The 282,057-nt window shown below is 32.0% G+C and overlaps 13 protein-coding genes across 25 annotated transcripts; 5 read left to right on the forward strand and 8 right to left on the reverse strand.

Annotated features, from left to right (window-relative positions):
* Nucleotides 1-5,813: 5,813 nt before the first annotated feature.
* Nucleotides 5,814-39,659, reverse strand: LOC124543373 (calcium-binding mitochondrial carrier protein SCaMC-2). Of its 4 annotated transcripts, XM_047121569.1 has the most exons (8): nucleotides 39,261-39,659; nucleotides 37,928-38,051; nucleotides 37,735-37,822; nucleotides 37,244-37,270; nucleotides 35,534-35,645; nucleotides 7,506-7,664; nucleotides 6,844-7,420; nucleotides 5,814-6,333 (listed from the first exon to the last, which is right to left on the reverse strand). In XM_047121569.1, the coding sequence occupies exons 1-8, from the start codon at nucleotides 39,450-39,452 to the stop codon at nucleotides 6,149-6,151; spliced, it is 1,464 nt and encodes a 487-aa protein (XP_046977525.1). In that variant the 5' UTR covers nucleotides 39,453-39,659; the 3' UTR covers nucleotides 5,814-6,148. The 4 variants fall into 4 exon arrangements, with proteins under 4 accessions (XP_046977525.1, XP_046977526.1, XP_046977527.1 ...); XM_047121570.1 differs by lacking the exon at nucleotides 37,244-37,270; XM_047121571.1 differs by lacking the exons at nucleotides 35,534-35,645; nucleotides 37,244-37,270; nucleotides 37,735-37,822; nucleotides 37,928-38,051; nucleotides 39,261-39,659 and adding an exon at nucleotides 21,509-21,891.
* A 5,577-nt stretch (nucleotides 39,660-45,236) lies between these two features.
* On the reverse strand, nucleotides 45,237-49,687 carry LOC124543310 (nuclear receptor subfamily 2 group E member 1). Its single transcript, XM_047121491.1, has 4 exons — nucleotides 49,657-49,687; nucleotides 46,474-46,710; nucleotides 45,694-46,397; nucleotides 45,237-45,463 (listed from the first exon to the last, which is right to left on the reverse strand). Exons 1-4 carry the CDS (start codon nucleotides 49,685-49,687, stop codon nucleotides 45,281-45,283), a joined length of 1,155 nt encoding a protein of 384 aa, XP_046977447.1. The 3' UTR covers nucleotides 45,237-45,280.
* Nucleotides 49,688-56,468: 6,781 nt separating this feature from the next.
* LOC124543131 (ras-related and estrogen-regulated growth inhibitor) lies at nucleotides 56,469-70,114 on the reverse strand. The gene is made up of 5 exons (XM_047121198.1): nucleotides 69,851-70,114; nucleotides 60,148-60,204; nucleotides 59,235-59,308; nucleotides 58,531-58,707; nucleotides 56,469-57,717 (listed from the first exon to the last, which is right to left on the reverse strand). The coding sequence occupies exons 1-5, from the start codon at nucleotides 69,936-69,938 to the stop codon at nucleotides 57,484-57,486; spliced, it is 630 nt and encodes a 209-aa protein (XP_046977154.1). The 5' UTR covers nucleotides 69,939-70,114; the 3' UTR covers nucleotides 56,469-57,483.
* Nucleotides 70,115-75,596: 5,482 nt separating this feature from the next.
* On the reverse strand, nucleotides 75,597-88,997 carry LOC124542965 (protein GPR107). Its single transcript, XM_047120928.1, has 12 exons — nucleotides 88,672-88,997; nucleotides 88,161-88,268; nucleotides 87,779-87,939; nucleotides 84,878-85,008; nucleotides 83,892-83,995; nucleotides 82,607-82,711; nucleotides 80,352-80,635; nucleotides 79,686-79,803; nucleotides 79,120-79,250; nucleotides 78,047-78,188; nucleotides 76,919-77,070; nucleotides 75,597-76,614 (listed from the first exon to the last, which is right to left on the reverse strand). The coding sequence occupies exons 1-12, from the start codon at nucleotides 88,756-88,758 to the stop codon at nucleotides 76,521-76,523; spliced, it is 1,617 nt and encodes a 538-aa protein (XP_046976884.1). The 5' UTR covers nucleotides 88,759-88,997; the 3' UTR covers nucleotides 75,597-76,520.
* An 818-nt stretch (nucleotides 88,998-89,815) lies between these two features.
* Nucleotides 89,816-94,236, forward strand: LOC124543103 (phosphatidylserine lipase ABHD16A). Of its 2 annotated transcripts, XM_047121148.1 has the most exons (10): nucleotides 89,816-90,184; nucleotides 91,087-91,146; nucleotides 91,411-91,464; nucleotides 91,550-91,857; nucleotides 91,940-92,100; nucleotides 92,185-92,438; nucleotides 92,586-92,750; nucleotides 92,856-93,040; nucleotides 93,121-93,319; nucleotides 93,503-94,236. In XM_047121148.1, exons 1-10 carry the CDS (start codon nucleotides 90,113-90,115, stop codon nucleotides 93,596-93,598), a joined length of 1,554 nt encoding a protein of 517 aa, XP_046977104.1. In that variant the 5' UTR covers nucleotides 89,816-90,112; the 3' UTR covers nucleotides 93,599-94,236. The 2 variants fall into 2 exon arrangements, with proteins under 2 accessions (XP_046977104.1, XP_046977105.1); XM_047121149.1 differs by lacking the exon at nucleotides 91,087-91,146.
* A 1,021-nt stretch (nucleotides 94,237-95,257) lies between these two features.
* On the forward strand, nucleotides 95,258-102,671 carry LOC124543107 (atypical kinase COQ8B, mitochondrial). 2 transcript variants are annotated; one of them, XM_047121158.1, is made up of 9 exons: nucleotides 95,258-95,431; nucleotides 95,794-96,375; nucleotides 96,516-96,732; nucleotides 96,824-97,033; nucleotides 97,158-97,273; nucleotides 98,882-99,044; nucleotides 99,513-99,715; nucleotides 101,101-101,253; nucleotides 101,516-102,671. In XM_047121158.1, exons 2-9 carry the CDS (start codon nucleotides 95,797-95,799, stop codon nucleotides 101,801-101,803), a joined length of 1,929 nt encoding a protein of 642 aa, XP_046977114.1. In that variant the 5' UTR covers nucleotides 95,258-95,431; nucleotides 95,794-95,796; the 3' UTR covers nucleotides 101,804-102,671. The 2 variants fall into 2 exon arrangements, with proteins under 2 accessions (XP_046977114.1, XP_046977115.1); XM_047121159.1 differs by having other exon boundaries at nucleotides 96,065-96,375.
* Nucleotides 102,672-103,414: 743 nt separating this feature from the next.
* LOC124543182 (protein nervous wreck) lies at nucleotides 103,415-136,163 on the reverse strand. 4 transcript variants are annotated; one of them, XM_047121262.1, is made up of 19 exons: nucleotides 132,727-133,100; nucleotides 131,884-132,043; nucleotides 122,944-123,087; nucleotides 119,527-119,612; nucleotides 117,579-117,723; nucleotides 112,520-112,656; nucleotides 111,482-111,635; nucleotides 111,167-111,394; nucleotides 110,906-111,091; nucleotides 110,592-110,828; nucleotides 110,365-110,512; nucleotides 110,040-110,203; nucleotides 109,787-109,936; nucleotides 109,433-109,714; nucleotides 109,243-109,356; nucleotides 108,935-109,043; nucleotides 107,797-108,000; nucleotides 107,482-107,516; nucleotides 103,415-106,288 (listed from the first exon to the last, which is right to left on the reverse strand). In XM_047121262.1, exons 1-19 carry the CDS (start codon nucleotides 132,729-132,731, stop codon nucleotides 105,797-105,799), a joined length of 3,180 nt encoding a protein of 1,059 aa, XP_046977218.1. In that variant the 5' UTR covers nucleotides 132,732-133,100; the 3' UTR covers nucleotides 103,415-105,796. The 4 variants fall into 4 exon arrangements, with proteins under 4 accessions (XP_046977218.1, XP_046977219.1, XP_046977220.1 ...); XM_047121263.1 differs by having other exon boundaries at nucleotides 131,884-132,089; XM_047121264.1 differs by lacking the exons at nucleotides 131,884-132,043; nucleotides 132,727-133,100 and adding an exon at nucleotides 135,956-136,163.
* A 5,674-nt stretch (nucleotides 136,164-141,837) lies between these two features.
* LOC124543212 (PHD finger protein rhinoceros) lies at nucleotides 141,838-161,233 on the reverse strand. 3 transcript variants are annotated; one of them, XM_047121330.1, is made up of 6 exons: nucleotides 160,948-161,233; nucleotides 159,815-160,128; nucleotides 157,826-158,020; nucleotides 157,522-157,738; nucleotides 155,033-155,222; nucleotides 141,838-154,959 (listed from the first exon to the last, which is right to left on the reverse strand). In XM_047121330.1, exons 2-6 carry the CDS (start codon nucleotides 159,988-159,990, stop codon nucleotides 147,776-147,778), a joined length of 7,962 nt encoding a protein of 2,653 aa, XP_046977286.1. In that variant the 5' UTR covers nucleotides 159,991-160,128; nucleotides 160,948-161,233; the 3' UTR covers nucleotides 141,838-147,775. The 3 variants fall into 3 exon arrangements, with proteins under 3 accessions (XP_046977286.1, XP_046977287.1, XP_046977288.1); XM_047121331.1 differs by lacking the exon at nucleotides 160,948-161,233 and adding an exon at nucleotides 160,674-160,756; XM_047121332.1 differs by lacking the exon at nucleotides 160,948-161,233 and adding an exon at nucleotides 160,627-160,753.
* Nucleotides 161,234-174,263: 13,030 nt separating this feature from the next.
* Nucleotides 174,264-186,087, reverse strand: LOC124543261 (rho GTPase-activating protein 1-like). Its single transcript, XM_047121421.1, has 9 exons — nucleotides 185,644-186,087; nucleotides 185,346-185,462; nucleotides 181,728-181,849; nucleotides 180,931-181,088; nucleotides 180,502-180,819; nucleotides 180,177-180,421; nucleotides 179,625-179,825; nucleotides 175,844-175,950; nucleotides 174,264-175,389 (listed from the first exon to the last, which is right to left on the reverse strand). The coding sequence occupies exons 1-9, from the start codon at nucleotides 185,690-185,692 to the stop codon at nucleotides 175,219-175,221; spliced, it is 1,488 nt and encodes a 495-aa protein (XP_046977377.1). The 5' UTR covers nucleotides 185,693-186,087; the 3' UTR covers nucleotides 174,264-175,218.
* A 948-nt stretch (nucleotides 186,088-187,035) lies between these two features.
* LOC124543030 (peptidyl-prolyl cis-trans isomerase-like 1) lies at nucleotides 187,036-187,909 on the forward strand. Its single transcript, XM_047121040.1, has 2 exons — nucleotides 187,036-187,362; nucleotides 187,443-187,909. Exons 1-2 carry the CDS (start codon nucleotides 187,292-187,294, stop codon nucleotides 187,885-187,887), a joined length of 516 nt encoding a protein of 171 aa, XP_046976996.1. The 5' UTR covers nucleotides 187,036-187,291; the 3' UTR covers nucleotides 187,888-187,909.
* Nucleotides 187,910-189,550: 1,641 nt separating this feature from the next.
* On the forward strand, nucleotides 189,551-210,537 carry LOC124543079 (nuclear pore complex protein Nup153). 2 transcript variants are annotated; one of them, XM_047121112.1, is made up of 7 exons: nucleotides 189,551-189,939; nucleotides 202,041-202,271; nucleotides 203,067-203,316; nucleotides 203,407-203,733; nucleotides 203,815-203,974; nucleotides 204,230-207,092; nucleotides 207,322-210,537. In XM_047121112.1, exons 1-7 carry the CDS (start codon nucleotides 189,877-189,879, stop codon nucleotides 207,496-207,498), a joined length of 4,071 nt encoding a protein of 1,356 aa, XP_046977068.1. In that variant the 5' UTR covers nucleotides 189,551-189,876; the 3' UTR covers nucleotides 207,499-210,537. The 2 variants fall into 2 exon arrangements, with proteins under 2 accessions (XP_046977068.1, XP_046977069.1); XM_047121113.1 differs by having other exon boundaries at nucleotides 207,325-210,537.
* A 121-nt stretch (nucleotides 210,538-210,658) lies between these two features.
* LOC124543080 (lymphocyte expansion molecule-like) lies at nucleotides 210,659-211,980 on the reverse strand. The gene has a single exon (XM_047121114.1). The coding sequence runs from the start codon at nucleotides 211,939-211,941 to the stop codon at nucleotides 210,874-210,876; it is 1,068 nt and encodes a 355-aa protein (XP_046977070.1). The 5' UTR covers nucleotides 211,942-211,980; the 3' UTR covers nucleotides 210,659-210,873.
* A 1,796-nt stretch (nucleotides 211,981-213,776) lies between these two features.
* Nucleotides 213,777-275,641, forward strand: LOC124543145 (zinc finger protein SNAI2-like). Of its 2 annotated transcripts, XM_047121215.1 has the most exons (3): nucleotides 213,777-213,869; nucleotides 250,625-250,759; nucleotides 273,654-275,641. In XM_047121215.1, the coding sequence occupies exons 2-3, from the start codon at nucleotides 250,636-250,638 to the stop codon at nucleotides 274,811-274,813; spliced, it is 1,284 nt and encodes a 427-aa protein (XP_046977171.1). In that variant the 5' UTR covers nucleotides 213,777-213,869; nucleotides 250,625-250,635; the 3' UTR covers nucleotides 274,814-275,641. The 2 variants fall into 2 exon arrangements, 1 of the variants encoding a protein (XP_046977171.1); XR_006967434.1 differs by lacking the exons at nucleotides 250,625-250,759; nucleotides 273,654-275,641 and adding an exon at nucleotides 215,533-216,101.
* Nucleotides 275,642-282,057: the final 6,416 nt, after the last annotated feature.

The raw sequence follows: 282,057 nt of genomic DNA on the forward strand, positions 1-282,057 counted from the left end.
ACTACGAAATGATAATATAATGTCTTAACATATTATTTTGTTCATATATGTTACAAATCTTTCTTCTTTTTTTTATGTAACATTTAGATTGTATGGGTCCCAAAGCTTACCCAAAAAGTTAATGGCACATTGGCTTTGTAAGGAATGGTTAAATATTTCTTATAGCGGCTATATCTATGAGCGGAGGTGTCCTATTACCACCATATGACCCTTTCGCTCTTCTACCTACCCAAGATATAACAAAATAAAACAAATAATCAAATTTACATAACAAAGAGACAATACATTTTATAATTCATGTTCTTCATGTTATCCATTAGTAGATCACTTAGAAGGTATTGCAAGGAATGAACATAGTCATTACTAAAAAACACTTATACCTTATATACATAACATTTGTATCGATCGCAAGCGCAAATAATGTCGCCGCCCGTCGTAATCGACGGTTAATTCAGGCAGAGCCGCACGCAACCGATCTTCGTTACATTAATTAGCACGATATTATTGGGCTGGGGCTATTTCGAGCTTTTCTTTAACTTGCAATAGATTGTAATGCGAATCTTGTAAGCCATGTTATCAGAAACTCCCTCTCTTCCCACTGGGTTGGAATATTACGTGTCGGTTTAGATGACAATGTGTGGGGTAGCGATTACCTGATTTGGTTAACTCCTCGACAATGAATAGCACTGACCTGACTTTTAAGTTTAACAATTAAAGATGAACTCTTATGTGTTATGTTTTCTTTTACATATTTGTAGTTCGAAAACTCATCAGTATCAATTATTATTGTTACTGTAGATTAACTTAATGATAATAACTAATATGGAATGTATGTACTTTGTACACACGAATGTATCATTTTCAAAAACAGCCTTATTTAGCTAAGAATTCACTACATATCTGTAAGTGTTTATTTCTGAAATCATCTGGCAAAGATACACTTCACAAGGAGTAGCTCAATTCCATTATTCATCTCCATGTCGAATAATAACCATGACTTTACGTAATTTTAAGTCTTAAGTGACTCCATTTTTATTTAATTATAAAATTACCCTTATATGTACTTATCCCATTATTCTGAATTATGCAGCAAACTACTTAATAAAACTTCTTCTTCGTAAATTATATAGTCAACAACTAACTTTCATTGATACACTATTTACTACACTGGAATTTTAAACAGTAATCATATTTTTCTTACCTACTCATTCCATTAGAAAAATCGAAGGTTCAACTGGGATTTTGAACAACTTGGCATTTTATAAACAGCTTGCAATATATTACATTATACAGGTGAGCCGAGATGGCCTAGCGCTTAGAACTCGTGCATTTTAACGGATAATTGCGGTTTCAAATCCAGGCAAGCACCACTAGAAATTCATGTGCTTATTAGTTGTTATAAAGCATCTCGTACTTGGCGGTGAAAGAAAACATCTTGAGGAAACCTGCATGTGTCTAAATATTCATAGAAATTCTGCCACATGTGTATTCCATCAACCCGCATTGGAACAGTGGTGGAATATGTTCCAAAACTTCTCCACAAAGGGAGAGGTTTTTTTACACACAATATCTTCATGTATTTATAGGTTTTAAATCTTCTATCGTTCCATCGCTAAATATTTCAGGTGATAGTTGAAATTACCCTAAAAATTTCGAAACGGTTTTTACTCTGGATGAAATATACCGATAAAACACATAATTTCCTACGTACATATCATATCAAACTATAAACAAATACTTCGACTTTCTCGATTCAAAATCAAAGTATACTTTATTGAAGTAAGATTTTAAAAGCACCTTTGAATCGTTGATTTTACGAAACTATAGTGAGCTACCATCGGAATGTAATTCTTCTGAGAACAACCGGAAATAAACTGAGTTACTCTTTTTCAACAAAAAGTTATGTGACCATATGCATATTAAGGGGATACCACACCTTATTTTATCTGGCGACTACAGTTCTATGATGGTTTCCGACCTTGGCCAGTCTGGCGGATACGGACGGGAAATTCTATGGACAGACTTTTCCCCCATCAGAATTTCGAAGATGCACCCTCTCTGAGTAAACTCGAAGTGACGCTAGAACCTCCCAATACTAAAACCATTTAACAGTCATGTGAAAATTGTTTCTAATGGAGACTACCTCAACGAGAAACATTAAGCGTAACAACTACGTCACAAACACACGTCGTGAACCGTCATCAGCATTATGATTTTTAATTTTGTTATATTTTATTAATCAGTAATTTATTGTAGCTTTACTGTTGATAATCATATCAATAGTATAGTAATCATACTCCAAATTTAAGAGATATTGTGTTATTATCACTTCAAAGTTCATAAGATTAAGACAGACAATTCTAGCACTTTTATTATTTGCTTCCTAATAATTTAATTTAAATTTAATAACTAAAAGCAGTTAGGATCTCCTTTGCTTATATATCTTATATCTTTAGCAATCATTTCTTATTTTACCACAATACGTAATAGGATACTCAACACTTGCAATTTTTTCAAAATGACGGCTGCCATTAGCAGATCAACAAAGTAAAAAAGTGAAACCGTATGGTACAACGGGTGTCAATTGCAATGTAAAGAATAATTCAATAAAAGGCTTAAATTGAAGACAGAATTTTAATAAGATATATTAACGTCAATCATAAATATTATTTATTGAAATATTTCAACAAAATAATTACAATAGGTTGTTATAATTACCCCAAGCTTATTTTAAGTAATTAACTAGATTATTCATTGCAACAATTAAACATATAAGGCATAAAGAACGAATAAATATTGCATCATATGCGTAATGTTTTTTAGATTACTAAATCTGAGATGTTTAAAATCCCAGACATTTTTTTATGATGTCACTATTAAAATCAGTGTTTTTTTTTATCGTTTTAATCTTATTGCTAAGACTAGGAAAATAAATAACTAGACTAACGATAGACAAATAGAGTTGTAAAAATGTATACCCTAAGCAGTTTTAATTCAGACGGTAGCAATGGTTGGCATGTAATAAAACTAACAATTTAAGTACTATTTTTTCCATTTTTAAATTCAAATTTACGCATGAGACTATTATTGTTGATTAAAGATAAAAAATGTGTGATATAAATGTATATAAATTCAGATTTACTTTTTAAATATTATGCTTTCGGCTATAACGACAAACGTTAATTTACTACCTATAATAATTGTTTTAAAAATGTAGAATATTTATTTTATTATAAATAGGGTAACGGGGTTCAGTAAATCGTATATCGACATATAATTATTTCACTAGTATGTGATCGCAGAACAAATATTATAGGTCGTGGTTTTACAATGAACATCAATAGGCAGGCTCGTATAGATGTAATCGAATTTAAGATTTTTATACGAAAATCAAATTTAACTTTCATTCGATTCAATAATCAAAAGATTTAATGAAAAAGAAACCGTAATTTATTGAATTTAAATATTTTTTAGGATTCAACTTGTCAACCCAACATTTAATGGGCTTACAAAAATCTTAATAAAAATACAGTATATAATTTGTATTTATATAAGGATTTTCATTGATTTAACGACGCAGATATTTTGTTGTCACAATCCTTTTATCGTTGGTTTTTTAAACCGCTTAAATCTAAATTACACGAAACTTTGAATAAAACATTGTTTAATAAATAATGTATAAACATGATTATATTCAACTTGTTACATAGCCAGGCTAAGCAAAATATTGAATACATTATTTTTTTTAATGATTACTAGATTATTATAGTGCAAGATAAACCTGTCTATGACAATTGATATATATAGACGTTAGTATAATATACACACAATAATAGCATACGATACAAACATTATTCAAAGGAATCTAGCATTAACTAAGTATAAAATAATTTGTTGACTATCTAAAATACTTTATACTAGGTAATTTACTTAAAATTAACCAAATTTTTTATTTACTAATAATACAGAATTTATTTTAAAATAGCATCAATTCGTAGGGTGATTTTTTTTTGTATGTTTATATATTTTTAAGTCGAAGTGTAACCAACATGACTAATATATTATATTTTATTTATCACTTCAGGTGTAAACTACGCAATTCGATTTGCTTACAAAACTAACGACAAAATAATTACAAATCTACTTATATGACATATCGCATTTATATCTCTCACTATCGATTACACGTTTAAAGTAAGGATAACAATTACATGAGATGTTCTGGAATTGTATGTTCACGTATAAGTCAGATTCATAAACAAATATTATGTTGAAAAAACAACCATATTATATAAATTAAATCAGTCGAAACTAACTTAATTTTTTTTGATTTAATCAAACTAAAATTATTATTGAAATTTTTGGAAACGTTTTTATAATTCTAATAAATGTTTAATTTTTATCAAAAGGTCTTTAGAACCCTATTCTCGAGAGAATGATTTATTGAATCTAAACAAAACAAATATAAAGGGAAGAGAGAAAATACAAAATACTGGAACAATACCGGATTACCTTAAAATAAGTCAAATGTGTTTACAATTTTTCAAATATTATTATTTTCATAATTTACAAATTATTAGAATAGACTTTTGATATCATTCTGTCTGTGTTCCATTTGTATGAATACACGAACGTTTGATGTTTTCACTTATCGCTACGTTACTCACTTATCATTTACTTTCAGAGTAACATCATATAAATATTGCTTTATAATTAGGAATCGAAAGGCGAAATTGATTTTTATGAACGATTAGATTGGAATATGTTTTAACAATATCAAGAGAAATGTATCATAGACTAGTAATTCCGGCAATTTTTTTTATAAAATTTGAAAGTCATTCCGGAGATGATAATGCCTTTCCTCCATGTCATTATTTAGATTTCATTTTTTGTTTGAACTACCAATTAGATATTTGTTAAAGTATTTGTATTTGTGAATGTAGACAATCGAGTATGTGTTTATGGCAGAATATTATAAAATTTTCAGAATTCGTGTTAGATATCGATTTTCGTGAATGAAGAGAAATAGAATCGATTTTATATCGAATATGTTCAGACGCAATAATTATTTTCCGATTTTGCAATTGATCGACTGATTTTACTCGTGTGTATAATTTGATAAATTATCAATTTTTTGATAATGAATGTTCACGGTCTTTGTCTTCAAATCAAGGTATATTACTTTCTTATGTTTACTTTGAACGGGAATGAAGATACACAGATATTACTCCATTTTTGTTCTAACTATTGCTAACTAGCCACTTTTAAGACGGAAAAATATCAAATACTTAGCAACATATTGTTAACTCTAAAGTGAAAAATATATTCATATGTTTAACAACTTTAAATATTTGACTATATTTTCACAGAACAATATTTCTGCAAGATTCACTTTTATTAAAAGTTTGCTAGTGTGAGATTATTTGTAATATACATAACAATAAAATAATCACGTTAAATAACATAAAAATAATTATAATAGGACACAAAAATTTTGAACTAGCCGATTCTCTCTATCGTGGTAAATGTTTAGTAACTTTCATTCTGATTAAGCTCGCCACGTAACCATTTAAAGTTAACTATTGCATTTCCTACTTATGCCGACTTATCCTTTCCAAGTTATCACACGGTTCCCCACTAACCAACAGCCCCTTATAAATCACGTCCCAGTAACAAAGTTACTTATCCTCCTACAATCGGCTCTGTTATTACAACAGCCAAAATAATTATACACATCAAAAGTTAAATAAATAATTTATATGGTGATGTCCGTAACACCGGGAATAGGGACAAATACAATAACAAAAGAAAAATAAAAAAAAATACATAATTTATTATAATCACAGATGTGTCCGCATACCGTCACGGAACAAAATCAAACCAATTGTATGGATGCAACCCACGAGACATTTCACATTACAACACCAGGCTACATGCGGAGGACGTCAACAGAATCATTAATTTAAATGGAATTATAAATTCACAATAAAATAAATAATACACTTAACGTTTACGAGAGCTATGTACAATCAAATGCAAAATTCGCTACATATGCTTAGAGAAGAATGTGATGTGTTTGAGCTCGAGCGAGTCGAACGGAGTGGAGGAATGGTCCGGAGGGTCCGGGCGGGGTCGCGGGGTCGCGGGATCACGTCATGTTGACGCCGAGCGAGCGGCTGGCGTACTCGTACACCACATACGAGATGGACACGGCCGGAATGACCTTGATGAAGTTCGGGGTGATGCCGCGGTACAAGCCCCGGAGCCCCTCTCGCTGGACTATCTCGCGGAACGCACCGCGCATACTACCCTCTGCGCCCTTTGCAGCTTTTTCTGCAACACGAGAGAATTGTCATTAAAGAAGGCGTTCGCGTATCGGTCTCCACTCTGATGTGTGATTTTTTTATTTTTTTTATTTTATGAAATAGGTTGGCAGACGAGCATATGGGCCACGTGATGGTAAGTGGTCACCATAACCCATAGACAATGACGCTGTAAGAAATATTAACTATTCCTTACATCGTCAATGTGCCACCAACCTTGGGAACTAAGATGTTATGTCCCTTGTGCCTGTAGTTACACTGGCTCACTCACCCTTCAAACCGGAACACAACAATACTAAGTACTGTTATTTGGCGGTAGAATAACTGATGAGTGGGTGGTACCTACCCAGACGGGCTTGCACAAAGCCCTACCACCAAGAAACGTATTAACGTATCATTAAATGATTTGAAGCAGTTAACAAATACTAATTTAGGTATAGAACATAAGTAACTCAAAGTATATCAATATGTACATTTAATTCTATTGATAAAACTTGGTTATAAGTGAAAGCAGTCGTACCTTGGGCTTGCAACCTAGTACGCACGAGAGCAAGGGGATACGAGCACACCTGCCCCAGGGTGCAGGACGCGCTCCCGCAGGCCAGGAGCAGCAGCATGCCGGGCTGCTCGTTGTGAGCCTGGTACTTGTTGATATACTTCTTCTTTAGCGTCTCGTAGACCGCCAGATCGATGCCAGCGTAAGGCACTATCCCCAGGATGTTTGGAATGTATCCTTTGTAGAAACACTTCAGTCCCTCTCTCGCATATATCTTTTTCGCCGCATCCAATATGCCGTTATATTGGCCAGTTTTCCTTAAAGCTAATCTTGTCTTTAGCACCTCTAGTGGGTAAATCACAGTTTGACTAATCGCTCCCGCCGTGGCACCGGCAACGAATCGTTCGTATATCTCCAGTGGTTGATTATTTTTCTCGCCTTTAATCAGACGCTTTACTTGCTCGTACGCAGCGAACTTTAATGCCGACTCCGGCGCTATTTTTATTACATTTATTCCATTGCCTCGCCACAAGCCCGTGAAACCTCCTTCATTTATCATTTTAGCTAAACATTTTGTCATATTTTCTCTAGTTGGGTTTACCTGAAACGTAAACCATTGGAATATTAGAGTCATGCTTCAAATTGAGTTTAGAAATAAAATTAAGAATTCCAAATTTAAAACGCACCTGCAAAAATACTTTAAGTCTATCGAGAGGAGCTGTGCAGGTCCGACTAACAGCGCCAGCAATGCCACCGGCTAGCAAATGCCGCCACCACTTTCCCGTTTGCAATTCAGTCGGAGTGAAGTCATCAGGCACGTTCATATCCTCACCGATGTCCAGATACTGGAAATAATATGTAGCTCGTGAATAAACGTCTTATAGGTAATACGAATGTGTATCTTATAATTAAATAATAAAAACATTTAATTTTAAATGTAACTTTCGTTCTTAATCCGAATTAAGTAAATTTATTTTTAGCATTTAAATAAATAATTTCCATTTGATATCGAAGCGACACATCAAATTATAAATAATACATTCAGTTTTCTAACTAAAGGCAACACACACGTTCGAAACTGGTTTTATGTCGAATTAAAAAAATGATTCGGTTCACGTCTTTTATTTCAGAAGTTTCTGGATGAATTCACGATGAACTTTCAACGACATTATTAAATAATAGCCCGATTCGACCATCAGGATATTTCACATTACTAATTCAAAACATGCTTATTTACCATAAAGAACGAATAACAAAACTACATTCTCGGGCAATTGTTTAAATTTTACACGCAATTAACATTATTACTGAAACGAAGACAAGAGAAATACTTTAAAATATCTTCCTCTTGCCCATAATCACGAACAAATCGAGAAGCATTAACGTTCTGAGGTTGACCACCTCGTTTTGTCATTAAAAAACAAAATATTGTTGCGTATTGGTACGATAACAATTGTTTATATTACAAAATCATAGTAATAACCATAATAATAATTAATATTTTTAATATACATCGATATTTCTGGAATTGCCAGAAAGTTAACGAGGTTTATTTATCGAAACCGTAATGACCCTTGTTGTCATTTATAAAAGATGTTTTCGATGAAACGGATACGAACCAACGCTGGTAGCTTAAATGTTAACTCATTCCCAATAATAAAGTAAATAAAAATACTATTTATAATATTAACACAATAATTAAAAATTAGAACCCAACCTAATTATGCGAAGCATCAGTCTCTGAACTTTATACATAGTATTATCTTCAACAGATTTATATAATACTGTGTTGTTTGTAAAATATGAGCACGAGCTCTTAACAAATCTTTAAAGTACTTACAATAGTTTAACAATGGAATATAAGAGTCGTATTCCTTACTAACAACTGCGTAACTACTAAGTTACTGTAACTACTTAGTTTCTTGCCGGTTCTTCTTGCAGAAATCGATATCCGAACCGGTGTTAATGTTTGAAAAGTACGCGTACTAATATTTATATAGAATACAATTGCGATGTGTATGAGTATACATTACTTAAATATGTTTTACTGTTTTGTTTGTTTGTTTTATATACTTATTCAATTAAAGCATAGTGTTACACGAATGTCGTCTGTCTAGTGTACAAGAAGACGTTAATATTATTACTGTTCCAAACTTAGCGTCTGCATCGCATACGTCGTCATCCTCATCGTGTTTCTTTATCACTCTGCTTATCCAAATTCTGGTTCTATATGTCACTTGCCCTGTCTGCAGTAAAAATATTCATTGATTTATATTTCCTCAGACTATTATAAAGGAATATAATCATTATTTTACAAAAATAATAGGTAAGTAAAATTACCGAAATTGTTGTTTCTTAGAAGTTAAAAAGTATTAAATTTCCTGGACAAAATATGCAATGATTATATAAAAATGATTTCCATTTCGGGGAAAAACATATATGTTCATATTAAAAGAGATCTTTTAAATATTGAATTAACATATATTTAACGTATTGTTAGACAAATGGAATAATTACCGCAGTGTTTAAAAATATTATAGCATTCGAGTTCAGCATCATGGTAAAAAACGTAACTAAATATTCTAAGTACATAACTTTGCTTTTCAGAAGAATTGCGTTGACGAGCAATTTTATTAATATCTGAACCATTGTATTCATTACAGTTTTAAAGTCATCTTTTTGTAAATTAATATAATTTTGTGTTTGTCAAAGGCATTTGACATAGCTCACTGTCAAGTGAGACATTTTCCAAGTATATATAGTTTTTTTTTAAGAACATCGTAATTGAAAAAGTTTAATATTGATGCTTGAAGTTGAGATAGTAATTGATGATAAATTATAATATCTCTGCTAAAGGAATTTATATTGCGAGCATCTTGTACATAAGCTGCAAAATTTATAAACAATAAACACCCATCTCAGTTTAATTTATACAATAACGTTATATCTTTCGTACTTGTTTAATTGAATAAATCGCTATTTGTTTCCGTTATGTGACCAGGATCTGTTTATCATTAACAGTTGGACACGTCACCGCTGGGCTCGCTGTCTGACCTTAGCAACCAAAGGTGACGTAGTTCCGATACCTACTAACACAATGAAATAAGCCGTCTCTGTTTAGGCGTTAATCATTATAACATGGCTTGCCTTATGCATATCGACAATACATGCAGTATTTATATTACATACTGAATTCATTATTTATTGTAAACTTCTACACATTTTCCTGATGCAATGCATCCGTTTTAATTTTTTTATTACTTTCCATAATTTATATTAAAGTAAGTGTGTTCTCATTTTCATCTTCCAAACGATTTGTCGTTGCATTCTCGTATATAAAACCCAATAGTGACGTGCGAATGTTAAGGCTCGTGATACGCATTCGTGCAATCATTCGTGTAAAATTTTATTGATAAGCGTTGGAAACGTTTAAATACATGCGGATGAAGTTTTAAACCGTCGCTTAAATTTATGTCATGGGCCAGCCTCGTGACGGATCGCTGACGTCTACGTTAACCATTCGAAATGGCATAGTTTGTATTAAGAGGAATTATTTTTCAACGGAAGTTATTAAAAAGTGCTAATATTTAATGTAGAAACAATAGTATTATTATAACTAAATAAATTAATTTTCATAGCAGTATTCAAGGAAAGTTAAACAGCAGTTAATACTGGGAAAATATTTCAAGTAATGAGGAATAAGTTTCAAACTATCAGGCAAACCAACCTTTTTTACTTTTTTTTTTAACATTTGGTCCACAATCAATCCTATTATTGCTGTTTGAATGTAAGAAAAAGTAAGAAGTCGCCTTCGCCCAAATGATGTCAAGGGTGATCCAAGAGACCCACGGTTTCATTATCAATTCGATTGCACGAACATTAGAATGTACAAGGTTGATGATTTGATAATAACCTTAAGTGTAACTGTATATCAAATTCAGTTCATTTTTAAGTACAGAGATGATTCTAAATATGACCAACAATGAATACTCACAAAACCTAGGTAGGTAATTGCTTGATTACGGTAATCTTAAGTCTGAACTAAAAACAAAATTTTACTTTCAAATTCTTTGATGTTACGAATCGTTTTCATAATTTACGTTCAAGATATAAACGTAGTAACTAATTAACTATTAAAAGGAAAAACTAAAAAGGAATCAAGTACGCAGTCGAATGTATTGTGTCGTCTTCCAATATTAATTTAGATGAGAACCGAGTTCGAAAATGGCCTATTTTTAGTTTCCCACAACGTGTGCGAAGCTATATTTATAGTGTTTGAGGACATAGCAAGATAACAAATCAGTTCATCTTTAAACGTAGACAACGTTTTATCACATACGCGTAACATTAGTACAAACCCGTGACGAAATGAAATTAGTTCCTATTCATAATGTAAAAGAGCAAGGAAATAGACAAAAAAAACAATTACTTTCTTTATCGACGCCTCTACGTGTTAAGTACTAGTGTATTTTGTTTTAATTTGAATTGTGAAATTAAAATCAACAATGAATTAACCAATAGCTTGCTTTATTAAACGTTAAAATGAATTAGGCAATCGTACCATTATCAATACATATTTCTACATATTCACAGAATATGTTAGACGATTACTTTAAATGCATGCATGTGTTCAAAGTTGACTAATAATTAGAATAGTTTAGATATGTCATGTCCTTCAGCGTGACCGATTTAGAACAACTAACTCGAGCAGATGTTGAAAGTGAAACGGAAGTGTCTGGAGCTATTCGTTATCTAATCGTAATTATTGGTAAATTCGATAAATGCAAATTATACTGAAACATTACAATTGCAGGTAAAATAATTCACAAGTAATCTTGTTACCATATTTCTTCGTCGTTTTATGATTTCAATGTTTCTGGTAAAATTTAACATTATTAATTTCGAAAGACTAGCAGAAAAGAACCCTTACTACAACCAAGCGTATTCTGGTAATAACTCGCTAATCTTAACTGAAGACTGCGGGTTTAAGCAGCCAATTATTCATATGCATAATTTATAATTATAATGTATTTCGTGGTCGACTTTTAAAGAAAAACTTCATTGGAGCAGTTGTGGTAAATTAGTGGAAAAGCTAAGCCTTTTCCTATAAAGGATAAATTGGCCTTAACCAAGCAATGTGACATTTAAGGTACATATTACTTTCTGTTAATTTGAATTCTATATAACACATTCGTAGCTATATTCTATATTTGAATTTACATTAAAATAATAAGTATAAAAAATTGGTGAATCATGTGATTAGATTTAGTTCAGATTTTTATATATAGAATCGAGTCTGAGTGTTAACTTTTTATAACGTTCACCAATAGCACATGCTAATTGTATACACAAACTAATATATAACAAATGCGTTTACACTCCGTTTCACGTAGTATAATTCAATTTACGACTACGTACATCGAGTTAGTGTAGAATGACAATTATGGCATTTCATAGCGATAATATTTGAAGTCAACTGATAAACAATACACGTATCACATCGTCACATGGATTTACCAGATTAAGTTCTAAAAAGACCAATACGCAATACCTATATGTAAATAAGTGTACCTACCTATCTTTACATCTATCTCTATCTATCAAAAACTACCGAACGTAATGTTATACGGTTTTCATCAATGAATTGGATGAATGGGTTGATTCAATAGGAAGGTGTAGTTAGCATCTTAAACAAAGTTAAGGGCAGCGTTTAAATATAATAATTTAATTAGGCCTGAGTCGTTAAATCCAAGGAAGTGCTTTAATGTATTCATTGGATAGTTTTATAAAAAGTTTCTCTTGCTAATTAACTCTAGGTTTCCCGTTTAATTAACGCTCAGCAAGGCGCGTGGGTATCGTTTATACTCGTACATATAATAAAACTGTAGAAACGCAGTTAATTGAAGATATTTACTAAAGATATGCAAAATAATTATATACCTACAATGTTATTCGCCGCGTATGCAACAAAAGAGGATGATTAAAGTGTTCCATTCAGAGCCGCCAGGGATTATCCTAAGCGTACGAAAAGTTCATACTGTAAAGATCGAAATATTTCCATATAACATCTACAAATGTTAAGATCGAGCGATATTCGTTCCACTAATTTGAAAGTCATCACATAATAGCACATCTTAACAAAACATCGGACACGATTTTAGGTATTTGAGCTGAGATAAACTTGTTTTTTTTACATATAAAAGCGTCTCATAAAAGTTTATTTCATTTTTATCTGAAACGCGTTCAAGGTCACCCCCCTTCTGAGTTGATTTTTCACACAACCCGGATTCATAATTGTTTAGCAAAACAAACATGTCCACTATATTTTGTCTTTAGGTCAAATAGTTCCAAAGATATCGTGATAAGTGAGTCAGTCATTTGATTTAATTTACTACATTACCTAATACACGTTTTATATAAAGCATTATACGTATTTACATATGTTACACAACACGTGTAGAATTATCGATAAGAAATTTCTTTAAAAGTAGTTATAGTAAATTATTAACACCATTGTCTTTACGAGAATAATTTTATTCGACTTCGATTCGAGGGTTCCCCTGTATTGTATGCGAGGATGTCAGGATGACGTAATCGAGCAACGGAATTGCGCGTGCGCCGCTTCGTCATCGGTCTACGCATATTTCATTCGACGAACGGTGGAGACAAAGTCTACAAAATTAAAACACAGCTCTTGTAACAATGTTAGCTGTTATCTCAGTTTATGGCTAATATTTAAATATACAGAATAAAATTAAGTAGTCAATGCTTTAAAAAAAAATATTACAAACTGTCAGGATTAAACATGCACACCTATAAACCTCTTTTGTATTTATTAAAGTTTTCTTTATATTTGAATTATTCCTTAAGTTGTCATGTTTAGTTCTTAGTTGACGCCTAGATGGCATTGTTCAATTTTTATAAGTTTTTGAATCGCGCAATCGTTTTGTTATTCTGTATATATAAGACATTGTGAAAATTATTGTTTTGTGTGAATCGTCTCAAGAAGTAAACGGAAGCTTATACAGTACTAAGTGTTTCATTTCGTCGATAAGGAGCCTACCGGAGTTTATTCATGGTCCATTCGAGTCGGATTGGCTTGGACTAATTTTTGTGGTATTGCTGCGGAATTGGTACAAGAGTACCACCCGTTTCATCACTACTGGACAGTGGGTCGCTGTCCAGAGCATCCCTTCAGCAAGGTGTCACAAGCGGCGCCACGGCAGTGGAGGGAACCGGGAGTCTACAACCCGGAGGAGCGACGGACGGACACAGGCAAGCAGCAGCGGTGGAGGTTGCGGAACACGAGGGGGCGCCACAGGTGCCACAACGTAAAGACAAGTAAGAGTGTTCGGTGAAATATCGTGAGTACATTTGAAATATTACTATAGAAGAAATTAACTTGGAAATTAAACCTTATATCAAAGATTAGTGAAACTTAAAGTATTTGAAGAAAGTGAAGTACTTAGAATAAAATAAATAATTTAGGACTTGTAAAATTTTGCTCATCTGTTTCTTGAACTTGGAAAATATTGACTAAGTAAAATAATTCAGTTTGACGTTTAACTTTGTAAAGTAAATTGTTGTTCGGTTTTAGATCTATTATTGTCAAGGTTTATAATTAATATGGAGTCGTTTAATGATCTGCAGGATGATATAAGGGCTAAAATACTAAAGGTTAAGACTAATTTTAAAAAGTCTCCTAAGGATCGTTTGACGGTTGCTTATATTGAAACAAGGCTAGATAACTTAGAACAACAGTGGAGTTTGTTTACAGATACTCATACTAAAATTATTAGTCAAGTTAAGCGAACTGATTTCTATAGTTCGAATTATTATAAAAATAATGTGTATGATGATGTAGAAGAATTATATGTTGAATTTAAGACTGAGTTAAAAGAAACACTGTATAAATTTAAAACACTTGAGTCGGAAGGCAAGTCAAGTTCAAATAGTCAATATGAGAGTTCAGAAAGACGTTTCAAGCTGCCTGAAATTAAAATACCTATCTTTTCCGGTAAGTACACAGAGTGGCAGACATTCAGAGATTTGTTTTTAGGGCTTGTGCATGAAAACAAGTCACTGGATGATGCCCAAAGATTTTATTATTTAAGGGGTCATTTAACCGGGGAAGCCGAGCAACTATTACGTAATATTAAGGTGACGTCGGATAGTTATCAAATTGCTTGGGGGAAATTAGATAGTATGTATAATAATAAAAGATTTTTGGCGAACGGCATCTTGAAGCGTCTACTAAGTCAAAAAAGTTTGTTATCTGAATCGGCATCTGAAATTAAAAACTTAATTAGTACAACTTCTGATTGTTTAGACTCAATAAAAAATATTGGTGTGGATGTTTCATCTTGGGATATCCTGATTATCCACATTATAAGCGCTAAGTTAGATAAAGATACGCGAAAGGCATGGGAGTTAAAGGTATCTTCAGATCCAAGTAATGAATTACCCACGTTTCAACAATTTTCCAACTTTTTAATAGGACGTTTTAGAGGTCTAGAAAATATTGATTATAAGGTACATCACAGTGAGAAAAAGTTTACAAAATCTTTTCACGTTGTTAAAAACAAACCGTTTGTATTGTGTGCGTATTGTGGCGAGGAGCATAAAATAACTGCGTGCCGAAAATTCGGTAAGGAAAATAATGAGACACGCCGCGAGTTCGCGTTAAATAAAAACTTATGTTTTATTTGTTTGAATAGCAACCATTCCGCTAAAATATGCAAAAATATTGTCCGATGCCAAGTTTGTAAACGTCGACATCATTCGTTATTACATCCTAGTGGTGATTCTGGTTCTGGTAGTGCTGAAGAAGAGGCGAGTCACCAAACAACCTCGGCAAACAGTAGAAGTTTAACTGAGGAGGATACTGCCACAAGCAGTAATAAGTTATCTGCGAAAGCAGAAAGTAAGGGGCAAATTGTGTCTTGTTTTTCGACAGGAAACTATTCAAAAATGGTTTTATTAACTACAGCTGTGGTGCAAGCTGAGTCGAAAGACGGTAATTATTTCCCAGTTAGGGTCTTATTAGACCAGGGGTCGCAAGGTTCCTTTATTACTGAGGCCATGGTGCAGCAATTAGGTTTAAAAAGGCTTGCGACCAAAAATACCGTAGTTGGTATAGGTGGAAATAAAAGTGTGACTTCCAAGTCCACAGTGAAAGTTACTTTAAGATCGAGAGTTGATCCTAGATTTCAAGTTAAGGTTAATGCACACGTCTTGAAGTCAGTTACATCTCTACTCCCAGTTGCGAAAACAACTAGGATGAATTGGGAAAACCTAACTCTGGATGAACTGGCTGACCCTGAGTATCATACACCTAATAGGATTGATATCTTATTAGGTGCGGAGATATATAGTCAAATCATTCAGGAAGGCATCAAGAGAAATCTCAACGGTTCTCTCTTGGCGCAGGATACTGTTTTCGGGTGGATAATATCCGGCGTCTGTGATATAGACAGCACGTCAAATATCCATTCTCAAACAATTGTGATGCATTCATATTTAGAAGTGGATAATATGCTGAAGAAGTTTTGGGAACTTGAAGCTGAACCACCTGTAACAAAGAAAATGCTCACAGATGATGAAATTAAATGTGAGAAATTATTTCAGGATACTACAAAACGGGATAAAGACGGTCGTTTCATCGTAAGACTGCCGTTTCGCACGATCAACCCGGACTGCGTGCATGGTGAATTCAAGAACATAGCTGAAAAAAGATTTAGAAGTTTAGAATTAAAATTACAAAAGAACATTAAGTTAAAAGAGGATTATACACAAGTTATAAAGGAGTATTTAAACTTAAATCATATGGTAAAAGTTACAGACAAGGATAAATGTAAGAAAACAGCTATTTACTTACCACACCATGCAGTAGTCAGGGAGGATAAGGAAACTACTAAAGTCCGAGTAGTGTTTGATGCCTCCTGTAAGGGAAGCAATGGAAAATCCTTAAATGATGATCTGTTGATTGGGCCGCAACTGCAAGCTGAACTACGTCATACAATTATGCGCTGGAGACAATATAAAATAGGTTTGGTGGCAGATGTGGTAAAAATGTACCGCCAAGTGCTGGTAAGTCGAGAAGATACTCCATTTCAGAGGATTCTTTGGAGAGACGGTCCTGAAAAGGAGCTTCAAGAGTATGAATTACTTACCGTCACCTTTGGCACCGCGTGTGCTCCATATTTAGCTGTGCGGTCTCTGCAAGAGTTAGCCTATAAGGAATGTCAGAATAAGCCAGGAATCGCGAAAATTATTTTGAATGATTTTTACATGGACGATGTGATGACCGGTGCGGAAAATCTAGAAGATGCTTATGAAATATATAGAGAATTAACTGAAGTGTTAGCAAAAGGAGGGTTTCCGTTGCAAAAATGGAAAAGTAATTCCAAGGAAATATTAGCGAAAATCTGGAAGGCAAACGGTAATAAGGATGAGAAATTAAGGATTAAGGTAGATGACACAACTAAGATTTTAGGACTTACCTGGGATCCGTGTGGTGACTTCTTCCGGTACTCTGTAGAACTTGCGCCGCAAGAAGAACTTGTAACAAAAAGGAAAATTATATCTGATATATCTCGATTATTTGACCCACTTGGGTGGTTAGGTCCTTGCATCATAGCAGCAAAAATACTCATACAAAAGCTTTGGTTAGCTGGTATCGGATGGGATGAGCAAGTTCCTACTTATTTAATAAAAGAATGGACTACTTACCGTAAAAATTTAACTGCATTACAGAATATCAAGATTCCGCGCTGGATACACACTTGTAATAAATACGGATTGTACGGACGGTTGTACGGATTTTCTGACGCCTCAAAAGTGGCTTATGCGGCTGTCGTGTATCTGCGAGTGGTAGATGAAGTGGGAAATGTTAACGTTTCGTTGGTCACAGCTAAAACAAAGGTAGCTCCCATTAAGCAGGTGTCTATCCCTAGACTTGAGCTTTGCGGGGCCGTACTTTTAGCTAAGTTGATGGTTGAGGTAGCTGAAGTTATGGAGGTTGAAAGAGGTCAGTTACATGCATTCACTGACAGTGAGGTAGTTTTAGCCTGGCTTAACCATCACCCAAGCCGGTGGAAGACCTTCGTGGCTAACCGAGTCTCTGAAATCTTACAGATTTTGGATACACATCACTGGTCCCATGTAGCCACTAAGAAAAACCCGGCGGATTTGGCATCACGAGGTATTTCTCCGGTGGAACTATCAGAAATGGCTATATGGTTTGAAGGGCCAGAGTTTCTAAAAAATAAGGAAATTATTTTTACAAAACCAAAACATTTGGGAACAAATCTTGAGCAGATTAAGGTTCATACAGTGGTCGTTGACACAACCTTGTGGCAAAGATTTTCTTCATTTTCGAAGCTTGTTCGTGTGGTCGCTTATTGTCTACGCTGGTTAAGAATAAGGAAAGGTTTAAGTAGTAGGCCAAGATCAGAAGCATTGGAGCGACAGGAAATTGAGGATGCGATAAGGGTCTGTATTAAAAGATGTCAAGAAGAAGGATTCCAGGAAGAGTTGGAAGAATTGCGAAAAAACGGCATAATAGATAAAAAAAAGAAAATGTTAAAGACATTAAATATATTTTTAGATTCGGAAGGTATAATTAGAGTGGGTGGTCGGCTGGAAATGTCATCGCTGTCCTTTAACGAGAAACATCCGATTCTCATACCTAAAGAATCTTGCTTAAGTGCACTCTTAATTGCTGATGCTCACCAAAAGACACTGCATGGAGGCCCGCAACTCATGATTACCTACTTGAGATCGAAGTATTGGATTGTAGGTGCGAAGTCTCTGATTAGAAAATATTATCGTGACTGTGTTACTTGTACGCGATACTCGAACAGATCCACATCTCAGCTCATGGGGCAGTTACCTTCCGCGCGTGTGACACCTAATAAACCCTTTCTTGTCAGCGGAGTCGATTACGCAGGACCTATTAATATAAGAATTTCAAAAGGTAGGGGTAACAAGTCTTACAAGGGATATATTGCTCTGTTCATTTGCATGTCAACCAGAGCCGTACATCTTGAAGTGGTGAGCGAGCTGTCTACTCAAGGTTTTATAGCTGCTTTTAAAAGGTTTGTCGCAAGACGAGGTAGGTGCGCTGAATTATACAGCGACAATGGTAAAAATTTTGTGGGTGCAGCCCGAGAGTTACTGTGTCTTTTCAGCGAAGAAAAAACGAATTTTAAACCTGAACTGGCAGAGTATCTGGCAACCAACGGAACAAAATGGAATTTTATTCCTCCTCACGCTCCGAATTTCGGTGGACTATGGGAGGCAGGAATAAAGTCCACAAAGTTCCATCTTAAACGTGTGGTCGGAAACACTACTTTGACATATGAGGAGATGGCCACAGTGTTATCTCAAATAGAGGCCTGTCTTAATTCAAGGCCATTGTCTCGTGTAGAGGATCAAGAGGTCGTAGTGTTGACTCCTGGTCATTTCTTGGTAGGGGAACCACTGATAGTAGTTCCTGATTCAAATTATGAGTCATCAAATGTATATAGTTTGCGAAGATGGCAACTCCACCAGCGAATGATGCAGGACTTTTGGCGTCGATGGTCCCAGGATTATCTTCATCAGTTTCTTCAAAGGTATAAATGGGAATATCAGAGTCCAGAACCATCAGTGGGGGATGTTGTTTTAGTCAAGGAAGACGATTTACCTCCGGCGCGATGGTTGCTAGGCAAAATCGAGAAAAAACATCCGGGACCCGATAAAATAACGCGAGTCGTCACAATACGTACCAAAGATACTTTAATTAAAAGGCCTACTTCTAAGATAGCAATATTACCTGTAACTAAATAAGTAATTACTCAAGTAATTAATTACACTTTGGATTGTTGCATGGTGGGCGGTTTGAAGGACATTTCTCATGATGTCCTTGGTGGGCGGTATGTCAGGATTAAACATGCACACCTATAAACCTCTTTTGTATTTATTAAAGTTTTCTTTATATTTGAATTATTCCTTAAGTTGTCATGTTTAGTTCTTAGTTGACGCCTAGATGGCATTGTTCAATTTTTATAAGTTTTTGAATCGCGCAATCGTTTTGTTATTCTGTATATATAAGACATTGTGAAAATTATTGTTTTGTGTGAATCGTCTCAAGAAGTAAACGGAAGCTTATACAGTACTAAGTGTTTCATTTCGTCGATAAGGAGCCTACCGGAGTTTATTCACAAACCCATATAATTATATATATGTAAATACGCAATTATAAGACAATTAATTAAGGATAAGGTGTGCATCTGTTGTTATAAATAGATTGTAGGTAAAGCCAGGCGAAAGTACAACCAAAAGATATACATTTGTGACTTACGGTTGTAGCATATTTGTTTAAATGTCTTTCAAAACTCAAACTTAATCTTATAATTTTAATATAAGGAAGGTACACTAACATTTATCGTGTATACACACCTACATATTAAAACAAAATATAGTTTGCGTTTAATTAAAACAAAATCGTAAGTAATTAACATTATCACACATTCGCAAAAGTAACAATAGTCAATAACGGATGGAAATTTACAAATGAAAAGTAACCGTATTTTATTTGCTGTCAGATATAAATAACGTAGTACCTACCAAAAGAAACATGTGAATGAACGAATATAAAATGGTCCTGGTAACAAAACATTTTGTGTTGAGCTAACCCAAATATTAGTAGATAAGGTTACGCCCACATAGGTCTACCTAAGACATGTATGACACACATTTAACAATGTGCAGAATTTAACATAATTATAAATATTAATAAAGTCATACATGAGTGACCAATTTTGAAGTAGTAAAATATATTTTTTAGTTCAGTTATAATTTATATGCTTGCTTTTTGTTAAGTAAAAAAAGTATACTATATATAGTTAAATTCGCAATGTGCAATTTCGAAATTTAAAATAATTTCCATACAACATACATATGGACCAGTTTTTTTATTAAAATACATTTGAAAGTGATGACGCAGGACATTAGAAAGTTAAGCAGCAAACATTCGCAGAGCCATAAGTAAAAAATACATTACGGAGCATAGTACATAGGTAACATAAAATTAATTCTAAGTGTAACATTTCCTTTATTTTTTATGATAGGACAATTAAACTAGATTCGAAAAAAGTCTTATTGCATTTTCCGGTTTTCCACGAGTCAATTCAATTAACGCTTGAAAGACGACGACCTTAAACCGTGCTATACTTTAGCCGGATTGACATCTGTATATACTGTGACGTATTCTCAAATTACGTACTCGACGACAGAATACGTATGTAGATACCTATTCTTAAAGTCAATTAAAAATAAGCACGTTGCCTTAGCAACAGGCCCGCGTGTGTTGCAATTAAAATGTCAAAATCATTAATAAAAAAGAATAAGCGAGAAACTACTATTTTAATAAATTTTGCATAATTTCAAAGTTACATACATTATTAAACGTGTTGGAAACTTTCCAAATATTAACCCGATGTGCGATTAAATAGAATATTTGTTAGTAAAAAAATGTCAGTTACCTTGAGTATCCATTCCACAATATCACTATATTCATCAATCATGATCCTTGATTCGAAAGAGAAATGGTTCAGAAGTTAATGAAGTCTAGAACCGAACTGCAACTGATGTCGCTGACATTCAGTACAACTCCGCCACACACCCGGAATTAGATAACATTTACCTTTGCCAAACATCGTCGGAACACGATCAGAAAATCCTCAAAGACGTCGCCGGTCGGTCCCGTAACTTCCTCTAATTCCAGAGACATTTTTTCTATATAAAAACTAAGTTAACAATATGAATAAAAAATATATTAACTATTAAAATTAAATCACAGATTGATTTCTTTGGAACTATACTATCAGATCAGTTGTAATACTTTTAACTAATCGAGTGTGTATTTTGCCGAGCGCGACACCGATTACGCGTACCGTCAAGCTAAGAGGCATTCTCACACTGACTTTTGACTAGACTAGTAACTCTGATTATACTCGGCGTGCGCGATCGGAGCGAGAACCGCCTCGAAACGGTTGCAAGTGGCGAACGGCAGACAACCACACCTCTACTAAAAATTACCACGAATGTATCATTTCGACTGTATTATCGAATTGCTCAAGCGTGGTATTTGATAAAAAGGCGCGTTAAGGTCGGAATACAAGTTCAGAGGGGGCTCGTCATGTATACTGCGATAGACGAGGCATGCTTAGCAACGAATAACGTTGAGATAAATTAATATTAAAATAATTATGCACTCTTTGAGGCATTTGCATACATAGTATAAAATATATATGTATTTATAAAAATAAAATAAAATTTTTACATAAATGTAATAAATTAAAAATAATAGAACATTAGTCCAATTTGAAAAAAGGTTTAAAGGGTGAAAGCGAGGTTGTTAGAACCCTATTTATATTACAATCAATTTAATTAATTTAAAGATCACACAGTCACATGCTATTTTTTTACAATGAGTTAAATAAATGATAACGATTACTTTAAATTGACTGTCACTCAAAAAATCATCCTATGAGTTTTTTACGAATAGTGTGAGAATAAGTATTTGTTATTACTTCTATAGCCCAGTGAATACATACATGGTTCTTAACTATAATATCGCAGATTCAAATCGCCCGTGTGTTCCATGACTTATTGAACATCGACCTTCCAAGTGCTACTATTATAAAATTTCATTAATTTGTCCTTAATATCAATTCATATCACGGCGAAGGGAAAAATCTTGAAACCAAATCTGGATGTTATTAAATTATGTCACCTGTACATCTCCCACTCAGCAGAGACGTTGCCTATTTACAGGTGACATTACTTTTTGCTAATAACCAACATTTATTTATTAGATATTTAAATTGCATGACAAGGTTCGAGTTATAAATTGATTTTACTGTTATAAATATAACCTCTGATGTTATCCAGTTATTGCTAATTGTATAATATTTAACAATCCTAACGAATTCTAGTAGTCTATTATAATATAATTAAGACAATTTAGATAGGAATTGTGCGTAGTATTCCACTGTATAGAAGAGTCAAAAGATCATGTAAATATATTTATTATAAAATAATAACTAAAAGCGAGAACTGGACAAAAACAATGCTAGTTATAATGTTTTGAACTTCAGATATAAATAAGTTTATATCAAATTCTGCGACTTATTTCACGAAAAATTTATTAAATAATATCTTCATATCGCATTCAATGTATTGTTATCGCACGTAAATATGATAACTGTCACTAAAGTTTATCGTGGATATGTCATTCAAGTCATCGCCAAACCGGTTTCGTTTTGTAACTAGAGTAACAAATGATTTCTAGTATTTGCCATATACATTGAACTGGGAAGTCACCATAAATTAATACAATTCCTTTTTCCTGCTTTATTACTTCCGCCATAAAAAGTTATTTATTCAAGAATTTACCTACAATTCCTAATACACAATCACATTGTTATATTTATATCGAAAGATCTAGAATTTGCCAATTATACTCGTAAAATTCACATACATTAAAAACTTCATCTAGTAAAGATAATATTTGGGGCATTTTTTATGAGCCAGAATTGCCTTATCTTATAGTTAGACAATATAGAATTTTCATGAGTAGATATATATATAATGTAAACTTTTTATTTAACATACAATGTAGTTTTGTTTATGTATGTTAAATATTGCAAGCTGAATTTGAGGTATCACTTATCTGAAATTTTGTATGATGGCTCAGCAACGATGACAATGCATTATGACAACGTATAAGCATGACGTGATTCTCCGTCTAATATTGGCCGCCGACGAAGGTAAGGAAGAAGTTTCACTATCACATGACTATTGAATTTAGGGTTGGCGCTTGACTGCTCCAAAATTGAAGGTACAAACACGAGTTTCGTATGGACACTCAATAGTGACATCCCATTCTACTACGTAGTTCCTAATACTATGACGTAGTGCACGCGCTCAAGGATGGCACACAACTGAGCATCGAAATTTTGTTCACGCATTTAGCTGTAATAGCCCTTTTTAAGGTCTAGCGTAGCAAGGTTTTGGTATACGTTTTTTGTCCAAATCTCTACAATCATCAACAAGACATAGTCGGCTGTTGTGTGTAGAATATTATATAATGTTCGACTTGCACAGTAGGTACACAAAATACAGCTATTGTCGACCATACTCTTGTTTATGTAGCTTCAAATCCCTTAGGGACTGGCCAAGCCTTCGTTGTTTTAAATTGGGTTAAGTTATTAGGTTTCTTATTAAAAAACTAAATTGTTGTCAATTATAAACAAACGATCGTGCAAAATTATTAATTACTGAAATGAACAAAGACACATATCCAGCTAAAACAAAAAAAAAAAAATAATAAAATAATTTCAGAGGTTATTTAAATGAGTTAAAAAGTTTCAATTGAAGGGTGAGTGAGCCAATGTTACATGCGCAGGGGGCATATCATTTAAGCTGTCAATAATAATGACTGGCGATTTGAGGAAGTGTTAATATTTCTTACAGCGTCTGCATGTATAACACATATATAGACATTCTGAAGGAATAATATAAAAATCAACATTTATAAGGGAAAGTTTAAACCTAAAACTAAGAAAAAGACATTCATTCAAAAATAACGGTGTTCTTAGAAAACAAAAAGAAAATATATAAACTACTGAATTGATAAAAATTGCATGGTCAGTTACAAATTAATAAAATCGTATTAACAAAATGGCTGTTATAGCCTACTATAACAGGCGCGTTAGTTACCATTTATAATAGCTGTTCTGTTATTTGTAGTCTTCCTTAATAAATAAATAAAAATATTTCTGCAAACAAATCAAATATATAGTTTTATAAAACATTTAAAAAATTGCTTACACCCCTTGAAATTGTAATTTTTCTACTTTCCACAAATAAATAAAACAACCAAAATTTCCTAGAGATCAAGAAAACAAACCGATAAGGGGGATTACACGGCCTCACCTGTTTGAACAACACGTGTTTATTTGATATTGATTTTTAATTGATACGTATCTCTCATCTATCGATTCAAATTGCCGAACTAGCAGATTTCAAATACATGTGCAAAATGTACACGCTTTATCTTTTTTACTATCTATCTCCTGCGCAGTTCGTTAGTCTCAGTTACGTAATGCATGTAATAATATGCAATAAAATCAGAGCAGATTGACATGTGTGTCTGAGTGGTACTCTGTTAGATATGTATATCTAGATGTATGTAGGAAATATAGAATACAATATTTATCAGTTGTTTATACGTGAATTAGTACCGTACTTGTTGTATGGATTTCGGCGCAGTCTGTGTCAATCCAATATCAATGAGTGCAGTAAGAGCAAAGTCACGAACTACAACCATTCCAACTCTTTTAAAAAAGAATCCGAACAAGACCGGATTCAATCGAGCTTGTTTCTTCAAGTATTTTCCATTATCATATTACGTATGGAGTAGACCAACCGATCGTTTCAGTCCCATGATGTGCAATTGTCTAAAAAATCGTAGGTTTTTAGTTTGTTGGCTAAATAACAATATACAATATTTTCTGGAAAAACCTCTAGTACTTCAGCACTTACATCATCAATTATAGATTGAAATATGACAGTCGATGTTTTAATGTATTTAAATGTACATTTTGAAGAATCTGTTGGGTTTGGGTTGCAAAAATAGTTCTATTTTGCAGGTCGAAAATCACCAATATTAATTGCTTCACCTCAGAATAGAAAATCTAAGGACAGTCGTGTAAAATACGCCACACAAACCGTGTCCATCATTCATTTGCTGTCTGAACTGTTAGGGCCCCAATTGAATCAGATTTTTTCTAAAACGTCCGAATCTTCCTCAGTTTAAAGTATTCTCATTTAGGGGGGTTCTTTAATAATGATAAAGATACTTTAACTGAACCATTTTAGGCACACTATACCATCTGAAGGAAAACATGATATTATCGTTATCGTAAATAAAGTTAGAGAGAGTGACGATCAGAATGAGTAACGCGACGATGTTGAGAAAAGTCGACCATCGCACTACGCAAAACACCTTGCAAAACAGCATAAATAAAAAAAAAAAAACATTTTGATCGAATTGCTTGAGCTTGAGTGATGAATTTATGTACGTTACTTTTCTTCATGAAGCACAACATCTTGCAAAACTGAAGCGGAATGGAGTTTTACCAAGGAATCTCTTGATGGAAGTACAGTTAGTGGCAATACTTCCAAAAGTTTTGGAAATTGTACGTTTAAATGTAAATTCCTTTATAATCATAAAATGTTAACAAAAATGTATAAGCTAACTGATGTTACCACTATCGGTATCATTTGTCCAGCCTACCAACCTCAAACGTTTACCTGTAAAATAATGAAGATGGAATCTCCAGATGCTTTTTCTGCCTCACGAACGATTGCAATAGTACTGAATTAACATTTGGGAGCTCTGGGATCTAAATCCAAAGAAGATGATCAAAAACTCAAAATCACTGTATTTAGCGAGCGGAAACAATACACATTTACAAAGAAATTGAAAGTCACTTCATCGACCAGCTCATGGCCACAGTGCACATTAGTATCTCAAAGGGAATTTTAATGTTGAAGTACAAAAAAGCTATTAGTATTACTGCCGCATCTTACGCAAGCACTCCGCTTTATTTAAAGGAAGCAATTAAAGAGGAAAGTAGCGGTAATTTTACCGCAGGTGTGAACTAAAGTTTTAATGTGAAGAGTGAAAAAATATTTATGTGCCCTATAACCTGAAATTGATCCAATCATAAACGTAAGAAAAGATCGTCAGAACGTAAGAAAACGTGTTTCCTAACACAAAGAGCAGAAAGCGTGATTTATCGAAATTATGTTTGATGTTGTTTCCCTTTCAAAAGGTGTTGAGCTTCCATAACTACAAAACAGAAAGACGTTAAGATTTTTTTTTATTTACTATCTTTTCCTTCTCTTCTGTCTATTCGGAGAATATATTGAACTCGTATTATCAGTTCTCTGTATCTGCCTTTTGTTATGTAATCGGAGATACTAAACGCCGCTTGTACGTTAAGAGGAGCATATTACATATATTTTAAGTTAATTACACTAAAATAAGTCAGCAGTTAGAACATTGTCGTAAAAAGACAGACATATTTATATCCATTAAAAAATAAGTACCATGTCGAATATGGTGGCAGGACAAACCCACGAGAGGAAAGGCTGTAATCGACCACTATAACGTTTTTCTGGCAGAATTACTCACTTTTTAATAAGTGGGTAATTCAGCAATAAAAATGACTCGATCGCAAAAATACCCGGAATACTAGCATTGATTTGATAAAGACGAAATTTACGATAAATATTTGAATATCATGGTCATCAAACGTACATGATTAATACGTCACATCGAATGATACATCACAACGAATATCAAAATTGATTATCAAACAAGCGTTTTGTTGAACACATTTAACTTATTCAAAGTATTATGAGTATACATAGACATTTCTATTTTTAAATTATCTATTTTTTCTTTATAAATATACCCTTTGAATGAACAACTTTGAATAATTTATTATTCAATAGTCAGCTGAAACACGTGTCTGTTACTGCCTATAGTAAAATATTTTTCTCTTCTCATATCTACTTGTTAAATAAACATTAGGTATTTGCGGCATTCAAAAATTGACACGATTTATAAAACGGTATTTCCAATTCTACTTTAATATTTTTGTCCACTTGAAGTATCTTAACAGATGAATTGTTTTTTTAATTTCTCATGCGTTCTTTCAAATAAACAAAACATGTCCTAACTTATTAGTAAAATAACTAATAATTGAGGAAACGTTTTGTTTGGTGGTTTTTAGAAGAAGGATATAATCTATAAGCCGATTCATATTATATTTATATATAGGAAAATGATACTATATGCATTGATTATATTGATATCTTAAAATAAATGTAGCTACGTATTATCATAAAATATATAACACGTGATGATAATTTTTTGTTCGTAAATTTTCTTATCCTTTAACTATAAAATAAAAATAAAAAACTATCTAAATATAATACTACGGGTATCCGCGCTAAACTAAAACATCTAGCCCCTATTTTGGCTCTAGATGAGTGATTAAAAAAATGGCCTATCACTTTCTCCAGGGAACTCAAACTATTCTTATATCAATTATCATCATAATCAGTTAAGCGGTTTAAGGGTGAAGAGGTAACAGACAGGATTATATCTGTATTTATAATATTGGTATAGATTAGTAAATAACGATATAATAATAGCTTTTTCAACTGTATGTATATAAAATCACACACAACTGTATATAATTAAATTACAATATATACACGTTAATGCTATAAATATTTTATCCGTTTAACGGTAATCTTTTAAAATAAAGCAGATTACTTTTGTCGAGTTAAGTATATACGATTAACAAGAGTATTTCACCGTTTCAACCCCAAAATAGATGTGTTATATTAACGCGACATAGTTCCAAATAATCAAATTAAAAGTAAATTCTTAAATAAATTATAATAAGACAAAATCCTTTAAGACAGTGTGTTTAAAAATAGCTTCAAACCGTATCACTATTCTAGGGCTAAGGTTAAAATATATACAGAAAACACATCCACTATTAAGAGTAAAATTTCATTTATTTCCGTACACAAAATAGGTACGTTATTTTAGGGAAATAATAGATTTCAAATTAAACAACAGTAAGTAAGCCAAGTCTGTTAAACTGTACAATTTTCACACAGTTTCGGATTAAGGCATTGTGTTTAAAAATAGCTTCAAACCGTATCACTATTCTAGGGCTAAGGTTAAAATATATACAGAAAACACATCCACTATTAAGAGTAAAATTTCATTTATTTCCGTACACAAAATAGGTACGTTATTTTAGGGAAATAATAGATATCAAATTAAACAACAGTGAGTAAGCCAAGTCTGTTAAACTGTACAATTTTCACACAGTTTCGGATTAGTAGATGTGGTGTTGGCCAGCAGTCTTAGCCTGCACGGTTTCATGTTAAATAGTATTTAGAAGACTGGCATTTACCGTTTCGTAAATTCAAATCGTTTATAAAAAAATACATTGGTATAAAAGACGCATTATTCGATACAAGATTTTGTAGATGATAAAAAGGCGTGGAATTAATACCTGTTGACTTCCAGGCAGGATATATTAATTTAAATAATTGTAATAACTAACATGACTGTTTTTTTTTAAATGTTGAAAAAGAGTAACTAATGAGTTTCTTGCCGGTTCTTCTCGGTAGAATCTACTTTCCGAACCGGTGGTAGCTTCACTTAAAAAATGACGATTCAAAAGTGCTTGTAAAAGCCCACTTGAAGTTTATTTTGATTTTTGATTTTGGCAAATGGTAAGTCTGATAGGGAAGTGGTCGCCACAAACATTAGCACTGTAATAAATATTAACCAACCCCTATATCGCTAACGCAGCGCCAGCCTTATGACTCACTAATCGCTTGTTTACAATAAACATAAACCTACTTTCAATAATTAAAATATACGGCAACTTTCGTATTTCTACAAACATCTATTCAACTAGTTATGTTTGAATGTAACCTTGTTTTAAACAAATCAAATGGATTGAAATTGAATCTACAGTTAGGATCGAATCAAGACGAGGGATTATGAAGAAGTTTGCATACATACAAAAACTTGTTTGTAGTAGCAGTATAGTACTAACTTGTTTTAAAGGGTTTTCATTATTCATTTATTTCTTTAGTTGGTACGATCTTAAGGAAAATTTATTTACGTGTAATCTGAAAACTAAGAAGATTAGCGTATAAACATCGTTTTGTATGTACATCAGCCGGGGTGGGGTCACGAGTTATAATTAGACAAATAGGTAAGTGTACGCTAATCTTTACTGAGTAACTTGTTGATATAACGAACGACATTAACACATTAATTATTGCATCATAACATCTTTATCAAAAACACCGCGCATCCGCTAGAAATGTATCTGCGATTAATTAAAAATTTAGAAACATTATCCTCATAACGATGATTCATTCCAAAGTATATAGTCCACATATTACTACCAATAAAATAATAAAAGCATCGATCATAAAGTGCTTACAACTCTTAAACAAATAGACACGAGTGACAGCTTGAACTACATTCCCTTGATAGAATAACTGGTGATAATGGAAGATAAGCTGTGGGTCTGGTGCGTCGTTTCTATTGCTAATGTTTATCGCGGAAAATTCTATTTCCAAACGGAATTTGAACGTTTTAAGGTTATTTTCCATTTACATTGTATGTTTTTATTATTTTGATATAAATCAATAACAATAAATTTAAGTCCAATTATGTAAATTACTTGCTTCATTTTGTTTACCAATGAGATATTTTTATTGTATCTAATAATTGATTGGATTTATATATATTATGTTTTAAAACATAATACAAATTACTTCTTTCAAGGCCAGGTATCTTAATAAAACATGATAATTAATATCCCTACTGTACCTATCAGTAATTTCCTAATTACTCTAATAGGTACTTAACCTGTAGTAATATTATTAGGAAAGCCTTTGGCCTTCGATATTTAAAAAATATAACAGTGTTACCATTTAAAATCTTATAAATTGTAAGCTATGGCACAGATAAATAATATATGAATAATAAATATAATATAAGAGCCGAGATGGCCCAGTGGTTAGAACGCGTGCATCTTAACCGATGATTGCGGGTTCAAACCCAGGCAAGCACCGCTGATTCATGTGCTTAATTTGTCTTTATAATTCATCTCGTGTTCAGCGGTGAAGGAAAACATCGTGAGGAAACCTGCATGTGACAAATTTCATAGACATTCTGCCACATGTGTATTCCACCAACCCGCATTGGAACAGCGTGGTGGAATATGTTCCAAACCTTCTCCTCGAAGGGAGAGGAGGCCTTTAGCCCAGCAGTGGGAATTTACAGGCTGTTGTTGTTGTTTGTTGTTGTAAATATAATACAATAAAGTATCAGGCATAACCAACCACCCGTTCTGGGGTGTTGATGACTAATCTAAAAGCACTAACCCCCTTTGAATTGATAAAATCATTGAAATATCTAACAAGCCGTTTTAATTTATCGTTTACATTAACTTTCTTTTTAATTTTAAAAGAAAGTTAATGTAAACGATAAATTTATTAACTTTATTCGATATTTATTAACGAAACGCATTTTTTTTACATCATACATCGTGTAAAGATCGATAAATTTCATTCAACTCTGAATAAAAAATATACAAAATGAATAAAATTCAGTGAATTCTAAATGATTGATTTTGAAAAATATATGTTCTACACTATATTCAAATCAAGCACTGTATTCGGATCAATTATAATGTAAGATAAGTCACCGAAAGTTCGCCGCCCAAAATAGTCAGTACTTTGACCATAAGCGTCGCAATCATATACCTATTCCTGTTATCTGTAGTTCTTTATTATTAAAGTAAACAAATCATCACTATTCAGTTTAATTACAATATTTTTTTGCATTATTAAACATGTTTGTGTATCCAATAACAATTACGTTTTTAATGAGAAACGAGCCAAGTCACTTATTTAAATTTAAATAAATCAGAAAGTGAGATGATATTTTATAATATGTTTTAAAAGATAAAACATATAACGATATAAACATACTTTTACTGTAACTACCTAGTTACTCGTACGTAATATGGATAACAACGTATAGCAAAGAGATAATAATATATATTATTATTGTCCATTAGACGTTCATAATAAACATAATCAATTTGCATACCTATCATCATATGTTTCACTAGAAATATACATTCATGAGCGCTAAGTGGAATTACAATTAGCAGCTTAAATGATAAAGATATGGTATCTTTGATATTTCCAACTGCTCTATTACATTGTCTACGGAGTTTTAGGAGAATTAAATAATTCTCGTCTCATTTGAGACCAATGAGTCGAGATGGCCCAGTGGTTAGAACGTGTGCATCTTAACCGATGATTGCGGGTTCAAACCCAGGCAAGCACCGCTGATTCATGTGCTTAATTTGTCTTTATAATTCATCTCGTGCTCAGTGGTGAAGGAAGACATCGTGAGGAAACCTGCATGTGACAAATTTCATTGAATTTCTGCCACATGTGTATTCCACCAACCCGCATTGGAACAGCGTGGTGGAATATGTTCCAAACCCGCTCCTGAAAGGGAGAGGAGGCCTATATCCCAGCAGTGGGAATTTACAGGCTGTTGTTGTTGAGACCATACAAGGCCTCTTTTACCTTATATTCTGCTATTCCGTTTCGATTCATTGAAAGACACAAGAGTCTACAGTTTTCATAATTACCAAGCCCATTATCAACGACGTGACCTTCAGAGTGAAGACCTTTATAATCAATTTACAAATTGCAACACGGCATACATGGTTAGTCGTAATGGCTGTGATGGATACTAATCAGCTTCGCAAACGACATTTTCCAGCAAATTGCTACGTTCAGTATTATGAAAATCAGTAACGTGTTATAAATATATACCTATTTGAAATGACAGTAAATCTTAGCTTAGAAATTTCATACTATGAATCGAAGTGAAATGAATCCCTATTATAAATAAGAACAATTATATTTTTAGAATGACTTCAATAATTTAGAAAGGTCAAATTTATTTTAACATATTGTTACCTGAACTTAGGAAACCTTAAACACTGTTATTTTAATTAAAGAAACACTAAAATTTCAAAATGACATCAAATTAAAGTTTTAACCCAATTAGACGACATATATTTAGGTATAATCGAGTTATAATTTAATCTCGATGTCATAAGTATTGATGTGTGAAAATGTAAACACGAATATGTGAGATTGCGATGTAAGGTAAGGCAATTTCTTAAAAGTTTCGTGTTAAGTTTGATTACGAAATCGTAAGTTATGGTCATAACAACATTTATGGACTAAAGCGCCAGGAGGGGTGAAAAAGGGGCCTTATACCTCCCCTGTAATAAAGAAACTAAAATTTCTTTATCAATATCACCGTTGGAATAAAAACTTGGTTACGTTGTTTTCCAAAATTATTTAATTCCTTAAAAACAAATCAGTGTGTTCCTCTGACCTTTTCCTATGAACACATAAAATGCACAGACCGCTTCCGTCGTGGAGCAATCCCTCGATCATAAGGAAACACTGTCATATATTATATTTCAATAGTTAAAAATATAATCTAAAGATCAGGATCATCTAACTGCCGATGCCCAACTCCCAAGTTGATGCATCTTGACAATCAACAGGCAGTGTGAATAACGAGTTACGTAATCTATTTGTTGAGATAATTCGTTGTCACTCTGAATACAACGCAATGCAATAATTTGTTTGTACAATCTAGTCGCAACTCGTCAGCGGTAGATCGTGATGACGTGGCGTTTGTACAGAGACAAACAGTCACCGCCTACAGCCGCGCCCGCAGTAAATTGATTCAATTACCGAATTATCCGCCTATACGATAGGGCTTGCTGATGACGCCCGATGGTTGTTACACCTGACTTACCTAACCATATAAAGTTCGTATATTTGTTTCATTTATTTCTTATCTTATTATGTCTTTATGAATATTCGCATAATATACTTCACCAAGTTGCATTTAATAAAGCTATTTGATGCAATAACGACTTTGTCAACGATGAAACCGATAACTTACCGTATTTAACAGTATGAGGTCACTTCAAACTCAAGTATTTAAAAAAAATCCTAGATTAAATTCCATACTATCCCTATCCCTTAGCATATACTATCTCAACTCATACTATAAATGCAAAAGAGATTCTATGTTTACAGAGATAAAAACACACATGCAAAATCACGGTTGAAAATGAAATGAAAATGAAATAGCATCTCATATTAATATAATTGTAACTCGTAAAATTTAAAATGCAAGCATAACCCTAATGACACAAAGATGGGTCAATCTCGTTCTCATACCTGTTTTATTGTCTAGATAAATCGTCGACAACGCTGCACGTCAGTCATCTACATATTAACGACTGTTACCAATATGCGTATGACACACGTTGCTATGATATCGGAATAAAATATTACAGTAATAGTTTTTTAGTATCGCTATAAAAAAATAAATCTATCACATCACTCAAACAAATTCATTGTTGTTCCATGAACGCTCAATAAACAAACAAGAAATTTCAATTTCTCCATCTCTAAAGTTAAAATTAGACTTTATTGATTCCTTTAAGTAATGAGTTTTTTTAATAACGATGGGTTTAATATCGATCTTATTGTCTATCAAATGCCTTTTAATAATTTTTATGTTAGTACACGAACGGAATCAAATAAGTACGAAATATTATACGTATCGTAAGTACTTGAAATTGTTTTATTATTTAGTAACCACGTTTCTGTAAATAGCATTTAAATATAATGTCAAAACACGAAAAAAGATTGTGTTGATCGATGAGACGAGACAATCAGCGAAGTCTTACAAAACAATCCATTTTGATTCTATAATAGATACGATAAGCCACGTCTTAATGTGTCACGAATGCCAATGTCTTGGTCGAAGTGAAAGTGAAACAATCGATTTCTAGAATATTCTAATTTCAATCACTACATATATAAAACAAAAAAAAAGCGTGTCTGTCTGAAAGGATTTTCAGTTTTCACTAATAAAATTTATTGTAACGAAAATATAGGTGTTATTGTAACTTTTTTTGTGTATACATACATATGACGATTAATATAGATGTAAAAAAGCCACGCCGACTGCTTATATATTTTGTCTCAATTTTAGATGGATAGTTGGTAGAAAGTAAATTAAATTGAAATTAAATCAGTTTTACTGTATAGTGAGTATTGTTGTAGTATTTTTGAATAATCTATATTATTTTTTTTATAGTTCAAAAACAATACTCCCGCTAACTATTGCATATTAACTGTTATGTACATATAAGATACTCTCGAACATACCAATAATAATTTAACAGAATCAGACGAACGATACACGAAGACGTGAACAAAAGTTAGTATTATTACATATAAGATAATCTATGCTGATATATCTTAGCATCTCTTTATATAAAATATTTTCATAGTTAGATTATAGTCGAGATTTATAAATAATCACCGTATCATTTTTACTCTTTCCAGATATAACAAACTGTTGAGTATAGAAATAAGTACAGTCAGTCCTTGTACTTACGTCATGTTAGGTAAGTCTTCTCGCTATGACACTTTGACCTCGCGACAAGTGAATCTCCATCTCTTCTATGCCGGAAATCGAAACAATTGACGTATGATTGAGGAATAGTGTCAAAACATTGTTGGACGTAACAGAGCTGAGATGGCCCAGTGGTTAGAACGCGTGCATCTTAACCGATGATTGCGAGTTCAAACCCAGGCAAGCACCACTATATATATGTGCTTAATTGTGTTTATAATTCATCTCGTGCTCGGCGGTGAAGGAAAACATCGTGAGGAAACCTGCACGTGTCTAATTTCATCGAAATTCTGCCACATGTGCATTCCACCAACCCGCATTGGAACAGCGTGGTGGAATATGTTCCAATCTCTCTCCTTAATGGAAGAGGAGGCCTTATCTCATCAGTGGGAAATTAACAGGCTGTAACTTTACTTTACTTTTTTTTTACGTAACTTGAAACGACGCAAGACGAAACGACGTAAGTCGAGGACTGCCTGTAATAGAAATAGTACTCACAGTGGAGTGCCTCCAAAAATGTATGAGTGCGTGTATGTCGGTAGCCGGTGCCAGCAGGAGGTAGTCCCGCCACTCGTCGTAGCTGATGTTCAGGCTGCCGTCCTGGTCCATCCTGGTAACAAATCCATATTATATTAACACTTATATCGCATATCATAACGAAAAACGTTCGAACATCTATCACACCTATAGAGTTACGAAGTTCCTTTCCGGTTGTAATAACAAAAATATAATCATTTATTAATTTGCGATCGTAATTCATCTTAACATTTATCCAATCTAACTCTTCGTGCATTCATGCATTCAAATGAAATAGTTCCTTACGAATTATGTAAGCCAATTTTTTAGGGGCTGTTTTTAATACATTAAAAAAGGTGTACGATTTTTGATAATAGTAGTCGCTCGATGGTCCGTATTCGACCTTGATACATTATTAACAAAAAGAAAAGACACATTATTCAAAACAAACGGAAAATAAGGTACAGCTGGATCATTGCTATCATAAAAATAACCAAATGTCAAAAAAATACGTCATTAGACGTATAAGTAAAATGTTTCATATTAAAATTAATAACTTATTTAAATACATATGTGTCATACGTATGGTAGTGTATTTTTATTAATCAATTTATATAAGATTTAAATATGCCCAATTTCATACTCCCCTGTCTATATAATTTTCCTATGACTAACCATTTTTTTCTTAACATATTTATACATAGTAGTATAGCATTTTGGTTATATGTTTGTTCACAAAACTACATATCTACGGTTACTGGTAAATATAAATTTATTTTATATTTTATCTTTGAGCCACAAAATGTATCTTGAAATAATTACTTTAAAAAAATTCAATAAATATTTAACATTAATATTAGCATGCGTTGCATTTTAATATTTTTAAAGTAATTATTCTTTCTAACATGAGAATTCATTTATTTTATCATATTTCGATTTAAATGTTTACACTTTCAGATAGCTCTTATAAATATAATATATATTGTTTAAAATTGCTAGTTCTCTAAACAGAAATTACAAAATAAATATCAGCTGTTAGCAACATTTCATTTAAGTAATTTAGAACATAATGCAGGCCATTACCATTTTCCAATTTCGAGAAACCGTAACGAACCAATCGTGCGAATAATAATCACTGGTCAATATCTTATCACGTATCTCATTAGCAAATTAAGCTTTATTTACAAAAACATTTTTTATTTAACATTTACATATATATAAACATAAAACGTATAATACGATTCATTCTAAGAGCTGGTAAGCAATTTATGATACAACAATAAGCTTGTGTGATGTTGATTTAATTTTTCGAAAAACCTTGAATAATCAATAATCACTATAGGTTACATTGGTAGTAGAGTTTTCTTTTTAAAAACTGTCAATCTTTCTAGGATATGATTTCATTAGTTTATTTTCCGCGTTACGTAATGAGGTGATTCAATGCTGATGGTAGAAAAGCACAAATTCCACGAGGAACGGATTATTACATAACATTTTGCAAGATTCACAAATGGACAATTGTAAATAATCAAATTACATTTTAACAAACAAAGACATTGTTGAGAGTCGCCAGCAATCATTAGTATATGGATTCAAAAAAAAATAATTGTTATTTTCAAACAATGTGTCGACAGTACAATGTTTATGTACATTTTTTGCAAAGCCAGCAACTACATGATACATTTGACTTACCACCAGTATTTTGGCAAACCGGCTTTTCTGAAACATTTATGTCCTACGTTTAGATTACACTTTATTATAAAAATGTTGAGATTTTTGTTTTTATATACATTGATTTTATGTTACAATAAAAAGTTTGAACAAAATAGGTTTCAATTAAGATAAATGTTTAATATTTATAAAAATATAAATAGACACATCCACTTATTACGTTATTTCAAGGTCATTATGCTTGTAAAGTACATGAATGAGCAATGATTATGTGTAATTTATGCAACTAATATATTTGGCACTTAAATATCCTTTACTTCGCAAGCCACACCCACATTATTGATGAATGGTAATAAAAGACTATTCATTTGAAAAACGACTGAAGTTACTAAAAATACTAATGACTACAATGTAACAAAGTCATATATATAAAACAATCGCAAAATACAAAATTTCAAAGCATTATAAATAACTACATAGCTACGCATTCTTAACTATTGGTATTTCCTCACCTTTTCAATAGATTGGTTGCTTCATTTCTTCCGATTGCAATACCTAAGTCAGCAAATGCAGAAATAAGCTCTTCCAAGTCGACTTTTCCTGAAATTTAAAACATAACTAAATTAATACTTTTAATAAACACATAGGTGTCTCATCTGTTCTTCTTGTGTAACAGTATGATGTTCTTATAGTTTATTTACTAACCATCTTTATTTTTATCTAAATGTGAGAACTGCAGCCTGAGATTCTTCTCATGTTCTCTGACATAGTGAATGAACTCCGACAGAGTAACGTCCCCGGGATCCTTCCCCGTCTTAGCGAGAAACTTCTGAAATGTAAAAATTGCATCTGTTTTAGGCAAAACAATAATTTAATAAAATGTATAATATCTAGCAACAATGTGATTCATTTCGCAACCATTATAAATTGGCTTAATTTACAGCCACTACCCCAAAGTCAAGAACTTGGAACTTTATCCCATTAAGTCAAGAACATCTAATTCTAGGGCAACTGAGAGAGTAGAAGACTGTTATATTACAAAGGCTTCATGTACCTACAATCTAGAAACTGATCTCAATAAATAAAGTTTTATAATTTTTTCAGAATCTTTAAAAAACCGCATGAATATCCTTTACCAACTGTGCATTGATGTTTCTTATGAATTTTAAGTATTACTTCCGAGCTAACATGCAAACCATGCTAATGTATTGAAATTTTATTCTTCTGCACAATATTTCAATATGCTACACAATCTATTTTTACATTGAACTGTGATCTTTCGAACAATATGCTTTTTTAGAAAAACAAATTGATATCCTTGTTTAAACATATTACAAAGCTTCTGAAAGATATATATTACAAAATTACTAAACAATATATGTAGTTGCATATGAGCTGTTAAATATATATTAGTTAATAACCACACAGTACAACAGAGGATGCATTCATTGAATATAATTGCAATCCTTCTTACTTCGAGGTTAATTATGAAAGCAAAATTAATTCCTAGAGTAAACCAGTGGAAAACTACTCCAATGATTACATATATATGTATATGTATTACTATCTCATTTTATATAAGACTTGCATACTAGTAATTGATTGTAATAAATGATTTTTATTTAATGAAACATGAGTACATTTCATCAAATGTTTGAGTCATGGATTGTAACAAGATTTGTATGGAAAATGAGAAAATCATAATGGTTTATATAATAGTGGAGAAATGGAGAAATGTAACCACTTCTAACGGATTTGGTTACACGTAAAAAATATTCGTAACGAATCTACGTGACGGTGGTTTAAATCGTTTGTACTGAAAATAATACTTTCTTTTTGAATTTTTTAAGTCAGAAAGATATTATTTTATAAATTATATCGCTAAATACAGTTAATGTTCACAGATAAATCGATTAAAGAAAAACAAAAGCTTAATGTTCCAAATTTGAACAAAATCGATCACGTGGTATTTTACAGTAAAAGAAAGTAAAATTCATTAAACCACCGTTAGTTTTAACATAAAAGGCTGAATTCTAACCTCTGCATAGCTGCGATTAATGTGCGGGGCCAACTCCTTGAGGGCAACAGACAAATCATGAATGTCAATTTTGCCATTTCCGTCATTGTCTAATTTAGAAAAAAGTTTTTCGAGCCTTTCTTCGTCTTCTTTTGGCAATTCCTCTATTTCCAGCGGCGGATGACACTGCACCATGGTGTCTATCGTCAGCATAAGTACTACTTGTTTGAGAACAAGATGAAAAATCTTTATACAGTCTTATATTGGCATACATTACTTTAGCCTAAATAAAATATGTGACTAAAATCATTTTTGCGGATTTCCACACGGCTCTCATTCAAGCGATTTTGACAGGTATCTTCTAGCTTTCTACTTGCGTACTAACTTACTAAGGTGTTAGTGTAGTGTAAGTAAGTATACTGAGAGGCGAGAGCCTGACACGAACAAACTCACACAGTTACATTATACAGCACTGCGGCCTGCGCTAATTTTCTAGGCCATAGGACAAGTAGCGGCATCTATGGTAAATGTGGAAAGTTACGTTACATTACTTTAGTCTATTGATTTTTCAAAGACAATTTTTTACAGTAATTGTCATATTACATTATGTAGACAAATAAATAAAACTATTAAATAGCTTTTGTAGTAGACTTATATGTCGAACAATTGTGTAATTTGATTTTAAAGGTAGATATAGAAATAGGTATGAAATTAAGTATTTTAAGAAGAATGTTACATATAGTTAGTCTCTGTAAAACAAAAATATTAATTTTGTGTTCGTTGTATATTACGTTGTACTAGCTACCGTATTTTTATTTTATAGTTTCAATATATTAGGTACCTACAGTAGGTTGTTTATATTAATCAACATTTCAAAAAGTTTTTAAATGTTATTTAAAATAAAGAAAATAATCTTTCTTAAACATTTTAATTAAGAAGATTATTACGGACAAATTACTTACGTGGTGTAAATTGTAATTAAAGTGACATTGTTATTGGTCCATTAAAACTATTAATTGTTTACATTGGAATTACATTTCCGGTTGTCAGTTCTTTTGCTGTCAATTTCTAATTTGACAGAAACGAAAATATTGCCATTTCTTTCTGAAGTTTCATTTTGCCTCTGTCAGTAACTTTGCTTACTTCTAATTCACTAAACTAGATATAAGTAGCAATAAAAATACTTCTTGATTGTCAAATTATTCCTTTTTCTGCCACGTTAAATTTTAGACATTTATGTGGATCCATTATTTCTGATCATATTTTTTATTATATATCTTTAATATATATTTATCTGGTGAATATTAGGGGCAAAATTTCCCTATGTATTTTAAAATATAAAGTATATTGAGAAAGCATGACTTCCAACTTTAATCACATGTACAATATATTTTTTAAAGTTATTATCTCAAATTTAATGAGACCAACGTATTGGTCAAGTGTTCTCCATGAACAAACATCGTTAAAGGAAATGCCCGATGATAACACCGATATTGCAACTCAAGAGTTGCAATAACCCATCCAGCAACAGCGAAGGCTTTCATCCGGCAAAGAGAGAAAACTTAACACAGAGTCTTCTTTTCGCTCAGATGAGATCAGTACAGGGTGTCAGACAGAGCAGCAGTCGCTTTAGAGTTAATTGTTTTACATGAAACCAACACTTCTATCATTGAACAAAATAAATTGAGAAAGTAACGAGATAAGAACGAAGAAAAAATAAAATAAGGATATCATAGTTAAATTTACAGAATTTATGTCATAAATCACGAGACCTCGTTATTTATCAATAGAATTAAAAGCTTTTATTGTGTCGTAAAAAAAAATTCGACAGTTATTTCGCCTATACTAAAAATAGTATATTTTTACGCAACGTTAATAGGCTCTAAAGAACATACTTGGCATACCTAAGTTTTGTCGTTTCCATATTTCCCGACAATTTTGAATTTGGAACTTTTCTATATTCGAATGTACGTTAATTTTGAATCTCAAAACATTTGAAAGTATTAGGAATAATAGTATTGTTTAGTCACAGCGTCTATGGAATCTGTCTGGTTACTAACGAAAATGAATATTTTTAAGGGAAATGCTCGTGCAATAATAGGCTTTTCGACTGGTTATCATATTAAAAAATCCATATTTAAATAGCGCGCGAAAACGCCACTTGGACAATATGGGCCAGCAATGGTGCTACATATAGTAGGCAAGCAAGGTTAACAAGCAAGTGACTACATCATAAGCCCGGCCAAACCTTTAAAAAAATGTATTTTTATTTATGGATTTTTAAATTAATTAGGAATTATTTTCAACTTTCGTTAATAAAGAACCATTTTTTAACTCATAATATATCGTTATTTATGAAATTTTCAAAATCCTATATTTTTACACATTTGAAAAAAGTGTATTTATGTTTGTCATCAAAAGTGTCTCATCGTTTACGTTTTGTGGAGCGTTAGTCACTTTGGCATCCATAACAGTGAAATTGGTAATCAATATTTATTATGATTATACACATGTTTAATAAGTGTCGTATGCTATATACAGCAGACGGCTTTGCTGTATCAATCCTTTGCCTTTGCAGATTTATTGTTCTTTTTTTTACTTGGTGGTAGGGCTTAGTGCAAGCCCGCCTGGGTGGGTGATAGTGACCACTTACCATCAGATGGCCCATATGTTCGTCAGCCTAGTAAAAAAAGAAAATATTTTAGATTTGTTTTATTATTCTCAAGTTGTGATAATATTTATTTATTTCACTGTTATCTCGAAGCACCATCTCGAATTGTCAGTTTTCACTAGTCGAACCATGCTTATATGATGCTAACAAGTGGAAAAAATCAGTTCATGCCATTACTTTATGATAATGTACTTATTAAGAGTTTTTAGAGCAAGACTTTTATTAAAGTAGACTTTCTGTCGCGTAAGCTGTGTCACGTCGAGCTGAAGGCGTGCACAGGACGAGGAGAGACATATCCTGAACCACGAGAATATTCTTCTCTTTTCTACATAGATCGCATTCATTTGTTATCACCTGTATGGTTCTACATACGGCAACTAAAACTTTAAATAAAAAAAAATTAACTATTATGAATGTATAATTTATAATTATTAAAATAATACTTAAATATTTATGTCAATCAATGACGTAATGAAAAAATTATGCTCTTGTAAATAGTACTAAGTATATAAATCTATAAAAACCTACGACCGACGTCCTGCGTGGTCGAAAAGTGTGTACACCGGTTTTCATGGGTACCCCACCCTTAGGTTCGATTACCGGCCGAGTCAGTGTAGAAAAAGTTCATTAGTTTTCAATGTTGTCTTGGATCTGGGTGTTTGTGGTACCTTCGTTACCTCTGATTTTCCATAACACAAGTGCTTTAGCTACTTACATTATGATCAGAGTAATTTATGTAATTGTAAGTAATGATTGTCCAATATTTAGTTATTCATTTATAAAAAAGTTACTCCTTATCACATCAGCTACCTGCCAAAAAAAGTCCGGTCAAAATCGGTCCAGCATATCCAGAGATTAGTCGGAACATACAGACAGACAGACAAAAATTGTTATTTTGGTATAGGTACCATATATATGTACATGCATATGCATTTAATAAAAAGCTGTTATTTTAATATTAAAAACAGAAACTCCAACTTTATTACATGTATAGATAGTACCAATGTCTATGCGCAATGGTGACCATCAGGAGGCATATTAATTGTCCGTTTACACATAAATAAAAAAACATATAAGTATATTAAATGTTCATCAATAAATTAAGGTCGAGATTTTCAAACGTCGAATCCCGATGTTTCTGATCCTTTCTTTCATATAGCTAGAACATCATGTTTTTCAATATAATTTCATATTAATAAATTACACCTCCATGGTCGAGTGGTGTGTACACCGGTTTTCATGGGTACGCCACTCTGAGGTCCCGGGTTCGATTCCCGGCCGAGTCGATGTACATAGATTACCATTAGTTTTCTATGTTGTCTTGGGTCTGGGTGTTTGTGGTACCGTCGTTACTTCTGATTTCCATAACACAAGTGCTTCAGCTACTTACATTGGGATGAGAGTAATGTATGTGATGTTGTCTCATATTTATTATTATTATTATTTACATTTAATATTCGAATATAAGTCAATAATGTGGCTACTATTTGTACCTACTCATCGGAACCAGATAGAAGTTATTCAGGTTGTAAAATCCTCTAAAGTCCATCTAATAAATGGTGTTTAATTTATTTTATTGTATATTTCATCAAATGTTTTTCTGTAGTGTTTTAAATTATTATTTATGCAATACCCTATTGTCTCAGTATCTACGTTAACAAATTCGTTTGATAAACAGTACACGCCAATTTTTATTGTGTTATAACGTCGTCAAAACCCTGACAACGTAACCCTGACAAATGTAAACCTAATACACAACCACCCTATTATACTTTATTAAAATCACTTAATAATCGAGGCATATTTTGCTAAGTAGGTCTTTCATTCACATTTCTATTATATTACTGTTCCTCTTCCACCCGTAAATAAATGTCACTGAAGACAAGGATGCAAAATATATTTGTCAAAAATATGAGGTAACTTTCATCGGGTTTCAACCAATAAGTCCGCTGGGATGGCATCGCTATTATGTCAAAATGACAATACACAAATTGACTGACGTGACCGAAAGACTAAACTCCAAAAGTTAATGCGGGTCTTCGCAAGGACATACATGACATTGTGAAGTCAATCTTATGTCTATAAAAATAGAGCAAAAACTCCTAAAATATGACGAATTAATTTTGTAGTAGCGCTTTAGATTCTACTGCGTCAATTTAAAGCATATATTACATCAGCACGTTAAAAGTACCGACAACAAAAGAGGCCGTTGCAGAAAAAAAATTGAATAGTAGTGAACAAAAGCTCATAAAAGTTGGAGATTAATCGGGGATTTAGACACAATATAAACGAAGCGCACACATGTCACTAGTCACAGCAGACGTACTGATGTACGTTTTGGGTTTGTTTGCTCGATGACAACTGAACGGGGGGCTCTATCATAATATGCAATAATTATTATGATGAAAAGCCACGCTCTATTGTATTGAATTATAAAGATAAAAAATTAAACGTCCTCTTCAAATTCGATAAACAACATATACCTATAAATAAATAGATTTAGCCTGTGCAATAAAGATACATACATTTCTATGCTGTACTGTATATAGCCCTATTTTATATTAACCACTTTGTGTGAGACAGGATCAGGTGATCAATTTTTATAAATTTAAATTATTAATTATACATGTTTCTATAAAGAAGCATATATTTTTAATCATTTATGTGTTTAATCACTAGCTAGTAATCAACGAACAACAGTACATATATAAAATTATTTATAGCTCTATAGTTGTATTTTAATAATGATAAAATATAATAGTAATAAAAATTACGACTGTAGTAAAATATATGTGCATACATAATACATATTTTATTTTTAAATTTGCGCTATGTTATTTGTTGTTGCTTTATGTATGCTATATTCTTACATATAATATTGTTATGTATATACATATATAAACGACTCTACTACCATAAACACATAATACATCATATATCAAAAGGAATAAAAATGATAAAATTACAAATAAAAAAATATATGTAGGTGTATAATAGAAATATAATAAAAGGTATATGTTTATTTTTAAAATGAAAATAATGATAAATGCCAAATCTCTTTTATGACTAGAACTAATTTATTTATAATTTAATCGTTTGCTTATATTACATGAATTACAGCGCCAAAATAATTTTAATACCTTAAAGATAAAACGTTTTGAGTTATTCAATACAGTTTGTACAAGATTTCCTTTTATTTAGAACAAAAGCTTAAATTAGTAACTTACTTTAAGTAAATAATTATCACATTTTATATAAAAAAATAATTACCAACTGGTAAAAATCATTTTATGTATAGTAAATATGTTTCGACAATTTCGATTGTCAATTGTAATTACTGCTTATTAATAATAATAATACGAGTAAACGTTTATGAAGAATCTTTTCCACTTCTATACATATCACTTATAATCCTTTCGATGGGTATATCACCAATAGTAGCCCTAAAAAAGAGCTCTACAATAGTACTGCTGGAGACTCTTCTGACGACTGATAGCACCTGGAGCAACTGACTCAAGCGTGTAACATCGAGAGGATACATACGAGCCGTATACTGTGAAAATAAAAAAATATATTTTACATTTATTACACAGATATATTTTTGAAATGATTTCACACTTTCAGATACTAAATTCAAAATTACAGAGAATTATCAGACTCAATATTAATAAAAACAAAATCTATCATTAAATTTTTAAGGATCTGTCTACAAAAAAAAATCCTTGGCTTTGATTATTCAGTATTAAAGATATATATGTGTATGTAATAATAAAATATATTTACCTCATTAAGGATCACTTGTGAATGATCCTGCAAAGCAGCGACAGCAGGAAGATCTTGGAATTTTTTTATTTCAGTATTAGTCAAATTGTTTTTGTCCCCAAAACTAGTTTTAAACAGTACGATTGCTCGAAGGCACGCGTATTCGTTGCTATCCGGACGGATTTTTGCAAATTCAGCAAGAGCCGTATGAAATTCTTCTATATCTTTACAATCTATTCTCAAATTTTTAGCGTTGAGTAGAATTTTCAAATCAAGGGGATAAAGAAATTGCGCCGAACCTATTACAAAAAGATCTCGCCACGATTCCTCTAATAATAGAAGCCTGTCGGAAAGTGATAAAGATGCGAAAGCAGGGACGTTTTTAGCCCATTTTACGTTCATAAATAACAATCTAGCTGCAGCTTCGCACATGGCTTCAGGGTCGTTTGGACTGAGTAGAGAAGCAGTGATAGGAGGAGGCGATGGCACTTGAGGTTGACACGACGTCAGAGGTAAAAAATTGAGTCTACTGTAAGAATGGTATGGATTATGAAACAGAGATACAGACGGAGGGGGTGGCATTAGATTATGTTTGGGCAAAGCCAAATCTAAAACGGGGGGCACCGTTAGTGACATGTCTTGAGATGGAATAGCTGGGTCTTTTAAGAATAACGCCATTTGTCGTCGTAGGGTAGAATTTCTGGGACCCCTTTCATGCTGAACCGCTGAAAAAGAAATATAAATTATATCTTATGCTTTATTTGTATGACTCTATTTACACAACTTAATTTTATAACTTACCGTCTTTGTTCATTCCTACATCGAGACATTTAGCCAAACGGCAGGCTCGGCATTGATTACGATGTGCCTTGTCAACTAAGCATGCTCCGGGATTCCTCGCTTTACATGCATAGCGGCGATCTCTTCGAACAGATCTCTTAAAAAATCCTGCGCAGCCGTCGCAGGCAAATACACCATAGTGTTTCCCCGAAGAATGATCACGACATACGGCACAAGGAACATCGTACAAAATACGACCTGCCAAAAAGATACAACTTTAGTGGTTGTAGTTTAAATCTGCTTTATTCTCATATTATAAACCTGAAGGGGCCGGCCTGTCCACCTATCACATATTAGGGGAAAGCCTAGTGGGTAAAATTATGGGGCGACATTTTTTTCTACAGTAATTATTTTGAATATATTTATTTGAGTTTTACTTTAGTGGTTATGCGACATAAAACGTTAATAAAATCATGTCTGTATCATCAATATCACATAAATTCTAAGAAAGTTAGTCCTCCAAGCTATATTGCTTCAGGCTTACGTAGCTAAAGACAAATATTTCACGATGTATTGTTGTTTTTTAAATGAAAAAATGACTTTGTATTGATACCATAAACACTTTCCTAATTAAAGTATTAATCGAAATAGTTTTTTTTGTGGTCAAAAATTTTATATAAACACATACAGTATGTACGATAATTTTCTGTGGTGTGTAAGGATCCGAATGGAGTGTTAGTTATATATTCCAGTCATACTAATCAGAGCTAGACAAAAATTACTGGTAATGCATGCGGCGTTCGTAACTTTTATTTATTCTCTTTTTTTGATAACGGATGTCTCACCACATCTCTCGTAATTCTTTTGTACTTATGTAAAGTCAAATAAAGTACTTGTACCTAAATGTTATTTAAAGGAGTCTAAAAAAACTGTCATAAATTTAATGCTGACAGAGTATGACACTTTAAAGAATTATAATATCATCAAGGCAGGACTGGGTGGTTAAGCCCCGCCCTTCATAGGGTGACTCCACCCGGTAATTTATTATCGCATTCAATTTGTATAATTTTGTGACAGTTTGGTTATTTAGCAGCCGTTTATATTGTAAAAAAACATACTTTTGTGTTGTATGTTATATATAAATAATGAACGTATTACAAAAATATATATAGTTAATGAAAATACCTATAAATGTGTTTTGACATACAAATAGATCAGATTTAGAAAATGTACGAGTTTAAGAAAGTTATTAATTAATATTTTTTACAATTTATGAAAGTTTTTCAAATACCTAAATTTTTTTTTACACAAAGGCTGAAAGAAATTCTAACAGTTAAAGATCACTCAATGATTATTATCAACTATTCCATAAACGGTGTAAGCTAAATTCACTTCTGGCAACGTGTAAAAAATCGTACACGATAATCTGCATTGTTTGTTCGTCCTCAGAACGATCCCACGGCACAACAAACCGTTTAGCGAGAGCAGATAATATGGCTATATTAATACACCTCCAAACACGACTATAGTCGAAAAGGCACAAAGGCACTTCCATACAATACGACATTCCGAATAAAACGGTGCACATGAATGCGTACACTTGCGAGGCAGGAAACGCGGTGTCGAATATAAGATGATCAAAAAAAAGATTCACAAAACTCGACTATAGACAAAGGCAAGCACAAAAGCTAAGAAGTAGGGCTTGGGAACAATTTATAACGTCTTAATAAAAGAACAAATACAGACGATAGACTAGAGATAATTAAATTTTGTACAACAAATTATAAGATGTCAATTTTCTCTTTCAGTTTTATTTTATTTTACTTATTCTCATACATCATAGCTATATTACAGATTTTTTTAAATCTCAATGTTTAATAAATTAAATAACAAGATAGTTTTACAGAGAATTTCCAAGAAAAGGGATTAAATTTTAGTTTTAAAGAAGCAAAATAACCAACGGTGTGAATTTGTTTTATTATTTTTCGTTTTTAAATATGCAATGAAATCATTCGACACTTAAAGTCATAAATAAAGTTAACATTATCATGGTCAAAATATTATATCTCATCTATATACCGACAGTGACTTTTTTATATAACTTAAGAACGCATTACATAATTTTATATGTATATATTTAGGATAAAATTATAAATAGGTATTTAAGTAACTAGGACAAAAACAACTAGGTACGTAAGCTTTCTTCATTAAACCATTCTAATTATCCACTTTAAAATAATGTATTCCATAACATTATTAACACTCATCAATTATAATTTTCGTTTCATTGCAGCTTGTTTAGCGATGAGCGTCACCCGTGAGATACTTCACCTGTAGTTAACATCGCGTGACACCTACGCAGGGTTATATCGAAAACGAACGCTATTAATTGTTACTGATAGGGAACGGGATGCTCTTCGTAATTTATCAATATCATTTATTTTTACATTTTCCCACGTTAATGTGCTTTAAATTAACGTATCGAATACACGATTTGCAAACATACATCTACGGTGACAACGAACGACGTTTTTATGAATTTTTTACTTTTAAAAAATATTTCCTAAATTTTAAAACATATTAATATTTTTATCGAAGACTAAAAAAATTAAAAAAATTTATTTACCAAACTAACATATCAGTTTTGTTTTAATTCCAATGTTACTCAATGTATTTTTCAACTTTCTATCAAAATATAATTAATATTATTTTTCATTCATTAATAAACAAAATCATTTCTTATGTATAAAAAATACATATAAATTAAAAAAAACAAAACAAAAATCTTGCGTTAAATATACATATTATATCAACCAGATATACGACTACCTACTAATAATACTACGTTTGAAATAAGTAACAAGGAACGAAAACAATCATTAAATTGCCAAAAAAGTAGGCATTTTAAAAGCACCTACATCGTTATGACCCCATTTCGTGCCATCCAACATATACTTATTTAAAATGGTTCATGATAACTATTGGGACCCAATATATGATAACTGATAGTATCGTCATCGAGCTAATTTGCGAAGAGCTGTATGGGGTGAGAACGGGCGCAGATGCGCATGCGCTCGTGGGAATACCATTACATCTAAATTATATGTGACACGACATCTTCCTATTTTTTTACTAATTAACACTATAACTATATTCAGATTTATAACTAAGATCATTCTTTGAATATCATAACTGGGTACTTACTTGAAGAAGCTGACATTGACTGCATTTCCATTTTGCTTAATTAATTTTTCATATTCTGAAACAAATGACGATTTCGACATATTATATGAGTATTATAATTGTTTACAGATTATATAACAGACTATTTTAATCATTTTTGATATTCATAAAATATAGATAATACATATTGCTGACAACATATGTTTATAAAATTATAAATCGAAAGGGGTTTCAATATTAATTAATTCGAATAAAAAAATGTTGAGAAATTGTACAAACATATATGTAAAATGCAAAATCTGATAAAGATTGTAGGAAATATATATTTATTCTCATTTTTAGAATCTTTTATGGCGATTAAATATTTTTCACACACTTTATTTCATGTGAAATGAACCTTCAAGTGCTACACCATCCCTTGCGGTTTTTAAGGGCCCTCAAAATCATATACAAAGTCTAAAGAAAAAGAAAAGAAAACGAAATAATCGCAACAAATGTACGAAAATAATGAGCTATTGTTCCTGCGGCCGAGCTGACATCTTTTTGGCATAAAGCGGAGAGCTACTTGTAATTTTGTTCATTATTCATATTGTTCTAGTGGCTACTCTTTGAACTAAACGGCTTTTAGCTCAAGTACTATCGAGTGGCTAACACTTAATTCTTTTTAAGCACTTGCGGTTTCACCAATGAGGTATTTATGTGTGAGAAATAGTTTTATTCAAACTTTTTGGAACGCTCATCTAATTATATAATAATTATTCTTAAATCAAAATGTATCGAATAAAATAATATTTTTTTTGTGAGTTAAATATACTTGATGTTTTTACACTATTGATTTAAAGTTTTCTGCAGATTCATTTATGTCTCTAATCCATGTTTCGTACAAAAAGAAAACATAAGTAATTTGCGTCAATAGATAAATCTTTGGAATCTACAGTAGCCGGAGACTTCGCACTCCATTATTTGTTTGTCGGACACAGAGAAGCAAAAGTTGTTTTTTTTAAACCGTAATTACAGTTTCGCAAAACAGGTAATTATGTAGGGATAATCTCAATAAGTAGGAAGGCACAATGGCACGGATGAGCCGTGCCGGATCGAATGGGCCCGGTGCGCCTTGGAGGGTTATTAACAAAGGCATCGTCAATAATAACATCGGAAAGTCGGTAGCTTCTTGCTTTTGAAATTGCGATACAAAAAATGTACTGTAGGTAATATTTTCGACAATTATGACTTTGACTGGACCTTAAAACATTTTTTAGACGATCCGTTGTGTTTGAATGGTTTTTTTTTTTTTGTATTATTTAAATACATGCAATGTATTATAATAATATAATAATTGCCCTTGTGAAAACCACATATAGGTTTTAAATTGATCTTTAATTTTTTGACATTTATAGGCATATTGAAACTTTATTGCAAGGAAGAACAAGTCTTTTTTTGACAAATATTTAAAAAAAAAAAAAAAAAAAAAAAAAACAAAATTACTAATTGCACATTTAAGAAAATTAACAAGAAATAACATTGCAAATAACTATAACACTCGTGTTTTATTGTCCCAATATATATAACAAACCAATAAGTCATAAAATATTTCAGATTTATCTATGTTTTAAAAATATAAAAATAAATAAAATATACATACATAATATATATTATATGTATTTTTTATTAAATATGACTTACACGGCGAAGTTACTTTATCGTCAGAGAAGGAAAACAGTTATCGACTACTGTTAATGTTCCAACAACTTAAAATTAATTGTCAATAAGCGTGTCCAAAACACATTATTGGTAAAACTTTAACGAGTTAACAAGTAAGTGAAAATTAATTTATATAAATTTTAACACCAGCATCGGTTATCGTTTTTAATTGTAAATTAATTTAACGCCAGCCAGTAATAAAAATATATGTTTTAGATATGAAATTTTATCACTATATAATCCCCACCAATATTATAAATGCGAAATTAGCTCTGCTACTTTTTCACGATTAAACCTTTATTTTGTTGATAGTTTGAGCTCTGAGACATGGGCTATTTTTTTTACCTGTCTATGTGGTAAACTTTTAATATCGCGCAATGAAATCCGCAAGTGCACCTAGTGTAGAATAAAACAAGTTATTAATATCTGCATTCATTGTAAAGTTACAGTATAATCATTGAACATTGAACAACAATGTCAGTACGATATTCTATAACTTATAGATATATTTCGTAAAAAGATTTTATCTGTTAAAAGATTTGCAATTTTAGATGGTACGAGATGGATCATCTGAAAAGATCTCGTTATATACGAGTATATCCTTAAATCTCTATCAAACTCTAAATCAATTTAAATTACTATCGGTTTACCAAGGAGTCAGAGATTGAGATTTTAAGACGGCAGAGCAATTTTTTACTGTCTAATTTCAACTACATACGTTTGAAGGACGACGGGTACGACGACTTAGTAAATAAATATATATTTAAAAATGCTGTATCAACAAGTTAGAAGTTGCGTATAGATAGATAACATAATTGAACTTTTATTTTTTTATTATATACTTCTTCTAAAGTATATATATAAAGTATATATATTATTTCGGATCTAGATATACATAGATACATATAATTATATGAATAATATTTTTCGCGTTTCAGATACAAATACGGATTCGAAATTATATCAGATTATTCGATTGTTTCGAATAGTTTCGGTTACATGTACCTATTAGTTTACTTAGAATTTGTAAAACAAAACATTACAAGATTTTAATTTTACTTTATTTCTAGACTATTATTTATTGACTTAATTATAATAAATATCTTTTCTATCGGTTTCGGTTACTCATATTTTTTTATTTCGGATATTCGATAGTGTCCGCAGCGGTTACGGAATATCCATATAAATACCTCGTAAATATATAATATTATATAGTGAATATTAATAATCACATACTAAAAATCATAAGTATGTAATTTACCTAATACTAAAGTATTAAATTACATACTTATGATTTTTAGTGAATCCAAGCAATAAACAAATATGAAAATTATTCGCTCATAAAATAAATGTTTTAATATTATGTGTCGGAATCGATTTGCTTTTAATTTTCTGTGCAGTACAAGAACAAGTCAGTTGAAAAGTGAATTAAATAGTTCCATTATAAATACAACAAAATCAATTACGTATTATAAATAGAAAAACAATCATATCGATATGCAACGAAACGAAACATTTAATGAAATGTTTTCTCTTTTTTTAAACCATATAATTAAACAACTATATAATTTAAAAATTTGTATAGATATATACAATTAGCATGGGGGAATAAAAATCATAATATTGAAAATTTTCTGCCTGACTGAATATCCTGCTACCTTCCTTATAATAACGTTTAGTGGCTAAGATGTCCTTTCTAAGAGATTTAGTTGACGGCGCTCTCTCCATTACTCACAGGAAAGAGACGTAGTACACTTATAGTGATCAAATGAATAGTAAGTGACTGTAACTGTACTGCCACTCGTGATTTATTGAAAGAAAACATAATATCTTGTAGTTTGCCTAATTTGGGGCTTGTGTCCTAAATCGTGGGTTATGCCGTACGAGATAGTCGATGTAGCAATAGGTAGGTCACATATTGTTTACGAAAAAACTCCTGAAATTGAGACTACTTGGAAAATGTATAATTCTCCCCACAATTATTTACTTTACAGCACAAGAAACTCAAATACGAATGAAAACGAAATCCTACTAATATTATAAGGAGATAACAATTATGTTGGAATATCCAACTCAGAAAAGAAACAAGGGCTAAGTGGCCAGTCCACTTCCCACCCGAATAAGACAGTGGGACAATACTGACATGACATATGTACTTTTGATGGAGTATAGTTTTTATATAAATCTCTCTTTTTGTATCATATAGTATCATCATTTCTAAGTTTGTTGTCCTGATGAGTTGAAGGAAGAATGAGTTCAAGACACAAGTTTAAGTAAAATATTCTTTCTGTATACGTCCTCCACCTTTATCCTACGTGAAAATTAATTCCATCAGATATTACTTAACATTATATTCATCAAATAAAACAATGATGTATAAATTTTCAATTTAAGAATATTCGTTTATGAAACTTATTTCTTACATTCAATCGTATGAATTAAATACATTATTGCTTAGTACTTATCGAGGAAAGCCTGACATGTTAAAGGCACACTACAGTTCCCGGTGATCATTGGTCAACCAGAGTCTTCCCAACACGTCACGATTCATCAAACATTCCTTGATAAGTAACGTTAATAACAGTAGAAAATAATTTTAATCCAATGAAAACTTACACTGCAATTAGTATAAAATAAAACCTATAACAATTATAAAATAAAGATCTATTTATTAGATTTACTTTGAGTAAATACCGTATAAATATATAAGTGTAGTAAGTTCAATTTCAATTAGACATATCATATTAGTTTTCGTAATGGAACTAATTAATTTAGACACACAGTTTTAAAACATTTATATATATACATTTATACGTGGGCATAATATAACATACGCGCCGATATTCGAGTCTCTACGCGCTAATAATGATACAAGTATACAACACCCGCATACTCAAAAATAAGGACCGTTGACATCCGAGCTGGCATAGGACCTACCGCAGTAGACTGTCTATATATCAATCACTACGTATAGTATTTATACGTCAAATAATAAAATTGCTTACAATATCCTTACATAAATAATACATGTATAAAGTCACTAAAATATAAGTGCACAATCTTCACTACATTTTATAAATCAAAGTCCCCGACCGCTTCCGTCCGTCTGTATGTTTGCGATAAACTCGAAAACTACTAAACGGATTTTCATGTGATTTTCCCTATTCGATAAAATGGTTCGTGAAAAAGGTTTAGGTTATATATTATTATATAATATATTATAAAAATATATAAAAAAACTTATTCGACCCATGAGAAGACGGGCCGGACCACTAAGAAGACATAATATTAACTATTATTTTATAGTTAATAATTTAGTACCACTGATTTAACACTTAAATATACATATTTATAAAGCAACTAGCACTTTCCATCAGTAGTAAAATCAAACAAGAACGAATCAAACTCCAAATCATTATCTTTGTCTGTTGGATCTCAATCTTATACAATGTAAAATAAAATGTTGCACAAAACAATATATATACATTTCGCGTTACTGGAATCCATTATAATTAACATTAGAAAAAAATCATAATAAGTAGGGCACAATTAATTTCGCAACATAAAATTATTATGTTTTAGAAAATCTCTATTAATTAAGCATAAATAGTAAATCGGCTTTATTAGAAAGGATATATTTGAACTTTGAAATTTTAAGCCTTGGGCTCTCCTGAATTAAATAAAAAAAATAATGTGATCGACGTCATAATAGCATAACATCACAACTGTTTGAAAAATAAAATAAAAAAAGGAATAGTTGAAATAGATTAATAAAAAATTAGGTATATTCGCTTGCGTGAGACAATCACAATAAATGTATAAAATAATTTCGCTATCACTTTAAAAAGTAAATTCACTTACCCGGATAATAAAACTTTGTTAGAACACAGCACTCGTGAATTCACTATATCGGTTTATACTTGGTGTTTACGTTCGTGACGTGGTTGATGTAGAAGTGACGCACGCGCAGCCTGCCAGCGAAGGGATGAAGGGACGCGCGGGGTGATTTCGCCCGCCCTATTTTAATGTCGTGAAAAATTGATAAGCTTGGCGGAAATCATCACAAAGCCATTGAATTCATATCAATATGTGATCGGTGCTACTGAATAAAATTAAATTTGATAAATATTATAAAGATGTTTTTAATTGATAATATTTATAAACATAGTTTAGCCTTAAACTTTTTTTATAAATGAATATTTATAATCTTTTAGTATTCATTTTGTTTATATTATATTCATTAACTCGTCCAAGAAAAGAAAAATAAATACATTAGTCCTTCAATAACAGATTGTCACTGAATATTATAATCTCTCAGGACGTTACCGACATAAATAAAGTATATTGATTTTATTTATTATTTGGTCTTGTTGTAGGCAATAAAGAATATCGATATTTTATTCTATTGCTTGAAAATTATATTAGTTTTGTTTACCGATTTCCAAAATCATGGTGAATAGTCTAGTAGGTATGTAATTAAAGATACCTTGAAAAAAGACAGAGTCTTAGATTAAGCTATTTAAAAATATTTATTCACGACACCAATACTTGTTTTAATTGTATGAAAAATATTATCTTAATTATAGTATTTAACGATTTAACGAATTATAAGATCAAATCATATATGAACCGCCTGTTAAAAAATCCTTAGAAATTTATTAAAATATTAACTATAGTTTAATAACTGAAATTGACTTTTTATTACAAATAAATATATATTTTTTATTACAATAAAAATCGTATCGAGTTAAAATGCGCAGCATAATGCATTCATTTGTTTGTTTAATAATAATAATAGAAATGACAACGAAATCTCGGTGCCATCTTTAAATCTGTTAACAACAAAGACTGTCATTGCGTGACGTATTTAAAATCCTGCAAGCCGATTGGCCGACGCCTGCGCGCTCCCTGTGGCGAGGGGAGGCGCCTTTATATTAATTTAGGGCCACTTTGCACAGATTACCCTCTGTATAACTGACTCTGGGGTTGCCTTTGTGACGGATAGTCATTTTTTAATCGCAGCTCATTATTCCCTTTGTAAATCGGAGAATGTTTTTAAAACTTTAATTGATTCAAGCTCTCATCGTATAATTGAAATATCTACAGGATAGAATGTTCTCAAAAAAAGTCGGTGAGAATTGATGATTTTATTGTCATACGTCAATTATAATTCGATGTGATTAGCATATAGCCAAAGAGCTTATTCTAATTAAAAAAATAAATAATAATAATATGCGTACTTTTCGAATAGAGACGAGACACCCCGTTCGGATACAATACGTGACACAAATAATCATCAAAAAGTCCTCATATGCTTCCTATATTTGTGTTTAAAATTCATCAAATGCTTGGAGATGAAAAAAACTATCGGATTAATTTCAGCCAGATATCTAATCAATCAAAGCGTAGTGGGGAAGCGTTACAGTACAAGATCTAATAGTTCCATTGTTATTTAATGAAGAAGAGAAGAAGAGACGAGAAGAGAAGAAAAAGAAAGAAGAAGAAGAAGGGCTTTTGTCAGCCACAGTACAATAATTAGGGTAATAAAAATTAACAATAATTGCGTATATATGCTTTATATTTTAAGAACTTTTAATAGATTTACTTTGAATAAATTAAACCATGTCCAAAGAAAAACTATACTTCAAAAATATCTCAGGATACGTTATAATTTTTCTTTCAAAAACTACACACTTACTAGTTAGCTAGTTTTAGCCTTTAAGTGGTAATATTTAAAACTATGTACATCTTTTATATTACAATATATATTTGTTTCTGATGTATAGCCTAAGGCTAAGGGTGCACAAAATTACAGGCATATGACAAACTTCCTACCATACTCATTTTTGATTTATTTAAAAGTTTCTTTCATTTTTGTTACAAATTATCTTTTAATTTTTATTATACAAGTTTTGTCTTTAATATATTTCGTTTATGAAGTTACGCGTCTTTTGATTTTCGTAAATGTTATATTTAATTATATTTTCCTAAAATATTATCATTTACAAATTCTACGCAAACGAAATACTTCATAAGGATATTTATCTTTATTAAAATAATGCTTATAAGGCTTACACAAATAATCATTTTTAATCGACGGAAATATAAATAGATTAACAGTAAAACTAAATGCTGAAACTAATTATTTTAGTCTTTTGGTAACGCGCTGTCACTTTTTCCCCGTGAGTAGACTCTGTACGCCGTCTTCGAGCCCAGCATCCTGTCTAGGAGGCTATGTTTCGCTCTTCTTCTGTGTGTGAGTACTTCTCGGCAAAGGTCGTGGAACACCTCGCCTACTTGATTCACCTGCTCGGCAGCTGCAACTTCTGCGAAGCTGCATTCAAAGTCCTTCGCTAATATTTCTCCTTCTTCAGGGCTCACCTATAATTTAAAAATGTTTATTTACTCATTTAATTCTATCAAGGAATTCTTTGTGTGTTCTTCTTATATTGCTTTTCATGATCAAAACTAACGTTTTATATTTTATAATTAACTTACTTCTACCGTCATCAGACTACTGTTGTATGTATACCTTGGTAACTTTATTTTCATATAATTATAATTATTTTATAACTTCATCGGAAGAGACTAGCGTCTGTGACACAGTCTCAGCCTAGTTCAGGCGCTTGTACTCATAGAATAATTGTACGTTCAATTTGTAATTCTGTACACAAGGTGTGATACATGCATTTTTTGATTTTTTTGTTATATTTATATTGTATATATGCATCAAAATAATGTATTATGAATTATGAACGCTATAATAAATACTTTTACTGGCAAACAAGAAAAAAGCCTATATCGATCTACCTGTTATTATATATAGATATTTTTTCTTTTATCAAAATCTTTTTATAGTCTTTGAAAACATTAAAATTGTTAATCCTTAATGTGAACATGTACTTGTAAGTGTTATCGATCGATCTTTTATATTATGATGACGATGTTAACAAAATAACATTTAGGCGACTCCGCACATACATTTAATGGTTATAAATATTTTTTGTATTCCGTTGAATATATAAAAATAACTATTTAGGCTGTGTATCGTCATGCAGCAATAGTCATACTTTTTTAAATTCAATGTCTGAAAATATTTTATCAAAAATTTGAAACAAAATGTTAATGAAAAGTTATGTTTAATATATAAAATTTGAAGAGTAGATACAAATAAATCCGTTGAATTTGTCACACCTGTCTCAAATGCACCATATCCGCCTTGTTACCGACGAGGGTTAGCGGCACTTCGGGCTGTAAACTCTGCTTCGCTCTCCGTACATAGTTAAACGAATCCCTATCAGTTATTGAATATACAAGGAATAGGCCATCGGCCCATTGTGCTATTTCATTCCCCGGGAGATCGTCCAAACTCTGCAAAATGAATATTTATATGATATTACATTATTATATAAGCAAGTAATTTGTTAAAACTATTATTAATCATAAAAACTTATATTTAAATCGTTGCTCTATCAAGGAATGATTAAAGTACGGCGTGACATAAATATTTTAGGCATTAAAAAAAAGTTTTTTATTTACGACATTACCGACGGTCAAATGGTCCAAAACTTTAAGTGATAATTTCCGCCATGATACATAATAGATATTGGTTCTGTAAAAAATAATAATCGATGCAGCGTCGTGCACTAGCATCTATTGTATCTCAGACGTTAATTTTGTGTCCGTAATTACACCTGCTAATCTGCATTGCACTAATACTTAATACTAGATGGATGACCTCCTAGCCACAAATTAGCAATCAGAAAATAAGTGTTATGGAAAACCTACCAGAAAGGCAGAGAGTCATTAAAAAAACTACTAACAGAATGAAAACTACTAAATAATGATTGATCTGAATCTTATAAATTATATGATGAAAATAAATTTGTACCATTTACCTTTGGGCAGGTATCTAAAATTTCGAAAAGTATTGGCTCCCCATCTAAGAGCGCCTCGTGTTTGTATTTGCTTTCTGAAAAAAAAGAAACGATATCTTAAGATATCATAACAAAATAAAATCTATTCTTCAAAAATCAAAATCGAAATCAAAATTAACTTATTCAAGTGGGCTTTTACAAGCACTTTTGAATCGTCATTTAACAATTAAGTGAAACTACCACCGGTTGGAAAAGTAGATTCTACCGAGAAGAACCGGTAAGAAACTCAGTAGTTACGATTTTTCAACATTAAAAAAGTACAATCATATTAGTTAAATACAATTAAATTAATTCAATTATATATGTATGTATTGTATCCTGCCTGGAAGTCAACAGGTATTAATTCCGATTTTTTTTATCACCTACAAAATCTTGTATCGAATAATATGCCTTTTTACCAATGTATTTGTTATAAACGATTTGAATTTACGAAACGGTAAAGTTAAAAAGGACTGCGGAATTTTATTATAGAAATGGACTCCGCGTCCCAAGAAAGATTTATTGATAAGATTTATTCTTGCGAATTCGGCTTGATATGATTGTTTTTCTTTTATATTTACGAAACAATAATTTCAAGACGAAGATATTAACATATACTAATCAAAATCGAAATAAGATAATCAATAAATTTGAATAACTTTATAACGATTTACTATTTTATTGTATTTTAACAATGTCATTTAACAATAATGTATTTGAACAATAAAATAGTAAAGAGTTTCAATAAAGTACTACTATAAGAAATAAACTATGTCAAAATAAATGTTAATTTATAAATGGATTCATAAATAAGCTGTTGGAACATGCTATGGCAGTAATATAATACGGATTGTTAGTTGCATTAGTAACTCAACAAGTATATACAACAACTTACCCTGCTGATGGTCGTACTCTCCGATGTATCTTTTTGTAAGAAATCGAACCGTGAGCGCTGTCAACAACAGAAAAATATACATTTACATTTGAATTAAAATAAACTATATAATAAATTAATTAATTAATAACCTTAACATACAAGATAATTCACGATGATTTTAAAAAGTTTATGCTTTGGTTGTGTCATCTTTTAAAATGACAAGTTTTATTTTAATAAACGTAAAATTAAAAAAAAAAAACAAATTAAATTCGCCGGTATGGCTCAGAGGTAAATACGCGTGAACCTTACCGATGATTGCGAGTTCAAACCCAATAAAGCCACTGAATTTTTTACTTGTAAATAATTCCTCGCGTGCAAAGCAGTAAAGAGAAACATCTTGGGGAAATCTACATGTGCCGAATTTGAATATAAGAATTAATAGCATTAAATGCTTAAATATACAGAAATATAAAATTAAAAATAGTTACTGTATAAATCTTGACCGCGTGGAATGGTGGCAAGAATGCTAGCAGCATTTCCCCGTTTAATCGTAATTCAATGAAATTATGTTTTACATGTTAATCCTTCAACGCGTTTTTGAGCAGATATATTATTACCTATTATACTTTTATTTTTTACTGTTATTAATTTGTAATAAATATATAATTGTTTATCAGTACATAGATTGTAATAATAAATAACAATGTGTATACAAAGAAATTACGCCCTAAATATGAGTTTTTACGGCACAATTTCTTTGTTTGTTCTATCACACACATAATAAGAAATCTACATTATGATTGAGTTTAATTTTAATAATATTGCAGTGTGCTGTTCTACTTAGTGGCAGGGCTTTGTACAAGCCTCAGTAGCAACCACTGACTTATCACAAACTCTACGACCAGACTGCAATACATAGTATAGGCTGTTTGTTTCAGTTGAAAGAGCGAGTAAGCCAACGTTGGCCCCACGAGTATGGCAGGGCATTGCCGATATAAGGATTGGCAACACTTCTTACAGTGCCAATATCAGTAGCTCTTTCGCAAACAAATATTATTAAATAAAAAAATAGACTCAAATTAGTTCTAATAAAATTTGTAATTCATTATTATTTTATACAAGCAGCTTTAAACAATAAATGTACGTAATGAGAAACTGGTACACAAGATTCCGGATCAAAGTAGTTGTTTAGACGACTACTTTGACGCTTCGAGTATTGTCTTCGTGAAATGCAAGAACTTGATCCAAATATAGTATAATAACAGTTTCCGACTAAGTTTAAAATAATTGAAGAATTAATGCAATAAAACTTTCTCTCATAGCTTATAAAAATAAAATTAAACTAAAAAAAAAATTAACTAAACAGAACTTGAGTTTATTGTATATATAGTTATATTTTAATAAGGGATTATTGAAATTAGTTAGTTACAACTAACCTAAAATTAGTTATTTCGAAAAGTCTCGTAGTTTCGAGACGTCCCGGGAACGTTGATCTCGAAAAATAAGAATTGAAAATTGTTGACACTTTTTTCTTAGACTAAAAAGCGTAGAAGATTAAAATAATAATTTACATTTAATGTGGACCACATGAGGAGTCCACGAAGAAGTCGTCTCCAACTTGTATTTGCATATGAATACAGTATTGCTATTGTCATTAATAATCCTAAAATGTGATTGTTCTCTAGTAATAAAACATGATGGGACATTAAAATATCGTGATCAAAATTATAAGGAACATACACAAAATGCTCAAAGTAAGCGTCTGGGAAATAAAAATTTCTGCCCACAAAAAAAGTTCTTACGTTCTTAAGTTTACCTTCTGTCCATTCTCTTTGTCTTGTGTACTTTAGTTTATTGTTTAAATGTATGCTAATATAATAAATATGTTTCTTAAAAAAAAGTAAGTAGTTAAATAAGTCGGTATGACATGTGCTTTACCACACACCATACATCATACGATACATCAATCATCATCATCATCTTACACATGGTTTTATTTTTATATTTACCGTATGCAATATGTTAACCTGCAGAAATGTAAATAAATGATATTTCGATAGCAAAGTATAACCGATGATAAATGTGATTTCAATCCCACAAAAATAACTTTTATTTACGATACGAATATTACGCCCGTGAAACTGACGCTATGAATTCAAATGTTCTTTTATAAGCAGACGAAACCAATGTCTATATAACTCGGTAATTATAATCTTTTTACTAAACTCGTAATCAATTTGTTGTTCATTTAACTAAAAAGAAAAATATCTTAAATGTAGTATGAATATATATATTAGTAATCTAATTTTAAATAAAGTACAAAACAAAGGTTTTCAAATAAACACTTGTAACCGATTGGAATTATATTGAATAAGTATAAACGATATTTCCTAGATAGAACGGCTGGCATACATTAAATACACCATGAATAGAGCATCTTGATTGACACTAAGAATTTTGAAGATAAACGCATTCGAAATGGAATGGGCGTGAATTACAAATAGCCGCAAGATCTTGTAAAAATAAACGATAAAATTCGATCGGCATCTGTCTTAATATTGGATTATGTTTGTTTGTTGAGCACACAATAAACATGTCCAAAGAATGACGACCGCTTTCGAAATTACGAGAGCATTAAAAGTCTAGCGCGTGTTTCGCGTTTATTAAAAATAAAGTTAACGTAACATCAGGGCACTACGCATCGTTGAACCGAGACTGAGATAGCTTCAGAACTAGGAAAGCAGAACCCACGCGAGGTCATATAGATCTTTTTTTTTCAATAACATTTTAATGACATATTATAAATCCGATTTAATTTCCCTTACCTTCTAATAATAAATTTTAACGCAAACATGTGTTCTTGTAAATAAAATAGATTCTAAAATTATTCAAAGTTTAGTATAAAATAATAAACAGATCTCGTATATAATTCGCCTAAGATATGTGGTACCTTCATACAACCAGATGTAGTTGATGTATTAATAAAGTTTCCTAAAATACTTGCAACTATAAATTAACATAAAATTACATTGTGGGATTTTCGTTTCTAAATTTGAATGACAGTTTTTCAGAAAATCTATTTTCTTTCTTCAATAATATATATAATTAGTTCATTTTTAGTAAACTTAATTGTAAATTGTTTTAAGATTTAAAATAAAATCACACTAAGCCATAAAATAAAACTTAGAAATCGTTCTATTCATCTTTCAAATAGAGGCGACCTTTTTGGTTCAACCATATTTATTGAAGTATAGTAGGGCACCATGAATTTTATGTAACGCTATAAGAGATTGTCGTTGGCTCTGTTCCGATGGGGTCTGCCAAATAACTCTACACTACATTATATGAATTTCGGTACAATAAGTAATTCACTGCAACTGACGTTCACAAGTTCATGGATACTTTGTAATAGGATTTCCTGCAAGCAGTATGTTATTGTTTAGAGCTTAGTGGAACTGCGCTTATATTTGGATTGAAATCTGATGTACTCGCTACAAACTGATGACCTTTTATGAATTCCAGGTAAAAATGAATCACTGAACATTGCGAAATATACAAAAGTTCACAAAAGCACCTAATTTATACATGTCCAAAGTAAAGAAGTAATGTATTTTAATTTATTTAAGTAAGATCGATTTTATATTTATAAAAATCACCCAGTAGTACAAATAAATGTGCTTGAAAATGACATTATTTGAACTATTATTCATTAACGAATCCAAAAAAAATTTGTATATTATATTTATTTATATTATACTCACTCGATTTATATTCATAGTTCCGACAAAAAAGTGATTATAGTTACTCTACAAAATTATAAATAATCAACTTTTTTTATTGATCACATTATAAGTCTACTATTAAAAGTAAATAACGTTCTTAGAACTTGTATTTGATTAAAATAAAATATTAAAAGATTTTATTTACAATGAAGTGTATTCGTTTCATATCTATCTAATGATTCAATCAATAACTGTTGCTACTGTCGATTTAATTCAGAGGGAAAATGTCGATATATTTGTGTCAATTACGTATACCTTTATACCTTTTTGACATGTCTATTTCTTCATGTAATATGGAATTTCATTCCGAAAAAAGGAGGTTGACAAATCTTAAATACGACTCATTAACAAACTAAAAGTACTAGATAAGATCCGAAACGGTAAATTATAATATCATGTAAGGGATGAATTAAGTGAAATAAATTGTGTATCTAATTGTATCCTAGATACTTTATGTTTCATATAAAAATACGTAATTACATTTTATTTAAGCTAGTGATTATTTTTTATACAACTTAAAAGAGAATAATTTACATGTAGGCCTTAATTTTGTACATATACTAATGCAAACTGTGTCTGTATCTACAATGAATATAATCATGAATGCTTGAAATACTAGCTAAAATCCGCAGCAACACTTCGATCATCAGAGCAAAAAATTGAAAAATATATTCTTAATGTTCGAAAAATATGAAAATCAAGTACGCCCTTTGTTTGACTGTAAATCAAAACACTATAATGACTTTTTAATTTTAATCGTTTATATAATCAATACAAACTGGCGATACTCCAGCATGGTAAGCCAAATAACAGGTTATTGGCATCTCCAATGTTGTCGTCACTGTTGCAATCAAAATTCCGTGTTTTCCCAACATATTATTAAACAAAAAGACGTATTCGAATTATACTTATAGTTTTGATTTCACCAACAACGTACGACTCGTATTACAATATAACTGGACCTAGAATTTGTTCGCTCATGAAGATACAATTTTTATAATCACGATTTTAATATAATAGTTTCAACTTTTTAGTAATGATTTTATTTAAAGACATGACCTCGGAACAGTTTTATGAGAAATAAGATCTCGACAGAAAACACCGTACCTACATACATATCATTTCAACGTACCCGAGAACTACGTTCAAAAACATTTAAAATGGTGCAAAAATATAATTTATTCTCACAGTCAGTACTAAGATATTTCGCCTAATGACCCATTACATTTCTCATATGTTAAAACAACGCATTATGTAGAGCTGTTTCGTAGACATATAGACCGAATCTCAACAATCAACTCTCACAAAAGCCTGTCAACCCGTCACAAGAAACACGTGCTATATTTCACGCTTTGAATGGAACACCCAAATATTTATCCAACTCGAAGTGAAGATTGAAACAAAATTTTCTCATTAAAATATCTGGAAGAAAAGTTTATGAATAAAAACATACATTGTTAATCGTTGCGGAGGCGATGGTAACGATTAATTGTTACACTTTTATAGCGAAGTTGCCGAGATCAAAGAGAAACGATTTAAAAACTACGCTAGCGAGAGATTTAGTTACAACATAAAACTTCTTCAAGAATTATGATACTGAAAATTTAAGCATTCGATACGTGCAATGATATATCTAAATGACGAGGATTTATGTCCTAGTTACGTTTCGTGTCTCGAGTCCCCGGGGCTTATTTCAAATCAAACATCTTATAAATCTTATTCAAGTAAACATTACAATATAACGTTGTTGAATCTTTAATATGTAAACCACCGCTTCGGAAAGCAGGCTCTTTACAGAAGAAACAGCAAGAAACTCGCACAGTTGTTCTTTTCAACTAAACAGATTTAGAATTGGTAGATTTGTATAAATAGGCTACTGCGAGTTATCCCTATGAGATAAGTATAAACCATTGAAAACTTTTTTAGAGTGTACAATACTGTAGTACATTATTTACAGTTATTTGGTAGGGTTCCGTCATCGTTTGCAATTTAAGCGCAAAAAACTGTTTATTTAAGATATAATTTTAAAACCTCTAATAATACCTCTGATTAGTGTTTCTGTACTATATTGTGCATGTATTATACACATGACACATAAAAGTATCGTGAATTTTGTGTTTTTTGAAAAAATATTTATTTATTCATGAATACCTATTATGTCCCCTTCAAAGTAATCTCCATGAGATATTATACACTATATATAAATCTTTCTCTTAAATCAATCCATCTATTTGAAAAAACCGAACAAAACTAATCATAAATAGGGACAGTGTCTTTATTTTATACTATATAATGATAATGATGATGACGCGTATAACAATGACATTCTCTGTGTTTTTATTAATAGTTTTCCTACACTACTACTGCTTATAATCTTTTTAGTTTAAACTTTCTTTTCTTCAACAAATTAAAGATCAGTTCTTAAAATTGACTTGCAACCTTATGTATTTAAGAATTTAAATATGAATACGTGAATTGTTTGACCTTGCCTTCTATTTAATAATATAAAGGGATAATATAAAGTAAAATCGAAATCATTAAACTTTTAACACAATGCAGTAATTAGTAGAAATTGGTAAAGGTAAAATATTCCATAATAATAAAAACAAAAAAGAACAATTCAAACAGCGCGGTAAATTGAACGAAGTAAATAGTGAATTTCGCATTAACAATTGTGAACAATTTAAAGTAAATTGTTTTTAATGACCTCCGTCATTCAACACTCAAAGTTTACAACCCTGAAAGTGTTAAATGAAATATTTCAAATAGAAGTCGATATCTTGCAAAAGGTCATACCTACTCCACTGTGTTCTATTTGACAGAGAATTTTTTTAATAAATTTATCAATGTATTTTATCAATCGGGGCATATATTTTTGCTATACTTATAATAAATGACAAGATCGTTAATATAATCGCAGATACATATATGGAGGTCATCGTTTTGTTTAGTTAATATTAACACTATAATAGACTGATTTTTACTACAGAGTCCACAGGTATAGTCCCTACTACAACATAGCCTCTTAGTGTACTGTCAAATATTATCAATATTATAATATTAAAGGAACACAATTTCACTAATCGTTATATTTCTATTTTATTTCAAATTTGCAATCAAGATCGAACAATCGACTAATCGCTTTTCAGACTGTTTCTCAATGGCGTTTGACCCTCGCGTTTGCATTGGCCAAACATACGTGTCAATCTAGAGCTCAGTTTCCCTCGCTATGCTTTGTGAGTGATCTTGAGCTGTCGGTTTACATTATATCACAATAAATTCGCAATATCTGTTTTTTAGAAAAGTGTCTTAAAAACATATTATATTACAATTTAAATATATTACATAACATAAATCTATGTATGCTTATATCTTTAAATTTACTTAACGGTTTTGCGGTTTTTTTTAATGAATAGAGTGGTTCGAGAGAAAGGTTTTTGTACCTATATAATACACGATCAATATAGTAAAGAAACTCTGATAATTATGAAGTTTTCTATGTGATGTACACAAACAAATTCCGTAGTATATTTAATATCAATATTGAATATTGCACCCGTGCGAAGCTGGGGTGGGTCACTAGTATATTTAAAAAAAAAAGGTACTAGGCCTTAGCTATTCTGAAAGAAAATCTAACCAGTCCTGTAATAATTAGCTTAAAGTAGTAATATGCAAGTTGAAAATCACCCAAAGTGCTTTATTTCGAGAAAATATTCTGATAGGCGCAATTGAGTTCAGCTGTTCGCCTGTTGCAATGCTCAGATATAAGTGCTTAGTGAATACAGCTCTCCAGAAATAAAAACTACTTATTTATGCCGTGTGGACAAACGGTTTCTCGACTTAAAAAGGTAGATAGAACAATATAAATGACATAAAATAAAAGTATAAATCGGTCTATCACCCAACGCCAAGACATAAGACGTAATTTAAATTGTAAAAATAACAATAGCCTGTGTGTGGGCACGTCGTTTATTGTCATAATCGTATATAAATTAATTTTCAGATATTTCGTATCGATAATCGTGATGACTGGTTGACGTAATGATCTAAGATATTGTTTCGATCGGCTCAGCATAAACAGAAATAGTTAACATATTTCCAAATATATTTTTAGCTCACTAGAGGGCGATCTTATAAGCACGTCATTCTCTTGTCTTTGGCTATTCATATCTAACTATACATTTGTACCAATTCAGATATTTTTAAAAGACATATTTTGTAAAATTTATAAATAGACATATTATTGTGACGGTTTCTTTATTTATAAATTCACACAAATGATATTGTACATCAAGTAGATTATCGAATGAAAGATCGAATGAAAGACAGATGTTACAAGTTCAATTTGGCTTTGGTTTTCGACTGCATAACATTACTGATTGGATAGATTTTAGTATAGTCCTGTCCTAATTTACTTCTCCTTAATTTATAACAAAGAATATTATTCATGTCTAGTGAAGTACAATATATTGAACCTTAAAACTTAGCTTTAGAACAAAACCCTGATAACCGTTGAATTGCTGACACAAAGTGGGACATTTGTTTTAATTTTATGAACCAGAAGAGATAAATAAATACATTAATGAACAGCACTGTTAATAATATTTTCTAACGACTCGGATATTTGTTGGATTGTAAATACACATAACACTTAGTCTTAGTAGGTAATGTTATGAGACTATGATGACAGGTAATATACCTACATAATAATTGTTAGGTATATCGATTTAGTCAATTTACCTAAGCTACTACCAGGGAACAAATTATTGCTGATTTAAACAAGTATCTGTAACGAACAATTAGACAAGGCACGATTATTGAGGGTACTAAATAATTACAGTGAATATTGAATATACAGATGCCAAATTCTAAATCGTAAAGCTATTTTAAAGTAAGTTACGATTAAAGTCAATAAATGTAATATCATATTTTGTGTTTAAATACTTTTTAACCGCGAAAAAGTGCATTGAAAATTTGTTCATTGACCCAAATACATATCAAAAGTACATGGCGCCGCAAGCCAATAACAATGTTGGCGCCAAAATTAGACGAAAGCAAACTGAATTCTAGCAATTATAATGTCGATATATTTAAAATTTCCTTTTGTGCCAGTATCTTATTAAATCAATTCTAGCAACACACACGACGGCTTGTATTTTTATTGACATATCTAATGATATTTTAGCAAGTACCTTGGTACTCGATTGTAGCGCGATGGAGGATCATACTTATACGCATTTTTTATTTTTATAATACAACTCGAAGCATGTACATATATTCTATTAATATGAATTATATATTTAATTAAGATTAAAATAACTCCACTAAAGTTTCATCCTTGTATTTACATTTTACACACTCGAGTATGATAGATTCGCATTGCAAGTTAAAATAGAGTAAATGTTTTGCAAAAGTATATATTTATGTATATTTATAATTACTAATATATATTTATTACCATGATAAAATGAATCGCTTTCAGCTCTCTGTTTGCTTCATCGATACATATTCAAATATGGTCAGATGTTTCAATCAATGATTAAGATAAGCGAAGAGTACCATCAAGACTTATGTTACTTTATGACAAATAGTTTTAATACGTGAATGAGACTTAACATGCTTTATCAAAAATAAGGAAGTAAGAATAGTACAGCAAAACTTTCATCAAACTTGTGATAATTAACGCGAGTATTACTAATCTTCAAATACATCTGATAATGCAAATTACACACATGACTTATATGTACGCACACGAATGAAAAAACATGATAATATTTTATAATTACTCTAAAACGTACTATTCTTAGTTTCTTCAAAAAAAGTAGCAAGGTAGACTTTTCCGTCAGAGGTATAAACTCTCAAAAATTTATTTAAATTTTCATATGCTGAAAAACACAATAGCACAGTTTCCCTGAAGCTCGCATTCGTCGCACACATACCACTTTTGCCGACCGATGGTGCACCGACCACTGCCACTTTCACTTCGGACAGCGACGATTTCTTCCGTCTAATCCCTCGAGTTGTCATTTTCTCATGTGCATGACCCGACCGCGCGGCGAGCCTGCCGAATGCTCCGCGTGCGGCGTTTGACGTACCGCTCACCGCTTCACTCAACGAAAACCCCGCTCCCGCCTACCAGCTAAAAATATATAAAGCGACACTGCTCTGACATCGGTTCCCGTGTTAATGGGTCAAGATCTGGCCAAGATCAGTCGTGTAAATAGGCATGTTTACGTCGCGTTGAGCTTCCTGACGCTTCGCGCCACGTGTCCGTGGCGACACGCCAATCTAATCAACGGATCTTAACTTAACAATTTTATTTCAATAAATTACTGACAAGGGCTACTTTAGCTTATTAGCTATGTGATATATGTGTCCGAACACTAGTGAGCATTGTTGAAGATCAACGTTATTGAGCGGTCTACTTCGAAATGACTACCTACCACAAATTTATTTTTGATTCAGTCGCTGTCTACATTGTTTTATGATGCTGTCGTGGTAAATAGTAGTCGACTACGGAAATAAATGTACAATGAAGTCGTAAAAGAATTTTCATCGAAGACTATATACGGCAGATTGGAATGTTTGGCGTATTGCCAAAAATATGCCTTTACAATAAAATATCAGAAAACGTTAAACAAATAATGATACAATGGTATCAAATAGTCAGGATTTTTTTATCTATTCTTACATGTATTTCAAAAGTAAAATAATATTACTCAGCGGCATTAGTAGGAAGTTAATGGCAGATCACTAAAGAAAACCTTTGCAAAGTTTATTTTGAAAAAGAGTGGTGTTGTAACCAAACCGTGGCTATTATCATTAATAGAACTTTGACTTCGGCCCATTTGGGTGAATAGTACCCACTCAACATTAACGATTCCAAATTCAGTAATGTTTATGTTTTGCTGTTTGGATGAGCTATTTTTCGGAAATAAATTTAAAAAAAAAAGCGTATGTAATGTCTTTCAAATCTATTCCTATAACTATTCTTGCTAACAACTACTGTTCAAATATTGTATATTTTAAAATGTTGTTTGAAAATGAATTAAATATTCAACTGTACTTGGCCTCTATAATTTAAAGGACGACTTATAAATATAATTCTTATTGTAACTTTATATTAACCGCGACGAACAACGTCGAACGCACCGTCAACCTTTTAGGCCTAAGATAGCATCTCTTATTATTTATAGTGATATCCAAGATCATCATTTGATGACCGTGTGCCGCAGTAACAGCAACATTTAATCTTTGACCCTGATTAGCGACGATTCACGAAAGTAAATTAGAAATAATTGAGAAGAAGAAACCAAAAGAATCATTTTTGGAGATATACAAATTCTCACGCGTACGCAGAGCTAAATAGTAAAGTTTCATCTCAATTGGAATAATAGTCTAGAAATGAATTGCGCTAACATACAAACATTCTTGTATATTTATAGTTACGGATATTTTTGCTTACAGACTTGCGTACAAAAAAACAATTAGGTACTCTTTACAACAACTAAGTCATTTTACTCCTTCAGTTTTAATGATTCGACTATATTCTAGGAATCTAAATGTTTTGCCAGTACTCATTATTGTAATCAAAGATAAATCTAATAACAAGGATAATTTATATTTGTAACCATTTTTTTTGTAATTTAAATTGGAACGCTCACGAGTAAATGTGCCACCTGATGTAATAACACTTATTTAATGGCTCAACTAAGATGTTATGCTTCTTGTTAAAAGATATACAACATCTGGCTCACTTACTTTTATAACCGAAACACAAAATACGTTGCATTTGGCGGTAGAATAACAGCTGATAATGATATGGTGTTTAGTGTCGCGGTAGGCGGTAGTTAATGTATTTTAAGTACCTACCGAAAAAGGTTTAATAGAGTTTAACGTGTCTCCTGACAGAAAACGAGGTTAGGAAATGTTTGTCAATCTTTATCCAGAATTTAGGGACCTGTGTCTTGCTGGTACGGATTTCGCCAATTGGTATGGTGAAGTACACAGAATATATGGGATATTCTACCGTAAGCAGCACTAATTAATTTTGTTCTGTTGTAGTTTGAAGGTTTAGTGAGCCATTGTAACTGCAGGTATGAGTAACATAATATTTCAGTTCCCATTACACCAAATAACCTTTGGAAGACTCATTAGTGTGTTGTAAGTAATTGTTAAAGTAAAGCGCCAATGTCTACGGTCAGTAAGGACCATTAGGAGTCAAATGACCATTTTGGCAGTCCGTCGAACATTACCATTGAAAAATACACCAAACCGTATTAATAACACATTTTTTTTAAATGAGAACGCCTGCTCACTATAATTGTCTTTACCGCCAAGGTAAGTTACTTGGAATGTATCAAGCTATTTGCGCGAGAAGTACATTTCATACAGCAAAACCGCATAAGTACCCGGATAAGTGTATTTGCAACTTTGTGTTAGAAATTACACAGAGCATTGCTGTTCGATGCTTTTCCTGACTGTATAAGCGTCGTCTGTTAAAAAAACGACACCTTGGTTCTGGTATCGAGAGGGAACTATGAGAGCACCATAAAATACTTTTTAAAGTCGTTTTAATCAAGCGGAAAAATGTGTTAAAAACATTGTATAATACTCGATTCAATTTGAAATTATTTATCTGATGTTTTAATTGATTCATTACTCCCTAGCAACAAAAGTATATTTAAATAACAATAAAAAATCACTGATTCCTATTTCTTTGAATGCATACTTGTTAATAGCTGATAAGACGATACTAACAAAATTATAGAGAAGCTTGAGGAAGGTCGTTTCCAATGTTATGGTTCATATGGGCTATTTGTGAGTTTATTTGAGTCGTTCGACAGAGAACTTGGCAGCGATGATAAATAGTGAGTCAAGCGTTAAAAGAATTTCTTATTTCCGTGTTCAGGCCTAAAAAGAACCCAAAAATATGAAGAAATTAAGTTAGCCTACAGATAGTCCTGATGACTTTTCACTGCCAAAAGACTAAGTACTGCCTGAATTGTGTTCTCTATGATTTGAAACAGCGCAATATGGACGAAAAATAAAACCGAGAATTGTTCGATACTGTATAATAAGATATTGTCGAAATTAACTTTTATTTGCCTTTTATTCAGAAGATTTTAGAAAACCGACCTAACAATTACCAAATTCTCTGAAGGTGAAATAAAAAAGTTTTATCTTTAAAAGCCCCTTCCCTTGCAAAATAGTATAATGTTTTAATATAATTTATATACATTATTCAATTTATATTACTGAAATTGTGAGTTATATTAAATAATACTAAAACTTTTCCTTAATTAAATTTATTTTGTACAATATTACATCATATATGAACATCTCAAACAAATATTCATTTAAGTTAAAATATATTTTAAAAAGAGATTATAATAAAAATATTATTGCTTGGAAATAAAACTACACCGAATGATATATGTAAGTAAATTAATTTAATTCTTAAGTCATCAGTAAATTACAAAAGCATGCGTGGATCTGTACAAATAGTCTGACAAGGAAGAGATGGAAACAATAAAAATACAGACGAATTGATAACCTCCTCCTTTTTGAAGTCGGTTGAAAAGAGTACTTGTAAGTCACAATCGCATCAGAATAAACAATGTGAAAATGTTGTATTTAAATATTATAGTAATTAACTCATTATGTTCCAATTAACTGAATATGTTCCAAACCTTCTCCTCAAAGGGAGAGGAGGCCTTTGGCCCAGCAGTGGGAATTTACAGGCTGTTGTTGTTAGTAATTAACTCATTCGATTTACTTGAATTGTCGAGCAATTCTCGATGAAATGCTCGCCGTTTTGGGAGACTGAGAAACTGTATCAACCCCAAGTCACATAATGGAGACTCCGTATCAATCCCCAGTTATCTAATGGAGATCTTGAAAATATATGTGAAGTTTTGGTTACTAATCAAATCATAGCAATTTAAGAATACTTTTAATATTGAAATTAACTGTAGGACAAAATGAGACTTCTCAAGTTGAAATTTAAAAAAAAGTGTTGTCTATTATGAATTGATTAATTTCTCAATCTTTGTCATTCTAAAAAATCGATGTTATATTTAACTTTTAATTTTCAAAAGTAATGACTTCTGTAAATTATACATTATTTTTAATTCAAACTAGTGCTTGTCGTACCAAATATCAAACTTTTATTATTAATAAATTTCTCAGATATGATCCGTAACAAAATCAATGAATATCTATGATCGGTACATATATCGAATAATATGACAGACACATTAAATTATATATTTTGACACATACGTTTAGACTTTTGAATGCAGCTGTTAGGAAATCCAACATCATTATCTATATTTGTAATGCAGTGTAGACTGAATTATTTCTGAAATATTATGATAATCATTTGATTATAATTTATACTGAGTTCTACTAAATGAGCACAATTCATTCCAATCACTGGAAAGTTACACGTATATCTAGTAATAAAATCGTGTCCCCAAAAAGATATGTCGTACGAATTCTAGAACAACAATATAAAAGTATTAAAAAAAAATATCTAAGAGTCTAGTCCACTATACAACGCATCGTCCATATCATCCTATAGTGAAAAGCTTTTTATTGTCAAATAGATATAAATTCAAATTAAATAACAAGGTTATGCGCCCCATATTAAAGTATACACAAGGCTAGCAACAGGCGTCTAAGTCTACCAAAACATATAAGGTGATGAGAATCGATGAATATATATCATCTAACTCAATTAAAATGCAATCTATAACGTACGATTATATATAAAATAAAATTATAAAGATTCCATACAACGCTGCGTTTAAACATTTAAAGTGTCCAATACACTAAAATAACCAAAGGAACTTGACTAATACGTATTTAACGCACTTGATAACAAAATAATTCGAATTTTATATATGTAGATAGAAGCCGAAATAAAATGTTCGCTACTAGAACAGCACAAAAATGAACGCAACATAGTATAATTTGAAACCACGAAACAACGACATCAAAATTAGATTTTTACTGGAATTGAGAAAATTTATAATATACATATATGTACGATTGTATAATGATGAAAAACTTAAAATTTAAAAATACGAGACATTCATGTATCAATTTAATTTATTATAAAACGATTATGAATTCAAATCAGTGATGCGATTCTTTAAGAATCCACATAGTAATTCACTCGTCAAAATTTGACAATCGACATAAGATGACACGCCAACCGCCATTTCGATACAAGTTTGAAGTTACCTATAAAATTTACAAATATCATATCCCACGTCTTATTTTACATTTAACGTTCGTTTCGAGTTTCGAGAATATTCTAACGGAATAGATCTGAACAAATGACTTTGGTACCCATATACGTAAACTTGACACATTCAAAGGCCGCAATATATATACATAATTATTCTTACCTAAAAATCATATCATTAATAGTGAAAAAAAAGAATGAAATCTAAAAACGAATACAATTTATCAGTATCAATTTAAATTACAGGAGAAAAAAAATCGGATGTTGTGATTTCAAAGATCGGTGCAAACCGACATACATAAGTCTGTTCTATAATACTAATATATTTAAAAAGAAATGTCTAAATAAAAGCTACAGTATTAAACGAAAATAACAACATCGAATACATGTGATATACGTGATGAAAAAAGTTATTTTATATTATATTATATTTAAAATTGTTTTAATATATAAATGTACATATTAATATCCTATATTTTACAAGGTTTGCTTATTTTACTTATATTATTTTTAGAATCAGAAACAATAATTACACGACTTTTCAAAAAGGAGTATAATGCTTTCAAGTGTTTGCGATTTTGTTTATTGCACCAAACTCTTGAACTGATTGAAATGTATTTTATAACATCCATCGTGTTTTTATAATTTAAATGTACTGGAATTATCAATTACGATTAAATAACAAAATATCAAAGTTATTATAATCGAGTTTTTTATTAGTACGATGTGATTTAAGAATTAGCTTAAATACATTATATTTACAACCTTGGACCGCCTCTCAGTCAATATAAGTTCTGACTTAGCATTATTAGTTCAGTCACATTGTTCATTGAAATTAATTCAATTTTATTTATAGCTTTTATTTTGTTATACTCATTTTAAAAAAATACACCAATAAACATTGGCACTTTAACAGACGCCAATGCACCACCAAACGTTAGATTTAGCACGTTATTTCCTTTGTGCCTGTAATTATCCCGACTCAGTATTCCCATCAGAGTAATAATGTCCACTGGCAGATTAGCATAACTCGTATCCACTCAGTCGGGCTAGCACAGACACAGAACACAGCACAGGATGAGCAGAACCGAAATTGGTGACCTTGTAATCACATCAGTCGATTCCCCCTTGACCCAGTACACTATCCCTTCTACAACATTTCCGTTGGGTATTCACATTTTACATTTTTACCGCAGAACTTACACATTTGGTATTAAAGGAGCTACACTGAGCCCTATCAATAGTAAAATAACAAATAATGAAATTATTCACATCTATACAGTATACATACATTTAAAAATGGTAATATACCTTTGATTATAACTACGCTTATTTAATTACATGTATAGTATAATTTAATCGGAATTGGTGTCTTGCATGAGGGGTTGCATGTCCTCTCTCTTCTTTTCCCTGTTGGTGACGCCGTCTAGGACTCCAATGTCTGATAACCTACAAACAAATATATTGAAAAATATGACGAATTTGAAATTTTTGTGAATGTCTGCATCGATGACAGTTCAAAATGTTTCCTTATTTAAATACTTTAAAAACAGTATAATAGATTTTAATAATTTTTACTCTAATAGAACACCACCATTCCATGCGGTCAAGATTTATACAGTAACTAGTTTTAGTTCATATTTGTATGTATATATTTAAGCATTTAATGTTGTTAATTCTTATGTTAATAAATACGCTCTAATAGAATAGAATAGAATTTAGTAAAGTTAATCTTGACCCTGTGGTCACTTACACTTTGGGCTCGACATCGTCCAGGTGGGTCGGCGTGAAGTAAGGGTTGGCGGCGGCCGGTCTGAACTTGTATCCCGTCATCACGAAGAACACGAAGGTGGCCATCTCGCGGAACATCTCGTCTATCCACGAGTATTGGAATGGTACCGTGTTCTGTTAACAATTTAAATTACACACATTATATGAGACAACATCACATACATTACTCTGATCCCAATGTAAGTAGCTGAAGCACTTGTGTTATGGAAATCAGAAGTAACGACGGTACCGCAAACACCCAGACCCAAGACAACATAGAAAACTAATGGTAATCTACATCGACTCGGCCGGGAATCGAACCCGGGACCTCAGAGTGGCGTACCCATGAAAATCGGTGTACACACCACTCGGCCACTGAGGCCATCAAATATCTACTCGTGTCGTCCTTAGAGTCGAGATGGCCCAGTGGTTAGAACGCCAGGCAAGCACCGCTGATTCATGTGCTTAATTTGACTTTATAATTCATCTCGTGCTCAGCGGTGAAGGAAAACATCGTGAGGAAACCTGCATGTGACAAATTCCATAGAAATTCTGCCACATGTGTACTCCACCAACCCGCATTGGAACAGCATGGTGGAAAATGTTCCACACCTCAAAAGGGAGAGGAGGCCTTTAGCCCAGCAGTGGGAATTTACAGGCTTTTGTTGTTGTGTCGTTCTGACCGCTTACATATATATAGATATAATACTATATCTGATATATAGATATAATACAATACTCGTGGATAGGTAGTGTACTGTCTATTCCCTTGCTCTCATAGTATAGGTAGGGGGGGTCATCAAATTCGACACGAGCGGGAACAATTCGGGCGCAGGACCAACGGCTATGTGTGTATCTCGTAACACGGAAGTGAAAAGACTTATAACTTCAAGACATCGAGACTAACTTTTTATTGGTTCCACTTGGGGTTTGAACCCGGTCTGGGTTCAACCCTTATGTTGTTACCTTATATTAAACCAATAGACCAACGAGGTAGGCAGTTGTACTAACCTATCCTAATATTATAAATGCGCAAGTTTTTGAGGATAGAAAAGCTACTGGACATTACAGGACTTTTAGATTTAAAAAAAAAGATCCAACTTATTCTTACCTCCAAAATAGTAACGATGATCCTAGTGAAGTATATGTAGCAGAGTATCATCACATAGAAATGCCGGAAAAGCTTCAACTTGCGAAGGTTGACAGCCGCTTTGCCGTCGGTCGTCGAGGAGTCTTCGAGGTGATGTATCGACCTGTTGATTACATATTGATTACTTTTAACTCCGACTCCTCAAAGTCAATATGTCTTTCTTGGGTTATGGTATCCGATTCTATAATAAAATTCCGCAGACATTTCCGCAGAGTCCAGATGGCCCAGTGGTCAGAAAGCGTGCATCTTAACCGATGATTGCGGGTTCAAACCCAGGCAAGCACCTCTGTTTCATGTGCTTAATTTGTCTTTATAATTCATCTCGTGCTCTGCGGTGAAGGAAAACATCGTGAGGAAACCTGCATGATGGAATTTACAGGCTGTTGTTGTTGTTGTTGTAGACATTTTTAACTTTGCCGTTTAGTAAATTCAAATCGTTTGTAAAAAATACATTGGTAGAAAAAGCATATTATTCAATACAAGATTTTATAGATGATAAAAAAGCGTGGAGCTAATACCTGTTGACTTCCAAGCAGGATATATTAATTTAAATTATTGTATTTAACTAACGTGACTTTATATTTTTAAATGTTAAAAAAGAGCAACTACTGATTTTCTTGCCGGTTCTTCTCGGTAGAATCTACTTTCCGAACCGGTGGTAGCTTCACTTGGTTGTAAAATGACGATTCAAAAGTGCTTGTAAAAGCCTACTTGAATAAAGTTTATTTTGATTGATTGATTTAAAAACATGTTAAATTACATAATATTATTTGTTTAAATATCATATTATTTAGATATCTTTATGCATTTATTTTGTATGTATTAATTAGTCAGTATATATCAACTGTATGCCTAATGGGAGCGCCGGTTCCTTCATTCCGACAGATCCAAAAATTTAATACTACGCAGCACCACCCATGAATCATGCCTCTAGAACATGTTTTATTTGTTTTAACTAATATTGTGGCAACGGTACACTCTTGATGGTAAGTGACTACCACCGCCCATGGACATCTCCAATAGTGGATACTAACCATACGACGGGGAACATGATGGCACCGCAACAGAGCATGTCGACGAATATAAACAGTATGCGCCAAGCGTTATGTTCCGCGGCGCCCTCCTCGCTTTCCGCTATTATAATCTCCGCTACATTCGCCACGACCTGCGAACGAAATCATTTACGTCAACATATAAACGGATCATTTGCTTTTTTTATCATATAATGGTATATAGTCTCCACGATCATACACAATGGCCTGTAATTAGTAACCATGTACAACCTTGGTAAATAAGATTTTATATCCCTTGTGCCTGCTGTTACACTGGCTCACTCATCGTTCCAAATGGAGTGTACTGAGTGCTGTTGTTTGGGATAGTATATCTGATGAGAGGGTGGTGTCTACCCATACATTTATTAAAAAATACAATATCTATCTAGTATCTATATCTGTCTGTATGTTTGTACACTTTCACTGGCAAACCACTGAAACAGGTTTAACAAAATATAAATACAGCCTTAGCAAGTTTATTTCCTTTTCACTTTCAGAATACTTTCTGTGCTCTCTAAACTGTTACAAGATAAACAATTAACAATTACCTGCAACGGAATCACAATCATAAAAATCTTCTTATCCCGGTCAGCGAGGATGTGCTTTATGAAATTCCAGCCTGTGCCCACAAGCACTATAGTCACAAACAGCACTGCACCCTTCAACCTGAAACCATTTCACATATATTTATAACTAATCTTTATTTATATATTTTACATTAGTATGTATATTAGTCATTATTTTCTTTTATGCTGAATATAATTTTATTTTTATTTTTTGGATTATCCTGTTTCTGCTTTCGCAAATCCTTTCACCAAAGGTTGTCTGTTAGTTATCTTGTTGTAGTTGTAATTGTTCTCTTTATTTTGTATTTCATTGTGTGTGCAATAAAGTATTAAAAATAAAAATAAATAAATAAAAATAATCTTTAAAATATATATATATTGTTGGCATAACCAAGCAACATCAGCGTCAAGTCACACAACCTCTGTTATTATTAAAAAAAAAAAGGCGGGAGATTCGTAGTTGACACATTGAAAATTGCAATTATAATTATTACGGTGTAATGTGATTATTGATGGTTATTTGTGTTGTAGACTAAATGTTTTTCTTTTGTGGTTGTTATTATAAATTAAAGATAATTGTTTTAGAGGTTAACCTACTTCATAATTCTGGTTCTAAAAATATATATTTAATGAAAATGAAATACTCACAGATGCGTTATATAGTAGAGTATAGCCCAGGCGGTCACATGCTCGCCCCTCGTCTGAATGAAGTGGTAATTGATACCGTGGAAGGCCAATGACATGGCCTTCAAATACACCAAGACACACATGATGATGTGTATCCTGTACACGGTGTGCCTGCTAGTCTTCAGGATAAAGGTCCAGAATCCGGCGCTCAGCAAGAATATAAGGGACATCATGCTGTACAGGGCCGGAAGGGGCATCTCGCCGGCAGACAGGAAGTTGCCATCGTTGCTCTCGTATATTTCGATCTTTAAAATAAATCATATCAATTTATCGCCATGAATATATATAACAAATAATATAATAAATAATCTTTTGGGAACATTGATATATTTCATTTATCTTTAATTAAATTTAAAGATAAAATTTGTAACATTCTTAAATTAACTTAACTATATACTTTGAATATTGTCAAATAATTTTTTATTTTTCTTATTGTGTTAAAATATTTGAGTGCATTATATGTTTTATCAATCGGTGGAAACTTCGCTGGATAATGTGATATCTAAACTGTATTATGTAATTTGATTATATGTTATATCTTTTTGTTTCCCAAATATTAAATAAATAAATAAATAAATAATAAAATCCTTATACAGTGAAACCTCGTTAAGTGAAACTTCAAGGGACCTGCAATGCTGTTTCACTTATAAAGGTATTCCACTAACTCAGTCTCAGATACCCAGGTATAAATGAATACCTGTCTCAGATATAGAGGTGCGCTATGACATTTTGCAGATAAACACCTATATGGCAGTAAAGCAAAACTAAAACTTGGTCATTGATAATTACAATTACATAGATAGTTAAGTGCGGAATTTGCGGGTAGAAAAAGAATAAGTTAGTAAAAATACAAAACAGTGATATCTCAGTTACAGAAGTTTATGCATAAAAAAATCACTTGCTGTCTTCTTTATAGAGGTTATTGTAATGATAAAACAAAATAACAAATCCCAGTTATAGAGGTTTGCTTCGTCCCACTAACAGAGGTAATTCAATGCCAAAGTGATGGGACTGCAGCATGAGCTCCAGTTATGGAGGTATTTCACTTATCCAGGTCCCACTTAACCAAGTTTTACTGTATATTATTATTAATTTTAATACCCAAAACTGATATAATCTATACTAATATTATATGTGCGAAAGTGTCTCTGTCTGTGTGTATGTTGCTCATTCACGGCCGTATCACTGAACTGAATTTGATGACTACTTGGTGGTAGGGCTTTGTGCAAGCCCGTCTGGGTAGGTACCACCCGCTCATCAGTTATTCTACCGCCAAATAACAATACTCAGTATTGTTCTATTCCGGTTTGAAAGGTGAGTGAGCCAGTGTAACTACAGGCACAAGCAACATAATATCTTAGTTCTCAATGTTGGCGGCACTTTGACGATGCAATGAATACTTAGTTAATATTTCTTACAGCGTCATTGTCTATGGGTGATGGTGACCACTTACCGTCAGGTGGCCCATATGCTCGTCCGCCAACCTATTCCATAAAATAACAAAAATAAATAATATGAAATTTGTTATGAAGCTAGCTCGAACTCCAGGGACATAGGCTAATTTTTAATCTTATGACCAACCCTTACAACGCGATTGACAACATATCTTATTTTATAAGCAGCTACTTATTTATTTTTATAAGTCTATGTAGTCGAACGAGCAAATGTGCAGTCAGACGGTAATTGGTCACCGCTCATAGTAATTTCATGTTGAGATATAAAAGTAATAAGTAAAGTAACAGCCTGTAAATTTCCCATTGCTGGGGTAAGGCCTCCTCTTCCATTAAGGAGAGGGTTTGGAACATATTCCACAACGCTGTTCCAATGCGGGTTGGTGGAATGCACATGTGACAGAATTTCGATGAATTTAGACACATTACAGACAATTGATTTCAATGAAATTAAACACATGCAGGTTTCCTCACGATGTTTTCCTTAACCGACGAGCACGAGATGAATTATAAACACAAATTAAGCACATAATTACAGTGGTGCTAGTTTGGGTTTGAATCCGCAATCATCGGTTAAGATGCACGCGTTGTAACCACTGGGCCAGTTGAGATATTAGTGTTGTAATTTCTTATAACCAGCATAAATAGAGTGAATATTTAAACTTATAACGTAATTTCATTTTAAGCGTGTGCATACCAAATTTTATAAATAAAAAAAACACATCCACGATTTTATTTAAAACAAATTGGTAACGGCACACTTACCATCACATTGATAGGCGGCGGGTTGTTGACGTCTTCGCGAGGGCAGTTGTGGAAGTAAAGATTGTATAGACCTTCCTCTTTCTCCGACGCCACGTACATTGCGAACTACAAAATTATACGAAATGTTATAGCATATACATATATCTGTTTGAGATTAAAAGGTTTCGTCACTGTTTGACAGATCGCTACAAAAAATAACGTCATATTTATATATTTTTGTTATGGTGTATGTTTATACGTATATATTAATTGTGATCTACTGATTCTTGCAAATAGGCGACCTGAGTCGTCACTTGAGCCTGCAGACATTGGAAAAAATATAGCTTATTCAACGATTTGATGAGTTTCACCAACTGGTGACAACGGAACCTAAACAGGACAAAATTAAAAAAAAATATCTCCACTTGATGAAAATGTGTAGCCCAGCACGGCGTGTATATATTATTCATTTGAATAACGAAAGCCAGCATTTGACGAAGACGATATTCCGTAAACATAGGGCAAGTTGTGGTCCACATAATCGGCTTAACGAATGCACTTGCCGTGGCAGTCGAGAATGAAAATAATCGTTTAAAATCGATTCAATACCACTGCAGCAGCTCATCTTGATTATGCATACATTATTAATCTTAATAATATTAATATAAGAACTATAAGAGCCCCGTTTGCCATCAAGGTATAATACGACACAACATAGATGTAGCATCGGCAAATTCAATAAAACCGATTATTGCCGATTTAAACAAACAATAAAAATAGCTCCCTATCACGCCATTCGACGCTATTCGTCGTTATAGATTCTCGGTTCAACCCGATAAAGCCATATGTAAATCGACGAGTCAAATTGACGAATATATTAGGTCATATGATAATACAAGCTATTACGTTTGCGTAAAGATCACATTCACATAAGAAATAAATATAGATCATTTGGGATATCGTACTTATTTCGAATGTGATCGGTTTTACGAATTTTGCCGATGCTCTATCTAACTTGTGTCGTTCTATAGCACTGCATTATCAATTGACAGCTCGGCATGTCTGCCTCATAACATCCGTCAAAGTTTTATTATTTTCCATATTGACAATAATCCAGAGGCACAACTGAGCAATTAATTTGGCACCCTTTTAAATTTTACTATTTGAATTAGAACTCAAAATCGCAGCAACCACTTTATACTATTCGGAAATACTCGCCAGCTCCCAAATCATAAGGATATTGATTTAAAACCGTGTAAAATCTCTTTAAAACGCTATCGGTAAAAAAACAAATATTCGAACTTACACTCGTGTTGTAAAAGTCGAAACCGTTGCGTGTCTCCTTCGTGATGGGCAGGACGGCGTAGGAGCACTGCGGGCCCAAAGTCTGCTCGTCCGTACCGTCTGACGCTACACAAATTATATTTTCATATAAGTAAAGAGTAGGGACACGAGATAGCCCAGTGGTTAGAACGCGAGCGTTTAAACCGATAAATGGGGATTCAAACCCAGGCTGCTTAATGTGATTATAATTCATCTTGTTCTCGGTAGTGAAGGAAAACATCGTGAGGAAACGTGCATGTGTCAAAATTCATAGAAATTCTGCCACATGTGTATTCCACCAATACACATAGGAACAGCGTGGTGGAATATGTTCGAAATCTTCTCCTCAAAGGGAAACAAGGCTTTGGCACAGCCGTGGGAAGTTTATTGCTGTTGTTGTTGATGTATAAGTAAAAAAAAAATCCAGCATATATTTTTAACTAGTAGTCGCCAGCTCGCGTTTTAGGTTGTTTGTCATATATAAGAGAAAAAAAGCATAGGCTGCTTTCTTGCTCCTTTCTTGGGAATTCAAATTTGCTTCATACCAAATTTCATCAAATTCGTTTGAGCGGTTTCGTCGTGAAAGAGCTGTCGCTGACAGATTTACTTTCACATTTATAATATTGATACAGATTATTTGAACTAATTTAATGATATTATATTTTTTAATTATATAATATCATACTGAGATTAAACAAAGAAATAAACTAATTTATATTTCATATATCTAAATTATATTTTATATATTTTCTTTTTTATGTCCTTCTTGGACATAATGATTAAAACGCCTTTCTTCTAGTTGCTAGATAATTATAGTTCTCATAATCTAGTCGTAATATAATATATCTACAGCATTAGCAATTGTAGGCATCATACAAGTTTTTCTGCTATCTCTGGTTTCAAGGCCAAAAGGATAAAGGTCATGCCACACGTATCCTAACAACAAATCATAAAATAAAAAATTATTACCATCAACCGATCTCCTCCGCCTATTTACGAACATGTATTGCGATTGCCTCTTCGTCCTGTCAATGGGTATCATCGAACGGTTCTGGTAGAGATGCAGCGCTGTTACTTCACCTTCGCACGTTATATTCAATCTGTAAACGATATTATCAATTACATTATTAACTTTAACAATTGAACGACACGATGGTAAGTCATATATAGATAATAATTAAACCAATCTTACACCGGTAATAGACTAACAATTAAGAAGTCTCATCAAATCAGATTACAACTAACTGACACTAATGTTAGAATATATCATCCACTACTACCTCAGCAGGCACAAAGACATACCACCAGTAATTGATTGTATTCTTTGTATCATAAAGTAATGTAACAGCCTCCTCTTCCATTAAGGAGAGGGTTTGACATATTAAACATATTCCACCACGCTGTTCCAATGCGGGTTGGTGTAATGCACATGTGGCAGAATTTCGATGAAATTAGACACATGCAGGTTTCCTCACGTTATTTTCCTTCACCACCGAGCACGAGATAAATTAAAAAAATAAATTAAGCACATATATATAGTGATGCTTGCCTGGATTTGAACCCACAATCATCGGTTAAGATACAAGCGTTCCAACCATATCATACAATAATAACTCAAAACATTTTTATTATTTAATATTATGTTTACGTCTTTTTTAATGCAATTTTCTGTATTGATTTTAGATGGTTTGTCAAGGTTAGTTTTTTTCAAGTTGGTAATCACGAGATACATTAATATTTCATAGTCTTAGTATCGAACTAAGTATGTGACTAGTATCAAAGACTCGTAGTATCGAAAAAATATTTCGCTTTGCATTATTGAATACGCTTTGATGATACAACACTTTTTAGTAAAAAACGATCATAAAAATACATAGAATATTAAAAGCCAATTTATAAAAATTCGCAGTACAATTTAATATATACTAAATACAAATTATTATCGATTTGGAATGACAATCATTAATCTATTTATTGCTTCTTTAATTTGATTACAAATGTTTATTGATTGACAGAGATAAAAGTATAAATCGATAGAAATATTTGATGATCTTTATATATTTGTTTCTATGTTCATTGATTTGAAAATCATCTTTTTGGTCATTTGCAGTGAATAAAATTCGCATAATCTCGGCCTGGGCGTTCCTCCAAGCAATATCTTTCAAATATGAGCTTTATATTGCATATTATATAAGTACCTTACCAGCTCCGCGCTGGTAGATTTATTACTACATAAAGCTTTTATACAATGTACATACATTATGTACATACATTATGTACATACATTATGTACATACATAAGTCCACCAACCAGACAATGAAGAAATTGAATCCCAATACAAATCTCCTACAAGAACACAATCAGAATGTTCTCTGTGAATCTGGTTTTTGCATACAGAAAAGTATACATATTGCTCATGAATAGAAAGATAACATGCTTCCTTTCATAAAAAAAGCAAAAATAATATAATTAATTTGCAAATTTAATTTCATGCTTACAGATAAAAAATATGCAGGCACGCAAACAAAATAAAGATAGATAAAAAACACATAAGTCAATTGGTACAAGCAGCGCACGCAAGTAACACCCTTATAGTAGGCCTTATTTTAACAACCATTATTAAAACCTTCTTTATAATTCATTTTGTCCATTGGTTAAAACCGTCCAGTGGTTTAAGAGTTTATCTCACTAAGACACAGGCAGAACTACTGCAGATTTCGTATCAAGACTTTAGTGTAGAAGATATCAAACTCTCAGTCGCATATTAATAGATGTAAGCTCATACAATATTGCTTTTGAGTTACTTTATGTACACCTCATTACCGTTTTATCTTCAAGTCATCGGTTCAAAGATTGTCTGGATGAGATTGCTATTAAAGTAATAAGTCTTTTGTACATAATTTTGTACAAAAATATTTATCTCCTTATGTTATTGTATTCTTTGACGTTACAATAATGCAAATTTGTACTGTATTGTATCTGATTTTCCGTTTATAATGATTGTATTTTTCTATTTTTTCATGTAGTCAACAATACTGTTGAGGAAACTATAAATTATCTATTCAAGAGATAACCAATTCTTTTTATTCTCAGTTCTCTTTTAAGATATGTTTTATTTGTATGTTATTTATGGTAGAGATAATATTAATATATGTGTTAAGTAAATAACTGTTTCAATTTATAATCAACGCCTATTAATAAAAATAATGTTTTAAGTGTTTCATTTGTTTAACATTCAATTGTGGTTGGCGGCGTGTGGTTGTTGATGTAGATATTACCAAAAATACATCAAAAATGTACATATCGCTGTGCAAGAACATTTATTTGTGTTAAAATATAATAATCCTAGCTAATTGTAACTTCCAAAGGCCAAAATTTAGATGAAGCGACAAGCAGTATAATGTATTAGTTCAGTACAGATGGATACACAACTTAGCTCTTAAACCTTTCTCTACAATAGTTTAAATATTGATACACTCTATTATAAAGAATAGCATACATAGTAACTTCAAAACATTCACAAGCAGGCTTCACATTAATGCCATATTATTAAACATTTCGCATTGCCTTTCAATAATAATCATTTTTGTATGTTTAGAAATATAAGTCAGTAATTGTTATTACAGAAATCTTGTTACAGAATTCTCAAAATTATCCTAACCTAATTTAATTTTATATTACTATGTTACACAGATTTCAATGCGAAGGCAGAGCATAGCTAGTAATTCAATAAGAAACAAAAATACTGATAACATACATGAACATAATTAGTTCATAAGCAAACCCAATGAAGAGATGTTTTAATAATACAAAACACAATCTTACATACTTACTAAACATGGTAAATATAATTTTAATAAAAATAATACCTTAGATTTTTAAAATCCATTTTCAAGAAGACAATAGCCGGATGATGAGGTGAAAGAAGTGTGCTACTCTTCTCCACTCCTTTCAGAATACATGTGTCTGAATGCACTTCCAAGTAGGGGTTAATAGCATCGTTAACTGTTCTATCCAGGGTAAAACCATACTGTAAAATAATGTAACATGTTATAATTATTCTAGAAATTTTTTTGTTTCTCTTTACTTTAAATGTATTTCAAATCATATCATCATCAGTCATTGCAGTACTTTTAAAAATAACCATAACATTATAAATATTTACTTATACTAAAATTATAAAATCAGTCAGTACTTATGAGAAAATTGTTGAAATAGTATTACTTAAATAGATTATAAAATTATATTTACCTCGCCCACAGGACCTGACGGTAGCATGAAATTGATCATATGCACTTCAAGAATGCCCCCTCGAAAGAATCCAAATGTTGTGAGATCAACATAGTGTCGTTCATCATCCTGAAAAAATATTTAAATATTGACAAAAATGTGACTTAACATATTCATATTTCTGACTGCTTGGTATTTTAATTAATATCATACTTATAATTTACATTGAATTTACCACTGTTTTGCTTTCACATATTCTCTATTAAATACTATTTACAAAGATAACATGCTTCCTTTCATAACATATGTAACAATGATTTTATCAAAAGTGAACTGGGAGTATGTACTTTGCTTGAAGTATGGTTTTATTAAAAGATAAATTTTGAGGTCTAACTTCGATTAAATAAAACAATATGTTTAATACGTACCAAAAATTATAAATAGGTAAAAAATACATACTGGCCAAACAAAATAAGTTTGCATAAATATAAAGATATATATCAAGTAATAAAGTATATTCATTTATATTCACCGTAAGAGGCAGCTTGTGTATTCTGGAAGTAACAGTCGACGCAATTACAAGGATTGCAAATAAAGACTTTGCCACCACCGCAATCATATTTCATGACTACTCAAACACCAAATGAATCACTAAAACTCTGTCAAAAGTTAAATTTACATACGACGTAGTTTTTAAAAATGTCCAAATATTCAAACTTAATGACGACAACTGTTTAAAAAACAACAATAGTGCAATCTGTTAAAGATACCTGCAATAATTCAGGTCAGAACTCAGACTTACAGTCACAACTTACAATTCAATCCGAACTTGACAGAATTCTGAAACTCTTTACTACGAGTAGGTACAGATAAATAATATTAGATGATGACAAGAGACAACATTGTGTACCGATGAGGTTATTGCAAAAAAAGCATTAAATTAAAATATTCAAAAGTGTCTATGCATGATAAATCATAATTGAAATGAAATTTCAAGTAATATTTTTATTAAATAAGCAATATGAAAATCAAATTATGATTATTCAAATATAAAAAATACGGTACATTAATTATGAATAGTATATTAAATAATTTTTTTTTCGTAGTTACATTCAATACAATGTTTACGGACAGGTTGTAAACATATGGTTATATAAATAAAATTAAAAAAATCATAATTATTTATGTTACGTCATGTCAATTCATGTTAATACTGTTGTAGTGTTTATGGCATAAACATTTATCATTCTAACATGATGTTGGTGCTCCTATTCAAATAAATTTATTAATAATATTTAAGCATAAAATAAATATTTAAGTTAATGTTAATAGTTCTTATAATAAAATACAAATATTAAAATAATAATTACTTCGCTTTTTTATTTTTATTGAAGTAAATAAAAACTATACATTACAATGACCAATAAGAGAACAATTACATTTTTAGGATATAATGCTGCCACTCATTGAATCATATTTAATATTATTATCTGCAGAATCACTACTTTCAGTTTTATTATCACTTCGTAATTTAATAAAAAGTAAATAAATAATACATAAAACACATTTATTTTAACTGTAATTTGGGAGATCAAAATAAAGTGGAAACACTGGATGCAAACTAAAATTGACATTAGAATGACAATTCAAAATGGCGTCGTTACTTTTCGAGTTGTCCGCTTGAACAGATTAAGTCGGTGGCACTATATTGATTATTTATTTATGGAACCATAGACAATCCAATCAGTATTTCATCGCAACTCTGAGTGTTTAGCACTCCGGTTAAATTTATAAGGATTTTTTTCTCGATTTGTGCAAATAAAAGTCATTCCTCTTACAAATAATTATAATAAATTTGCATAATTGTTTCTAAATGCAATCGTTGTTTAATTTAAATGTTTGTCCGTAATAATCTGGTGGCGTGTTTTTACCGTATCATACTTTAGATTAACATATTATAAAAAGCAAAGAAAATGTTTAAATTAGTGATGAGATGTTTCTTTTCTCCCCGGTTATTCAAAGTCTATGGGCAAGGACCGGAGGAAGTAAGTAAACAAAAATTTTTTTAATTTATCTTCAAAATTTATTGCTGAATGATCAAATTGTTATATTTTGAAATTATTATATATTACAAATAATAATATTATTTATTAATTACTAACACGACTGGTTATGAGAACGAGTTTGATATCAAACTATTATTAGATGACCCCTGACATAAATTATTGATTTTCACCCCCAGGCTTTCCCCAATCCACTCTCATAGTTCTGAATGGGGCTTCGGATAAATACTAATTCGTAATATGCGAAATACATTGAAAATATGAAACACTAAAAATTAAGGGTGTTACTTTAAGACTGGAAATTATTTTATATGACATGAAAATATAATGAATATAATAAATTTTAAGATATAATTAAGAGGGCCTAATAAGATGGTCTGTAGGTTCTGGAGAAGATACCCGAGAATATAGCCCTTTTATAGAAATATATTCAAAATTTTCATTTCTCAGTTACATTTTTAATTAGTTATTAAGAGATAACATTATATTTTCTGTTTAATTTTTGTCAATCATTTGCAACAGTAATTAATAAACATCAATAATTCATATAATTACATATAAACTGTTTATTAGTTAGTTATAGGTAGTTATGTTTTTTGTTTAGTCCGGAGCAGCTACCCTCGTTATTAGACTCTTAATCAGGCCCTCATTGTTAAAATATAGTAAATAATTAGTATATTATTAAAGATACATATAATAAAATTGGAGTGTCTGATTGTAATATTAAAATAACAGCTTCTTACTAAATGCCTATCTAAGTATATATGTTTTTTGTCCATCTGTATGTTTGTTCGAGTTAATCTCATGTATGGAGTGATTTTCATGAGACAATTAATTAAGTAACGTAACTTAGGCTACAACAATTACTTTTTTGTTAAATTCAGATGCCCATGAAGTCGCAGTCACAGCTAGTTAAAGATAAAAATCCTGATCAATCTAAACAGGTTTGATATATTTGTCATGACTAACTCTTAGGAAAGACTAAATTCAATATATATGAATTAAAAAAGAAACTGATACAACTAACAAAGTCAAATTGTTTTATTATTACTTAGTTTAATTTTTGTATTTCTTATTCTTTACTTTATTTGAATTCAAGACATTTAATATAAATTTGTAATTCCACTATTCACTGCATAGGTCAGTAATTATCTATAGGATTATATTAGACTGACTTAGCATACATTAATAAAATTGATTTTTTACAGAATTTTTATGAACCATATACGCCTGAGAAAATTGCCAACAAGATTTTATCAACTGTAAGATCATTTTTATCTTAAGTATATTATGTTTTGCTTCAGTTTGTTTATTTCAAACATATAGTAATAATGCATCTTTTTTCAGGCACAAACAGTATTTAATTGTAGCATTTATACATCGCCATTTATTTGCATGTATATTTATAAAAGGGGATTCTTCTCATGGGATGAGGCAAGGTTTCTTACCTGTGCTTTTGGTGGCCTGGGATGCTTTATAGCTCTGACCTATTTAATGAGAGCCATTGGAAGAGCAAGTAACCCAGCATATGTTGATTTTTTGAACAATCTCAATACCCCAAGTGATGATCAAAGAGCTTACTTAGAACGGATCAGGAAATATGATTTTGAATTTTATGCTTGGACTCCTTCATTTAAAATGGAGCAATTACCAAGGTGACAAATTATAATTTTTAAATATACTTTATATAATTATAAATAGTTTATACATAGTTATAATATTAATTCTTGTTTTCAGATCAACTTGGCTAGAAAACATACCATTTACTAAATGTGCAAATCCAGATTTACCATACTATCAGAAAGTCACTATACAAATACTAGCATATATTGCTATACATACTTTTGCGCTGAGCCTCATCTACCCAGGCACACTTACAATTATTGAGAACATGTTGTGTAAGTTGTTTTAAATGATAATTTTTATTATCTCATGATTTATTTATGTGCTATTTTATTATGTTTTTATAAATGATGTTTTAGGGCAATTCCTTGCTGAAGGCCGAGCATTTCTTGTTGAGACTTATAATGGAAAGAGAGCAAAAATCATTACAGCTGATGGCAATTCTATTGATACAATGTTTGTTGATAACAGGCTTGATTCTGCAAAAGGCAATATACTTGTCATTTGTAGTGAAGGAAATTCTGGCTTTTATGAAATTGGAATTATGACTACACCAATTAATGCAGGTTATTCTGCATTAGGATGGAATCATCCAGGTTTTGGTGGAAGCACTGTAAGTTTTATTAAGATATAAGAGTATATATGAATATTCAATTTATTTAAGATAAACCAAATAGATTAAAGAAAAAGAAATCTGGCAATTTGTATGGGAACTTACTGTCATGACATCCTGTATAATTATACTCCTTATTTATTTTAGGGTACACCATATCCTCAACAAGAACAAAATGCCATTGATGCAGTTATACAGTATGCCATTAATGAGCTAGATTTTCAAGTTGAAGACATAGTACTATTTGGATGGAGTATTGGAGGCTATACAACGACATGGGCAGCTGTTAACTATCCTGAAGTCAAAGGAATTGTAATTATGCATGATTTAAACATTCAGTATTATAAATACATATTTGAAAAATTTATTTACCTATACAAAACATTAATAATTTATAACTACAAATTTGTACTTTAGATTTTAGATGCGTGTTTCGACGACCTTCTACCCTTGGCTCAAAATCAAATGCCCAAGTCTTGGAAGTTGCTAGTTAAAGAAGTTGTACGATCTTTTGTTAATCTGAATATAGCTGAAATGTTATCCAAATATTCTGGTCCAGTGCAGCTAGTGCGACGAACTGAAGATGAAGTTATTTGTATAAAGTAGGTTTCTTACCTATAATAAAATATGTAATTTATAAATCATTTGAGTGTTTAACATAAACACACTTTACAATTTATAGAGCAAACCAACTTGCATCAAATCGTGGAAACTTTCTACTAATTTCGTTATTAGAACAACGACATCCTGAACTATTTGAAGAAGAGTCAGAGAAACCTGTCATGGATGTTCTCGAAGCATGTGTTGCTTTATCAGACCAACAACGTATTGTAATGTCATGTGGAGAATTACCTGCTATAAAACGAAAAATATTGCCTATGGTGAGATTTTATGTTATAAGAATTCAATATACACATTATACACATATTTAATACACATTATTAAAACAGATACACATAATTAAAATATTAGTAATTTAGCAACACTCTAAAAGACTGCTTATTAAAAAATATACCATACACAATAAGTAAGAAAATTGACAATTATTTAACATTTTGTTTTAGATTTCAAGGTACATGCGTGATTTTCGGTCAACCCATTGCACTGCATTGCCAGAGGATCAGTTTACTGCAATAATGGAAGCAATTACTAATCGTTAATAGTAATAAATTAACTGTATTCCTGCAGCTTTTTCTAGTACTATTATAACAGAGGTGATATGTTAAATATAATTGGGAAATATTGTGCTAAATTGATTATTTCATACAGTAATATTATAGTTCATCTTTTTCAAATATTTCAATAAAACCGATTACTCTGTACACTTAATAATAAACATTACCATATTATTAAAAGATAATTTATCACTCACTAATATTCTACTAGTAAAAGTAATTACTGTTAGAATTAGTATTGGTGTGTAGTAATCCATTTTTGTCATTCAGTGTTTAATAAATGTGGCTAATAATTACACAGTAAATACTTCCTAAATGTGAATTTTAATAAACATATATAAACATCTAAATGTATTCTTGAACAATCAACTATGTAATTGATGACATTACCTAATATAGATTTTGTTTGTGCGGAGAAGTGAAGAATAACAATTATTTGCTCATTGGTATTACTTACCTATTTATTATGAATTTATCCTGAAAACCATTAGGTTTCGTTGTTATTTTTTCCAAGTTACTAAAGTATATATCTACACCTATTTAATAAATGTACTATTTTAATACTATTTATTGTATTTTTGTCATGGTATAAGAATAAATAAAGGATGCTACAATTCAGAAGAGGTTTTTTTTCAATTTACAGAACAAAATGAACGTTTGAAGAATTTATTAAGGTTAAAGTGAGTAACCTAAAAATTTAAATGTTATTAATTATCAAAATTCCCAAAAATATTACCTATTATTTTTATTACTTTAACAATTATCTAGACATTCCTATTTTCATGATAAACACGATAATATTAATATTTTTCTGCCAAAATAACTGGATGTTGTATTTTAAGAGTTGGCAACACTAGTCGTCAATAATAGAGTTTTGTGACTTATGTACCGTGTATACATCGCAGGTAAGCAATGTAAATAAGCCATTTATCGCCAAGCCTACCTACTTACTAAGTGGCGCCTTTTAACCAAACCTTCTTTCAAGATTAAGGTAATTTATTGCACAGCATACGCTGGAGCCGTTCGGGTATGATAGGATAGGAGGTTTATGATTATATATCTCCTGTCTGATGATTTTTACAGCAGAAAAAAGAATCGTAATTTGCCTAAGATCGTTATTTAGAGAACTGACTTAGTTCTCTAGCTCCGAGATAGAAAATTGTGTTTTTTAAGAAACTTAAAACGTGGTTCAGCAATCAGCATACTCCTGCTGTAACAAAGAACAGGCACGCACTTTTTCATTTTCAAAAGAGTTTCTATTCTATGAACGCAAGATGTAGGATGGAAGTTCACGTCATTTAATCCCCTGGTTAAACTGACTAGGCTATTAATTTAATGTCTAATTTGAACAGTTGTCTGCGGCATAATGATGTACCTATAATAAATATAATACTAACTAGTAATTTTTAGTATGCACTTGATTGTACTGGATAATATTTTATTGAATCTTAGCAAAGTAATTTCACATTGTGGCCAACGATTTTTATAAACATTTTTATCCTTAGAAAAAAAAAGAAATAAATCATATATTATATATATACCGTTTCTACTTATAAAATAAAGTCTCAGTCCAATTGAGGATTGTTTACCTGTACCAAAAAAATAAAATGACAGTGACATTTATTTTGACAGTTATGTATTGATTTAGTCTATTTTTTTCAGTTTTCAATTTTACCTTGATGAACTTAGAGTTTATTATAAAATTAAACCGATAAACATAAGCTGTAAAACTAAAAACGAGTGTGATTGTTATGCTTTTCGAAATATTTATATTATATTTTGTTTAGTCTTACTTCCTTTTACTGGAAAAGCAACCTGGTATGTAACTTAAAAAATTATATTATGTTCATAGTGGTTACAGTAATTACAAAATAACATATAAAATTACATTTAATTTTTAATAACCTGTATGGTAGTATTTAATTTATATAACTAAAACTGACATATATTAGCAAATATTTAAGAAATATTATATTAATTATTTTATAGATTTTAAATGTTATGCAATAGGAAGTAGGAACTTTTACTTATTTTTAGCCTTGTATGCCTAGGATTTACATTAAATATTGCACAATAATCTGTCATAATTCAAATCATTTTTGACTAAATTTACACTTGCTTAGACTTGGTTAATGTTTAAAGCTTCTTCATAAAACCTACAGCTGTTCATAATTTTTCAGGCAATGTCACATATTAACGATTTGATAGGTGTAGTCAGAGGTCTTCGCCATGTAATAGATGCGGGCTTAAAGTTACAACAGGAAAGTGCTAGACTAATCTGGATTAATTCTAGCCTAAAACAACCTCTCCAGAATTGTTCACTTAACCCAATCATAAATTACAAACCTAACCCAGACATAATCAATGATGCTTTTGGAAGAGCCGAGGTGGTTGTGCAGGGTATTAAACACTACATCACTATGAATAATTTAAATTCAAATGGTAATGTAGGAGATGCGTCAATGACCATGGATCCAAAATTGCAAGAAGACATTGATATGCTAAACAAACAGTTCAATGAAACATTTGAGAGCTTAAAGCAAGCGCAGAAGAAAATAGTCTCCAATGTTAATGTTCCTCCAGTTGAAGAACTTGCTAAACCAATAGATAAGATACAAACTGACAATGTTTTGGACAAAATACCAGCTGATGATAATGCCAACAAGACAAAGCCTTCCTATGAACCCACACCGCAGATGTTAAAACCATCTTCAACCAGTTCTGCTCCTAAACCGGTTGCAAGAAAGAAAATAAAGGTTTCAGTAAGTATTTTACTTATTTCTCTGTACTGAATTAAAGTGTTGTGTTGCTTTATGATCATGATGAATGTGGAAATCATTACATTATTGTTTAAAAATATTTTACTACTTATTATCACATTTTTTTATTTCTATTCACATAGCTAAGTGAGAATTCAAAGGAGCGTGTTGTGCCATCATCTCGTATTGGTAGAATGATATCCTTTGGCTCCCTTGCTGCGGGTCTCGGTGTGGGCACGGTGGCACAGTATGCTCGGAACACTATACAGTCTGTTACTGGAAAACCTGATGAATCTTCGAATATATTTTTGTCACCTGCCAATGCGGAAAGAATTGTAGACACACTGTGCAAAGTCAGAGGTAGGTTTCAATTTTTGTGGTTATCTTTTCTTATTGGTTCACACATGAGGATATCATTCATTGAGAAATACTGGTAAATTATCTTTCGTAGGTGCTGCTCTCAAACTGGGTCAGCTGCTGAGTATCCAAGATGAATCGATCATCCCTTCGGATCTCCAGAAAATATTTGACCGGGTCCGTCAGTCAGCGGATTTCATGCCTAAATGGCAAGTGGACAAAGTTATGAGCTCTCAGCTGGGAGAGAACTGGCGCAGTCTTATTCAGCACTTTGAAGAGCAACCCTTTGCTGCTGCCTCCATAGGTACACAGACTATATTGTATTTAATGCATTCAAATATGTATAATTTATATTGCAGCTTTAAATGAACAATATAATATTTTTCAAGGATATTGATGAAGGAATTTATTTTGTTCTTAATAATTAGGTCAAGTGCACTTAGCGGTTCTCCATAGTGGTCAAGAGGTGGCTATTAAAGTGCAGTATCCCGGCGTCGCGAAAGGCATTAACAGCGACATAGACAACCTTGTCGGCGTTCTTAAAGTAAGTATGACCTCATTATTACATATATAGAAATGGTTAGTCATCGTTTTACGTTATTGCATCATGGTATGTTTATTATAAGATAATCAGACTGCCTTCTTTCAACAAAATTTTGTTTTTGATAGTCCAAATATTGAGGATAGGTTATAGCTGTTTAAAATTAATCTAAGTCCCACTTGCAGAAGCAAGAAGTTTTGTCAACTGCGTGTTAATGCGCGCGAAGACCTATTTATATGAACTAAGTTGTGTTGCTAACTATTGGATTTATATACATACGTAAAGCTTTTTGAATTATTGTGCCATTTTGTCGGGTGTTTTAATAAATTAAAATATTGTAATTTACTTTAGTCTTATATGGGGAAACACTATTTTTCACAGGGTATACTACTATACCTATGGGATATACAACTGCACCGGTACCAAAATCTATTTTTTTTTAAAAGATATAGTATGAATTTACAGTTGTTAAATAGTTATTCATAATGTGTTCATTTCTTTAGTAAATACATTCACCCACGAACTGGCAAATACGCCACCTGATAATAAGATCGCCTATATACTTTGACACTGTAAGAAATATTAATATCCTACCTCATATCGCCATATCGTCACCAATCTTTTGAACCAACACGATATAGCCCTTGTGCCGATACAATAGCCCACTCAACCTTGAAACTGGAACTAAAAAAAAGACGCTTGCAAGTTGCACAAAGTCCTACCAACAAGAGATATTGGAGTTAGTGTATTATATAACGACCTTTAAACTGAAAGTGTCGGTTGAAATGTTTTTGATTGAAATATTGACTCTTATAGCTAAACGATCTGTTTTATTGAGTTCAAGTGAGACCGGAGATAGGGGTCAGTTTAAGTGCACTTTAGTATTGATAATTCGATAATCGACTCGGGATTGGCAACTATAGTCTGTGGGAAGGGGTATGAATACAAAAATAAAACACTTTACACTATACAAACTATGTATCGAGTAATGCCAGGCCTAAAGCTAGGTGTAGCTACCTTAGGAAGCACTCGTAGAATCGTTCGTGATTGTGCAAAATGCAAATAATCGTCTGTGCGTTACATTTATATTACGTGTTTCATGTACAATAAATAATATATTTTAAATATTTAATATCATATTTTAAGACTTTTCCTACTGCAATAAGTACATTAAGCCAGGTAACGTGATTTTATCGATCTATTTATATGGATTAAAACGATTTGTAAAAGACAGTATTTTCGACAGTACACTATAAATCTACGCCCAAGAGTCTATAAATGTGACAAAACTTAGAATCGGAAAAAATACTTTTAACTAATATAAACGCATGTTTGTTCGATGTTGGATTGGTTTAGTGTATTCTATCAGTTGAAATTCTATATAATAGCTAATAATAATACTGTTTAAACCAAAAGCAGAATGGACTGACATACCTGGGTAGGAAAAACGTCTAAAAAAAAAAAGTAAGATTAAAAATAACAAATTGTCTATGTCGGAATACTCTGCTTTATCTGCAATAATAATCAGTACTTAGACAACTAAATGAAACCAAGAATTCATAAGTGATAATTATACAGTATTTAATGTTACCGTGTTGTTGTTTTCTTTAGGTATGGAACATGTTTCCGAAGGGACTTTTCATCGACAATATAGTCGAGGTCGCTAAGAAGGAGTTGTCTTGGGAGGTGGACTACGTACGCGAGGCGGAGTGTACGAAGAAGTTCAAGCAGCTTCTGGCACCGTATCCTGAGTACTACGTACCGTCGGTTATAGGTAACGTCGATAGTTAGTAGTTAGTAGATTAGATGTCGTGTCTAAAAGTATTTTGCTTAAAAGAATACTTGATTATATTAATCCGTTTTTCATTTGCTGTTTTCGAAGTAAAAATCATTTAAAATCATTGAATTTTTTAATAACATTATCACCTATTTACATATTTATTTAGTAATCTAACAGCTTACATAACAATACCTTAGAATACCTTAGAATAGGACCGTTAAATCAGATGTTATGTTATTCGTAATCAAAATAAAAAGGGAATTCCTGGTAGTTTAAATATAGAAGACAGTTCTTAAAGTTGAACTATAGAAGTGAGTGAATGACGTTATTTAATATAACCATATGTTACCATAATGCTAGATTTGTATTTTGTAGAATTTGTAAATTCAAAATAAGTTTCTATTTTGTTTTCACCTTTTTGTAATCGTTTTTTGATATTTATAAGAGCTTATGTTATGTTAGATGAACTCTGCGCTCAAGAAGTGATAGCGACCGAACTGATCGACGGAACGCCGTTAGACAAGTTGTTTGACGCGGACTACGAGGTGCGATACGACATCGCTTACAAGATAATGCAGCTCTGCTTGAGGGAAATGTTCATACTGCGCTGCATGCAGACAGATCCGAACTGGGCGAACTTTTTCTATAACACGAATACGAAACAAGTAAGTTATATTTGTTATGTTTTAGATATTACGGTAGTAGTAGACTAGGAATATTTGGTTTTTTCAGTTGGCATTCTGACGCAGCGCTAACAAGTACATAACTTAATATGCAAATGTGTGAATGCGTTTTTCCAACGAGATATAAAAAGTCTGATCGGAATGGCATACGGCCACAAAAACAGCCTGTAAATTTCCCTCTGCTGGGCTAAGGTCTTATTTCCCTTTGAGGAGAAGGTTTGGAACATATTCCACCACGCTGTTCCAATGCGGGTTGGTTGATGTCTATGATCAAGCCATCTGTATTGTGAATCGCCGTTCGTGTGCTCTTCACCAGTTTACTAAAACAACTCTTCGCCGTCTACGGGGTAATAATACATGAGAATTTCCTTTTGATTTCATGTAATTTCCCAGTTGCAATAGGAACCAACGCGTGGGATACGCTTTTATACAAACAATTTTTCTAGTCGTAAATTTTATGAGGATAGACATCTCATAATCTTGCCCAGTGTCTCATTGAGTTGTGTGAAGGTTGGATGCGTTGTCATTTCCTTGATCTTGGAGAGATTCTGTCTTTCTTCGACAGCACAACGCCTCTTTATGGATTTTAGATGGAGATACTTTCATCAATATACTGGCATGTATATGCCTTCCTTAAACTCATCTTTGAGACTATTCCAGTGGCGGATTTACCAATAGGCTAAGTAGACTGGAGCCTAGGGCGGCAGATTTAGAGAGAAAAAAACTTAGGGGCGGCAAAAATTTAATAGCCTACTAGCCTACTAGCGGCAGATTTGTAAATCCGCCACTGGACTATTCGGTTTGGATTCTATAAATTTATCATTCTATTTACTTATTAATATATTTAATGATTATCATGCCGATATAATGAAGAGTTAGCAAATTGTTATGTGTATATATATCGCAAGGAAAATGTAATTACTAAAGCCAGTCCGCTTCAAAGTGAACCTTTTTAATATAATAGGAGCTGACAACCATCCCTTGCGTTTGATCGTAACTTAATTAAGTTCCAATTAGTGCCGCATCTCGCTTCCTATCGTATGTTATTCGATATCGTACTTATATTCGTTGATATAGTTGCTTTTGGTGGTAATGAATTCCTGGTTACAAATTTTTTGTGTTCTCTGTCTGAGTTCGATGACTCGGAAAACATATCCATGATTAGGTCTTCGGAAAGAATCGTGTCTGGTTTTGCGCGTGTACATTGGTCAACAGTAGTCTTTATTTGAAGTAATTGTCTTTATTTCTCCTTTTCTGTAAAATGTCTAATAAATTTATCATTCCTACGATTAGATTTTGTTTCACACTTTCTGTTACCTTAAAATCAAATCGTTCATAAAACTCATGTTATATTTCATATTCGTTAGGTGATTTTGTTGGACTTCGGCGCAACTCGTGAATATTCCAAAGAGTTCATGGACCAGTACATCGAAATAATTAAAGCGGCCTCAGAAAAAGACCGAGAAGCGATCTTGCACAAGTCTCGTGAAATGAAGTTCCTCACCGGATACGAGTCGAAGGTAAATATTTTCCCTTATTGTGCATTTTTCCTTATATTTTATTGGACCTTGTCTGCTTTACTTCCAACATTATTGATTGATGATGATGAAACATGATTATTTTAGTACAAAATTTCCGAAGAGTTTTTTATTTGAAATACATAAGCAGGCTGGCCTTTTGATGGTCACACTCAATTATCAACACTGTGCTTTTAAGAAATTAAGATGTCTCATACTGTTTACATTTTTTTAACATTAGTAATTAATTAACTTTATCGATTAGGTAATGGAGGAATCGCACGTCGATACAGTCTTGATAATGGGGGAAATTTTCACGAGCAAGGGATCTGGTGAATTCGACTTCGGCGCACAGAAGACAACGAGGCGCATCCAGGCCATAGCACCGACAATCCTAACGCACAGGCTGTGTCCGCCGCCGGAGGAAATATACTCGTTGCACAGAAAACTCTCCGGTGTCTTCCTACTCTGTTCGAAGCTGAAAGTTAAAATGAACTGCCGCGAAATGTTCCAGGAGATATATAATCAGTACAAAGCGAACGCAACTTACTAATCCATGTTTTACGTAGACTAATAAAATGACAATAGATAGTGTTAGTGGATGTATGGGAAATGGCTTCGTTTGTATACATTTTTAATATTTTTAACGATGTTTATACGTAATGATACCCCCAAAGAGCTTTATCAATCAGTGCGAGAAGGTTCGTTGATATGAACGGATTCGAAAATATTTTCTCCAAAAATTAAAGCCACGGAAAAGGGGGGGGGGATGTATCTTCTAATAAACATGTAGCTCAAGTGTACAATAACTTCTTATAAAAATTGTTAAATTAAATATTCTTGTAAAACTTTGTGTCACAATTTGTAAAATATTAATGTTTATATTTCTAACTACTCGAAGAGCTATATTTTGAAGGCTGTATAATGTACATTAAAGATTTAAAACGGCTAATATATCTATATTTCTTGATAAATATATGAATGTATTAACGATATATCATATTTAAGGTCTATGAAATGTATGTTGAAGTTGTATGTGGCGTCGCAATGTTTGGAAACTTAAAAAATAAATTGTAACATTAAAAGTTATTCAACAGAACAATAAATATTAAAAGTAATAATTTTATTAATATAATATATAATAAATTAGTCCGATCATTGAAAAATATTAATGTTAAGAAATTGTTGTCGGGCTCTAGTCCCATTGACTATTAACCTTATTAAAAATATTATAAATAATGTGTTAGTACGATTGATAAACCTGCGGGCTATACAGTAGCGGGCTATAAACTTATGTAAAATATAATACTGACTAAAAAATTTTTAACAGCTTTTTTCTGTTGATATTTTACTTGTAAGCTAATCTACCTCTTACATTATAAATTATTTTGAAAATAAATTATTTCATTTGTCTTTAACAATCTGGGTGTTTTATTGTTTCCATGACTGTACGGAGTTACTAAATTTATTAATGTTCAAATGATCAACGCTAATGGGACAAATAATTCAATACTGTTCATTGAAAAAAGATTTCTTTCATCGACTAGATATAAACATCTTTGTAACAGATAAATGATAATAAGCACAATCTAAGTTAGCCGACCCGAAGTCAATTGTACCGATTAACTAATTATATAAATCAATAATCGAGAGACATGCAGTGAAGGTGATAATAACACAATGTGTTTTCTCCAATGATATTCTAATAAACAGATATGTTATACCCATACTAAACAACAGAAAAAAGTGTTCCGCGCCGGGGACCGTTTATTTTACATTTCGTTACAAGTAAAAAGGATTGCTTGATAAAAACAATAAGTAAAAGGGATAACTAGATGTTTTAAATACGCAAAACGTATTACTACGTAATTATGATGTATTATAACGTATTACTACGTAAAACGACTTAAGGCAAACGTCCCAATTAGGACGTTTTCTAGTCTTCACTTTTTGCGCGTTAGTGACATATCTGTTTACTAGAACATCATTGGTTTTCTCATTTTAAGAAACGGATACAATTTACTGACCATTTATATAAGTCCAATATCTATCTATTTTGAATTGAAGAGATATTCTTTTATGACAAAAGTTCTGAAATATCGAAATTCAAGTTGATAAAATCTTAGAAATGGATGTATTTTTTGAGACACAATAAAACACGATAGCATGAGTATTTAAATATATTTAAATTCATTCAGTAGCGTTTCCAGTACTTAGGCTATAGTGATCTAATTTGATTTATTTGTTATCTCTAAAGAAATGCAACACTTAATCTATATTATATTCGTATTCAATGTTAATTTATTACAAACAACATGATTGTATTTCATTAACAGTACTTTTGAGTTACATTTTAATGAAATTGTCTACAGAATACATTTTCCTCTGTCAAAACATATCAAGTGAATACATAATAGGTACGCAGTGGAACATTGTAACAAAGCCAAAGGTTTATATAGAGCAAACGATGACGTTTCTTATAATTTAGATTACATATAACAACGGAAATGTGTATAAAGTAATCTTTAAATATAATTAACAAAAACCTTTCATTCCGAAGATAACGGTACAATCATATCGATCATAATATTCTAATAATAATAATCAGATTCTCCTACACAATAAACATGTTATAAAACATTAATGAAACAGTTTTTGGTACGACGAACAGGTTTTTACCTAATTGTGGCTAATACGCACTAATTTAAACATATTTTGTATAAGTAACAACTAACATTAATCTAATATAATAAAATGGTTAAGTGTGTAAGTATCGGTTACAAAACAACTTCTCATAATTGATGTATTTTATAATATTCATACACTTCCCCTTAAAATCTATTTGAAAAAACCATCTACTATTCGATATATGGTCTATAGATCATTTTTATGTAGGTAGGGATAATAAAAAACTAAAATAATGTTTTGTTCCAAAGAGTTTTTATAAACATCATTGACAAAACTTTTTTTTTTTAATGAAAAATAATCCCTGTTGCCTAAACTTACTGCTTTAACTGTATTGAATTTTTCAGCAGCTAAACAGCCTAAACAAATGTGGCGTAAACGGTAAAATGTAAATTTAATAACAATTGGGAAATATTTCAACTCATTAGGTACATTTATATATTCAACTTGTGTTGACAAGTTCTGAAACCAAATAGCCAGACAGATGAAATTAATTAAAACCCTTTAGTACCCAACGAATCTTTTCAAAACCTGACTTCCTTGATAATTTACTAGAAATTTGAAAGTATTTTTCTTTTATTAAATTATATTGTAAGACCTTATTGCAAGTGAAATATTTTAAATTAAATTTTACCACAAACATTTCAATAATTGTGTTCGGTTATATGTTACAATCATAAGTTAAGCCGGACATAAACCTAACTATGTCCAGCTTTGTAATCATCAGGTGCAAGAATAAAAAAAAGAATATTCAAGTGATGCTCCACGCTTTTAAAAAAAAACATTAGTTAGGCCAATTTATTTCATATCATAGTTATATTTAAGATGAATCTGACGATAAATTTACGCATCTTATTTTATTAGTTCAATTACAAATAACACTTAAAAAGCTTTTTATACATTTTCAATTTTTAACGATTACTTCTTAGAGATCCATTCAATGTGTGACGCCATACCAAATTTATTTGAGTAAGGTTGATATATTTTGTACTCGGTCGGAATTATTTGAACAAATTGTCTTTGATGAACCAATCATACACGACCAACACGGAAACCTACTCAATTTTCTATCCAAATGACCTAGATGATGCGTCAGCTTAGTATTAGTAAGAATACAAGGTACTTTATTAGCTAAATATATACAAGAGTTCTACATTTAATTACGTGACCGCTTCTCAAACCACCGTAAATGATTTTTCTAATAAAAGAACATATTTCGTATCCAATTCAAGCACTTTTTTTTGAGATAAATAAACAACATTTTCATTTTATATCTTCAACTAACAATTGACTTATATATATTTATTAGGTATATATGTTACATAATTATGTGCGTAATTTATTAGGTGTAAGTATGTTGTTATATCTCTGTCAAAAAAAGTTTAAACATTCGATCAATAGACCAATATGTAATTGTAGTTTATATGATACTAACGAGAGAAAAATACAAACACACGCTCGCGCGCTGTGGGACGTGCAAAAGAACACTATAAGTTTTATTATCATTATTATAAATAATAAACTATAAAAGAGATATTTTTATTCAGATACATTTTACATGAGGTATTGGAGAAATTATAAATATATCAACAATTAGAACTAAGTTCATTAAAAATTAAAAATAAATCTTTAAAAACCTATTTTTATTTCATTGTAAATTGAGCTGTTCTTTAAGAATAATTTATTGAGAAACGGTCAGTTCATGAAGGGAAATAGTGCCCTAAACAAGATTATCTATTATGAAATAAATTATCAAACATAGGAAACGAATACAGACCGAATGTCATAAATAAATCAAAAGTGATATCTACGAAGGCATGGTTACTAGTTAGATTGTTATTTTTCAGTCAAAGCAATAGGCCTAGGCATTGGATTCTTTAAGATCGGTGAGCCTCGCTAGTTGTGCTGGCTCAAGTTCGTCAGGGATAGAAGCCCGGCCGGCACGAGGAGCCGCAGGAGGGGATTGAGGGGCGGTGGGGGGACCCGAAGCCACAGAGGCTCCCGTCGACTCACCCTCAGAAGCCGTCGAACTTGAGGCTGGGTGCGGTGCAGAGTCGGCATGCCCCTCTTCAGAATCGCGTAAACAGACAGCAGTCTGTTCGGAGAGAGATGATTCTTCGTCGTCGTTGTCTTCTACGCGTTCCGGTTCCTCTGGCTGTGAGTCGGGCTGCACATCGGGCTCGGGTTCGGGATGGGACTCCGGCGGGGGAAAGGGTTGTTCGGGCTCTTCTATCATCGGTGTAGCGGCCGTGATTACAATTTGTGCTACGCCGAGCCCACAGTCCTCGCTTGTGATTTCAACTTGTGGTGGCGCAGGTTTCGGCTGTGGTACGGGAGGCAACTCCTCCACCTCCTGAAAATGATGATATATGTATTAGGAGAAGTTTCAAATGATCATGTGTTTTACATAACTTTTTACAAATTTTAGTTTTTTTGGACATTTCTTTCACGTCATAATTTATGGTCTATTGACATTTTTAAATCTTCCAATTGAAATTGAGCTTTAGATTCGTATCGTATGTAATTTCAATAAATTACTTCTAGTGGAACTTCATGCATAAAGCCGACATGCTGATGATAATATGATTTCGAGTTATGTCGGACGCTACGGTAAATATACAGTTCAGCTAATGATTATAATAAAAGGTAGATGTGCATATCTATTGAATATAGAGACAAAAAAATTATTATCTTATTCACAAGTTATAACAGGTAATATATATTTAAGATATACACAACTAACGGACTTATTTTGTAAAAACATATTTTATATACACACAAGCACTGCTACCCACACTGCCCACAGCGAAAGCAAAGCTCAACAGCTTAAAACTGACCTTTACCTCACGATCGGCCACAAATATCTTTAATTAACGTATAAATAGCACCTGGAGAAAGAAGATACATCGACTTTATTGCCTAATTAACGGGTGACTGCTTTATAAGCAGCTGTTCTAATAAACATTAATATTTCTCTAAATGCCAATGCTCTGCCAATCATGTATGTATGTAGGTTGTTATCTTCCCGTATTACGTGTAATACTTACATTGTAAATGCACTATACATAAAATGATCTAAGAAATGGTAATATGTAGTCCAAAAAAAGATAATAGTTCGAGATCGTTCCATGAGGCTGCTCCAGCGCGAAGTCAGGACACCATCTGTCACGTGCGATTTTGCTTACGATGTTTTCCTTTTCAATCATAATATAAATTACTAACGCATTTAAACACATGAAAAGCTTTGAACCCGCGTTCTATCCCTTGGGTCTTTTCGGTTCTCATTATGTCATTGTTCGCTTTATTTGTCTAATTTGTATATTTAAGAAAATGTAATAATATTTTTCTATGAGTTCAATTTGAAAATAATTTTTATTAATAAAATAATAATTAGAGACTCTGTGCCCGATCGCTTTAATTCAAAGATAAAGTCTCATTATACTAGAGGCATCTACAAGCTTTAACTGTCACTTTCTGGCGAGGAGCCATAACAAAGCCATCCTAGACATAATAACGATGTAATAGTGTTGTAATTAAAAGCCAAACCTCCTCCTCAAACATTTCACCGACAACCTCATCGACTGAAGCATGAAAAAAAATTCGTACAAAATTAATGCATATCGATATATCATTTATCTGTTATAGTATAAGTCTTGTGATTTGATTTTACGTATGTTTCCAATTATTTATGCAGGTTCAAATAAAATAAACACATTTCGATTGACTCAACCAATTCCTCTTAAAAACAACAATAACTTCTAACTCATTTTTATTTTTATTGTTTTGCCTTTTTTATAATATAAAATTTATAATTTGAGTATCTTTTAGCGCGAAAATCATTATCTTTTTAAGTTTACTTACCAACGATGGTGATGGGTGGGGCGACCGAAGGTTCTGGGGCAACGAATTGTGTATCATATTGTTCATGTTGGTTCCTACTAAGTTCTAGGTTAAAGCTGAAGTCGGGTTGGCTGTCCATGGAGTCACCCATGTCGGCCGGTGGAGGTGGTGGCGGGTCCGCAGGAGGAGCAGCACTCTTAGTATTGTTGTTCTCATTGAAGATCACTGGCAGCGTCCAAGGATAGCGGCAAATAATTCAACGATCGGGTTTGCTCAAGGATATCTCAAAGTGTGCGAAACATTTTGTCAAAAAGACAAGAAAAGCTATAGTATTTTAGCTATAGCAGAGAAGTGATAACTTACGAACGAGTTTCGCGTATTTAGTTGGTTAAGGCGTAAAGGCTCAGGCTCAGGCAAGACGAAGAAGATGTACAAAAGTTAGAAATATATTTAAGCTGACGTTTCATTGTACACATTTAAACAAAAATTTAAAATTGCTGTGACTGTGTAATTTTGCGCAAGGAAAACGTAAATTTAGAAATGCCGAAAGTTCAACCGTGTAAGTACAAGAGGTGCGTGGATATTCTTTCAAATACCATAACTATCCTTATTTTCCTCTCTTTTAGTAATGTACGTACTTTATACTCAATCACTCTATTTACTGAAATATCCCAAACAAAAATGTTCGTTTAGCTATAATGATCGTGCAAATTTTCATGCATTTATGCCGATGTTGGATGGACCTAAAATAGTTAGCGCTTTACTTATTACCTAACAAAATCTAGATATGATTATAAACGTGCCATACGTTAAAGTTAACAAAATGTTATTACCATGCTAATTGGGAATGAAAACCACAACCAATAACCCAATCAGCCAAAAGCTATCTATCGTGTGATGAACCGCGTTTTTATGGCGACTATTTTTCTTTACATTACAAACAAATACGATTAACTGCGTAACAAGACACCAGCATATAAAATCCGCACTCAGACAACTTCACTTATGACCTCACAAAGATGTTTGACGTTACAATTTTAGGCCTAACATTTCTTGTTAAGCGAATGAAGTTGCCAAGGTACGAAATAAGTGCAAAGAAGGAAAGAAAAATTAAAATATAAAAAGTTTTAAAATATGTACATAGCAATTTTTCACTTACTTTCTTCGTTAAATCCGGCAGAAGGTGATTCAGGCGGTGAAGCGAACACGGGTGGAGCCGAGTCAGGTGGAGTCCAATCATCATCAACACCACTAAGCGGCTCTCCGTTCTAAATTGGACCAAATTTATTATTTGCCTAATTATATAATATTTTAAGCGTGTAGTTGTGTTTATTTCACTATAAGGACTATTTCAGGCCAGGCAACCTGCATTTTATAAACAGTTTCGATGAAGTAGTTACTCACGATGTTACTACTGTGATAAAATATAACAAATATTTTAATGACAATTAATCGCATATTGCATACCTCATCACATTCTTCGACTATAAGCGATGGGAAGTTACCAATCACTCCGTTAGCTTCACCACGCCACCAACCATCGTCTACGCCATGAGCATCCCGTGAAACGATGCGGATTATCTAGGCAAATATATATAATTAGTTTTGTTACAAAATCGCGATTTAAAAATGCCAAATTATAATCGATTATTTATACCTGTCCTTCTTCCAGATTTAATTCGTCTGAAGCTTCGGCGTCATAATCGTATAATGAGAAACAATATCCAAGTGTTGGCAATGATTCGGGCTTTACTTCCGGCTCCACTTTTGGAGGTTCCTCAGCTTTCGGTTCCACTTTAGGTTCCTCAGGCTTAGCAACCGGTGCAGATATTACTGATATTTGATCAGGAGATTGTACAACATCAGCATCTTCTCCTTCAACTGTATAGTCCACAGACGAGAAAGATATTTGCGTAACCAAACCCGGGGCGCTCGTTGGCTAAAATATCAATATTTACTTTAATTCAATTTTGCCAAAACATATTACGTTTTTATATAAAAAAAGATCAACCTGTTCTCGCTCAACATCAAGATAGTTGTGAGGCACGTATCCTTCTTCACCACGATAGTTACGCGCCCGAAGCCAACCATCACCATCTCCTTCACCGACTACCTCCAGTTGTTCGTTCTCAATAATTGACAATTCATCAGGATTTTGAGCCTTAAAGCATACAAGTAATAATCAAAAAAAGTTAAAACGTTTTTTTAAAACTGCTTTAAAGCCGTGAGATATTAATTCAAATATTATTTAATAATTAACTTACAGTATAAGAATACAAAGCAGTACACTTGTATAGCGAAGGGGCCGGTGGTTCCGCAGTTTGTGGAGGAGTAGACTCAGCCTCTGGTTCACCCCAATTCACTTGAGTAGGATCATCCCAACCAACAGTTAATTGTTCAATACGCATACGTTCTTCTTCCAATGCAGCTATAAAAATAAAAGCATAAATTAACTAATGAGGAAACTTAATCTGTTCAGGAACTTTATCTTAGTTCATGATTTCTTTTTAACCGACTTCAAAAAAAGGAGGAGGTTCTCAATTCGTCGGGGCCTTTTCTTTTTTTTTTTTTTTTTTTTTTATTAAGTACCGTCAACGTCTTCATCCTGTTCATCTTCATGTTGTGAGCCAGATGTTGTACGTTGATGTCCTCCAGAAGTGCTAGCGACAGCGGAAGTAGTTGGTGCCTCTCCTTCGGTATTATCACTATCATAGAATGAGTCTGAGCTTGGTTGATCCTAGATACACATTATTAAGGTTAATAAAATCTTTGTCATCTAAAACAATGGAAATATTAAAATTTGGACTAGAACTTACAGCTGCACCTGACGCATCGGTACGAACACTAAGTAGACTGCTACTGCGTGGTAAAGTTTCTTGAACGGCAAGCAAATCAATTTCTTTAAGCCATTCATCTACAGCGGCACCGCTGGCACGCAGGCATTCTAGCCTAGCCTCATACTTCGCTTTAGATGTCTCCGATCGTCGAATGTTAGATCTCAATTCATCCATGCGGACTTCAAGCTCAGGACCATTCGGGTCATTGGGATCAACCTATTTGTTAAATTGATTACTGTCGTTTTTGAGTAAATAGAATTTAATGTATTTGTTAATATTTTTAATGTATATACCTTTTGTCCGGCATCCCGCATTGCTTGGTAAAGATTTAGTTTACGTGTAGCATCTCTGACTAGAGCCGTCTCTCTGACAATTCTTGTTGCCCATCTACGAGCTTCTTGTGCAAGAGTCTGAGTTACCGATTCGTGCTCCATAGTGACGGCGTCAATCGGATCATTATCACATGGCTCAAAATCATACTACATATAATGAAAAATGTTAATTAGTAAACAGTCAATATTTAGTAAAACAAGAAAGAGGAAAGAAATACATACCTGGATGTGCTGTTTCAACACTGGATAATATAAATAGAGACATTGCAGATTGTATTCACGTGTAAGCTGTTGAGCTTGATCTCTGATTTTTCCGAATGAGTGTTGAGTGGCTGAACAAGTAAGTAGCTCAGTTCGTCCCATCAGGGTGAGGAATTCGGAAACCTTCTCGTACACAGATGATTCCATGCTTTGCATGCATGTTTGTAATTCGACCAAGAAATATCGATTCTGTATAAAATAACACATATTTTATATAAATCCGTAACATATTTTTTTATATCTAAAATCTATCTATATCTATAAAGATTTACATACTTGATGAGCATTCGCAGCGGCGATACTAAGAAGGTAATCATTTCTCGCACCAGTTGACTTTTCTTCCAGTTGGTCTCGGCGAGACGATACCTTCGCACTATTCTTTTGCAATGAAGTTATCGATTGAAAGAACGAACCTTTTTTCTTTTTTAATCTGTTACAAAAATTGTTAACATCATATTTTATGAAGAGTTCAATAATGTTTTCACCTATACTCACGAACAATGTAACAAGTTGTTGATAATTTTAAATAACATAGTTAATCAGTTAATTCCGCCTATATACATATACATATACATCATACACATATAGCGATGACGTTGATCAATTTTTTTTGTATAATACGCGCAATTTATTATTACAACCCGGAGTGAAGTATTAAATATTTTCGTAGTAATATTCGTCAAAATTCTATATAACCAAAATTCTATATTTCCAAAAATACGACTACCTATATGGTGGAATAAATCGTATCTAAAAACTGCCTACATAAGAACGCTCGGATAGAAAGAAATAATCTAGTCGAAAAATGTGAAAGCTGACACCGTCGAAAATAAATATGAAAAGGCGGCTCAAAGAGATTACATAGCTAGCCCATCGGGCATACAGTGTCCAGAAACAGTTCAAACGTCCACGGATCATATACGGACGTCGTTTGAAGGGAATAAAAAATATACAAATGCTAATACTTTCGTCACTGGATCCATACTAGGTCAATAAACATCATAAAGACTTTAAAGAACAAATCGTGTATGGCAGATACGAACGCTACAGAAAAACGATGTCAGTGGTTTTTTTCTAGACACAGTTTGTTCTTTTTTCTATATACATTCTGGACAAAGTTTCATAAAACTTTGGTAACGTTCGTGAATATAATGAATAATTTTAGAAAATGAAATTAAACATTTCTTTGCCTCTACGCCAACATTATTAAGATTAAAATTTTTATACTTCATGATTTTACAAACATAAAAGTGAATAGGGAAAATAAACATATAATATATCCAATATATTTATCGAAATATTGTTAACACTTACTTTTCTTCGATGTCCTTAGCCTTGTCTCTGACATCGTGAGCAGTGTGCTCTTCGTCGAAGTACAGTTTTTTGGTCTTATCCACATCCAAAACGGTTAACTGCAGCTCTTTATGTGCTTGTGCCAGCGAATCGGTGCACTATTGAAAAGAAATCGAAAATAAAAAACCGAATTATCACTCTGGCATACACAATCGATTTTAGATCTGGATTCCAGAAAATGTAGATTCACCGAACTTGCTATATAAAAAAAAGTAAAAGGTTTCTCTGGAAAAGGAACGATGTAATTATAAGCATACAATTCTAATAAAAACGATCGATATATTTGATTTATAAATATGAAAATGACAAAAAAACGCTGACTTCCTTTCACCTGTTCTTCTCAAATCAGGATGGTTCTTCTTCAAGATGGTGGTAGCGTTTACTTCACCTATCGAGAAATAAGTTTAATATATAAGCATTAAACTTACATCTTGGTAGTCGAAGTAAAAACTGTATAAAATTTATATAAAACACATGAATACAAATTTATTTAAATATACTGTCGAAGCAAAGATGAGTTTCATTCACCAGTTCTTCTCAAATCCGGATGTTTTCGTCTTCATGTTGGTGGCCTTGGCCTCTGGCCTCAACGTCGACCACCGGTAAATAAAAGTTAAAAAACTTATTTATCGGTAAAATTATGAAGCAACAAATTTGAAGTAAACACTCCAAAAATATTAAGAATAAATATACATAGATATAAATGACATAGGGCTATATCTATTATCCGTATATTATGTTAATGTCGCCGCGGCCACATTTTAGGGATTACTCGGATAGGATATGCCTAGCAAATGCCTAAAAGTAGCGTTCAAGCTTCATATCAAATGTTATCATCAAATTCGTTCAGTGGTTCGATCCTGTTTAATTCAGTTTTCATCAATAGTGTGATTTAAGAAGAAAATATGTATGTATAAGCCTCCTTCCTAGCTGGAAAGAGACAGGAATATTTCTATTTATGTTTGACTGTCTCAGACAGACAGATAAGAGTTACTTTCTCATTTAAATTATCAGTATATATATAAGAAATAGCATTACAACATATAATAATTCATAAATTAGTTTTAACAAAATTTCAGTTTATTTATAATAAAGCAGATTCTTTAAATTTAATTATTTTTTCTTAAAAAAAAAATACCCACTTAATTATTTGTTAATTCAAATTAATTCCCAAGTAATTCTAAATAATATTAGGTATATTGACTTGTCAATCGCAATATTGCATATTTCCTAATCCGTGTGTAAAATTCTTTACGAACAGGAATAATGCTTTCAATATAATTGGGATTCATGTGTCAAAGCGAAATGCACTCCCATCACAAAAAGCCAGACAAAGAGATTTTCTACGCGCTTTGATATCGCATAACATCGAGTGGCATAGGTTAAGCTTGTTTTATTGCTTTTCGCTCCTGTTCTGATGTATTCATTAAAATGTCCCTTATTAATTTCTATTTCAATTTCTCAATCCCTTTTCAGAAAGTTTTGACGCTATAATAAAATTGAATGCATCGTGTAAAATGTTTGAAACTTCGAATTGTATTTTACTTTTGGAAATTTGTAGGTATGCTTTATACAAAGTTTATTTGATGCACTGTTTGTTACTCGTTACACTGTTTGTAAAAATAATAATGAAAGAGCACCCCCACTATGTGAGGTGGTGAAGTGACAGAAACATTGCGGGCCGGAGGCTTAACTCCGTGGCCATGGCGTCTTCGCAAGGAACTGCGCATCTTCGGAACGATCCTGCTGGCCTTTAAAGCTTCATAATTTACGCATGTAATGAAGAAGAATTTCTTTTCTTTAAAGAATTGACTTGTGAGATCGGAAGCTGAGCATCGATGATGTGTCAGTACTGTGACGTGGATGGGATCATGTATTAGCATATGCTTTCAACGTTTGATTTTTTATTTTGTATCGTGTGGAACGTGTAGTGTAACGAGACTGTTTTCTGATTCGCGAGACCGGACGGGAATGTCCTACGAGCAATCTTGTCGGCGTAGCTCTACAGGGCGTTGGCGTAGGGAACCGTAGCTTATTTCTGTAAGACCGTTATGATCCAGAAGTAGAAGGCGGAGCAAAAACCGATGAGGGACGATTATGCCCGGCAGTAAGATGTTGGTAGTAGTTGTGCTAGATGCTTGTTGCTAAAAAATTGGGTTCTGTGAATGCGTCAGTTAGGGGCCTCACATGTCTTTTGTAAGAAAACCTTGAGCAGGACGGCTAACGGTTTATTGTTGTTGTGTACTGCAACACGAGGCCACGTGCGAGGAGTTCGTGGAGGTAAGACCTCCGACTGCCATGAGCTGAGATTATCTAGAATAGAGTAGCACGAGCTAGAATGCACTTAGGTCAAGTCATCAAGCTTGTCTTCTAGAAGGGACGTTTATTTCGCGTACAACCATGCGAATAGATGAAGCAGACAACCGGTGCCAGGATGATTTTAATTTTAGTGTTCTTTTGATTACAAAAAAATAAAAATCCTGTTAGCCAAAAAAATACCAACGTAGTGCCTTAATTAATTGGCCTTAAATCGATTCGTATTGATCTGAACTTTAATCTCTGCTGTGACACATGAGCAATCAATCATACACTGAAATGCTCGCCAGCTCCGTTATTAATGTCTAACGTATCATTTTCAAATTGGTTTACTAATTTAAATTAGCTGAATTCATATAGATACATCTCTGAAAATATGGTGAAAATAAAACTGTGTAGGTATATAACTCAATAAACAATCAAATGTTTTATTGCTCTACAATTTATTTTGATATTATTTCTTGCATTTATTTTATGTACATCGCCATTGATAATTCCACGGTTTATTCAAACAACGTAGGTAATAATTAGATACTATTGACACGATACCTCAAATTACACCAACCACATGCAACCTATAACTGTACACAATAGTGTGGTAAAACCATAATTCAAATGGACGGGTACGGTTACCTGGATAAATATTTATTCATTGCATTTGTTTCACTTTTTTTATTACCTTTGTCTTAATGCCATATATTATTATTAATCGCATTCAGCTCATGCGTAATTTAAATCTAGTAATAAAAAGAAAAAACAACAGATTTTCTGATATTAGTAATATCATTTTTGACAATACGTAAAAGATATAATGGTGTGATTTAATGCAGTAATATTGATAGATTTAGGTTTCACAAAAATGTAGTTGATTTTTATCATTGTGAAGCAACGTACAAGTATCCCTTGCAGTTGTTATTGTTCTTTTCATTATTTCAAAGGGTTATTGTAATTAATAATTTTGTTATTATATATACTCAATACGTGACATCGGTTGATATATTCTTCATTCCTAAATAAAATAATTACTCTTTCAGTTTTAATTTACATTAAACTTTGTAGTAATAACTTTCTTTAAGTAATGTTCATATTCTATTATGTAGTAGGTAGAAATTAGCCATATCATTTTATTTAATTTCAAAAGTGTTATATGTGTAGTTACGTTTTGAGTGATTGAGGTAGTACTGTGGTCACCAGCGCAATTCTTCTATAATTATAATTATTAAATCAGTTTCACACTGAATAATATTTATTAAAAGAGCGTGTAACTAGCCTTGTGGTTTAATAGAAACGTTACACCGGGGACGCCGCCACACGCAAATACCTATATGTTCAATAACTACATATAGTACAAGACAACTTAAATTTAGCATCGGCAAAATTCGTATCCGAATTAATTACGCTAGTCCCAATTATCAATATTTATTTCGTTTGTGAATATGATCTTTACACAAACGTAATAACTTGTAATATTATGTGACCTAATATATTCGTCGATCTACATGTACTTGTTTTCTCGGGTTGAACTGACGCGAGAATCTATAGCGACGAATAGCACCGAATGACGCGATAGGGAGATATTTCTATTGGTTGTATAAATAGTCAGTAATCGGTTTTATTGAATTTGCTGATGCTACATCTTTGTGAATCGTATTATACATATATGACAAAAGTAACCTACAAATTACTGATTAACAATAAATATATTAAATTATTTGTTTCAAATCATTTGTTGTTACGATCAACAGTATTAAAGAACATATCGTTCGACTGTAAAATTGTACACGTTTATTTCTGTTTCCATGTAGTTCCAACATCCAAGTAATGAGTGTAATTTCCACTTTGATATCGTTATTAATTATTTATTTACAATGCTTCTTTCAACGCGAAGTCTTAATGAGGTATTAATTATAGTAAAACAAATTGAAATGTTGTTTACATGAATGCTACAAAGGACATTTTAATAAATTGTATATCATGTACTTAAATTATATTTTATATATTTCCGTATATAATTTTAGACGTCACGAACTAACCGCACTGCAAATCATTTGCAAATGTTTCTTGTATATATTTCATATATAGCTTGACATGCAAATGATCTCAATATTTAATCAAAAGACATCGAGCAATATGTGATAGCAGTTGTTAATGAACTGAAATGTGTTTTATTTTACGAATTTGGTTGATGGACGACCTGATGGCAAGTCCTCATCACTGCTCATGGATATCGGCACTGTCAGAAATATTAACCAATCTTTACATCCCAATCCTTCCTATCCTTCAGTTTTTTTTGTCTTCATCATTTATAAGCTTAAAGTCACGCTGTAAATGCTACGGAAAAAATAATATGCGGTATTTCGATAAGTGAGCGATTTCTTAACAACGAAGACTAAATAACGTGGTTTACAAAATTAACGCCTTGATCGTGTATTTAAAATTAGGGCTAATAACAAAAGAAAAACATTAATTGACAATAATAATACAACATTCACAATTATATCTATCTATCTATATATTTTATACAATCCTAACAATGAACCTAGTATTGCACGGGTAGAAAATGCTCCATTATCACTTGCGGTCGTACCGCACGTGATTGGTTTTCGAATGCATAGAGAACAAACACAAGAATACTGATTACCTCGCTATTAATTTTTAAAGTGAGACATGTTATGTTTAAGTAAGAATTACATTGCAAAATTACCTTTTTTGCAACGTTGAGCTTATGCTGTCGAAGACCCTTGGCCTCATCAGCAATCTGCTGCTGAAAAACCTCGACAGCAGCCAACCTCGCCCGAGCCAGCTTTTCATTTTCCTCCAGCACGGTACGCCAAACATTCCACATGTTCCTACATGTTATAACATTCATGTAATAAATGATACTACAATAATAAAATTGTTACTTAAATACCATCTGAATATTAAATATTAAAATTCGCAAGTCGCTACATCATATTATATATAGTATACCTACGTACATATTAAAAAGCAAATTTAATAATGTAAAGCAGTATGCAGTTGAGAGTAGTATTGCTAAAAATGAGAAGTTTCTATGTAACGTAACACAATTTCAAACTAAAATTCAAATATGATTCGCAGAGTCACGTGGCGTTGCTGCATTTTATTTTTACACTTTATTTTCGCATTGTCAGTCAAAGCTATTCGTACTAAAGTAAAATTGTTCAATGAAAATTTGCTTTCAAAAATGTTTTTAATTTAAAATATTTTGATCGGACTGAGAAGTTCCGCTGATGCACAGTTCTGGTACACGGCATCGTTCGAGGTACGATTAGTGTGTGGTCCGCAACCCGAACCCTGATATTATTAGCATCGTAACTAAAATTAATAACAAAAGTTTTTCTAACACATTTTCTTTGTTACAAATTGTATTTCACTATAAGCTAATAAAAATATTTTCACTCGACAAAAATAGTTTTCTTTTATAATAACTAATGAATGGCTTTCCGACAGATGATAAGAAAACAAAGGTGCCTTTTGAAACATACTCTAAGATCATGTAACAAAACGTCGTCGTGGGCGACATCATGCCCTAGCTATTCGATTAAAAATAATATCCTTTTACTGAAGCGTCAACTTCAATTACCGCTACGGTATGTGGGTGTTAATAAATGACGTATAAACACACATTACATTATGCATAAACCTAAGACGAGGGTGGCACAATAACGACTTTAGAAATTTATCACAACACTTAAGAAAATGTTGTATATAATGTTTCATTTCATATTAAAAAAACAGGCTATTATTATATACATAATAATATCTTTACATAGTATAAAATGTTTTTTTAATAGATAGGGTGATTCGAGTGGAAGGTTTTTTTATATAATATATGGACAATATAATAATGAAATGCTGACTATTTTAGAAGTTTGTAGTGTGATGTCGTAAATAAACAAATTCTGTAGTATATTTAGTATCAGCTTTACACCCGTGCGAAGCCGGGGCGGGCCGCTGGTAATGTATAAAAGTGACTTTTCTTCTTGACGTATTGTAATGTGGTAAGTTTAAGCATCAAAGGATGCATTTAATTACCGAGCTCTATTGTACCAACGTAGTCGATTCCACTAAAAAACTTTATTCAAAATTCAAATAACACGACATTAAAGAAAAATAGAAAACTAATAAATTACTTGATTGAAACCAATTATTGATCAATATTGTAATTTAAAAGCAGTATAATAAAAATGAAAATGTTTATAATGTAAATGTATCATGACATGAAAATGGTGGTGAAATAAAGATTGATACAATGTGGTTTTTCGTATTTAAAACACAGCTTTGAAATAATAATGTTGACAGTACCTTATGATTAATATAATTACAAGTCCGTATTATATGATATCGGCAAATCACATATTTATAGTTACATACTAATGTACAGTCAGAGTAAGAAAAATTTCGTCAGTTTTTAAATTAATTCCTTTATCAAGTCTTATACTCTTACTACCTTTCGAATCTAAATATCAAATCATTGCGACGCAATATGTCATTCTCGATCGGTAAAGCAGATTATCGCCAATACTCAGCATACGAAAATAGATCTTAAGGTGACGAACTTTAACCTTACCCCGACTGTACATACATAGCAACAGCATAGCAATAAGATATATACTTATTATAATACTAACCATTTTTCCTCTGCGCCATCGACTTTTAGATCGGGAATGTTTGGTATCTTCTTGTTCAGATAAGCTGATGATATTTTCAACAAAGCCTAGAACAAAGAATTACATTCAGTTAAAGTAGCAGAACCCTGAAAATATAAAACATCATACGCTATAGTGAAACATATACCTACGCTAAGCAATATCACAAAATTCGGTGGTAGAACAAAGCCAGCCTGAATAGGTACCGCCCAATCATGACATATTCTTTTGCCGAACAACAATACTAGTATTATTATGTTCCTATAATGTAGCTGCACACACATCTCAGTACCGATGGTTAGATGCACATTGACGATATAACAACGACGACGATGTGACATTAATATTTCTTACTTTAAGTCAACTGCCATGGGCACTGGTAGGTACTTATCATCAGGCATATGATTAAGATGCTCTTAATTAGCTCGCAGAGACCTCCAAGGGAATTAAAGTTTTACAAGTATCAAAACACAATAGATCTATCAACTCCAAAACGGTACGCCCCTCAACGTAAAATTAATTATTTTTTAATAAAAAACACTTAAAAATATAATGCAACTTTTGTTTTTGATGTCTTTATCCTTAGTCGTCTCATACTAATGTACGCTGGACTAGGAGTGCTTACTTAACTCGTATCCTTAAGTGCTATGAGAGCTGGCAGCAAGTGGCTGTGACACTCCTTAAACATCGAAATCACAAATCACTAGAGGAGTGCAGTGGATATAGGGGTATATCTTTATGAAAGTCGCTGGTTAATTAAATTATTGCCGGAAGCTTAGACCTTATATCCAATATTCCAGCGTCGACTTAATGATGTATCGTGGATATTGTGCGTATGTTACCAACCTTAAATTATTGAATTTCCTATTTCAATATTAACCAGTATGATCTGCTATGATAATTTCAAATTCAAATTAATGTAATAATAGGTAGCTATGTCATTTCTTGGAAAAAAAACGGATGATTTTTTGTGTCGTTCGATTTGATTTGGATATTTCACTTATTTAGTAATTGTGAAAAAAAAAAATATTGAGCATTAGTTTCGAATTCTATGTTCGTCTTGGCATATTAGAAATATATACAGCACGCAATAACAACGAGTGTATGGTTGTCCATTTACGAAGGGTGCGTTTTATTTTGATCAATTATTTGATTTCTACTGAGTAAAAGAACACTGAGGTTCTCTTAAAAAAAGTACTGGTGGTATTTATACGTAAAGATAAAATTGAACTGCAGATTACCTGGAATTATTTTAACTCATGAACCTTATGCAAGCATCGAGCTAATAAAGCTCTGCACTGATCAGTTAAAGTTAAAATGCCAGCTAGTCATGATTAAACAACCACAGTTAGACTGTTCGAGCAGAATGGAACCGGATGCCATTCTACAAGAGAGTTGAGGCATTTGCTAATGTTATATGCTCATCGTTTGCAACTTTAACAATTTTCTGACATTTGATATTAATACTAAAACCGAGTGATATTCATTTTATGTTAAGAAAAAGCCTAGCACAGCCTGCCGATATTATCAGAAATATATTAGTATTTCACTGAGTTCAATATTTGCTTTCGCTCCTGATTGAAACTGAGATCAATAACCTGTTCGCTTTTTTTTAATTATTTAAAATATATCATCATTCTCCTGCCCTTTTCCCAATTTTATTTGGGGTCGGCACAGCATGTCTTCTCCTTCCATACTTCTCTGTCAGACGTCATCTCACAAGTAACATTCTTTCTAGCCATATCGTCTTTCACACAATCCATCCATCGTTTCTTTGGTCGTCCTCTACCTCTATATCCATCCACATCCATGCTCAAGGCCTTCCTCACAATCTTTAAAATATATATCTATTTATTTATCTATCGAAACGAATAAAAACCCTCGAGAAAGTTTGTATGTGTTGAGTGGCTTATGCCGAGAATCAAACAAAGGCATCATCTTTAAATAATCCGCAGCTTCAATATATCTTCCAACCACTTTCGTTACTTCTTCATATTCACGCCTCATGTTATTTAGTGACGAGAAAGTGAAACAACAAATAATATAAGTTGACATTATATTTATCTATGTTATTTCTAAAAGCTATTGTCATCTCATGTTAATGGAGCTTTTAGCTAAAATTATGTTATGAATATATATTATACCAATAATAATTATGGTACCAAACGTTTTAGAAGCCAGTTTGGTTTTACTTCTCAAATACGACCCTCGAAAAGTTAACGCTAAGCCCTTCGATGCTTTTTGAGGTATTATGAAAGAAGAAGCTCGAAACTGATATAATATAATGACAATCATAATCGCAAAATGAGCGCGATTGAATTGAACAAAAATTTTTTTAGTCATAGTTATTTATTATATCAACTGCAAGTAAAAGTCTCGGCTAAATCGGTCCATCTATTCCAGATATAAGCCGGAACAAAGAGTCAGACTAAAATTGTAAGATATGTTATTTTTTTTAAATGCATATATTCGTATAATCATGGTTATTTTAATATTACAAATAGACACTCCAATTTTCTGATCTATATTTAGATATGTACACATCAGAGTAGCGCATTGCCGTAATATGTTGTTAACATTTCACGAATGAAATCTTACGGAATCGCACTGCTGGGGTTCCTAAAATGACCAGATATGAGAATAAGTGCCCTTTTAGCGGTTAAAACGCAACCCTGTGTCTCCTTGAGGATGAATTTGACCAAGTTTAGTCGACCCCAGTCCGAGACTTTGGTTAATAAAGACTCCATTTTGAAAACAGTTTGTTTCGTTTCTCGTTTGTTTCCAATAAATTTTAGCGACTGTGGTAGGTAAAAAGGGGTTGAAACTCTGTGCTGTTATTATTGAAATTTCTTTTTACGTAAAGATTTCTAGCTTATAAACATATTATTATTACAAACATAGATATATCAAGTCGTACTTTACCTTTGTTGAAATAAATTAAAAACATATTGTAAAATATACCAGGCAAAAGTCATCTGTTTAAGTTTCTATAGTATAGTTTAACCTTTATTTATATATTTTTTGTTTTTCTATAAAAAGAAGAAAATCTATATAGTAATCGGTCATTTGAAACGCGATCGGAAAAAAATATTTACCGTATAACCTATTATTACTTATCATAGTTTTAATTTTTATTTATTTCCGTGTTTTATAAGAAAGATATATATAGATATAATAAATAAATATTTAATATATAATTGTAATAAGTATTTAATCTATAAAAAGCTGCCGGATGATATACTTCCTTTTCCGGTTCTCTTCTCAGTAATAACACAAAGCTGCTCAATTTTGTTCGACGAATTATAGAAATAACAACTATTTTCAACGGAAGTCCTATTTTCCACTGCATAACCTCGATAGTTTCCAACTAAGACTGCATGTTCAGATAAATTTTCTTACCTCGGAATATGATTTCTCAATGGCCGAACGTTTGATGGTGTAAGTGCGGAGATCTTCAAGCAAATCACATTCATGTTGATTCTTTGCGTGAAGTTTCGCAATTTGCTCAGTATGGAGATTCTTCAGGAATTTCGTGTAGTTACTCTGAAAAAGAAATACGTATTAAATTATATATTCAAAACCAAATTGTTGAGATAACGTAAACTAGTGTCACTATATGAAATATTTATACTTTTTCTATCGTTGTTAATGTGGGTGGGCACATTTCATAACAAACGACAATTTAGTTTCACTTTAGTCTTTCTTAAGGAAGTCTCATAAATGTTAATAGGAAATTAGTTAGTGAAACTTGAAAACGTTTTTATTTAAAGTTCATTGTTAACTAACAAACAAAGAAAAACAGTTATACATTTAATTGATCATTGTAATCAATATATTGTTAGTTACAAGAAATAATTATGAGTAGGTAATATAATAAAAGAGAACATACTTTTTTAACGTTTCGATTTTATGTATAGCGATAATAATTTCACAAATTTTTTAACTAGATATTTGGTATAAATGATAAAGTGTGTGCAATTTCATGAATGATATATTATTATTACACAACGACTGCATAGTCTTGTCTATTATTCTTAATGGTTATTCAGTGTAGAGAAACTCGTATACAGCCTTCTGGCGTACTTTCAAATTATAGACAATATTATAGAACTTTCCACAAAAGGCTTAAATGCCATTAAATCGCATTCTTTAATCTGAATCTAATCCTTCTAGAGATGACTGAAGCGACTTAAATCATTTCTTACATTCAATCCCAGATGGATAGGTAGATCTTAATCCTTGCGAATTGAATCTCAGAGTTAATATGGAATAATTTTTGAAAACAGCAATGAAATGAAGAGTTTGCCTTAGTGACCTTTTTAAAGATTTAATTCTTAAACAACAAATCTGCTGTTTTAAAAAAAAACTTTACATTTCAAGCGGTTCTTTCATGAAGTGTTTGGGTTATGTATTTAATATTTTCCTAAATAAATAATAAAATATATTAAATCATTTAACCGTACAAAACGGTTCATGATTACACGCCTCGAATTATACCGTGAAGTCTCAATCCTCGATTTCATATATATGAGCATGTTCAAACATACAAATTCTATAGGCTTAAAATATAAACTCATATTTATATATAAAATAACGGCCTTTGCTGAAATAACACTCATGGTAGAGGAAATCGAAGCTGAACGAGAACCGGGAAGCGGGAAGACGTGGGATTCCCTATACTCCATTTCCTTAGTGGAATAAGGTGTCAAGCATGTGCAGAAAACGTTGCCAGCTAATCAATAAGGTTTTATATAAGATGAAAGTAATATTATAAATGCATGAAAGTAATATTATAAATGTTTAAAATGTATGCATACATTATTAAATAGAGTCTTTGCATTTCAAGTCTTCTGGGTAAGCGTACGCTATTAATAATAAAAATTAATATAATGTAGTAAAGGCCAGTAGGTATGTTTACATTTATGCAAATAGTTGGCACTCCGGTTATATTACGTTACTTAAAGTAAATCCTGCGTTTTTAATATTAACACAATAAAAATACACACGTAATTTTTGCAACATTGTATCAAAAATATTGAATTTGAGTAATTGAAAAAAAATAAGCTTTATTCCCTTTCAAATAAGTTTATTTATATTGGTTTTCAAGGGAATTATGCCGTTCAAAGAAATACCTTTATATTCAATAAAACCAATAACATCGGTATCTTTACATTTACCGAAAAGGTAATATATAAAGTAAATGTAATCAATACTCCTATTGTTGTATTGGTTTGTATATTTTTAGATACTTTAAATATGTGATTTACCAATTGTAGTCTAACACATAGAAACAGTGAAATCTTATAGAAAAAGACGAAAAAGCCTCTGTTTATTTTAGTAGTACTTTAACTTACTTAGTTGTAAATTTTAAACAATATTTGAAATGTTATTTGCATGTTTGGCGTTTGGCGATGACATGATCTAGATTGACGTTCAATTATTTAAAAGGGGTGAGAAAATGTAAGTTTATTTCGCAAGTTTTGGTAAGTAGGTGCTTCCAGTTTATATATTTCCGTAATTTTAGACTAATACAGTAAAATATTTGTCCTTTGTAAAAATGACATTTTCAAATGGAAATAACATAGTTTTATTATTTAAATTGAATATGCTAAAACCTTAAATGAACAATGTGCTTATTAGCCCTAATTGAGAATATTATTTTATATCCCGGTCTATTTTAACTAACTGTCGGATATAAAATACTCCTCCAATTGTAAAAATCCAATATTCAGTATGAGAACCCAGTTATAATATGATGTAAAAGTTATTCGTACTGTCTGAAAGAGTCTGAGGATTCGGACGCGCCGTCGTTTTAACACACGTATATTATTTTTATACCTATTCGTAACTTGCTTTTAGAATTTCTTTTAAAAATTTTGCGTTTCGAAATCATCCTATTCAATCTTTTTTCGCTATTGCAGACAGGCGTTGCACAGTTCGTACAGTGTCTGCACCAGAATTTGTAAGTAGGATTTTTTACGATTTTTACCTTGAATCGACGTGTCCATATGTAAATGTTTTAATTAAATAATAATAACATATTTCGGATTAAAAGAATAAAAACTAGCTTAAACCAGATTTTTGCGAGATTATTGGATGTTATAGTATGAAAATAATAGTTAAATTTTGAATATGAATATAAATTTTAGTATCAACAACAACAACAACGACCTCCTAATGTCTTACTAAAGCCTCCTCTCCCTTAGAAGAAGAAGAATTTTAGTATCATATTCAAGAAATTGATAATATAATTCTTTGTCAAAACCATAACATGTGAACATAAACATCAGAGGGAATTTACTTCTAATCTATAGTAAGTCGTCTGATATAAATTTGAACCGTACCCTGCCTCAAGGAATGTATAATAATAAAAATAAATTCAGTTACTTCTTGTTTGATTAACTTTTTTTACATAGAACCGACGGGAAATATATTTTTTTTAAATACATAAATTAGTGAGTGAGTCGAGATGGCCCAGTGGTTAGAACGCGTGCATCTTAACCGATGATTGCGGATTCATACCCAGGCAAGCACCGCTGATTCATGTGCTTAATTTGTCTTTATAATTCATCTCGTGCTCAGCGGTGAAGGAAAACGTCGTGAGGAAACTTGCATGAGACAAATTTCATAGAAATTCTGCCACATGTGAATTCCACCAACCCGCATTGGAACAGCGTGGTGGAATGTGTTCCAAACCTTTTCCTCAAAGGTAGAGGAGGCCTTTGGCCCAGCAGTGGGAATTTACAGGCTCTTGTTGTTGTTGTTGTACATAAATTAGTAGCAGGATATGTCACACAAACAACATAGAACGACGTATAAATGTGTCATAGTTCTACATGATACTTCGGATCGAGATTCAGATTTGTAAATTTCCCGTACAGCCTGTCTAGTCCAAGAATATCTTATTCAAGCTATTACTATTTTGAGAATATGTAGACAGCTGACAATATATCCCCCGTATATCTTTCTTCGCAACGTTAAATCTGGGTGTATTTTTGAAAATACCAGGCTCCAATTGATACAAATTTTGTATTGCTGGTAAAGAATATGAAAGATAAAATACCTGCGAATTTTATTTTCGAGGTACTAGCTAGAAAAACTATTTATGAGCAGATGAGGAGAAGAGGCAGAGAATAGTCTATAGATTTGGGGTTGGTCAATTCGATTTATATGACAGTTTTCTATGACCTATGGCGTTATTCATTAGTGAGGTAAAAGCGGTATTTATGTATTTATCGGAATTGTATCCCAAAATTAATTTAATATCAACCCCGTTTTACTTTTGTCTATTTTAGTTGTGTTTTATGTCATTGGAAAAACTTTTGTCGAGACTTTTTAATACGCCACCATTTGTTCAACTTAATTGAAATTAAAGTGTAATAATTAATTTATTTAAATTTAAAAATTGAACTCTATTGAATTCGTATGATCGATACTACACAATTTATTTAAAAAAAGTAAAGACTAATTGCCTTTACCTTTTTGTCAGTTCAATTCTGTGTTAATCCTAATTATATTATTCGAATGAATGCCAAAATACAATTTATTTGAATCTTATTGTGTAAAAGTGTAAGAAATCACAGTTTGCAAATTATTTACAATGAAGAAAATTGTTTACTGCGAAACGAGTGGTCGGATAACAATAAACGTATATTTACTATCTACCTACCTATTTAATATATTCTTGCAAAGCGCACTTTTCATTTTCTTTATTAACAAAATGCATCCGAGTGAAACCGGGGAAAAATAAATGCATAAAAATTTTACAACAAATAGCAATTTGTTGAAGGTATAGTTTGTGTTCAAAAGTTTGGCTTACTTCCAAATTAATAATCAAACATTCGTTATACTTTACTGTCTCTACGTCGAAATTAAAATAGGCCCACCCAATAAAAATATAAATTAGAAGTTAATATTGTTAAGAAATATTTTAAATATTCATAGACTTATTTATGGTAGAATCTTCAGAACTATTATCAAATAGGTATTTTAAATTGGGCAGCCATTTTTTTTATCCACATGCAAATCGACTCGAGTCCGAGGCTCGAAAGCGAAACCTCTGAGTTGAGTGGAAGTAAACTCAGAGAATTCTCAAGAACATACATGATTAAAAAAATGCAACTATTTGTTAGGAATATTAAGGTTAAAAAATAAAAAGATATAAAATTGTCTATGATTAATATGAATTACATTTGACAGTACGCCAGAAGGCTATGTTTGGTTCTATACTACTGGATTCTGTAGTATATAATTGTATAAATATAACTGAATGTTCTATAAAATAAGTCTTATTAAAGGGATGTCTATAATAGGGAGTCAAATTAAAAAACTAAAATGAATAAAAAACAAAATAATGATGAAGTTACTATATCTCTGATTAATACGTCAACTTCAAAGTAATATTCGGTGTAGAGTCAGAATTTTCAGAGTTAACCCAGATGTCTAAAACATTAAATCAACAGGTTTGTGAATAAGATTAGAAACTAGTTGCACAAAAATGTTTTGCGAAATAAAATCTAATTGAATATGTAAGATCCAATATTTTAATTTCTACAATACTGAATATCTTCAACAAGTCCAAGTAAACTAAGGTACCCAGTAGTACAAGTGAATTTTGACCGATGTTTATGGGTTCAAACAGGAGGAGCGGCACCAAATTTCCTCGTTTTTGACTATCCCCAATATGATACAACAATAGGAAGTACCTATTGCTACCGGCCACTACATATTAGGTTGGGGAAAAAGTCTTTTCGCATATAGTATGTATGAACTTGTAATAAAATCTCTTTGGCTATACCATTTGTATCTGGCTGGTTTTGGTATCATTAAAAAGTTTTAATTTTAAAGAAGGCACTTCCAAATTCAAATTAGGAATTTGTGTGATTTTCATTTGTTTTTGTTGTTGTGAAAATGAGTGAATCTAAAGAAGAAATTCGATACATTTTAAAATTTTACTATAAAAAAGGTAAAAATGCAACTCAAGCCGCGAAAAAAAATTGTGATGTTTATGGACCTAATGCAGTATCTGTGAGAGTAGCGCAAGTTTGGTTTAAGCGTTTTCAAGCCGGAAATTTTGATATCAAAGATGCATCTCGCTCTGGTCGCCCTGTTACGGACAAAATTGATGCCATTTTTGAAAAAGTGGAGCAAGATCGGCATATTAGTAGTTACGATGTAGCTGAAGAACTGGCAATTGACCACAAAACGGTTTTGACTCATTTGAATAAAGCTGGGTACACAAAAAAGCTCGATATATGGGTGCCTCATGAACTCACTGAAAGAAACCTAATGAACCGTGTACTCATTTGTGATTCTTTATTACGACGTAATGAAACCGAACCATTTTTGAAGAAGCTGATAACTGGTGATGAAAAGTGGATCACATACGACAAGAACGTGCGAAAAAGATCGTGGTCAAAGGCCGGTCAAGCTTCACAGACTGTGGCAAAACCCGGATTAACTCGCAACAAGGTAATGCTGTGTGTATGGTGGGATTGGAAGGGCATCATTCATTATGAGCTGCTACCGCCCGGCAGGACCATCGATTCAGAACTGTATTGCGAACAATTGATGAGATTGAAGCAAGAAATTGAGAGAAAGCGGCCAGAATTGATCAACAGAAGGGGTGTGGTTTTTCACCATGACAAGACTAGATCTCACACATCTTTAGCCACTCAACAAAAATTACTAGAGTTTGGCTGGGAGGTATCAATGCATCCGCCGTATAGTCCTGACCTTGCACCTTCAGATTTTCATCTGTTTCGGTCTCTGCAGAATTCCTTAGGCAGTGTCAGGTTAACGTCACGAGAGGACTGCCAAAACCACTTGTCGCAGTTTTTCGATCAGAAGCCCCAAAATTTTTACAGCAATGGGATCATGTCACTACCAACAAGATGGCAAAAAGTTATGGAAGAAAATGGCACCTACATACTTTAGTCAAATGTAAATAAACTATAAAAAAAAACTTTTTGAATTTTCATATAAAATACGAAGAAACTTTTTCCCCAATCTATTACTTACTATATACAATACTTTAACACTTATTTAATATTGAGTAAAATAAAAACCGACTTTAAAAATCTTAATTTTTTTTTAAATAAACAAACTGTGCATACTGTCATAAATACTTTTCATGATTTACAATAACTTTAATATTGCTATTTTCTAAAATAAAAAGTTTAATTTCCTGAAGAAAACTAATTAGATAAAAGTAATAATTTAGCTTAATTTACACGAGGAAAAGTAAACTATGTACCCGGTGCTCTAAAAAAAGAAGTTCATGAAATATATAAAGAAAAACAAGAAAATTTATTGAATGTGGTTGCATGTGCTTTTCACTTGCGCCGTTGTTTTGTAACTAAATACGATACAAAATATTTCCAGATAAAAAAAAGAATAAATTTATAGGTCTTTTGGCACTGTTATTTTTAAATCTGTTGAATTATTGTTTAAAAAATTCGGTGGTACATTTTATTTAAAATCCAAGCTCAAGTAGTTACTTACTCCAAGATTATAAAACTCAAGTCTGTTGGATCGCACGGAAAATCAACCGAAGCACGAAAATTCAATACAAAATCACAAGCGAATGCAAATTTCCGGTATCGTGTAAAGTAACAATTTGTTAAATAACTAATAATTGTTAATAATTAATATGACAGCAGTATTGTCCCATTAACAAAAATCTACTTTGTTTTGCATTACCGGGAATTTATAAATGATTTGATTTATATTCGTTATTATTGCTTCATTATATTGTTCCGTACGCTCCATCTGGCTTTTGTTTTATAATCTGAGGTGTTACTATCTATATATCTAGTCATATCGATTAGAGCTTATGTTTTGAAAGCAGCATTAAATATTATCGCGAGAAACTCTAATTCATTAACACGTGAAGTATGTACCTACACAAACTAAAAATTGAATATAAAATTTGCCAGCACAGCACTGGTCTTTGCGCTAAAGCTAATTCTGTTTTAATTAAAGGATTTAAAAGTAATGCATTCATACTGTAGTTTTTTAATTTGAGCAGAATGTGTTTGAATATTATCTGAAATGAACACGTAAATATACAACGCGTCGGCGCGATTATTAGGTGTTTGTTATTGCCTTAAAATTAACTTAATCTGTGGTTTAATTTGAAGCAACTTGTACAAGTTCCGGCTAATTCTATTAATTATTTTTTTAAAATATTATAGTCATTGAATATTAAATTTGAAATGTTTACTAAACAACAAAGTTTAATGTTCAAACTGAACTGAATATAACAACTCAACATCTAGCCGCTTTGATAGTCCTGTAATTGTATATCCACAATCTATCTAATCATTAAAGTTTGAAAGACAAACGACTTATTAAATGTTAAAGTTACAGTGAAATAACAATATTATGCGATAAGTTAACAAACTATGAAAAAATATTTTTAATTTAATAAAAAATGTCCGTACGTAATTATGACATTGCTAGGTACGATACGATACGAAAGCTTCCGTCGTAACGAATCGAGATTTGTATGCTATTGCTGTATATATTGATGTTATCGGAATATCGAATAAACAAACAAATATTTCGAATAGTAGTTTGATTGAGGCAGTTCAGTAAGGAAATTCTCCGTCCCCAACTACCTATATAAATATAAAGTCTACTGTGTCACTGAATCCGAAATCCAAGATATCCACGATATTTGCTGTGTTATTGAAAATTGAATACGAAATAATTATAGTACAAGTTATTAAAATTCCGCGAAAATGATTGCCTAAAAATACTATTTTTACATCCTGATACTCAAATTTTTGACAATTTTTGTATGTAAAGAGCAAAGCATAAACAAAACGATATAATAATAACGATTAAAACAATTGAATTTTTATCATATCGATATAACATATATTAATATGATTATTACAACGAACAACGCAGTTCCTGCCATAGCTACATTTTTTGTTTCAAGTAAGCTTCGAAATATTGTCCAATCTAAGTGTACATCTTCCAATACTGATTCGATTCGTAAAATTTTTGCCCTTAACACTGCGACGAACGACATCATTTATACTGAGCAATGGACCAATTACTTAATCTAAGAGCATTGACCACTACCCAGTACATTTTGATAGCGTATTCTAGAAATACTCCTATATGATAATATATAGGGCAGTAATAGTGTTATGCCTCAAATTACAGCCTATAACAAAAGGGCATTTAAGAAAAATCACTGACAATGCGATACCGCGGTAGCACTGCGAGGCACAGGTATCGCGGCTCAATAAAGTGTAGAGCGCTATAATGCGACATAGTCCGTCTTCGTTATGATTGGCCTGTCATGATCGCTGTCTTCATACTCACCTTCCTCGGCGGTGGTTGCATGGTGAGGCGGTTCGCCGCAACGACGGCGGCCGACGAGGTTCCGGAGCGCGTAACGTGGATCGATGGCGACACACGCAAGCGTGACCGTGTTCTGCCGCGTTCGCTCGTTGCACGCCCGAAGCGGACTTCGCGCATGCGTCTTCAAACATTTGCCCCATTAAACCATAGACTGGTTCCTCCACAGACTAAATACGTCTCCAGATATTATTAGGCAACCTTTTTTAAGTAAAACCAACAGGAATTTATTAAACCTTTTGGTATATTTCATGACAAACTGCTTTATATAAAGAGTAAAATAAATGATGCTCATCAGTAAGGCTCGTTCGTGCATTTCCGTAAAAACTAGTTAAAGTCCACAGTAAAACCAAATCTTGAAATTTCATAGCGTAATAAATTAAGACATTAACAATAACAGTTGTAACATTTAAGGTTTTCTGGCATAAAAAATAAAATTATTGTAATTCGTATTCACCAATTAACTACTCTGATGCGCTATGAGTTCTTACAGAAACCCTCTTCAGTTGTCAGTTTCGAAAAAAGGGATTCCTATAGTCATGACGTATTACTTAATAAAAAATAGTAATAATATTTATTTTGCAATTAGCAAATATCTAACACATTCGGTGGGAGATGCTACAAAAACTGAGACAAATACTCCATCATTTACACTAACCATGTCACACAGCTCAATAAGTTACATTTGTAAAAGTATTTTAGGATACTTTCATCAAAATTAGATATATTATATTAAGAAAAAAAAACTTTATTTGTTAAATATATTGAAAACACTTTTAGGAAAACACATTTACGAGAATTACTTACATCATTCTGGTCTCAAATTCAGCGAACCTTTTGTCACAATCAGTATCAGAGAATCATTGAGTACTCGGACCATATATTTGCACTTTCGTTTTTTTATATTCCCCTGCAGTCGGAGACGACTGCCTTTTATTATTAACAAAAAAAAACTGATGAATACTATCATATCCATGTTAAGAGATTATTCGCATCCAATGTATTATTGGTTTGGCAGTTAAAGGGTTTCTGAAGTCATATGGCAATCGCTTAGTATATAAGCAATGTGACATGTTTGGATTATATTGATGAGTTACTACTTGACAACTATTAGTTATAAAGTGTGTGTTGTATCAATTATAAGTAAGATGACGTCATAATTCATTAAACACCACCAATTTTTTTTAGTTCATTCATGCTTTCATTATAAATTTTCCGCGGATGCTAAACGCGTAATATTTCTATACATGTGGAGTTGTATAAATATATATATATATATATATATATATATATATATATATATATATATATATATATATATATATATATATATATATATATATATATATATAAAGATCATTAGATAAATAACAATAATAGATTTCATATGAGCACTCCACTATCACTATCACTATAAAAAGGGTTAATTTTATTTTCTTTCTATAAAGTCCGCTTTCTCCGTCATCATACGAAAATTGCGATCATATACTTCCTTGTCCTTTTATTAACGGTCTAAAATTTGGGTCATTCTATAATTACCACGACATTCTATAATGTTTAAATGGATTTCGATGTAATTTTGTATGCAGGTGTCATAAATTGTATGCTAAAACATGTAAAGTGCATCGTTGCTGTTGATTTTAATTAAATTTTGGAATTTAGTCCTTATATTTTGGTATATAACTCAGATCACTCATTTCGCATTTTCAAATGTAGGTATGTTTGTTTATTGTATAATTCTTTGACCATACTAAAACATCATATAGTGATTAAAGTCAGTGGTGGCGCAAGATCGAATCTTAATGTGGGCAAGACTTTGCGAGACCCTTGCTTTTTTTCAGTTCTCTTATCCCAATGTTGTGTTGTACTTTTTAAAAATTTCGGGCGCGAGGCCCTTTGCTACGCGAGGCCGTGGCTGTTTGTTACCAGTGGTGGCGCAAGATCGAATCTTAATGTGGGCAAGAGTTTGCGAGGCCCTTGTTTTTTTTTTCAAATTTCGGGCGCGAGGCCCTTTGCTACGCGAGGCCGTGGCTGTTTGTTACCAGTGGCGGCTCAAGATCGAATCTTAATGTGGGCAAGAGTTTGCGAGGCCCTTGTTTTTTTTTTCAAATTTCGGGCGTGCGGCCCTTTGCACCGCGAGGCCATGGTCAGTGGCCCACACCGCCCACGCCTTACGCCGCCACTGATTACAGTTGTCGAAATGTAAAGTCGACTACAATTAAAATTTTGCCTGAAATTTCAAAGTTTCGTCGCCTTAAGTGAGTGTAGTTGGAAATACATATATATTTTTATAGATTCTTAATAAAAAAATAATGTACATTAAAATATAGTAAGCCAATATAATTTACCGGAGTTCTAAGCTACCCAATAAAAACTAGCGGTAGCCGGTAGGTACGTTTTCTATCATAGTGAAATGATCTTAATCCCAGGTTTCGAATTCTGAACAGGTCTGAACGGCCAAGAAGTTATGCGTACCATCTTTTCTAATTGACTTGTATAAGAAGTCCATCTCAGTCCTGGAATAGTCATTTCACTTAGTAATTTCATCAAAGACAACCAAGACGTGGCAATGAGGCCAAATATCAGTCCATCGACAGTCAAATTTTTCATTATAACAAGCGTACATATTTTAATAATTTTGCTTCATTGAAATAAGTGTATACTTATATGTATCTATATATATATATATATATATATATATATAAAGAAATAAAAATGAATGTTCCTAAGCTCAAAACTCGGTATCGGCTGGACTGATTCGGCTATTTTTTTTCATGTATTCCTTAAGGCGCACGGAATGTTTTAATGGACTGAAAAAATAGAATATCACGTGGATTTTTTTTTATTTTTTTTTGGTATTCCCCCCTACTATGCCTTTTATCAAACATCGTCAAACTATACTAAGGCTCGTTGGTTTAGAAAAAATAGCCATTTTCGCTGTTAGAAATATTATCTATTCTTTACTTCGACAATGCGTCACAAACCTTGGGAACTAAGTTATTATATCCATGTGTATGTAGTTACACTGGCTCTCCCATCAAACCGGTACACAAAAATACCGAATATCTAATTAGTGGGTGGAACCTACCCAAGGGCCCCAAGCGCTACCACCAAGTAAATTTCAACACTACAAATTGTGTAATTTATACGGTAATATCTAAATTTATCAACTTCATAGAAGAAAATGCACTATATTACTGATGTTGCTATAAAATATTTTTACTAGTATCTAAATGTTAAATCATGTTTTGTGATTGACGACACTGTCAAGAAACAGGACTTAATTTAAAAAAATAATAATGCTTACGTATGTATGTACGCGTATTGGATATGTAGCTATAGCATTCGCGGTAATTTAACTCTGTATTGGAAGTTAATATTTAGAAATGAATAAGTATATATTTTTTATAATTTAGGGTAGCATGACTCATTCGTTTTTTTATTTGAATATTTGCTTAATAGTATGAGAAATATTTGTACCCAACTCCTATGTATTTTCATCTTATATCTAAGAGTACAAATAAATAAATTAATTTACTTACAAATCTGTTTTTTGATTAACGTGTGTTTCATTATGAATGTACACACTACTATGTACACATGAATACGTACATATATACGACTCGACTAAATTACGAATTAAACTTTATTCTATAGAAGTTGGTCCTCAAGAGACCCGATATATTTTTCTTTGACGTATAAATATACTTTCTTTTCAGAAAATGAAATGAAATAATAAATAATGTTCTCTATATTTTACAGTTATAGCTTTACACAGCACTCTCGTTAAAGTTCTTCTCCTTATTAAAATTTCAACGTTTTCTGCACTATTAATTTTGAATTAGTGTTTCCAGATTATAAGGATGTTCTAAGAATTCTTAACAAAAATATAAATCGAAGACGTGCAGTAAGTTATCCGATAGCTTGTTTGTTGTTGATTTTATTTACGACATTTTGAACAATAAGTTTTGTTACGAAACATTTTTAAATGATCAGTTAAAATAAATAGAACTTTAAAGCAAATGTATTGACTCACCAAAACCAACTTCTTTTTCTTTTTCGTTCCATATTTCTTTTCATAATAACTTGACCGTTTTGAATCCATTTTAGTTTAGTTTAATGTATACTCGAATATTTTAAAACATATACAAACATCAAAAACTCCTTGTATAAAATTAAAACAAATGAATGCATTTCAAATGATAACTACACGATGGCAACTGTAAAACTAACCTCACAAGATAAACAATGTCAGTCGCCATTACAATTTTTACAATGATAATTTGTAATCAACTCAATAGATTGTATTGATAAGGCTAGAGTGGGTTAAGATTATTCGTTATTGAGAATTTATAATAAAATATATTTATTGTCATAAAGTTATTTATCATATTAATAGGCAGTAAGTATAAATTAATTTACTTACTGCTTAAAATTGCACACTCGATATTGCGTTTTTTTATGTTATAGGTTGGCGGATGAGCATATGGGCCACCTGATGGTAAATGGTCACCACTGACACTGTAAGAAATATTAACTATTCCTTACATCGTCAATGTGCCACCAACCTTGGGAACTAAGATGTTATGTCCCTTGTGCCTGTAGTTACACTGGCTCACTCACCCTTCAAACCGGAACACAACAATACTGAGTACTGTTATTTGGCGGTAAAATAACTGATGATTGGTTTATAATAATTTATGTACCTATGACAATAGATTTAAACTTTTCTGATACTTTTTAGGACCGAGGTATTTCTATCCAGACTGATGACAATTTTTTTAAAAATCAATACGAAACTGTAATGCTTATGTATTTAATAGAGATTTTGATTCTATTTTGAATTGTATAGTAGACGTATTCTTATGAGAATTAGCTTAGTTCTGTATAGTATCTTTAGAGTATCTTAAAAAAAATAGCTTAAACTAGTTATGTACCTGATATTTTATATTCTAAAAACATTTGCATGCAGTTATGAATAATTCTTCTTACAAATTAATTAGCGTATCTCTCTCGTCTCTTGACTTGTCAAGTTCATTATTTAAAAATAATGTTTATCCTAAATTTTTTCATCTTAAGGACATACAATCAAGTATTTAGAATTTTTGTAGGCACATATATATCAGCAATATACTAATGAAGACATATATTTATATTTATTGTTTTGTGGAAAAAGGCTAGTAAATGACAAATAGGCTCCCAAAATATCTTGAATAATCTTTTAATATATAAAGAATTGAAAATAGTTGAATCGGTCAGTGACTAGGCGTGCACAATCTTAGGCTCCTTGAATTTCTGGAACTCGAGTGCGGCAACCGGAACCAAGAGGAGCCATAGATTTAGTTTAATTTTTACCCAACCGCTTATGCAAGTTGTATAATTGTCTTTATAATTATTGTCGCTTTAAACATTTAAAATGAATTAGAAAAGCTATGTTCTCGTTTGTTAAGTGTTTTCAGCGCCGTTACCTTGGAACAACATACCCGGGGCGCATCAGGTATCTTAAACAACGAACGAGAACGTGTCAATACAACTTTAAAAGATTTATATAGTTATAAACTCTTTTAGCATCAAGTCTGGCAAGATGGCTCCCGACAACGCACTTGCGCGCGTATCTTAGCGGAGACTCCATTGCTACCGCCGCTTAATCTCCTGGAGTATACTCGGTGAAGGTGTGCTCTTATCAATCTGACGGAGGGCGCTTTTTACTGATGGTCTTTTCTCCTGATAGAAGAGTCCCTATCTAAGGGCGTAAGGACTGTCACCTCCACGTAAGATATCATCGTACTATTCACCGACGTAGCTTATATTATTTATTAGTCAACTAAAGAGACAGTGAACTGAGAACGAATATCGAAAAACTGATGATCGTTGGAGTAGACGAGTCCTAGAGTCCTAAAGGTAGAACGGCTGATGAAGGTCGTAAGACAATTGGAGGCGGAATGTTGAAAAAGAGGAGATTTGCCATATTTTGGAACAGTGGATTGTGATTGTTTGATAATGAGATGCATATCCCATTTTAACATTATTTTACTTCAACATGTTTTAAAATAGGTACTGCAATATAATTTTGTTCAGGGTGGCAATCTTTGTTATACACACTATTTTACCGTCATTTCAAACAATTCAATTTACTACAAAGTGCTCCAAAAATTATTTTGGTCTGCATAAACTTTATGATACTTCAAGTGATTAATCTGATAAGCCTGATTCTATTTTTATATCAATGGATTGTTAATACATTTAGCCCAGTACTAAAATAACACGTGAGTATCGCTTTAAACCCAATTTTTTTCAATTTATAAAGCAAAAATTGAAATTTTTCATCAAAATTTTTAATCAATCATTTAGTAATCATAAAAGTGTTTCGAGGTAATTTTTTACTAAGGGACCATTATTTCTGCTGAAACCTAAAAAACGCAAAGACACTCTGATTTTTTGAAGGAAAATAATAATTGTTTGGATTAATCCCGGCTGATGAATTTTGCCTTTGGATCTCATCTCATCCGCGCCATCTAGATCTTCGAAAATCCACACAAATGCAATATTTATATAAATAATATAATACAATTAGGCATTTTCTGCCACACACATAATTGGTCTCTATCCACAAAAAACCGACCCATTAACACTTTTTATCATATCATACAATTTTGAAAAAGTTGTAAAAAACAGAAACAAACAACAGAAAATTTAATTCCAAAGAATAAAAAGTAACTTAATTCTTGCCACTGGAACATATACCAGTCAACTTACCTAACTAAACAATGTAGGTAACGAAGATTCAACCGCTACTATCATTTTATAAACCAAAATTTAATTCAAATAAAAGAATAGTGGTAAGGATGTTAATCTCCTAATTTTCGTCATACTCAAACCAAACTCTTGCTTTCTTGCTAGCTTTTTTAGCTTTTAGATTTTCTCATTCCTCACAGTTTCAATTTTAAAATATGAACTTAAACAGTTTTATTATATTCACTAGTGATAAATAATATTATTTTTTTAATATTGTTAAATAATATCATTTTCTTTAACAAAGATTAAGATAAACAGAAACATAACATCAAAGAAATAAACACAACATTTTCGTATCAAATATGTCTTCTGTCCTGCGGTATCAACCGCAACTTAACTTTTGTTTGTCAGACTCGGTGAAGTAGATGGTTAATAAAGTTTAGCAAGTTGTATAGTCTTGAATCTAACTCAAGAAGCTGAATAAGCTACTGATATAAGTTTGTTTTAAATTTGACGAATAATTCCAGTGGCATGTCTAATCAAATTCATTTATTAAATAAATAAGCGTTACATTCAATTATTATCAAATTAAACAGTATCGATTCGGGAAAAAAATATACCTGAAAAAACCGACGAAAATCGTACAAAGAGCTACTTGTTACTATCTGCATTTTGGGCGATGTTTATATTACTTAAAAATATTGTGGTAGGGCTTTGTGCAAGCCCGCCTGGGTAGGTACCACCCACTCATCAGATATTCTACCGCTAAATAACAGTACGCAGTATTGTTGTGTTCCTGTTTGAAGGGTGAGTCAGCCAGTGTAACTACAGGCACAAGGGACATAGCATCTTAGTTCCCAAGGTTGGTGGTGCATTGACGATATAAGGAATGGTTAATTTTTCTTACAGCGTCATTGTCTATGGGTTATGGTGACCACTTACCATCAGGTGGCCCATATGCTCGCCCGCCAACCTATTCCATAAAACAAAACAAAACAATATGAAATAAATTTATTAGGCTGACATTCAGACTTAATCTGTTACTACTATTGCTTACTATTATTCAAAGTAAGTAGTAAAACTTATAGTTTTTTTATGGAATTAAATCGACTCTAGCACAGTATCAAGTACACAATCCATAGCTGCAAATTCAAAAACAGATTTCAAGTCGTCGTTTCTTTCGTCTTCTTAAACTCTCTTCTTAATCAAAACAGCTCAAAATCAAAATAAATAATAAAAATTTAAGTATTTTCGTTACCCTATAGTTATTAATAGATATGTTAATGAGCTCTATAATAATCACCAAGACCGATTAAAAAATATTTATTATAATTTTGTTTTTTGCATTTGGTGTTATACTTCAAGAAAGTGGCATGTTGTATTTAAAAGATATAATTATTTTTTTTCTGTTTTTACGAATACACTTACCAAATTGCCTACAAACAAAGTCAAATTAATATCTGTTATCTGGTAACATTTTGTAGGATTTCTAAATAATTTATCTGTAACCGAAAAATTTTCGTATCTTATTTGAAACTTGTAAAATATTGTTTATTAATGCGTAGCCATATCCAAATCCGAAAAGAGATATCCATAACATCCCAGGTTATTCCGCATGACACAGACGCAACTAGAACAATAATTAATGTTACTATTTTCTTCATTTTCGTTACTCTCTCGCATGTTATCATGAAAATAATATATGTGATTATATTATTTTCCATGATATTGAATATCACCCTCAGAGGCAGACATGAACTAATAATAATTTAGTATTTTATTTTTATAAATGCGAAGGGCTTGAAATGTAATACAAAGAAACTTAATACTTTAATTAATTGGAATAAATCAGTTCGCATTGATCTGAAATTTAATCATTGCCCTCTAGCCAACAACCAAGTAGTAGTTTTCCGAGTATAATTTCTAAATTAGCCATTCTTGGACATTTGATAAGTTCATTGCTATGTTAAAGATTACACTAGTGGTTGTGTACAACCATATGGAATATAATCATATTTTTAACGTAACAGACTGACATTAAGGTGACAAGTGTCCCATCCCTCGTACAGACGGTAACAAGGCTTTGAATTATTTCATTGGAATACCTGTGAGTATGGGGGAATAGAAAGTGCGCTTGTATCTGTCGACAAACATATTTACATACTTTTGTACTATTAATATACCATGAGCACTGGACTTGGCTTGCCAAAATATGCTTAAACAACAGTGTAGTTGTCAGTAAATCTGTTGTAGTTATTATTAAAAACTGAATACATATCATTCATAGCTTTCTATATTGACAGAATAAAAAAAACCATAATGAACGATAATAGATGGGTATCACAAAATCACTAATAGTCTTTTTATTTTGACAACCATCAAGTCTTTTCTTTGACTTATTAGTTATCTCGCTCTTTAATCGTTACAATCATTTTAATATGATTAAGTGTATTGGAAAAGAGAATTAGAATTTTCTTTTTGTTTTTTATACAGTTTCATGGAAAAAATACAAATTCGATTATTACGAAAATTTCATATTAGTTTCAGATAGTTCAAAGGCTATAAAGGCCTGTTTCATATGATGCATAGGTAGGTGTACATATGTAAGGGATACAGTGTATATTGTTAGATTATTATTAGCAGTCAGTCGAAAAAATCGATGAGTGACTATTTAAATACATCACTGCTTAATAAATTACATGAGATAAAATCCTTATTTTACATGAAGTCGTAATAAAAACTAGTTTATTAAAAATTGTAAGCACAACTCAGTACTCACAGTTAACCTTTATTAGATACGGAAATATATCATTCAAAATTTTTGTATACTGAAACGATTCACTTTGACTAAGAAATTACCTATACTTTCATCGCGCATAAAGAAGTCTTATTTCAATAAATGGAAGGACAGGAACTAGGAAAAACAAGACATCATTTACAATCATATGGGCGCGTGATAAATCAGTACTAATTATATTTTACAGATGTGGCAACTCTAAAAACATTTTAACACTTTCCAATAAAATGGCACATGCGCAGTACTATCTCTTAAAACGCAACTAGATCATAAGGGTCCTACATTCCCGTGACGCAAGTGTGCCACCATTTTGAAATCACGATTGCTCACGCAATTAGGACATGCATAATAATACATTCATTTTAATGATTTAAGTTGAAATAAAAGCAGAGAGGAATTGATCTAAAAAATTTATTTAATGAATGAGGCGACTATGTGCACATTGAAAACACTTGTTATTTTACAAGACCACTTATACACTATTTACAACACCCGCGTTACATTGCGCTACTCTCGCCTCCTCGCCACTCGTCCGCCACTCGTCCATTCGCCTGACACATTAGCATCATTCGCTTAACATTACACTCTGTACATAAGTAGTTTGTACAACTTATGATTAAAAGTAATTTCTAATGCACTAATTTTTAAAACATTGGAAATATTGTTGATCATAATACTTAAACGCATAGTGGTATAAGATGTTAATCTCTTATAATTAATACTTATCTTCTAAGACATAAATAATCATATATGTATTTAATTTTTTCTTATAATAATGACTGGTAAAAGTCCTCAGCCATACTTTTAAAACTAACATGGATAACTTTAGCGGCTGTGGCACATAAAGTTATATCTAAATTATCATATAGAGCGTATTTTAAAGATGTACTCTAATTCACAAATATTTTAATGTAAACAGACACTGAGAGCAATCTGAAAAATTATTATCACTACATTTACCACAGTAAAAAAAAAGATTTCGTGTAAAATCGATAAGTTAGCTCAAGGGCAGTTCGAAACATAAGAGATCGAGGTCACATCTAGCGACTGACTCTAAAATAATGTGCTCATTTTCGTTTACGTAAAATTAACACATAAACATACCAATGACACACATACTTATAAAATTCGCTTAAATAAAAAAAAATAATTACAATTCCGTACAACACTTACAATATTCAACACTCAGTAAATTAAAATACTCAATATAAAATCATGCGCTCAAAGCACGAAATCTAAATAACACGACTATAATATAGTACCAAAAAATCAATACACTCATATCGAAATATCAATAATTACATACATCAATATTATTAAAAATATTTTATTAATCGTAAAGTTTAATATTAAAAAGTTATTTACAATAAAATAATAAAGATTACTTTTTATTTCCAGTAATTGGAATCTCGATTACAAAATCTTTCTACATTGTCCCTAAATTTAATAATATAATATAAGATAAAACAAATCACAGTAACAAGGTAATGATCGACGACAAATATTAAAATGTGATGATATTTAGCTCATGAGGGCTGTTTGTGCGTAAAACGGAGATTTGAAACACGCCAACATATAAACGTATCAAGCATTGCAGTTTCGATGAGTAAATAAAGCTTAGACAAGCAAGTTTTAATAATCGCATGACGACACGCAAATCGGAAGACGCGCTAAGTGTGATTTTGTTGTTTTCTTATCAAATCACATTCAATTAAGAGAAATTTCAACAATTAGGCTCGTAATAAATATACGGTTCATAATTTGTACTTCACGATAAGTTTTTGGTAAACAACACCCAACAAGAAAAATTAATGATTTGATATTATATGTAGTATATGACAATTAAATCTGAATTTAAAAAAAAAAAGAATAGAAAATATTTTTATAAAACTATATATTTAGACCAATATTCATTACAAGCCAAGCAGCAAATGTTCAAAAGCGAAATTCTTTTAAGCAATTAAATAATAATGTTTGTATGACATCCTAAGTTTATGTCGATAATATGTAGGACAGAAAAAATAATTGTACCATAATTTTGCTAGGTATTGATTATGTATGTGTATGTTCTTTGCGTATCACATCAAGTTTATAATAATGATATGAATGTATGAATGGACTGGAAGAATTTAACAAAATGGAATCATACTGTAAGTTGATTTGAAGTTATTCTAAATTATGTTTTACAAGCTTTATAAATAATTAACCGTTTGAAATGCGGTCTCATTTTTTCTGTTACGAACGATCGAATTTTAGTACAAATTTGAATTAAAGAGTGTTTAGGTTTAGAATAACTGACATAACTTGTTTTTAATATTTTTCCAACACAACAGAAATTTGTAGTTTTAATGAATGCAAAGAACATAGCAAGAGATTCACGAAATAACGGTCTCATTTTGTTTTGTTTTCATAACAAATTATTTTTGACTCAATTTCTTAGCCCTATTTTATGGTTTAATTTTGAATAAAAACATAATTTAAATATTTCACTACTTTAATTGTGATACAAACAGAGATCCGATGTATCATATTTAATATGCAATCAATGACTTAAATATAAATTTCAATCGAAAACCGAAATAGATTTCATAGTTTGTAAATTATACAAAATTATTTTTTATATAAATTTATATTAAATTAAACGAATGTAGTCGTAAAAAGATTCTGAGCAAACCTATATCATTAAAAAGATGTGACGAATATTCTACGACTATTTACATACATATGTCATTCCTGAAAAGTAATATAATTACCTTGTCAGTTCAGAAGAGTATATCTAATTGAAGTATTATTTACCTTGTGGGTTACACACTTAATTACTAATTGTTATTGATATTATATAATTTTGGTTTTAAAAAGATTCAAAAACGACTACGTCACGATTAAGCTCTAATCTGGGGTTTATTGACATTCATTTAACAATAAACAATGCATTTATGTTACCGAAACACTATTTTACGGCTAGAAAACGATGAACGTACGTGTGTAATACTAAGAACGATTATTAAATGTGTCTTATTATTAAATTTACTTGATATTTTAAATGTTATGATTAAATATAGAATATGCATACACCTATTATATTTACAAATGAAGTCTGCTCAGAGTCTGTAAACTGAAGAGCTTAATATGATTACAAAATGCAGCCATGAAACGAAGTATATATTTTAACAGAAACAAAATTAATTTCGATTTAATTATGTATTGGAGACATGTGTATGTTTTGTGTTCGAACGTGATCACAGTGAGTTACTGTCGTAATTGGACTAAGCATGACCGCCAAATGATTGAAAATGATTTATTAATTTTGAATAAGCGTACACAGAAAGCGTAAACCGTTCGTAACTAACATAATTTAACAACACAACCTTTATCCGAGGGAAAATTTAAAGATAGTTACCATTGCATTCAACGTTAGTCAAGTTCGCGATTGAATCTAGATTACTGGCTGCCATTAAATTACTACGAATAAAATGTATTTTTTTATATCTCAGAGTTTAACTCTTAATGAATATTAACGTCGCCTCACATTTATACATTAATTACATTCAATGGAAAACATCTAATGGATCCACCAATTAAATAAACATCCTACTATTTGATAGTGATAAGAAGCAAAAAATATACAATTGTAATTACTAAGCTACAATTGTATCCGGATTACATATGGCAACATTTAACATTCACATCGAATTATTATATTACATACTATCGAGGGCGTGTGCCCAGCAAGTGGCGTTACGTCGTAATGTGTCGCCATGTATCTCTGAGAAAACTCAGGTTCGAACTACGTTTGATACATTCGTATTTATTTGCTTTGTACAATTCATAATCAATCGGTGTGTCATTGTTGCATAAGAAAGATGTCCGTAACAAGCGACCTGAGCGCATTAAACATTGACAGTTACACTAGATTACCATTCTCAATTAGGATACATTTGATGTCTTTACCGTTCTTAATAACTCTATTAATTATTATCAGCAATACTATTAAACACATACTGGGCCGGAACAAATGTTCTGAGGTTCACGTTTGGAGATATGACACTGTTTAAAGCTTTTAATGTTTGTTTGTATGAATTCTTGAGTTGATTTAAATGAATGGCATGTAGCCAACAGCATTTGCTATATTAGTAAGCAACACCTATCTCACTTCTTACAATTATCCTAAGCCATAACGTTTTATAATTATATTTTTTACTAAAATTAATAATTCTCTTATTATATAAATTATTTAGAAATACATCTTAAAATAATAAATGCACGAATTAAACAATAATAGTTTATTTATTAATTGCTCACCGTAATAATAAGCAGAGTTCATTTTAATGTGTATGGAGGAAAATTAAAGGACAAATGATATCCTTCCTCATTCATTGTTTTGGGAAAGATTTAAAGTTTTTAATGCATATATAAGGTAAGATCACAAGACTGAAGAATGTTTTGTTAAAGCTAGACAGAGACATATTCGACTATCTCCAACGGATGAACGTGAGAACGTTTGTCCAGCCCGCGAGATGTACCGCGAGGCCGTGTGTTGTAGTCCGTATGAAATATCATCGACGTGGATCGACGCTATGGTGCGGTTGGAAATTGGAATATATCAACGCGTCTCGGACGAGTGTCAAAGTGACGGGGGACGAAAGCATTGCCATCGCGTAGATCCAGATTGAGATAAAGCATTAGCAATTTCTCAAACCCAAGTTGAAAGGCTGAACACATGACTATAGATACACGACATTGAGATGACAAGTATCGACAGACATACATTTATTTTACGGAGTATATAATAATTAAGGAGTACATAATACAGTGCATCATGATTTCAGCTTTTCAATATGAACGGCTTAAGATGTCATTTTAAAGAGGCAAAGTCGCCGTCATAGCGCCTTAGAACCGAATATTTACAATATAAAATAATTTTTATGACATAATTTATGATTAACGAACATGCACTTAAAACTAACACACCCCCATCTAGGCCTTCAATCAACCTTGACTATCCCGATGAGTATTGCCAAATATTGCACATAACAGATGTAGAAAATATCGCTTTATAAAATCGACATGCCAATCAGTCCAATATACAGTTTCTACATTTCCAAATTAATTAATATTATAAATAATTACAGTACGTTAATGATATACAAACAGAAATTAAAAAAAAAAACATAACTCATAAGACTTATTTCTCTGTCACGCCATTTCAAAATGAATAAATCGCCAAAATCATGATTTCATAGAAAAGTCTCAAACTCATATTAATGAAATGGTGTGGTAAGAAATTGTAATTTTGAACCAATGCTATATTCGCGTAACTAAGTTGAATACTGACTCTGATGTTGGCATTGCTCGTTTAAAAAAAAATGGACTTTATCAGAATCACCGGTTAATATGTTTTCCATTTTGAGGTAAACAATAATGTTTTACTCAATTTTATGTTTCAAAATTTAAAAGTATAACTATGATTTACTTTGTTAAAATCCGAGCCATGAGCTATAAATATTATGATTATAATTTTTTTTGTTCTGGTTAATAAATATACAATTTATTATTGACGGGCACGGCATTGAAAACGAAAAGTTAATAAATATCAGTTCATATATTTTTCAAAAATAATATAATAAGTAAGATGTGATAAATGTCATTCAAATCGAAATACAAAAAAAAGAAATACAAATAAAAGCAAGCAATAGTTCTAAAATTAAATTCATTACAACACTTTAAAAAATATATAAAATCTTTGAGAAGCCCAGCTTCATCATTAAATATATTATCCAAATTATAATTTATTATGCATTCGTCACAGACAAAATATTATTATTTATCTAATTATTATTTATCTAAATGAAATTATTTTTTTATATATATAATACGTGGACATTAAAAATTATGTTCATATAAAAACAATTGCTACATTTATATAAAATAAATTGAAAGTCAATGCCATGCCAGTCTGTGATGTACATTGTGATAGAGCAGCTTTGAGAATTAAATACCTAACATATCGATATCAATTTACAATGATAATATGTTTAATGAGATTCCATATTATGAGGCACAAAGTAACTTTAACAAAAATATATAATATGTTATGATAAGATTTACTTGCGCATCACAAAATGCACAAAAATACACCTTAGAGTAACTTTAAGTTAATCATTGAGCTTTCCATTTATACAAATAAATAATGTAATAAACTACATCAAGAATTAAAAGAGGATAATTTTATTTAAAAACCTATTTACAGTTATTACTTATATATACTGTACACTAGTATTTAAGGTCCATTGTCCATATTTAACGCTTCTTACGCGGTTTATATCACCTCACTTCACAGTGTTTATTAACCGACATAGGAATCGAGGCCGAGGTAGAAGGAGCGGATGTCACCGCCGTCTCGACACTGGACCCCTCCGAGCCCGGCCCGGAGGAACCGGCCTCCTTCATAACGTATCCCGAACCTTGGGAGCTGCGTGACAATTTTAAACGAATAGGCGTCACTTTATCTGTCCGTATTCTACGCAAGGTCGAAGCAGCTTCAGAGCTGAAAGGTGGATCGATAGCCAATGGGTCCGGCGCCGTTGGGTCGTAGTCGAACGGATCGACCGACGGTTCCGGCGCTGCGGCCGCCGCACCGGCTATCGGTCCGCCTTCCGAACCTGCCGCTACTTTTCTTTCCTCGTCCTTAGTACGCTTTATTTTTATAATCAACTTTGTAGCACTTTCACTTTTACTGTTTACCACTTGAAGTTTCTCTTTTTCCGATTTCTTTTCTTTCTTCTTTTTACGTTTTTCGCTCTTAGTAGGTTTGTGTTTACTCGTCTTTTCATCTTCTTCAAAATCGGCCATTACCATACGCCGATACTTCATACTTTCACGTCGTAAATCTTCCAAGCTTGGTTTAGGAATGGAAGCCTGTAGCCGTTTTTTAGGAGGCCGAAATTGGAATCCGGTCGTCTCATCATTTACTTGTTGAACAATGTTTGAACCTATTTTTATTTTCAATTTCGGAGCTACTGGAGATGTTGCATTGGAGCGGTTTGGTTTTGTAGATACTCGACCGCGCCTCTTATGTGCCTGGCTAGATGTGCCAACGAAGTTAGATAATTTAACATCATCAGCTGGGTCTACATCGTCATTCATGCTCACTTCCAAATGTCGTAATTCTCGAGAGAGTCCACTGGTTGTCTTTCGTTTTTTCTTTTCTACTGGGCTATCAGTTATTTTGTAATCTTCTCTTGTAGGTATGCTCGTCATAGAAGCCACTGCTTTAGGTATTGTTATAACAGCGCGACCTAACGGCTGAGGGGCAGCTGGTGGCGGCGCTATTCCCATGGTAGATGCATTAGTTGGATCATCCATATTCATGTCCTGTGTCCAATATTGGCGTAATAACTCTTTTTTCCGCATACGTCTAAGATTTGTTGACCCTGTCATCATGGTGTTCGTTGAACTATTTGAAGTATTTAAAACACTTGTATTAGATTCGTGAGTTGGAGCAGGAGGTTGAGGCGCAACCGGTTGCACCGAACTCGCGGAATAATTAGCATCTAAGAATGGACCTTTTATCTTTACTTTCAATTGGTTCCTTGAATCTGATAATGACACTTTAGGTAACTGGGATATAGTTTCTTTAACAGGCTCATTAATTTCTTGTGCTGATGTTGTCGTTGGAACGCCTGTCTTCGGCTTACTTGCCATAAGAGCACTATGCAGTTGTTTTTCCACTTCTTCGTCAATTTCTATTAACTGTTGTTCAGCTGTACCACTTGCAAAAGCTAGTAAATGACTATGATAAGCATCGCCAGTGGTCGGTGCGGGATTGTCGAATGGATTATAAGTACGCATATCAACGGGTCCCGGTAATACTGGATGGACTTGAGAGAAACCTGGGCCTCTTTCGGAGTTCGACTTATTGGAAGGCGATTGAGGTTCATCAACTGGTTCAGGTGTTGTACTTTTCTCATCTTTACACTCAACCGTTCTCTTCTCCGTCCTCGCTGGCTCGGGGCTCACTACACGAGGAGATTGCGAAGAATCTTTATAAGAATGCTCAGATTTTCTATCATCTTTCGTATCTATAGACTTTCTTCTCTCTCTAAGTGCTTTAAGATCGACACCATCATTGGCAATTTCTTCATTAAAATCATAAACTGTACCAACTAGTTTGCTTTGAATTGAGTTACCGAGGTAGTCCACTGATGCGTAACTACCACGACTTTTTGACCTCCCACGCCCCCTTTGATTTCTACTGCTTTTATTGCTTGATCGTTTACTGCCTTTAGACGCATCACTCTGCTTAGGCGAGATACCAGGACTTTTACCTGGTGATTTGCCCGGGAATCTTGTGACGATTTTCGTCGTCTTTGGAGATGATTTTGAATCTTGATGGTTTAAACTCATAATAGTCTCGTTACTGTCATTGGACATTTTTGTAGGAGCTCTAGTGTTACTTGATTCATTATATGACTCTATGCTGAGACTAGGACTAGAAACGACGTGAATAGACATTTTATCACTACTTGTTACATCAATATCATCCCGCGGAGAATCAAGAGCTTTTGGAGTAGGCGAAGCAATCATTGCAGTTGTTAATGCAATATTTTGTGATGACGAAGTGAAAGCAGCACATAAAGTGGAAAAGGCTGGTTTAGGCAAAGATTGTAATAATGGAGTGGCATTGTAAGGTAATCCAGACGCATATAATCCGGGACCTGGTGACGGTAATGGCAACTGTGATGAGGCACACGCTCCTGGAGCAAACAATGGTAAAGCACCCATTGTACTTAAAAATGGTGAGGCATTTGGTGGATAGCTTGTATATTGATTCAGAGGCATAGTTGGTTCGACGCGACATGAATATGCTGGCATCGGTGGATATGGGTCAATTTCAGGCATCACTGGTCCTTGACGAGATTCACAGTTAAGATGAGATTTTATATCTGTTTTTTGAGAACATACAGATCCTTCTGAATTCGTACTCGAAGCTGAAGATCTTCGGGTCGTTATCTTGCTTTCTCTCCACTTTGAAGCATGACTTATGTATGGTGACGATATGGTAGCGCAGTCAGAATGTATTACAGAATTATTATTATCATAAGTTTGATTATCTTGTGTTAGTTCGTGGTCATTACTATGCACAGAATGATCAACAACTGATAAAGATTGAGAATCATCACTCTGTTTGGATAATGATATTGAATCTCCAACTTCTGAAACAGAATTGATTGATTGAACAGTAGCGGGTTCCTTAAAATCTTCAGTATATGAAGCGATATCATATTTTGATTCACTTGACTGATCTTGTTGGGATTCATTTTCATTTTGAGTTATATTTAGGTCCATCCATTTTTCATTAGAGTTCATAGGAATATTTTGGTCTTCCTTATTTTCAGAAATTCTTCTCTCTCTTATAGGATCAATACTTTCTCCGGACTCTGTAAAATGATTGGAAGTTTCAGTGTCTTTCGTGGAGACTTTATTATTATCTGTTTTTCCAGGCAATATTTCACATTCACTCTTTTCTTTATTTGCTGGATCATCTCGCCCTTCCTCGACGTCATCTCGAGCATCTTTATCATTCATTACCCCATCCTCATGTGGTACATTTTCAGTAGGTGCTTTTTTATTTAATTGCATTCGAAGTCTATCCACTAAGTTTAATGTTTCTTGTACACCTTGTTCTTTAGAAACCTCTTGTAAAAATATTTCTGGATAAGATGTAAAAGGCTTCATCATTTCTTCATGATTGAATCCATCATCAACCGCAAGCATATCAAATTCGAATAATTCGTTATCTTTAGGCTGTGGCGAAAACATAGCTCTATTAGGGAAAGGATTAAGAGTAGATGGTATTTTTGCACTCTTTGATATTTCCACCCCTTGAACGTGACTAGAGTCTTGGGTAATGAATTTCTTTTCTGTATCTAGTATCGAGCGTTTTCTAATTGTCCTCGAAATAGGATTTTCAACATCCATAGGATCAATCGTTCGGGCATCCATTGGCGTCTTTGGTGACTTAATCATGGTATTTTCGTTTAAATTGGCTTGTATTTTGGCAATCATTTTAATACTACTTTTATCTGCACAATCTGAGTCCAATGACTTATCTTCGGTCATGTATTTTTCATGATCACCTGGCTTTTCAACAGGGGGTGGATGAACATTAGGGCTTAGTGCTTTCGGTAACCAATTTTTATCAGAATCAGGGAAATCATTTATAATAGGAGGGTGTTTCTTTTCTATTATTTCCACAGGTGGTGCATTTTCTATAGTAACAATAGTTTTCTTGACTGGAGAGAGGTGAGATCGATCCTTAGCCTGTGAATCTCGCCTACTAGAACGCTTTTCATTTATTTTGTGTTCACGAGTTTCTTTCGGGGGTGATAAAATTTCTGTCGTAGGAGGATCCATGGTGCTCATTCTCCTACTAGCTACCACTTTGTGTTTCAATTCAGTACTCTTCCTTGGACTTGACTTTTTCTGAGGAACTGTCTCATCATTTGTTTTAACCTTTTCTTCTTTATTATCTTCAATAGACAGACTATGTCGCTTGATTTTTGCGGACTTTGTTGGCTTTGAATCAGTTTTTGATAGATCAGCTGTAGGTAAGACGGTGTCTTTCTTTACCTCCTCGTCCGTTTTCCGTTTCGGAGTTGTAAATTCAATGGGCTCGCTGGTCTCTTTGGATATTTTATTGGATGTAGAGGTATGTCCTGTGAAGTCTTTAGATGGTTTTCTCTGTCGGGCATCAGACTTATTAGGCAAATTTCCGCTTGTAGTAGTGCTTCTGGTCCGAGCACGCGTGGCAGCACGCGTGTCGTTGGGTCTGCTCGATTTCTCTCCTTCAGTAGGCGGTGATGATACCCCACACTCGGACTCCCGTTCGGAAGTTTTAAGCTTCTTGTCAGGGGCCTTGCGAGGGGACGCATCAACTGAGATACTTTTCTTCTTTCGGCGTCTGCGGGGACGCTTGGGAGAGGGACTTCCGGAGCCGGAAAATCTTGATCCCTTAGAGCTGTCAGAATCACTCGAGGCACTAGTTGAAGACAATGGTTTTGACACCTTGTCAAGAAAGGGCAAGTCCACTGTCGGTCTAGAGCCTGGGGGCGAAAACATAGATGGTTGCCTAGTGGCTGGTTTAATTTCACGAGCTTTAGCTGTTGGTTTCATGCCAGGTTTCTCATGTTCTTCTTCTGAACTTGATGAGGATGAATAACTACTACTACTAGAATTAGATGACGAACTAGAGCTCTCCTTCACTGGTGATTTTGATCTTTTAGAATCTTCTTTTTTCGGCGAGTTCTTGGTTTCGCTTTTATCCGTTTCTTTCTTTTTCTCACTATCATTCGCTTCCGTCGGTGCAGCTTTCGTTCCCAGCCCACTCTTTATATGTGCAGCTGCCTTTTTCGCTGCTTGTCTTTGTGGAACGTATGATATGGGCTCTTTATCTTGATCTTTAGAAGACTTTTTCCTTCCTACTCTTTCTGGGATATCTTTAGCCTCCTTTCCCTTCGATTTTATTTTGGGTTTTGATTTAGCATCATCTCCGCTCACTTGTTTCTCAGTACCTGATTCATCTTTTTTAACTGTAGTTGTAGAACGCATATTTTCTGAAGCTTTTTTGGCGGCTTGACGTTGCGGTACGATTAAATCTGTAGGATTATCTTTCTGCTTAGCAAATTTAATATTTTCTTTATTTTTTGCTTCATCATCCGATTCAGTTTTAATGGGTGGCTTTTTCTCTTTGTTAGAAGGTTTTCTCCCCCTTTTCTTTGGAGCTGGTTTATCTTCTACTGATTTTTTCTTTTCGGGTTGGGTTGAAATGAATTCTTTCATAGCAGCTTTAGTTCGAGGTAAGGGCTGCTGTGAATCATTTTCATTTGGAGATTTAATAATTTTAGTTTTCTCAGATTTAGATCTATCATTTTTAGGTTTCGATTTTTCTGACTTAATTTCATCTTTAACAGACGCTGTATCACTACTGTCTGAGTATATATCAACAGGAAATTTACTATTTCTTGTTGTTCTTATGGGAATCAAATCGTCGCTATCGGTTCCAGATTGACCAGTTTTTCCTGCTGTCATTTCTTTTTCCATTTGTTGCAGGGTCTTACTGCGAGACCTATCTTTTTTGATTATCATTAATCTAGATTTTATAGTATCATCTTCACTACTACTTTCAATAACTGCTTTAGACTGTGGTATTTTTCTTTTCTTCCTTTCCGGCTTCTTTGGAGATTTCTTTCCTTTTCCTTTCGGTGAGACCTTTTTCTTTGGCGATGAAGCCGGTTTTTTCACATCGTCATCTGTACTTGAACCAATGGTGCGACCACGATATTTGGCAGTACGACTAACTTCTGTACCGCTTTCTTCGCTTGATAGTCCACTATACATGCTTCCACTTCGTCGAGACCCATTTACGTAATGTTTCTTATAAGGATTTGCGGATTTTGATCCCCGGACAAGACCATTTCGGTCCTTTTTCTTATCATCGCTTGAATCTTGAGGCGCTATACGAGCAAGAAGATTATCAAAATCGTTTTTGTGATCAGGCGCATTAGCGTGGGAATATAATCTATCATATATTGATGGACCATGGTTAGCTTCTATGATAGCTGCCAGGTCTGCGCCTGCAATTGTATGGTCTGAACTTAACACTGCAACTTGTTTGTGAAATGTCTGTTCTCTCATGCGAAAGAATGAACGAGATAACTTTTCTCTACGACTAACCATATAACATAGATTTCGAACTCGCTCTAAATCTTGTCTCAGCTGAACAAACATTTTCATTTTATCAAGGTCAGCTTGTTCCTGTCTATGAGTCAATAACTCATTATCGTCCGATTTAGGTGGCAGCAAAGGACGATTATGTGCTGCACGCCTTTTTAGTTTCCAGTAATTATAAATGTAAGTAATAGCATCTTGATCAACATCGATTAGATGCGCACTGATATCTTTCACGCAGACATGACGATCAAACTCTCCTTCTATCTCTTGTAGACGTGCAGCACGGGCTTGCGTCTTTTCTTCCGACGTCATGTCTTTTCGTCGCTTTCTCTTCACTTCTTCTTCTTCTGAGCCAGAACCAGGGCACTTTTCTTTTTTCGAATTAACACTATGCTTTTGGCAATACGAACGCAACTTAACGCCATCATCGGCGTTTTCATCTTCTATTATTGCACGCATTTCTAGTCCATGTTTAAATGCACAAGTAACATGATAGGCAGTCTTACAAGTCTTTACCGAACATTGAATACAAGCTCCTTTACGCTCACGGCACAAAACACACACCAAAGACCAACGTGAAGCAGGAATGGAGGTTATTTTAGTTATTGGTTCCATTTTTTCTGCACAACCAATAGAAACTTCAGGGATCCAAAGGACACAGCTGACATGAGCCCATTTGTGACCAGACGGTGTACTTTTCATAGCCCCACCAAGATTAGGGCACAACACACAAGTTGGCCTAATACCAGCACCGCAAGGACGACATAGCCACTGACCTAAAAAATAAATATATACATTAATAATGGTAATAATAAATAATAATTATATATGATAGAAAAAAAGACACACCATCTGGTATAACAGTGATTCCATAGCAAGCTTGATGCACGCAAATGTTACAAGAATCACAAAAAACCATCTCATTCCCATCTTCAGAGTCTGGTGATCGACATACGTCACAAATAACGTTTTCATCATATTCGATGCCTAAACCTTCTTCAGATTTGATGATGGCTTGAATCTTGTCCCAAGTTCGAACCTAAAAAAAAAACATTTATTATATTAAGATATGATAAAAAAATATAAAAGATTTGATTAGGTAAAAAATAAACTCTCGTATAAAGGAATTTCAAAAAAACAGCTGGCCATTTTTCATGCTTTGAATCGTAATAAACATACAAATTACTATTTCAAATCAGTTAGGCTTTCACCCTTTTTCTAACTGATAACAACGGTGAGCGCATATCTTTGAAGTACACAGCACACACTTGTGCAAGCTGTGGACCACATTTTGTCAACTCGGAACCACTTTATGAAAATCGATAAAAAAAAATACTAATGAATGAATGGAAATTAGTAAATTTTATCCATAAAAAAATTAAGCGACGTAGCGCAAAGACCAGTGCAGACGCACTCCTGAGTGCTATATAAAACACTTAGACGGAGAGGTCAGTACTTCTTTGCCACGAACGCGAAGGTTTTTTTAATCGCTACTTGTTAACTACATGGAGTCTTATATACTGTAAATTCAACATTGGTTAATAAACATATATAATATTGATTATGTATATTTATTCTAAGGTATACAGTTTTTATTCATGCTTCCACACTAAATGTGCTACATAAAGCTTGACCCAAAAAAATATGTATGTATAAAGATTTTATCGAAAAAAAATTATGTAATAAAGTTGTCTTAGTATTAATATTATAATCTTCTTTCTTAAGTATTCAAGACTACAAAGAACACTATATACTCTATGCATAGACATCAAAGTCTACGTAATCTATCGACCATAGATATCTGAGAGATATGCCATGCCACCATTGCATATTAATATGAATTAACTGTGGACACCCATTCAAACATATCTCACATATAACAAAAAAAAGGTAACAACACAAATACCCCCACCTAATAGAATACATATGAAAATAAAATTTGTAGATCTATCTCTTGTATACCACAGTTGTTCAATACATGCATACAATTCAAAAGACATTAGAATTATAAATGCAATCAAGATTTTCATGAAAAAATTAACTTATCATTAAATAAAACTCAATATAGAAGCCAAAATGTGTATAATAATATATAAATTGTTTTTTTTTTATATGAGTATATTAAGAATATCAAAGGATTTGAATATCACTAAAAATTAAATTAATAATTTTTTTTTCATTTTAGATATAGCTTGAATTTCTAATATATATTTTGATAATTTAAATGTATCAATAATATTTCGGTATAAGAACATCGGCGCCTTAAATTGTGCACCAAAAATAACATGGATACACTAATTTAATCACTTATTAATATCTAGGTGATAAAAACTGACACTAGTCTGAACATATGTATGGAAATTGTTCCCTTTTTGTGTAAGCGGTTCCTTACATTGTCAATATGCTGAAAACCCCAGGACTAAAAAACGCTTATAATTACATTGATTGACTCACCCTTCTTAACTACCCAGATGGACTTGGACATAGTCCTATCAAACACATAGAAGGTGCCAAATGCATATGATTTGATTCTCATTAATTTTTAAAAAAAAATATTGATTTATATAGCTGCATACATTACCCATAACATAGTTATTGTTATATGAACTTGTAGTATATATTGTCACAATAATAAGAGATTTAGAAGAGCTTGCCTAATTAATACCCACACATCTGCCGCCTCACTTTCAATTTTTTTAAAGACACTAATTATAGCAACATTTGTTGTTGTATCTACAAAAACTGTTATAAAGTTTGAGAAAGTGCCCTATTGTGTGTTCTGTTAATACTATATCTGATTAATATATAAAATATTTATACTGTAAATGTTTACATCATTTTTATTTTGTAACTGACATCAAAGCAGAACTTGCTATGTTGAAATTTTGTAAATTAATTTTTATTTGTTCTGAAATTTTATTTGTTGATCCTATGATCTCATTTTATTAATTGAATATAATATTTTATGTTTCAAGCATGCGGGCCATCTTCTCATTAGTTAAAAAAAAATCATCATTCAAAGACATTGGCAGACGAATATAAACATTTACATTTATTTATATTATAAAAAAAGATACTTTCTTAAATTAGTATTATATTAAAATACTTATAGATTACAAATAATTACAATGATATCAAAACTAAAATTCAAGTTAAAAATATCTAGTAGCATGGCTTCTATAGAAAATTAGACTTAAATAAACATTTTGAATGAGACTAAATTATGTCATTCACCAAAAACACTACTAAAAGTATGAAGTATTTTTATCCAAAATAAATATACATGCTCTAACTTACCTAAATAAATTAAAATATTTATTGTATTATTAATAACTTACCTCTAGTTCTTCAATGACTTTTTCGAACTGGTCTTCGGACACTGATGTTGCTCCTGCTCTTGCTCTTTCAGCATTTAGCAATTTTAACCAAGCTGTATCAGTTGCATCCAAATCATAGCTGCAAGCAGCTTCTGCTTGTGCTGGAGTTGAACTCAGTAAATGGACTTCCACCTGGTACTGAGCATCTTGTGTGAGGTGAATGTATTTGTCCGTAGGTCTGTTGGCAATTTTTTTTGTAATAAAACATAAAAAAAATATATTAAGTACATTTTATAATATCTCTACATTGATGCAACAAACTTACAATTTAAATTCTTGAAAATTGGGTGGTGGTGGATTCAAAATGATTTTAACTTTTGGAGCTGGTAACGAATCAGGATTAACAGGTACTTGTACCCCTCGTTCCCAGTCCTGTTTCCAAGCATCATTGATGATCCAGTACTCGCTCGGTGTTAATGGTTCCGAGTCAGGTAACTTCATTGCACTGATGAGATCTTTCCTGGAATTTTTATGTAATATGTTTTTAATATCTGTTTTGAATAGTTTTTATATTCATATTTTTTTTTTACTCAAATCTTGAACTCATAAAAAATGTTATTTACAATACTAGGAGTTACATATTATGTGCAAAGTTTGAGATGTTACAGTATTTCTTAGCTTTAAGTTTCAATTGTTGGATGATATACTTAATTTCATTACAAAAAATTTAACAACTGACATAGCATTTTTGACTTATGGAGGCAACATAAATGATGGAACCAATTTTTTTCAAGCTTGTTAAAGAAGATATTCACAATTAATAACTTATTCAAATAAATATATGAGTAATATGTAGATAAATACTTGTTTGTACTAAGATACTTTTTTACAAATATAAAAAAAAAACTTAGTCAAACACTTATTCACTAAATTTACTTAAGTATCTTAAGTCTAAATATAAATAACTACATATATCATAAATATTAATATAAATCACAATGAATTACTTACTGAAAAGTGTTAATTTTAACTTTTACTGGGAAAAATTATTTCTATCATTTATTTGATTTATTTGATTCACAAAAAGATAATTATAATTTGGAACAAAAATTAGAAAACTATAAACACTTCACAATAAGTGTACCAAATGACTATCGCAATAATTTTAGCAATGTTTTAATAGCACATAGCAATTAAGTACAACAATAGTATAACTTTCAATATGCCTTATCTAGTGTCCAATAAATACAAACTGTAACTCAAATTTAATTTATGAACAGCTATTGTATCATATTCATATTAATTAGTTGAATTAGTTCTCATAATTAATACTAATTTTTAACAGTGTTAAAAGTTAATATTTTGTGTACACTTAATAGTTGTCCATAAAAAGGTAACAAAAATAATATTTTTTAAACATAATTTCGGTAACATAATAAGGTATTAAATAACAGAAAAAAATATTTCTGTAAATTATATGTTACTGATTATTCTAGAAATAAATAAATCATAATAAATGTAGCTCAGCAAATGCTAATTAAAACCTATATCTTACTATATATTTCATTTAAATAATTGGACCATGTTGTGTAGAAATGTTCCAACACACCATACAACAAAAAATATACATTTATGATTTTAAAACAGAAAACTGTGCTTAAAGTGACTTTTGTATAACAGTTTTTACAGTAAACCTGTTATATAATGTTAATACCAATATTTTAATGATGTTTCATGTCCCTTTTTTAAATTCACAATTTTGTTTTTTATAAAAGATAATATCTAAAGCAATTTTATGTTTCTGTGGGTTGTAACTGTAATTTCTGCACAACACAGACCATGTTGTGCACTTGTTATATAGATTTAGGTCATGTTTGTTTACATCAAAACATATATCAATTCTCTTATTCTGGTTGTAATGAAAACAATCATTTTTGCTTTAATTGAAACCTAATTATACAAAAAGCAATTTTGAAGGCAAAGCTATTTTGCACAGCTTACAAACTACAAAGAACATATTTTCGCATTGCTATATTGTCATATAAATCATAAAGCAACTTCTTTGCAATAACAAAATACTTATTCATTTTAAATATATTGATAAACACAGCTCTCTTAACAGATATATTTTTAAGTTTGCACAGCAGTATAACATTTAGATAACTTTTATTACTGTTAAAATGATTTTAGTAAATGCTTATTCTATTTATATCTATTACAGTCGCATAGCAATTATAATATACAATATAATGAATAATTTTATTACACATATACAATTGAACTCTATGTATTATCAATAGATAGTCACACAAACCTGAATAGTTCAGCAGGTGCCTCAGAGGCACTTCTATTATATATAGATGACATCTTGAGGTCACTGACAGGCCGAAGCTGCCAAAGTGCCTCTTCGTTGTCTGTCCGTCGACGCTTGGATGCACCCGCCTCCTCCCCACGCATCCCAGACGCCCGCTTTGTGCCTCGCAACGACATCTTGTTTAGTTTATTCACAACCTACATGTTCACGAACCCTTCACTGCTTTACACTTAGAACGCGGAAGCAACATTGTGTAGAATGTCACATTATTCACATGATGACATTTTAGTTTGCAACCACAAAATAAGTGCAACCTGCAAAAGAAAAGTATTGTTCTATATCAAAATATTCTATTACAAATCATAGGTATATACTATTATCTACTTGTAAATATAACAACAATATGTGTTTTTACTAATAGTGTAGTGACTTTATTTACACATGGTTAAAGTTACATGAGTATGAAACAACTAATTATATGAATGAATAAACCTATGAAAGAATGAAAACCATTTATATAGAATAATAACTTTAGGTAAAAATGCACTTTGACGTTTAGAATCAAATATGTCAACTCAGTACTTGGCATCGATTAAATCGCGATAAAACTTATCAGACAATCTAGTTTTAATTCAAACTTATAAAAATAATATGTTCAAAATCCAAAACATAAGTTTTTTCTTAGATATTGAAGACAATTAACAACAATCTCGTTTGACGTTTCACTATTTCATGAGTAAAATGTATGGCGGGCCTGCGGATTGCTCGGAAGCTCCGAGAAGAGAGGCAGGCATATTAGTTTTATCACGTACCCTTTTACATATATATACGTCAATTACAAATGTAAAAATCCACTCACTTAACACTATGATGGATTCCAACAATTCCATTTTGTAATATCTACGGTAAATATTTATCAGACGGATAGTCTTCCATTACACTACATAACAAAATTGACAACATAGATAGCAGCACTGTTTTGTTGCCAGATTGACGTGAGTCCTACGCATCATTTTATTCCTATACATTTGGATATAGATATATACGTATGTGTGTATAGCAGTGTAAAAGTCGATTAGGAATTCATTATGTTAAAAGTAATTACAAGCAGATAATAACGCATTTTTACGTACATTTTCTGTAATAGTCATTTGGCGCCATTGATCCGAAAACCACTTTGGTCACGTGACTATATACGAATCACCAACGCAAGCCAAGTAAAATGGCCAAAACGCACATCGAGTTCATATAATGTCATTGGTTTTGAAACGAACTTGTCGCACGACACGAACATTGAGATAAGATTTTTAATAAATTAAACCCCGGTATAAACTAAACACAAACACATATTTAATAAACATTAGATTTGTCACAAAGTAGCACAAATGATCGAGATAATACAACATGAACCCGAAGTGAGAGATATCAATAAGAAACTACGGATATTGACCACTAGTTGGCGCCTCAAAAAAAAGTATAAATGTTGCTCGCCTTGAAATTATAAATTTAATAGTTATTCCTATACATTAATAAAACACCGAGTATTTATTATTAGAAAGTAATAAATTTACAAATCAGAAAACTCTTTCCGAGCATTTCTATAACATTAAATTAAGTAAATATAAAATTGATTTTTATATAAATTCCAGATTATGTTGTGTATTGATTTTATTTTAATAGAGATAAATCATGAATGAGATAATACTTACAAAAAACACTAAGTGCATTAAATATTTGTTGATATTAAAATATTTTGTATTTTGATAAATTTAATTCCAATTGTTTTAAGAATCATTTGTAAAGTAATTGCTTAACTGTTGTTTGTTTTTACTTATACTGAATAAACGTCATTCATGAGTTATTTTCCATCCAGAGCAAATTATTACTATATTTATTGGAATATATTTTCACTTCTATTAGCACGCATACTAGTTTTTTTTTAAGCAAGAAAGAACTTCCAAAATATATTACTTAAGCAATCTTTTATGTTAAGAAATGTAATATACTGTTATTTTATATTATTTAATGTATACTAAGTTCCATTAGACTTAGTCTTAAATAATTTTGTTTTGATAAATTTGATCTGGGATTATAAAACAAAAAGTAGTTAAACCACTCGCAATGTAAATATGTATTAAGGTATTAACCATGTGTATGTGACAGTGCTACAGAAATATATGCACCAGTTGCGTGTAGGGCTGCCAGGGTAATAAAAATCCCCACATTCTAATTAAATCGTTTACTCACGTAAATTGGGATTGGTCTGGAATGTCTGATAAATAAATATTAATTTAGATATTTTTTGTACAAAAAGAAACAGAAAATAATCTTCATAAATGAATTTAACAAAAACAAGGGTATAATAATTTAGTCTACTTAATGTATAAATCGTAGACCTAAAATGTACACATACAATAATCGTAAAATAGAACATTTTTTTAAGTCATAACAAAAAATTGTGTATATTGAAAACAAAGCAAAACATCTCGTTATAAGTTATTTCAAAACAGACAAATTTTGAAATGTTTTATAAGATTATGAAATCAACAATACATTTTACTTACATAATTAAAAAAATATATATTCAATCAATAAATGTAATACTAATTCTACATAAAATTAATATACTGTCCAGGAAAAACATTTCAATGTAACCGGACAACACCAAAAGAAATATATGAGGTTTTATGTTCGTTCCGATTTTCTAAGTCATCAGTAACAAATAAAAATTAGAAATTAATTTCAATTAAGCCTAAAAAATCACTATGTTTTTTCTGTTTTTATTTTTTTTAGAATTTGATTTAGTAAATAAATCAAGGTGACAGCTCCTTTGACGTATTAAAGAAGTCCAGAGACACGTCGTTTCAGGTTTTCATGTTCATCTATAATATGATATTGGCGGGGAGAATTTGTTTGTTTTTTTTGCTTTTATTACATTAACGTGCGACAATCTTTTTTTCTAATTTATTGATTTTTTAAACTAAAAAAACCTAAGCCTTTCGACAATAATAAGAATAAAAACTAATGCAATTACATAAAATCGTAAAACAGTGCTTTTTTTTAGTACACAACACGCGCATTAGCACTTATGATAAATTTCTAGAAACACTGTGTACTATAATGTCTTTTGTTTTACAATAAAATGGACCTTTCACTTATTAAAAAAAGTACATTCATAAAATGTAAATTTATAAACAATTAAGCATTAAGTACATTAGATATGCAAAAGAAGTCATGTAAAAATACTACATTTATATTTAAAAATAAATTATATTTTTGATAATAAAAGCGGCCGAGAATTGATACCACTTATTACTTTTGAAAGACTTTCATGCAGTTATTACTTTTTCTCGTATTTCTTAAATTATTTTGCCCGTCCTATAAGTAAATAACCAATTCCTTTAAATAATTATTTAGTATTAAGTTACTTTCACTTACTTACCTATTATTAGTATTGCATAATTTGTGTATTTTATTTTATTTATTTGTGATATTACAAATCATTATTGCGCTTATTGACGAATTCCACATTTTTTACCAAATGATAAGGTAATTAATTAATTCCATATACACTTTCAGGGTGTAAAACAACAGATTTCTTATTAAATCAATCTACTACTTTTTTTTTAAATCATGAGTCTTAAGGTTAAAGCAATTAAAAAAACATTTTATAATGAAACGTTTATTTATTTTTAGACACTAAAGTTTTTTATTAACATTTTATATATATTAGCATTTTTTAAACATATTTTATTTCTATCTACATTACAATTATAATATATGTAGCCACAATAAACCACCTTTATGACACAATAATATATGGGATTTGTGGGTTACACAAAACAAAATAAAATTAAATCTTTAATATCCAGTTACATTTAGCAAATTACCACAGATACTTTTTTATTATTGTGATCTATTGAATTATTAAGGGTAGTCGTTTTGTTTTGACTTTTTTTAATAGTCTGTTATTCACAATTGTATTAATATAATAATTGCTATGAAATACCTACTTCTACAATTATTTTCTTATTTGTAAATTAATAACAGTTCTGTAGTACCAACTTTACATAATATATAATAATAGGTTTTACGCATACATTTGTGATGAATAAAATACATTTATTTTGTAATTACAATAAAAATATCTACCTGGGAGTAAGTTATATTTTTAAAATTTTAATAAGAAAACAAGCTCCAGATGACTAATAAAACAGTAGGTACAAATTTATTTGGAATGCGAAGGTTTAAGAGATTCAAGTTATATTTTAACTTAACGCTAATTTGCACTCATACCTGAAGAACTATACGTATTAATATTATATAGGTATATAAAAAAAGAGATAGCGAAGTACTAAAAATCAAACATTGCTTAAACTAAAGGATGAAATTGTTCATAAATTTGCATGTTGTTAATTTAACGGATTATTAAAAATGTGTCGATTAGTTAAAGAGCCGCAATGGAAACTGTATTTCAAAAAGTTTGAAACTTCGGCTATAAGTTATTTAAAATTGCAATTTGAAAATCAAATGTGATCAAATTTATTTATAAAAAAATACATATTCAGTATATTTTATAAGTAAATATTAAATATTTTAATATTTTTTAAAGTTTTCTTAGTATAGTACTAACAAAACGTCGTAGCAATATTAGTACGCACATTCCTCTGTAATACGGCAATGATGCTTTAACAAGTAGCAAATTAAATAATGGTTGATAATAATATATTAACTGTGTAACGTATATAGAAGGAATTTTATTGTTATACAGAAGGTAAATTATAAAATTAGGTGACGAGTTACATTTCTTTGTATTTTTTTAAAATTAATCTTCTGAGTATGTACAACTATTGAGAACCAAATTTTTAGTCGTACCTTCTTCAAATGGCCAAATTATGATCTACGTTTCGGCACTATTTGAGGCTGATTATACTTTTATATGATTCGATCAATCATCGAATTTCAGTTCTATATGAAATGGAATGTTAATATTTATTTGATTTTTAAACTAAGGGAATCATTGAAATCAGAAGTATATAACGTAAATAACGTAATCATTTAAAAATTCGTTTTAAAATTCACATGTTTTTACATATTTATTATTGCCAAAGAATGAAAAAAAATTATAATGAAAATAATGTTGCTACTTTTATAATAAATTAAGTAATTTTTAGAATTACTTGTAATCGCTTTATGGTTCAAGTTTGGAAGGACATTTTAAACACTACACGAACTTTAATCAATAAGTATTATTCGAAATTGTTTCCTCACAAAGTTTTTGCCAAACTTTAATTTTATAAACGAATGTGCCATTCCTATGCGAACAGATAAAATAGATAAGAATTTTTACTAAAGAGGTGTAGTGGTGCAGTCAAATTATCTTTATAAATAATTCATCATTAGTTGAATTGAATTATATATTAAATATCTCAAATTACAAAATAAAAAGCAGACAGAGCGCGGACATTTATAATGTAACAATAAATACGAATATAAAATCAAAAAGCGGAAACAAATTCCCGGTAGAGCGAAACAAGACATCCTGAACAACAAATTTTTATAATATGTTATATATATGTATATATGTATATATATGTATAACAAGTTTTCTATAATATGCATGTATTATGCCTTCCCTCCTCATGTATTCCTTGGTTTATTGATGCAAACCGTACAAAAATATGTCGCTAGATCTAAGCGTCAAACGGCGACTTACGTAGAGATGATACCATTTTTCACTTGCCTAGCCAGCGCACATTGGCGCACATATTGACAATGTCACGTAAATTTTTAAAGTTCCGCTGTTCGCACGCTCACTGCTTTTTTTTACGATTTGGGATCAACATTTAATTTAATTATGGCTACGTATTAATTGAAACTGGACTCAAAAAGTGGTTTATTGAATTGGGCGGAATATAAAATGCGTTTCAATTTGCGAGGCATAGAATGTTAGTTTTGTATGTGTTACATCAGAAATAGTAAATATCTTTTGTAAGCTTTCATATTTTAATAATAATGTTGGATTCGCACTAACTTCTCAATGTCATTATAATTTATTTTCGTTTTCAATGGATAATGGACTGGAGATTAATCTCTTACTACATTTTATAACTCGCTACTGTTTTTCTTAATAATATCTCGAACGCAGACTCTTTAAATTAAGATTAATATTTATTTAGATCGCTATATCATATAAAAAAAGATAAGATAAATAAGAGCTAACTTAGTGCTTAGAAGACTAAATAATTATATCTACATTACAATAAACTTTACAATAAACATGGTATTTTTGTCTCTATAGAATATATATGTGTTTGTAACGACAGACTAACCGAGTATTTGGTATACATTTTTATTTATTTTTTACTTATATATTTTATATTTCTAAAATTGAAAAACTAATTTAATTTATAAAAATGAAAACTCATTTTACGTATTTATTATAATGTCATGTAAATATTGAAATTCCATTAAAGTTCAGGGCGCCAATTCTACTAACAAATTGCCACTTCATCTTAATCGAGTCGAAACGTAATCGTTGCAGCTCAGTCGTTTCCCTAGTCTCCTAAAAAATGTTCCTATTGCAATTCAGTCGAAATTGGATGGGAATGTGATCGGGATCGTATCGTAGATATAAATAAATATATTTTACAATCTGTTAAGATTAACTTGAGGTTTGTTTGTGAGGAATAGGAAGTTGAAAACAATAGCCTATTTAAATGGAAGTAGTAAAAAATATTAACAAATCTTTTTACGTATTTCACGCGATTTGCTAATACCTCAGCAATTGTATGCATTACTAAGATAGATTAATATGTTTTTATTTATAATACAACACTATTACACTAAACTACTTATTTTCGCATTAACTTTTACTTCCAAAATTCAGATAACAGTTTCGGCGACGTTCATAACGCTAGTTTTTCGCATATATAAATTTTGTTTATTCGGAGTTGAAACACTTATGGTCGGAATAAAGGACAGAATAGAATGGCATCCCATTCATTATAACTTAGTAGAATTGGCTCGTGTTGCTCAAAATAGCCGTAGGTAATCTTGATTTTTAATTTAACCTCTCAAGTCCTTGCGAATCGAATTAAATGTAAAATCTACGATTTATATAAACATCAAAAGTTTAATTGTCATTTTTTAAATATACGACAATATTACATACCATCGTTCAGAAGACACATTTCAAAAATAATGCAACGACATAAATAGTTTTGTCAAAATCAGTTAAACTAAAATGTGCATCCGAATTTTATGTAAACATTTAGCTCAAAAACTTCGTTGATCTATGACTGTTTAATAAATAAGTATGGCAATCGTTATCAGGTATTAGATTCATCAACACAAAAGTTCACTGGTCAACTTAAAATTTTAGAATGTAATAAAAAAGGTGTACCGCATATCATCAGAGAAATTCAATACCAATAACATGTTTCATGGTTAGATTAAATAACATGGCATTTCCTAAAATCCTGTGTTGCATTTAATGTACCTAAATAATTAACTCAGCTCGAACATTCAAAATGTCCCACAACGTAGGATGCGTCCGGTATCGAGCTCAGATTGAAACACAGAATCCGGTCAATCGATAACGGCCGGTTCTGATTTTATTGAATAAACTTACGATGAATACATATATATCATATCTCATCATATGACAAAACATATTACATTATAGATTCGTTAAACACTTATCACTAAACATAACATGATATAACAAAAGTTAACAATTTCATATTACCTGTTGATGTAAAAAATATTACACAGTGCAAACATCACCCCCATCAACTTGTGCGAAATGTACGCTTTACCTACACATAAGATGTGTGAAATTCGCTTTAGTATGAGAAATATTAAAAAATTAATAAAGCCACATCCTTATTTTGTTACAAACAGATCTGAAGTATATCCAAAATATTAATAAGAATAATTATAAGACTCTCAAAACTAACCGAAACAACGGCACATAATCTATTATTATATATTTATATAATATATATATATATACATATATAAATAACAAGAAATACAAACGTTGAAAAAAGAACATTCGTACACTGATTAATTTAATGTTTAAATATATCTACAGGGAGTCTAAATTTACTTGACTACATGGTTAAATAGTTCCTTTATATTATTCCAAACGTTTTTTTTTTATATAAAACGAATATAGTCGATTAGTGATAAATTTAAAATCCTAGTAATATGAATGGTCGCTAAAACAAACGGCATAAAATTATTTGAAACACTTTTTTTTCATCTCGCTCGCACTATCTACGAGTGCATATTATTATGTTTACTAGTGATACCAATGATATTCTAATAAACAGATATGTTATACCCATACTAAACAACAGAAAAAAGTGTGACGCGCCGGGGATCGTTTATTTTACATTTCGTTACAAGCAAAAAGGATTGCTTGATAAAAACAATAAGTAAAAGGGATAACTAGATGTTTTAATTAGGCAAAACGTATTACTACGTAATTATGATGTATTATAACGTATTACTACGTAGAACGACTAAAGGCAAACGTCACAATTTAGTCCAGTCAAATTACGGCTAAAAACGGGTTAAATAAACATGAGCGAACACAGTTTGGGCATTTTGAGGATTGAAAGGGGGGTGCACCCTGAGCTTAAATTCCAATTTGAGGGGCTGTAGTGAGGTCAGCTCAAGGTCATTTCGACCGAAACGCGTTTAATTCGATATCTCGAGAATGATCACTGTTAGCCAAAAAATTATAGAGACCTTTTCTTTTCCAAATTAAATTTACCAACTTTTTTATTTAAAACTTTTTTTTCTAACATTAATATTTTTCAACTTATGACTCCCGCAAGGCAAAAATTTCATTTTTTTTCCTATTTTTCGTCGTTTTCTCCCCAACCATTGGATTTTATTGAATTTTACCGATCATCAACGTAAAGATCTTTTAATTATGAACAATTTTGTTCTTAAACTTTTTTCTGTAGTGCCAATACTTTCGTAGTTATATATCATTTTACCGAGCGAATTCCGCGCCATTGTCGCAACGTGTATCCACAGACACACTGTTGCGTGTATTAGTGCAAGTAAGGAACATCTGTCCTCGATTTTTATACCTGGGGTAACCCTCGTCCCATGAAATCTATTTTTAGCCTAAGAAAGGGTCGGGGTAAAGGGGAGTGGAAGTGAGCATAACCGTTCAGTTGTTCAGTGTTTTCTTGGCTTCTACGCAGTGAGGATCAAAAATCGTGTATTTTCGGTTTTAGAATGTTGTGCTGCTGTAAAAAATAAAAATGGAACATTGCTTTATATGCAGCAAAACGTTGAGTGAAGGAGAAGTTATAACGGTGCAAAAAAAACGGATACAAACACTTATAAAAGCCAGCGTGATAAGGGGAAATAAGGAACATGAGCGCATGTTAACCTCTCTATCGAGTATAAGGTAATATTCATTATTTTTTGACCGTTATAAAAATTACTTTTCATCATCACAAAATTTTCCAGTATTTACTCCTGGTATTAATTATTTATTAGGGTGCATTCTTCGTGTCAAAGACATTATGGAGACGAGAGAGCTGCGGCGGCTGTTGTACGGCGAAGTCTGTCGTCAGACTCTTCGTCGTCATCGCGGACACCGACACCTTTACCCGTGCCACATGAAGAGGAATTCGATTTCAAAAACTCGTGCTTTATTTGCACCGAAAAGATTCCGGAAAACGTTCAAGAAACGAACCAACGCGTTCGCCTCAAACAACGAATTCGTATAAGTTCGGTAAAATCATTTTCAGCGGTGAAAAAATCCATATTGTCGATATTGGAGGGCCGAAATGATCAAGTGTCACAGTCGGTGAGTGCGCGTATACGAGAAGTTTCTGATGATGTTGGTGCTGGCGCAAGATACCATCACAAATGCTGGCTCGATTTAAAAGTTAAACCGAAAAGGGGAGTAAAAAGAAGACGCAGTTGTGAAAATATCGAAGACATTGTCGACGCAATATACAATTACATGCTATCGAATGATGATGATTGTCAATTTAAACTTTCCGACATAACCCACCAAATCGAGGGTGCTGAAGAAGTAGACTTCCGTACCATAAAAAAGTACTTAATAAACAAGTACCGCGATAATATCGTGATATTCGAACGACCACGTCTTGGCACATTTATTTGCTTAACGAATGCAGGTGCGAAAATTTTGAGCGATTCGTTTTATAAGGCGAAAAAAGGAAATCCAGCAGAAGAGAGATCACGTGTTGTCGAAGAAGCAGCAGGAATAATACTAGAAGATATTCGAGGCCTTTTGCTGCAAGACGAATTTCCTCCGATCGACGATTTCATGAAAAATATTGAGTCGACAATTCCACAATCGCTCAAAGTTTTTCTTCGCACTTTAATAATGAAATACAAGTGTTCAACGACCAATAAGTGGGAAACTATCTGCACTACCATCGCACATGCCATCATGACTGCAGTTCGACCTCGCCGATTTCATTCTCCCCTGCAATTGGGAGTTGCAACATTTCTGTACAGGAAATTTGCGTCAAAACATCTCATCGACATACTGTCAGCTTTTGGATTTTGCTCTTCCTACAATGAAGTGTTATTATTTGAATCATGCTGTATCCAGAATCATTCTCCAAAAATCGGGGTATATGGTTTTTCCCAGTTTGTCTTCGATAATTCCGATTTCAATGTTAATACAATTGATGGCCACAATACTTTTCATGTAATGGGGGGTATACAGTGCGTTACTCCTTGCGAAGCCGTCTCTTACGAAGCACCTGCCTCGCGGAAATCTACGAAATTAACTGCGGCGGAGATAGCAAAGTTCGGACACATCCCTATCGAGACATACGAAAACCGTTGTGGCCCGAATGAACTTTGTGCCCTCAACATCAATTCCATTCGTCCGATAAATCTGACGATTTCTCCAACGCTTGCCGACTTTTTATGGTTGTATGGCAAGTGGACTGTTCGACCCGATATTGGTGGATGGAATGGCTTCATGCAGCAAGTGATAGCTGAAAGATCATTCAAGAAAACGAGGGTGATTCCATTACCAGTCATCGATGCTCCTCCGTCCAAAGAAGACACTATTTATACCGCGTTACGTTTGGCTACCGAAAAATGCAAAGATGCCGGGCAAAAAGGATGTGTTGTCACTTTCGACCTTCCGCTTTTCATGAAAGCTCACGATATTATATCTGGCGTTGATTCGACTTCACCTGTCGGTAAAATAGTCCTCCGTTTGGGCGGGTTTCATTTATTGATGTCCTTCTTAGGCTCAATAGGAAACATTATGGATGGCAGTGGCCTGACAGAGCTTCTACAGACGATATACGCTGGTAACAGCGTCGTCCATATTTTGTCTGGACATGCATATTCTCGGGCTGTCAGAGGACACACACTGGTTCACCAATCGCTAGCCAAGATGATAATTGACAGCATGGAGAGCGAATTTACGGAAGAAGAGCGAGAAGAACTTGATTCGATTTTATCCGGGCCCGAACGATCCTACATCCTCGCAGAAGCCGAGAATCCTGTTGTTGAAGCCGCGTATAAGAAATTCGAAAATCAACTGAAAGTACTTGAAGAGCTGAGCCCGACCGGAAGACTTTGGATACAATACTTTCGTATGGTTACGCTCATGAAAAACTTCATTGAAGCCGAAAGATCGGGAAATTGGAACTTGCATCTTGACACCATCCAAAAAATGTTGCCATATTTCCACGCTAGTGGCCATTTCTTGTACGCAAAAGCAGCACATATATATCTGCAGAGAATGATGGATTTGCAAGATAAATTTCTTGATTTCGAGCTGCAAGATTTTGTTAATGGCTTCTTTACGATGCACTTTACGGACAAGTCGTGGTCAGGAATTATGTCCGACATGGTAATTGAGCAAAGATTAAATCGACCTATGAAAGTAGCTGGTGGACTAACGCAAGGACGTGGGATAAACTCTCACACAACATCCAGATGGATTCTAGGAATGATCTCAATGCTACACGTTTGTGACGAAGTCGAAAATTTTTGCGGCGTATTCAGCGCAACTACTGAGCAGCATGTTGATGCTAGACCGTCGCGCATTGTGCGAGATAACAGCGACTCAGAAAAACTGGACAACTGGTTGAGTGAGCGCCAACCTTTCATCGAGGCATGCAACTTGCGGTCACTAAGTACTGGTGCCATCGGCGACTCGACAATCAACTGTCATCTTTGCGATGAAGTTGGCGCGAAAATGTTGAACGAGATGATCGGAAGACCATTCGCGACGTACAAGTTTCAACGAAAAAAAAAAGTCCTTCCATTAGCTGCAATTACCAACAGCATCCGCGTGGATGACAATGCGCCAGTTGTTCCAGTTCAGCCGCTGTTATTATTCCAACGAATGACTCTGTCTGAAAATTTGCCAACGGAATTAAAAGAAATCTTAAAACACGAGCTGGCACCTTATCCGATGTCGTTATTCACACAGGAAGGAATGCGCCACGGCACAAAATCTACGTTGTATGATTGCTTCCTGCCGTTAAAAACACCTCCGGACTTAGGGCCGAACCCAAAATTCATTATTGACGGTGGATTTCTTCTACACAGGGTTGTGTGGGGCAGCAACGTTACCTACTCCGATATATGCCAGAAATACGTAGCATACACAAAAAAACACTACGGTACAGACGTAGTAATTGTATTCGATGGCTATCCCGAAGATATTTCCAACTTTGGCACCAAATCTGCCGAACGACTGCGCCGATCCCAGTTGAAGCCATGTGTGGATATAATTTTCACCGACAATATGACCGTCACCGCAACTCAAGATAAGTTTTTAGGCAACGAGAGCAATAAGACCAGATTCATCTCACTACTGAAAACGGTTCTCATCAAATCAGACATAGAGGTGGAGCAAGCCGTAGAGGATGCGGATGGTCTAATTATCAGTACGGCTAAGAGAATTTCGCAGGAGTATAGTGCTGCGGTTGTTATTGGTGAGGACGTGGATTTGCTGGTTTTGCTGACTGCAACAGCCGGCGCGTGCAACAACATTTTCTTGAGAAAACCTGGCCGAGGCAAATCGACGGACGCTACATATAGCCCACACTGCCTCAAACCGATATATGGGCCGAATGCCGCAAAAAACCTATTATTTTTGCACGCCATTAGTGGTTGCGACACAACGTCGGCACCATTCAACCTAGGCAAGCTGAAAACAATGACCGCATTGAAAAAATCTCCGGATTTGGTTTCGTTAACTGAAGTTTTTCTGCAAGACAAAGCAGATAAAACAACTATCGCTTCAAACGGCGAACAATTCATTTTGAATTTGTATCGCAAGGCGGGTGACACGAATTGTACAAATCTCAACGAGCTCCGATATAAGGGATATAAAAAAATGGCAGGCAGTGGGAGGGTTAAATTAGAATCCCTTCCTCCTACCTCTGATGCGGCATTTTTTCACTCGCTGAGGTGTTTCTACCAAGTACAATACTGGCTGGAAAATTATCTGGAACCCGAGGAGTGGGGCTGGCGTCGCACCCCCCGTGGATTGGAGCCAATAACGATGTCATTGCAACCAGCTCCGGATAATTTACTGAGATCGATTGCGTGCAAATGCAAAACCAACTGCGGCAAAGCGTGCGGATGCAGAAAGGCCGGCCTCTTTTGCTCAGTTATTTGCAATAATTGCCAAGAGAACTATTGTTCCAATATGGCCAAGATTACCGACGATGATGATCTTGACGTAATGGACGAGGACGACGTATGCCCCGATACCGCCAGGGCCTTTAATATTCACGAATCACTTCCATCGACCTCGGGTGCTTAACTTTCCGAATTTTATAACCTATTTTTTTTATCAATAAATGTGTGAAACAGTTTTAATTGTTAATTTACTTCTTACCCAAATTAACCGAAAAATTTACCCAAATTAAATACCCTATTTTTAAATAGTTTCATCGATTGACCTTTTTATATTGCGACAGTGGCGCGGATTTCGCTCGGTAAAATGATATATAACTACGAAGGTATTGACACTACAGAAAAAAGTTTAAGAACAAAATTGTTCATAATTAAAAGATCTTTACGTTGATGATCGGTAAAATTCAATAAAATCCAATGGTTGGGGAGAAAACGACGAAAAATAGGAAAAAAAATGAAATTTTTGCCTTGCGGGAGTCATAAGTTGAAAAATATTAATGTTAGAAAAAAAAGTTTTAAATAAAAAAGTTGGTAAATTTAATTTGGAAAAGAAAAGGTCTCTATAATTTTTTGGCTAACAGTGATCATTCTCGAGATATCGAATTAAACGCGTTTCGGTCGAAATGACCTTGAGCTGACCTCACTACAGCCCCTCAAATTGGAATTTAAGCTCAGGGTGCACCCCCCTTTCGATCCTCAAAATGCCCAAACTGTGTTCGCTCATGTTTATTCATTTCGTAATTTGACTGGACTAAATTAGGACGTTTTCGAGTCTTCACTTTTTGCGCATTAATGACATATCTGTTTACTAGAACATCATTGAGTGATACATTTAAAATGGATGTAGACGTAAAACATTAAAATATTACTATAAGTTTAAAAATTTTATATTCGTTGCTCAAGTACAGATAGATTAAGTATAATAATTGTCTATACGTGAGTATAAGTAATTAAGTAATACTTAAAGGTCGGGTACAGCGATCAAACCGTATCTATTGTTTGTTTAAATACAATTAAAATTTGATTGAATTCAAATAATTGACGTGATTTTTATGTTAAATTTAAAAGATTAAAAGTCATTTATAAAGTCATGTACCTATGAAGTATCAACGCGTTGTTTTGATAATTTGTTTAATGCAACTTGTGTATATATATTTAAAAAAAAAAAACTTTCAAATCAATCACATTAAGAGGACATTTAAAGAAAAGTCACAAACGATTATGTCACTTTTTTCTCTGTATATTTTAACCGTATAAAAAGTTATTATTAGTCTAAGATATGATATAGGAAAAATACAAATGATAAAGGTAGTATAAAAACAGTTGTTCATTTTCGTTATCCCTTAAAATTGATAAATCAAAGGCAAATATGCAAGCGAGACGAATAAAGGCACGGGAGCGAGTGCATAAATGTTTAATTATTAGCTCAGACGGGAAGGCTCGTGTGGGCCGGCCCTCCCCTAGTCGATCGATCGATGTCAGCTTTGGTTATTCGTTATTGTAGGTACAATTAATTACTTGTTTTATTCCTTTTGTTTATGAGATAGGAAAATACATAAATATAAAAAATTTGCACTACTCTCAGGTGAAAATTTATAAAACGTATAAATTGTATTTGGCATTCAACAACATTAAAGCCGAATAAAGTAGGTCCAACCGTACAGTAAACACCGCGCAGACCTGACTGACTTGATAATCTGCAGCAGACAAGGAATTTATATTATAAATATGGATTTCTGGTTTTCAAGAAGGAAATCTGTGAATGCGTTGATTGGCGATATGGCTTGGAGCGACATAAAGCCATTAGGGGGCCAAGAAAGATTCGGTCCGAAAACCACGGCTAGGTTACCGCTGGTCATTTTGTTGAGGCAGCTCCTATCTTGAACCTGTTGATGAAATCTTATTTACTAAATAATAAAATCAATACCATGTCTGTACAGAGCACGTGGGCGTCGGAGCTCGGATAGACACGTGGGTGTTAAGACGGTCGAGGGTTCGCAATTCGCGCAAGCAACAATGGATGTATAGGGTATGGGTATGGGATGCCTACTTTAAAAACATTGCGTGAAAATTTATTGTGTCATATCAAATTTTGAAACTGAGAGGCCCGTAAGTGGAGATGCGTGCTGCAACCGAAATTAGCTCAGAACCCCACTGCTCAAAATTAAAGGAAACTTTGTCCAGAAATGTATAAACGCCCTTAAATTATCTTTTACGCAAAATCTAAAAAAAATATATACGGACATAGTGTTACATATTAATTCGTTGTCATCGAGAGTAATTGTTACTCCTTTAGTATTGATTACAAAGGATACTTGTACAAAAATATAAAGGCTTTACCTTCCATAAAAATTGAAAGATGTATTTAAGCAGCTTGTAGTTGTCTAGAGGCAGCCTCTCCAGGATGAGGATTTTGACTTGACGAGGTTTCTCGCGGTTTGACCAAGCTGGAAATGACAACACGGTAAGAAAAATATATCTTTTAATTACATCGTTTATCTAATCCCCGTTCCTAGATATCTTTTACAATTAAATATCAACAAAGCCCTGCAACCAGGACACCGATAACGACTATAAGTGAAAATCAATATATCAATAAATTTATACAATTTCTATCAACGTTCACTCAGGATGACAATTTCATTATTAATTTCATACTGTGATTATTTTTAAATAATTTATTATTTTAATCATTGTGTATTAAATTCTGCAGTAACACTTGTAAATACAAATATTTGTGCGTCATTATTAAAATAATAAATCGAATGGTTGTCAAACAATATGGTGAATGATAAAGTTATCAAGGTTTTCTTTGGACCCAATTAAATCGGCATGAACAAATCTAGTAGGGATTAAGGCTGGAAAATCAACCAGTCAACTTATTTAAAAGGGATGTGTAAAAGAACAATCTAAGTAAAAAACCAAAAACAATAGCATGCATATTCATTCAGTCTTTGTTTATAATAAATGATTGTAAATAACATTGATCAACTAAACAAAAGTATGATTTATTAGTAAAAATAAACAATTTTAAAATAAAAACCTTAAACATATTATAACGAAACCTTAACTATAAAGAAAATAATAGATGTTACCATTTAATTTAATAACTGATATCATTAACTTTAAAAAAAGGAATTTGGACTGAATTTACTTGGTGGTAGGGCTTTTTGCAAGCCCTCTGGGTAGGTACCACCCACTCATCAGTTATTCTACCGCCAAACAACAGTCCTCAGTATTGTTGTGTTCCGGATCGAAGGGTGAGTGAGCCAGTGTAACTACAGGCACAACGGACATATCATCTTAGTTCCCAAGGTTGGTGGCACATTGACGATTTAAGGAATAGTTAATATATCTTACAGCGTCATTGTCTATGGGTGATGGTGACCACTTACCATCATGTGGCCCATATGCTCGTCCGCCAACCTATACCATAAAAATTTTGAATTGGAATTGGAAATAAAAATTCGGAAATTTGCATTATATGTAGTATGAGTAGGAACTCATAACACGTCTATGTAGGATCATGGAACTTCGCAGAATGCTTAAAACTTTAGTATTTCAACATAAAGAACCACCATATATCTAGATAGAAGCAACAAAGGAAATCAGACCGATAATTCCAGGGCATGTAGTAAGTCCATTCTTGCAATGGATCGTTTGTTACGTTGGCATTGCAGAAAAGATAAAAAGATGAATCAGCACATTGCGATTTCCAAAACTGACAGTCTTCTCCATACTAAAGACAACCATTGAGAAAAAATGTTGTTGTACTCATGACTCTTTTATGATTTGGCTGGTTTAGTCATAAAATATTCGTGAGTACATCAAATCTCACAATATACAGTTGCAGAAAATTTTCCAGCTAATCTTTCACCCGTTGACAAGTTCATCTAGAGTAGACACAGTTTTGCTCTTGGACGTGTGATTTACGTGAACCAAATTCGATTTTTCCCTTTCTGCACTAAACGATTTGTTAAATCTCTTACTTTTCTTTTGTTTCATTTCTTAATGAAATGCCACTCCAGTTCTTCACATATTTTACCGAGTTTCTCGTACAAACTATAGTTTGTATGACAAACTCGGTGTCGGAGATTCTTTGGACTGGTTCCATGACAGGACTGTCGTTGTAATCTGGATATCAACCCTGATACTTATTCCTTCCGAAATGAATCTTACTTTTTATGACTTAATTGAAACACACCAAAATCGCTGTAGATTTTTTTAACCATATTATATCACGAAGAGCACGAAGTAAGTAGTCACTTCCACAGTCCGCTTTTGCAAGAGTGTTATGAACCGTTCTTGGATCATGAATTTCAAAATGGTTATAGATTCCATCCTTACGAATCCACAAATTTGGTGTTTAAAACATATGCTCTTAATAACTTTTTCAAATTAAATGTGTACAATGTCGAGATGGCCAGTGGTTAGAACGCGTGCATCTTAACCGATGATTACGGGTTCAAACCCAGGCAGGCACCGCTGATTCATGTGCTTAATTTGTCTTTATAATTAATCTCGTGCTCAGCGGTGAAGGAAAACATCGTGAGGAAACCTGCATGTGACAAATTTGATAGAAATTCTGCCACATGTGTATTCCACCAACCCTTTTGAACAGCGTGGTGGATTATGTTCCAAACCTTCTCCTCAAAAGGGAGAGGAGGCCTTTAGCCCAGCAGTGGGAATTTACAGGCTGTTGTTGTTGTTGTGTACAATATTTAATCGGCACGGGGAAGCGTTAATTGATTGAGATGATTATGCGATTAATCGATTTATAGCGGACTAGGTATAAGGTACATATTTAAAAGGATGATGTAATTTCTACTTGCAGTAGATAGTAAGTTTTCACGTGTTGTCTGGTGAGTCAAACACGCATGGGTAGTTCATAGTAGTATTTTTTGGATCGCCTTTCTTGATTAAGCACATGATCCATTAGTAACTCGGTGCCTTAAAGATCTAGCCTTTTAGGAAACTGATGTCCAGTATAAAAAAAGAATCAGTTTTATTGAATCACGTCAAATTAGCTTAAAGATTTTTTAAAGATTGTTCGCTATTTTAACAAAAAGTAATTACTAAGAGTGACAAGAGAATATTATTATATCTACTCTGCAGCTAGCCAGTAAATATTGCGTTAGACGGAAGCGATATTTACCAAATTGTTATATTATTTAAATACCAGACAGAAGTTAGCCACGAGATCAATACAAGTTAAACAATTATAGATAACGTTATGAATCCCTCGTATAATTTAACCTTCATTGCAATGATCTGGAATGAAAACTACATGTGCATTAGGTAGTAGGGCTTGCGAAAATGGTATTGCATGTTACAAAAAGTAAATAAAGAATATGCTATCACTATGTTGTGATGACCGATGTATTGTTTTAACTTCCCTACGAAAAATTATATGCCTGGCGTGAAATGATGATTATGTGAGTGCGGGATTAAATAAGGACGCTCAAATCACAACAAGCCCATTTGAACCAGCAAATGTTTCATAATTAAAGTGAGGGCCAATGAACCTCCATACTATTTACCAATGATAGTAGGACATGATTAAATGGGTGCAGTTGTGTATACCGTAGACGTGGGAGATATGCTAGAATAGATGAGAATGTTCCTTTTGGAGTCGTTTTGTTTATAGTATGGGGTGACATGGTCGGACGAACGGAACTTCTGTGTCTGTGATAACTTCTTACGGGAGGGTGAACGGTTTCGTCACGTAACGCGTTACGGCGTCAATATGTCGGGTATCCATAACTCTCACGCCTGTTTAAATTACCTATTCTAAGTTGAACGAGCTTAAGAGTTTAAATTTTTACTCCAGTCGAGGGTCGCGAGACTTTTTTGTTAGATTCTACCTTTTTGTTTAAAATTGAAATCTCCTTTCCAGTGTTCACTTAGGGATATCCAAATTATAGGTTTCAATTTAAATTTATATAAATTAACAATTTGAATACTTGTTAAACATGTTTATGTCAAATGCATCTTGAACATCGATATGAGTCTGATTATAATACATTACGATAAAATTATAATCTATTTAAATTATATTAAACTTATCACTTTATTCATTGCATTTTTAATTTGAAACTGAAATATGAATAAAGCAACTTACTCTGAAACTTCAATATTTCCTCGTGCAGGTCGAATGTCAACAGCGGTTCCTCCAAATCCCGGAGGAAGGTCTTCAGTAGAACTGCGGCGTTGTGGGGATCGTTCCTGAAAGATATCGGCTCGCCCTTGTTGCAGGCTCTCTGCAGTTCCTTTATAACTGATATGTTTGCCGATCTTCGGAACAGACCTTCAGTTTCTAAAGCTAAATAAAATATAAATATCTAATTATAATTGCCAATCTTTAAGTTTAACATAATCCACTTATTTTGTTAATTCTTACATCTGACTTTTATTATAAATACTAAAATGCCACTGAGCAAAAATATAAAAAAAGTTTTGCCATAATTTCTAGCGTGTGACAAATTTTATTAAAAAAACAACTTTACTTTTCCGCTTAAGTCTATTTTTATATTAAACGCGCTCAACAACTTCGCTTAGATATAAGTATAAGTGTATAAACGAAACAATCAGCATCGATAAAGGAGGAAGTCGATGTCGGCGTGTGTGTTGCCGTTTTATTATTAAATTGGTTAATAATATGCGATTTACTCACCGTCGGGTTGTGAAAGAAATTCAACGCACTGCCTCACAACGGGTGGTATGGAGTCAATCATGTTTGTGTTATTTTCTTTAATAAACTGCAATGACACACCAAATTGTTGAGTCAGAGGTGGAGAAAGGCTTTCCTTTGGGGCGGCCTTTGCATCACTCTCATCGGGCGGCGCGTCTACCTTTTCGGCTTGTTGCCTAGCCATCTCGGCAGCCCTAGGATTCTTAGCTAGCAACAATTTATCGTACCTACACCAAGAATTCAGCTTTAATTTACACTTGCATATGATTATTTTAAATACATTATTTTTTGATACTGTTGTACTTACTCTAACACAGGCTTTGGTATGCAAAGTTTATCCAAATTCAAATGTTGTTGCAGTTCGTGTAGATAATTCACATACATAATCTTCCTCCCAAACTTTACACTTATAGCGGGCCTAAGCATTTGCCAGACAATTCGTATGAAATTTGTCGGATGAACTAAATAGAGTGCTTTAAGATTCTTTTTATATTTCCTATCAAAGGCTTTATAAGCTTTCCATAACCAGGAGAGCGGTGGTTTGTTCTTACTGGTTAGGCCGTAGTGAAAGTATACGACGCTATAATCCTGCTCCACATATTTGTCCAAAGTAAACATGAGGTATCTAAAATCAGAAATTACCCTTTAGACAAAGAAGACGAACGACGACGATTATTGGTACCGCGGCTCCCAGTATAATAGATCGTTGAAAAAATATATTTGTTTCATAGGTTACCTTAGAAGTTTGTCTGGGTGTAGGTCCTTAGACGACGGCAGACGGCAAGCCGATACCACAATTATGCGTCGACCGATCTCATCATCGCCCACTACCTCAACCAAACCTGTCCCCGCAAGTTCAGAGAAGGTGTCATCATCAAGAGAAGAATTCGCAATCTAAATTAAAGAAAATTGGTACTTTGATATTTGTGTCGACGTTGAAATCGATAAGTCCTAGTTTAAACATCATGTCTTAAATCACTGTCCTTTATTAGAAATTATTTTGTAACTGTACGATTAAGGTAACCTAAATAATTTATATTTAATACATTGTTCATTATTGGTATAAAAGTTTTTGAGAAAGAAAAGTAAGAAAAGTTTTACTGGAAGTTCCATAACTATCTACAAAAAGATTTCCTCGCGATACATTATTACTTTGGCAAGTTTAATCATAATAATATATTCAAAATGAATTACAAAAAATTACATCGTAATATATAGGCAATACACAACTAACGTACGATACGATATAAAATCGTATAAATTTATATTTAAACAGGGAAGTAATTTTTGTAATGCATGAACCTATTTTTATAAAGGTCAAAGTAAGAATACCTGACCTACATCCGTTTCGCCAGGTCCCGGGAGACCTAGATAGCAATATTGATCGGGCGATGTCGATGAATGCTACCAAACGTGTCCTATTTTACTAAGTTTTATTTAAAAAGATTATATTAATAGCATTTTATGATCGCCTAATCATTAATTATTCAGTAAAACAATCAGATAAATAATAATTTATCTTTCAATGGTTACCTCGGCGTACACTTCAGGAGCTTTGCCAAGTTCCTCTTCAAAATTCTCTTCAATGGTACCGTCGCTTGCTGAACGTTTGAGAAGATCGTCAGATATGTCAAGTAATTCGGGCGGCAAAGGAGCTGTAAATTTCGAACTAAATAAAAACTAGTTTCACCTATATAATATACTTGTAGTTAACGTTCCAACACTTCTCTATTATTCTATAATTTATATGTATATTTCAAACGCATATATTCATTTTTTAAATAATATACATATAATAAATAAATTCCTATAACAAATACATATCAAAATATCCTCAATTAATAAATGAATCACACCCATCTGATATGTTTTTGCACATAACATAACATTTACATTAATAATAATACAAAAATAGTACAAGTCTATTATATATATTATGAGAATAAGATCAATCTCAATACAGTTTGAAAAATAGCACTGTGAATTTAGTCACTCATACCTGGACAGCAGACTTACTCGGACTGAGCAAGTTCAGAACCAGAGAGGACAAAAACATTTAACACTGCTAACTTACAAAGTTTGCAAAAGCTGAAGTTAAACCTAGGCTTAAGCCACAGAACTAAGTCTACAGGATAATCTAGCTTATTTATTAGATGAATAAAGAAGTCAAAACAATAATATTGTTTAGTTGATGTTGTAAAAACCTATCAATCCTATCAAAATCTATTAAACTTTTTACACTAAAATATCGAAACAGTATTTATACAGTTGAAGATTTATAATGTACTTATATTAAATGAAATACCAGAATAATACACTAACACTAAAAAGAATAAAAATACATGATTGATTGCTTACTATTTTATAAGAATAATCTTTAAGAACTTAATACAAACAAATACGAATAATTTGTTGATACTATCAGTAATAATATATAATTAATTAATATATTTGAATATATTTCCACAAAAATCAATGCTTTTTATATGATAAAGCCTTGTTTATTTTCATAAAACATTCTCGATAGATAAATATATCTACATATGTCAATTATTGGTTGGTTGGTATGGTTGGGTCCAAAAGGTACAAGAGCAAGAGGCCCGCCATATTCAAGATGGGAAGATGAGCTAACGACACCGGTTGGCTAGGAATGGATGGTTGCTGCCAGGCATAGAGAAAGATGGAATTCCTTGCAGGAGGCTTTTACCCATAGGGGGTCCACACATCAACACAATAGCACGTGGAATGATCAATAATTAAATCAGATTGTTTATTTTTTTTTTATATTTAGTTATTTGTATTTTGATTGTTATTTTTTTATATAGTTAGTTTTAGATAATTTTGTGTGGAATTAAATAAAGCTGTAATAATAATATAATAATATATGACATGGCCTACTTGATCAATCAATTGATTTAAGAATACAGGTTCAAATTACTCAATAATACTCCTGTTACTCAACTGCATAGAGTCAGTAACTCTTTGTGGGGCAATTTATAAATTTTACAACTCTCAGAAATAGTTTAAACTGCTTTTGTAGTCAAATTTTTTTTTTTTGTTAAGCATTTCGCTCCAGAGCAGTCCACTCTTGAGCAAAATGTTATTATACAATTATTGAGTTTATGATTGATAGCACATCTAGCAATAATCTTTGTAAGTTACTCTTTTCAAATGCACATCACATTACATCCTAGAATTAAATATTGAAATGCTGTTTCTTTACCGACTTCATTGTTATCAATTATCAGCTGTAAATTTGGTACATTTGTTATCTTTTTTAAAAAGATTGGTGCTTAGTAATATCCAGTCTAGATATTAGTCATTCGTCTTGAGGTGAGGGTTAATACATGTATGACGAAATTAAGAACATATGTCAACTATAATGAAAAATGCAAATTATTTTAGTACTTTGTAAAGTGCACATATCCCATCAATATAAATACTTACAACATAAAATGATTATACATTATATACCTTTATTAAAGTTGCTGATATTCTTATGCTTTATATTATTAAATATATATAAAAAAAAAATACTTGTATTACATTATCCAATGGTAAAATGATCTTTAATTATAAATCACCAATGATGTAACCTGTTTAATCAATTACATTTTTTATATGGTTTTTCATATTAATATGATAAGAGATTATTTTTTATTAATAATCAAAAACCTATAAGAAAGCTTATACTACATATTGTCCAACATCTTGTATATTATGCTATACACATTTATTTCACTCTTACTAAACTTAATAATTGAAACAAGTCTATATTATTATTAATTTATATACAAAATGTAATTAGTTATTTTTTAGGTTACAATGTAAGTAACAAGGCAAGGAAAATTTTTACATATCAATATGTAATATAGATCAATGGTAGTCACCTAAACCATATGATATGCACAGACAAAATCAACATCCTACAATATAGTTTACAGGAAATAAGAACTTAAGAAGAGTTGGAATTAAATTCAAACAAAACAAAATTGATAACTAACTCCACAAAGTTTAATATAGAAGTTTATGAAAGCAATTCTGAATATAAGCAACTATACATTTATTTTTGCTTTAGCTACGACAGATCATTTCTGCCCATACCCAATATCCAAGAAACTTAACAGCTGAGTAGAAAACTTTGTTGCAAAAACAATGATCTTTAAAGGAAATATTTTAAAGCAAAGATTGAAAGCATATTAAATAAATGGTTAAGTTTCTCTTTTTAATATCTGTTCTTTCATAGGCTTTGGGAACTAAGATGTTATGTCGCTTGTGCATGTTATTACTTTGTCTCGCTTGCCTTCCAAATTGGAACACAATATATTTTTAGGTTGTAATTCTACTTGATAGACCTACACAGGTACGCTACACAACCCTATGATGAAGTATCTGCGGACAATTATAAAGAAAAAGTAGTCAAAGGGAAATGGGAAGAATAAAGATCACAACCCAAGAACAAGAGTTGAAATCAGAAACTTCGTGATATGGAGAAAGTCAATTCATATACTCCATTTGAAAAGGTGCTGGACTGAAAACATGCTTCAATATTAAACAAACAGTAACCTTATGCTCGAAGCTTATTTATCTTCAGTGATCGGAACTTTTACTCCTCCAAATTATTCATTATAATTAAATCGGCCAAGAAGTGCTCATTACGCAAGAAAACTTTATACAATATAAAAAATGCACAAAGGCCTTTCTATTGAAGCAATATAACACTTTAAGTATATCAATTGGAAAAAAAATTGTATAAAGTTCAGATGATAAGTGAGCAATTTAAATAATTTTCAATCTCCATATTATAAATAATTCTCTTATAAAAAATTTGTAAAAATTCCACTGCTGTACTAAGGCCAACAATTTTTTATTATTATTATTTTTATTTTATCACACTGCCTAATGTGGATTAGTAAATTCTCTTATTATCATATTAATTTTTACTTAAACCTACAAGTTTGCATTCAATGCTTTAGACTACTACCACAAACCACAAATAATAGATCATGTAAATAAATATATACCAATTACATTATATAAATACTGATTGTTTAGATATGCATGAATGTTTGATATAATAATGCACACTTCCATTAATTTTTAATTATACAATTGGTTAAGTGTTATCAGTGCTATATCTCTAATGCTTACCTAAGCCACTGGCTTGTGTCAGCTCTGAATCATCAAATTCTAACCTTGGTTCATAATCATGGTACTCTGAGAGGCTTGTGTATGCATCTTCTGGCTCCATATTACTTGCATGGAGGACTGTCAAGGGAAGAATATACAAAACTTTGTAAATTATTAAAACAAAATACCAATACAAAAAGGGGTTTCTTTTTATTATTGATATTTTTTCATGAAGTATTTAGTGGCTCATATCGATATCGCCTTTGTAAGCACGCAAACCGTGATATGAAAAAAACAAAATAAACATAAAAAAAATTACCTTGAAAGGCTCTTATTGGACTTAGTTTGGGTTGATGTTCTGACTCCATAATTTTTACGTAAACGCTAACGACTTTACTTCAAATTAGCTAATCTCCCACAAAATATGTTTATTACAACCGCCCTCTTATGAATAACTTAAAAACCAAAACGTCATTAACAAAAAAGTAATCATTAAGTTTTAGGTACTCTATTTTGTTTAACACATAATAACACTGATATCAAACAGACTAGCCAAAACGGACATTTAATCAAAAGCAACTGAAAAACGCAAAGGATATTTTTTCTTTACATTTAATATCGCAGCAAATAAAACTAATTACTGACAGATCACATTATCACAATTCATAGAACTTATATTTACATTTAATTATGTTTGATCAAGCCTGCTTTAAGGCTACTACTACACATTAATGCAAATGTTTCGATGACGTCGTACGAATCTTTTTGCTTTTAAGTTAGTGACAGATTAATTATTAGTACCTACTAGCAGTAAGCGCAGATACACTATTAAAATTATTTTTTGTATTTACTTGCACGACAAGAATTTATATTGAGGATGTGTATATGTAATTTTATTACACCTACAAATCAAAATTAAATATCACTATAAAAAATTCCACCTCTTAACAAATGAACTCCCTCTTTTTACTACAGTCGCAGAGGGTAGACAGGTCTTTGTGGTATGTTTTTTATGGAAAAAAATGTTATTATCATACTTCAAGTATATAAGTATTTCAAATTCAAAATGTCTCAAATGTAAAGTTTTGATAAAGTGACTAATATTTAGACTACCTGTTTCTACTTCGGTATTATTCTCTAACCTTTAGTATAGTTCCCCGAATCCCCGTTCTCTGCAAGCATTCATCAGGTTTTTTTTATAAATCAATAATCAGAACTTATTCCAAATAGCTCAATAAAAGCAGTAATATTGATACATAATACTAACAATTCATTTCTGTTTTATGTGTTCTGTTATTCGTGATTCAAAAACAAGTAGTGAGTCTAAAAATTTTGGTGGTATTTGGTTTAAATTTAAGGAAATAATAAAGGTATATAATTATTTATTGATGCGTCATTAAATTAGGTAAGGTAACTAAAAATTTAGTTATAAACACTAACAATAAACACGTAGAAAAGACTTCAACGTAATAATTCAATAACTTTTTCCGACCTCTATTAGCATGAAGGAGATAGCGAAAATTTGTCGGAAGTTAATTTTTCAAAATTTAGACTGCACAAAAACAAAGTTTAAACTTTAGTGATTTATTAAATTTCAAAGTGTAATAAGTAGACAGACGACTTTTGTATTATTAATAATATATTTTAACTAATCTGTGGTACAGTAATCTATTACAGCCTTATGTATAGTCTGTATTTATGAATTCAGATTTCAGAGACAATAAGATTTTCGGGTTTAATTAATCTATTATTTCACTGGCTCCTGCTTGTCAACAAATTCAACAATTTTATTCACAGTTGATTGTAATTTTTTATTGCCACGGTTTACATATCAAATAAAAATTCTAAATTTAATAATTTTAACTTTATTTTTGCACGACGTACGGGATAAAAGAAGTTGAAACTTTGTTTTATTTTATGTAGGGCATTTTTTTAAATCAGAAGCATTTTTGTGGTTTTAGTTAATCATGCTCGGCTATGCAAACGCTGGAATTCCAGATAAATCTTGGCAACCACCAGTTGCTGTACTTGAAACAACGTAAGTTCTTTAATTTTTGTTGTATATAATAAAAATAATTTGTCTTTATTCATATAATTTTGAGTACAATATATTTTCAGAATGGGGACCATCACAGTGGAAATGTACTGGAAACATACCCCTCTTACATGCCGAAATTTTATGGAACTAGTGAGACGAGGTTATTATAATAATACAAAATTTCACAGGGTTATAAGAGATTTTATGATTCAAGGTGGTGATCATACAGGAACTGGAAAAGGTGGCCAATCAATATATGGTCCTCAGTTTGACGATGAAATAAATTCTAATTTAAAGCATACAGGTGCTGGTATATTGTCTATGGCTAATGCTGGCCCAAACACAAATGGATCACAATTTTTTATCACTTTAGCCCCAACACAGTGGCTCGATGGCAAACACACTATATTTGGAAGAGTGCAAAGTGGGATGGCAGTTGTGAAAAGAATAGGCTTAGTAGAGTGTGATAAAAATGATTGCCCTGTAGATGATATTAAAATTGAGAGATCTTATATTCCTAAATAAATACACAAGTTGTAATAAGTAATAACGATTTTTATTATAACCCCTATAAAAATATATTTATTAAACTAATAACTTATTTAACTATTTTTAATAAATATTTGTATGTAATTAAGGACTTTATGTTAGTAATAATAGTAAATAAATTATTTTTTGTATATTTAACTATATTAAAAAAAAAAGAAATGATTTGAAATATATTACTTAAAAAAGTAATAAGACCTGCTCAATTTGGATAAAATCCTATTATTTATTCCCTTTTTTAATAATGAAGTAGTAACCCGTAATTGAATCGCACAGCTGGGGCAATGCCTCTTCTCCTTTAGAGAAGAAGGCTTGGAGCTTTTCTAACATACTGCTCCAAATACAAATTGTTGGACATGCATATGGCAGATTTTCTTCTAACACAGATATGCATTAACCTGATTCGGACAGGTTCTAACTCCTCTCATTGAGATACACAAAGTACTTGCCAAGGTGCCATGTTGGCTAAACTTGTCTTCAACATTGTAAGTTTTAATTTAATATACCCTACTTTTTATTTATTGAATTATTTGTTGAGTAGTATTATGGTGCAGCCAAACAAATCATTTTTTTTTTACAAAAAACTTTTCTTTCAAACTTTTTTTTTTTATAAATATAATTTAACTTAAATAGAATAATAAAGTTATTTATGCCAGCAGTAACAGGTCAAACTTAGTGATTATTTATTTGTATTGAAAAATTGTCGTATTTTTTGATTCATATTACACATACATATTGGTGAGCGTTATGGGTACATGTTCAATGTTGTGTTGTTTAATGTTTAAGAAAAACATTGTTTTGGACGTTTTCTTTAAATTAAATAATAATAAAGTTCATTTTTAATTTTTTTTTAGCTGATCAAAGCATTAGTAATATAATTTAATGGTAAATAATCAAATATATGTGTAGGATGTTTATTAGCTGGGCTAATCTTGTTTGCCTAGAAATCCTACAATTCATAAACATAAAATTAAGCTGAAGAAACTGAGAAATGCATATTTTATTTGACATTTTTATTTTTTAATACTTTGAAAAATAGCTATGAATATGTTTTTATTTCATTTTAAAAATCTTAATTCAAATACTTCTATTCTGATGTATTTTATTCATGCATGCATTTATAATTTGTTAATATAATATGTATATAATGTACGTGAGTGTTATTGTTATTAAAAGTTAGTAATCATACTAACTAACTTCATATATTTATTAATTTATTACACTATCAAGTGTAATAAATTAATAAATATAAAAAGAAATTAAATTATCATAATGAACCTATGTAATAATAAAATTTTGAGCTTACGTTAAAATATATCATTATTTAATACATTCATGTGCTGAAATTCTAGAGATCATAATTAAATATACAATATTTTATTTTAAAGGTATTTTATTTTTCGAATACAAAAAAACAAAAACGCACATTTTACATAATTATTAAATAATTTTATAATTTGCAACTAAGTTGTAAGTTTTTTGGTTGGATGATGGAATTTTATTTTTGTTGCAACTTGGTAAGCTTATAATACTGTGTAAACATTTTGGGAAAATTGAGTTCAATTGCGTTTTTAGGTAGTGCTTCCTTAAATGCTTGACAATTAAAATAATAATAGTCATCTTTCATTTTACCTGTTAATTTATTTTTTTGCACTGGCAATAATTCTGTGACCGCAAGCTTAGCGGTAACGTGAAATTGGTGATGTCGTTTAATCATTAAAAAGATTCCATAGTTTTACGCTCTTAGGTAGAAATTATTTTCGATAATATTACTTTTTATTTGTAACTTATGTTATCATAGTGTTCAATAGTGGCCACGGTGAGGTTTAAAATTTAGTCTTGCGTTTAATTTTTTGACACATAAAGACGCCATGTTTGTCACGTTTTTGCCAGTTGTGAATATATTTAACCGAAAATTCAATTGTTAATATCACTAAATTATACTCGAGTGTTATAAAAAGAATAAAAATGAGCGCAAGTTTTACAGTGAATAAAGAGAAGAGATCCAAGTCTTCTAATGACGCCAATAATGTAAGTTATCATTGAATTCCCGCTCTTGGCGACTTTGTGGCCTCACGCGTAGATGTATATTTTTACCATTCAAAGGTGACGCGATGCTTAGCGACTAAATATTTAACCCTTATCTTATGTTTCCAAGTAAACTTATCATTACACAACTATGCTATGAAGGGATATTTGCGGTTATACTTATACTAATAAAATATATTTTTCTCAATTTGGACTGAATTTGTAGAAAATGATTTCTTTTACTTTTATATATGTCTGCATCCGAAATAATAAATACGCTGTGCTTTAATTTCTCTACTAAACACAGTTGTTTTTCAGTATAAAAGATTTTCTTAAAATGTCCTACAGTCATGCTATTGTTTGAATAAAGCTTCGCCTAAGTCACTGGTAATACTAAGAAAATAGTAATAAGATCATTTTTTTGATTATTAGTTAGTTTTACGGTTGAGATGATGTAACTATTAAATATTATGTATCCAGATATATCTTCTCATTATGATGACCTGGTATCAATTTCTTTATGTACACTTATCATTCTGCAAATAAAACCATATCAAATATCTGGGCTGTTTTTGTGTACATTAGTATGACCAATTGTGCTTGCAAGTATTTGGTTATGGCCTTGCGATTGTATTGTGATGCAGATCTTAAGAAGAAAATGCATTTGAATCATTAAGAGATTGATACGTGTTGAACTTCAAAATTAATACTATATTTTAAGTAGGTACTTGGTATATATTATTTGTAGAAAATGATAATTCAAAAGTATAAATAAGCATAAAAAAATTATTTCATTTTTATGTTTGGTATATAACTAATACTATTAATAATATAAGTCAAATGACAAAAAAATGTTACTAACACTTGAAGAAATACAGATTAGCAATGTTATTAAAACATACAAATTTCAATTGCTTATGCCAAATGCCAAGCGAATGGTATTTCTTAAAATAATGACAATAAAAATAGTATGATGTAAATTTAATAAACATTGACTTTATATAAGTATTATTGTAAGTTAGTAGAAATTTGGGTTTATATTTTTGACATAATGTATCTTTGCATAACCAATGAATCTTTTAAATTTATTGATTTTCTTTTACTAACTAGCGGCCTTCTTTGATATCCTCAGTAATTATTCTGATTTTATACACTATATATAGAAGCCACACTTTTATATAATAAAGATGAGAATATTTTTTTGAAGATATTAGAGAATTATAATTATATTAGTACATCAAAAAATCAAATGGAAGGGCTTAACTTGAAATTATACTACAAATAAATATAAACATGAAGTATAATTTAATAGTGAAGCATGGTATATTTCATCATATAGCAGTATCTGTCTGTCTGACTATGGTATCCAAAACCTGGTATTACACTAGTAAATTATTGGTTCAAATTTTTGCTGAGTTACATTCTATAGAATATATCATTTTTTAGTTTCTAATGTCTATATTTATTGGACAATAGTGCAAAGTTAAAATAAAACTCAAATTTGTGACATGATTAATGATGAATTCTAATTAACTTACTTATCTTGACTAAGGAACAAAGCATCAATAATCTACTAAATTTATCTTAAACATGATTATTCATGCACTTTTACTTAACTTCTGATATGTACTTTACATTTATTTCTAAATTCTAAAAACAATGTAGCCGACACCCAAAATGCGTTTCATGTTACAGATCCATAGTGAATATCATAGATTAATCAAGCTCCTGACTACTATTAATTAATACTATATATTTGATGTCTAATGTTATTTATTTTGCATTTTTGATATCTGTTAGTTGGAATAGGTTGTAACGTAATTGTGGCGCACGTTACATGTTTCATCCATTTTTAAATAATTTCAACAAAAAAATATTAAATTTCTAACATAGGTTATCGGATGTCATCTGTCATTTCACTTTGACAACCATTTCTAAGGCTATGTTTATGCGTAATTTAAAAATACCGCTAAATTTGACATTTAAAATAAAAATGCACTTTTTATGCATTATGCGTTCCTGACCTAATTGTGATTTATTATCTTTATATTATCTTTGAGATGATCTTTGACATTTGTCTAAGACCTCACTTTCCTTCCGCCTTTTAAGTCGAAATGTGACGCTAAATTATTTTCAAAGTTTTTGTAACTTTTATTTGGTTTAAACTATTGAATATTGTTGAAAATTGAAGTTTTAAGGCACGATATATCTTAATTTAAAGATTTGAAAGTAAATCCATGTCGGATTACAAAAATTAATGTGGATATTTGTCGCCTCGTGGTAAGTCGAAAAACTTTCTTCGAAATTTGAATATATTTCAATTGTTCGGTTTCGTAACAACGATTGTGGTTCTTTACAGGGAATCTTTAGAATATTTCCCATGATGCATTTTGTTATTTTTGGAAAATAACCGGGATTGACCGGGTAAGTTGGTTGAATTATTAAAGTGAAACTATAGATTTTCGAAATTCGTGTTAGGTTCTAATTAGAATTGTTTCTCTTTTGCAGTTATTTTCAACCATTATTTTCGACAATTATTTTCAATGGTTATTTTCAACAGTTTATTTCCAATGGGTATTTTCGAAATTTAATTCTACAATTATTTTCTACAACTGTATTATCGTGGATTATTCCTTGAATTATCTTCTTTGGCTGTATCTTCGAGTGGATTATTTTCAACGCTTTTCGAAGAACGTTTGAACTTAATTTCTTTGGATATTTTGAAGATAAAATTTTAGAAACCGTAAAGGAAGTGAAAACTTTATAACAATTATTTAACCTCTGGATTTCGGTATGTAGTTTTTACATATTTATTTTACCGCAACTTTGGAACTTCGTGGGATTTAGTATACCTTTTATAACCTCATGAAAATTTGGCATTCAAACATTTTTTTTAAAGGATAGTTTTACATTATTGTAACGTTATTTAAACTTAATTTTTGACTTGTTTGTAATTTTTATTACATAACTTAGTCTAACTTTAAAATATTTTTGCTAACTTTAAAACATTTACAATAAGTAAATATTTAATTAAGATTAGTTAATTTAAATGGATGTAAACATCCAGGCGCCCGATTTTGTTACTGTAAGACTTTTTAATTGTTAAAATTATTTTGATATATTCTTTTTGAATAAATTAATTTATATCATAGATTTGCCTTTTCTGTAAATCTACTTGTAATGTTGAAGGGTTATTTAACTGACTTCCGGAGCACTTTCTTTCGAGGATTTGTTTAATTTAAAAACCTTGTCCAGCTCTACCGCATTTTTAGTTTGCCTCGAAGAAAATTAACCTTTTTAAAATTTAAATTTATTTTTAGCCAATTATTTATTACAATTGGCCCCCCTTCAAAATATTTTTCATTACAATTGGCGCCCGAACAGGGACCTGAATTACAATTACTGCTCTTGTCTAGTATTGAATAAGTACTATGTATTTACATATGTATAATTTTTGTTAGAATAATTTTGTACTAAATACTAATGTTAAGTATTTATGTAATTTGAATGCCAAGTTTATAACTTTTTTATGTTTGAAGTAAAGTTTTTCGTTCCATTGTCAATTCTAATCTAGGACATAACCATGACTGACAGAGATGAATTAACTCTTAAACCATCTATTGATGATAGTGGTGACAAAAATTTAACCCCTAATATTGTTAATTTAGAACATTCTCAGATGTTAGAGACAAATATTTCTCAGGCGAAGCCTTCTGCTTCTAATGATTTAGTAGACTTGTCGGCAGACTTGCCACAATTTTTTAGCAACACTTTATCTATAAATAATAAACAACCTCAATACTATAAGCGAGTAGATTTGTCTAAGTTTAAATATAAATTTAATGGTAAAACATGCATACGTGAATTTTTGTTAACATTTGAAGAATATTGTGTGAGTCGAGATATTAGTGATGACCAAATATTGCCATGCTTTACTGAAGTAGTAACTGACATTGCTCTCAAGTGGTTTAGATCTATACGTAGTTCACTTAATTCTTGGAAACATCTTAAATTAGAATTACTAAAGCGTTTTGATAAACTAGATTTTGATTATCAACTTGAATATAATTTAAGAATTAGAAAACAAAAACAAACTGAAACTTTATCAGATTTTATTATTGAAATTGTAGATATGTCAAATAGACTAACTTATCCCTTATCTGAACATACTATATTAGAAATATTGAAACATAACATGCTGCCTAGCTACTCTATTCATTTAGTAGGTCGTTCAATAAATTCTATTGATGATTTAGTAAAACTTTCAAAACAGATTGATGAATTTCGCATATTAAATAATAAACATAGTTATAATAACTCAGATATCAAGACTAAGCATATTAATTCGGTTCAAACATTAACTTGTTTAAAATGTAAAGAAATTGGACATACTTATAAAAAGTGTAAAAAGATTCCAGGCACTTTATGTTTTAAATGTGGTAAATTAAATGTTATCACTAAATTTTGCAATAATTGTACTCTTCCAAAAAACGAGTAAGGTTTTGTCAGACACAGGTCCTTAATAAAGAATCAGTTGATCTGACAAATACTAAAATTTCTAAACCTAATGCTTCTGAAATTCGTGAAGACTTTTCTAATTGGTGTAATTATTTAAAACTATTTTTCTCAATGAATAAATTTGCTCCCATTTTGTTTACAAAAAATAGCGACACACGTCCATTTTTAAAATTTCAAGTTTGTGGTAAATCATTTACAGGTTTATTGGATAGTGGTGCTAATAAAAGCGTGCTAGGTTGTAATAGTCACTTACAATTTCTCAATTTAGGATTCAAGCTTAAGACTAGTAGTTATAAAGCTTGTACAGCTGATGGTAGTTCACAAGACGTTTTAGGTATTATAGATATTCCAATTACTTGTGACAATGTAACTCGCATTGTAGAATTCATGGTAGTTCCCTCACTAAATCCAGAAATAATTCTAGGATTCGATTTTTGGCTCGCATTTAATTTAGCTCATGAATTATTTAAAAACATAACTTTTGAAAATAAGAATTCAATAATTATAAATTCTGTAACTTCTGTAGTTCAACTTTCTTCTTCTGAAAAAGAACAATTAACTAAAATTATAAAACTTTTTGAAGAAATTTCTTATGAAAAGAAAGGTTTAGGTTTAACACATTTAACTAAGCATAAAATTATAACCGTTGGTGAACCTATTAAACAACGTTATTGGCCTATTAGTCCTGCTAAACAAAAAGAACTTTATGATGAAGTTCAAGTTTTGCTTAGGGATGGTATTATTCAACCTTCTAAATCTCCTTGGTGTTCTCCAGTATTAGCTGTCACAAAAAAAGATGGTGGTATAAGACTATGTTTAGATTCTAGAAAATTAAATTCTGTCACTATTAAAGATGCATATCCTTTACCTTACACGTCGCGGATTTTGGATAATTTGCGTGGTGCTAAGTATATCACAGCAATTGATTTGTCTAAAGCTTTTCTGCAAATTCCTTTAGAAGAAACTTCCAGAGAGAAGACTGCTTTCGTAATTCCTGGAAAGGGATTATTCGAATTCGTTCGTATGCCCTTCGGTTTAACGAATGCTCCCGCTGAACTACAAAGATTAGTAGACAAACTTTTTGGTGTAGAATTCGATTCTAATGTATTTGTATATTTAGATGATTTAATAGCAATCTCTAGTGATTTTCAAACTCATTTAACTCTTTTAAGTAAAATTTATCATAAATTAAAAGATGCAGGTTTAACTATAAATTTGAAAAAATGTGAATTTTGTAAAGAACGTCTATGTTATTTAGGCTACGTTGTCGATAGCAATGGTTTACATACAGATCCTTCTAAGTTGTCTGTAATAGAAAATTTTCCTCGTCCTACAACTGTAAAACAAGTACGTAGTTTTCTTGGTATGTGTTCTTATTATCGTAGATTCATAGAAAAATTTGCTGATATTGCTACTCCTTTAACTAATCTAACTCGCGGTAGTCGAAATAGTAAACGTGCCGTAGAGTGGAATTCAGATTGCGAAAACTCTTTTGTAAAACTTAAACAAGCATTATTAACAGCTCCTGTACTAATTTGTCCAGATTTTAACAAATCATTTTTCCTGCATTGTGATGCTAGCTCTTATGCTATTGGTAGTGTTTTATGTCAAAAAGATGATGAAGATAATCAACATCCTGTTGCATTTTATTCCAGAACATTTAATAAATGTGAAATTAATTATAGTACTACTGAAAAAGAACTTCTTGCTATATTAGATTCTATCGAACATTTTAGACCGTATATTGAAGGTATGGAATTTACTGTGATAACAGATCATGCTAGTTTAAAGTGGTTATTACGCTTAAATAATCCAAGCGGACGCTTAGCGCGTTGGGCTGCTCGTATATTTCAATTTACTTTTAATATAATTCATAAAAAAGGTAATTTACATGTTGTGCCTGATACTTTATCTCGTATTCAAATTAATGCTATTGATATTCCATCAGAGATAACCCATCCTGATGAAGAAATTGAAGATCCTTGGTACAAAAATATATTTATAGGTTGTCAAAAATTTCCCTTAAGATATAAAAATTATAGAGTTGAAAACAAAGTTCTTTATAGATTTTGTAAACCCAAATTTCAATTGCAAAGTAATTTAGCATGGAAAATTGTTATTCCAAAAGAAAATGTATTAGATACTATTCGTAATAATCATGATTCATTAGATTCAAGTCACTTAGGTATTCATAAAACTTTAAATAAGTTAAAAATCCACTATTATTGGCCTAATATGTTTAAAGATGTAAAAGATTATATTTCAAATTGTGAAACTTGTAAAGCTTATAAGCACTCAAATGCTCCACCTTTTGGTATAATGACGAATCAAAAGATTGTTTCTCAACCTATGGTTATGCTATCTATTGATATAGTTGGTCCATTGCCAAAATCATATTCTGGACACAGATATATTTGCACAGTATTAGATGTATTTTCTAAGTATTGTTGGTTAAATCCATTATGTAATGCTACCACAAAATCCATATGTAGATTTTTAGAAAAGGATATTTTTCTCAAATTTGGTTGTCCAAAAATCATAATTTGTGATAATGGTACTCAATTTACTTCTAAGCATTTTGTACAATTTTTGAAAAGTTTTAATATTAATAAAATATTTTATAATACTTTATATACACCTCAAAATAATCCAGTTGAACGTTATCATAAAACGTTAGAAACTTGCATAGCATGTTTTGTTCATGATGATCATAGAACTTGGTCAAAATTTTTATGTCATGTTCAATTAGCTTTGAATAGCAGTATTAATTTAGCTACTGAATTTACTCCCAATTTTCTTATGTTTGGTCGTGAAGTTATAATTGATGCTTCCTTACATCGTTTCAGTAATTCTTTTACAAATTTGAATGAACTCGAATTTGGTAATTGTCGAACTTATGCACAAAGTTTGGATTCATTAAGTTCAATTTTTGATTTAGTAACCAAATCTTTATTTAAAGCTTATAAAAAGAATGCTTTATACTATAATAAAGGAAGGAAAGTCATTTCCTATGAGTCAGGTGATATAGTTTGGAGAAGAAATTTCATCTTGTCTAGTGCTTCTCAATATTTTTCGGCTAAACTTGCTCCTAAGTTTATCAAATCTCAAATAATAGAGAAGATTTCTAATAATGTTTATATATTAAAAGATTTAGAGAAAGGTACTGTTGGTCGTTATCATATTAAAGATATCATCAAAATATAGTTTTGGATTCATTCTAAAATATTTTGTAGATTTATATTTGGATTTGGAATAAAAAGGGCATTGTTAGAGAAGAATGAGCGAGAAGTATGACAGAGTTAGCCCTGAAGTTGTGAGTAGATTGAGTGATAGGATTCCTATTTGAATATCATTTCTACAAATATATTTTCGCTAAATTTAACTTAGGACATTTTGGATTCCATACAAAAATAATTCCGAATATTTCTTTTGACTCATAAGATCTTATACATTTTTTGTAATATTTTTAGAATATTGTTTTTGCAATATTTTTGTGTTTATACTTTTGTATATAACATTTTGTTTGTGTATTTTGTACATTACATTTTTGATATTTGTGTAAAACCTTAATACATATTTTAGTAATAAGTTATTTTTGGTTGAAGTTTTATAGAAATAATCCTTCACATTGGATTATTGCCTATGACTTTAGTCCAGCTTGGTTTTGTTTTGGATATTCCGATTTTGTGAATTTTCCAATAACAATTTTTTTTGGAACAATTGTTTGTTGTTTTGTTCTGTGCTCGGGAAACTGGTGGAGTTGAGCCGGTCACAGACATATTTTTTTGGTAACTTTGTTCTGTGCTCGGTAAACTGGTGGTGTTGAGCCGGTCACAGACACCCATTTTTTTGGAAGTTTTTGTTTAACTGTGTTCGAAAAGCTGATGGTGTAGAGTCGGTCACAGTTAGAACTATTTTTGTATGCTCTCGTGTTCGGAAAGTCGTATTGAGTTGCGTCGGCCACGTTAGTCATATCTTTTGTTTTTATTTGAAACCATTTTGAGGTTGGTGTTCTTGGTATGCCAATTAGTGTATATTCCGTAGACCCAACATTTTATTAAAAAAAAAAAAAAACATTTTCCATCTTTCGAGTAAGGTGATACTGTATAATTTCCTACTCTAAATGAAACAAGTTTTATTAGACAGCTCATTGCTTTCGAGTGAGGCTATATTGAGTCCTCATCTCCAAGGTTGAGGTGTTTGATAATTACTTTTACTTATCACATTTGCTGAATAGAGTTAAGTTAGACAACTTTTTGCTTTCGAGTGAGACTATATTAGAGTTCTCATCTCCAGGGTACTGTCTAACGATTACTTTTGTTAAGAATTGTTTAGAAATAACTTTTGTTATAATTTGATATGGTTTGTTGTTGTTTTCCATATTTTTCTAACTTTTGTAGAGTTACTATTTGTGATGTCACTCTAATATTTTGATTGATAGTCGGTCTCTACCTCTTTTGTAGAGTCGAATAAAAGAGTCTCTCAGGTTGAGCTCCTCTTTTATTCTTTGGTTGGGGGGTAATGTAACGTAATTGTGGCGCACGTTACATGTTTCATCCATTTTTAAATAATTTCAACAAAAAAATATTAAATTTCTAACATAGGTTATCGGATGTCATCTGTCATTTCACTTTGACAACCATTTCTAAGGCTATGTTTATGCGTAATTTAAAAATACCGCTAAATTTGACATTTAAAATAAAAATGCACTTTTTATGCATTATGCGTTCCTGACCTAATTGTGATTTATTATCTTTATATTATCTTTGAGATGATCTTTGACATTTGTCTAAGACCTCACTTTCCTTCCGCCTTTTAAGTCGAAATGTGACGCTAAATTATTTTCAAAGTTTTTGTAACTTTTATTTGGTTTAAACTATTGAATATTGTTGAAAATTGAAGTTTTAAGGCACGATATATCTTAATTTAAAGATTTGAAAGTAAATCCATGTCGGATTACAAAAATTAATGTGGATATTTGTCGCCTCGTGGTAAGTCGAAAAACTTTCTTCGAAATTTGAATATATTTCAATTGTTCGGTTTCGTAACAACGATTGTGGTTCTTTACAGGGAATCTTTAGAATATTTCCCATGATGCATTTTGTTATTTTTGGAAAATAACCGGGATTGACCGGGTAAGTTGGTTGAATTATTAAAGTGAAACTATAGATTTTCGAAATTCGTGTTAGGTTCTAATTAGAATTGTTTCTCTTTTGCAGTTATTTTCAACCATTATTTTCGACAATTATTTTCAATGGTTATTTTCAACAGTTTATTTCCAATGGGTATTTTCGAAATTTAATTCTACAATTATTTTCTACAACTGTATTATCGTGGATTATTCCTTGAATTATCTTCTTTGGCTGTATCTTCGAGTGGATTATTTTCAACGCTTTTCGAAGAACGTTTGAACTTAATTTCTTTGGATATTTTGAAGATAAAATTTTAGAAACCGTAAAGGAAGTGAAAACTTTATAACAATTATTTAACCTCTGGATTTCGGTATGTAGTTTTTACATATTTATTTTACCGCAACTTTGGAACTTCGTGGGATTTAGTATACCTTTTATAACCTCATGAAAATTTGGCATTCAAACATTTTTTTTAAAGGATAGTTTTACATTATTGTAACGTTATTTAAACTTAATTTTTGACTTGTTTGTAATTTTTATTACATAACTTAGTCTAACTTTAAAATATTTTTGCTAACTTTAAAACATTTACAATAAGTAAATATTTAATTAAGATTAGTTAATTTAAATGGATGTAAACATCCAGGCGCCCGATTTTGTTACTGTAAGACTTTTTAATTGTTAAAATTATTTTGATATATTCTTTTTGAATAAATTAATTTATATCATAGATTTGCCTTTTCTGTAAATCTACTTGTAATGTTGAAGGGTTATTTAACTGACTTCCGGAGCACTTTCTTTCGAGGATTTGTTTAATTTAAAAACCTTGTCCAGCTCTACCGCATTTTTAGTTTGCCTCGAAGAAAATTAACCTTTTTAAAATTTAAATTTATTTTTAGCCAATTATTTATTACAATTGGCCCCCCTTCAAAATATTTTTCAAGGTGTTATCCGTTATTAGTATACTTAAATAAAATTTTAGTTTTGTTAGCATTTAAACTCAATAATTATTTGTGTTTCATGTTTTGTCAAAGTTTTGTAAGGACAAATTGAAATTAGTAGCGTTAGCAATAAATATCTTGATGATGAAGATTGTCTTAGTGATGTGCGTTCATTATTGCATTGTCTGCGGCTGCAGCTGCTCGGCTTTATCATTTTATATTTCCAAACTGGCAAATTCTCTGCTGTCCTATCCATTCTCTGGAATTCTCACATCACTTCATAATACAAATTCCAAATGCCATACATGTTATTTCAAGTAAATTATTAACAAATAAATCCTCAGCCTTTTGTTAATTACTCTATATTATGAACTAGAAGCAATAAAACAACAATATCAATAACAGCCAAGTCAAAATTCAAAATATCTGTACTCATATGTTTGCTCTTTTGATTGGAATAGGATTGCCACTGTTTTAGGTAGATAACCTAAAGCAAAATGTTAAAATAATTTACTTAGAGACTATTTTGGTCCATAATTTAAGCCAGTGTTGTAGACTATGGTCCAAATCATCTCATTCTGAAATGAGGTTCATGCCACACCTCATGAACAGGGATTATATGATAATTATGTATTTATAACCATGCTATTCACATTAGGTTTTTTCTGTATACATATTATTTTAAATATGTTGTTATACAAACACTTGTGGCATAACAAAAGATTCATTTATATGTTTCTATTACTTAATTTAAATCGACTGGAATTCTGGGGTTGTTATTAATCTATTATTAAAAACTATGCCGGCTATTCTCTGAATAAGTTACCTGATATAAAGGAATGTTTTGAAAAATCTATATACTTCAAATTTAACTTATTGTATAAGAATATGGAAGCAACGCTGATGATTAATTGTTTTTAATTTTAATCATTTCAAATACTGGTTTTTTTTTTTTATTTTAATTATAGCTAATTAGTAGTATCAATAAATTCTTATATTATTTTAGTTATTTACTTAAAAGTTAAAATTATAAAAATATTTTTTTTATGCAACCATCTACTTTCAAAAATGTAAATATGTAAATATTAAACCATTTTGGGGTGGAGTAAGCCAAAACCTTATAGTCGCACTGCTTTATTTTTTTTAAAGATCAACCTGAATAATGATGAACCAAAAATTTACAAAGTTTTTTATTTGTACATAAAAGCCAAGATCTACTGTCTTGAATGGATTTTCCTAAAACTTCTGTAACTTTTTCCAATGTCTTAACATTGTTTTGTATAAATGGGTATTGGAACTATCAATTCTTCAATTTGAATTTCATAATTGAAGAATCGTTAGTTAAATATCATCTCTCTTTTTATTCCTCAAATACGACTTTGAATAAAAATGGGCAATATTATGGTGGGCTTTGTGATTTACCAGTGAAAGTGTTTCGGATAAATCAAATCAAAATCAAATAGATATTATATGTAAAATACATAACTTAAGGAGTGTCTTTTATTTTTTGCAGTCCTTTGTCAAGAATGTAACATCAAAAGTGACTGGGTTTTTGCCATCTACAATAACAAAATGGTTCAGTAGTCCTAGCTCTACCAACACAAATGGATCAGTACCCACAGCTGAATCAACAGATTCTTCAACCGAAGATGAGGGTCCAGAAAGCCCAATAACAACTCAGCCACCTGCTAAAAGAATGCGATACAGTTCCCCGGGTACTTCAAACACCTATATTCCACCAGAAGTAAGTGATGTCAAACATTTATCAAGAATCAGTCCTCCCACTGATATAATATTGATAGTTGTCATTTTTTGAAGGCGCGTATAGGCGAATATTGAAATTCATTTTCATTTTGTGTAAAAAAATACAAGATGAAAATGAATTTAAATATAGATCATATATATTTTCCAAAATGTAATTTAGAAAGTATTTAATATAATATTTTTAAATAGTTTTTTGTACAAGATCGAAATATTTATTACTTTTTAGTAAATCACATTTCGTCTTAAGATATTGATTGTGAAAAATTGCAAACTTCGGTTTTTCGTAAATATCACGTTTTCTCTATCTTAACTGATATTTGCATGTTAAAATTTGTAAGAGCTATTATATGTGCAACAGATATTTGATAGATATTTCTCTTTTAATTTACATACAAACCACATGAGAAATTAATAATTTTGAGTAGCTGTAAAGAAAAATATCTAATCTCTACTTAATATTGTGGAATTTTCTATTTTTTATTTATATGCATTTAAAATTATTCTATAGAAAAAGAAGGCACCTCTATTTTGAAGATTTTTATACATACTTGAAAACATTCATTTATTAAAACAAGAATTTAATATTGTATAAAAAAAATGGTTATAAGTACATTATAAATAAAATGTATGATATAAAATAAAAGTAAATTAAACCATAGTAAATTTTTTTGCATGACATTATGTGTTGAGTTATTAGAAAATGCCACCTTCGAGATCTTTTTTTGTAAAAAATATATTAGTTTAATACCAATATCTTATGAATGTTTATTTTCAGACAAAATGTACAAGTACTAATACAGAATCCGTTGCAACATATAGTGAAATGCAGTCTCCGATAAGCAGAAACGCATTTAGACCAGATTCAAATTTTGTGTCCACAAAGCTGCATTCACCGTCTGAAGAATCTATTAGTGAAACCAAAAAAGAGCCATTTTTTTATAACATGGATTCAAGTTCAAATGAAAATAGTTCTGTTTTAAAAAAACGAAAGTCCCTATTTAACGTTAACCATGAAGAAAATTATGGTAAGAAATTAACCTTAAATTTTGTGACAATCATATTTTCCTTAATGTTAATATATTAATATTATATTTTACAAAAAATCTTTATTTCAGTAAGTAATACAACGAGCATGAGTCTTAGTGAACCACAATTCAAAGCCAGTTATCTCTCTGCTCCATTTTACACAAGACAGGCAATATATGGTAGAGCAATAAATGCTTACATGAATGAACCAAATATTAAACAAAGAAAGAATACTTTAGTAACAAATAATAGCAATAATGACAATGTTGCTATTAGTCACTCAGCCAGACGAGTTTTGGATTTGCTAGAAAATTATTCTTCTCCATTAATGGAAGCTAAAAGAATATCTCAATTCATGAAGTCTTCTAATAATAATACTCTAGACAGTTCTAAAGCCAGCAGTAGCAAAGGACTTTGTAAGTATTGTAACAGTAGTAGTATATGTAAAATAGTTTTAAGAAGTACAATTTTTATGTAAGGTTGTTTCAATTTTCCAGCATATAAAACACAAGAACTTCATGTGCCAAGCATTGCAACAATATTAAGACTCAAGCAAAAGTCAAGACTTATGGATACTACCAGTGCTGCTCGTCAGTTAATGGCATCGCACAGTAGCTCCCCTGATTTTATGGCATATCCAGCACCAACAAGTCAAAGGTTATTTAAATAAAACATTAATATTTTTTTGCTAAGTGATATTGGTTATATTTTTATATATGTTTATAAAAAAATTGCATTGCCAGATAATTTATGAGACAATCAATCTCATAAAGGGTGTTAATTTATATTAAATTCAGTAAAAAATTAAATAACTTTTACAAACAATGTTACTAACATTGGTTTTAAAAGTAAATGAAGAAAATCATCAAGTTTCATTTACTAATAAATAATATTATATTTTATTAATTGCAGCAATACATCAAAGGAGACAAGTGATAAATTAACTACAAAAATTAAGTCCAGGTTGACTAGGATAAACAGAGAAGAAAAGGCAGTGTATGAAAGCAATGAACCTGTTAATCTTCCTACTGCAGTCTTACAGATTGATAAAGATAATCTACCCAAGTTCTCCTTGGGTATTCCTACACCCAAACCAATACCAAGTTCTTCAACTGTTACTGCTACAGATTTGCCAAATTCTTTACCTCCAGCAGTAAATACAGTGACAACAAATATGGATAAAAAAGTTAATGAAATGAATGTGGATAAAGGAGAAAAAACTAATAGTAGTAGCTATCAATTTTCTATTCCAGTCACTGTATCTAGTGAAACGGTTAATGCTTCTTCATTGCCTGCAAAGTTTACATTTGGCAGTCCAGAAAGGAGTATAGAAAAGACAATAGAAACAAAAACTGATAATGCTCTCTCCAAAGTTCATCAGCCAATTATTAAGGTAAAGACTGATTTACTACCACAATCAGAAGATTGGAAATGTGAGGATTGTTGGGTATCTAATAAACCAGATTCTGCTAACTGTGTATGTTGTGGAGGTAAAAAGCCTGTAAAAAATGCAACAAAAGTTAATAAATGCACACTATGTCAAGTAGTTTTGGACAAAGATGGTACAAGTAAATGTGTTAATTGTGAAAAGACATCCAATAATACTGGAAACTCAAAACTCGTGAGTATAGATCTATCACAGTGGAAATGTCAAGATTGCTGGGTGAAAAATGATGAAGGAGTAGGAAATTGTGTCTGTTGTGGTAGTAAAAAACCCAACACGCAAGGTACAGTTGCTAATTCAAAACTTGAAAGTGTTGAAAGTGATTGGAAATGTCAGGTATGTTTGATTAAAAATAAAAGCAGTGTTGAAACATGTGCTGCATGTGGTGAAGTAAAACCTACTTCAAAAAATCCTCTTACCAATAATGGTAACCAACCTAAAGCTACTGGGAATTCTTTACTTAAAAACATTATTAAATCACAAACTGAAAAGTGGGAGTGTGTAAATTGCTTGGTCCGCAATGACAACAATGTAAGCAAATGTGCTTGTTGTGAGACCGAAAAACCGGGAACTATAAAAGATTCCGAAAAGAAAAGTTTTAATTTTGGTATCAGTCCAAATATGTCATTTAAATTTGGTATTGATCCAAAACTCAATGAAAATAAAACTGTAGAACCTACACCAGTAACATTAGTCACACCAGCAACAGAGTCTGAGACTAACAATAATAATCTATCTACCACATTTACTTTTGGATTACCTAAAAAGAAACCATCAGACAAATTGAACAAACCAGAAGAGAAATCAGATGAAATTCCGAAACCTGCTTTTACATTTGGAATACCAAAACAAACTGCAGAATCTACTACTAAAAATGTTTTTAACAATCCTGTTCTTGGAAGCAAATTGCGTGAAGAAGCACCAAAATCTCTACCTGCAATAAATGAAGAAAAGGAAGTAGAAATTGAGCAACAAAAAACGCCAGTGTCAAATATTCAACCAATAGGTATATTTGCGACACCTGCTCCATCCCAAACTCAAACCAAGACTACTGAGACACCAGTTTCAAGCATAAATTCTCTTAACAGTGTCGAGAAAAATGATTCACTGAATCCCCCACTTGTGTCTACGTCAAAATCTTCAGCTGAAACTGTAGCACCTAAAACTACATTTAGTTTTTCTTCAAGTGGCATACGAGTAGCATCAAATCTATTTAGTCCACAAGTAACAACCACTTCAGCAACAACTTTACAAGAAACACCTATTTCATCTTCTTCTTTATCATTCTTTCAAAAAAGTGATCCTGTTACTACATCATCTTTGTCTTTCTTCCAAAAAAGTGAAACAACACCTACAACATTATCCTTATTTAATAAAACGGAGACTACAATAACAACCACTGCTTCGCAGCCAGATGTATCTAGTACTCCAGTATTCAGTTTTGGCAGTAATAATGTACCAAATGTATTGGCACAACCAGAGCAGCCGAAATTTAACTTTTCTTTTGGAAGCACAAATAAACCTGATACTCCATCTTTATTCAAAGCACCTTTCGGTGCTACTGCCGATAGTAACATAGGTTCCAACAACTTTACACTAACAAATGCAAATTCTATGAGCACTAGTAATGTTTTGCCTGGAAATACACTTGGTGGATTACCTGGTGCAAACAATATGACAGGGAATATCTTATCTGGTGGTAGCGGATTGCCTGCAGCAAACCCATTGAGTGGACTATCAGGCAGCAATACAATGGGAAATCCTACAAATCCCTTAAGTGGACTTGTCTTATCAACAAATTCATTGTCTGAGGCCAACAACCTGTCTCAAACTAACATCTCATCTACAATGCAATCAGGTGGCCTATTTGGTACAGCATTAAAGAAAGATGACATGTGGTCTTCAAATAACAATACTTCTAACAATATGTTTGTTTCAAATGCCACAAACAATAATGCACAAAAGCCTGCTTTTAATTTTGGTAGCTCTTTACCATTTAATTCTAACAACGCAAATCCTGCTCCCACCTTTGGAAGCCCATCACAACCGACTCAAAATATGTTTGGAATGTCAAATCAAAACAGTCAACCATCATTGTTTTCGAACCAAATGCAAAACTCTGCCCCACCAAATATATTTGGAGCATCACAGCCTGCTAGTAATTCGGTGCCAACAGTAGGAATGTTTGGAACACCTAGTACAGCAGTTGCGCCCAATTTTGGTTCACCCAACCCTATTCCAACCTTTGAAGCACCTTCGATGAATCCTACACCAGCTCCAGCATTTAATTTTGGAGCACAACAGACAACTGGGATATTTGGATTTGGACAGGTAAATATTGACTTTTATATAGCATAAATGTTTCAAAATGAAATTAATAAAAGCTTATTTTTATATTTGTTAAATAGTGCCAAACTGTAGATTCTATACAATGGCATTTCAGCCAAATAAAATTGTATTGTCTTAAAATTTGGTACCATCAATAAACTTGTTTTGAAGTAGTCCTTATATAGTGTTCAAATGTATGATGTATAAATGTATAATGGAGATTATTATTTAGCAGCAACAACAACAACAACCGCAGCAGCAGCAACAGCAACATCCTGGCGGCGTATACAATTTCGGTGCAACGCCTGCGGGTGCAGGTTCAACGCAGGTTCAGTTTAATATGGGCAGTTCCCCATATATTTCTGGTCGACGTGTGAGAAAAGCAATTCGTAGGACCTCGCAGCGATGAATCCCACGGATGTCGACCTTTAGAAACCATTTGTAATTATGTAGTGGAAGACTAAGTTTATCTGAACCCTGTTCACTTACAAGATTAAAGCAAAGTATAAAAATAATAATAGGCTGTCAACTCAAATGTCTGATTATATTTTGTAAATGTTGGATAGAATCAGGGGAAATTTAGTATACATGGAAAAACAGTTATAAAATTCATTTTATTTTATGTAAGTATTGATATTAAATTTGTAATCATGTCTCCCAATCTTTTACCCTTGTTAAATGCTAACATAGATAAGGCTGAATGATCAATTTTAACTTTACACTCAAACATTTAGATGTAACTGATTGATAAGTTATATCTTTTCTTGATAGTGAACAAGGTGTAGTTAAAAATTGTATAATATAACTTACTAGAAACAACTTTGGATTTATAATTAATAAATTAAAAGGGATGTAACTATGAAACTATAGAGTTGAAAAACTTATCAAGCCTAATAGTGATATTTTAGGTAACAATTTTCTTGTCTTATTTATACATTTAAAAGTAAGTAAATGTTTTGAATTACATCTATGTGTTACACAATATCATAATATAATCTAAATGTTATGTAGAAAAATTAACCGAAGAAATATTTCATGCATGTCATAGCAAGTCTCTATGTGAATTAGTGCAGTGTTTTTAAGTGTTTATGATGCTTTTTTTAATACATAATATTAATTAAAGAAACTGGTTTATTTAATCGTCAAAATAATTATCACATTTTAATTATTATATAATGTTATTGATACATTATATATATTTCACAATGTCCATGTTTTTAAAAGTTTAAAAACATTTTTAAGAGTAAAGGAGAGACTCCTTGCATCCAACAAAGTGTAATTCACTGGTTGTTACTTACACTTGTGTTGTGTTTTTAAACTTTGGATATTGTCGACATCCCATTGACTATTTTGGTAGTTTATTTCATTTTGATTATAAGCTCTGTTCTGGCAATTTCATATCCTTAGTCTATGTTTTCAATTTGAGTCTGGGCTATATTTTTATACAAAGCAGTTTTTTATTTTTTTTACTGGGTATATATAAATATATATATTTAATTTTAATACAAACAAAATGTTCATATATACAACCTGACTGATACTAAAAGAATGTGTTTTACACATATGACATAATCCCCTTATATTAAATTATTATCAACTTTTAATTTTATATGGCTTTTTTACTATGAAAATAAATTACTCTTAAAATTATTGATGTTATCATTTGTAAGCACAAAAATTACTAAAATTTATTAACATAGCATATTTGAGCTAAGGTCAGTTTTTAAATTTTCCTTGCCACTGAAATCACTTAGTACTTAATGTCATATACCAAAATTATATATGAGCGCCAAGATGTTTTGTTTCTCAGGACTGAAAACTGAGGATATATTGTTACTGTAATATACATTTTTGAACGAAAATGTTTTCTAAATGTTAATTATAAATTTCCAAAATAATCATATGGTCCTTTCCGAAATAGTTTTAGAATATAAGTGATGTATTTCTTTTGAAATATGTTTTTTTTTCTTGTAAATAATGTTTCTACACAATATAGGATCAAAAAATGGTCGTCAAAGTTATTGACGAAGTTAAATATTCACATCGATGTAACAAACAAATGTGGATAAAGGAAGCAGGTCTTCTTCACTCTCAATAAAGCTGAAATCGAAAGAGATTTGTTGTTATCTAAACTTTTTTACTTTATTTATGGTAAATATACTTTTAATGAATTAAGGTAAACTTGTAATGCATGTCAAAATAATTAAATAGTTTCACTGAATACAGTGTCTTTGTATACGAACAAATACTTTAAAGTAACGTAACCTCTTCAGGCACTTATTGTATGAAATTGTTATGCTTAAATATTCAAAGGTACTTTTCAATTTGTTTTGTTAAAACTTTAAAATATGATTACAGTTTAAATTTCAACGCTTTGTACTTCTTATTTGTATAAGTATAGTTAAAAGCCATTCGTATTTAGGTATACCACCTTTATGAATAAATATGATGGTTCAAGCATTTTAATGAAAAAATATTTATATCAATGCATAATTTATATATTTCCAAATAAGTAATCCATTTGTTTTATAAAAAAGGGTAAATATAAATCTAACTCAAATTGCCTTTACATTATTAGACAGTCCATTCCGATATTTTAATTCTGTAAAATATTTTGTTTTATAGGAATTTATAGATAAGTGTAAAATATCAATGTAACAAAATTATATATGAAAATATAATTTGAAGATTTTGTGTAATTTGTGCTAGTATCTTTCACTTTCTGGGAAGTGAAAGTTTTACCTTAATATGTTTCTCGATTTTTTTTTTATCTTTATGTTATTCTTTGAATTTTGTCAATATACGGTTGCGAGTTCATGTAAGTGAATTATGGGTAGGTCAAATTTACTTACTATGAGGGAGTATTTTCGATAACACCTAAATACAAGGCTCTAGTTGTAAAGATAGTATTAAATAGATAAGTACTCTTCAAAAATGATTTGTGTTATTATTATATTATGTAATCAGTTAAGAATTTTAGATCGCTGTAGCTGTGATTTATTTAAATGTGAACACTAAAGTAACAGCTACTATTTCTTAACTTGGATTTGTTATCAACATTCGTATAAATATTTTTTTGCTATGTTTTTATTTTGTATGAGGCGATAGTTAAATTTTAGTTGCAATAATTTAGTTTTAATTTACATTGTGCGAGGACGTATTTAAGGTATGATAAGACTATTTTTATTGTGGTAGTAATTAATGGAAGGTTATCTAAATGCGTCCTACCAACCGTAACCGTGTAAAATATGTAATAGAATTAAACTGTAATATCAACATTACAATAAAGATATAATGAAAGTTGGGGAGCAAAACTAAAATATTATCGATACACTATTTCGTGTATTTGATATTAAATTAAATGTTTATAAAGGAAATTAAATAAATTAAATACCGTGTTTTGAATTCAATGCCTTTAGATTTGTTCCTCAATAAAAATGGCCATTTATTACAGTTTTATTATTCTTACCCGAAATATTCCTTTAACTATAAGTGAGTCATTTGAAATTGAGTACTGTTTGAAATATTATTTAACAACACACTAGCGACACATGTATATTTTAGTTTGCAATAGTTTGCAATAGTGTATACAAGCAAAATTTTATGATGGATGGTGAATAATGAATATTCAGGCAAGTCTCACTTACACTTGCCTGTTTAAATAACAAGCCTTAAATGGTAGTATAAGTGCTTTTATGTAAATTTCCTATCATCTTATTGAACATGATTATTTAACTAGGTAAAACAATTATAATCTACTTATCTTGTACACAAATTGTTTTTATTAGAAAGAGTTCATCGGTTCGGGCAGAATAGCGCCAATAGTTCGTTTAAGTGTGCTCAGAAATACATGACGATGTCCCTTGCCGTCAATGCCGCAATCTATATTTTTTATGGTGTACCTTCCGACTCCCGGCCACACAACGACACGCTTGTATCCGGGCGGTTTGTCATAGCTACTATTAAATCCTCTTTTATTCTGTTTGAATGTTTTAACTTTACTGATGTTATAATGAGCCGGTCCAGGATCTTCCGCTTTTCGAATACACATTGATATATCTACCAAAGTATTGCGTCCTCTGTGAGGAAGACTTCGATTTGTTTTATTCATCGTTCCAAAGTGAGACTTTTTATATCTATTTAAAGTCGTTCCAAGGGCTAAGGGCCAGGTAGCCGCAGTACATCTCTTAGTATTAGCGAAATGATTTTTTATTGTACTTTCGTCGCGGTTTCCCGTAAAAAGATCATATGGTCCACGTAAAGACACAACTTTCATTGATTTCATTTCGACAGATTGTTTATCGATCACACTGTAACGGTTAGGTGCCAATGACCATTTCGACGAGGTATCTTTAAACCTGCAAGGTTCTTCTCTTTCAAAAGTGGGTCGTACAGAATGTGAACCATAAGGGGCTTTAAATGGAACACTTTTGTAATACGTACCGGGTCCAGGGATGTCACTCTTTTTGGTTTTATCACGAGGGGTTCTCCCAAAGCCTAGGTTTTTGCATGCAGCTTCGTATTTTTTTCCGTATGTAACCTCATGCCAAGCGGGGCCGAGAATGGAATCGTACCATTTTCTTTGTTGTAAAACTTTCTGATTTCTATATCCGAGATTTTTTGCCCAATCCTCCAATTCTGCTTTGTATCTCCACGGATCCTTGCTGGATATCCTTTTTTTTGTAATCGGAAAAATTTTGTTAATATTTTTTGGGTTGTAAAGACATGGATCACAGCCGTTTGGTCTTGTTGTATAAAGACCACTTGGGTCCAAACCAGGATGCACAGTAATTTTCCCGAAACGTTTAACACTTGAACCAAAAGGGGCCTTCTTAATTTTAGTTGTTGACATTTTTTTATAGGCACATAAATACAGAAAACACTACGTTTAGTAATTATTTTGAAAGATTGACTTTTTTTCTTATTTTATAACATTTTGTTGGTGCCAGTAATTGTTAATCTCACAGGTATATTAAAAAAAGTTGGTTCATTAATGTTTAAGTTTATATCAATAAATTAAAAAAATCCATTGACAGTATGTAGGTATATAACATATATTTTAATTTAACTTTTATATAAAAATAAACGCTTGGATTTAGGCTCGGGTTCCATCACAGGACTGATTGAACACTAATTGTGAAAAACATCGATGTAAATCTGTGTGTATTTGATTAGTGGAACCATGCTGGTTTCTTACCGTTTATTCTAGTTCAAAGCTGTTTTCCGAAAAGTGTTTAAGTTGTTTGCGCAGTATGTCTTTTCTTTCCATTCTCTTCTGTTTTTCGTCTTCAGATCGTACACATCCGTATTTATCACATTTTTTCTCACATACTCCATCCATTTCTTCTCAGATCATCCTCTTTCCTTTACGCTCATGCTATGAATTATTGAGAAAAATGATAATGTAATAATTAAATATGTTTGATTCTATTTTAATACGAAATAATTAAAAACTCAGGGTTTTTTTTTATTAACATCGATTATTCCATAAACTTTGTATTATTTATGATGGGTACGTTATTTACGTACCTTTATATGCACAGTGATTATAGATACAAGTTTATTTTTTTACTAAGTCATCGCTTTACAATGTATGTAAATCCTAACAACATTTATTACAAAAAATATTATTTTCCAAGGTTTTATAAATATTTATTTTATTAAAGGACGAAAATATACTAGTTATATAATTACATACATAATGTAACTTTGTGGTGAGACTTTGTTAGCCCGGCCAGCGCTCAACTACCACACTACATTTTACATTTTTGTTACAAAGGTCGGTAGCGTATTGGCGATGTACAAAATGCTTAATATTTCTTACAGTACCAATGTCTGGGGGCGTTGGTGGTTATAATTATCATAAAAAATTAAAGTCTCATGACATATTACGTTCAGATTGCATTCGTTTGTCAATTTTAGCTCTACTAAAATTATAAAATTAATAAAATAATTCTGTAATTTTATGCAGTCTAAATTTTTTTTTAAAATATGCGTAGGAACCCATATTTTAAAATTATATTTGTCATGTAAACATAAACACGTGGTAACTTTGTTGCATATCGATTGAGTAGGTAACTATAATTATTTATTAGATACCTACACGTATTTTGTTGTGTCGAACATTTCCTATACACTCAGAAAGATATTTTTTTAGTTTTTGTATATATTTGTTAAAAGCCGTAATGTTCAAGTTTTGGTCACTTTATCGAATTTGCTATTATGCAGACTGATATGCAGTATACTGCAATGGCGACGTTTTTTCCGCGATAGACTATAAAGTGCCTACTTCTTTTTTATCACGTACCTATACATAGTGTGTAGTTAGGTATTTCTCATTGATATCCAAATGACTTGCTACTTACGACAATATCTACCGGGAAATATTAGTGCATAGCTTAAGAAATGTACTAAAGTTTCCTCTAAGTTTATCTTATTAGGAGTTAAATATATTTTGTTACAGATGAATTAAATGAAAAATATACGCATACAGATCAGTAATTCGTGGCAGCGATATTTTGTGAGGGTCTTTTGCTGCGAATTAGAGAAAATCTAAGGAAGGGGAACTGGCAGTTCTCTGCATTAGTAAATACCGCGCCTAAGGCGGCGTACATTGAAAATCGATGGGGGACAGGAGGCCGGCCGCGCTTGCGTCTCGCGTGTTTCGTCCGCGTGTCGCCGCCGGACCGCCGCCGTTGCCGCACGCCCCCGACCTGTAGGACGCCGCTAGACTTGTTGCGAAGGCCACCTGTTAACACATGGAGGCGCCGTGAATCCAAGGTAAGTTTGCTTTAATTCATAATACGGCAAGCCGCTGCGAATTCAGCTATTATTGTAACAGCAAAAAAAATACATTCACTTAAAATTTTGGCGCGTATTTATTTTATATTTTGAAACTGTAGGTAAGGTTAAGTTTACAATATGAATGAATATAATATTCAAGTGGCATTCTTAGTTGAATTTCCAAATCTTTACATTCAATTGAATGTTTTATAGCGAAATTGTGATCAAGAATATTTTTAAAAAGTGTTTTAATTTAGTTTTGGTAAATATATATTGAAAAATCAACATTTGTTTATGTGTACGTACAAATTGTTAAATATTGCATGTTTTAAGTGATAGTTCTGAAAAGGATTTAACTGTTTACGTAAAGTGGTTAAACGATAAATTAACCAGTCAACATTTTGATCATTTTTTGTAGTTTTATTTAGTGTTTGAATAATGTGATAAAATAAATGTAAATACTTTTTTTTAATTATAATTATAGGGACGATATCGTCGTTTTTTAATATTATTATAAAATACTCTTTAATTGTTTAATTTAGATAATCTTGGTAATATATCATTGGAATCGTCAACATTATATTAATTATTTTAGAATATTCTGTATACCGCGTAGATTTTGTCCTCGAATTAAAACATTTTATTGATTAACTCTTTTAACGTGATGTTAATCAATACGCTAACTTACCCCTAGGGTCATAAGATTAGATTATATCTTGTAAAATGATATGATTCAGATGACGAGAATTATTTGAATTAGTTTGAAAGATTTTTTGTGATGTATACAGTGCATTTACTTTACTCCACGTCATTTAATAACACTACAATTTTATACTTAATTGTATATATATTTATTTTAAGTTATAACAATTAGCATTCGTAAAAATGCGCACCAATGTAATACGTACGTATGCACTTGTGATATTTTAATAATCTGAAATATTTGTAGGATTTGTATTTGATTCTTTCTTTAGGACAATCTAGGAAGTTCAGGTTGCAGTAACAAATGATTAAATCAGACGGATGTTGGTATTTATTAAAAAAAATGTTGTATTGACTATTTCATTCAAATACAGTATTTTTTTAAAACTACATATCATTTATATAAAAATAGCACAGGTAACAGATGCGAATGGTGCATCTGATGATTAGCGGTCACTTTTTCTCTTAATGTTGAGAAACTTTTCTGAATAAGATTTAAGGTTCAATGATTATAAAATCACTAGTTACTTTTAATCATTATATAACGTATATTAACAAGCATTGAGCTCGTTAGTATATATTCACATTGACGCACTAGCCTTTACTCTGGAACACAATACTTCACAAAATCATTTCGACGGTAACATCTGAGCGAGTGTCGTTTACTCAGGGATAAAAAGAATAAAATCTCACGTTTCAAAAGAACTGTATTCTTTATTAATGTATGTGAATCCATAATGGTTTAATCAATCATTATAATCATTGTATAACGATGGGAATCCTTTTTCGACAATTCATTATGACTTTAATTTGAATTTTTATATAAGGAGATTCATATAATAAGTCATTCGAACTAAGTTTACATTTTTTCTTTTTATATACTTTGTAATAAAGGATTCGATGTGTAACTGCCCTCTTAGGCATTTCTTCTATACCTAAATTTGTATTTGTGTTGTAGATTAACTATGCCGCTTAAGTACAAGCGTAATACTGGTGTCCAGCCACGATGGAGTACTTGAGGCGAAGATACTCTCGTTGAGGCAATGGAAGAATGAGATGAATACTACTCGTATAATTTTAATTATTTTCGATCTTCGACCTATATTCGCCTGATAGACGTTTTAATTTAAACGACACTGGCAATCAAAGAACAACAAACCAAGTGAAGCCAATAGCAATCACAAAAGGTTGAAAAGAACCTTCAAAAACTTCTGCTAAGAAGAGAAAAGCATTTCAATAATTGAATTACATGTTTTTATTCAAGTTTCAAACTAAATGATGGGATTGTTTAAATATTTTCGTTATTTCAGGCTTATACACATTTTGTTATGATCACTCTTAAGAGAATATAAGAAGCGACTACAATATTAATAGCAAGGTATATAACAATTATAGGCAAAAAAGATACAAAACCCTGAAAAAATGTTCCAATGAGCATATTTTTTGAAAATGTGGATAAAGTGATCAAGGAACGATAAGTAAAATTGTTGCAAAGAATATGTTGATAGGAAAAAAACAATAAAACATTTAAATACAGTATTTTATTATTGTAAATCATAATAAAATAAAAAATACTTATTACTAAATGGTGACTTTGATTCCATAAGGTTTGATTTCTGATTCTTTCTCGTACGTCTATAGGCTATGCTCAATTATTTATAATCTTCCATGCCTAACTTAATTTATCTTAATTCTCTATATATTACACTTTCGCTTTTGGACGTAAAAATAAAGACCGATATTTTTACATACGATATAGGTGACTTTACATACAGACATACTATAAAATAACGCAATCCTGACGTCGAACCTCCTTTAAAATGCTTTCCTGATGAAAGTGATAATTCTAGATACTTCGTACAGGTTATTGTGATAGCGCGCTATCCTGTTAAAAGAAGGGTACAATACGTTTTCCTTATAACTGCACTTGGAGGTGTAAAGAATCCTTATGGAAACATAATATCAAAGAGACATTACCAGAGCCTTCACTTTTATAGTAATTATTTAATTTAATGAATTGTGCCATGAAAATTTCAAATGGTTAGGAAGTTTGTTGACTTAAAAAACCATGTCCATAGTTGTGTCTTAGGCTGTTACCATTTGCACTGTTTTTATTTTCGCCAAAGTTTTCTCTGTCTTCTGCAAGCAGTCTGTTCATACCATCTTCTTCAGGTCATCAGTCCACCTGGAAGGAGTGCGCCCTATGCTGTGCTTTCGAGGATACAACTGCTTCAATGGCCATCGGTACTTCGACTAGCTACGTTGGTAGAACATTATAGATCATTTCACAAAATGCAAAGCTTTCTTGGATTCGTGAATTATTACGAATTTTTGATCGCGCTGCTAACCATGTCTAATCTCAAATTATTTATATTTACTTAAGAAGACTTAAGAAGCAGATAAATAACATGTTATGTGAAGCCAATAATTTATACAATAATAATTGTCGTCAAAAATACTCACTCACCGATCAGAGGATTCTAAATACTTAATTGGAAAGAAAGTATCAAGGACAAATATTTTTTTAATTGTTCATTTGTCAGCTTGGAAGCTCTTGGCTCATAAAAAAACATTAAATGGACAATATAAATTGAACTAGAGGCTAGCCAATCTTTATTATAATCACATGACATTAACAAAGAACAGAGAATAAAGCCATTATTAAAATTAAAACGATGATGTGTGTGGGCGCGTACGCGTCATAATATGCGTTGCTGCGACTTAGATATCGCGAAAAAATTGCGGTAATCTTCATCGTTGTAAGACGTCTTGGATCCCTTGCACACACTACCGTGCCCTCTCGAGAGCAAGCTTACCTCTGCAGGCTTCCTTTGCCTCGAAGGCGTCATTAAGCGCTCAGTTCTGAGTATGTTCTTTTATAGTGATGAGAGAAGGTACAAATGGGGCCGTCTCCTTTCTCCCGTTTCTTTTGGGGGAGGGTTTTAAGGAAATATAGTGCTCTCACTAACGCGTGTTCTTTTGATACGACGATGATCTCACGGTAACAGCTATCACCGAAAATGCACGATTCAGCATGCAAACATGAATGGCATTAACTTTAGTACTATTAACAACTTGTTGCTGCTAGTGCAAGATGATGAGGGCCGTATAGTGAGACACTAATGTAGTAGGCAAGTGGTTCCTTCTAATTTGTTACGTACCAAAACAGACGTATTTGCTTGTTCGTAAGTGGGAGTACCGTGTTGTACTAAAAAGTTTCAGGGAACTGGAGACTCTTTTGGACTCTTAGGTCTGATTTGAGTCCAACTGCACTTCCTTCCCTTGTTGTACTGTAAAACCATTTTCCGTGGTCCTTTCAAGTGGCGTCCATCCACATGGGAGTGTTTTTATACACAACATGCGCGGCCGAAGATTACATTCCGAAGATCATGAAAGAAGAGAGTTTTCGTATAAAACCTAATCCAGTCCATATAAAACGAAATTGTGGCCTTACCCAGATGGGTTGCCGTAAGTACAAGATCGTGTACAAGTCAACCCACCCTATTCGTTGCTAAAGGCCACATAAGAGAAAAATATCGTCGCGGTGCAGAATCGGACGATTTCTATCTTAAAATATGCCTGATCGAGTCAATATAAAAGTTATTGGAGTTTCCCGTCGTGATATACTCGGCAGTAGTTCGGAATCTGAAAATTGTATTAAGTAAATTCTCAGAAAATACGTGAAGACATTAGGCGTCTGAATTTATTCCGGCTATGCAGGATTTGGCCTCCTATCAGATTATGAGAATATGGTTAAAACAGTAGAGTTCTGTTTGCAATATTATATGTCTTGTATAGATAGATAACCTACTTTGAAATTGATCGCCATGGTTAAAATCGGTCAGTGGGACATCCAAACCATTCTAAGATAACTCATTTTCTTGATTCTGAACTTATACAAGGCAGCCAGAAAATTACACAAATACGCTTGTTAATTTTTAATTTTAAGTGATATTTATATGGATTGATTGCAATTAAAATGGAATGTATGTGTGATATTAAAAAATCTTTATAGTATCAACTACGTAGGTTTTCTTTTTGTCTTCCAAAATAATCGTCAATCAATTATAATTAATTTTAGTATAATTTTTAAGTTTTATAATTGATACTGCTTAAACCAATATAAAATCACTCTAATTATCTATACTGACTCGTATACTATAATTTATACAAAAACATATATGCACTTCTAAGATAATTTTTACACTCTCGTTTTCTAAACCGTTCACCCGATCGCCAAATAAAATAATTTGCATGCAGTTTACAGACATTGTATAAATATATTTTGTTAAGTGACACTTCTTTGGGTACGCTGAGAGGTAAATTTAAAGGTCAGATTGGAGTGCAACATTTCTATAAGTATTTACGGTTTCACTGAAACATTATTTGTCGGAAAGATTTACTTCTGTCATTTGTAGCCAGTTCTACCTCTGTAATGTTACAAATTGTTGAATGTTTTCGTTGAACTAATACTTTTCATATTTCTAGATTTTATTCTTAAAGATTCTAGTAAAATTATAACGTACCTTTCAAAAAAAAAAATATCAGTTCATTGATAGTTGGAAATGTATGACTAACAGTGCTTGGTTTTGGAACAAACAGATTATATAAAACAAAAACAAGCTTGAAACATTATAGTGAAGCAACAAAAGCAAATACAAAATCAAAATCGAACTCAAATTCCTGGTAGTGTGAACAACGCGAGTTTCAGTGACCGAATAATAATTTAATAACTAATAAATTGAGTGACAGCACATTTATCACATCTTTTGTTTAATGATGATGTGATTATATTCCATGGACAAAATTTGTTATTCGGTGGATGAGATGTGAAATGTTATTGAAATAATAAATAAAGTACATATTTTTTAATATGAGATATAAGCTAAGGTTAAAAACTCGAACACTACAGAACTGTTTTTTATAATCTTTTCAACAAAAAAAAAAAAAAGATTAAACGACAGTGCCGTAATGCCGAACTTTTTGATTTGGGACATTTTCAAAAGGTTATCTAAATGTTATGTTTTCTAAATTATTTAATTAATCTTCCGCAGTTGCTCCTTGACATTAGCCTGTATAAGTAAGTCAAGTAGTATTTATAGGTTAGTAAGACATAATTTTCACTGATGTTCAGTTAGTGTTACCTAAAGTACGTTGGTGCGACCGAACCTAAAGTCTCATAAACACATAAAGCGACGAATAAATATTGACAATAAGGAAAAAAGACGAATGATTTTATTTTATTTACTAATTAAACTATCATTAAGCTTAGATGTAATTTTATAAAATATGCCTTAAACAATGAAAATTATGCACTAAACACGTAAAAATAATTTGTTTTTATCTAAAATTTCAAATATATTCTGTTATTATCTATTATATGGATCATATTAAACTTATTATATGTATCATAAAAATACAACTATATAAAAATACACTTAGATTTGTTTTAGACGTTATACTTGATTCATGTAAGATATAAATCAAGGCAAAGTTATTCGTCACGGCTGTTTTAAGCCTGTCTTTAATTTAAGATTTTCAAAAGCGTTCCGTCCCTGCTCTAACAATAAATGAATGTGTAAGCAAGCGAGCAAATGTAAGCGCTCTAGATATCTTGAAAACTATTTCATAGTCACAATCTTCGAAGGAAAACTACTTGTTTACATTCGAAGATTTTGTACTGATTATTTTGATTTAAGATTTTTATAATAATCATCATTTATCGTACATGAGTAAATTGAGTGCTTATTCTTTTGTATAAATACAACTTTTATTTACTACAGACATTCATTTAGAATTATATTTATCGAAATTGTTTTTATTTATATAATAGACTCCTATATATCTTTAAATCATGGGTTCTCATAAGAAGCAACGGGTTTATCTCATCTTAATACCTACATGATCATCTACTCGATGTTTAATTCCTATTTGTTACGGGTACACAGAAGGAAATATTAATTACGCTGGTAGAGAAAAAAAGGTGTATCTGAAAGTAGCAGCTCGAGTTAAACGTAAAAATGTTCTTTTCAATTATCCTTTGTGTGGATAACAATCTTAACAGACCTTTGAACATGTTTCTTTTTATTATTATCAACATACTTAAGGTTTCACATAATTATTTAATAAAAGAGGACAAATTTATTATTCTTTTATGATTAATCGAAGGTAGATAAAATGCCAATGGACAAACGATAGATTAGAAATTAGCTGTTAAATACTTTCAGTTGTGTATTAATATTTAATAATAAACATAAAATATAATATAATAAATAAGATGTAATAATATTTATTAAATATTATACAAGATCTTCCATTAAATGTGAATATATAAAAATAGGAACCACTACTGGGAAATGCGATGCAACATAATATTATTATTAAAATTGGAATATTGTGCAAGAAATATATTATCCAACGACGCTCAGAGACAGATTATACTGAGCGGCGTAACGAAAAAGGCGAACGAACGAGTTTTAAGAAATATTTTTACCGAGTTTCAGGTTAAGCCAAAGGAATCCGTTTTATCTATGAAATCTTTACCATCTTATAGCGTCGCCCCATAAAGAATATTAGAATGTCGAGTATTTTACATTTCACTGCATCAAGACCCACCATACTTAGTCACGTCTTTTATAACCTCATACTATTCAAATTTTCGAGTCTATTTTATGTTTTCTCAATCCACGTTACCCTAATGGTTGTGAATTTTAATATGTCATATTTTTTCTCAATTATTATCAATTATCGTAATTCTCAATTACTTCTCCATTCACACTAATATTCACGTAATTGTCTTCATCATTTCTATTTATTTATTTATTGTAAAAGAACCACCATCGACTTATCCGAAACACTTAAAAATAATATTTAATATGGGTGACATTCATGGTACATCTTTATAGGTGTAAACAACATGAATTAATTTTTAGAATAGAATACCAATAAAACCGTAACCTTGATAGACGATCAACAAATCTACATATCTATAAAATATAGTAGGTATATCATTACAAGAAGCAGCGCAGATTTTTTTTTTATATATATTATTATATAAGCTGCGCTTTGCAGTATCAGTCGCTTAATCATTTAACTTTAGACGTGACAAGCATTTATTGATTTTATGTTTGCTATATAATAATAGTATTACTATGTTAAAATTTCTCTTTTTCGATCAGTGGTTAGGTCTGGCGGTTGATGAATTTATCTGGACATGCAGTTGTATTCTTAGAGTATTGATCGCATAATATATTTATCATCATAGCCAGCTGGTGAGTAATCAGCTCATCACATTCCGATCTAATAAGTTTTCTGTCTTCTTCTACTTGCTCCTCCTTTTTTTGGCCATCAGTCCAGCTGTCTGAAAGACGTTCTACGCTGCGTTTGCTATCCCCGGTCTCATCTCTAGGGTTCGTTTAATCCATCGGTCGTTCGACTTATATGCCACTGACGTTTCCATTTTTTTGCAAGCTATGTCGATGGGCTTAGTTCTTTTCTACTGTCACTTGGTGGTAGGGCTTTGTGTAAGCCCGCTTGGGTAGGTACCACCCACTCCTCAGATATTCTACCCCTAAATAACAGTACGCAGTATTGTTGTGTTCCGGTTTAAAGGGTGAGTGAGCCAGTGTAACTCTGTAGTTACACTGGCCTGTGCACAAGGGACATAGCATCTTAGTTCCCAATATTGGTGGCGCATTGACGATGTAAGGAATGGTTAATATTTCTTACAGCGTCATTGTCTATGGGTGATGGTGACCACTTACCATCAGGTAGCCCATATGCTCGTCCGCCAACCTATTCCATAAAAAAAAATATCATATCTGATTTATTCTTCAATGATATTCTGCGCCTAGCTTGCTAAGTGACCATGAATTTGTGGATTAGTCTTGCAATCAAAGTTTCGTTACCATTTATCATGGCAAATAAGTAGCACTAAATGAAAACCCTCTTTTTTCAAGGATTATAATAGATGCTTAAATTAAATAAGCAAGGAAATCTTGTTTTTTTTTAAAAAGCCGCGTTGTATAAAAAAATTGTAATTTATTTATGCGAACTTTACAATTAAGTGTTTTTAAGTAGTCTTCAATGAGAAAAAAGGTGATACCAATAGCTTAGTGTATTACGGTCAAACGAGTTAGTTAACCGAGATAAAGATAATAGCCAATAATTGTATTGAATGTCTGGACTCACTCAATAACCACAAACACTTTACCACCACAACCACTCACCTAGACTACTCTTTGTGGACGCATAAAAAGTTCCCTTTTATTATATTTTTAATCAACTATTATTTTCATAGGATATTATTTCAAATATTTATTTAGCTGAGATGTTCCAGTGGTTAGAACGCGTGCATCTTAATCGATGATTTCGGGTTCAAACCCAGACAAGCACCACTATATATTGCTTAATTTGTAATTCATCACGTGCTCGGCGGTGAAGGAAAACATCGTGAGGAAACCTGCATGTGTGTAATTTCATCGAAATTCTGCCACATGTGCATTCCACCAACGCGCATTGGAACAGCGTGGTGGAATATCTTCTAAACCCTCTCCTTAATGGGAGAGGAGGCCCAGCAGTGGTTAATTTACAGGCTGTTACTTTACGTTACTTTAATTTAGTTTAGTGAAAAAATATTTCATTATAATATGTTATATGTTTCGTGCGTGTTTAAATTTTATATGTCAGATATAAGAGAAGTTTTAATATGTGCAAACGAAGTCTTTTCATCAATCGACATTGCTCACACATTCATATTGCAATCCAGCACCCACTTTTAATTTAAAATCATAAAACATAAATTTTATTAAACACTAGTTTGAAGTATAGTTTTTCTACTATATTTCAAAATTTCACTAGTCTGAAATTATACTTTTATACGCAATAAAGTACACGATCGAAAAGTCTATAAAGAACATAGACGCAGGCATTGTTTTGTACCCAATTAATTTAGTTATGTATTCCAGCTCAAAGAGTCCTAGATCCCTTAGTTCTTGTGACGCTGTGAGGAGTGCTTTACGCTTCTTGGAGTTCCACTGTCTATTGAAATTTAACATGTGGCTCATTTGTCTGCTTTTCCAAGATAAATAAATATGAAAATAAAGGCTTTTGTGTCCGTTTTAATTTTGTACTACTCGATTGCGAAAACGTTCATTGTGTTGAAGACGCCTTACAGCTCTCAGCTATTTCTATGACCTTAAATTCTCTCAACGTTTATTATATAAATTGAAGATTTTAAAAATGGTAAATTCATTTTATAGACTACGATGATGGGGCTTTGCGTAAGTCCGGCCAAGAGGATACCACCCAATGTACCCTTACTGTACTGAAAATAGCGAACATTTAAGAATTAAAAATGATCAAAACTAAAATCAAACTCTTTAGACTCTGAATCGTTATATGTGTTTGATATAACAACCAGGTTTCATTTAGTCGAGAGAAATAAATATTGTCTTTTATGAGCAACTTATTTTAATTTATAAAAAAAATGTTTCAAAGTTAGAACAATTACTTTCCATCTTCAAGCACCCTCTTTCTTGTACCCTCTCAATAAACCAGTGAATATATTATGCATCAGGGGCAATTGTTCTGTTACCAATGTTTTATTTAATCTTCGATTAAAACATTTTAAAATATAAATAAACTCGATAGTTGGGCTTCGTGCAAGCCGGTCTGTGTAGGTACCACGCGTACCACCATATATAATTCTACCGTCAATTAGAAATACACTACATACTAAGTATTATAGTACTGTTGTGTTCCGTTTTGAAGGGTACCGTATTCCTGTTCTATAATAAGCAAACGATATATTGAATTCATTAAATTGGGCATACACTATTAATTCTTATAAAATATAAACATTTTGCACATCAGCATTTTTAACCTTGTAACAGAAAGTAATAAGTTTGTGTTAGGTCCTTATAACAATCGTATGAGTATCACATTTTCGCACAAAACCATTAATACAAAATATATTTCGAGAAGCAGAATTATTATTTAATTTGTAAGTTATAATACTGTGAAAAGCCCTTTTCTGCAGGACAAATATAGTATGAATAGAGCTGCCTCTATATAGTCGGGGTATACAAGAGTGACACAGCCGTATTGTACATATACACCGACATTATACTGTGGAAGTAACTGAAATATAACTACAGAGCGAGCCGTATCAACATCTGTAAATAATCGGCAAATATTGTATTTCCTTAAATTTTAATAATTGATATTTAAAAATATTAGTATACAGAACGGAATAGACGAAATTGAGAGTGCTTGTATTTCCAAATACACTTGTGCCCCTGTTTAGATAGCTTCCGTTGAGATCGGTCGCTGTGCCCGAAGTCGGTCGGGAGAACTTTAATGTTATAGATTTTGTTTGTAACTTACAAAAATAATTTATATCAAGACCCTTAAATTTAAAACTACCACCGCACCGGTTCGGAATACAGATTACACCGAAAAGAAACGACAAGAATCTTAATAGTATTATTTTCTACTAATTATAATAATTAGTTGGTCGCCCGCGAAAGTTCGTTTTTATTTAAAAGATTTTTTGGAATTTCCAAAGTTATGACAGGTTTTGTTTTGATTTAACTTTATTGTAAACTGACGCCGTCTGTTCCCACGTTTTACATTTGTTTTTTTTTTATGTTTACTGTCATAGCACTGCTCTCTAACCGGCCAGTAACTTTTTTCCACTCTAAAATGAATGCCTTGTAAAATCGTCACAATTTAGTAAAGTGTAAATAAAAATCCTTTTAGTTTTATGCACATGTGCGACTGTTGCCCTGCAAAATAAGACCATAAACCATCTTCTACATACTACATATAATTCCATAATCACTGGGCAAATCGGAGGATTACAAATGATATAGAGAAAATTTTAAAGAATTTAATTTTTTTTTTATTGTATAGGTTGACGGACGAGCATATGGGCCACCTGATAGTAAGTGGTCACCATCACCCATAGACAATGACGCTGTAAGAAATATTAACTATTCCTTACATCGTTAATATGCCACCAACCTTGGGAACTAAGATGTTATGTCCCTTGTGCCTATAGTTACACTGGCTCATTCACCCTTCAAACCGGAACACAACAATACTGAGTACTGTTATTTGGCGGTAGAATAACTTATGAGTGGGTAGTACCTACCTAGACGGGCTTGCACAATGCAATACCACCAAGAAATCATCGTCATTACGATTAGAAGAAGAGACGGAGACCCACAATTTTCTAGAGAATTCATCATATACCTTCAGCCACAGCCATTTTGTACTTAATAATTTATGAATGTATCATACAAACCCTCCTTGAGCATAGATGTGGACGGATATAGAGGTAGATAACGACCAAGGAAACGATGGATGAATTGTGTGAAAGAGGATATGGTTAGAAAGAATGTTACTTGTGAGATGACGTCAGACAGAGACTTATGGAAGGAGAAGACATGCTGCGACAACAACAACGATAGCCTGTAAATTTCCACTGCTGGCCTCCTCTCCCTTTGAGGAGAAGGTTTTTGGAACATATTCCATCAAGCTGTTCCAATGCGGGTTGGTAGAATACACATGTGGTAGAATTTCTATGAAATTTGTCACATCCTCACGATGTTTTTCTTCACCGCAGAGCATGAGACGAATTATAAAGCAAATTAAGCACATGAAACAGCGGTGCTTACCTGGTTTTGAACCCGCAATAATCGGTTAAGATGCATGCGTTCTAACCACTGGGCCATCTCGACTGTTGACAGGCTGCGCCGACCCAAATAATATTGGGATAAGGGCAGGAGGATGATGATCATACAATCCCTACAAGTTTATCGCTCTATCTAGTTGCAGATCTACGAATACCTCAAATGACGCTAATTCAAAGTCTTACAAATAGTAAACAGAATGAAGTCAACCTAACCGACTTTTTGACTATATTTTAAATTGAATTAAATTTTCAGTAATTAATTTTAGCACGGACAGTCTTAAAATTAATTTTGGTTACCCCAAATAATTACAGGATGTTTTATGTTAAAGATTTATACTATAAAAAAAAAAACTATTTAATCAGTCAGTTCCGTAATTATTACCATGGAGGTTACATTACTCCGTATGATACGTAAATCAGATGCGATGCGAGAACAGATAGAGGTCTATCTGTTCATAATACATATTACATAATGTTCATATCTTCGAACGTCTTTTAAACTGTCTATCATCTTTTGACAGATTAAATTTCGTTAAAATCTTTTCGTTCGCCCCTGGCTGAAGGCTAGGTGATGTCACTAAAATTAACAATATATGGATGACATACAGTTCTGTTTTTAAAAACAGATATTATTAAATTAATATACGGTGTTGGGTTTAACATGAAAGGGTACATCAATCAGTACATTTGAATATATAGGTTACCTTGCTTTGACTGCATTAACTCGATAATTCACTATAAATAATAAAATCGCGTGTCCGATGTTTTTTGAGATTGTGAAGAAAATTCACTTTTTCTACTCACACTGATTTTGAACGATAAATTTCTTCTTTTTAATCAAAATATAAAGTTTACGCAATATTGTACAACTTGCGTTTAGAAATTTGAAACTAAAAAGAGATCCGCGTAATTCCGAAATGTATCAATTATTACACAATTTACTTTTAGATTTTAAAAATATAGTATATTGATAGTTTGTGCTTATTAAATTCCGTATAATGATATAAATTAAAAAACAGTTTTAAATCGAAACCCGATATTTATCGTGTATAGAGTTAGATTACGTTGTCCATAGGCGATAAAATCACAAAATATTACAACACAAATTACTCAAAAAGTTATGGTTTTGTGAGTTACTCGAATTTATTGGTGGAAGACAGGCTACAATTTTTTAATAGAAGGTTAGTTTCAATTTAAAAAAAAAATTCTAAATATTATGGTTTGAGTTGCCTTTACTATGTATTTCATCATCTTATCCAAAAAACCACCTAACTTTTGATGGTCATTAAAATTTAGTCCATCATCCATGTTTCTCTGTAAGTGCTAATAATTTACTTAGGTTACAATTCGACGTTTATAACCTATTGCCAACTTATTCTAAAGTTTGTTAATTTGTACGAACATTTGTATTCCAACATTTAAGCGTTAATTAGTAATGACTTGGCATCATTAATCATATCTTATGAAATATACAATATTTTAAGGCTTAGTTGAAATGATTAATAAAAGTGCAATAAATACGTTTTACGTACTTAGATCTTATTCTAGCCGAAGTCAGCACTAATAGCTAATTTTTAAAAATTGCGCAATGACAGAATATTTCTATTTACTATCGACTGTATTAAATTCTAATTAATCTAGAACACTAAAGATATCTTTGTCAATAAGAGTCTGCCAAAGATTTCAATAAATAAAACGATGGAACAGATAAAAAACTATATTTCATTCATAGCGATACAGATTAATGCGAAACAATTTCCATCCGCAAATGAAGGTTCACGTCTACGTTTACGTCACTGCGTCATCGGAATTATTTTTTTTTAAATAACAAGCACGGGTTCTAAATTATTTGCCTTTAGATTTGCTGACTAAGATCTTGAATACTGAATATGCGTGATGCTGGCATTATTAAGGGGCCAAGTTGTAAAAATTAAGTTAAGGCTTACGTTTAGTGTTTGATTAATTGACTAAGACAATATCAGAACCCCAGATGTCTGTACCATCGATTTGTTTTGAATTTATGAGGGTGCGTACGAATAAAGTCTGTCCGGGGTCGGCGCTCCCCGCCATGCGCTTGTCATTTTCGGGGTTGCTAAAAAGCTTGCTGCTCGGGTGCGAGACTACGCGCTATGCGTTTGAAGCTGAAATTTTGAACACCACATAACATGACGTCACACATGACAGACACAACAGCTATTCACTATTTTCTGTTTTAATTTTAATTCATTATTTGTTCAAAAATAAATAAAAATCACAATGTTCTTAGATTAGTCACTACAGTACATGTTTTTTTTTTAATAATATCGGAATACTTGGCGTTGATTTTCTCGAACACCGATCAGTTCCGTGGTCAATTGGAAGGTAAAGCCAAATTGGCCCAAAAGGCTTGGTTTGCTCAGCAAGGCCCATCGCCTCAGACTATACCTGGGGTAAGTTCAGCCTCACATGGAGTACTGTTTTCCACTCCTGGCGAATGCTCCCTACTACCAGCTTCTTCCATATGACCGTATTCAACGCAGAGTAGATTAAAATATCGACGGTCAAGTACTTTCTGACTTGATACTTTGGCTTAGTGTAGAAATGTTGGATCACTCTGTATCTTCTACAGCATTTACTTCTTATTCCAAAGATTATTTTGCATTCAGACATCGCTACGAAATTCCAAGTTTTAATCTGTACCACCTAGATAACTGAAACAACTCAACGGCGCAATTTTTAAGGCCTCGCATAACCACTCTGTGGAACCTGTCACGACTCGGGAACCTTGAAGAAAAGAGCGTATAACTATTTTGAAGACCGGCAACGCACTTGCGGTATTGGATGTCCATCGGCGGTGTTAGTCACTTTCCCTCCGGTGAACCCCTGCTCATTTGCCATCATACGATTTTTTATAAAGGACTTTAACTATTTCCACATATCCAAATTGTTGTAATTAGCTTTTCAAAATAAGAAATGCTCTTAATAATTATGTTGGCGCTTACAACAAGCTAAATTAGACATTAAATTAACAGCCATCTCACAAAACGGCAGTGTTAAATTAGCTTCCTGAATAGCGTTGGTCGATATAACCTAAGCTAAATTTCGTTTTTATTTATGAGATTCTAAATCAAACTACTTATACAAACCGTATCGAAAGAGTATATTGCTGAATGTCAATCAGGAAGTTGGTTGAACGGTGCGATTACATAAATGGCTAAGCTTTTAATTAAAAGGCTAATTAAGCAAGTTTGCTGCGACATCTATAATTCGTATAACACACGCACATTAATTGCATAAATTGCGTTGACCGGCCGCCATCACTAGTAGTAAATCAAAACGAAACACTCAATCTACAATAATCGAGTCAATGTAGTGTTAATTAAGAAGTTCTTCAGAAGGCTAATGACCATAATATTCTGTAACGAACTTTGCGTACACATTTATAATCATATTGTACTCATTTAATGTTTTTTTTTTCAATTTCCCAAAGAGTTTGAGAGAGGCATAGTTCAGTTTTACACGACTTGAGATAAACTGAAATGCATTGCAATGTTAAAGTGACTTCATTAAAATCATTCAATTAACTAATTGACAATGATTCGTGAGATTATCATTGATGGGTTGCAAGTTGGATCATCGCATTAAGTGGTTTATGTACAGCTTATACTTTTAGCTTATTAAACCGGCCTATTGATGCCGCTTTGGTCAGACATCTACGTTTCATCATCGCTAGTTCAAAATGTAATTATTATAATTGTTATTTGTTTATACCTACTTCTTTAATTGTATTTGAACGTCAAATGTAAAACTGATTTTATTTATTCATCAATCATCATGTATACAAGGCTAAAATAACTAATTCGATAATGTTTCAACCGGCACTCAAAAGACTGTATAAACTCAGCGTAAAGGAATAAAATGACGACAGTTTTTGACGTACTCTTTATTCCTAAAAGTCGTAACCTAACTGTATTTGAAAAGATATACATGAAAACATTTTATTTTGAGTAATAATATTCAACCTAGTCGAGCCGAGAGCTGATATGGCCCAGTGGTTAGAACACGTGCATCTTAACATATGATTGCGGGTTCAAACCCAGGCAAGCACCACGGAATGTTCATGTGCTTAATTTATATTTATAATTCATCTCGTGCTCGGCGGTGAAGGAAAACATCGTGAGGAAACCTGCAGTGTCTAATTTCATGGAAATTATGCCACATGTGTATTCCACCAACCCGCATTGGAACAGCGTGGTTTAATATATTCCAAACCTTCTCCTGCAGGGGAGGAGAGGTCTTAGCCCAGCAGTGGGAAATTTAGTGGCTGTTGTTGTTGTTTGTTATTATTCATGTAGACGAGTTTTTCGAAACGTTCCTAAACAAATATTTAATAATAAAGATGAATTGTTTACTAAACGACGTGAGGCGTCTTCACTTCTTCAAAATAAAAGTATATTTTTTAAAATAACCCTTATTCTAGAAAGGCTTAAATAAAATCATAATAACGGACACCGGATAGTGGTGTAGCTATGGCTCGTGATTGGTTGGTTATTAACTAGAATACTAGAACATAGAATATACGAGGATTTAGGGTGGTCTGCCTTTTATAAACTTCCCTTAAAAAGATAGCTGGTGAAATTGCTTCTGTTATTAAAAATTTTTTTAGAAGTACACGATCGTAATTTATCTGGCTCTTCTCTCTTGAAAATATAATGTGATATGTAGTTTTAACTATTGAACTATCATCTACTAATTTATTCCTTCCATAGTTTATTAAACAACTGAGGTCGAATATTGTCTTTCAGTGCTTCATATGGGAATTTATACTTTCAATTAGCCATACGATGCAATCTATCTAATTTATATTAGTAACAATAAATATATGTATGCTTTTACTCTGTGCGTTGTTAACCATTGATCTGATTCATTAAAGTCGCTATAGAAAATTGCATATAAAGTTAAATAGGTTGTAAAATCAGTGCAAACAATTGAAAATTCTATATAAGCAAATAGTTTCGGAAATTAAACAAAACGAGTAGCAGTGCCAGATGACAGACCCTTAATCGATTTAAAGTTTACGATAATAATACGACAAATATGTTTATAGGTATATCACACTTGCTGCGTTATTCTATAAGGACACACGCCTTATCAACTTTGGTGATGTAAATATAGATAAAAAAATGGTTAGCTTAAATATTTTGTGTAGAGCATCCGACATTGTCTGCAACACTCCGAAGCAACAACGATGCAAGCAGCTGTTGGCCGCTTTTGTTCGTCTGGAGCCCGCCTTGTGGCACTAAGTCAAAAAATTGGGATTGGATAATTTTATGTTTCCTACCCATGGGAGATGATTTCTTTTTCATCGAAACACTCTTTATCATTTTCATACCAGAAGTAGTTCAGCCACAAGGCGGGCGCCTTGTGGCACTAAGTCAAAAGATTGAGATGGGATAATTTTACGTTTCCTACCCATGCTTTCTTTCGTGATGCTTTCATTGAAATACTCTTTACCATTTTCATACCAGAAGTAGTTCAGCCTGTGCAAGAGCTACGATGTCTGAGGTCTCTTTCAAAGCAGGAACAGTATCATACCTATCATGGGGCTTTTCCTATAAAGGAACCTCGAGCAACCGACTTAAAGAGGAAATAGAATGTTGTATCCATATGACGGAAGCTATCGCATTTGAAATGTATGTTGTAGACATAACTATGGCACAAAATTATATTTTCTCTCGTTCATTCTGCTGAAATAGTTTCAGGTCAGGAAATGGTGACCGTATAGACCTATAGATAGCATTGAAATTGTTCAGGTCGAATTATCGACCGACGTCCAATACTGGAGTAATTAAGAAAGCAATGCCGAACTGGTTGCAATCGAAGTAGTTTTGTGACTCCGTGCAGCGCCGAGAAATTCGAAATGTAAACAATCTGACATTTCCAGACAGCTTAAAACGTGCTAGTAGTACCATACATACTATAATTTTGTTTCTTAAACATTATTTTCAAAAAAATACTACCCACCCTTCACATCTCATGGTGAGTTGTAAAGTTACACAGAGATACCTAAAAAAACATTAATTTTCTTCAGTCTGCAATTATGCCAATAATATAAATATGGAAAGCAAATTGTAGTCCAGTCATTTATTGTAATTTTTTTTTTCTGAGCGTCTATGGCAGACTCTCGGCGAATTCACGCTAGGTTATCCATTATTAACCGGACGTACGCATGCACACTTATATTTTTGATGTTTTTATTTGCATGAAATCTTGGAAAATATGGATTTTAGGAAAAATTATTTGATGACCATGACATACAATTTTTTTAATTGGAAATGTATATTTTGACAGGACTTATTTTCATATCAGTATCGGGAAATGCTGTAACTAATACCATCAATGTGGTATAAATTTTTTTCAATTAAAGAAAATTGATCATTAACTATATTATTATATTTAACTACAAAATGAAAATTAAGATAATTAAGAGTATATTTTGTGCTTATTAATATTACTCTTAACATGTAATATAATACTGTACCGTCGAAGAAACTTCGTGGAAAATATATTTGGGATAATAATTCGCAATATTCAACCAATACGTACGATATTTTTAAATTACTTATTGAGTAACCGGCATAATTTATTCCCTAATAATTAAACAAAGAACACAGATAGTACACATCAATAAGAACAGACTCACACACACACACACACACATACACACACACACACACACACACACACACACACGCACACACACACACACACACACACACACACACACACGCACATAGTCTAAAGTTTTCATTGTTCTATTTTTAGTCTATTCCTCTGTTAAACAAAAATGTTTTTGTTACTTTTGTTATTGTAATCCCGTTTCGCCTTATACGTTAACATAAATCAAATAGCATCTACATTTAATTTATGAAATACTTAATTATTATTTAAATTTTAATTGTATTGATTAAAAGCAGCTATTTCCAAAAAGTATGTAATGTTTTCAATTTATTTAAAGAAGGCGGTGGTAAATAACCTCTCATACTGGAAACAAAAGAAGTGTAACTAAAATCTTATAGGTACGTTGTCAATGCGCTGTCAACCACGAGATATAAGATGTTATATCCCTTGTACCTGTAATTACACTGGTTCACTCACCTTTCACGCAGGAACACACAAATACAAAGTATACTACTTGGGGACAGAACAATAGGTATGGGTGTAATCCACCTCAAAGGGCTTCGACGAAAATCTTACTACTATCTTAATTTTACTTTAACATTTTATAATTCGACAAGATATTGATTACTTAGTAATGCTTTTCGAAAAAAAAATTACAGGCACACATAAGGACTCTAATCGAAAATCGAATCTGTTTTCAAGAACAGTTAATTTCATATCGGATCATTGTTGCAGGAACAAATAATATAAGCAATTAATGGGTTCGTTAATTTTATATTGTCTTTCTGGAATCAAGCATTAGTTCTATTTTGTTATTGCCTCGTATCGACGATGGGTACAATAGGTCCTACAAAGGTTTCAGGATGGAATTGATAATTACCGACGGTATATGAACCGGCGAAGCGCAACTTATTGACATATTGTGATGGACGGCGCGGCGTGTAGACGATGTAGACATGTACACAAAACTATCACATCAATTTTCATTCGAAAATGCTCTGCATTTCATAATTAATTGCTATTCCAACTTTGTAAGTTATATTTAATTTCAATAAATATAATATAATATTTGTAAATTGCTACAGAAAATGTTTATCGTCTACCAAACAGAAATTTAAAATGACTATCTGACACACAACGCACAGTCTAAATCAAGAGGTCAAAATTTATCTTGAAAAAGTTAAACTGGGGAGGAAAATTTGTTGGTATTTGTGATCTTGCTGATGGTATCTCATATAGAAATCGATATAATTTAGACTACATAAGCTACGAGTAAAGCATAGATTTTAAAGCCTTTTCTAAAAATCATCACATTAGAGGGTGAAGCTTCGGATGAATGTGTGTACGGGTGTTAGTCGTTTTGAAAGTTAGAAATGAAGAAATAAGTATTTCGGCAACTGTGTGTACGATTAAAAAATTGGCTTGTGGCAGCATTCCTGACAATTCATCACCTCAGTGTAACACTAGGAGTTAAAGTTTTTTTGGAAGTGGGAAATATGAAAACGGGTTTTTAAGTTTCTATTTATTACAAGATACAAAACACAAGTGTGTTCCACAAAAGTAGAAGTTTTAGTATCATATATAATCATAAACATATTCTTTGTACTAAATGTCCTTTGTTTCAAATTTAGCTATAAATATGAAATATTCAATGAAATATTTTTTGTATCACAGAAAGCACTCACATTTTATTTGTATTGTCAATTTGCGGACGTATATTTTCACATTACAATTATATTTCGAATAACTATGTGCAATCGAAAACAGTATCATATAAACCATTTCCTATAAATGAATTTTAATTAAAAACTGATTTTTTAATCGTTTAGTTTCGTTGAATCAAAACAAAGTTGATGTTTTGTTTAAGAAAAAAGCAAAACTACGAGTAGGATGCAGAAAAATTCGATCCTTACTTGTTTAAATTACATCAAAGTAGTTTTATTTCAAGTTGCATTATATTTATTCGTATAAATGCCAGAGTAATAACTCTACACTAACTATTCAACATCAACTAGATTTAAAGTTTATATATTAGAATGTTACATACAGTGCTTAATTATAGCGTTTGATAAGTTAAAATGGGTGTTGGAATATGCTAGTCAAGTTTTGAAATAGTACCTAAATAGTTCCTTAGAAAATCCGACATGTTTCTCTTTATATTCTAGTAACGCAGACACTCGTTTTGTCGACTGAATGATTTTCCGTTAATTGCAACTATAAATACCACCAAGATTTTAACTACCCGTATAGTTGTAGGAAGCTTACCCAAACCAAAGCATTCCCAAGAAGCCGCGTCGTCAGTTATTTAAGCCGTTTACGCAGCATTGACTCCAAATAAATGAGATAAGAGCAAACAAATCTTGGTAATCGTCAGAATAATTCACGTATTATTTTAAACATAGGTGTCATATAAGTACAATTTACTATTTTATAGAAATACTGTAGGTGTATATACATATATGTATATGTTATAGGTATTGATAACGGCATATATCGAAACTAAATGCTTTTATTCGAAGTGGTTTATTTACATTACACAGCATATAATGTTGAACAACAGCCGTTGGTAAACGAAAAAAAAAACAAAACTCAAACGCAAATATTTGCAACTATAAATTGATTGCTAAGCAAACAGTGCTCACAAGTTTTTAGTGATAGTTACATAACCAAAGGACAAATTTAAATCAGGGATATGCGCCTTTTAGTGCATTGCGTTTTGGATGCTAAAAAAAAACACATATATAAAATATTATTCTTTATTTGAAAATTTTAAAAGACCTTTAATTAGTAAGTATCTCAAGGAACAATTTCAATTTTATTTTGCTGAAATGCAAATATTTAAATAAACTGACATTTCCGTTACATAACAGAACCCAGCGCTACGTACGTGAATACTGTACCGTAGCTTGTAATGTCCTGTTCTCGCAACAGGACCTCCGGACTGACATGCTACGTATAGCTGGCTACGTAGGACGCATGTACGGGTCGCTGTTAAACGGTGGTTTAGAGTGCAACGCCGCGTCGACGCTATTGGACGTCCCGTGCGTTGCAGAATCGCTGTACGATCTACAGGTGTAATATCGTCGTGTTTTTCCTTTCGTAATTCCGTGTACGTTTAATCCGGTGCCATTTTTTCAACTTGTTCACTTTCGTATTTTATTTATTAATTATTGTGTCCTCTTTAAAATGTAAAGTGTAAAATCCGGGAATTTCTCTCCGAGTTTCAATATTGAAAGAACTAAAGGTTTTCCGATTTTAATTTAGGTTCGGTTGAAATAAAAAAACTTTGAATTAAAAGTGTAGTGGTTTTTAATTAATAATAAACAATTGGAGTGCTTGAGAAACAGGACTCAATATTTTTACCTTATCTTAAATTAAACGCACGTCTTTCTGCGGTAGTCATGACACTACCGAAGTGCAAGAACTGAGTTTTTAATGTTTAAGGTGTAAACAAAGATGATACATTTCTTCATTTTGAACAACAAGTGAGGGTGTTATTATCTTAATTAGTCCAATTGCATATTACGAGACCTCTTGTTGAGGTCTCCAGGATTCGATAAAGGGATATTATAATTGGTAAGAAAACACAATTGCAAAATAAACATTAAATTGTTCGCAATACACTACTATCAATACCGCCAAAATATTTCATTTGTTACCTTTATTAATTTGATTAAATTGTAAATAAAAACGAAATAACTTCGTTTTGATGTCGCCGATTATTGAATTTCCGTGAGGAAATTGTGGAGCGACGGGCCATGATTTTATTTAAGACTAGATGTGTACCCTATGGGATATCCCATAAGTTAAACGTTATTCAAAAAAACCAAAGTATTTTCCTGTGTACGGAAGTTTTGGTAAGCTGCATTGCACGTACCCTCATTTTACCTCGTTCCCGGCATAAACACTGATTTCTATCACTAACAAGTTGTTTGAATTGATTCGAATTATTTATTTATCAAAACTTACTAAAATGTTTTAGCAAAAGAAAAGTAAAGTATTTTAAATATTTATGGTTAAATGATTTACATTATGTTAACATCTGTTTAACAACAATGAAGAGTGCAATAAAAACTTTCATCCCCAATTTTCCCCCGCACTAGAGACTAACTAATTAAAAAAGTACTGTCTTACTGCACACCTTATTCTCTTACTTACACATCACCTACGTTTCATAAGGAATTCCTGTGCAAAATTCCACACCGGTTGGTCCACCGGTTTAGGGCTGTGCGCTACACGTCAGTCAGTCATATATTTATGCATAATTTGTACATTTTTGTTTTCGTTAATTATGAACGGAAATTTGGCTGCGCTCTTAACACTGTACATTCTTCCCGTAACCTAAGTTACGATATCAACAAGTACTGGCGATTGATATACATACATTTGCAAGCGAAATACATTTAAGTTTATTTTGATTAGGTACAGTCAGAGTAAGAGAACCTTCGTCAGTTTTCAAATTAATTCTTTAATCAAGTCTTAAGGTCTTAAAAACTTTTGAATCTAAACATCTAATAACTGCTATACAATATGTCATTCTTAATCGGTAAAGCAGATTATCGCTCATACTGAGCACACGAAAATAGATCTTAAGTGACGAACCTTGTCTTACCCCGACTGTACATAATATCATCAATCTCTAAAATTATACGTGAAACTGTTTAATTTCAGCATTGTTTTAACATTAAACAACTAATTTGCAATTGCCCATGCCCATTAAATATTCAATGTCATTTAAATATTATAGTATTATTTAATAATTATACTGACGATATGAAAAATAACTGATACAATTTACATTATTATTAATCTCTAAAACAATTTTTTTGTTTTTGTGTATCCTGTTGCTCGCTTGACGACAGTAACCAATGTGCAAATGCGAATACGAAATATGAATTATTATTTTTTTAATCCGGTCTAAATCCAGGCTCGACCTTTCATGATATCAATGTTTTTATTTCAGTTAAGTTAATAAAATTATATCGATCGGACATGACAAAATAACACAGGGTTATTCTTTGTATTTAATATTGTTTTATTAGTACTTTGTAATGTACTATCATTACAATTTGCGTGCATGTGATTGTAGATTTTTCTATTGTATTTGTAATAAAACACTAATTATCATTGGTGTGTCTAAATACAGGTTCACTACATATTCGGAGCACGTTCGCACCCATAATTACTAACTTTGTTTTGATGGTGTGTGGTGCCAGCTTTGTAGCTGCTTGTTTTAGTGCTTACAATAGGAGGGCGAGTTTTGAACGTGTCACGAGCATAACCAACTCCGGTGTCATAGTGGGTGCAGGCAATTTATTCCATTTACCGGCATAATTGTTTGATTGTAGTTAGAGTCATTCGTTGATAAACTATGTTATTCACGGATTTTGAAATACGATTCGAATAAATATACAGGTTTTGATTTAAAATGTTAATTTTTAAGCAAATAATTATGCGTGATTTTTTATCCTGTATTGTATTGTACATTGGGCGTAATTAAACGAAAAGATTTGTTTTTTTTTGCGAAAACGACATTTTATGGACAATGATATCAAATAATCAATCATTCTCTCTATATTGAAATATCTTGTTGCGTCGATACATCACACACACACCATAAGAGAAAAATGGAAAATGGATACAGTTTAGTTTGCTTTTTACGAACGATTGCCTTTATCTCTATTTCTAGAGCCAGTCGCGCCTACTCGCCGACTTTTAGATATTTAGCGCCGATTTTGATCATTGTTTGCCTTAGGTAATTACTTAGCATCGTACGTACTTTCATATACTTGTACATCGCACATACGTATATTATAATATACACATTTCACCCGTAGTTTACTTTTATTTATTAAAATACTGAAAACAAAGCCATCACATGTTAAGTCGATAATTTGATCCGACTTGATCCGAAATTCTATAGAATTTTTGTCACTTTACTTACGAATTACGATACAACAGCCGTCGTACATTAAATTTCATCATTAATATAGATTTAACTTTAATATTTTACTGAATCTACAATACGCGCGACCGATGCGACCTGGGTTCCTTTGATAAAGAACTAGAATATTTCAAATTAAATGTTGATGCAATTTTAGCAAGGAATATGTTTTCTCGGTATCATATTGATGCGACTCCTACACCCACCATTTTAGTTGTATCGCGCATCGAGGGACATCATAGAGATATATATGTAATGTTAGTAGAAACTTTAATAACATAATATTATAACGCTATGGCAAGTTCAGTTATTTCAGACTCACAATATACTATTTTATATCCGCAGCTTTCCTCGCGTGTTATTGGGGAAAGTGTACAATGTCCTGACGTCTCTCTGACAATGTGTTCGCATAATTTTATGACACTCGATTAATTAAGACGTGAACTTAACAAACTCAAGATCCCATATATTTTTCCACTCACTAGGATTTTTACATAATATCTATTATCAGTGTCGTAGCTTACAAGGTTGTAGATGCCAAGGAGAAATATCAGTTCAGTCCAAGAAGATATATTGAGATTTTTTTTCAAGGATGTCTAGAAATCTGGGGTTGCAATTTAGCTGTGTATCACTATCGTGCCTTGTACAGCACATTTAGTTTTTATTTGTCACTTATTTCAGCAATATTTAATGCAGCAAACTTGTATGTCCACAGACTTGTGTATGTATATCTTGTAATACAAGACTTATATATGGAATGATAATCTTCTAAGGAATGATAAGGAATACTCTTTTATAAGAAACTGAATTCCCTGTAGTTTGTCAAAGGCCAAAACTCTATTGTATATTGTATTTCTTAAATATGTTACTATCGTGCCGTTGAGCTGTTCTTTCCAAAGAATTTTAGAATAATTTGGAAAACATTAATATCCAAAAATTTCGGTCGTTGTAGTGAGAATCATGATAGCAATAATATCGCGTATTTGCGATCTATGAAAGGGGCGGGGCGCGCGGGTAAAACATGAAAACAGGTGGCTTTAGTCGAGTTCTTGAACTTCAGTCACTATAACGCTTACTTTACTTGATGAGTATATAAGCCAGTGCATCTTATTAATAAAGCAGCGTTATGGTTCGACAGATTTGTTAACATTTACGGTCGCTGGTCACTATTGAGAGTCGTAAATGGGATGTTATATAGTTCATTGGCTATTTTGTACATGGCTATTCAACCCATGAATATTTCTGCCAATCAGATTGATGGTTTCCGAGTTAATGTTAAGTTACGTAATATCAAGATACACTAAACACAAATACACAAATTGTTAGGTTAGTGAATTACCGTTGAAACTTGACATATAGATAGTAGTGATGTCTATATCCATGTCATAGAAATCTCTTGACGGTTAGAATCGCAACGAATAGTCGGTAAATTATTTAAGTGTGATAATGGCTATATCGCTTGTAATAGTTCCGCACTTTAATGGTTACCGAGAAGCAATAGTGCGAACTCGCTAAGAATTGAGCGGCATTCATGTTCCCCTGCGCTTCTCGGAATTTAATCTCTTATACACAATTCAATCAGAGGAATCGCGTTCTATAAAATATTTTTGAAAATGCATAACAAGAAGAACTCTATCAAACTATTTTTAATAATAAATATATATCGAGTTGTACGTTCTCGAAATTGTAGTCAAATTAAATATCAAGTACCTTCCCTTCTCTTTTACTCTGTTTTGATATTTAAGAAGTTTTTATTAACTGAGTTAATTTAAAAGTAGCTCATACCGATTCCGTCCGTGCAAACAACTGAGTGATCAACAACAAAACATCAACAACAGCCTGTAAATTTCCCACTGCTGGGCTAATGCGTCCTCTCCTTTTGAGAAGAAAGTTTGGCAGATAATCCACCACGCTGTTCTAATGCGAGTTGGTGGAATACACATGTGGCACAAGTTCTATGAAGTGAGACATATGCCGGTTTCATCACGATATTTTCCTTCACCGCTGAGCACGAGATGAGTTATAAACACAAATTAAGAACATGAATTTTCAGTAGTGCTCGTCGGGTTTGAACCCGCAATCATCGGTTATGATGCACGCGTTCTAACCACTGGGCCACCTCGGCTTTCTGAGTTCTCCTTTAGTGTATGCATACCTTTCATAATCTTCTCAAATGTATTTATAATTAAATCACGCGCTTTTATGATAAGTAAGAATTATCCGTTTGATCATTTATGTTGGGGATTTAAACTACATTCTATTCGACAATATAAAATATTTTTGTCTTATCTTATAAAGTAATATAGCATAGCTAGACTTTCAATTATTTGATTCGAATTTGTTTAAAAAACCTTTAACAACATTTGTGTGTCTTATTCGCATTAGGTCGTTCAAAGGTACATATTTTAGGATGATGTTTGTACGAATATATAAAAAGTTTGAATATAGTTGCAATGACTTTCCTTTGAGTTAGCTTTTATGAATATTTTTTTTTTATAAAATACACAAAAAGTTTTAAATACAAAATATATTTTCTGAATCTCGTTTTTTAATAATTTCCTATGAACTTAAAATACAATTCTTTCAATTTCCGTAGGAAATATGGTTTTTACAATTGAATCGATTATCATCACTTAGTTATGCATTAGTAATACCTTCGTTGAAGATATAAAAAAATATTAATTTCGGGATATTTACCATGTTTTTATTTTTGTTCGGTGGAGCTCAATGTTTCGACATTATCTACGAATATCTTGTTCACGAAACTGTCTCGTAGAATAAATAATAATAAAAATAATCATGGTAATTAGAAAAATCTTACATATGAAAAAAATATATATTTATTTGCTATTTTTCATACTCCATTTTGTTAAAATTCTCGTGCTGTTTTAGGGTGTAGATTTTGATAATGCATTACTTAGCTATTGAATTAAATTTTAATATTTTCAGCGCTTTTTGTATTTTATTACAACCCAGACCCTAATTAAATTCTAAAATTAAAACTGTACCTATAATTTCAATAATGTGAAATTTGAGTACGTAAAGAAAAAATATTTAATTAATTTTGTGAGTCTAAAAAGTTTGAATAAAATTTTTCAATCTATCAATAATAATATACATTCATTTAAGAGCAAGCTATTTCTATAAGGAATAATAATTTAATAATAGCGTTCTAGTCTACGAGTGAGAGTTATTCTAGTCTAGTAGTCTTAGTTATTCTTAGCAAATTAATCCTTAGAAAAACATTATAATACACCTATTTTCGAGGCGTGAAATAAGCTAAAGTGAACAACGCTTGTTTCAAGGATTACAAGAAAATCTAAGAAAGTGAAGTTAAGTAAGTTTTTCTTCGTGGTACGGCTATGGGTTAAATATTGCTTATATAGCAATGTACATCAAAAAAGTGTCATATAAGAATAATATATGACATACTATTCTTAATAATAATCGTAAAAAATAAGCATTTACTCAAATTTCGTGCTATTTGAAATGATGAGGTTAATGCATACAATTTTAAACTAAAACAATAAAAGCAGATGACGTAAGCCATACGCGAAACCCTTTCCCGCCATTCTAATTATCACTTAGCGGAAACTCCAAACGAGCCAAAAGGTGGTTCAGCAGTAAACTGTCATTTCAGCACCCTTACCTTAACATTCTTTAAATACTTATTTTGACCTATATTATGTAAAAACCAGCATAAACTGTTATGCAAGACTTGGTAAATATTACATCCACACAATATAAATGCGAAATGGAATTTGTTTGCATGTTTGTTTCTTACGCTCATTTTTAACTAATCAAATATCACGAAATTTTGCCATGGCAAATCTGCTGGCAGGTGATAATTGTTACACTAAAAAGTTTTTATTTGAATAAAATATGGACTTAATAATCTGTTAATATTACTCGCGATTGCATCAAGTGTTTTCGTTATCGCCTTTAACAAATGCATAGCTGTGACGTTATCAAAGTTATGATTGTATACCGAGAACTGTCGACATCTGCATATCTCTGAATGCATTTCCACGATCATGCCTCGGAGAATGGATAGGTGAATCTCTCGTTTCAGGTAATCACTTACACCTTTGGTATTCAATTTTAGTAGTATGTGGGAAGATTAATCCAGTCCAATGGACTAATATTCCCTCTTCAAGGAGCTGTGGTGTCACAATAGTGTAAGCGAGCCTTACGGAAGATAAATAGACGCTTGTTGCTTTTAATGAATTTGTTGTGTTTCTGTTTCGACTTTCCCACTAGTTTTGTTTGGACAAATGTTATCCAAAATTACAGTCTTTCATAAAGTAAGGATATCTTATTAAGTAATCCTTTTTATTTGTATTGAAAATATTTAAGTCACATTAATATATATTTTTAACTAGGTATATCTTAAACTAAGAAGTCACTATAATCTATACAATTGAATAAATTGAATGATTAAATAATATTCGTTACGGAAATAGAAGTACTTGTATTTTGATGTTTTTAGGAAATTATTAGAAAATGAGTGTTAGAAAATTTGCTACTAATAGTTTTAACAGCGCTTCAAATAAAATAATCTTCGCTTAGTATACTTGAGCCGTACTGCTTGGCAGGTTCATTTTGCTACGAAGTGAAATACTTTGGTGGCAACAGTATCTTAAGATGTTTGGAGATAAAAAAAAACAATTTTTTTATGTATAACCGTACAGGTTATATATATCAAAAATTGGAATGTTGATGATGATTTGTCTTATACTATAAGACTTCGAAAAATAATTTAATACAATGGATTTAACACTTCACCAATGGTTTTAAGAGGGGTTCATTTCTCCTAATCAAATTCAGCTTCATATATTTTATGTTACTTTAGCATAAAAGGGATATCACCAAAATTAATTCAAATTCAAATAAAATTATGTTTACTTATGCTAAATCAATACCTATAAATATTTTACTTAGCTAATGTGTTAATGACTACTGTTTTGATAAAACAGATAAACAGACAGACAGACGGGACAGTTCTTACTGAACTCGTGATTTTAGCAAAAATAATTTAAAAACGCACAACATTTAGGATCTGTTTAAGAGCGAAAAGTTTACCGTTAAAAGAGGCCAAACATTTAACTGTTCCAACCCCTTCGTTGATATGCAGAACCTACCTGATCTGACTTCCTATGATACATTCTTCGTCTTTAAAAACGGTACCTCTTTGCTATTTAATGAATAAACGACGACGCCTAATTATCGAGATTGTTTTATCCAACCAATAACAGTAACTTCAATTACTACAAATTGCTAGATTTCGAAATGTCCAACGGGGAATGCTTAATACGGCACTACAGGATTACAATTCCTGTACCTGCGTATTTCGTACGGATTGTTCTGACATTCAATGATAGTCCGGAATAATCCATAATTAGCGTTCCCTCCGTCGACACGCACACCGCACACAATCTATACGAACGTTTTCGCTTCAAATTAATGACGATTAGAACGTCACACTTTAAATAATCCAGATTAAGAATATACTTTTAAAATTATAATATAACATGCAGTAAATTATTTACAAATTCCATTGATTGTAATGTAACAAAAGATAAATGATTAATAATTTGAGGAGCTTTATGTAAGATAAACCATCTTGTAGGTACTGTATATCACATTATACGTTATACCATCAAACAGCTATATTTTTTATTGTTGTATTACGAAGTAAGGTATGGTTAATGTTGTTAATGTCTTTATGCGTTAGTGACCACTTACATTCACCTGTACCATTTGCCAGAAAGCCTACCTACACAGTACGGTTTTTTAAATTGTGCTTTGTATATTTTTCAGAGCGACATTAACTTTTCATCAACGTTATTATCTTTTAACTTCCATTTATTAAAGTTAGATTACTACCTCAGTAGTTGGATGATATCATTTACGCGTATTAATTTCAGTGCTGGAGTTTCAAATATTTCTGTGAATGGAATGAAATGAATAGCACTTGATGCTTAGCTGTAAAGCCGTTAGCTAATAGCCTCCGCTAAGCCCTTGTTTGAAGTGGTCAAATGCAGGACTGATTTGAAAATTAGACTTAATTGCTATCCGATTCGTGGCTGATGCTGATATTTAGTGCCACTCTCGCACGCGCGTTGATTAGTGTTACATGTCGATTAGTCAATAAAAATATAAACATTTATAATATATACGTACGTACAATATTACGTCTATTGTTTTTCAATGATGAAATGCGTTTCGGACAAGTTTTTAAAATATTATGTAAATTAAAAGTTGAATATTTGTTTTTTTTTTTCGTATTAAATTACGTTTTATAATTAAATGAATAATAATAATTAAAGAAGAAAATATCATATTTTTTTTCATTAAAAGTATGCTTTCATTCCGTTTAGAAAACTCGCTCTTTCATACCACTTCTTCCCTTATTTATTATGAATCACAGACGTATTATTATGAATCGCTGACTCTACTTATATGACCAAGGCAATACTTGTGTAACCAGTGGTTCATAATGACTTTACGGGTTACCTTTAAAGTTATTAATAGTATACTACACGATATTAATAATATATATAGATAAACAATACTATAATTGATTAATTAAAAATTATTTATAATGTATCGAATGAAGGTTAATTGTGAAGAAGATATAATTGTTTCCCGAAATATTTCAAATGGCATAGTTCGTATCAGTTCCAGTCAAAAGATAAAAAGAGCTCGTTAAAGGCTTATGCCGCATCTATCATCATTGTCAGTTTCTTCAATAGCTTCTCGGGGAAATATTTAGTATTTCAATTTAACCTATAAAGCTGAGTCTTAATTGAATGTGTACGAATAATATTTTTGGTACACAATTTATTTAGTACATTGATATACTTGATACTCACTTATTTTTTGATTACATTTGCTGATTTACAATTACGACTAGAGATTGTATAAACGGTATGAACTATAATTATTACGAAACTGAAATTATAATATACATGTAATAGGAATGTTTTGCACGCGTGAAACTCTCACACAAAATGCGGACATAACTTTTGTGGTACACATAATCAAATAAATATTAATCAGTGTCGCGTTACGTACAGACTAAAGCCTCCTCTTGTCTCTTAAGAAATCCTCCACTGTCTACGAGAACGAAAAATCGAGTAAAAGCTAGTAAATATATTCATATTAATATCTTTATTTATACTAAGAGAAATCGCTTATTATTTTCAATAAGCGTTTATTCTCGGAAGTCATTAAATGAGATAGTCTATTATATTATACACTGAAGTCTTTACTTCGGAGACAGCATTGCTCTTTAAAACAAAGCCATATCTTAATATACCTTTCGTAACGGTAAAGTCGTTTTAATAATGAGGACGAGCACTAGTGCTTTATAACGAACTTCTTGTCCAGTTATTGTGTAAAATTCAATTAGATTTTAGAATATCGTGATACACAGCTTCGAGACGCTAATGAAACGGAACACAGAGAATAAAATAAACACCAACAAAGAAAAGACTCGCAAGCGGAACAGCAATTGTGATAAATTAATTTTCAATGGCACAAAGGGAGAGCAGGGAGGCGGCACTTGTTGCCGACCGAAAGTTATCGGTTGCTTGTGGATGCACTTATACGCTTTCTGAGAGACAAATATTCAGACGACGTCAGCTTGCTCCCGGCAAATATTGTCTTAGTTCATGTTTACGCAAATAAGCATATAAATCATGAAGATTTCAGGTGATAGAAGTATAAAGCACAGACAGATAGCAAATCAATGATAATAAGCAATTAAATTTTTCGATAATTTTTAATCTGATATTTCAAAATATCTCGACGTTTTAATGAAACAGTTCGTAGGATGTTTTATCCTTTGAACGATTCGCTCGTTAGTGTACACGACTGCTACCATCATAAAGCCTCGCGCACGCGATGTATACTCAGTAAGATTTTATCTTTAGATAAAATATCGTTTGACGAGAGTAGTATATATATTTTCATCTTACGTTTTTTGAATGTGTGAAATATAAATACTAATAATGAAATATGCAGTAACATGTCTATAACTATTTTTCATATATTATTGTATTATATTAGTGTGTGGCACCTTAAGATGCTGAAATATTTTGTATATTAAATTATTATAACGTATAATGTTATATCTTCAGAATGTCTTAAATTATTTTAATTGATAACTTTAACGCACTTTAATGTTATATTTGTTTAAAAATTATCATCGAACATATGTAATTGTCTGCATTTTGTATATATGTTGAGCAATAACAGCTGATAACAATGACTCTTACTTACTCACTACTACTTACTTTTCTGAGTTTCGTTTCATTTATGATTATAATATTTTTTATACTTTTTACAAATTATAACATAACTTTATTTACATTATTATTAACATTATTAGTGTCGAAGCTCTTTGCCCTTGTAGTAGTAGTGAAAAGGCTTTATTAAAAGTATTCCACCTCGCCTCCAATGGTGACACTAGTTATGGTTCGTTTTTTGCCCTGAGAATCGGGATTGCGATCCAACAGGGAAATGCTGATAGCATTCATTCCACGCGGTCAAGATTTATACAGTAACTATTAATTTATATTTATATATGTTTAAGGGTATCTCAATAGGTATAATTTAATTATTTGTGAATCCTAAAGTCGATAAACGACGTATTTCCCTGAGACTCGAAGTATTTCTCTCAAACAGTGAGAGAAACCATTTCGTCATTTAGTATATCATTTACTTTATCGATTAACGCGGAGGATGCCATGGCAGCTCTCATGAGGGACGGTTACCGACGGAATCGATAAGTATCGTCATAGCGTTTGCTAATTTTCACAGAACATTCATAAATTATATACCGTCTCCGCGAATCGATCTATCGATCTGTAAATCGGTATAAAAATTGTGTTTGAAGTCAGCGTGACGCGGACCTTAATTTATTTTATGTAGCGAAATATCCTAGTGGAGATTTTTTCGTATATAATAGCAATGCCTATTCCTTACAGGACGGTAGTTTAAGTGGCGAAAAGCCAGAGTATGTACCGTTTTTTATATTTTGCGACTCCTGTGTATAATTTTTATAAAAAATACTTTAATGGAATAGGCGTTTGTCTTCCATCTCAGCTGATGGAAAGTGTAGATAAAGACGAAGGTGGTACACGCCCATCCAAAAGAAACCTGTTCACTCTACTCTGTCTATATATGTATCTTGCTAACGTCAAACTATTACTAATAACATCTGCTTGCAAACTCTAAAACAATTATTATATGTTTTATCACTCACTAAAGTCTGTCCCACTATGAACGTAACATATGTAATACAATTTTTTAAACTTTACTCTTGGTGTTTTCACACACACACACACGACATCTTATAAGCACAAACGTCACTCACTCTAAGACAACTAATGCACGCCGACAATAATTTAACGTAGAGCGCGTCTTCTCATTTACATAAATACATCAATACTTGACTATAACAATCAATACTTCAACTTTCATGCCACTTATGATGGAAATTGAAAAACAATTTGCATATGAAAAAAAAAAGCTACAGAGTTAAATACCGTTATGTTTTAATACCTCCGATACTATTCATTTATCCGTGCAATAACAAAACAATTTGTACAGTGTAATGTGATGCATGTTACACGCACAAAGCTACGCTTCCCTCCCGCTGTTAACAAAAACGAACAAATCTATGTACACTTGCGCACCACACAAAGAACCGAAAATTACCTTGTGTTAAATATTTTCAATGTTTTTAACGTGTAGGTGGATAAAGAGAACATGTTATTCAAATATTGCGATGAAGCTTCGAAGCACTAATTTAGTTTTCTTTATTAATTATAATAATTAATTGGTGTGACATTATGACATTTAAAATAACCTTCAATCGTTCATGAAAATTTTGTTTCGAAATTTGAACAACGCTCGTACATTTAATTGGTTTCCGAGTTTTATTCAAATCTATTCAATGCGACTTCACCCTAATTATAAAATTATAAAAACACACACAATAAATTTACCCTGAAAGTATTCCCTTTCAGGGTAAATTTATTGTGTCGTTTAATTTAAAAAGTCATCGAGGATAGGAGTGAGATGAGTTTCTATATGTTTTAAATCCGTGTAAATATTGTGCTGTCGATAACTTTACCTACGCTCAAATCTACGTAAGCCATCTCTGAAGTAGCTTTTACGTAATATTTATGCTCTGTATACGTTGCAATGCCTCTTTAATTTTTTTTGTGAGTAAGTGTATGGCCGCTACAAATAAATATTATATAAATAATATTATAAATACCAAAGTAGCTGTCAGCCTGTCTTTTGCTCTATAACTCGACTGAATTGAATTTAATGAAATTTGAAATGAAGCAAGCTTGAACTTCAAGGACTCCTTATTTACGCTTAACACCTGACGACCGACCCTTAAAACGCAAGTGAAGCTGCGGGCGACAACTAGTATCTGATAATTTTAATTATAATGTTTTTTTTTTAATAAAGTTCAAAAATGCTTTGTCCTACCATTGTGGTAAGATTGGGTTATGGTTTTAATTATATGAAGTACATGAGTGTACAAATATTTATAATGCTTCTGTTCAAAATATACAAAATACAAAAAGTATTTGTATATTGTAACTTGTCTTTACGAACAACAAATGACAGTTGAGTCTGTTGTATATAACAGCTTTGAGCAGATAATACTCGATTCATTCTGTATCGATAATAACTCGAGACAGTGAACCTCTGTCGTAAATCACGTTGTTTTTAAATTTGGAATACCCGTCACCCTGTTTTTAGTAACGAACCTTAAAATTAAAAGAGACATAATAAAAACAAAAAAACCTTTTTTAAGTCGGTTCAGCTGTATTTGTCTTATATTTTCATTAAATGGCCAGAACAAAAGTAGCAGGCAGTAAAAGTACCCCTGGTGGAATATAACGACCTCTGCGTTGAAAGTTAGGACCTTATCACATAACGCTGCCCCAATGGGAATCGGAATACACATGTAAGAGATTTTCATCCAAGAGATCCAAGTTTCTTACCGATGACGGCTTAACATGAGATCAGTTATAAAAAAAACTAAGTGCATAACAATTTAGCGGTACGAATTCGCAGGAAAATTTCCATATTTTTTTGCAATGAGATTATCGTACGCAAACTGATAATTGCATTATTTTGAATTGCATAATCAGATGCATTGATGTTATTAATACCGACTCGCCTGTATCATTGCCAGATGTTATATAAACAACAAGCGTGGTACTTTTTAGACGTGCTATTGAATTATTAACATATTTTTTTCTGTAAAAGACAAAAAAAAAAACAAAATTTAGACAAATCTATTTCAGATAACTGAGTAAATCAAATGATTCAAGGGTTAACAACCTTCAAAAGACGACTTTTGCGTTAGAGTATTTTTTCAAGTCGTATAAATATAATCTGCTACATATACGTATATTTTAGTGAAATGGAAAAACGCCAATGATACTTCAACTAGACCGATCAGATTTCGCGGAAAATACAAATATGAAAAGTTATTTTAACAACCTTCACAATTAAGAACGTAAAATCATAATGACAATCAATTTCCATCTTAGGATACTAAAAATGCAACAAACAATACCCATAATAACAAGACTCCCATCGTATCGCCTTGAACTATTGATTAGATTATAATTTATGTATTTGAAACGAAGACATGAGTCACGTTATGAAAATAAAAATGTTTCATTATGTTAAAGCGATTTTGTATCACAGCGTTGGCCGCGATGCCGCGCTGCTATATGGTGAAGAAAGGCAACCAGCGTCATGATGGTCCGCCCCCCTGCAGCCCGACAGAGGCCAGCGTGGCTCCGCCTTGCTACAGCCCGTCTGAGGACACGGCTATCACAGGTAATTGTATTTTACACCATATAAGACCTTTAAATTGATAAATAGCGAAAATGACAGTGACGTTGAAAACTAATGGATTTTATGAAAAGAAAATACCCTCGTAACGTGTTAGTAAGTAATAGGTGACACATACTATACATTCACTACAAAGAAACTTGATGTTACATACTCGTACACGAGTGATAAGTTTGTTATTAAAAATTACCTTGTTAAAAATTTATTTCTTATAGGCAACTCGTTTATTTTCTTGCGAAAAATGTAATAGTCATTCGAATATTTCATCGAAACGAACATAGTTTCCTTCGACAATTTATAAAAGAAGAAACCCCGTACCAATATCAAAGGAAACTTCGATACGACACACACACCAATCATAAACTTCATGTTTGTAATAAAAATCATTTTAACAGGCTTCATTGTGCGCCAGCACTGCATATATCAATGCCGTGGCACGCTATTGACTTAACGAAAACAGCATTACGAGTAAAATCGTTAACGTTACACAAAACAGTGATAACACTCGGTCATAGTAAATACGCTTTCATTTTTCAAAACTTTAAATGCATTCGTACTTGTGGATGATGCATAAAACATATTTCACTAATTTCAGCTGTACGCTGAGAGTATCCACTCGTAGCACGTGTACTAGGAATGAGCAACTTTGTTATAACTACATGTATAAACCTATCTCAGTGAACACGGTTCATAACTGCATAAATGTTAAGTGCTTACAATTGTACAGCTTAGAGCGAGTACATCTATTGAGTAAACGTCTAACCATTGATGAAATGGATGTTACATTTATGACGCTAATTAACCTTCCGCCATTGATTTTCTACTACTATGCGGTTTAGTTAGTTCATATGCGAATTCAGTTCGTTCTAGACCAAATGTTAAATGCAGTCGAAATTAAATTTGGCTGTTTGTATTTGTCTGTCCTATTAAATTCGTGGAAACTCGATGATGATATAAATTGTTTTAACTTATTCACGTGTATCGAATATTACGAAATCGTGTACGTGCTTTTGCACAGGGCTGACGTTACGTAAAAGCTGCAACTAAATTTCAAAGACTATTTGTTTTTTAATTATAAATCGATGTAGGAACTAAGGGTTTTGGAAATTAAAACTAGCCCAAGCAATTGTATAATTTAGTTGGTTAGAAAAGGGGTATTTAAATGCTAATTCAAACTATTTTTAAGACCTGAACTTGTATCACTAAACTTTTGTTTATTTAAATGGTTAAAGTACACTTACAACGTACGAACGAACAATTTAAACATTACGCAAAAAAAATTTAAAAAACGATTAATAAGCATGTCAATTACAAATGTGATAATTAAATAACTTATTTCTAAAGATTGAGAGACAGTCATAAAAAAATTACATTGCCAAGAATAGATACAAGATTATCGTTATATCTATCACACTACGGTACGAAGAGGCCAATATGAGACAGCGCAAGGCGTTTGAGTCCCAGAGAAAACCGATCTCAGTATACTTTCATTTATTTCCCAATTGGTTGCCTTATTGTTGCAAGTACTGAGTAGGAATCTAAGTTCTAAAATTTCGCACCAACTATGAAGATAAATCATATTACATTCTGCCATCATTATCTGTGCGAAAATTCCTTTTCGATGATGCTTCGGAAAAGCTGGCTGAACACTCTCAATACGCTGAGAGTACTTAATCTATTGTGCAAGCCCATTTAGGTATGTACCACCCATTCATCAGATATTCTACCGCCAAACTGCGTTTAGAGAAGGGTGTGAGGAATGAGACGTGACGTCACAGACGTCATTGCCCCTCCGGTTGTTGGTGAATCGACGATGTAAGGAATGTTAAACATTTGACGACCTCCATTGTCGAGTGGTGTGTACACCGGTTTTCATGGGTACGCCAATCCGAGATCCCAGGTTCGATTCCCAACCAAGTCGATGTAGATTACCATTAGTTTTCTATGTTGTCTTGGGTCTGGGTGTTTGTGGTACCGTCGTTACTTCTGATTTCCACAACACAAGTGCTTTAGCTACTTACATTGGGATCAGAGTAATGTATGTGATGTTGTCTCATATTTATTTATTTCTTAGGGCCGATATCTATCATTATTTAAAATCAGGTGGCTCATTGCTCGTTCACCTAAAATTTCAGAAACAAAAATTACAACTTATAACTACAATTTTTTTTAGTTACATGTAACCGAACACAATTATAAAAAGCGTATTATATTATGATGCATTTTTAAGGTTAGAAATCGCCATTAGTTTTATTTACATATTTAGCATTCAATAAGCATAAATTACCTACAAAATCGTTTGTTACTTACTGTTACGTACTCTGTAAGATAAACAAACGCGTTTCTGAACTCCTAGCAGTGACATTAATGACATTTTTTTTTCATTATTTGGAATGGCCAGTAATATTATATAAAACCTACATAGTACAAGTCATTCACTTCTACAAAAAAAAAACTATGATAAATAAATAACAAACATTTTCATAAAGTTACGTTAACTTTTATAGAAAATCTTTTAAGTAATTAGTTCCTTTTCGTACCTGAATAGGCGTTCCGATATCAACGTCGGCTATCTGTTGAGCTTCATGAAAGACATCTTCATTACCACCCGTGTCATTATTCTCAGGACGCGCGTTTCTATTGACAATACAAAGAGCTGACTCCCTAAAATTAATAACTCCAGTCTCCTCCTTGTTTATTTTTGTTAACGTTAGTGATAATAAGCATCACGAGAAGTGCTGCAATTTCATTTATCGCAATTATTATTATTATTTGTTCACTGATTTATTATTATTTTCTTAAATTTTAATGGCAATATCTTTGTTTCACTGAATAATAACACTATACGGTTTTGTTCTACACATAATAGAAATACTTTTTCTGTAAATTTTGTTTATATTACTTATGTAGCTGTGCCCGCGAATTCTTGCGCGTTTGTATTTAACAAAATAGTTTTTGTTATAGCCCAAGTTACTTCTTATAACATCATCTTATAGCTCTTTATGCCAGTGAAACTCCCGTCAAAATCGGTCCAGCCGTTCCAGAGATAAGCCGAAACAAGCAGACAGATAGACAGACAGAAATAAAAAATATATATTTTGGTAGATTTACCATGTATAGTAATATATATAACATAGGATGTAACATGTGCGTATACAAAAAGCGATTATTTTAAAATTACAAACAGACAACAGATTTATTCATATAGACGAGAGATAAAATAAAGGAAAGCGATATGTATATTTAAACAATTGTATATGGATATTATATATGGGAAAGTGACTCTGTCTGTCTGTTTCTAACGTTGATTAAACCACTTAACCAATTTTGTCGAGTATCTTAACGAGCTTGAACTTGGTAAATTACATGAGTATTAGAAATGTATATGCCTTTTTTTCAGTTTCGTAAATGATAATGGACAAATTTATATATAGCTATATGAGACAACAACATCACATACATTACTCTGATCCCAATGTAAGTAGCAAAACCCCTTGTGTTACGGAAATCAGAACTAACGACGCAAACACCCAGACCCAAGACAACATAGAAAACTTATGGTAATCTACATCGACTCGGCCGGGAATCGAACCCGGGACCTCAGAGTGGCGTACCCATGAAAATCGGTGTACACACTACTCGACCATGGGGGTCGTCATATATATTGAATAAAAGTCACAAAACATTATTATAACTAAATCTATCTAGAAGAACGAACTATTTGGAACACTTATACCTTAACCGATGATTGCGGTTTCAAACCCAGACACGCACCACTCAATTATAATGTGCGTAATTTGTGTTTATAATCTTGTGTTTGGCGGGAGAGAAAAAACATCTCGCGGAAACCTACATGTGTCTAATTTCAACGAAATTCTATCACATGTGAAAACAACGCATGAGAGTAGCACGAAATATGTTTCTAATCTTTCCCCAATAGGAGAGAAGGCCCAAGACCAGCATTGGGAAAACATGTTTTTAATATTTTCCCCAAAGGAAGAGAATGCCCAAGCCCAGCTTTGGGAAAATATGTTTTTAATCTTTTCCTCAAAGGCAGAGAAGGCCTAAGACCAGCAGCGAGAAATTTATAGGCTATATTATTATTATATTATTAATGTTCATAGAATTATTTACAAAATGAAACACTTGTTAGCTATTTTAATATGTGGTCCGAATTTTGAATGATTATAAAAACAATTATAAAGCAAGTGTAGTCATTCTGAACACGTAAGTATCGTGTTCATTTGTTATAGTCATAGGTCACATATGAGTTAATAAATCCCACGCATTTTGTACCTGCATATGACATTATTAGCTATTTAGTGGACAGTAACAATGGCATACGATTGAAGTACATAATAAGCACTATCTGAAATCGAAACGACACCCACAACCAATTTCAGATATTAAGCATACTTCATACATTAAATGTAACCTTTGATATGGCTGTTTTAAAAAATAATAATAAATAAAACGTTCCACTGTTTCATTAATATCATTTAAGTAATTAATTTTCGTACACATTTTATCCTGATGACCTTTTAACGTTATATTTTTTTTCAGTTATTATTGGAAAAGCGTAAACATTTTCACGCTCAAATGGCATATCTTGTACTTAAAAACTGCAACATCTTAAGCAATCTGATTTCAACTGACGCTGGAAGCTAGCGTCACCAATCTTACGAGTGCTATGAATAGGTACTAAGAGCAGATGCCTCGTATAAATTGAAATCCTTAAAATCCTGTAAAAAATGTTCTTTATCCGAAACAGCGCTTCGGTATGTGTGGTTGTCTGGTAATTTAATTATCCTCAATGCTAGCGCCATTGTATTTAAAGTCCGTTTGTCAATTCTAGATCTATCGGAGCTTTAGGTAAGAGTTTATTTATTGTGCTAAAAAGTAACGCTCATATTTACTTTCCAGTTGCATGATTCACTAATATCATTTTCAATACAGATTTGAGTAATTTCACATTTATACGTTTTCTATAGTTACGTTTTATGTTTAAATTTATTTAAATTAATTAAATTGTATCTGCGTGTAAATCAGTAGATCGCAGTAGAGGTGTATGGTCAGTAATTACGAGAATATTTTTTAATAGAATATTAAATATTTTAAATACATTAAAATATTTAAAGTTGCTTTTTATTGGTCAAAATAGTTACCGCCTATGTAATAAAAAGCAATATAGCCAGGTGAAAATAAAGATGTAACTGTAATGACGAACATTTGTTTTCGTTATAATCTATTCGTATTACGCTAAACATATAAATATAAGAAGCACTATGGGATTTTGCTTCCACCACTGCACTAGGAATAACTACAGTTCTAACAATAGTAAGAGTTTAAATTAAGTACATAGAATAACAGCGAACAATCGTAATGTAACTTTTGCACTGTTAATTTATGATTCGTTTGAAACATCGCTTTAGAAACTAGAGATGTACGGAATGCTATATTTTTCAGTTGAATTTTGTTTATCAAGAACAGAGATGGCCCAGTGGTTAGAACGCATGCATCTTAACCGATGATTGCGGGTTCAAACCCATGCAAGCACCGCTGATTCACGTGCTTAATTTGTCTTTATAATTCATCTCGTGCTCGGCGTTGAAGGAAAACATCGTGAGGAAACTTGCATGTGACAAATTTCATAGAAATTCTGCCACATGTGTATTCTACCAACCCGCATTGGAACAGTGTGGTGGAATATGTTCCAAAAACCTTCTCCTTAAAGGGAGAGGAGGCCTTTAGCCCAGCAATGGGAATTTACAGGCTGTTGTTGTTGTTGTAAGGTTTCTGTCACTGATTGAATGAATCGAGTATTTAGAAATATAAATTAGGATAAAACTACTTTGATGTAATGATAAAATCGTCAAATTTTCTGTAACACAAATGTTTAAGCGGTTGATTTGTTTCATGTGACGTAACAAATTGAATATAACTATCCAATGCGCGCTTAGTTCTCCCGCGTTAAACGGCCCTGCGCCCTCCCTTGTCCCGCAGGCTGTAGCGGAAAGTAAATAACATTCCTCATAAATTGGGCCTTCAAATGCAAAAACATTTTTTAGATTTCTGATACTACCGCACTTTAAATGTTAATATTGAATTTTAAAGAAATTTTGCAAAATTCGCTAAATTAAAAACATGCAGTATCTTTAATTTAGTGAATTTTGCAAAATTTGCATAAAAATATTATTGCAAAATTTTCTGTGTTAATTCGAGACTACTGTTTGCTTGGCCTCTTCACAACAGTCAGTGGAACAGTGGTAGAATTTCATATGCGAGTTGTTGAACTATACATATCCAAAATTGAACCCTCTGTTGTCGGTATTGTGTTAAATTCATATACGCGCCTGCACGCCCCCTGGTGTCACTTTCCATCAGGTGAGCCTCCTGCTCGTTTGCCAACTATGTCATAAAAAGACAATAAATATGGTGGCCACTGAGACATGTCGGCTTATATGATCAAAACATAATTAAACACTGATTTCCATGAATAATTTCCTCTAGAAATAATAAGAATTGCATATTGCAAATTATGATACGTTTGAAATAAAATATTGTTGATACGGACGTGTGGGGCGGGCTGTTAAACTCTTTGTATTCGGACTAAAGCGTGCATAACGCGCCATAGTCGGTCTATATCCAAACTGAATAGTACGACAAAGGTTGAGATTCAGCCAGTGTAGGTACACGCATATAAACGTAGTCCATTAACGAATAGGTAAATAATTCAAAGTGCCCAGTGCTCGTTATGGCCGCCCTCGCCGCAAGCAATACGGACGGACAACATAGTCAGATTTTCAATCATATTAGGGTTCTACGGAATAATTAAAATTCCCTAGTGGTCTTCATATTCTTTGAAAGGCTCCCGATGAAACAGTTTTTGTTATACAAGTGACACATGTTCAAAGAGAACAAAAAATGTGGCCTTCACTGGCCGCTCGGCCGATGAAACATCGAAATTGACGGGCATTCAATTATTTTTTTTATTTATATAAAATATATTTGTGGATATAACTGTATGTCTAATATTAATAAAAATAAATACACACCGGTCTGAGACAACTATAACAAATACACTTAATTAACGTTCGTGTAGGCATACGAAACGGATTTATTCGCTCTGACATTGTCAACGCTTCTATCAGTATTTTAAAATCACGCACGGCATTTGAATATAAAACAAATATCAAAGTAATACAAAATATCAATTAGTCTTTGTGAGAGCCTGTGTGCTGGATTGATTTACATTGCAGCATTTAACATATACATTTTCTTATATTTGGTTTTAGAGAGTGGGAATCGAGTGTCACCCCTTTAATTTCGTTCAAATGCTCAGGGCGGCTGGAGGGTAGCCGGGGGTCGGGAGGGGCTTCCACAAACCTAGTCATTTACATCAAAGCGGACTAAATAGGATGATATTTCTAATATCGCTCTATCAATGTTTATTATTATGATGTACTTCGGATGTTAAATTAATATTATTACTTTGATATACCTGGTCGATTCAAAACACATACTAAAATATTTGATTGTATGAAACAATCAATGTGTATACTAAGAATTGCTGTTTGGTACAAAAATATGCGAACGGATGTGTGCTATCTTATCCGGATTTGTATGTAAATATCTTTAACTTTCTCTTAATGCTAAGAATCAAATGATTAATATGATATTATAAATACTAGAATAATTGATTAGGCTAAATTATAAATTACAACTAAAGAGGTTTTACTGTCATAACATCGACGTACAGGCAGAAGAGAACGTAGAGTAGAAAATCTAAATTAAAATATCAAACCTTTTTCGTTATAATTATTCTTCGTTGCTTTAAAACAACTGTATTAAATTTATATATTATTTATACACTTCGGTTTATTGTAATATCAAAATACGGATAAATTTGCAAAGGCATATTCATTATATAAAAGCAAAGAGTTGAAAACAAAATTAAGAGCTGGACAGATATTAATCACTTAAGAGCATTTACACGGATATATTTCATTTCATTTAAATAGTTAGTAACAGTGACAACCGAATGGAAGTTTTTAATTTATTTTATTTATTTATATATCAACAATACGCTGCACTGTAATCTTCCTATATACATATAAAAAGGCGACGGTTTTTTTTAAATTGAATGACGCAAAAAATACAATAATTCGACACCAAATTTCTATCATTATATTAAATCTATTTCAGAAAAGATTTAAAGCTAAATATTATCATACAATATGACTCTATATATGTATATGTATATGTGTATATATGGGCTACTCAGATTGTAAAAAAAAAGAAGAGAGACCGCACGGCATAGCAACATTACTAATTACGGAGTGTTGTATATTTTATAATTAAAAATGACAACCGATGTATCCATTGTTTGATTCCATGCCGAGACCGCATATTCGAGAATATCCAACGATCCAACGCATAAGTTTCGGTATGATGCATTTGATTCTCCTGAAATCGGCTGTTCCACGCTCTAGTGAAAATAGGCTTTTGAAAATCCCTACTATCAGTTACAGCATCGATATCTCTACAAGTCGTGCGGAGTTCCTGAAATTTCTGTTATTGCTTAATATGCGCTCTTGCTAATCTGTCTTTGCGGATTTATTTTATCTGTGGGCATTTTGAGTCGTCGACATTATTTCTATTGCAGTCACACAATTCTTGGACGAATTTAAGATTAATTAATTATCGATTATTCATTATATTTATTGTTTATATGAATTATCAGTTTACTTGTCGGATTTCAAGGTAATTTGAAACCGTTAAATATGAAGGCACACATTAAAAAAACATCATTAATCAATTAGTTTTCGCTATAACTGGAAATAAAATAATCGGTTAAGAATTGGGGACTAAAATTACCTTTGCATGATTTAGATTTTTATAAAGGCATATTTTATTTTATTAAACCTAAGAGTAAAGAATAAATAATACAACCGCTACTGGTTTTTGCACAGCTGTTAAAATCACAACGACATTGACATCACTTCTAAATAATGGACGGTTCGTGTAGTTTTGAATATAAGCTGTAACGAAACATGTCAGAAAAACTGGGAAATAAAATTCGAAATGTTGGAAGAGTTATTACGCTCTATTTTAATTTTCATTTGCAGGCATTATTGAAATGGCGATATGTAAATGGGATTGCTTCCTACTTTGCCATAATTGTGGATATATGTACTATGCGGAAACCAATCTTTCCCAATCCAGGGTTCTGAGAAGGAGAAGCTTTTTCTGATCTCTTTAATCAGGATGCAGCGTTTTCCTGTCCACGCTGAATTTGATCATCGCCGGTAAGACACATCCGACCTTATTTAGGTTCAGACCAGTTTCAGTGTTATTCAGACGTGTTATTCACCAAAATAACCGTGATTGTTTATTACCTGTATAAGTCGGGTGGTTTGAGTCTTCACGTCGCGGCATCGTCTTAACTCAGATGAGCCGTACTCTTGTAGTTGTGACTGAGGTATATTATATCTCCATATCGGCAACAATATAAAAGGGCGAAAAGCGCGCTAAGACGATGATACGTGTCCGCGTATCTGAAAGAGAGGCCATTCGCACAGTATCGGGTGAAACAATGCAAATGGAAATTGGCCGCTCTGAATTCAGTATTTTAGTATAGTAATCGGATGCCAAAAAGTCTGATCAAACGGGCATACGTAGTTGCCCAAAATCACGCGACCTCAGACTTAGACAGCTCTTTATGAGCAGTCGTTATATTCCTGGGAGATATTGGATCCAGATAAGATATATTTGTTAATGCAACTGGGAAATTATGCGCTGATAATTTTCTATATTAATAAATAATCTCCGATAAAGTAACTTGTACTTTAAAAAGATGCCGAAGTATCTCTATATTGTGAAGTTGAAAGATCAAGAAGCCCAAACTAGGAGTGTCACATCCGATGACAGATATACTTGAAAAATATTTACGAATTTTCTACATTTTAATATTTTCGCGTAAGAAATTGTTGGAATACCTACACGGATAGAATTTAATCCCGTTGCAAGATCTGGTTGTAATATTTTTTTATTACCTTCTATGAATAGTAGAAATTTTTATACAGAATTTTTTAAAAGTTTAAATACAAGCTAGCAAATCGCCTGTGTTTCGCACGGGGTTACTTTACTAATATTAATTAAAAAGGAAAATGAAAGGGCGCTTGACAAAACAACATACAGTACTTAATGTATTTATTTATTCGTTTATGTGTCAAAGATGAGAGAGAAATGAGAATAATAATGTTATTGTGAAACATAGATCAACATTTGTCCACGCCTTATCGATTCAAATTTTAACTGCCAAGGTTAAAATTTTATTGTTACAGCCCGTTTATTCGACGACCCATTTCACAGCAAACGTTTTTTGTTGCACATACATAGTTTGGAAACGCTCATAATTTCTATAGTATTCTTTCAAATGTTATAACAAAATAATTCTAATCGATATTAAATGCCCAAGGTAATTCATTTTATTATCTGAATAAGTAATAAGGGATTGGAGAAAATGGCTCAACCATAAATAATAATAAAATAATAAATAGTAATTAACAAATCCGTATTAAATAAAAATCTTGATAGACACATATTATTGTGGACGTAATTTTCTCTTACATTAGTTTGATGTATCTCTTAAATTTTAACGTACGATATAAGGTTTTTGGATAAATCGTTATAGTTCAGCACTATTATATAGTACGACACAATTTAAATGAAGCATCAAACAAAATTCGTAAAACCGATCACATTTGAATTGAGTACGCTATCCCAAATTATAAATATTTATTTCTCATGCGAATATGATCTTTGCACAAACGTAATAACTTGTAATATCATATGACCTAATATTTTCTTCAATTTGACACGTCGATTTACAAACACTTGCTTTCTCTGACGCGAGAATCTATAGCGACGAATAGCGTCGAATGGCGCGATATGGAGCTATTTCTATTGTTTGTGTAAATCGGCAGAAATCGGTTTTATTTCCATTCCATTGCATTTTCCGATGCTACACCTATTTTGTGTCGTAATACAAAATATCTTCAACACAAAAAGTTGGAATATCTATTTGTAACATTAAAATAACTATTTTTTACCATATGTACCTATGTAAAAAGTCATGCTACAATCTCCAAATACTGTCCAGTACCGTGGGTAACCCTTTCGCAATGCCGCTGTCACGTCAGGTACATTCCACCAACGGCCTAATATCGTATTAGTTTCCTAATGCAGAATTAATAAATCGATTCAATCTGCGAACGAAACAAATGCTTTGTTAAATTCAAACGCGCACAAAGTCGAGGGCCCAGGTTGTTTATCATATATAGGATATTATTATTATAATATCCTCGTTTATCGTTTATATCATTCATTTTCGAAAATCATATGAAAATTTGTTAAGTGATGCAAGCAGACATTAAAAAAAGAGAAAAACAACTTTATTTTATATTATTTAGAATAATAATTAATGATTTATAAAAACAAATGAGCGACTTAGTATACAAAATAAAAAAGAAATATGTCACTCACAAAAAGGGACGATATTGTAGAATATATTTTACATATAACGGTTTATAGAAGCGGGACGTTGTTATATCGTATTCAAAGGTACGTTCCCTAATAACGTCTCTCCGCTATCGTCTTATGAGGGACACGAGTGACACCGCAGCATCAATGCGGGCGGTGTTTCGCATTAATTAGATAGAGATAATTGATCGAAACGACACTGATTTACCTAGCGTACTTATTGATTATTTCTTGAACCCATGTCAAAGCAAGTATATGGGCAAATATTTTCAATACGTGATCGTAAAATAATATAATTACTAAAATGTATTCTCTTTTTAGTATAAGTGTTTCTATCGTTTGAACAATCATTGCATTTTATTAATTTATAAATATAAAAATTTTAAAAGTCGTGTATAATGCCAATTGTTTTATTTTGACTGGACCATTTAATTCAGACAAAAGGCTCAGAACCCTGTTGAATGATTATAATTGAAGTTTTATTCCATCGCTTTTATAATAAATGTTCAAAATATGTACAAAAATGTTCAATGTTCACGCGTTTTATATACGGAGACAGAAAGAGACCCATAAAGTATTAACAATGTAAAGTTAATGGACTAGGTACGTTTTTATTCTATATCTTTGATCTGTTTATTCAAATTGCACTGCTGATTGTTGTAGATTATTGATATTCATATTTAAAATAAATGTATACATTAAAGCTCACAATATTTTGAACCCATCGTCTGTCGAATATGTTTTAAGGTTTGCACAATTCAATCGCAGAATAACTGGAGTTTTTGTTCAAAATATATATACATATTTATTGCTTCAATCAAAGTATTGTATTGGGGTTTAGCTCCAAACAAAATACTCGAATGATAACAAACAGATAAATGGACCACTGTTTTCCCCAATTCAGTGAACCGATCAACGAATTCTGATTATTTTCGCTGCGTTTTAAAACAACAGCAAGGTTACAAAGGATTTGAAAACTAACGTCATATGACTCTCGATACTTTTGGGTTCAAGCTCAGAATCTCAAAAGAGCATATTTGTTTTTTTTTTTTATAATCGATTTATAAAAAGTTTTCTTTATTCCATGTTCGTATAGAAACCAACATTTTATATTTCGAATATGAAAAGGTTTTTTAACCTGGATAAAAGACTAATAGTTTAAAGTAAATATTTTTTTCAAAGCTCAAAACAACACTGTAACAATATTGATTTTGACTTAAGCCTGGGATGCAAAATATTTTTTCAAACACAATCTGAGCCCCAACTTGTTTCGAATCATAATCTCATTGCAGTCCTTGATAAAATAGGCAAGAATGCAATTTATATTTTTAGAAACAACAGTACAGTAAGATTTATGGCAACAGCCTTGATATATACATTGCTTTATCGTAATAAAAAGAGCACGATTCAAAGTTGGATAACGTAAAAAATATTTCAACTTAAAAGTATTACAATTAAATAATAATGTTTACCACTACAAGACATCCGCTACGAAGAATCTTTGCGGCTTAGGTTATGGCGTCTTATACGGCATGCATTTTCTTAAGACAAGAACCATCTGATGAGTTCGAGTTGATTTTTGGAAATATTACACATCAAATACTATTTGATAAAAATGATGCAATAACTACAAGAAAGCAAACCCAACTATAGTCTTCCGTTATTTACGAAAATAGTTTATCAAGCAAGAATAAACTAAATAATTAGGTTTTATAATGAATGTAAATTAAAAAAAATGTTACAACATAAAATTAGTAATATAATACCAGTAAACAAATGAACTACATTTATGAAATTTCAATATTATTTACGATAAAAAAGTTTAGTTTAAGCGGTAACGAGTTTTACGATTTACTGTGGTCATTTCACTTCACAGACGTTTCTATATTTTTTTCGCTTAGTTTTCCGTTTTTATGAATAAAACCATTCAAGAAAATGTTAATTCAACAAGAAATTATAATCTTCGTCAACGTTGTGTTATTTTTAACTGTAAAAGTTATTAAGTCATTACACGGAACGTAAAAATTAATGGAAACAAATTTATGTAAAAATACTATATACTATAATAATGGGAATTATATATATATACCGAATAAATGTATTGTTTATTAGTTAACATTAGTAACATCATCATCACATAATATAAAACCAAGCCGCTTATTTACACTATTATTATTTACCGCTGTCTGTTCCTATGTATATTTAGATCAATAAAATTACGCAACAGATGTTAATGCGGTTTTTTTAAAGATACAGTGATTTGAGAGGAAGGTTTTTTGGACAATACAGTAAAGTAACACTGATAATCATTAGATATTTCTAATGTCATGACGTAAATAAACAAATTTTGTAGAATATTTTGTATCAGTATTACATCCGTGTGAAGCCGGAGTAGATCGCTAGTTAGATTAGGAACTATGAATAATCATGGAGTCAAAAATTAAACATAGTTCATAGTTTTAGTTATTTGTATTCGAACTATTCTAGAGAAGAGTTAATAAATGAAATTTTAGTAAATACAATTTCGTTATTACATTAAATGAAAAGCGGTTTTCTATAAAACAAACGTCAAAGTTATCAACGCGAAATCAAAATCAATTTTGAAATGTTTTAGAATTTAAATTCTATCTAAAATATAAATATGTTACAGTTCGAACTTTTTTCCGGTGCAAATAACTTTTGACTGGGAATATGCTCGTTATTTGACTAATGGCATAGTTTATATAGATTCATTTCTGTATACGTGTCATCTAGGGAATTAATATAACACGAATATGTGATCCTTAGACTGCGGTATATGTATAGATCTAATCACGCACGAATTTGATATGACGATAACTTAATCACTACATAGTATAAAACAAAGTCGCTTTCTCTGTCCCTATGTCTCTTTGTAAGCTTAAATCTTTAAAACTACGCAACGTATTTTGATACGGTTTTTTTTAGTAGATAGAGTAATTCGAGAGGTAGGTTTTTGTATATAAAAAATGGACAATATAGTAAGGAAACACTGATAATTTTAGAAGTTGATAAAGTGATGTGGTAAATAAACAAATTATGTTGGATATTTAGTATCAGTATTGCACCCGTGCGAAGCCGGGGCGGGTCGCTAGCTAGTAATAAAATAAACTTAACAAATACAGCATAAAATTTTGCTGTCCTTTGTTTAGTCTCACGCACACTAAGACTTCTTGCAAGCACGACCGGCGCTTACTCACGCTGATAATAATATATCGTGGAAGAACACGTCTTCGGGAATGAATAGACCTTTTTGTCGCAGCCAATTGGTTAAATTAGCCAAACGAAACGCCTACGTAGCCTTCTAGGTTCTCCTGGGAGACGGAGAAGCTAGGCTAGAAAGCCTAGAGTGTTTTATAAGAAAGAGAAGGTGCGAAGGGTGTGCAGCATCTCTTTGTACGTACTAACGTATAACATGGTAAACAACTCAATGCCCACCAGTTGGTAAAAGATGACGAATACGAATATTTAATTTTAGTAGGAGAAATTTTAGCATTAAGTATTGTTGTAAAATTTTCTTTGACCTCTTGTTTGTTCTCTACAAACTTTCTTCGGTAGACAGTTGTTTTCCCCCCAGACAATTTTTCACTTTCTGCTGATTAAGACTTATTGTGCCTCTGTTGCTGTTTGATAGGTACACCGTACTTTCTTTAAGGCAGTTAAGCTTTTTAGGTTCGGATATTTGGCATTAATTTTAACACCTGCTTATTCTTTAAATACTAAATCAGTGTACATTCCGTTAATACTTTAAATCCGAACGCTTACCGGCTCTCACGCGTTCACAGCCTCAAGGACACGCTATCATTTATAGGCCGGCCGATGAAGCTATGAGAAACGACGTCTTTGTCGTCGCCGCCAAAATGTATCGTGTTTTCTCGTTCCCACTCATCTGTCTCCTTCTTCACCAAGACCGTCTCACACGGCCCTCTACGCCGAAGCTGGATAAGCCTAGCTTAACGCGCCACAGGTGTCCGTCGATACCGCGGCGTGAATCACAGTAGCAACCGGACTATCCATCAGCAATGAACCGCATTGCGCAGTGACGTGATTCAGGATTCATTTTGTACGATATTTTGTATTAATCCTGAAAAACTCTTAGTCCTACACAAAGATACAAACATATAATACCTCACGTGTATTAACGATCTGTGGACATCAGTAGTTTACCACAAACTTGCACCAGCAGCAGTCTATGCTACTTCCTCAACAAAACAGATAGGATTCCTCCATAAGTGTAATACAGTCTCTCAAAATTAGAAAATTCTACTCGCTTAAAGTTAAAAGTAAATTAAGAGCCTGCAGATTTCCTACTGCTGGGCTAAGGCCTCCTCTCCCATTAAGGAGAGGGTTTGGAATATATTCCACCACGCTGTTCCAATGCAGGTTGTGGCAGAAACATATGGCGCATGTGGCAGAATTTCAATGAAATTAGACACATGCAGGTTTCCTCACGATGTTTTCCTTCACCGCCGAGCACGAGATGAATTATAAGCACAAATTGTGCTTGCCTGGGATTGAAATCGCAATCATCGGTTAAGATGCACGCATTCTAACCACTGGGCCATATCAGCTCCACTGGGCCATCTCAGCTCCTAATTCTCAGAAAATCCTACTCGCTTATCAGAGAAGTATCAGGAATGGCGTCGTCACCTCGGTCGTAAGTGATGGCCGGTGAGCACTTCTAAGAGTTCTCGGAATGCTTACCGGCTACACTCAATTAAAAAAACAAACATGACCCCGTTTTGTGATCAAATGTACCTTGACTAAGGCTATCGAACGGATATAATTTTGTCTGGGATATATATTCTGACTGCAACGTATACTATTATATGATACAATTACAGAGCATAATTAAACATTCGGTCTCATGTTAACTATGCATCAGTTAAACTCGTATCAAGCATATCTAAATAATTTCGAAATGAGAAAATCGTTTATACACCGATTTATTAAAGTATTGTATGTTATGATAATGAAGGGTCTTTAAAAAGAGTTTTTTAATTTCATATATAATGTAGAGCATGAAATATGCACATGTTGGTAATTGGTAATCAATGCTATCGCGTACTAGGAAATTACGTCCGAACCCCCTTTATTCACTTGAAAATATAATTTTGTTTACTATTACTTTTGAATATGATTCGATGAAATAGCAAATGAACGAAATACATAAGTTTTGATATATAGATATTGATATGACAAATCCTCCGCTGTATTATAAATATTGAAAGCTCTTTAAGTTACCTTTTATGCTTACATTACGTAAATTAAATTTCTTTCGTATTTTATTATTTTGCAAGCAAATCTTTATTTCTGACAGGTACAAAAGTTTTGCGTAGTTGTTAGAACGATACAGGAGATTATAGAGTCTCGAGCGCTGAGTTGCTTATAATCGGGTAGTTTTGAAAGGTAATTATTTCCTACGTCAAATAGATTGAATATAACGACGTAACAATGAACTACAAGCGCTATTAAATGATAGGATTACGATAAAGTGACTGAAGTCTCATCCCTCCTGCGGCGCTGAACAACACGTTCGCTTGTTTGTTAGATAGAAATAAATATACGAATTTAAACAAACTCAAATGCTCTTGGATATGAGTGAATGTATTGTTTTAAATAGAAATAGAATTCACACAATGTTACTTTATGTTTATCAAGAAGATTATTCAACGTTTTAGAGTGGAGGTGTGTTTGGCAAAAAAGTATAAAGCCTACATATGTCCCTTCCGGGAGTTCGAGTTTGATTTAGACCAAATTTGATCAAGTTTGGTTCAGCGGTTGGGTCGTGAATCGACATACAGACATAAAGACAGACATAGTTGCTTTCAAATTTATAATATTAAATGTCTGCATAAAAAGTCTGTTTATGTTGACGGAAAATATACGAAGAAAAAAAAAGTAAGAATTTGCGAAATCAACTTAAACTATGTTTTAAATAACAGACACAATGAAATAAATTCATAATTTGTACAAATGTACGGAGATAGTAAAACCTTTTTTCTTATTATTGAGAGTCGAGATGGCCCAGTGGTTAGAACGCGTGCATCTTAACCGATGATTGCGGGTTCAAACCCAGGCAAGCACCGCTGATTCATGTGCTTAATTTGTCTTTATAATTCATCTCGTGCTCAGCGGTGAGGGAAAACATCGTGAGGAAACCTGCATGTGACAAATTTCATAGAAATTCTGCCACATGTGTATTCCACCAACCCGCAGTGGAACAGCGTGGTGGAATATGTTCCAAACCTTCTCCTCTAAGGGAGAGGAGGCCTTTAGCCCAGCAGTGGGAATTTACAGGCTGTGGTTGTTTGTTTGTTGTTGTTGGTTGTCTCTATGCTTGTTCTCTATGTGATTATATTATTATAATATATCATATGATTACATGTAATTAAACTTTGTTAAATTGTTCTCCATACGTTCAGAGGATCTTGACTCAAATGTATGCAACTTAGATCTTTTTTACTAAAGGTAAACTGGTTTTAACTGGCAGCAACGTTACATAAGTCAAACTGACTTTTTGTCACGGTTTTAACAAAAAAGGTTTTTAATTGCAATTATTAAAAATATTCCTTGTCTTATTACTATATATAGTTGCGAATTTATTTTATTGTGTCTGTTATGTATTATTTATAGCGTAATCAATTTCTTATGTTTTTCTTCGTATATTTTTTCTTCAATATAAAAGTTTTACACAGACTTTTAATAGATCCTTTCAGTATCGGGAAGAATAGTTATATATAAAGATAAATATATTCTAAGAGCAATTATAATTTACAATTAGTATCAAAATCAAATATCAAATCCTCCAAGCCATTCCAAATAGGTATACCTTTTTCAAATACATTGTAAAAAAAATAATCTTACTGAGCTCCTATTACAAATTATTCTCAGCTATGATCATTCTATTTTCGAACCAGTGGTAGTTTTATGGCAACTATTAAGCCACTATAAATTATGTAAATTTAATAAAATATTATTATAAGCGAATGGAACGGTGCGCGGTATGCCACGCACGGGTTTATTGTTTATATACAGATTATAAATACAGTAAATAATGTCACCAAAAGTCAATTATATTTTCATACTGGACCAAATCCGATGCTAATGAGTAGGTAGCCTCACTGAACGCACTATGTAGAATCGCTCAGCTTTTAATACAATAAACCATTTAAATACACGATATTTATATAACGCCAACGTAATCAAATCATCCATTTGTAATAATTCAGAATGAAGAACCACCATTTTGAATTATAAAAGCGCGCGAAAGTCGTCTCCATTGTGAAAATGAGCAAATAAAATAGCGCGCGATTGGCAATGCACTTGTTTATATTGTACATATGTTTAGACTAATATTTCAGTATATAAAATGTCAACCTTATCCCACTATAACGATCGAGTCATAACATCCTTTTATGTACACTTTGAGTTCTGCCTTTTTAATGTTCTTTTGTAATGCCACGTATCATTTTTATATAAATATTATTATTACACATTATCATTATTACCTAAAATATAATAGATTATAATTTAATATTATTACAGGGAAGACACACGAAAACAACAAACTTACTTCATGTTAGTAAACTAGGAAAATATTATATCATTATATGATCAGAACTAGTCTGTAACTGAACTCCTTCCAAATGGTTTCCAAAACAATTTTGATAGACAATTTATATCATACGACAAATTTAATTTAAATTTGAATTGAATATGTTAGACAAATATTACATATTACTTACAGTACCTACCCGTCTCGGAGCTTTTCATCTTTCCCGGGACCATGGAAGGATGTTCAGATTCGACCTGTTAGGTTACGCGGGAAGTAAATAACACCCTTATTTTATCCGAACAATTTCAGAACTGGCTGACAGAAATGTCAAAGCTAGTGTATAAATGAAAATTTTAGACTAACATTTTGTATAGAGTATTATCCGTATCATTGTCCAATTTTTCACTTGATTATTATCAATAAATCAAGTATAAAATACCTGTTGGTTAAAAATCATTGTTGATAACTTCGTCATCGATGCATATTAGAAGGAGGGGACTCTTTGATGGAACCATACATTTTGTAGGACATTTATTATACTATATTATAAACAAAAGGCTATTAGACAATGCAAAAAATAAAGTGTCAATTATTGTAATCTTTATATATTATGAGTTTAAAAATGATTATTTACTAAAGAAAGTTAAAAATATTAATTAATCAATTCAAAAATCCATTAATAAAAATGCATTTTTTTAAACGTTTGTCACGTGACACAAAACGCTCCGATTGGCCGGACTTATGATGAAGTCACTTGCTTGTTAACCTTGATTGCCTTCTATGTGTGACACAGATTAAAATACAGGCAAGTGACATCAGCGATACCAATGCAGCGCCATATTGTCCAAGTCGCGTTTTCGCGCGCATTTTAAATATGGAATTTTTACGATATTTTTCGGCAATTATGCACTAGAAATAAATAAATCAGCTTTTACTGAGTTCCTGAACCTCTACTTAATAATATAAAATAGAATTTAAAATCCAGTCAAATAGCCTATTTAGATAATTATTTTGAGATCAAACAAAAAAGTTAACCATATAATAATAATTTTTTGAGCATCATCAAATCGAAATATTTTACCACTTCCTACCTCTGTTGGCTACCACAATAGAGTTTTCGTACAGGAAATTGTTGGGCATCTCATAATATTAAAACTACTAACGTGCAAAAATGGACCGGGATCCGTATCCCGAACTGATATCATTTAAATTTTATAATAAAGGAAATTGTACGTATTTAATTGAGCATTAAAATTAAATTTATCATATAATATACAAACTGTAACTGTGAAATACACGAAATACCGATAATTAAAACACAACGGTCACATTATGAATTAACACGAAAAACCTTTAATCGCCGTATTTAATTACTATTCAGCAAACAAAACTATTCGATGTATATTTCATTTTGTTGGAAACACGTGTGAAACAAATTATATTACCTTTATTGAGATTTTTTTTGTATGACTTATACGCAGTTCTTACGAAACTAGGGAACCGTCCTAAAGAGTGATATATCATACTATAACAATTAAAGACACATCTCGAAAATTAGGGATTAGCTGGATTTTTGGGATTTTGTTTAGAAAGACAAAAATAAAGTTCATCCAAAAATCCAGCTATCCTCTAATTTTTTCGAAGTTCAGTATTGTCTTTATTCACTGGACTAACAGGCTGGTTCTACCAGTGTAAAAATTTTCAGAATTAGGTCATTATTTCCGGAGATTGCATACAAACAAACAAATATAATAATGGAGGTAAACTCTATATAATATACACAAATAGGTTATGGGCGGTGGTGACCACCACAGACACCATACCATTTTATTTATAGGCTTTTTTGTAGTTTTTTCGTTATGTTATATATGTATATGTCAAAAGATGGGAGAACACATGAATAGCATGAATGCCTGTAAACGGCGAGCTCTGATTAAATGCCGGTATTGAAAATCATACGCTGGTTATTAACAGTTCACGGCCAGCAGATTGCTTAGTTACAATGGATTTGGTGCAAACCTTGAAATGACCAAGACCATATATTTATAAATTAATAACCATTGATATCAATTAAAAACATCACATGCACATATCGACGCGTCGAGAACATTCGGTCGAGCAATATTGAAAATCTTATATTACAAAATATATATATATACTATAATCTGATATTGTAAATGTGAAAGTAACTCTATCTGTCTGTCGCTCTTTCATGACCAAACCAACGAACCGAATTTGATGAAAATTGGTGTGAAGCATACTTGAAGTCCCTGAGAAGCGTGCATCTTAACCGATGATTGCGGGTTCAAACCCAGGCAAGCACCGCTGATTCATGTGCTTAATTTGTCTTTATAATTCATCTCGTGCTCAGCGGTGAAGGAAAACATCGTGAGGAAACCTGCATGTGACATATTTCATAGAAATTCTGCCACATGTATATTCCACCAAACCGCATTGGAACAGCGTGGTGGGATATGTTCCAAACCTTCTCCTAAAGGGACTTTAGCCCAGCTGTGGGAATTTACAGGCTGTTATTGTTGTTGTATACTTGAAGTCCAAGGTACATAGGCTACTTTTTTCTCTAACACATGCCAACCAACCTCCTAAAACGCGGGCAAAGCCGCAGTAACAACTAGTTGTATATATTTGATTTTTAGCGCGACTAATTTATATAATTGACCCGTATATGGGCATATTATTTTATAGTAATAACACTAAAAGTTTCGATGGGATGAAACGAAAGCCTTAGGATTAAAAACAAAACAGAAACTAATTTTAAAAAAATCATTGACATTAGCCATGTGTTTTTTTTAATCAATTCTAAAAAAACGACATTGTTGAAAATTTCCGCAAATACTAATCGCTATAAGCTTGTTTGCTTCAAAATTGCAGTTTTATTGATGTAAGAATTGGTATCGTACAATTTATTGATTGGCTGTGGGTAAAAAATAGGCATGTTGCTGAATGTTTTAGGTGTCCTTTGTCTTGTTCTGTACATTTATGATCGGTCGAGTAGGTAATTTTTTTATATGGTAAGTTGGGAGCACCTAGAGACAATAACGTTGTAAGAAATATTAACCTAGGGAATTAAGATGTTATGTCCCTCGTGTACTGTTGTTCTAACTTATATACATACATAATATCTACTGGTTGGGTGATACCTGCCCGGACAAGCTTGCTCAGACCATGAATTTAAGAGGTGAAATGCAGATTAACTCATTTTTTCATACATAATATTAGTTAGGATATCGCATATCAATATAGGAAACTTTTCACCCTTGTTTCGGGTGAGTTACGAGTTTTATCGAACTAACTACGGCTTTGTAAAAATGTTCTCAATGAATTATAATATAATGAATTATTTACATTAAATACAATTCCATAAAGTACCTTCTTTGACTATAAAGCTAAATTAATAAGATATTACTTAATGTATGCACGCATTATGCTCGGTTACAAAGGAAAATATTATGAAAACTGTCTGCTGCGTCCGTTGCAATGCCATGTGTGATTTCAATGGGGATGTATGCTGAAATGCATTTAGCTCCTGATATATTTAGAAATTTTGTTGAGAAGTGTAATTTTCTTTGTTATAATTTCGCAGTCAAAGCAAACTTGAGTAATAGGTACATACATACGTATTATATACACACATCAATTATATTAAATGATTATTCTTTTTCTTTTCTAAGTATTCAATATATACAATGTGTTAAATTGAAATTTAATAGTATTCAATACTCTTTGCAATTGTTACAGAAGCAGGTCGTGCTGAATATGAAGAGCCGGCATGCAATCCGATGGAGCGGACGGCAGCAGACACAGAAGCAGCACATGACCTGCTCTCCCTCGCCAACAGTCTGCCGCCGCTGCCGCTGCCGCCACCACCGCCACCGCCACCGCCCCCACCCGCTCCAATATTCACAATGCTGCAACCTCCCGAAACACCCATCGTCCCCGTGTATACCTATACCATACAGCCAACCAACATTTTCATCATCGCGGACGAGCCCCCTGAGCCTATCTACCACGTGCTACCAACCGTCGCACCCATACCGCAGTTCGAATACATGCTCGAACCACAATTAAGTTACCTCGCTTACCAACCAATGCCAGAACAGCAAATCCAATTCGTAGATTCAGTGGCTGTACCTGTCATCGAAACTCTACATCCTCTAAATCCGGTGCCAATCTCTGCATCGCACATGGATTCTGTTATGCTACCCGAACCTTTACCCGATGCTTTGCCTCAGCCCCCGAATGAACCTCTTCCCGAACGATTGCCAGAATCCTTGCCTCAACCTATGCACGAAACTCTGTCCGAACCAATGCCGCCAGCTCTTCACGAACCCCTACCCGAAACGCAGCCTGAACGACAGATGGAACCAGAAGTCGAACCAGAACTTGATCCGGAGCTCGAACTGGAGCCCGAACTGATGGAAGAAAACTCGTCGCAACATTCAAAAGATAAAATGGTAAAATACGATTGCGATGAATGTGGCAAACGATACGCAACGTCGTCAAATCTGTCAAGACACAAACAAACGCATCGCAGTCTCGACTCGCACGCGGCCAAGCGCTGCAGCGATTGCGGCAAAGCATACGTGTCGATGCCCGCACTCGCGATGCATGTGCTCACCCACAGAATGGGGCACGTGTGCGGCGTTTGCGGCAAGCAGTTTTCTCGGCCGTGGCTCCTCCGGGGGCACCTGCGTTCACACACCGGCGAGAGACCGTACGACTGTCCCGTCTCGGGCTGCGGCAAGGCATTCGCGGATCGCTCCAATCTACGCGCACATCTACAGACCCATTCAGCAGAAAAAAATTACGAATGTTGTCGCTGCCACAAAACGTTTGCTCTCAAGAGCTACCTCACAAAGCATCTGGAGACGACGTGTCTGGTCTTCATGAACGAGTAAAATAAGCAGAAGTCTACCAAAAATTGCAACGAATAACTTCTCTATGAACTTCTTTACATCTTTATATTGAAACAAATTAATATATAAGTAAGGCGATTGTAAATCCGGCGGCATAAAAAATGATAAGCAATAATTGTGTACCTAATATTGTTACGGCTCTTTCTATAAGGTGTTAAAAACGTATTTTTTCTTGAAAATAGATAAATCCAGCTTCGACGGATTTAATCGTGTCAATTTATGTCAAGAGCCTGCAATGTTATTAACGTAATTTATTATACGTAGTAATTTTAAATCGTACGGTAAGTATACGCCACACGCGTGATGCGAGACGTTATAGATAGTAGTTACGGTGATACGTAGAGACTTAATGAAACCGTCGAGCTGTGGTACAAAGAGAGCAATAAAGTAATGTGAGTAGGAGAAAGTCGTAAGTGCACGAGTAGCGTGCGACGCCTAGTCAGTAGAGAGTAGCTTCGTGGCCGGCGCCCGCGCCGACAGAGGACCAAAATGTTGCCCGCGCTCCCCTCGCATTTTGTACAATTGCGTTCAATTAATAAATAAAACATTAAAGTTTTTCTTTCATATATATTTTACAAAAATAACTATTTTACTTCTAAAAACACGAAGCAGCCACGTTTAAGAACTAAATTGAAAGACAAATTGAATCAATTTCGTAATTCAGTTAGATTTCGTGAGGGTCCGTTTGTGTAACGATTGAACGTTTCACTTTCGCTGTTCATTGGTTAATTTCATATAAAACTCTCAAACAAAAGCAACCGTTTTAAAAGTATCAGTTTTATGTTTGAGTTACTGTATTTGTGTGTTTGCATATCTGTCGTGTAATCTAGTATTATTAACTGAAACAGTCATTACTTTCATATCCGACGACGTTAAGGGTAAACATTAGTGCATATAAATATGTAGAGAGGTAGTATGTTAAGATCGAATCGACTTAGATATTAAAACTCTAGAGTATTATACAAATAAGTTCCATATTAATTTACAAAACCAAAGCTTGGCATTTGTAATATTCGTTAGCGTAAGTATTCCTTTGAATATCGTATTCAGATATTGTAATAATATCAATTTACACAACTTTAATGCAAATACGGTAAATATAAAATGCAATTTAAGAAAATATTTTTATAGAGACACGCTTAGAATGTTTGGAGAGCAGTATTTGTGATGTAATTCATTTAAATAGGTTAGTGATCTTAAGACACGTAGTTTTATGAATGTGTTATATTAAAAGTAAGGGTCGTAATAAACTCCAATGATATATAATTTTTATTGATACAGTTGATGACGTTAATTATACGAATAATCATTTGCTTTTAAACGATTATAGAATAATAAGCAGAGCGTGATAAAGTATTACATACTAGTGTAGTTTACTACCGTACGTCATTATAGAGAGTTTTACAAAACCTAAGCCGTTGTAAAACTAGAGATTTACATTATGTATTTATATCCAATACGTTTGTGGTTGTTATATACAAAACAAAATCAACAATAATCTTAAAACGTTTATTCGTAAGCTATATCTGTATAAATAGAATTTAATATGCGTTCGATGTTGAGTTTGATACGAAACTCATTTTATATCAGGTTCATTTGAGATTTAAACATACACATTTTTGCATATTTCAACCACACTAACATACAAAACAATTGTCAAAATGCGATACTTCAACGAAACATATTTGTATAATATTGATCAAAATTTATTCATGTTAAACTTTTATAAATCGAAATAACTTAAGATTGATATGCGTAGGACGAGGCACATAAATTATATATTTAAGAAATAGATTGGCCTAATATTGAAAATATTTTTATTTTCGAACAATATTTCGTCCGCTTCGAGCCATGCCCAACAAAGTTCTTCTTCTACATATTTACTTTTGTTTATAGAAATTATTTTATGTCTATTCAGACGATAATATTTATTCATATGCATTTAATAGTATTATATTATTTTTTAACTAATTTAAAGCTGCATTCAAATCAAATATGTATACTATTCATTCAATACATCAAGCTGATTATTAGTTTTAGGGAACGCATCAATTAATATAAAATGCTCTAACCATGTTGTTGTTAGCGTCTTATTAATTTAAAAAGAAAACAAAACACTCATTTTATGTGCAATTTACATATTTAAGTAATTAAAAAATTAGGATTTAGAAAATTTAGATTGCAGAGTTATAAACTCGAGCACCTAATCCCACCTTTAATTAATATTTTGTCAATTTATTAATCATTTGTCAATTTCTCGTTATAATATTTCTAATATATCACTTATATTTAAAGCGTAGCGATATATATTAGTGTTTGTTTTTAGTTGGTAATACCCTAATTATTAAATTGAATGAGGTCAATTCATTAATCAGTGTGGGATTCTGAAGTGAAAAAAATAGTTATGTAAAAATAAGGTTAATATTGAATATGGTTTTTGAATGAACCTTTAAAAGACTGATAGAAGCGAGCTGTGTTGATGTATCAATGTAACGTAAGTACCGAAGAGCCGCAGTAATCAACTCAATTTATCGAGTCGAGTCTTCCAAAATACGTGTCACCGAGTTATGTGCTCGCGACACCCTCGGCGACTTGAAGAGTGCTTTCCGAACGCATCCGACTTACCCTCATTACGACATACCCAAAATATGTAGTCCTAGTTTCAATAACATTCCACGAAAGAAAACAAAAACAAATAAACTCATTGCGATGTAATTAATTGACTCAATAGTATGTTATCGATGTATAGCAAAATATTGAATAAAAATGTTAAGGTGTTTTCTTTAAAATAAATATACATATATACACATTAACTGTCGTATTCAAAGGAAACTGTCGTTCAATAATTGTATTATGAGAAAAGTAATTTGAAAAGCGAAGTTTTCTTTTGTGAGGAAGGCAACAGGCACGACGCATAGTTGAAGTTTCTTAATAACTTTCCCCTCGCAGACGATTGTGAATCTTTGCGATTTCTTTGAAATTTATAGCTTATAAATATACTATGTCTATTCAGTAAAACTGAGAATTAATTATTCTATGGAAATGTAGACATTGTACTTCAATATAGCAGCTGTCGCGATTAAAATAACAATGTACCTAAATACACTACAAATGATATACAAACGGGTAACAAATAAAATTCGTTTTGTAAACAATTGCATAATAAACTTGATGTCCATCGAAGTCTACGTGACACAAAATTAAAACACGAAAAAATATTTAAACTATACCGTTTTATTGTTCTAGACACAATTGTTCCAAAGAATTATTTAATCATTGATCTCATAAAATCTATAAGCTCTCACTAAATTTATTTTTAAGTGATTTAATTTATTTAAAGTGATTGTGTGAATTACTATTGTATTCCTTAAAATTTCATATTATTAATTATTTAATACCTAGATGTAACTTAGCGCTACTCTTAAAATTCTAGTCATAAATATCTGTGAAATATGCACGATTATAAATAATATTGTGTAGAATTTAATACTAAGAGAAATCAAAAGCAATACTTTCTGTACAATTTTCTGTAGGCGATAAAGATATTAATATTTTAACGTATATTCATAAGTTTCATAGTCTATAAATTCTGAAAACTTTTATCAAAATTGTTATTCTATAATAAGAATTTAAATTTAGAATACTGCTAACATGTACTTATATATAAAATGGATACTGAAAATTTAGACGACATTAAAAAAATATATTTCAAATCTACAAAATTATCTCAAATCTTGTATGATATTATGTTTATTACTTTTATATACAATATTTATAAGATTCTGGCCTGTGATTTCGTTTGTTGAAGTACTTTGGAGACTTTGTAATCGAAACGCTTACTTATATTGTAAAAACAAAATAACGGAAACAAAGGTGTGGATTGATTTCGTAAGGTACATTGAACGTATACAAAGAAAGCACCTTAAAAACATTTAAGTTGAAAAAATGTTGCTTTCATTCAGAAATACCATTATTAATCTTCATATATAGTTTTAATTTAGTTTGCACCGTATATATGAATGTAGAAATTGAAAATTATGATTATGCGTTTCTATTACATGGCAATTCCAAATTTAACTTTATTTGAAAACAACCTTTTTTATCAAACCGATTGTTTAAAAAAAAACAATCAAAATATACTGTATATATAAATGAAATCACGGAGACAAATTAAAAACACTTTTGGCGAAATTAATGAAAATTATATCAATATATTATGTTAACAATAAATTAAGAATGCGAAATAAACATTTAATATACTTTAATTATTTAAAAAAAATTGACAACGAATACTAGCGAATTCCGATTTAAATTATTTATATATATATATATGTGTGGGTATTTAGTAAGGAAATTACAACGACTATAATTATGCTGAATGAAAATTTTTTACATAATAAATATACCGTGTGTTAGCGTATCAAACTTGCCAGGGATTCAGCGAACAAATATTTACAAATTCAAAGTTAAATTGGAATTATTTTCAAAAATATATGATTAATGTATTTACTTAGCCAGTAATATATTTCTTTTATAACTAAGGTATTGTATTATATATGTTCAAATAATCATGAAACACAGCTATTACCAGCAACAGTAATTAAGCGATTTACAAATACAAAAAAAAAACAATGTAAATTTTATATAAGTGATTGTAAATTTCAACATCGGTGGAAGACGTTACTATATAATACATAATATACAAATACAATGTGTACATAGCTTGTTGTATAAACATTTTTTGTAGTTTTTACCGGATAGTCTCTAATGAAAAAGTATGTGTAGAGTACCGTTTAAAAGTACATTGTTAATGGATTATCATAATTTCAATGTGTAATTTTCAATAACATATATAATCGCTCGTCCTTCGTAGCAACATATATTATGGAGAGTCTGCATATATTCATGTTTAAATTATTATTATGTAAGAAGTGCTATTTTCGAGGCGTTACCGACTGTGGCGAGCGTGGCGAGTAATGTTTCTAATATTGCTCGTGACGTTTTTACAGTGAAAGCCCTTTAGGTCACTAAGGACATAAAACGTAGGGTTACTGCGTGTCCCGCGTGCGTTGTAGATAGCACATCTTACGACACATATTGACAATGTAAATACGACGATTCTCAATAAGTTTTCTTAGCATTTTTGAGGGAATCTAAAAGAGTAAAATGTATACATTTATCTGTAAATGTTTAGCCTCCGAAAAATACAATTTTATCCGATGCATCAAATCCATATACCCATTTCATCGAAAGATGATATTTGTAATAAAATAGCAGAACATATATGTGATTGATATTAATTATACTTTGTATTTTTTTAAATAAAATAATATAAAACGGAAAATAATTTACAATACCTTCGAAAAGAATTGAGCAACGATTTTTGTAAACTATATAGTTTTCGGCACATAATCGTAGACAAAACGCACGTAGATTAAGATCATATATTGTAACGTTTAAAAACGCGCTGACAAACAACTAAGCCGCTTTGTTATACGAGATGTATTGTAATTTAGAAAACTGCATTTATGATGAAATAAAAAGTAGGACACTTACATGGATCTTATTATTGTAGTATACATTCCTTTACCATTCTTAAGACTTAGAGAAAACAACTGAATTTTCATAAAAAAATTATACATTACATAAAACTTATTTATTGTATAAACTTTTTTTTAAACTATTACTGCTTAATAAACCAGTGGCGGATTTACCAATAGGCTAAGTAGGCTGGAGCCTAGGGCGTCAGACTTAGAGGGGCGGCAAATTTAGCCCAAATTTGTTATTATCTTAGATAAATTAAAAAAAACTTATATTTATATGTATACACATTACGTCCGTAATCCGTATACTCGTCACTACATAGCGCGTTGTAAAAATAATCCAGTAACTGACAGAAATATCTCCTAGTTTATAATCATACTAATAACGTGAAAAAACCCCCGTAATGAGGACGATAGAACACAAATCATAATGTTGCAAAAAAAAATTAGAGGCGGCAAAAATTGAATAGCCTACTAGCGGCAGATTTGTAAATCCGCCGCTGTAAATACCCATATTATCAATACGCATTGTTTTCACAACTTACAACTGCAATATAAGAAATAACAGTTGAGATTAATTAAAATAACTTGAATCATAAGTCAACCTCATTTTCTAAGTATATTATAATGCTTCCACCACAGAATTATTAATTACACTTACATAACGGGTACATTTTCTACAATACCAGTTGAATGTATTTCGTAGTTGAACAATTTCCTCGTATTTGTCGTATATACTCGAACTCGTAATATGCAATAACATGGGACTCACACTTATCACCTCAATAATTTTAATTTAAAATAAATGGAAATGCAAAGCGTAGCTTCTTAAATAATATTACTATATTCTAAAACCTTACCTGAAACGCGTCGCATCTTCTGGTACAAGGTCTATGAATATTGTTCTTAGCGAACATTATTTTTCATATTACATAATTTGTATTTAATATTATTAAAAGTTATTTTTTTATTTAACCAAGCCAATTATTTAAAATATTTCTTATTTTAAATTATGATGTAAGTATTTTTCTTTGTGTGGTATTGAATATATCGGAATATGCGATTTCAGCGCCTTGTATACGCCAGCTAACTGTAGTATGATGATAACAGTCCTTATTTATTTTAAGTTATTTATTAAAACAGCGAAGATGTCCCAATGGACAGAATACGTGGTAAATTAAACGAAGAACGTGGCTTGTTTCGTACCCCTGTCTTCTCATTTGCATTTTGCTTTTATAATTCATCTCATACACGGAAGGAACACATCATGAGGAAACGAAGAGAACTATAAAATGACTCAGTTTAGCAATGTTGTGGAATTAGATACTTCTTAACTAGGAAAGATGCCTTAGTCTGTCGAAAATATAAGGGACGGCCATTATTTAAAGCCTTTCTTCAATGGTACTTTCATTGAAGAAAGGAAAGCCGCACGAACCATAGTGTTATTTATTATGCTTAGTTAAACAACATCTTGAAATCACGAATTCATATAAAGTGATAGTATTAAAATAATTCTTATACGTTAAACCGTAGTTGTAGTACAATTCTTAAGTCTTAAGTAGGTATGTCTCTACTTGCCTTTTTTAAACATTAATAACAACATAAGCGATGTTCTGCATATTCTATAGCTTAAATAAATAATTCAATATTATTAACTCACTGCAAATGTCTATTGAAATAAAG

This window comes from Vanessa cardui, chromosome Z, assembly GCF_905220365.1.
Source record: "Vanessa cardui chromosome Z, ilVanCard2.1, whole genome shotgun sequence".
NCBI lineage: Eukaryota > Metazoa > Arthropoda > Insecta > Lepidoptera > Nymphalidae > Vanessa > Vanessa cardui.

Excerpts from the sequence above, each read along its gene's own strand:
- LOC124543079 (XM_047121112.1), top strand. The coding sequence starts at position 189,877 with ATGAGCGCAAGTTTTACAGTGAATAAAGAGAAGAGATCCAAGTCTTCT. Across the intron at positions 202,272-203,066 it reads ACACCTATATTCCACCAGAA|ACAAAATGTACAAGTACTAA; the intron begins GTAAGTGATGTC and ends GTTTATTTTCAG. Across the intron at positions 203,317-203,406 it reads TAACCATGAAGAAAATTATG|TAAGTAATACAACGAGCATG; the intron begins GTAAGAAATTAA and ends TCTTTATTTCAG.
- LOC124543103 (XM_047121148.1), top strand. The coding sequence starts at position 90,113 with ATGTTTAAATTAGTGATGAGATGTTTCTTTTCTCCCCGGTTATTCAAA. Across the intron at positions 90,185-91,086 it reads ATGGGCAAGGACCGGAGGAA|ATGCCCATGAAGTCGCAGTC; the intron begins GTAAGTAAACAA and ends TGTTAAATTCAG. Across the intron at positions 92,751-92,855 it reads ATCCTGAAGTCAAAGGAATT|ATTTTAGATGCGTGTTTCGA; the intron begins GTAATTATGCAT and ends TTTGTACTTTAG.
- LOC124543310 (XM_047121491.1), bottom strand. The coding sequence starts at position 49,687 with ATGGAAATGCAGTCAATGTCAGCTTCTTCAA. Across the intron at positions 46,711-49,656 it reads GTCAATGTCAGCTTCTTCAA|GTCGTATTTTGTACGATGTT; the intron begins GTAAGTACCCAG and ends TCTTTTTGGCAG. Across the intron at positions 46,398-46,473 it reads TGTAGGAATGAACAAAGACG|CGGTTCAGCATGAAAGGGGT; the intron begins GTAAGTTATAAA and ends TTTCTTTTTCAG.
- LOC124543145 (XM_047121215.1), top strand. The coding sequence starts at position 250,636 with ATGCCGCGCTGCTATATGGTGAAGAAAGGCAACCAGCGTCATGATGGT. Across the intron at positions 250,760-273,653 it reads TGAGGACACGGCTATCACAG|AAGCAGGTCGTGCTGAATAT; the intron begins GTAATTGTATTT and ends CAATTGTTACAG.
- LOC124543030 (XM_047121040.1), top strand. The coding sequence starts at position 187,292 with ATGCTCGGCTATGCAAACGCTGGAATTCCAGATAAATCTTGGCAACCA. Across the intron at positions 187,363-187,442 it reads GTTGCTGTACTTGAAACAAC|AATGGGGACCATCACAGTGG; the intron begins GTAAGTTCTTTA and ends ATATATTTTCAG.
- LOC124543182 (XM_047121262.1), bottom strand. Across the intron at positions 119,613-122,943 it reads TTGAGAAATCATATTCCGAG|GCTTTGTTGAAAATATCATC; the intron begins GTAAGAAAATTT and ends TCTTTGTTCTAG. Across the intron at positions 111,092-111,166 it reads TGTTGAAACAGCACATCCAG|TATGATTTTGAGCCATGTGA; the intron begins GTATGTATTTCT and ends CATTATATGTAG.
- LOC124543261 (XM_047121421.1), bottom strand. The coding sequence starts at position 185,692 with ATGGAGTCAGAACATCAACCCAAACTAAGTCCAATAAGAGCCTTTCAA. Across the intron at positions 175,951-179,624 it reads GGAAATATTGAAGTTTCAGA|CTTGGTCAAACCGCGAGAAA; the intron begins GTAAGTTGCTTT and ends TGTCATTTCCAG. Across the intron at positions 175,390-175,843 it reads TCTTTCAATTTTTATGGAAG|GTTCAAGATAGGAGCTGCCT; the intron begins GTAAAGCCTTTA and ends TTTCATCAACAG.
- LOC124543373 (XM_047121569.1), bottom strand. The coding sequence starts at position 39,452 with ATGCTGACGATAGACACCATGGTGCAGTGTCATCCGCCGCTGGAAATA. Across the intron at positions 38,052-39,260 it reads TTAATCGCAGCTATGCAGAG|AAGTTTCTCGCTAAGACGGG; the intron begins GTTAGAATTCAG and ends TTTACATTTCAG. Across the intron at positions 35,646-37,243 it reads GGTTTGCCAAAATACTGGTG|GATGGACCAGGACGGCAGCC; the intron begins GTAAGTCAAATG and ends ATTTGTTACCAG.
- LOC124542965 (XM_047120928.1), bottom strand. The coding sequence starts at position 88,758 with ATGATTGCGGTGGTGGCAAAGTCTTTATTTGCAATCCTTGTAATTGCG. Across the intron at positions 85,009-87,778 it reads ATGGATTTTAAAAATCTAAG|ATTGAATATAACGTGCGAAG; the intron begins GTATTATTTTTA and ends TATCGTTTACAG. Across the intron at positions 77,071-78,046 it reads TCATCGTTACTATTTTGGAG|AACACGGTACCATTCCAATA; the intron begins GTAAGAATAAGT and ends AATTGTTAACAG.
- LOC124543131 (XM_047121198.1), bottom strand. The coding sequence starts at position 69,938 with ATGACAACTCGAGGGATTAGACGGAAGAAATCGTCGCTGTCCGAAGTG. Across the intron at positions 60,205-69,850 it reads ACCATCGGTCGGCAAAAGTG|CGCTCACGGTTCGATTTCTT; the intron begins GTATGTGTGCGA and ends TGTTGTTGACAG. Across the intron at positions 58,708-59,234 it reads TTTTAGATACCTGCCCAAAG|AGTTTGGACGATCTCCCGGG; the intron begins GTAAATGGTACA and ends TTCATTTTGCAG.
- LOC124543080 (XM_047121114.1), bottom strand. The coding sequence starts at position 211,941 with ATGTCAACAACTAAAATTAAGAAGGCCCCTTTTGGTTCAAGTGTTAAA.
- LOC124543212 (XM_047121330.1), bottom strand. The coding sequence starts at position 159,990 with ATGTCGTTGCGAGGCACAAAGCGGGCGTCTGGGATGCGTGGGGAGGAG. Across the intron at positions 158,021-159,814 it reads GCACCTGCTGAACTATTCAG|GAAAGATCTCATCAGTGCAA; the intron begins GTTTGTGTGACT and ends TAAAAATTCCAG. Across the intron at positions 154,960-155,032 it reads AATCACTGTTATACCAGATG|GTCAGTGGCTATGTCGTCCT; the intron begins GTGTGTCTTTTT and ends TTTATTTTTTAG.
- LOC124543107 (XM_047121158.1), top strand. The coding sequence starts at position 95,797 with ATGTCACATATTAACGATTTGATAGGTGTAGTCAGAGGTCTTCGCCAT. Across the intron at positions 96,376-96,515 it reads GAAAGAAAATAAAGGTTTCA|CTAAGTGAGAATTCAAAGGA; the intron begins GTAAGTATTTTA and ends CTATTCACATAG. Across the intron at positions 97,274-98,881 it reads ACCTTGTCGGCGTTCTTAAA|GTATGGAACATGTTTCCGAA; the intron begins GTAAGTATGACC and ends TGTTTTCTTTAG.